Genomic DNA, 215,915 nt, shown 5'->3' on the forward strand with positions numbered 1-215,915 from the left:
GCAAACTGCAAACGGGACTTCTTATGGTTTTCTGTTAACAATGGCTTTCTTCTTGCCACTCTTCCATAAAGGCCAACTTTGTGCAGTGCACGACTAATAATTGTCCTATGGACAGATTCCCCCACCTGAGCTGTAGATCTCTGCAGCTCCCCCAGAGTCACCATGGGCCTCTTGGCTGCATTTCTGATCAGCGCTCTCCTTGTTCGGCCTGTGAGTTTAGGGGGACGGCCTTGTCTTGGTAGGTTTACAGTTGTGCCCTACTCCTTCCATTTCTGAATGATCGCTTGAACAGTGCTCCGTGGGATGTTCAAGGTTTTGGAAATCTTTTTGTAGCCTAAGCCTGCTTTAAATTTCTCTATAACTTTATCCCTGACCTGTCTGGTGTGTTCTTTGGACTTCATGGTGTTGTTGCTCCCAATATTCTCTTAGACAACCTCTGAGGCCGTCACAGAGCAGCTGTATTTGTACTGACATTAGATTACACACAGGTGCACTCTATTTAGTCATTAGCACTCATCAGGCAATGTCTATGGGCAACTGACTGCACTCAGACCAAAGGGGGCTGAATAATTACGCACACCCCACTTTGCAGTTATTTATTTGTAAAAAATGTTTGGAATCATGTATGATTTTCGTTCCACTTCTCACGTGTACACCACTTTGTATTGGTCTTTCACGTGGAATTCCAATAAAATTGATTCATGTTTGTGGCTGTAATGTGACAAAATGTGGAAAAGTTCAAGGGGCCCGAATACTTTTGCAAGCCACTGTATACAATATGAAAAGAGTGAATCTATATGGTTGTGTCATTGTAGCTACTGAAATCAACACATTTGCTGTTATGTTGGGCAAAGCTGCAAAAAATGAATGTGACCCAAGGAAAGCATGCATTTTTTGGAAGGTACACATTCTTCCGAATCTAAAATGGATTTGCATTGACTAGGGGAAGTGTGCGCCTTTCTCTTTCTGTTATTTTGCATTGACTGGGGAAGTGTGAACCCTTAAACCCTCATTGTTTGGCAAAAGTCATTCCTTCCTCTCATATTTTGCATTGACTAAGAGAAAAGGGAAGCTTCTAGCCAGCCGATATGTTTCTTCATCTAAGGGAATCTTCACTCCCTTTGCTATTTTACACTGACTATGGTTTGTGAATCCTTTTTCCTTCCCATATTTTGCATTGCCAAAGGGAGTGTAAATCCTCTGTCCCTCTCATACTTTGCATTGGTTGGGAAAATATAAACCCTCTCATACTTTGCATTGGTTGGGGTAGTATGAACTCTCTCTCCTGGTTTAAATTAGCTAAGGACCTGTTTTATATGAGCAAATGTATCAACATTTCAATTTAGGTGGTTTTAGAGTTTTTTTAAACCATGCCTAAAATCATTTCCGCACGAATGTCTAGCCATTTATTTTTGTTCACTTTGTTTTTATTGGTTTTTCTTTGCATTACAGTTAACGTTGTAAAATAAAAATAAAATTAAGGTTGAGGGGGGTTAGGAAAGGGAACAAACATAGATAACCGGGTTGGGGATGAGGGTAAGGGTCTAATCATTTATTAAAAGATCCAAATTAAAAAAGAGCAAACAAATTAAAGGGGATGTTCACCTTCAGACAAAAGTCTGAATTTGACAGGTCTGCCTATCTGAATGAAATATATAGGCAGTTATCAGACACAGATACATATAAAGAATTAACTAAAGATCCCACTAAGGATATTATGTCCAAACTATATAATTTGGTAGATCGAGCATTTACAAAAGGAGTTTTGAATAAAAAGGAAAGTGATAATATTAAGATAAAGCACCCTTGGATCCCAGTACTCTAGTGTTTACCTAAGATCCATAAGGGCTCTGGCACACGGGGAGATTAGTCGCCCGCGACAAAACTCCCTGTTCGCGGGCGACTAATCTCCCCGGATTGCCATCCCACCGGCGAAAATGTAAATCGCTGGTGGGATGGCAATCCGAGGAGATTAGTCGCCCGAGACACAGGAGATTTGTCACGGGCGACTAATCTCCCCGTGTGCCAGAGCCCTAAGGGCTGTGACACACAAGGAGATTAGTCACCATGTGAGAAATCTCCCTTGTTGCAGGCAACTAATCTCCCCGCAATGCCATCCTACCATCTAGAATGTAAATCGCCAGTGGGATGGCATATGTTGCGCCGCAATTTGGCGAAGTCTCGGAAGTTGCCTTGAGAGGAAACTTCTGCTACTTCAGAAAATCGCTGTGCCACGTATGCCATCCCATTTACATTCTAGATGGTAGGATGGCATTTCGGGGAGATTAGTCGCCCACGACAAGGGAGATTTGTTGCGAGGCGACTAATCTCCCCGTGTGTCACACCCCTAAGACTTTAATAAACCCCCCTGGGCATCCCATTGTTTCTGGAGTGGGCTCGGCTGGTAGCAATCTGGCATATACAGATATTTTGCTTCAGCCAAATGTTACCAGTCTATCATCCTATTTAAACAACACCTGTAGTACAGTGCATTTTGTGGAGATAGTTGAGTGCAATGAGTGGAAACCTCATTATTTTTTGGTAACAGTGGACGTCACATCGATGTATACAAGTATCCAACACAGTAAAGGATTGGAAGCTATACAGACCTTTTTAAGTGAGGATGGGAATATGTCACAACACCAGAAGCAATTTGTTTTGGATGGGTTAGAATTTATATTAGGTAATAATTATTGTTGGGTGAACAAGTCATTTTATCTCCAGACAAAAGGCACAGCTATGGGAAGCAAAGTTGCTCCCAGCTACACCAATCTCTTTATGGGCCTATGGTAAAGGATTTTTATTCATCATTTAATAGGACAGGAGGAAGACCTGTTATTTTGGAAATGTTATATCGATGACTGCATGTTTGTTAGGGGGAGGGGGCACAAGGTATCCTTATAAAATCTTCTTGAAATATCTAAATACTAATGATTAAAATATATCCATTTTACGAGTAACTTTAGTCACGAAGAGGTAAATTTGTACTTTTTTAAGACCTTACCATTTATGTCAAGGGTCCAAGGTTAGTCACTAAGGCAGGGGTGGCCAAGACATCGATCGCGGTCCACCAGTCGATCCCCCCTGGAATTCTGATGGACTGCAATGAGGCCAGGGGATGCGGAAGTGTGCCGTGAATGCGTACGTATGCTGCATTGCGTACGTACGCTCTGTCTTGGGGGAGGAGTTGGTCGTTCGCCGATGGGAAAAGTCTGGCCACCCCTGCAATAAGATGAATACCAAACTTAGAAATTGAAAATTGTCTTAAAGATATACCTGCATCACATAGGTCACTTTGGTAGAATGAAAGGAAACTTTTTATAAAATGGCGTGTGATAATCTGGCCCATAAATTATGTGTAAAAGGCTTTGATTAAGGTATCATTCAGGGCACTTAAAAGAAGATAGAAGTTAGTTGTTATGTGGGATAAGAAAGGAAGGGAAAATAAATAGATCAGGGGATGTGAGATTTATTACACAATACAGTACGTAGGCAACTGGAACAATTTTTTTTTAAACTTTGTTTTTGTTACATATAAAACATGTGGGGGAAAAGATAGAAAGAGTAAAGTTGGGGTCGGGTAGGAGGTTGGGGGGGGAGGGAAGGGGGGGGGTTGGACTCTCGCCTAGCCATTATTATAGGTATAATCCTTTTCTTTTGTTCTGGGTCTGACATCTGAGTTTATTTCTTGAAGTTGTCCATTTTTAGGTCTGGTTAAGTTGTTGGATATTTTGGCTTTCAGTCCATGTGATCCAGGGGGACCATATCTTTTCATATGTATCTGTTTTGTGAGGAATAAATGCAGTCAGTTTTTCCATCGTAGATATCCACCAGATTTTAGGCAACTGGAACAAGTTTTAAAGAACCACTGACATGTTTTAAAAATGGAAGCCTACCTAAATACCGTGAGACAAAAATGTTTGGGTGGTTAAAGGGTTCAGTTGGTTTCTCATACTGTAATAATTGTGTTGCCTGTAAGACCACCAAACATGGGGGGAAAAAAACTTATTTTCTGTCCCAAATGATAGGTAAACAATAATGACAACATTTAAACTGCAATATGAACAATGTAGTGTATCTGCTATGTTGCCCCTGTGCTAAGCAGTATGTGGGGAGGACCACTAGGAAACGTAAAATCGGCATAGCTAAGCATATAAAGAACTTTAAAAATGGATTTGCTAAGCATAGTGTCTCCGAGCATTTTGCTGCAGTACACAACAAGGACTATCTTACTTATATTTATGGGTATCAGTCACAAAGTAAAGCACTGGCGAGGAGGTGATAACACCCGCATTATCTTATAGGAGGAGATGTGGTGGATTTCTGAACTAAAAACCCCTTCAATCAAGAGGACTTCATTTATGGTTATACAATCTGTATTTTTATGTTTATAAAATCTGTATTGTTTTTGTTCTTGGTAGTGGTTTTAACTTTTAAATTCTATTTGTGCACTGTGGAATTTTCATTGTTTTATACAACCTATTGATGGACCATATTATTTATCTAATTCATTTTATCTAAACCTCGAGATGGCAGTAGGGAGTAAAATAGGCCTATAATCAGTGTCGGACTGGGACCTCAGGGGCCCACCAGAAAACATAGACCATGGGCCCACTGTCCAAACCATTTTTCATCCACTTCTTACTCAGTCTCTATATTTTTCTAGTTTTTTTATCTTTATATACTATAATCTATTCTTCTGTATATTTAGTTGTTTTGTTCCCATAGAGAAATAGGGAATGACTATACCTGTAAATTAGACCAAATGGTTAGATGCATGAGGCCCCACTGACACCTGGGTCCACCGGGAGTTTTCCTGGTATCCCTGTGTGCCAGTCCGACACTGCCTATAATAATGTGTAGACTTTCCTCTATATATTGTTCACTAGAAGGTAGTAGAGAGCGAATGTTTGAGCCTCTGAGAAAGTGTGTCCATACATGGGCATTTCCAGAAACAAATCAGTATTTGGTATTACTGTATGTTTTTAGTTTCATTTATATGAGACTAGGGGGCTGATTTACTAAGACACGAATTCCGACCGAATTGGAAGAATTCCGATTGGAAAACGAACATTTTGCGACTTTTTCATATTTTTTGCGATTTTTTCGGCGCCTTTACGACTTTTCGGAAATTATCGCGACTTTTTCGTTACCAATACGATTTGCGCGAAAAAACGCGAGTTTTTCGTAGCCATTCCGAAAGTTGCGATTTTTTCGTAGCGTTAAAACTTGCGCGAAAAGTTGCGCTTTTTTCGTAGCGTTAAAACTTAAAATGCGCGACGTTTCGCGCAAGTTTTAACACTACGAAAAAATCGCAACTTTTTGCGCAAGTTTTAACGCTACGAAAAAATTGCATCTTTCGGAATGGCTACGAAAAACTCGCGTTTTTTCGCAAAAATCGTATTGGTAACGAAAAAGTCGCGATAATTTTCCGAAAAAATCGCAAAATACCGATCATTACGAAAAAAACGCAATCGGACGCATTCGGCCCGTTCGTGGGTTAGTAAATGTGCCCCTATGAGTGGATATACTTACATAACACAAAGCGCCACTTTTTATTTATTTATTTTTTTACTTTTTTTTATCAAAAAAAAGTTCACACTGAACTGATTCTGGGATTGCCTAACTAACAATAGTTAAGGTCCCCATACACGCTGATATCCGCTCGCTTGGCGAGATTGCCAAGCAAGCGGATCTTCACCCGATATCCCCACCTACAGGTGGTCCTGGGGCCAAACGATCGAATTATATTGGCGGCAATGGGGCAGTCAGTTCGGGGACCGCATCAACGAGCCGATGCGGCCCTCGATTCGACTGAATTTTCTAACCAGGCCCCTCATTTCTGCCCCTACACGGGCAGATAAGCTGCCGATATCGGCAGCTACAATCTGCCCGTGCATGGGGACCTTTAGTAAATGCCCCCCTTAGTCTTGGGTCTCCAAATGTTGTTGGACTACAACTTACTCTTGATGACACGTAGAAGAATGCTGGGAATTACTTAGTGGTGATATGAGGGGGTTAGGTGGTCTCCTTCTGATCATTTGCACTGGTTTGTAATCTTACATTCAACCTTGAGTGGGGTGAACTCCCTTTCTTTGATTTTGAGTTTTCATTGAACAAGGGATTGTGAATTTCTCCTCCTCTTCCCCCCCCCACCCCAAGATTGTGTGCATTGAAAAACTATGGGTAAATTGATACTTAGCCTGTTAATAAGTGCTACCTTGTGCACTCAGACAGAGGAAGTCATAGTTCCAAAACTTCATATACCCCTGTAAACCCTTGTATAACCCTGTAAAAAGGTAAAATCCAGGTTCCAATACAATAAAAGCACTTGTTTTGGATTTATTATATATATTGTTAAGTGTACAACTTTTGGCAGTTACTACTTTGATAAATGCAACCTTCTGTTGTTAAAACAGCATATCAGAATTTATTATGTACTTGGAAAGCACCATGAATTTTCTGTAGGGTTGTAGGGAGAAGGGGAATACTAACATTGACACAAACCAGTGACTTAAGCAGGAAGGTATCGGGACACTGGGCTGATTTTAGAAGAAAGATACCACAGAATACCACTGACTCACCCCTAGTTCAGCCAGTCAGTACTTACAAATAGTGATGTGTGAAACTGCCTCATTTTGCTTTGTGAAAAAAAACAATCCATAAAAAATCCAAAGATATTCAGAGACTACCTAGTAGGCCAATAATAACTGAAATTATGTCTGTTTTTACACTACTAGCAAATTAAAATGATATCAGGTTAAGACCATTTGTAACTTCCTGACCATATTATATACAAGATACAAGCGATTTTCTGAAAATGATCTGACTGTTTTGACTGGTGTTGCCAGAGGGGGAGTTGTGGCTGGTAACACTGGATGCTGAAAGCCTCTGCACCTCCTCTAAACAATGGGACAATATCATCTTTTCAGGATGCACTGTTTATGTCTTATAAAAAGGCACAAACTATTGGTTTATTGTTAGTAAAAGCTGACATGGCCCTGAAAACATATTATAGACAAACAACATTACGTCAGATTAAGAATGGAGCTTTTCCATGGTGTGCATCCAATTGTTGTTCTAATGTACAAAAAGGTGAAGTTATACAACTATGTTTGTAGTATATGCCCTTGTGGTTTGATTTATGTTAGACAGACTTCACCAATGGCCAGGGATAGGAATAGGGAACATAAATCAGCAATTTAATGTAAGAGAATGGATCAACCCGTAGCTAAGCATTTTGTTGAGAAGGATCATGCAATACAGCAATTGAAATTTCAGATTATTGATATGATGCCTAAAATGAGATGAGGCAGGGGCAGATTAAAAAGTTATTATATAGGGAAGCATGGTAGATCCAGAAATTTGTCTTGCTCCCAGCAGTTTAAAACATGCAATATGATGTATCTCTGTTTTTTGATAAATTATAGCATTTTCATCTGTGGTTTTATTCTTTTTTTATAGTACATTTTGGATATATTGCACAACACACAAATTTATTTGAAAATGTAACACATAAATGAAATTGTTGGATTTTTGGACACTATTGTGTGTTTCAATATTGTGCACTTGATTATGGAATTATAGGAATAGGATAAAGAAATAGGATAAAAGTTGACTTAGTACAGTCAACTTGATAGATAGGCCAATTGTAGGTTTGAAGTGTTGCTGCTGCCCCTGATGTGACAAAAAAGACATTTTAAACTTATAATGGAGTGCTGCCTATAATTGTGTAAGTAATATCAACTATTACCAAAGAGTGACCATTTTACAATCTTATGTATGTTAAATGTGTGGTGCCCCTGATGTACCATTGGAAATATTATACAGTAAGTTAAAATTCATAGACGTTTTAACAAACCTACAATTGTCTTACCTGTAGCTTTCTGCACTAAAGAATATCCCTTGACAACAAAAGTCACATCTGTTACATAATGGGTGTATTATAAGGATTAATGTACTCCAATCTAAATATATATGGATATAAGAGGGATGTTCAGCTTGCACTCATCCAGCTATTGATTGTGTTAAGCATGAAAAACTGTGCACTGAACTCAGGAATACTGGTGTACCAACGCATCGTATTGTTTGCACAGACATCCTCTACATTAGGCAATAAGCCCAAGTTATATAACATGGAGGAAAAGACTAGTTCCAACAGCCAAAAAAAAAACCACAAAGCAGACTGACACAAAATGGGGATAAAGGACCTAGAAACGATCGTCATGTGTACTTGTGTGTTTATAAAAACAAAGATCAGAATTGGCTAGTCTGTGGCATTTTCTGTGCTTTCTCTGTATGTTCCTAATTATCAAACTTTGGATGCCACATCTTTTGTAATACAAAAATCTTGGAAACTTTTTTTTTTATGCAAGAAAATCAAACTGATTTGGAAATCTCCATATCTCCCAAACTTGCCAATATAAAATATGTATAGTTTTATGGAGATCACTCCAAAAATAGGAATACGTTAGATTGCAAGGCCAAAAATTCTATTAAACGTCGGCTTACCCCAGGAAAGCATATATTTTTAGAAAGCAAACATTCAGATGAGTCATAAAATGGATAAATATGTCTTTCTACCGATGTACCAAACGGCAATGCTTCGCTAAAATAGAAAAAAAATTGAACATTTTGAAATATCACTTTAAGGATTGCAATTTACAGAATCTTATCACCCATAAATATAAATCATCCCATATTTTGAATGCCAGAGGTACACTTAACAGCTTGATGTTCAATGTTTTCTAAACTATGTGGCACAGAGAACCTCATAACATAACATAAAAACAGTGCATAAACAGTAATGGCTCTTATTGCAGATGCTACAAAATAAACACATTTAGTGCAATTCGTGTGGAGTAAAGCTACAAAAAATTAATTTTGACCCAGAAAAGCTCACATTTTGGAAGGTACGCAGTCTGCCACATCCAAAATAGGAATTAAGTATTTTACTCCACACCAATAGGGTTGCCAATTGGCCAGTATTTTACTGGCCTTGTAGATAAAAACTCCTGCCAAGGCTGGTATTACTTACTGGCAATGTGGTTGCTGGAAAATTTCCAATACTCTTTATTGGGCCCTAAGCCCCCCCCCCCCCCCAATCTTACCTTTTTTTCTATCCTGATCTGCTCCATAAACTGCCCTCTGTCCATCCATGCGCCTTTGCCCTGCTCATTTATGTCACTACCCTACCCCCCCAGCCTGCATTTTTCAGCATCTTATGCTCCCCATATTCTTGTGTACAAAGATAAATATCATCAGTATGAATATCAGGATCTTCTGCACAGTTTGATGCCCAGTATGCCTCAATAGGCCATATAGCTAGGTCATTCATGATGCCCACATCATGGATGACCTAGCTATATGGCCTATTGAGGCCGCAAAATGATTGTGTATTCAAGAAAAATGCAAAATACAAAAATATCACTAAAACTATATATTAAAATAATACATCTTTTTTTTCACCTAGTAAGATGGGTTAATCAGAATCACAGTATTAGTTAGTCATAGAATGCTATGAAAGTTTTACAGGCACAAACAAGCAAACAACTGAAAATGCAATAAAATCACTAAAATGCAATAAAAACACTGAAATAAATGTGGATTACACAGGGTGTTCGGTGCTCATATGCATACACTAACCTAGCAAATAAAACAATTTTTTTTTAACAACAAAAATCAAAGTATGTGTGTGTGTGGTAGTGCAAATTCCTTTGGCACACAGGCTCAGGAATGAAGGTGTGCTACTTGGAGGCAAGCAGGAGGAGCTAAGATGACACATGGGACTGTATTAAAGTGGGAAATAAAAGCCATGTCAATTCATTATCAGAGCATGCCAGCAGGAATGAAAATTTAGACCTCAGAGCAAATTGCCTAGGGTTCTAGGCTACAAAGCAGCTTTGTTTATATAAACTATAGTAGCGTTTCTGAAGTAAACACTTAACTTTTACAGGTGCAGGGCAACTCTACATTATTTTTTTTTTTAAAACATTTTCATTTTTTGGTGTTACTGTTCATTTAAATGTTTACACATTCAAGATTATAATTTGCAGCATTATGGCTAGACAACATGGGAGCTTTTATAGGATGGTGCTGGATCGACAAATCATATCCTATCAAATCAAATATCTTGTGTATTTAGCCCTTATAACTAGGAATCAGCATGGTTTTATGAGAAATAGGTCGTGTCAAACAAATATTCTTGCAAGTAGCAAGAAGGACATTGGAAAGTAAGGGGTCAGTGCAACACTTATCAGAGGCTATTGGTCTTGGTAATGCTATTTATACATGGATATGAATCTGGCTAAAGCATCAAGTACAGAGGGTGATTTCCAATGGTTCATTTTTTAACTTGATGTAGGTTGTCACTAGGTTGTGTAAAGGTTGGCCAACCAATATTGCTCATTAATGACTTTGTAAGGCATTGTAAGCAACATATGTGTGTTTGCCAATGACACAAATGACACAAATCAGCGCACAACAATTAAATCCATCCAGGTTTCATCAACCTTGCAGGGAGATCTGGACAAACTGATAATCTGGGTAATCCTAGGGGCACACCACACATAACTAGGCTTTGGCATTTAAAAAAAACAAATTGTGTGTTTTTTCTTTCCCCAGGAACTTATGTAAAATAAGGGTATAAAATCTGGCATTCTGACTGCAAAAATCGCCATTTACTTTACACAGCTTTTTACACCATTTTTTCAGCAAGTTTTGCTTTACACAGCATAATAATTAGGCCTTGGTAGAAAAAGACCTAGGTGTAATAACTGTAGCAAATAAGCCAATCATCGGTAGAACAAAATATTTCTATTATTTAACATTAAAGATCCAGTATAAAAAGAAGGATAGACCTTATCATAAAAGACCACAAATTAGATTTAAATTAATATTTTTTATTAAAAAAAGATGAATTTTTATTTTCAAGATGTAGTTGCATTTGTTTGAATTGTATGTACAGAATGCACCACACAAGCCACTTTCTCAATGCACTGCTAAATGGAGAAGCATTTAGCAAAATTAGCTCTACTCTTTGTCATATCACAGCAAATCTCACGAAATCCTATTTAGAATATTCGCCACATCCTCTTCAAAGCTGTGACTGCTGAAGATTTTGGAAACACTTTTCTTGCATGGAAGTTCCTCAACCCCAAAGCAAACTAAATTAAAAAAAAAAAAATTGTGTTAAATGTATACAAATTCTCCATAACATTAATATCAGACCCAGTACAAATATCAGATTTATTATCTGGAAACCAGTTATCCAGCAGTGCTATTTTCTATTGCATCAAATACAAAATTCTTAATTTTTAACCAATTTGCTTTTTACATCATGTACAGGTACATGAAAGCATAAACTATGACCTGCCTGTCCACATTGGGGAGAAAACATTTAATGTTGGGTGGAAAGATTAAATGTGCCAGGACAGATTTGCTGGAGGGGAGGGCCATTGGTCCCATCTGGAATATGCTGTTATGTTGGTCTCCAGTGCTCAAACAAGATATTACTGAATTAGAAATGGTCCAAAGAAGGGCAACTAAGCTGGAAAAAGGCATGTAAAGTCTCAGTTATGAAGAAAGACTGGCCAAGTTGGGTTTGTTTACGATGGAAGAGAGGAGCTTAAGGGGAGATATGATAACTGTGTATAAATATTCATCTCTCTAAGGCTTTATTTACCAGTAGGCCCTTGCAGAAAAATGTCCCTGAATCAGTTGTACTAATCAGGGCCACCATCAAAAATCACGGGGCCCCCACACAACAAAATTTTCTGGGCCCTCCTCCACCCACGCCCTGCTCCCCAATGGCCCCTCCCATCAGTAAAAAGGACACAGACATTGGTAGCCAGGGCCCCCTAAAACAGTGGTAGCCCGGGGCCCCATAAAACATTAGTAGCTAGCATCTCCCCAGCATCCTCCAGTTAACCCCCCTTCCTTGTCCTCCAGCTCCTCCCCCTCAGCATCCTCCAGCTTCCCCCCAGCGTTCTTCCCACTATCCTCCAGCTCCCACCCCCCAAGCATCCTCCGGCTCCCCCCCTGCTCCCCCCTCTTGATATATGCCCCAGCTCCCCCCAAGATCTGCACAGCTCCCCCAGCATCCTCCAGCTCCAGCCCCCCACCAGTGACTTCCTCCAGCTCCCCCCCACCAGTGACTTCCTCCAGCTCCCCCCCACCAGCGATTCCTCCAGCTCGCTCCCCACCAGCGACTTCCTCCGGCTCCCCCCCAACAGCGACTCCCTCCGGCTCCCCTGTGCCTTCCTCCAGCTCCCCTGTGCCTTCCTCCAGCTCCCCTGTGCCTTCCTCCAGCTCCCCTGTGCCTTCCTCCAGCTCCCCTGTGCCTTCCTCCAGCTCCCCTGTGCCTTCCTCCAGCTCCCCTGTGCCTTCCTCCAGCTCCCCTGTGCCTTCCTCCAGCTCCACCCCCACCCAGCGACTCCCTCCGGCATCCTCCAGCTCCCCCACCAGCGACTTCCTCTGGCCGCATCCTCTAGATCTGTGCCCGGCTCCCCGCTGCATCTGCACCTTTTATATGGTTGCAACCAATCAAATTTCCCGCTGGCCACCAATGACAGGGCCCATGGTTCTTTAAAGGGGGCCCGAGCTAAAAAAAAAACAAAAAACTGTATCACAGCCGGGCCCCCTTTAAAGCGAAGATATTGTCTGGGCCCGGCACAACAGGCCCCCTGTGCCCCCCTGATGGCGGCCCTGGTACTAATATATACATACATAGATAACATACATACAAACATACACAGACAAGATAATACATACATAGACAGAGTTAAACCAGGAACTGGTCCGATTGCCATCTTAAAATTGTTATCCCCCTCTTAGGCAAATTAGAGAGGCTTCGGATTTTTGTGCTTTCCTCTGGATCAACTAGCAGCTAGGCAGTTTTTTACATAGACATAAAAGGCTGAACTTGTTGGATGTGTCTTTTTTTACCATACTATGTTTTCTTTGCTGGTGGAAGGATGCTAGCGGAGAAACCATCAATACCCCTCAATTCTGTATGTATGTAGTAAATGACAAGAGTGGCATCTCTGTGCACAAAGTGCAAATTTTGTACAGAAATTGCAATCTTGAGATTTTCTCTGGTCAAAATCTGCCTCATGTGTGACATTTCACATCTCATGTATGGGGCCCTTCGGACCCATATTATAGGCTTGCACATTAAAGGCTACCACTTACCCCTACTGCCAGACTTTCCTACAAAAAAAACTTCCAAAGCCTGTTCATTTGCATAAAGCCAATGCATGACTCAAACTTCTACACAATACTTTAATGCAGTTTACAAAAGTTTTTTTTTTAACCAATACAGGCAACAATGGTATGGAAAAGTTGTTTGCGTTTAAGAGAGTTCCCTTTCTCTTTTGCATGGTGACATACCAGGGAATCCCTTAATTCATAACTTCTTGTTTATGTAAAAAATGTATCTAGAGAGATTTTCTTAGTCTGCAAAATAACCTCATGCCCTTTAAAATGTGCTCCCTTTGCACTTTACAAGGCTTTTCTGTCAAAAACACAATACTGGCTTTGCTTTTCTTAGCTTAATGAAGGAACTATTATACTTGTCTGACTAGTTTCCTTCTTGTAAGCCTCCTTCATTCTCAGTTGGTCACCACATTTTTCAGCACCTCTCAAACAAATTGCAGAAGTAACACTTTATGTGCTATTTTGACTGCCATAGTGCTCTCATGGAAACCCACAGGCTGTTAAAATGCCCTCCCTGCCTGTAGTCATTTCCAGTTCAAGCATCACTCAGATGCAGCAAAGTGGTCTACATCATACTAGATGATTCAAGGCAAACTAACCCTTCAATGTGAACATATTGTTATAATCCCTCTAATGCAAGCATAAGTCACCAAAAATGTGACAGAGTGCAAAGGATATGTAAAAGCAAACATTGTTTGGAGACCAAGGCAATGAGCATTTCAAGAAGTCTGCCCTTCCAGTTGAAGTTCCACTTGAAAGCTAAAGTTAAAGTTAAGAATGTTACAGATCATAAGAGGAGCAAGAGAACAGAAACACAAACTAAAAATGATAATTAGGAAACAAATTGAATAAATCTTCTGGATGCAAAGAAACTTCTGAAAAGAAATAGTATGTAAAGTATGCATTTTTGTGCTTAAATCGGTTCTGTGTGTGCCATTACAGGCTGATCTCTTGACTGCCAGTGCACATACAAGGTACTGAAGGCAGTGGAATGGCTTTTGGACAGCCTCAATGCCATTAGCCTAATAGGTACTGCTAAACAAACAAAGCCCTAAAAAATAATTGTTCAAGCAGTGGTACAGCTTGTAAGAGGGAATATTGCATGCTGTTTTCTACAAGTGGCCAACTATTCTCTGAATTGTTTGTATTCTTACCTGAGTACGGTTGGTTCTGGCATTCCTGGATCCGCTCCTCTTTTAAATCCTGAAATACAAGTTTGATAAATCTGAGTCATAATTAAAAGGCAGGACAGGAGGCCCATTTGGTCAGAAGCCTTTTAGTTTAAAAATGGCTCTCATAAGCCTTTCCCTTAAGTGGTCATAGGTTCAACTGCAGAGAGAAGAACTCACATGCCAATATTGCAGGTGTAGAAACAAAATTAAATTTTTAAAAATGCTCTCTAAGCAGAGGTCCAAATTACCCAGTTACTTAAACAGAAAACAAACAGTAATAAAAACTTACTGAGATAAAACCTTATGTAAGAGCATTGTTCTATAAAGGTGAAGTACATAACTGAATTGATAACATAGATTCTTTTTCCACAGCTCTAATTGCTCTATATAAAAAACTGCATTGAGCAAAGTCTCAATGAAAATATTACATATTTAGAAAAACACTAAATTATTAAATTAATTGTTAGCATTCCAGTCTGTGATCTGGCAAATATTAAATATCCGGCTTTAGCTATTTGACAACTCCCAGAGGGCCCACTAAAATATACTGAATAGGTACTGTCTTTTCAGCATAAACTGTATGTGTGGATTCTGCCTACTACTCATCAGCTGTTAAAGGACAAGCAAATGTACCCCTCACCCCGGTGATTCCAAACACTTACTTCAGACCTACATCACTGGGACGAAAGGTGGTTTTCTTCTCAGCACCTAAGCACATTCACCATTTATTTTTTCAAGAGCAACTTTTGAGAAAAAGGATTTGAGACTCCTTTTTGTAGCTCATAATGGCCTATGGATTAGTTACCTAAATAAAAGGACTCTCCAGGCAGAAGACATATGATGCCCTCCCTCCCAGTGCTGTCAAGTCTCTAAAACTCACTAGGTCTCAATAACTACAATGTAAAAATGTAGTGCTGGGCGGTATATTTATGTGAAGGGGATGGGGGGGTGTTTGGGGTGGAGTGGGGTGGGGTGGGGGGGGTGTGTGCGGATGGGGGGGTGTTTGGGGTGGGGTGGGGGGGGGTGTGTGCGGATGGGGGGGTGTTTGGGGTGGGGTGGGTGTGTGCGGATGGGGGGGTGTTTGGGGTGGGGTGGGGGTGTGTGTGCGGATGGGGGGGTGTTTGGGGTGGGGTGCGTGCGGATGGGGGGGTGCGTGCGGATGGGGGGTGTTTGGGGTGGGGTGGGGTGGGGGGGGGTGTGTGCGGATGGGGGGGTTTTGGGGTGGGGTGGGGTGGGGGGGTGTGTGCGGATGGGGGGGTGTTTGGGGTGGGGTGGGGTGGGGGTGTGTGTGCGGATGGGGGGGTGTTTGGGGTGGGGTGGGGTGGGGTGGGGGGGGTGTGTGCGGATGGGGGGTTGTTTGGGGTGGGGTGCGTGCGGATGGGGGGATGGGGGGGGGTGCATGCGGATGGGGGGGTGGGGGGGTGGGTGCGGATGGGGGGGTGCGTGCGGATGGGGGGGTGGGGGGGTGCGTGCGGATGGGGGGGTGCGTGCGGATGGGGGGGTGGGGGGTGCGTGCGTATGGGGGGGGGTGCGTGCGGATGGGGGGGTGTTTGGGGTGGGGGGAGTGCGGGGGGGCTGCGTGCGGATGGGGGGGTGGCGGGGTGCGGGTGTTTGGGGTAGTCACCTAATCATGCATGGGGAAAAAAAATACCGTCAAATACCGTGATACCGATGCGGGGGGGGGTGTGTGCGGATGGGGGGGTGTTTGGGGTGGGTGGGGTGGGGGGGGTGTGTGCGGATGGGGGGGTGTTTGGGGTGGGGTGGGTGTGTGCGGATGGGGGGGTGTTTGGGGTGGGGTGGGGTGGGGGGGGTGTGTGCGGATGGGGGGGTGTTTGGGGTGGGGTGCGTGCGGATGGGGGGTGTTTGGGGTGGGGTGCGTGCGGATGGGGGGGTGGGGTGGGGTGGGGGGGGTGTGTGCGGATGGGGGGTGTTTGGGGTGGGGTGGGGGGGGGTGTGCGGATGGGGGGTGTTTGGGGTGGGGTGGGTGTGTGCGGATGGGGGGGTGTTTGGGGTGGGGTGGGGTGGGGGGGGGTGTGCGGATGGGGGGGTGTTTGGGGTGGGGTGGGGTGGGGTGGGGGGGTGTGTGCGGATGGGGGGGTGTTTGGGGTGGGGTGGGGTGGGGGGGGTGTGTGCGGATGGGGGGGTGTTTGGGGTGGGGTGGGGTGGGGGGGTGTGTGCGGATGGGGGGTGTTTGGGGTGGGGTGCGTGCGGATGGGGGGGGTGCATGCGGATGGGGGGGTGGGGGGGGGTGCGTGCAGATGGGGGGGTGGGTGCGTGCGGATGGGGGGGTGCGTGCGGATGGGGGGGTGCGTGCGGATGGGGGGGGTGCGTGCGGATGGGGGGGGTGCGTGCGGATGGGGGGGTGTTTGGGGTGGGGTGGGGGGGGGTGCGTGCGGATGGGGGGGTGTTTGGGGTGGCGGGTGTTTGGGGTAGTCACCTAATCATGCATGGGGAAAAAAAAATACCGTCAAATACCGTGATACCGATATAATTTTGAAAAATACCGTGATATAAATTTTTGGTCATACCGCCCAGCACTATAAAAATGTATTGAAAGTATAATAACCCACAGCAGCCAATCGGAAATGTAAGTTTATTATATTACTACTTTTACAATAATCACTGTTAGTTGATAATTGGCTGCTGTGAGTTATTTTACTGGAGAAACATTCACTCCACTACTGCTGATCTGACAATGACTGTGGCAGTATCATGCTGGCTGCTTCATTTTGTAGAAATTCCCCCCCACCTCATTTCTTTGGGGTCTGTGCAGGACACTGGCGAGTCAGATGTCAGTCACATTGGGATGGTGATAGTGAAATACTCATGTAGGCTGGAATACTGCTTACCTTTGTACTCCAGTCTAATGACATACTACACTACAGAGCATTTTATTATATTTATTCCCTGGTATTTATATTATATAAATATTTTATTTGTATAAATAAGCTGTTATGTAGCCATGGGGGAAGCCATTCAAAGGAGAAAATGCACAGGCACATAGCAGATAACACTATACACTATTGTATTCTCCAGAACTTATCTCTTATCTGCTATGTAACCTGTGCCTTTTCTCCATTTTTCCAGCTTGAATGGCTGCCCCCGGGGCTACACAGCAGCTTATTATATAAATTATAGTAGGGTTACTGTAGCAAACACACCAATTTTACCAGTGCAGTGGAACAGTGCATTATATTTTTATTACTTTAAAGCTCTTTTATTTCTTGGTGTTACTGTTCCTTTAAGGGTATGGCTAATTCCTGCTCTTACCCGTTACCTTATGGGGCTGATCAAAGTACGACAGGTAGGAAATACCAAAAACTCGTATTTGTTCGCTGCAGAGTGCCATTGAGTCCTATGGGAGGCTTCCAAAATCATGCACTGAAGGATCAAAGTCAGAAAGGTTTTCCCGCCGTTTACAATCGTTCGGATATGAAAATTTTGTGACTTTCAGATCGCCAACACGATATTATCGTGAATAATACGATTTTTCGGTAAGCATTTTCGTGATATTTGCGATCATCAGAAATTATCATATCTAATCCGAATTTTACCCATATTGGGATTCAAACTCATACTTTGATGAATATGCCCCCAAGTCTCATACCCTTTTCCTTTTAGATTGTAAGCCTCATGCTACCTCCTGTACTGCTCAGTATTTGTATTTAATCTATGTACACTCTAATGCACAGTACCGCAGTATTCATACATTCATAGGTATTTGCTAATAATAATACCCTAGGACGTATCTATCTAGCTACAAAGACTAAGGAACAAAGTGCCTTTTCAAGACAAATCACTAATGTCCCTGGCAAGCTGTTTGGCAAATGACTGCATACGAATAAATGTGATTGTCAATTACATTCTCCAGCAATCTAATAATCAATACAAGGGGTTAACTGCAAAGGAAAGCAAAATCCTACTCAGTGCCACAATCTGCAAGGAGAATGGTTTCCATTACACAACCCATCAGGGAGTTCCTCAGACCTTCTCTTTACTGCATTTCTTTAGTTCCGAAAGGCTAGCTTGGTTTCCTTACTGACAGGGAGATGGTGGTGCTGGGCAGTTCCTACTCATATCATTAAACATATCGGTAACTAAGGCAGCATTGATATAATAACGTTAAGTCAAATGAATGTTTTGCAGAAAATACCTAGAATTCATCAATTTCCCGACATTATAATGTTTTAAACGTCTATGATCAGCACTGTGTCCTTGAGCAGGACACTGAGCTCAGCGCCACTATCGACCATTACTAAAATGCTTGCTTGGCTACACACTGACACGATACTAACCTAAATACAGGACCAATGGGATAAAGCCCCAGCGGATGGTGAACTGCCCGCATTTAAAGACTTTCTGCAGGCGCTGCTTGGATTCTTTGCTGAGCTCAGGCATGGCTGCAAGACCGATTTCCAGCGGAGGCGCACATTGGACGTCACTTCCGGCGGGGATCTGGAACGTCACCAGTAATCGTCATTTGGATGTCGGATACTTCACGGAATGACATTAGTAGTTGCGCTAGGGTCCTGACTTATGCTACTGAGTTAGTGTGATGAACACTTACCTGCCCATTAGAAAGGTTTAGGTAGCTATTCTGATAAACCAAGTATGTGGAGAAAAAAAGGGATCGAAATGTGGTTATACCTCCACCTAATGGCGGGAGGTGAAACTGCAATTGTAGATCTGCCATGTCAATAAAGCCTTTCTGAAATGAATCCTGAGATGAGTGTTGTTTAAATCCGATGGGTTATATTTGAGCAAAACTCCTATTGGCTACAGAAATATTTATCTTTGATGCCCCTGTGCCTTCTGTCAACATGGGGAAATGTACAAATCCACTAATGCAATATGTTGGGTCCCCTAGTGATTTATTTTGAACGTTTTTTTATTGGTGAATAAAGTAAAGTTTACAGCAACAATGTTACAGTTGTTTTAAATTATACAATGTGTATAAAGAAAGTAAAATAAATAAAATAAGCAGGTAAATAAAGTAAAACATTGCATCATCTCTTGTGCGGGTAGTTTAATGTTAATTGTAAATTCACCAATTTTATAACTATCCACTAGTATGTAACAAAAGACAGATAAAGTAGGAAAAAAGGAGAGAAAGGGGACAGTGGAACAACAGGAGGATGTAAAGAAAACACTGTCTGGAAACCAAAATTTTTTTTTTATATATATAGGTAAAAAAGATTCCTAAAAGGGCCATCCATATCTTAATTATAGTCATGAGATCTGCAGGCGAGTTTTAATTTTGTCTATTATTTAGTTACCTCCTAAACAATATATTGAAAAGTAATCATATGAAATTTCTGGTAGGGTTTTCTTCAGGATATTTACTATTGTTCCAGGAGTCCCATTTTGTGTGATACTTGTGCAAAAGGTGGTTATTTCTGGCATTAAATTATTCCATGGTACTGTTACTGTTGAGTAAGAATATTACGTCATTTAGTGAAGTCCCCTAGTGATTTAAATGGCTAACCTTGTGGCCCAGGAAGGGGTGTGCCTTCCATTATAATTGTACCAGCCTGGGTTAGGTTCTTAAAGACCACCATGCTGCCCTGTTTGATCCCGGTCCCACTGGGCAGGCAGTATATTACATGTTTTGGTTGGACTAAAATAGGCGCCAGTGTGTTGTAGTTATACCACTGCCAGTCTGTGTAATGAACTACAGCAATGACATCCCCGCCAGTGTTCACTATGGGGTTATTCACTATCCAACATCCTGCAGCTCCCTAGCTGATATTATACTACTCCCAGCATCCCTGAAAGCCTTCAGCTGGATATGTTCCTCTCCCAATGGGTTTGCATAGGGTGGAGAAATGAGTACATATGGATATATGGATGAAGAAGTGACATTGGTTACTTGGTGGGTGCCCAGCGCTTGGAGCTGCCCGTACACAGAGAGATCTACAGACATTCCGGTCTTTCAGTGTATGGCTGTATTAAAGCGCTGGGCACCCACCAAAATAACCCGTTTTTCACACACCGTAATTGGGCCTGCAGCACAACATAACATAAAAATAAATATCAAATCTAGCTTTATAATATATCTGCTTTAAAGTTGCCACGGTGATGAGCTCAGGTTTAAGGGAGACAAAACTGCAATGAAAATAATTCACAAAACACAAAAATGATCACCAAATATTTGTGAAGAGAAAAATTTCATTTGCGGCATTTCTGCATTGCTTTAAATAAAGGCCCTGTATAGGGGCTGACGCAAAGTAGAAACTTCCTGCAGTTGGTCTGTGTGAGAGAAATCAAAGAAGAACATTATTATAGGTGGTTCCTTTAATGTAACCATAATATCCAGAGAGGATCATAGAAGCTAATTTTCAGTTCTGGAAAATCACTGGGACACTGGGTAGCGCCTGGGGTATCAGCCTTGGTTCTCATTTCTCTCTGTAAGTTACACTGTATTTACAGCACAAAATATGACCCCATCACTGTTAAGTTGGTTTATACTTTATTTCAGTGTAAAACATGGCATTTCGTACATAATCATTATGTTATATATGTCAAATAATATTCTGTGATGCTCCCAGCCTCCAACTGTCACTGCCATAAGTCTGACGCTGCCATAAGTCTGATGCTGCCATAAGTCTGACGCCGCCATAAGTCTGATGGCTGACGGTTGGTACTTGCCTGGGAGAGACCACGGGCTGAAGTAAGGGAGACAGTAATGATTGTCTTTAATTGCTCTGCTCCCCAGTTTAGTTTTAATTGTCACTTGGTTGCTAGGGTCCCACTTACATGTGTAGCAAACTTGCAGCCAATCACAGTTGGAATAGGAAAGCACATTGGCCGCACGGCTTACTGTCAGTTAAAATAACGGTTTTCTCACTTTCATTTCTGGCATCAGAGGTAAGTGGAGCGTGCCACACGCTGGGGGGGGGGACATTTCAGGAAAATAATGGCATAAATGCATAAAATGGCTATGTAATTGCGTCACTAGGTAGCGCCTGGGATATTGGCGTTGGTTTTGCACATATTCTGTCAGTTTAATAAATATAAAATGTGATTATGGGAGGGTTGGGGTTGGGGAGCAGGGAGACTACAAACCTCTCAGGATTGATACATAAAGTATAAAATAATATTTGGGATTTAGATTCCTCTTCTAACATTCACATTTTTCTGTATTTTACAAAGTGAAAGTTTGAAAATGTTTAAGGAAAAAGTCTGAAATCTCCCATTGTCCCATCCACTAACGGTCGCTCTGACAGTGTTTGAGTGACAGTTGGACATTTGGTCTTCAGGTTTCTCTCTAATGCTATTAATATATGTCTCTCTGTATCTCACTTTGTATATAAAATTGCCTTATTTAAAAGCTTTTTAGGCAAAAATCCCAAAGTTGTCACTTCCCAGCCACTAATGCTCCCCCTGACACTGCCTGGGGCTGGTGACAGTTAATGACAGTTAATGACAGGCAGCCATTGCTTTCCTCTGATCTGAAACTTACAGTGCTCCCAGCCTGCAGCCTGTAGTCCTATAGCTGTTAATATAAATCTTATCCGCGCTTAGGTCCAACTATAGGACTGTAGAGAAGAAAAAAAAAAACAAAAAACGTGTGTAATTAACTTAATTAAATATGTGATATTGAGCAAAAGCAGCCCTCCTCTTTACTAATCCTTTAGTGCCCACAAATAAAATTATTAACTCAAATAGAGTTGGCGCTTGCTTAATATAGTGAAAAAATAATCAGTAAATTACTTACTAGAATAAAAATCAAGTGCTGAAACAAATTTATATTTATGAGATAAGTAGATATATTACACCATAGTACAATCAATTAAATAAAATAATCAATTCAGTAAATAAAAAGGATTAAAAAGTAACCAAATGAATTTATATACTGGAGACATTAGGTAGAAATTCATTAATTACAATAAGGACAGAAGATACCTACAAATAATATACCCTAGATTGCCTATCTACTAGAATTCAGTTCCCCAACCTGTGGCCCCCAGCTGTTTACTGAACTACGGCTCCCTGCTTCCCTGTCAGATCTCCAATCTATGCGCTCAGTTGTTTGTGACCAATAAAGTATGGTGGGGATATCGAGCTGCTGGTGGGTTGCTCCTCATCGGCAGGGACTGGGCCTCATGTTATAATAGAAAGAAGGGATGGTGCAAATACAGGGCAATGCTGCAAACCTGTTTCACTCTCATTTCAAGGGGAACTTCACCTTATATGCTGTTATTGCACAGATTTTATGTTTTAGGATGCCATTTTAGGGTCTGTTTGTTAAAATGCGGAGAACTGGTCAAGGGTGTGAGTACTTATATAAGCAGTGTATCCTGATTGTGGTAGCAGAGAGGCCCAGTGCATATGAGCTCACAATCTCTTTTTTTCCCTCTCCCCCATAAAGTGAAAATTACGAGCGATTCTGAGCGATTCCGAGCAAATCCGAGTGATTTCAAGGCATTTTGGTGAGATTTTTTGTGATTTTTTTTTTAGAGATATTCAGCGAGGTTTTAATAACTCATTTTTGACGCTTCTTAGGAAATAACATCTTCCATAGACGTCTGCTGATATCTCTATTTTATACCCAACTGCTCTTTTAAGAGCAAGAAGACCGTGGCGCAAATGCCATCCTGCGCCCCCTGGAGGAAGGTAAGGGAGCTGCTACGGTTTCATTTGAATGAAGGGTCTGGATGTACAGAGTATAGAATGTAACAGAATCTTTCTCTTTCCCTCAGCGAGAGGCAGGATCAAGACCCCCTCCGAGATTTATAAGGTGAGTAGGAAAGAGGTAAAAAACTGTGCCCCACTCACTGCTACTGCTGTAGGGGCTGCAGGTTTTGTACCACCGGGGAATATTATGTTATCAATAAAATCCCCCTTTTATTCTATTTTCCAGCCTCCTGATGTTCGGCTGACCACGGGGGTGTGCTCCTCGGACGGGGCGGCGCTGCAGCCGTTTATTAAGGTAAGGACCCCAGCAAATTCCTAGAGGGGTGAAAGTGCTGTCTGCTGCCCCTGCCCTGGGCCTAAAGAACACACAAGCTGACATATCAGATTGCTGTTTTGGGGGCCACATGGGGCCATTTCTTGAATGTAAGTGAAACCTTTTTGTCTGTGTTACAGGGTCTCCACCATCGCAGAGGAGTGGTGGCCGTGAAGATGGCGAACATCACCTGGGTAGGGAACTTTCTAGTTTCCATTCTCCATAATAATTCCTATTGGTGGGGTTGCCTATGGGAGCTAAAGGGTTTTTTTATTATTCCACCCCCAGGATATGAGACGTCAGTTCGCAGGGAGCTGAAGTTCCTCCAGCAGTTCGGCGGCCACAAGAACGTCGCCTCTTACCACGGAAGCCTATTACCAGGCTCCACTGCAGGAGAACTCATTGGAGCTCCTGGAAGTAAGGAATTATTTGCTGTATCTTGTTCCTCCCGCTTGTGCCAAAGAGATCTCCATTGGAGGAATATAATCCCTGGCCTGACACCATTTCTTTCTATTGCAGGTTGTTCTTGAGTTCTGTGAGGGGGGCTCCCTCCAGGAACTCATCAACACCAACAGCAAAGCCTGAAGGAGCCCTGGATTGGTTACATCTGCAGGGAAGTATTAAAGGTTAAGGCCAGAATAACCCCTTAAGGACTCATCTATGATTCTGCATTAAAAAAAATATATATTGATTTTTTGTACATCATCATTATGCTAAAATGTATTACACTCTTTGTCGGGAATATTGAAATTTCATATCTGTTATATTCTTATAACCTACATCTCTATCCCCCCAGGGGCTCCACCACATCCACCAGCACCGGGCCGTACATAGGGACATCAAGGGCCCGAACATCATGCTGACGAAGGAGGGGAGAGTGAAGCTGAGTGAGTAGAACTTACAGTTATAAGATGAATGGATGGCGGGAAGCTTCTGTGAATATGGAGTCAGAGGGTTTCATAATTCAGGTTTTTATTGTATTGCATTTAAAAAGTCTGTTTCCATTCATAAATATAATCTGTTATTTCAGTCGACTTTGGACTCTGCAGGGACCTGGACCCAAAGACTGGACTGTGCCACGAGCCTGAAGGGACTCCACACTGGATGGCACCCGAGGCCATAAGGTGGAACGGCAAGGACCCGTCGTACGACACCAAAGTGAGTTGCACTTATAATACTTGGCACAACAGGGTGCATTTACCTATCAATGTTAATGGGAGATAGAAGCAGTGGGAGGAGTCGATGGCACTTTCCTTCAGCCTCTCCCCTCCTCTCTGCACAAATGGGTGCTACATTCAGTTAGCGGCAGTTCAGGTTACAGGAGAGCTAAACACGAAGCCATTGGGGCCATTTCTTCCATCAGTGCTAAGTGGGCGAGTTTTAATTGGTTCTGTATTTTCCATTCATTGTATGCAGGCACTGATGGAAGAACCACCCCAGTAACAACTGAATCACCCACTAACCCAGTTCTCTCCTTCTAACGCTCTTTGGTGTCTCTTTTCCAGTGTGACATCTGGTCGCTGGGGATAACCGCCATCGAAATGGCCGAGGGAGAACCACGTAAGTAAATTACAACTCTACATACAGGAGTATTGTTGGTGGGAACCTTATTAATTTATAGAAAAAGTTTTTTTTTTCCTGCTAAAAATACTGAATAAGCCCCAATACTTCCCATTCTGATACGGAACATCTGCTGCTCAAAATATTAAATAAATAGCATATAGACATGTTTCATTGTTCTGATATATGTGTTTCTAACTTTCAGCATACTACGACCAACGCCGGGTGGAGCACTTAATAATCAACAACCAACCACCGAAGCTTCGGGCAGAGACCTGGTGAGTCCTTCCCAGCTCATGTCACTAGATGTTCCCACAACTCAGAGCTGAACTGAATGAAATGGGCTCTGTATTCACCAGATAAAGCTAAAAGCTCTTTTTCCTTTCTTTACAGGTCACAACAATTCGTGTCCTTCTTGGACTCCTGCCTGAAGAAGGATCCTGCGGAGCGATGGAGCGCTGAGGAGCTCCTGCAGCACCCCTTCATCGCTGGACTGCCGCCTAAGAAGATCGTCAGGGCTGAGATTCGAGAACATCTTCAGGCTCTGAAGAAGTGGCCGGCCAAGAAAGGTGAGGGGATCCATTGTATCTGGTACAACTGCACCATCAGGAACATTAAACTGAGAAGCTGTTGGGCTTGTTATAGTGGCGCTAGGGATAATGAACATATTTTAAGGGCTACATCACCTTAATATTACATTTCAGTACAATGGTGACAATGGGATTCTAAAGCAATTTACAGTTGGTCTTCAGTTTTCATTTTTGAAGCTTTATTCCATAGCTTTAAATCTCAAGTACTAGTTGGTTGCAGTTACCCTCTCAAGGGACCCAAGTGAGTAATATGGCCGATCATACTGCTGCCATCACACCACAAGTTTGGGTTTAAACAGAAAACCTTTTTTGCCAATGAGCTTAACTGCAGGGGTGTGGGGCTATGGGCCGGCCTGGGGCTAGCTGCAGAGTTGGATGTCTCTTCGGCAAATGAATAGACTCAGTTTAGAGGGCGGGAAATCACTGCAGCTTATATAGTGGGTTTGGATAGAACCCGGGCCCATTTGCTTTATTCCCTCCAGGAACTGCTCTTTGGGAAGGAATTTGTCTGTGGGACATGACATGTTTATATTAAAGTATACTCCTATATTATTTCCAAGCATTTCAACAAAAGCAGGAATGTAATTGTGGCTGTTTCCTTACTGTGGCTTTATTTTCTATACAGGAGTGAAGGAAGCAGCTCTCTGGGCCAGGAAACAGCTGCGTCGCACTTGTTACTTCTGCGCACACAAGACCTTGGCAGAAGAAAAAGCGGCTCAGCAAATGGCACTGGAGGGCTTTCCTTGTTGTTGATCCTGTGGCCAATAACATCTAAAGCCCAGGATGAGTCTCCGCAACAACATCCTAGGAGAAAGAAACACAGACAGAGAAAGGTACCGTCTCCATTTAATCAAACAAAATATAAAGACTTAGAAATAGACATTATTCTATAAATAGAGTCTTTTGCACCCATTGTACTGTCAGCCAGTCCTGTGCAAAGGAGAATTCATAATGATACATTACTGACTGATTTTTATTTTATATTACAGCTCCACCAGCAGCGTCCGCACCTCCATCTGAATTCCACCCATGGCTTCTACTTTTCATGCAACTTTGGCTCCACCACCAGTCTCTTCTCCTTCTACTGCTCCTCTCCCACAGACTTTGTCATGCCACAACACCACCTGCATCTACAGCTCCATCTGCATTGCCTATTGCATTTACCACAGCTACATTGTCACTCTTCCACCAGTGGTATATTTTACTTTACAGTACTGCACCTCAACCTGCAGGCTCTTTCTCCAACCTCTGTGCGTCAAACTACCACAGATTGAAAAGCGGCATTCACAGTTCCACCAGCGGTATTCTTGTTTGTAAAGACCGCAGCTTCATCAGTGGAACATTTGCTTGTAAATAACATCCGTCTTTTCATTTATCTTTGGCTCTACCACCAGCCTCTCTTTACTATTCTGCTGACCCTCTTCCAGCAGACCAACCCACTAATACATGACAGCATATGCAGTTCCAGCTACCTTAGCTCAAACAGCGCCTCCATTTACAGCTATTTACAGTCTTACCCACCAACATTTGCATTTCAAACAACCACAGCTCCAGCAGTTACAGTATATCCGCCATACATTTCCACAGCACTGCTAGCGCCATTCATATTTCACCACAGCTCCACCAGTTGGACCCTCTTTCCTTTATTTTACTAAACCAGTACACCAGCAGGCTCAGCCATCATGCTAATGCACCTCCACCAGCATCTTCTTCTTTCCAAGGCCACCAGTTGGGCATTTTTTTCAACTAACACAGGGGCCTCCTTTTGAATATGTGTAAGAGCAACCAGTTCCAACACTTTTACTAATAGCTGTTGCCTTCACATTCCATCACATTTTAAGCCCTCCTAAATTCCTCCACGCAAAATCATCTCCTAATCCTTTGCTCCATCTGCACCTCCAGTGGTGTTGCTTCTTCAAATCATCTCCTCCAACAATACATTCACCACCTCACAGCACCCTAGCAGATCCCTCCACAATCCACTAAGAATGCTGCTCCTACATTAGATTTCTTTAACAAAGGAACATCTATAGGAACATTGACATAATGGCAGAAGTTGATCCAGGGACTTGTCCGATTGCCCTTTGGGAGTCAGGAAGGAATTTTTCCCCCTGAGGCAAATTGGCTCCGGCTTCAAATGGGGGTTTTTGCCTTCCTCTGGACCAACTACTAAATAGGAACATTCCATCTACACTAAAACTTAATAGTGAGTCCTTTCCAACCTAAATTCAAATAAATTTATCTATAATACATAAATATGATATCTATTTTATAAATAAATATTTTACTACACACTTAAATGGTGTTCTTGTATTTTTATAGTACCATAGTATTGCCAGGGAATATTAGGGAGGATTTGAGCCTGTGGTGCAAGGGAAAAGGGTAAATAAAAAAAAAAGTGAAATCAGGGGGCGGGGGGTTGGTGAAGAGAAGATAAAAATAAATAAAAGTAGGGGATCATTTGGGACCAGCTGATAAACATTTAGTATTATTTGGGCAGCGGAAGGGCAGATCTGTGGGTATAATGCTTCTTTGCATTGTGCATCAGCCCATCCACTAATTGCCCCACTAATAAAAGTATGGCGGAATATTAGGGACCACAGGAAATGTAAAGTAAAGGTGGCGTGGGAGGAAAAGGGCAGAGCAAGGGTTAAGGTTATGTAATTGCAGGGTACAGCCACGTCAGCTTCTCAGGCCCTGGCCTTTAAAGGACAAGGAAAGTCTAATTCACTTGGAGGTGCCAAAATGTTAGGCACCCCCAAGTGACTTAGACTTTCCAACATTCTGGTTGTAGTGATATGCACCATTTTCTGGCGTTACTTGCTCTTTAAGAAGGGCCCCATTAACCCACAGAAGGTGTCAGCGACGCAGTGAGAGTTCAGCTTCTAGCGCCATTGGCCTCCTGCCCCCCCCCCAGCATGGGCAGAGAAATCGGCACAATCTCCCATAATGCAATATGCCAAGCTACGAGATACCTACAGAGGTGAGTTAGGTCCACAATAACTGCCGACGATGCCTTCAAATATAACAGTATTAAAAGGAAATCAAAGCAAAATATAAAAATAAAATAGTGCCCGGTGAAAGAGTGTAATTCTTAGCAACTTTCCAATATAAATTCAGGACAAAGCAGTACCTGTCAGTCCCTTAATAATGCCTGCACTGCTGGCTCTGACTATTAAACCAATGTAGCAGCTGCCTAATTAGCCTGTAAGGAAGCAATGCAAGAGATTGTGGTAAATGGAGTCTTGGCAGGAGGGGAGCTGGCTTCTGCTACATTGTTTCCATAGTGAGAACCAGCAGCGAGGACAGAGAGAGAGAAAGATGGTATTGAACGCATATTGGAAAGTTACTTAGAATTATATTCTCTTTCATTTTGCAAAATATCCTGTTTGAATTTTCTTTACAGAGCACTTTACCTTGAAATTATCTTTCTCCATTTCCAGCAAATCAGGTTTGTGACACATAGGAGGCATGGACTGTGCTACCTGCACTGCTGGTTCTCACTACTGAAACAATTTAGCAGTTCCCAGCTGGTTAATTAACCTGTAAAAAAAAAAGTGTACAAGACATTGCAATAAATAGAGCCATGTTTGGTGTTTTCGCTACATTGTTTCCATAGTCAGGACCAGCAGTGAGTGCGGAGACAAAAGCAACGGAAACCTTATCTAAACTTTAGATAACAAAAAAGTATCATCTGTGAACAAGGATGTTCATATTCAGGTATCTAGAGATTTAAAATCACATGACATGCGTTCAACTGAACTACAGCCAGATCCTAAAGGATTCTGACTCCCACTGCACAATGGAGACAACCACTAACACCCAGATCCACCCTCATTATGCCAAAAACCTCCCATGATCCACCCAAAATCCAACTCTCCTCTAATCTGTCTCTTGGGCCCTGCCCCACCATGGGGCGCTTGATTCAGTCACCCTCCTGAAAGCTACCCAGCTCTTGTACAGTATGTTGGGCAGACTATGAAAGAATAAAGCAGAAAGCATATTACAGATATCAGTGGATCTGAGCAGGAAAAAGAGGCAAATACCAACAGCAAACACAGTGTATGAATCTATATATTCAGTAGGACATGTGGCAGGGGGTTTGGGGCTGATTAGGAAACGGCCCACAGACAGACAGACATAGGAACATCATACAAAATAGTTTATTTTTACAAAACAGAAAACTAATGACATTATTATGAATTCTACACTGAATTATAAACATGGTGCCTGGTTTCCATCGGTTCCTCAGAGCCATCACTGCGCAACTTTACGCCCGTACCGGCTTCTGCACTAATTTTTTGTAGTCGTCGGTGGCTTTCTTCAGCTTCTGGAAATATTCATCCATTTTCCTCTGGAGTTTGCCCAGAATCTGCAGGGAAAAAAGGAGAGAGAATATTTTGGTTGCTGCTGTCAAATTCATGGGTGGAGTAAATTTTAAAAGATTTATATGAAACAGGGAGGGAAGCAGGGAACTTACGGCCTGATTGTGTTGGTTATTTTCATTCTCGCCCAGAGCCAGTCGGAGATGGTCAATAGCTGAATAAGGGAACCAGACCAACTGAGACGTTGCAGAGAGAGGAGCCTGAGAAAAATAGATATGTCACCACGTCATGATATTTACTAATATTATTCTTTGTACAGTGCTAGCCTGCTCAAGTGGGACTCCCAGTCCAATCTGGATGAAACCCATGGAAACAAATAACACACAAACTCCATACAGAGAGTGCCCAGGGTAGAAATAAACTCAGCTCCCCAGGGATACATGGCAGCCATGCTAACCCAGCAATGTCCCCTAGCCTAGCTGAATGAGGAATGTCTCTGGGGCTCAAAATAAATCCATATTCTGTGGCACAGAACACAAACGCACCATGCAAATATTCAGTGATGGCTTCTGTATGAGCGTCTTTATGTAACAGGGAGGCACTTACCTGTATTCCAAAATACTGGTGGCCTTTGCCTAGAAGTGCGTCTACATATTCTAACACCAGCTCTGCAGCCTCTTCCAGCAGGTCATACTTGAGGTAAAGCCGGAGCAGTTCTGCTGCATCCATAGCCTGAAATTGGACACGCATTTGCAGAACGTTACTGCCGGAGAAACAACCGCTAGAGCTTTAGTATGGAGGAAGTGACTGACAGGGACTGGGAGGCCTGGGCCGGTGTGGGAGGCTGCTACCCAGCAGTATAAAGCAATAGGATACATACCTTGTAACGGTTTATTAACCAGTTGGGCAGAGGGACTCCGTGAGACAGCAGTTTATTTAAGATACAGTGATGATACATTGTGTTCTTTGACTCGTATTTATCCAGATAGGAGATCATTAACCGCCATGCTTGATCTGTAGCACTAACAGGAGATGGGACATAGGTCATCAGTGTGTAACCTGTCTGCATGTAAGCGGCCTACACAATTCATATAGCCAAGTAATGCAATCTCTTATCATTCTGGGGACTCCAGGCCACACTGAAGGGCTAAGTCTGTGTGGCTGCTGCAATACTGCCTGCAGAAAGGGATCTACACTGGGCAGTGGCAGCTCTGTTTCTCATAGGTCTATACCAATGAGCTATAATACGCTGCCTATAGATCTTTTCCTTACATAGCAAGGCATATTAAATAAATGTAAATAAAGCACAAACTAGCTATACACCATGTCTCCATTCCAACGGATGTTACTTGGGGTTGAAAAGCCTTAAACATTACTACTTCACCTCCCGCTCTACTGAAATACTCACTCGGTTTCGGTTCCTTTGAACTCACTGACATGACAAGCCCTTTGGCACGTTGCACAGAGCTGACCAGCACTTAAAGCATTATTCTATCTAGGTGTCAGATGAAAAAAATGAAATACCTGGACTCCTTGATAGTAATAACAGTCGCCAGTTGATTGGCTGCCAGCCATTCCCATGCCTCAGCTGCCTCCCCGCCCTGCTGCAACCTGATGCATCTGAACTTGCACTAATTTAGAGCTTAAGGGCAAAGACACACGGGGAAACTAGTCACCATGATTTTTAAAAACCACAGTCGCAACTAATTTCACACAGAAATGTACAAGTCGCTGCATGTTAAATATACCACTAAGCAAAATTCACCATTATTATAGCCCTGGCAATTAGTCACAAGCTCATTTTCAAAAAATCCAAAAAATTAAGCACAACTAGATTTACCTATATCATTTGCAACTTTCAGCCAATTCCTTTGCTGGTGTCTTACAGGAACTTGTATAAAGGATTAAGATGTGCTTTTCAATACACTGCCCAGGAAATAAAGCACAGCCAGTCCCTAATGCCGCACTCTTGATGATCAATATTTAATATTCACTGTCCCAACAATTCCCTATAAAGTATACGCACCTTCTTTACTTCTTTCTTAGTAATGATGGGTAAACTGATGCTTCTTATGGTTTCTTCTTTTGCCTCCTTAGAGGGCCCGCAGGAAACCTCAGAGGCCCCAACTGTAGCACTAAAAGCAAATACACAATCATTATACCTCAGAAAAATTTTACCAAAATAAATGGGTTAAACCTGAATGATGTCGGCACCTGTTTGTGTATCCTTGAACCCCTTGAACTTGTGTGGCGAGACACTGGGGCAGTTCCCAGGTCACTTCATTGGTCTGAGTGTTCCAATAATAATGACAGCCTGTATTTTCATCCCATACTTCCTGCCAATCGCCCATCTCAATTGCAACTGGGAAGAAATGAAAGGGTATATAAGAAACAGTACCATCATCCAACAAATGGAAAACTAAAGACAAACTGCTACTGCGGTTACAAAGAAAAAAATGAAGACACCTTTATCAGTTTTGCATTCAAACACAGAAGTCAATGACAGCCATCACAGGAAATCTCACCTCCAGCCAGAGAGCACTGAGTATCAAACTGCCACGCATGTCCTGCCAAACTCTGGTCTCCTCCATTATGTGTGGCGGTGGTTAAAGAATGAGCATCTTTGGGATCAGGCCTTGGTGGTGTTGGACACACGGCAGATGTGACAGAGGCATCGCCATCGGGGGGGGGGGAGTGGAGCAGTGATAGCATCAATTTCCTGAACAGTAAAAGCAAAGACATCAAAATATCAGTAAATCATGTTTTCTATTGCCTTCATACTACACACTCACCATAACATTAGTCATTACCCTGTGTAACTAAAGGTGGCCATACACTGTAAGATCCGCTCGCTTAGCAAGGTCGCCAAGCGAGTGGATCTTCTTCCGATTTGCCCACCTACAGTAAAAATGAAACCTGCCCCATCAGGATTTCAGGGTCGTCGGTGCCAAATTGGTCTAAAGGACCGATATCGACAGCTAAAATTGCCCCGTGTATAGTCACTTTAACATTCCACGCCCCCCCCCAGAAACTCTAGGCTCCCTCAGTTCTTTTCCTTAATCTCATGCTTATCCAAATTGTTCCCATTCCCCTAACATCTTAAACCACCTACAGTTAATTGCCTTTATAAAAGGACCCAGATTCTGGATTTTGGCTACAAGAAAACACAATAACACACAAAAGCAAAATATGCTCTGCAGGCAGAACAACTGGGAGGTCAGAGTTTAATGCACTGCTGTTCTGACCCCTGAACCACTTGCAGAGCAGTGGTTGGATGAGGTGAAGGGACACAGTGCTCTGACACGGCTCACACTGCAGGGTAAAACATAATCCAACAGGCAGGTAGAACAGCTGTAGTAGTCACACTGAGAACTCCACTGAAAATTTACACCAATGGCCTATCATTTGCAGCCCTGACCCTACTGCTGGATCTGCTTCAAAAGATAATGGTCAGACTGTGACTGCATTTTAATAAAGACCCGCAGAAGTGATTACAATACTCAGATCATTAGTACAGTACAGTGGTTAAAGTACAGCCAGGTTCCGTACCGCAAGGAAATTAGCCAAGGTGCTGTCAATATCTGCAGATGTGTTGGCCTTTGTAGAAGATCCTACTGAGGCTTTTACAGGAGAGTCAGTTTCTTCTTCATCGCTATCTGTGTATGCGCCCAGCAAACAGAGTCCACCTGCAATAAAAAGGCACACATTAAATGCCAGTATATATCTATATATATCTATATACATATATCTATATCTGTGTGTGTGTAAATACCTATGGAAAACAGAAAACATGATGCCCCATAAAGATTCTTACCGGTGGGTTTAACCACTGCGGGCTGCAGTTCAGTGATTCCGCCTGTAGGAGGTGCCATTTTCTGGGCATCACCATCGTCTAAAAACAATAGGGAAATGTGCATGAATATATTAGAACATGGAATGTCATTCTTACCAAACACAATATCAAGGAAATACCCCCCACACTTTTATTTCTGTGGATGTGCCACGTCAACTGGCCTGAGAGATAGCTGCGCTGTGTCCCAGCTTAGCGGCTGCACAAAAGCATTTCTCTATGGGATAATATTGCATTATAGTCAGTTTCCCCACCAAGCCCCCACTTGAACATTTGAGGACATGCACAAATAGTAAATGTGGGTTCCCCACAGAACAATGGTAATTGCTTTTCAGCCCCCTATACACCCACCATACTGTCCCCCCCATGCGCCCATACTGAACCCCATACAGGCCCCCCTATGCACCCATACTGAACCCCATACAGGCCCCCCTATGCACCCATACTGCCCCCCATACAGGCCCCCCTATGCGCCCATACTGAACCCCATACAGGCCCCCCTATGCACCCATACTGAACCCCATACAGGCCCCCCTATGCACCCATACTGCCCCCCATACAGGCCCCCCTATGCACCCATACTGAACCCCATACAGGCCCCCCCTATGCACCCATACAGGCCCTCTATGCCAGCATACTGGCCCCCCTATGCACCCATACTGAACCCCATACAGGCCCCCCCTATGCACCCATACAGGCCCTCTATGCCAGCATACTGGCCCCCCCTATGCACCCATACTGCCCCCCATACAGGCCCCCCTATGCACCCATACAGGCCCCCCCTATGCACCCATACTGCCCCCCATACAGGCCCCCCCTATGCACCCATACTGGCCCCATACACCCATACTGAACCCCATACAGGCCCCCCTATTGCACCCATACTGAACCCCATACAGGCCCCCCTATGCACCCATACTGCCCCCCTATGCACCCATACTGCCCCCATACAGGCCCCCCCTATGCACCCATACTGCCCCCCATACAGGCCCCCCTATGCACCCATACTGCCCCCCATACAGGCCCCCCTATGCACCCATACTGCCCCCCCATACAGGCCCCCCTATGCACCCATACTGCCCCCCATACAGGCCCCCCCTATGCCACACTACCTGCCCCCCAACCCATACTGAACCTCCAAAATCCCCATACTGACTCCCTATACAATCAATCTGACCCCCTATACACCCACACCGACCCCCCCATACCCATACTGCCCCCATGCACCCCCATACCGGCCCCCCCATACACCCATACTGCCCCTATACACCCACACGACCCCCTATAAACCCACATACTGCCCCCCATACACTCACATACTGCCCCCTATACACCCACACCGACCCCCTATATACCCACACCGACCCCCTATACACCCACACCGACCCCCTATAAACCCACACCGACCCCCCCATACACTCACACTGCCCCCTATACACCCACACCGACCCCCCCATACACTCACACCGACCGACCCCCCCATACACCCACACCGACCGACCCCCCCATACACCCACACCGACCCCCCCATACACTCACACAGACCCCCCATACACCCACACCGACCCCCCCCATACACTCACACCGACCCCCCCATACACTCACACCGACCCCCCCATACACTCATACTGGCCCCCCCATACACTCACACAGACCCCCCCATACACTCATACTGGCCCCCCCATACACTCACACAGACCCCCCCATACACTCATACCGGCCCCCCCCATACACTCATATTGGCCCCCACCCCATACACTCATACTGGCCCCCCCCATACACTTATACTGCCCCCCCATACACTCATACTGCCCCCCCCAAACCGACCCCCCCCCCCATACACTCACACCGCCCCCTGTGAGGCCCAGAATGCTTGGCACCATGGGGGGAACGTAGGGAGCCATAATATGATACACGGCAAGCTATAAGCCCACCATTACTATTACACTGTAAGCTGCCTTGTTCTGTAGATGATTCTGTAGGGGCAATTACCAACAACAGGAGGCACAACCAGGGGCACTTTCACCTCCGCTATTCATCCGGGCTGTGGGAGCAGGGAGCCCCGGGGCTGGGGGGAGCAGGGAGCCCCGGGGCTGGGGGGAGCAGGGAGCAGCAGGGAGCCCCCGGGGCTGTGGGAGCAGGGAGCCCCGGGGCTGGGGGGAGCAGGGAGCCCCGGGGCTGGGGGGAGCAGGGAGCAGCAGGGAGCCCCCGGGGCTGTGGGAGCAGGGAGCCCCGGGGCTGGGGGGAGCAGGGAGCCCCCGGGGCTGGTGGGAGCAGGGAGCCCCCGGGGCTGGGGGGAGCAGGAAGCCCCGGGCTGGAATGTGATGTTATACCCCCACCTATTGGCGGGAGGAGAAACTGCAATTGTAGATCTGCCATGTCAATAAAGCCTTTCTGAAAGGAATCCTGAGATGAGTGTTGTTTAAATCCGATGGGTTATATTTGAGCAAAACTCCTATTGGCTACAGCAATATTTATCTTTGATGCCCCTGTGCCTTCTGTCAACATGGGGAACTGTACAAATCCACTAATGCAATATGTTGGGTCCCCTAGTGATTTAAATGGCTAACCTTGTGGCCCAGGAAGGTGTGCGCCTTCCATAATAATTGTACCAGCCTGGGTTAGGTTCTTAAAGACCACCGTGCTGCCCTGTTTGATCCCGGTCCCACTGGGCAGGCAGTATAGTACATGTTTTATTCCTAAAGTTTTGGTTGGACTAAAATGGGCGCCAATGTGTTGTAGTTATACCACTGCCAGTCTGTGTAATGAACTAAAGCAAAGACATCCCCGCCAGTGTTCACTATGGGGTTATTCACTATCCAACATCCTGCAGCTCCGTAGCTGATATTATACTACTCCCAGCATCCCTGAAAGCCTTCAGCTGGATATGTTCCTCTCCCAATGGGTTTGCATAGGGTGGAGAAATGAGTACATATGGATATATGGATGAAGAAGTGACATTGGTTACTTGGTGGGTGCCCAGCGCTTGGAGCTGCCCGTACACAGAAAGATCTACAGACATTCCGGTCTTTTAGTGTATGGCTGTATTAAAGCGCTGGGCACCCACCAAAATAACCCGTTTTTCACACACAGTAATTGGGCCTGCAGCACAACATAACATAAAAATAAATATCAAATCTAGCTTTATAATATATCCGCTTTCAAGTTGCCACGGTGATGAGCCCAGGTTTAAGGGAGACAAAACTGCAATGAAAATAATTTACAAACCACAAAAATGACCACCAAACAATTGTGAAGAGAAACATTTTATTTGCGGCATTTCTGCATTGTGTTAAATAAAGGCCCTGTATAGGGGCTGACGCAAAGTAGAAACTTCCTGCAGTTGGTCTGTGTGAGAGAAATCAAAGAAGAACATTATAACATTTAATATATTTAATATTTCCTTTAATGTAACCCTAATTTCTCAGTGACTCAGATGGGGTTATACAATGCAATGGGGTGAGGGCAGGGGAATGAGGCGGATGGGAACCTTTGGCCAAGGTGGGAGATCACTGGAGACCCGCAGTTAATAAGTGGGATCTATTAGCAGCCAGTGCCAACATCCCAGGGCAGGTAATTACCCTCTGGGTAACGTTCATATCCAGAGAGGATCATAGAAGCTCATTTTCAGTTCTGGAAAATCACTGGGACACTGGGTAGCGCCTGGGGTATCAGCCTTGGTTCTCATTTCTCTCTGTAAGTTACACTGTATTTACAGCACAAAATATGACCCCATCACTGTTAAGTTGGTTTATACTTTATTTCAGTGTAAAACATGGCATTTCGTACATAATCATTATGTTATATATGTCAAATAATATTCTGTGATGCTCCCAGCCTCCAACTGTCACTGCCATAAGTCTGACGCTGCCATAAGTCTGACGCTGCCATAAGTCTGATGCTGCCATAAGTCTGACGCCGCCATAAGTCTGATGGCTGACGGTTGGTACTTGCCTGGGAGAGACCACGGGCTGAAGTAAGGGAGACAGTAATGATTGTCTTTAATTGCTCTGCTCCCCAGTTTAGTTTTAACTGTCACTTGGTTGCTAGGGTCCCACTTACATGTGTAGCAAACTTGCAGCCAATCACAGTTGGAATAGGAAAGCACATTGGCCGCACGGCTTACTGTCAGTTAAAATAACGGTTTTCTCACTTTCATTTCTGGCATCAGAGGTAAGTGGAGCGCGCCACACGCTGGGGGGGGACATTTCAGGAAAATAATGGCATAAATGCATAAAATGGCTATGTAATTGCGTCACTAGGTAGCGCCTGGGATATTGGCATTGGTTTTGCACATATTCTGTCAGTTTAATAAATATAAAATGTGATTATGGGAGGGTTGGGGAGCAGGGAGACTACAAACCTCTCAGGATTGATACATAAAGTATAAAATAATATTTGGGATTTAGATTCCTCTTCTAACATTCACATTTTTCTGTATTTTACAAAGTGAAAGTTTGAAAATGTTTAAGGAAAAAGTCTGAAATCTCCCATTGTCCCATCCACTAACGGTCGCTCTGACAGTGTTTGAGTGACAGTTGGACATTTGGTCTTCAGGTTTCTCTCTAATGCTATTAATATATTTCTCTCTGTATCTCACTTTGTATATAAAATTGCCTTATTTAAAAGCTTTTTAGGCAAAAATCCCAAAGTTGTCACTTCCCAGCCACTAATGCTCCCCCTGACACTGCCTGGGGCTGGTGACAGTTAATGACAGTTAATGACAGGCAGCCATTGCTTTCCTCTGATCTGAAACTTACAGTGCTCCCAGCCTGCAGCCTGTAGTCCTATAGCTGTTAATATAAATCTTATCCGCGCTTAGGTCCAACTATAGGACTGTAGAGAAGAAGAAAAAAAAAAAACGTGTGTAATTAACTTAATTAAATATGTGATATTGAGCAAAAGCAGCCCTCCTCTTTACTAATCCTTTAGTGCCCACAAATAAAATTATTAACTCAAATAGAGTCGGCGCTTGCTTAATATAGTGAAAAAATAATCAGTAAATTACTTACTAGAATAAAAAATCAAGTGCTGAAACAAATTTATATTTATTGAGATAAGTAGATATATTACACCATAGTACAATCAATTAAATAAAATAATCAATTCAGTGAATAAAAAGGATTAAAAAGTAACCAAATGAATTTTATATACTGGAGACATTAGGTAGAAATTCATTAATTACAATAAAGGACAGAAGATACCTACAAATAATATACCCTAGATTGCCTATCTACTAGAATTCATTCAATCAGTATAGATCAGAATAATTAAATCAAAAGGAGAATTCAGTTAGCAGACTCATATTAAAAACAGAGAAAATCAGTATATACAGTTAAAAAATGCAGTACTGTATATACTGATTTTCTCTGTTTTTAATATGAGTCTGCTAACTGAATTCTCCTTTTGATTTAATTATTCTGATCTATACTGATTGAATTAATTCTAGTAGATAGGCAATCTAGGGTATATTATCTGTAGGTATCTTCTGTCCTTTATTGTAATTAATGAATTTCTACCTAATGTCTCCTGTATATAAAATTCATTTGGTTACTTTTTAATCTTTTTTATTCACTGGATTGATTATTTTATTTAATTGATTGTACTATGGTGTAATATATCTACTTATCTCAATAAATATAAATTTGTTTCAGCACTTGATTTTTTTTGATTTTTCACTATATTAAGCAAGCGCCAACTCTATTTGAGTTAATAGTCCTATAGCTGTCACTGACCTACATGTCCCAGCATCCCCTATCAGACCTGCAGCCAGTAGTCCTATAGCTGTCACTGACCTACATGTCCCATCATCCCCTATCAGACCTGCAGCCAGTAGTCCTATAGCTGTCACTGACCTACATGTCCCATCATCCCCTATCAGACCTGCAGCCTGTAGTCCTATAACTGTCACTGACCTACATGTCCCAGCATCCCCTATCAGACCTGCAGCCTGTAGTCCTATAACTGTCACTGACCTACATGTCCCAGCATCCCCTATCAGACCTGCAGCCTGTAGTCCTATAACTGTCACTGACCTACATGTCCCAGCATCCCCTATCAGACCTGCAGTCCTATAACTGTCACTGAACTACATGTCCCAGCATCCCCTATCAGACCTGCAGCCTGTAGTCCTATAACTGTCACTGGCCTTCATGTCCCAGCATCCCCTATCAGACCTGCAGCCTGTAGTCCTATAACTGTCACTGACCTACATGTCCCAGCATCCCCTATCAGACCTGCAGCCTGTAGTCCTATAACTGTCACTGACCTACATGTCCCAGCATCCCCTATCAGACCTGCAGTCCTATAACTGTCACTGAACTACATGTCCCAGCATCCCCTATCAGACCTGCAGCCTGTAGTCCTATAACTGTTACTGACCTACATGTCCCAGCATCCCCTATCAGACCTGCAGCCTGTAGTCCTATAACTGTCACTGGCCTTCATGTCCCAGCATCCCCTATCAGACCTGCAGCCTGTAGTCCTATAACTGTCACTGGCCTACATGTCCCAGCATCCCCTATCAGACCTGCAGCCTGTAGTCCTATAACTGTCACTGGCCTACATGTCCCAGCATCCCCTATCAGACCTGCAGCCTGTAGTCCTATAACTGTCACTGACCTACATGTCCCAGCATCCCCTATCAGACCTGCAGTCCTATAACTGTCACTGGCCTACATGTCCCAGCATCCCCTATCAGACCTGCAGCCTGTAGTCCTATAGCTGTCACTGACCTACATGTCCCAGCATCCCCTATCAGACCTGCAGTCCTATAACTGTCACTGAACTACATGTCCCAGCATCCCCTATCAGACCTGCAGTCCTATAACTGTCACTGAACTACATGTCCCAGCATCCCCTATCAGACCTGCAGTCTGTAGTCCTATAACTGTCACTGACCTACATGTCCCAGCATTCCCTATCAGACCTGCAGCCTGTAGTCCTATAACTGTCACTGACCTACATGTCCCAGCATTCCCTATCAGACCTGCAGCCTGTGTTCCTTGTCACCTGTTTGCTAGGGTCCCAGCCAACGTAGCACCATTTCTATGTGTGGTGATCAAACAGCCAATTACAGTTAGGCTATGAATGTAGACTGTGATTGGCTGTTACCCATACAGGTATATTAATCTTTCCTATAGAGGTGAGTGGAACATACAGACACTCACACAGGCGATACAGTAAAGCAGCCCCATCATTCCCAGTCCAACTGCTGTTCTCTCATATGAAATCCAAAATAAGTACCTGTACTCCCCTCCTTGTTTTTCTATGGGATCCCCTCTATTTGAGAGCTGCCATTATTGATACCCCCCGGCCCATGTATTGGTACATTCTGTTTAACACTCAGACTTTCAGTATCTCTTGCTAGTAATGATGGCATCACATGGGCTGGAGCAAGGGATTGTGGGAGTTCTAGTAACAGCTGAGCGCTTCATGTTATGTAGCCATGATCTCTAACATCAGGAGGCCCCCAGCCAATCACTATTGTCACATACCCAAAGGCCAGCTGTGCATGCTGGGAGTTTGTCAGGCCAAACTGCATTCTGGGAAAGGAATCTCTTTCCTGCTTCAACTGTGCCCATTTTTATGGGAATCCCTAAAAGCTACAGAAATGCAGAGCCAGGGGGGATTTCAAAGGTCAAATGATCTGATTCCTTTTACAGATGGGTGAGATTTAGATGGGATCCGATCCGCAGGTCCCCTCACTATCCGGCATCAGTTTATAGGCACGGCCATTTGTTTCCTAAGAATTCTGCTCTGCCCAGAGGTAGTTAGCACCTCCATAGATACAGTATATATATATATATATATATATGTTACACAAACCTACAGCTCCCAGCATGCCCAGATAGCCTTTGCAGCTCCCCTTCTGAACTAAGAAACACAAGTAGGGGGTCAGTACAAGATGGCACAGATATTTCAGCAGTTACTGGGCTGCATCTGCCCCATCAGCCGCTCCTTACAGCTGGGTGCCATGTATAATGCCAGGCATGACAGGAGCGCATTGGAGTATAACAGTGTCAGTTCCCCAACCTGTGGCCCCCCAGCTGTTACTGAACTACGGCTCCCTGCTTCCCTGTCAGATCTCCAACCTATGGCGCTCAGTTGTTTGTGACCAATAAAGTATGGTGGGGATATCGTGCTGCTGTGAGGCTGCTCCTCATCGGCAGGGACTGGGCCTCATGTTATAATAGAAGGAAGGGATGGTGCCAAATACAGGGCAATGCTGCAACCTGTTTCACTCTCATTTCAAGGGGAACTTCACCTTATATGCTGTTATTGCACAGATTTATGTTTAGGATGCCATTTAGGGTCTGTTTGTAAAATGGGAGAACTGGTCGAGGGTGTGAGTACTTATATAAGGCAGTGTATCCTGATGTGTGTAGCAGAGAGGCCCAGTGCATATGAGCTCACAATCTCTTTTTTCCCTCTCCCCATAAAGTGAAAATTACGAGCGATTCTGAGCGATACCGAGCAAATCCGAGTGATTTCAAGGCATTTTTGGCGAGATTTTTTGTGATTTTTTTTTTAGAGATATTCAGCGAGTTTATAACTCATTTTTGACGCTTCTTAGGAAATAACATCTTCCATAGACGTCTGCTGATATCTCTATTTTATACCCAACTGCTCTTTTAAGAGCAAGAAGACCGGGGCGCAATGCCATCCTGCGCCCCCTGGAGGAAGGTAAGGGAGCTGCTACGGTTTCATTTGAATGAAGGGTCTGGATGTACAGAGTATAGAATGTAACAGAATCTTTCTCTTTTCCCTCAGCGAGAGGCAGGATCAAGACCCCTCTCCGAGATTTATAAGGTGAGTAGAAAAGAGGGTAAAACTGTGCCCCACTCACTGCTACTGCTGTAGGGGCTGCAGGTTTTGTACCACCGGGGAATATTATGTTATCAATAAAATCCCCCTTTTATTCTATTTTCCAGCCTCCTGATGGTCGGCTGACCACGGGTGTGCTCCTCGGACGGGGCGGCGCTGCAGCCGTTTATAAGGTAAGGACCCCAGCAAATTCCTAGAGGGGTGAAAGTGCTGTCTCTGCCCCTGCCCTGGGCCTAAAGAACACACAAGCTGACATATCAGATTGCTGTTTTGGGGCCACATGGGGCCATTTCTTGAATGTAAGTGAAACCTTTTTGTCTGTGTTACAGGGTCTCCACCATCGCAGAGGAGTGGTGGCCGTGAAGATGGCGAACATCACCTGGGTAGGGAGTCTTTCTAGTTCCATTCTCCATAATAATTCCTATTGGTGGGGTTGCCTATGGGAGCTAAAGGGTTTTTTTATTATTCCACCCCAGGATGAGACGTCAGTTCGCAGGGAGCTGAAGTTCCTCCAGCAGTTCGGCGGCCACAAGAACGTCGCCTCTTACCACGGAGCCTATTACCAGGCTCCACTGGAGGAGAACTCATTGGAGCTCCTGGAAGTAAGGAATTATTTGCTGTATCTTGTTCCTCCCTCTTGTGCCAAAGAGATCTCCATTGGAGGAGATATAATCCCCGGCCTGACACCATTTCTTTCTAATGCAGGTTGTTCTTGAGTTCTGTGAGGGGGGCTCCCTCCAGGAACTCATCAACACCAACAGCAAATCCCTGAAGGAGCCCTGGATTGGTTACATCTGCAGGGAAGTATTAAAGGTAAGGCCAGAATAACCCCTTAAGGACTCATCTATGATTCTGCATTAAAAAAATATATATTGACTTTTTTGTACATCATCATTATGCTAAAATGTGTTACACTCTTTGTCGGGAATATTGAAATTCATATCTGTTATATTCTTATAACCTACATCTCTATCCCCCCAGGGGCTCCACCACATCCACCAGCACCGGGCCGTACATAGGGACATCAAGGGCCCGAACATCATGCTGACGAAGGAGGGGAGAGTGAAGCTGAGTGAGTAGAACTTACAGTTATAAGATGAATGGATGGCGGGAAGCTTCTGTGAATATGGAGTCAGAGGGTTTCATAATTCAGGTTTTTATTGTATTGCATTTAAAAAGTCTGTTTCCATTCATAAATATAATCTGTTATTTCAGTCGACTTTGGACTCTGCAGGGACCTGGACCCAAAGACTGGACTGTGCCACGAGCCTGAAGGGACTCCACACTGGATGGCACCCGAGGCCATAAGGTGGAACGGCAAGGACCCGTCGTACGACACCAAAGTGAGTTGCACTTATAATACTTGGCACAACAGGGTGCATTTACCTATCAATGTTAATGGGAGATAGAAGCAGTGGGAGGAGTCGATGGCACTTTCCTTCAGCCTCTCCCCTCCTCTCTGCACAAATGGGTGCTACATTCAGTTAGCGGCAGTTCAGGTTACAGGAGAGCTAAACACGAAGCCATTGGGGCCATTTCTTCCATCAGTGCTAAGTGGGCGAGTTTTAATTGGTTCTGTATTTTCCATTCATTGTATGCAGGCACTGATGGAAGAACCACCCCAGTAACAACTGAATCACCCACTAACCCAGTTCTCTCCTTCTAACGCTCTTTGGTGTCTCTTTTCCAGTGTGACATCTGGTCGCTGGGGATAACCGCCATCGAAATGGCCGAGGGAGAACCACGTAAGTAAATTACAACTCTACATACAGGAGTATTGTTGGTGGGAACCTTATTAATTTATAGAAAAAGTTTTTTTTTTCCTGCTAAAAATAGTGAATAAGCCCCAATACTTCCCATTCTGATACGGAACATCTGCTGCTCAAAATATTAAATAAATAGCATATAGACATGTTTCATTGTTCTGATATATGTGTTTCTAACTTTCAGCATACTACGACCAACGCCGGGTGGAGAACTTAATAATCAACAACCAACCACCGAAGCTTCGGGCAGAGACCTGGTGAGTCCTTCCCAGCTCATGTCACTAGATGTTCCCACAACTCAGAGCTGAACTGAATGAAATGGGCTCTGTATTCACCAGATAAAGCTAAAAGCTCTTTTTCCTTTCTTTACAGGTCACAACAATTCGTGTCCTTCTTGGACTCCTGCCTGAAGAAGGATCCTGCGGAGCGATGGAGCGCTGAGGAGCTCCTGCAGCACCCCTTCATCGCTGGACTGCCGCCTAAGAAGATCGTCAGGGCTGAGATTCGAGAACATCTTCAGGCTCTGAAGAAGTGGCCGGCCAAGAAAGGTGAGGGGATCCATTGTATCTGGTACAACTGCACCATCAGGAACATTAAACTGAGAAGCTGTTGGGCTTGTTATAGTGGCGCTAGGGATAATGAACATATTTTAAGGGCTACATCACCTTAATATTACATTTCAGTACAATGGTGACAATGGGATTCTAAAGCAATTTACAGTTGGTCTTCAGTTTTCATTTTTGAAGCTTTATTCCATAGCTTTAAATCTCAAGTACTAGTTGGTTGCAGTTACCCTCTCAAGGGACCCAAGTGAGTAATATGGCCGATCATACTGCTGCCATCACACCACAAGTTTGGGTTGAAACAGAAAACCTTTTTTGCCAATGAGCTTAACTGCAGGGGTGTGGGGCTATGGGCCGGCCTGGGGCTAGCTGCAGAGTTGGATGTCTCTTCGGCAAATGAATAGACTCAGTTTAGAGGGCGGGAAATCACTGCAGCTTATATAGTGGGTTTGGATAGAACCTGGGCCCATTTGCTTTATTCCCTCCAGGAACTGCTCTTTGGGAAGGAATTTGTCTGTGGGACATGACATGTTTATATTAAAGTATACTCCTATATTATTTCCAAGCATTTCAACAAAAGCAGGAATGTAATTGTGGCTGTTTCCTTACTGTGGCTTTATTTTCTATACAGGAGTGAAGGAAGCAGCTCTCTGGGCCAGGAAACAGCTGCGTCGCACTTGTTACTTCTGCGCACACAAGACCTTGGCAGAAGAAAAAGCGGCTCAGCAAATGGCACTGGAGGGCTTTCCTTGTTGTTGATCCTGTGGCCAATAACATCTAAAGCCCGGGATGAGTCTCCGCAACAACATCCTAGGAGAAAGAAACACCGACAGAGAAAGGTACCGTCTCCATTAAATCAAACAAAATATAAAGACTTAGAAATAGACATTATTCTATAAATAGAGTCTTTTGCACCCATTGTACTGTCAGCCAGTCCTGTGCAAAGGAGAATTCATAATGATACATTACTGACTGATTTTTATTTTATATTACAGCTCCACCAGCAGCGTCCGCACCTCCATCTGAATTCCACCCATGGCTTCTACTTTTCATGCAACTTTGGCTCCACCACCAGTCTCTTCTCCTTCTACTGCTCCTCTCCCACAGACTTTGTCATGCCACAACACCACCTGCATCTACAGCTCCATCTGCATTGCCTATTGCATTTACCACAGCTACATTGTCACTCTTCCACCAGTGGTATATTTTACTTTACAGTACTGCACCTCAACCTGCAGGCTCTTTCTCCAACCTCTGTGCGTCAAACTACCACAGATTGAAAAGCGGCATTCACAGTTCCACCAGCGGTATTCTTGTTTGTAAAGACCGCAGCTTCATCAGTGGAACATTTGCTTGTAAATAACATCCGTCTTTTCATTTATCTTTGGCTCTACCACCAGCCTCTCTTTACTATTCTGCTGACCCTCTTCCAGCAGACCAACCCACTAATACATGACAGCATATGCAGTTCCAGCTACCTTAGCTCAAACAGCGCCTCCATTTACCCACCAACATTTGCATTTCAAACAACCACAGCTCCAGCAGTTACAGTATATCCGCCATACATTTCCACAGCACTGCTAGCGCCATTCATATTTCACCACAGCTCCACCAGTTGGACCCTCTTTCCTTTATTTTACTAAACCAGTACACCAGCAGGCTCAGCCATCATGCTAATGCACCTCCACCAGCATCTTCTTCTTTCCAAGGCCACCAGTTGGGCATTTTTTTCAACTAACACAGGGGCCTCCTTTTGAATATGTGTAAGAGCAACCAGTTCCAACACTTTTACTAATAGCTGTTGCCTTCACATTCCATCACATTTTAAGCCCTCCTAAATTCCTCCACGCAAAATCATCTCCTAATCCTTTGCTCCATCTGCACCTCCAGTGGTGTTGCTTCTTCAAATCATCTCCTCCAACAATACATTCACCACCTCACAGCACCCTAGCAGATCCCTCCACAATCCACTAAGAATGCTGCTCCTACATTAGATTTCTTTAACAAAGGAACATCTATAGGAACATTGACATAATGGCAGAAGTTGATCCAGGGACTTGTCCGATTGCCCTTTGGGAGTCAGGAAGGAATTTTTCCCCCTGAGGCAAATTGGCTCCGGCTTCAAATGGGGGTTTTTGCCTTCCTCTGGACCAACTACTAAATAGGAACATTCCATCTACACTAAAACTTAATAGTGAGTCCTTTCCAACCTAAATTCAAATAAATTTATCTATAATACATAAATATGATATCTATTTTATAAATAAATATTTTACTACACACTTAAATGGTGTTCTTGTATTTTTATAGTACCATAGTATTGCCAGGGAATATTAGGGAGGATTTGAGCCTGTGGTGCAAGGGAAAAGGGTAAATAAAAAAAAAAGTGAAATCAGGGGGCGGGGGGTTGGTGAAGAGAAGATAAAAATAAATAAAAGTAGGGGATCATTTGGGACCAGCTGATAAACATTTAGTATTATTTGGGCAGCGGAAGGGCAGATCTGTGGGTATAATGCTTCTTTGCATTGTGCATCAGCCCATCCACTAATTGCCCCACTAATAAAAGTATGGCGGAATATTAGGGACCACAGGAAATGTAAAGTAAAGGTGGCGTGGGAGGAAAAGGGCAGAGCAAGGGTTAAGGTTATGTAATTGCAGGGTACAGCCACGTCAGCTTCTCAGGCCCTGGCCTTTAAAGGACAAGGAAAGTCTAATTCACTTGGAGGTGCCAAAATGTTAGGCACCCCCAAGTGACTTAAATCGCTTACCTTGTACCCCGGGGCTGGTGCTCCTGTTAGGAGAAAACAGCACCAGCCCGGGGTACCTGTTACGAGCGCTTCCTTGTTCCCTATTCGCGCTGCTGCTTATTGTCCGGGACAGGCGCATGCGCAGTACAGTGAAACGCCGATCGCTGCTACCCCGGGCTGGTGCTGTTCTCTCCGTACAGGGGCACCAGCCCGGGGTAAAAGGTAAGCGATTTAAGTCACTTGGGGGTGCCTAACATTTTGGAACCCCCAAGTGACTTAGACTTTCCAACATTCTGGTTGTAGTGATATGCACCATTTTCTGGCGTTACTTGCTCTTTAAGAAGGGCCCCATTAACCCACAGAAGGTGTCAGCGACGCAGTGAGAGTTCAGCTTCTAGCGCCATTGGCCTCCTGCCCCCCCCCAGCATGGGCAGAGAAATCGGCACAATCTCCCATAATGCAATATGCCAAGCTACGAGATACCTACAGAGGTGAGTTAGGTCCACAATAACGCAGATGATGCCTTCAAATATAACAGTATTAAAAGGAAATCAAAGCAAAATGTTAAAATAAAATAGTTCCCACTGAAAGAGTGTAATTCTTAGCAACTTTCCAATATAAATTCAGGACAAAGCAGTACCTGTCAGTCCCTTAATAATGCCTGCACTGCTGGCTCTGACTATTAAACCAATGTAGCAGCTGCCTAATTAGCCTGTAAGGAAGCAATGCAAGAGATTGTGGTAAATGGAGTCTTGGCAGGAGGGGAGCTGGTTTCTGCTACATTGTTTCCATAGTGAGAACCAGCAGCGAGGACAGAGAGAGAGAAAGATGGTACTGAACGCATATTGGAAAGTTACTTAGAATTATATTCTCTTTCATTTTGCAAAATATCCTGTTTGAATTTTCTTTACAGAGCACTTTACCTTGAAATTATCTTTCTCCATTTCCAGCAAATCAGGTTTGTGACACATAGGAGGCATGGACTGTGCTACCTGCACTGCTGGTTCTCACTACTGAAACAATTTAGCAGTTCCCAGCTGGTTAATTAACCTGTAAAAAAAAAGTGTACAAGACATTGCAATAAATAGAGCCATGTTTGGAGTGTTTTCGCTACATTGTTTCCATAGTCAGGACCAGCAGTGAGTGCGGAGACAAAAGCAACGGAAACCTTATCTAAACTTTAGATAACAAAAAAGTATCATCTGTGAACAAGGATGATCATATTCAGGTATCTAGAGATTTAAAATCACATGACATGCGTTCAACTGAACTACAGCCAGATCCTAAAGGATTCTGACTCCCACTGCATAATGGAGACAACCACTAACACCCAGATCCACCCTCATTATGCCAAAAACCTCCCATGATCCACCCAAAATCCAACTCTCCTCTAATCTGTCTCTTGGGCCCTGCCCCACCATGGGGCCCTTGATTCAGTCACCCTCCTGAAAGCTACCCAGCTCTTGTACAGTATGTTGGGCAGACTATGAAAGAATAAAGCAGAAAGCATATTACAGATATCAGTGGATCTGAGCAGGAAAAAGAGGCAAATACCAACAGCAAACACAGTGTATGAATCTATATATTCAGTAGGACATGTGGCAGGGGGTTTGGGGCTGATTAGGAAATGGCCCACAGACAGACAGACATAGGAACATCATACAAAATAGTTTATTTTTACAAAACAGAAAACTAATGACATTATTATGAATTCTACACTGAATTATAAACATGGTGCCTGGTTTCCATCGGTTCCTCAGAGCCATCACTGCGCAACTTTACGCCCGTACCGGCTTCTGCACTAATTTTTTGTAGTCGTCGGTGGCTTTCTTCAGCTTCTGGAAATATTCATCCATTTTCCTCTGGAGTTTGCCCAGAATCTGCAGGGAAAAAAGGAGAGAGAATATTTTGGTTGCTGCTGTCAAATTCATGGGTGAAGTAAATTTTGAAAAGATTTATATGAAACAGGGAGGGAAGCAGGGAACTTACGGCCTGATTGTGTTGGTTATTTTCATTCTCGCCCAGAGCCAGTCGGAGATGGTCAATAGCTGAATAAGGGAACCAGACCAACTGAGACGTTGCAGAGAGAGGAGCCTGAGAAAAATAGAAATGTCACAACGTCATGATATTTACTAATATTATTCTTTGTACAGTGCTAGCCTGCTCAAGTGGGACTCCCAGTCCAATCTGGATGAAACCCATGGAAACAAAGAACACAAACTCCATACAGAGAGTGCCCAGGGTAGAAATGAACTCAGCTCCCCAGGGTTACATGGCAGCCATGCTAACCCAGCAATGTCCCCTAGCCTAGCTGAATGAGGAATGTCTCTGGGGCTCAAGTATAAATCCATATTCTGTGGCACAGAACACAAACGCATCATGCAAATATTCAGTGATGGCTTCTGTATGAGCGTCTTTATGTAACAGGGAGGCACTTACCTGTATTCCAAAATACTGGTGGCCTTTGCCTAGAAGTGCGTCTACATATTCTAACACCAGCTCTGCAGCCTCTTCCAGCAGGTCATACTTGAGGTAAAGCCGGAGCAGTTCTGCTGCATCCATAGCCTGAAATTGGACACGCATTTGCAGAACGTTACAGCCGGAGAAACAACCGCTAGAGCTTTAGTATGGAGGAAGTGACTGACAGGGACTGGGAGGGACTGGGCCGGTGTGGGAGGCTGCTACCCCGCAGTATAAAGCAATAGGATACATACCTTGTAACGGTTTATTAACCAGTTGGGCAGAGGGACTCCGTGAGACAGCAGTTTATTTATGATACAGTGATGATACATTGTGTTCTTTGACTCGTATTTATCCAGATAGGAGATCATTAACCGCCATGCTTGATCTGTAGCACTAACAGGAGATGGGACATAGGTCATCAGTGTGTAACCTGTCTGCATGTAAGCGGCCTACACAATTCATATAGCCAAGTAATGCAATCTCTTATCATTCTGGGGACTCCAGGCCACACTGAAGGGCTAAGTCTGTGTGGCTGCTGCAATACTGCCTGCAGAAAGGGATCTACACTGGGCAGTGGCAGCTCTATTTCTCATAGGTCTATACCAATGAGCTATAATACGCTGCCTATAGATCTTTCTTACATAGCAAGGCATATTAAATAAATGTAAATAAAGCACAAACTAGCTATACACCATGTCTCCATTCCAACGGATGTTACATGTGGGTTGAAAAGCCTTAAACATTACTACTTCCCCCCCGCTTTACTGAAATACTCACTCAGTTTCGGTTCCTTTGAACTCACTGACATGACAAGCCCTTTGGCACGTTGCACAGAGCTGACCAGCACTTAAAGCATTATTCTATCTAGGTGTCAGATGAAAAAAATGAAATACCTGGACTCCTTGATAGTAATAACAGTCGCCAGTTGATTGGCTGCCAGCCATTCCCATGCCTCAGCTGCTGCCTCCCCGCCCTGCTGCAACCTGATGCATCTGAACTTGCACTAATTCAGAGCTTAAGGGCAAAGACACACGGGGAAACTAGTCACCATGATTTTTAAAAACCACAGTCGCAACTAATTTCACACAGAAATGTACAAGTCGCTGCATGTTAAATATACCACTAAGCAAAATCACCATTATTATAGCCCTGGCAATTAGTCACAAGCTCATTTTCAAAAAATCCAAAAAATTATGCACAACTGTACTCCCCTCCTATTTTTCTATGGGATCCCCTCTATTTGAGAGCTGCCATTATTGATACCCCCCGGCCCATGTATTGGTACATTCTGTTTAACACTCAGACTTTCAGTATCTCTTGCTAGTAATGATGGCATCACATGGGCTGGAGCAAGGGATTGTGGGAGTTCTAGTAACAGCTGAGCGCTTCATGTTATGTAGCCATGATCTCTAACATCAGGAGGCCCCCAGCCAATCACTATTGTCACATACCCAAAGGCCAGCTGTGCATGCTGGGAGTTTGTCAGGCCAAACTGCATTCTGGGAAAGGAATCTCTTTCCTGCTTCAACTGTGCCCATTTTTATGGGAATCCCTAAAAGCTACAGAATGCAGAGCCAGGGGGATTTCAAAGGTCAAATGATCTGATTCCTTTTACAGATGGGTGAGATTTAGATGGGATCCGATCCGCAGGTCCCCTCACTATCCGGCATCAGTTTATAGGCACGGCCATTTGTTCCTAAGAATTCTGCTCTGCCCAGAGGTAGTTAGCACCTCCATAGATACAGTATATATATATATATATGTTACACAAACCTACAGCTCCCAGCATGCCCAGATAGCCTTTGCAGCTCCCCTTCTGAACTAAGAAACACAAGTAGGGGGGTCAGTACAAGATGGCACAGATATTTCAGCAGTTACTGGGCTGCATCTGCCCCATCAGCCGCTCCTTACAGCTGGGTGCCATGTATAATGCCAGGCATGACAGGAGCGCATTGGAGTATAACAGTGTCAGTTCCCCAACCTGTGGCCCCCCAGCTGTTACTGAACTACGGCTCCCTGCTTCCCTGTCAGATCTCCAATCTATGGCGCTCAGTTGTTTGTGACCAATAAAGTATGGTGGGGATATCGAGCTGCTGTGAGGCTGCTCCTCATCGGCAGGGACTGGGCCTCATGTTATAATAGAAAGAAGGGATGGTGCCAAATACAGGGCAATGCTGCAACCTGTTTCACTCTCATTTCAAGGGGAACTTCACCTTATATGCTGTTATTGCACAGATTTATGTTTAGGATGCCATTTAGGGTCTGTTTGTAAAATGGGAGAACTGGTCAAGGGTGTGAGTACTTATATAAGGCAGTGTATCCTGATGTGTGTAGCAGAGAGGCCCAGTGCATATGAGCTCACAATCTCTTTTTTCCCTCTCCCCATAAAGTGAAAATTACGAGCGATTCTGAGCGATTCCGAGCAAATCCGAGTGATTTCAAGGCATTTTTGGCGAGATTTTTTGTGATTTTTTTTTTAGAGATATTCAGCGAGTTTATAACTCATTTTTGACGCTTCTTAGGAAATAACATCTTCCATAGACGTCTGCTGATATCTCTATTTTATACCCAACTGCTCTTTTAAGAGCAAGAAGACCGTGGCGCAATGCCATCCTGCGCCCCCTGGAGGAAGGTAAGGGAGCTGCTACGGTTTCATTTGAATGAAGGGTCTGGATGTACAGAGTATAGAATGTAACAGAATCTTTCTCTTTCCCTCAGCGAGAGGCAGGATCAAGACCCCTCTCCGAGATTTATAAGGTGAGTAGAAAAGAGGGTAAAACTGTGCCCCACTCACTGCTACTGCTGTAGGGGCTGCAGGTTTTGTACCACCGGGGAATATTATGTTATCAATAAAATCCCCCTTTTATTCTATTTTCCAGCCTCCTGATGGTCGGCTGACCACGGGTGTGCTCCTCGGACGGGGCGGCGCTGCAGCCGTTTATAAGGTAAGGACCCCAGCAAATTCCTAGAGGGGTGAAAGTGCTGTCTCTGCCCCTGCCCTGGGCCTAAAGAACACACAAGCTGACATATCAGATTGCTGTTTTGGGGCCACATGGGGCCATTTCTTGAATGTAAGTGAAACCTTTTTGTCTGTGTTACAGGGTCTCCACCATCGCAGAGGAGTGGTGGCCGTGAAGATGGCGAACATCACCTGGGTAGGGAATCTTTCTAGTTCCATTCTCCATAATAATTCCTATTGGTGGGGTTGCCTATGGGAGCTAAAGGGTTTTTTTATTATTCCACCCCAGGATGAGACGTCAGTTCGCAGGGAGCTGAAGTTCCTCCAGCAGTTCGGCGGCCACAAGAACGTCGCCTCTTACCACGGAGCCTATTACCAGGCTCCACTGCAGGAGAACTCATTGGAGCTCCTGGAAGTAAGGAATTATTTGCTGTATCTTGTTCCTCCCTCTTGTGCCAAAGAGATCTCCATTGGAGGAGATATAATCCCTGGCCTGACACCATTTCTTTCTATTGCAGGTTGTTCTTGAGTTCTGTGAGGGGGGCTCCCTCCAGGAACTCATCAACACCAACAGCAAAGCCCTGAAGGAGCCCTGGATTGGTTACATCTGCAGGGAAGTATTAAAGGTAAGGCCAGAATAACCCCTTAAGGACTCATCTATGATTCTGCATTAAAAAAATATATATTGACTTTTTTGTACATCATCATTATGCTAAAATGTATTACACTCTTTGTCGGGAATATTGAAATTCATATCTGTTATATTCTTATAACCTACATCTCTATCCCCCCAGGGGCTCCACCACATCCACCAGCACCGGGCCGTACATAGGGACATCAAGGGCCCGAACATCATGCTGACGAAGGAGGGGAGAGTGAAGCTGAGTGAGTAGAACTTACAGTTATAAGATGAATGGATGGCGGGAAGCTTCTGTGAATATGGAGTCAGAGGGTTTCATAATTCAGGTTTTTATTGTATTGCATTTAAAAAGTCTGTTTCCATTCATAAATATAATCTGTTATTTCAGTCGACTTTGGACTCTGCAGGGACCTGGACCCAAAGACTGGACTGTGCCACGAGCCTGAAGGGACTCCACACTGGATGGCACCCGAGGCCATAAGGTGGAACGGCAAGGACCCGTCGTACGACACCAAAGTGAGTTGCACTTATAATACTTGGCACAACAGGGTGCATTTACCTATCAATGTTAATGGGAGATAGAAGCAGTGGGAGGAGTCGATGGCACTTTCCTTCAGCCTCTCCCCTCCTCTCTGCACAAATGGGTGCTACATTCAGTTAGCGGCAGTTCAGGTTACAGGAGAGCTAAACACGAAGCCATTGGGGCCATTTCTTCCATCAGTGCTAAGTGGGCGAGTTTTAATTGGTTCTGTATTTTCCATTCATTGTATGCAGGCACTGATGGAAGAACCACCCCAGTAACAACTGAATCACCCACTAACCCAGTTCTCTCCTTCTAACGCTCTTTGGTGTCTCTTTTCCAGTGTGACATCTGGTCGCTGGGGATAACCGCCATCGAAATGGCCGAGGGAGAACCACGTAAGTAAATTACAACTCTACATACAGGAGTATTGTTGGTGGGAACCTTATTAATTTATAGAAAAAGTTTTTTTTTCCTGCTAAAAATACTGAATAAGCCCCAATACTTCCCATTCTGATACGGAACATCTGCTGCTCAAAATATTAAATAAATAGCATATAGACATGTTTCATTGTTCTGATATATGTGTTTCTAACTTTCAGCATACTACGACCAACGCCGGGTGGAGCACTTAATAATCAACAACCAACCACCGAAGCTTCGGGCAGAGACCTGGTGAGTCCTTCCCAGCTCATGTCACTAGATGTTCCCACAACTCAGAGCTGAACTGAATGAAATGGGCTCTGTATTCACCAGATAAAGCTAAAAGCTCTTTTTCCTTTCTTTACAGGTCACAACAATTCGTGTCCTTCTTGGACTCCTGCCTGAAGAAGGATCCTGCGGAGCGATGGAGCGCTGAGGAGCTCCTGCAGCACCCCTTCATCGCTGGACTGCCGCCTAAGAAGATCGTCAGGGCTGAGATTCGAGAACATCTTCAGGCTCTGAAGAAGTGGCCGGCCAAGAAAGGTGAGGGGATCCATTGTATCTGGTACAACTGCACCATCAGGAACATTAAACTGAGAAGCTGTTGGGCTTGTTATAGTGGCGCTAGGGATAATGAACATATTTTAAGGGCTACATCACCTTAATATTACATTTCAGTACAATGGTGACAATGGGATTCTAAAGCAATTTACAGTTGGTCTTCAGTTTTCATTTTTGAAGCTTTATTCCATAGCTTTAAATCTCAAGTACTAGTTGGTTGCAGTTACCCTCTCAAGGGACCCAAGTGAGTAATATGGCCGATCATACTGCTGCCATCACACCACAAGTTTGGGTTGAAACAGAAAACCTTTTTTGCCAATGAGCTTAACTGCAGGGGTGTGGGGCTATGGGCCGGCCTGGGGCTAGCTGCAGAGTTGGATGTCTCTTCGGCAAATGAATAGACTCAGTTTAGAGGGCGGGAAATCACTGCAGCTTATATAGTGGGTTTGGATAGAACCCGGGCCCATTTGCTTTATTCCCTCCAGGAACTGCTCTTTGGGAAGGAATTTGTCTGTGGGACATGACATGTTTATATTAAAGTATACTCCTATATTATTTCCAAGCATTTCAACAAAAGCAGGAATGTAATTGTGGCTGTTTCCTTACTGTGGCTTTATTTTCTATACAGGAGTGAAGGAAGCAGCTCTCTGGGCCAGGAAACAGCTGCGTCGCACTTGTTACTTCTGCGCACACAAGACCTTGGCAGAAGAAAAAGCGGCTCAGCAAATGGCACTGGAGGGCTTTCCTTGTTGTTGATCCTGTGGCCAATAACATCTAAAGCCCGGGATGAGTCTCCGCAACAACATCCTAGGAGAAAGAAACACCGACAGAGAAAGGTACCGTCTCCATTAATCAAACAAAATATAAAGACTTAGAAATAGACATTATTCTATAAATAGAGTCTTTTGCACCCATTGTACTGTCAGCCAGTCCTGTGCAAAGGAGAATTCATAATGATACATTACTGACTGATTTTTATTTTATATTACAGCTCCACCAGCAGCGTCCGCACCTCCATCTGAATTCCACCCATGGCTTCTACTTTTCATGCAACTTTGGCTCCACCACCAGTCTCTTCTCCTTCTACTGCTCCTCTCCCACAGACTTTGTCATGCCACAACACCACCTGCATCTACAGCTCCATCTGCATTGCCTATTGCATTTACCACAGCTACATTGTCACTCTTCCACCAGTGGTATATTTTACTTTACAGTACTGCACCTCAACCTGCAGGCTCTTTCTCCAACCTCTGTGCGTCAAACTACCACAGATTGAAAAGCGGCATTCACAGTTCCACCAGCGGTATTCTTGTTTGTAAAGACCGCAGCTTCATCAGTGGAACATTTGCTTGTAAATAACATCCGTCTTTTCATTTATCTTTGGCTCTACCACCAGCCTCTCTTTACTATTCTGCTGACCCTCTTCCAGCAGACCAACCCACTAATACATGACAGCATATGCAGTTCCAGCTACCTTAGCTCAAACAGCGCCTCCATTTTACCCACCAACATTTGCATTTCAAACAACCACAGCTCCAGCAGTTACAGTATATCCGCCATACATTTCCACAGCACTGCTAGCGCCATTCATATTTCACCACAGCTCCACCAGTTGGACCCTCTTTCCTTTATTTTACTAAACCAGTACACCAGCAGGCTCAGCCATCATGCTAATGCACCTCCACCAGCATCTTCTTCTTTCCAAGGCCACCAGTTGGGCATTTTTTTCAACTAACACAGGGGCCTCCTTTTGAATATGTGTAAGAGCAACCAGTTCCAACACTTTTACTAATAGCTGTTGCCTTCACATTCCATCACATTTTAAGCCCTCCTAAATTCCTCCACGCAAAATCATCTCCTAATCCTTTGCTCCATCTGCACCTCCAGTGGTGTTGCTTCTTCAAATCATCTCCTCCAACAATACATTCACCACCTCACAGCACCCTAGCAGATCCCTCCACAATCCACTAAGAATGCTGCTCATACATTAGATTTCTTTAACAAAGGAACATCTATAGGAACATTGACATAATGGCAGAAGTTGATCCAGGGACTTGTCCGATTGCCCTTTGGGAGTCAGGAAGGAATTTTTCCCCCTGAGGCAAATTGGCTCCGGCTTCAAATGGGGGTTTTTGCCTTCCTCTGGACCAACTACTAAATAGGAACATTCCATCTACACTAAAACTTAATAGTGAGTCCTTTCCAACCTAAATTCAAATAAATTTATCTATAATACATAAATATGATATCTATTTTATAATAAATATTTACTACACACTTAAATGGTGTTCTTGTATTTTTATAGTACCACAGTATTGCCAGGGAATATTAGGGAGGATTTGAGCCTGTGGTGCAAGGGAAAAGGGTAAATAAAAAAAAAAGTGAAATCAGGGGGCGGGGGGTTGGTGAAGAGAAGATAAAAATAAATAAAAGTAGGGGATCATTTGGGACCAGCTGATAAACATTTAGTATTATTTGGGCAGCGGAAGGGCAGATCTGTGGGTATAATGCTTCTTTGCATTGTGCATCAGCCCATCCACTAATTGCCCCACTAATAAAAGTATGGCGGAATATTAGGGACCACAGGAAATGTAAAGTAAAGGTGGCGTGGGAGGAAAAGGGCAGAGCAAGGGTTAAGGTTATGTAATTGCAGGGTACAGCCACGTCAGCTTCTCAGGCCCTGGCCTTTAAAGGACAAGGAAAGTCTAATTCACTTGGAGGTGCCAAAATGTTAGGCACCCCCAAGTGACTTAAATCGCTTACCTTGTACCCCGGGGCTGGTGCTCCTGTTAGGAGAAAACAGCACCAGCCCGGGGTACTGTTGACGAGCGCTTCCTTGTTCCCTATTCGCGCTGCTGCTTATTGTCCGGGACAGGCGCATGCCGCAGTACAGTGAAACGCCGATCGCTGCTACCCCGGGCTGGTGCTGTTCTCTCCGTACAGGGGCACCAGCCCGGGGTAAAAGGTTTAAGCGATTTAAGTCACTTGGGGGTGCCTAACATTTTGGAACCCCCAGTGACTTAGACTTTCCAACATTCTGGTTGTAGTGATATGCACCATTTTCTGGCGTTACTTGCTCTTTAAGAAGGTCCCCATTAACCCACAGAATGTGTCAGCGACGCAGTGAGAGTTCAGCTTTTAACGCCATAGGCCTCCTGCCCCTCCCAGCATGGGCAGAGAAATTGGCACAATCTCCCATAATGCAATATGCCAAGCTACGAGATACCTACAGAGGTGAGTTAGGTCCACAATAACGCAGATGATGCCTTCAAATATAACAGTATTAAAAGGAAATCAAAGCAAAATGTTAAAATAAAATAGTTCCCACTGAAAGAGTGTAATTCTTAGCAACTTTCCAATATAAATTCAGGACAAAGCAGTACCTGTCAGTCCCTTAATAATGCCTGCACTGCTGGCTCTGACTATTAAACCAATGTAGCAGCTGCCTAATTAGCCTGTAAGGAAGCAATGCAAGAGATTGTGGTAAATGGAGTCTTGGCAGGAGGGGAGCTGGTTTCTGCTACATTGTTTCCATAGTGAGAACCAGCAGCGAGGACAGAGAGAGAGAAAGATGGTACTGAACGCATATTGGAAAGTTACGTAGAATTATATTCTCTTTCATTTTGCAAAATATCCTGTTTGAATTTTCTTTACAGAGCACTTTACCTTGAAATTATCTTTCTCCATTTCCAGCAAATCAGGTTTGTGACACATAGGAGGCATGGACTGTGCTACCTGCACTACTGGTTCTCACTACTGAAACAATTTAGCAGTTCCCAGCTGGTTAATTAACCTGTAAAAAAAAAGTGTACAAGACATTGTAATAAATAGAGCCATGTTTGGAGAAGAGCTGTTTTCGCTACATTGTTTCCATAGTCAGGACCAGCAGTGAGTGCGGAGACAAAAGCAATGGAAACCTTATCTAAACTTTAGATAACAAAAAAGTATCATCTGTGAACAAGGATGATCATATTCAGGTATCTAGAGATTTAAAATCACATGACATGCGTTCAACTGAACTACAGCCAGATCCTAAAGGATTCTGACTCCCACTGCATAATGGAGACAACCACTAACACCCAGATCCACCCTCATTATGCCAAAAACCTCCCATGATCCACCCAAAATCCAACTCTCCTCTAATCTGTCTCTTGGGCCCTGCCCCACCATGGGGCCCTTGATTCAGTCACCCTCCTGAAAGCTACCCAGCTCTTGTACAGTATGTTGGGCAGACTATGAAAGAATAAAGCAGAAAGCATATTACAGATATCAGTGGATCTGAGCAGGAAAAAGAGGCAAATACCAACAGCAAACACAGTGTATGAATCTATATATTCAGTAGGGCATGTGGCAGGGGGTTTGGGGCTGATTAGGAAATGGCCCACAGACAGACAGACATAGGAACATCATACAAAATAGTTTATTTTTACAAAACAGAAAACTAATGACATTATTATGAATTCTACACTGAATTATAAACATGGTGCCTGGTTTCCATCGGTTCCTCAGAGCCATCACTGCGCAACTTTATGCCCGTACCGGCTTCTGCACTAATTTTTTGTAGTCGTCGGTGGCTTTCTTCAGCTTCTGGAAATATTCATCCATTTTCCTCTGGAGTTTGCCCAGAATCTGCAGGGAAAAAAGGAGAGAGAATATTTTGGTTGCTGCTGTCAAATTCATGGGTGAAGTAAATTTTGAAAGATTTATATGAAACAGGGAGGGAAGCAGGGAACTTACGGCCTGATTGTGTTGGTTATTTTCATTCTCGCCCAGAGCCAGTCGGAGATGGTCAATAGCTGAATAAGGGAACCAGACCAACTGAGACGTTGCAGAGAGAGGAGCCTGAGAAAAATAGAAATGTCACAACGTCATGATATTTACTAATATTATTCTTTGTACAGTGCTAGCCTGCTCAAGTGGGACTCCCAGTCCAATCTGGATGAAACCCATGGAAACAAAGAACACAAACTCCATACAGAGAGTGCCCAGGGTAGAAATGAACTCAGCTCCCAAGGCTTACATGGCAGCCATGCTAACCCAGCAATGTCCCCTAGCCTAGCTGAATGAGGAATGTCTCTGGGGCTCAAGTATAAATCCATATTCTGTGGCACAGAACACAAACGCATCATGCAAATATTCAGTGATGGCTTCTGTATGAGCGTCTTTATGTAACAGGGAGGCACTTACCTGTATTCCAAAATACTGGTGGCCTTTGCCTAGAAGTGCGTCTACATATTCTAACACCAGCTCTGCAGCCTCTTCCAGCAGGTCATACTTGAGGTAAAGCCGGAGCAGTTCTGCTGCATCCATAGCCTGAAATTGGACACGCATTTGCAGAACGTTACAGCCGGAGAAACAAACGCTAGAGCTTTAGTATGGAGGAAGTGACTGACAGGGACTGGAGGGACTGGGCCGGTGTGGGAGGCTGCTACCCCGCAGTATAAAGCAATAGGATACATACCTTGTAACGGTTTATTAACCAGTTGGGCAGAGGGACTCCGTGAGACAGCAGTTTATTTATGATACAGTGATGATACATTGTGTTCTTTGACTCGTATTTATCCAGATAGGAGATCATTAACCGCCATGCTTCATCTGTAGCACTAACAGGAGATGGGACATAGGTCATCAGTGTGTAACCTGTCTGCATGTAAGCGGCCTACACAACTCATATAGCCAAGTAATGCACTCTCTTATCATTCTGGGGACTCCAGGCCACACTGAAGGGCTAAGTCTGTATGGCTGCTGCAATACTGCTTGCAGAAAGGGATCTACACTGGGCAGTGGCAGCTCTATTTCTCATAGGTCTATACCAATGAGCTATAATACCCTGCCTATAGATCTTTTACATAGCAAGGCATATTAAATAAATGTAAATAAAGCACAAACTAGCTATACACCATGTCTCCATTCCAACGGATGTTACATGTAGGAGAAAAGCCTTAAACATTACTACTTCCCCCCCCGCTTTACTGAAATACTCACTCAGTTTCGGTTCCTTTGAACTCACTGACATGACAAGCCCTTTGGCACGTTGCACAGAGCTGACCAGCACTTAAAGCATTATTCTATCTAGGTGTCAGATGAAAAAAATGAAATACCTGGACTCCTTGATAGTAATAACAGTCGCCAGTTGATTGGCTGCCAGCCATTCCCATGCCTCAGCCTGAGCTGCCTCCCCGCCCTGCTGCAACCTGATGCATCTGAACTTGCACTAATTCAGAGCTTAAGGGCAAAGACACACGGGGAAACTAGTCACCATGATTTTTAAAAACCACAGTCGCAACTAATTTCACACAGAAATGTACAAGTCGCTGCATGTTAAATATACCACTAAGCAAAAATCACCATTATTATAGCCCTGGCAATTAGTCACAAGCTCATTTTCAAAAAATCCAAAAAATTATGCACAACTAGATTTACCTATATCATTTGCAACTTTCAGCCAATTCCTTTGCTGGTGTCTTACAGGAACTTGTATAAAGGATTAAGATGTGCTTTTCAATACACTGCCCAGGAAATAAAGCACAGCCAGTCCCTAATGCCGCACTCTTGATGATCAATATTTAATATTCACTGTCCCAACAATTCCCTATAAAGTATACGCACCTTCTTTACTTCTTTCTTAGTAATGATGGGTAAACTGATGCTTCTTATGGTTTCTTCTTTTGCCTCCTTAGAGGGCCCGCAGGAAACCTCAGAGGCCCCAACTGTAGCACTAAAAGCAAATACACAATCATTATACCTCAGAAAAATTTTACCAAAATAAATGGGTTAAACCTGAATGATGTCGGCACCTGTTTGTGTATCCTTGAACCCCTTGAACTTGTGTGGCGAGACACTGGGGCAGTTCCCAGGTCACTTCATTGGTCTGAGTGTTCCAATAATAATGACAGCCTGTATTTTCATCCCATACTTCCTGCCAATCGCCCATCTCAATTGCAACTGGGAAGAAATGAAAGGGTATATAAGAAACAGTACCATCATCCAACAAATGGAAAACTAAAGACAAACTGCTACTGCGGTTACAAAGAAAAAAATGAAGACACCTTTATCAGTTTTGCATTCAAACACAGAAGTCAATGACAGCCATCACAGGAAATCTCACCTCCAGCCAGAGAGCACTGAGTCTCAAACTGCCACGCATGTCCTGCCAAACTCTGGTCTCCTCCATTATGTGTGGCGGTGGTTAAAGAATGAGCATCTTTGGGATCAGGCCTTGGTGGTGTTGGACACACGGCAGATGTGACAGAGAGTGATAGCATCAATTTCCTAAACAGTAAAAGCAAAGACATCAAAATATCAGTAAATCATGTTTTCTATTGCCTTCATACTACACACTCACCATAACTCAACATTAGTCATTACCCTGTTTAACTAAAGGTGGCCATACACTGTAAGATCCGCTCGCTAAGCAAGGTCGCCAAGCGAGTGGATCTTCTTCCGATATGCCCACCTACAGTAAAACTCAAACCTGCCCCATCAGGATTTCAGGGTCGTTGGTGCCAAATTGGTCTAAAGGACCGATATCGACAGCTAAAATTGCCCCGTGTATGGTCACCTTAACATTCCACCCCCCAAAAAACTCTAGGTTCCCTCAGTTCTTTTCCTTAAACTCATGCTTATCCAAATTGTTCCCATTCCCCTAACATCTTAAACCACCTACAGTTAATTGCCCTTATAAAACGACCCAGATTCCGGAAAAAAACACAATAACACACAAAAGCAAAACATGCTGTGCTGGCAGAACAACTGGGAGGTCAGAGTTTAATGCACTGCTGTTCTGACCTCTGAACCACTTGCAGAGCAGTGGTTGGATGAGGTGAAGGGACACAGTGCTCTGACACGGCTCACACTGCAGGGTAAAACATAATCCAACAGGCAGGTAGAACAGCTATAGTAGTCACACTGAGAACCCCACTGAAGATTTACACCAATGGCCTATCATTTGCAGCCCTGACCCTACTGCTGGATCTGCTTCAAAAAATAATGGTCAGACTGTGACTGCATTTTAATAAAGACCCGCAGAAGTGATTACAATACTCAGATCATTAGTACAGTACAGTGGTTAAAGTACAGCCAGGTTCTGTACCGCAAGGAAATTAGCCAAGGTGCTGTCAATATCTGCAGATGTGTTGGCCTTTGTAGAAGATCCTACTGAGGCTTTTACAGGAGAGTCAGTTTCTTCTTCATCACTATCTGTGTATGCGCCCAGCAAACAGAGTCCACCTGCAATAAAAAGGCACAAATTAAATGCTAGTATATAAATTATATCTATATATATATATATATATATCTATATATAGCTATGAGAAATGTCAGCACTCACAGGATTTCATAAGCGATTTCAACAAAACAAAGGAACAAAAATGAAGATATGAGGTGAGATTTATTAGTCCTACGTTTCAGTTCCCTACTGGAACCTTCGTCAGGGACACAAACGTGTGTACAGAGCAGCGTTTAAATGCATAGTTTGGCGCCAAACCGTGTGTTGCTAGGCGACCAAAACAAAAGTAGTGCCCAAACACAAAACAAACACAAAAGACATACAAAATAAAAATTACAGTGGAAAGAGTTTCACAAACATATGTGTGATGTCGTTATTGAGCCAAATATCCTTACCCAAGAAGCGATCGGAAAAGTCAAATGTGCCCAGTGCGCTGGAGTGGAGAGGCAGAGAGCTGACCTGTCACTAATATAGAGACGCCGCCCCCCGTAACATACTTGGAGTGCTCCATAGCAACAGCAATCGAAGAGAAGGCATCAAAGGGTATAAGTGCAATCAGAAGGGCTCTTTCCAACAACCCACCCAGCAAAACTCCCATTGAATTCCTTCTACAACTTTTAGAACTGACACTGACCAGAAACTATTTCCGCTTTGAAAACTCATATTACCTCCAAATCTCCGGTACCGCAATGGGTAGTGCGCTGGCACTGTCATATGCCAACCTGTATATGCTTGACTTTGAATCAGCACACATTTTACCCCTACTGGGCAGGCACATTCTTACGTATTTTCGTTACATTGACGATCTGTTTATGATCTGGATGGATGGGGCAGATAGCATGTTAGACTTCCACCAGAGCCTGAATGAACTGGATAATCCAATTAAACTTACTCTGAATTACCATCATGACATTGTAGATTTCCTAGACCTAAATATTTTCAAAACAGGCTCAGGTCTTGGCACAAGATTATTTAGAAAACCAACTGACCGCAACTCAATTCTCCATGCCTCTAGCCACCATCCCCCGGCCACCATTAGGGGTATCCACTTTTCTCAGTTTCTACGGGTAATTAGGAATAATAGTTCACCGGATACTGCAAAAATTCAACTTGATTAAATGTATAACAGATTTTTAGAACGGGGTTATACGGCTACACAGCTTGACCTACAACTTCAGAGAGCACAGCTTCATACACAAGATGAACTACTACAAAGAAGTGACAGTAATAAGACCCAACCCACTCCTCTGATATTCACCACTACATACAATTCCATGTCGCCACAATTGTCTAAACATATCCAGAACAATTGGCCAATGATTAGCCAAGATGAGACCCTTTCACTATACCAAGCAAAAAAACCTTTGATGGGCTATAAAAGGAACAGCAGCCTCAGAGACCTACTAGTCAAAACGGATTATAAGGGCCATTCTGCTCCACTGACCAATTGGCTCTCTACACACAAGAAGAATGGATGCTATAAGTGTCCAGACTGCGTTACATGCAGATGTCTTTTAACGGGACCTGATTTCCCACATCCCCATACGGGCAAAAGATTCAAGATCAATCATAGACTGTCATGCACTTGTACATATGTGATTTACATTATTACTTGTCCATGTGGGTTATACTATGTTGGCAAGACGATCACAACCCTGCGAGAACGTATAGGGAATCACCGCTCGGCAGTGAGGCAAGGCGGACCAACCGGTGTCTAGACATTTCCTCAGAATGAAACATTCCCTTCCTACCTTTAGGTGTATGGCTATTGAATTCCAACCCACCCTATCACGGGGGGGCAATAGGGACCAAGCTCTCCTACAAAGAGAATCTAGATGGATCCATAAATTGGATTGCGTGTCTCCCAGAGGACTTAACGAGACTTTACCTCTGGGCTGCTTTATCTAAAACCAGGCTCCCCTCACTGTTTCGTTTTGTATCCAGTTCACTACAATCCTGAGTTTGTGCAACTTTGTATCTGTTTCGTTACAATGTTGATTTGTACAACTGAATGACTACTTCATTCTTGATATACTGCCTTTTGTCTCTCCGTTGGTGTGCACTACATTCCAAACCTCTATGTATTAGATGTTCGTTGCTTTAACATCCCCCCTTGGTGCGGACCCTCATGGGCAGAATATAGAGAGGTAGCAGGAGTACCTCTATTGCCCTAAATTATGAAAAGGTAGCAGGAGTACCTCCCACTTGCCCCGATTCATGTGCTGTGATATGAGTAACTTGGAAGGTAGCAGGAGTACCTCCCTCAGCCCCTCGTCACCATACGCGCGCAGGTGACAGGGGCGCAGAGTAGCAGTGACCTGTTCAATTAGCCCCGCGGGGGGCAGACGGAACCCACCCCCCCCTCACCCGCTCCACAAGTTTGCCCTCGGTAACGATAGGTACCCGCTGACTACGCTCCCTCCTATCCCGCTATTGCCCGATGGGGGCCGAACTCTATGGGTGGTTGGCGGATCTGGCCGAAACCAGCGATGCCTTACCACCCACAGTCCTTTATTTGTATGCGAGGGACGAGCGGCATTATGATGCGCTATGGCGCTCGGGTACAGTAAGACGCGCTTGTGTCTAAATGAGGGTCTTTGATGCCTTCTCTTCGATTGCTGTTGCTATGGAGCACTCCAAGTATGTTACGGGGGGCGGCGTCTCTATATTAGTGACAGGTCAGCTCTCTGCCTCTCCACTCCAGCGCACTGGGCACATTTGACTTTTCAGATCGCTTCTTGGGTAAGGATATTTGGCTCAATAACGACATCACACATATGTTTGTGAAACTCTTTCCACTGTAATTTTTATTTTGTATGTCTTTTGTGTTCGTTTTGTGTTTGGGCACTACTTTCGTTTTGGTCGCCTAGCAACACACGGTTTGGCGCCAAACTATGCATTTAAACTCTGCTCTGTACACACGTTTGTGTCCCTGACTAAGGTTCCAGTAGGGAACTGAAACGTAGGACTAATAAATCTCACCTCATATCTTCATTTTTGTTCCTTTGTTTTGTTGAAATCGCTTATGAAATCCTGTGAGTGCTGACATTTCTCATAGCCATATGATCTCCTCAGCTCTGGCACCCAGGTATTTACAAGTTATTTGGTGTGCTCTCCACCCTATGTTCTATATATATATATATATATATATATATATATATATATATATATATATATATATATGTGTGTGTGTGTAAATACCTATGGAAAACAGAAAACATGATGCCCCATAAAGATCCTTACCGGTGGGTTTAACCACTGCGGGCTGCAGTTCAGTGATTCCGCCTGTAGGAGGTGCCATTTTCTGGGCATCACCATCGTCTAAAAACAATAGGGAAATGTGCATGAATATTTTAGAACATGGAATGTCATTCTTACCAAACACAATATCAAGGAAATACCCCCACACTTTTATTTCTGTGGATGTGCCACTGTAACTGGCCTGAGAGATAGCTGCGTAGCCCCCCCACAAAGTAACACATTATGACTGCGCTGTGTCCCAGCTTAGCGGCTGCACAAAAGCATTTCTCTATGGCAGGGATCCCCAACCTTTCTTACTCGTGAGCCACAGTCAAATGTGAAAACACTTGGGGAGCAACACAAGCATCATAAAAGTTCATGGAGGTGCCAAATAAGGGCTGTGATTGGCTCTTAGGGGCCTCTATGCACACTATCACCTTACAGGGGGCTTTATTTGGCAGTAAATCTTGTTTTTATTCAACCAAAACTTGCCCCCAAGTCAGGAATTCAAAAATAACTCCCTGGTTTGGGGGCACTGAGAGCAACATCCAAGGGGTTGGTGAGCAATATGTTGCCCCCGAATCACTGGTTGGGGATCACTGCTCTATGGGATAATATTGCATTATAGTCAGTTTCCCCACCAAGCCCCCACTTGAACATTTGAGGACATGCACAAATAGTAAATGTGGGTTCCCCACAGAACAATGGTAATTGCTTTTCAGCCCCCTATACACCCACCATACTGTCCCCCCCCATGCGCCCATACTGAACCCCATACAGGCCCCCCTATGCACCCATACAGCCCCCCCATACACTCATACTGGCCCCCCCATACACTCATACTGCCCCCCCATACACTCATACTGCCCCCCCATACACCCATACTGCCCCCCCATACACTCATACTGCCCCCCCCCATACACTCATACTGCCCCCATACACTCATACTGCCCCCCATATACCCATACTGCCCCCATACACTCATACTGCCCCCCCCACACTCATACTGCCCCCCCCCACACTCATACTGCCCCCCCCCACACTCATACTGCCCCCCCATACACTCATACTGGCCTCCCCATACACTCATACTGCCCCCCCATACACTCATACTGTGCCTCTGCTTTTCTGTGGGCCTTAGAGGGGGGGATCATTCTGCCTCTGGTTTTCTGTGGGCCTTGGGGGGGGGGATCACTGTGCCTCTGGTTTTCTGTGGGCCTTGGGGGGGGGGATCACTGTGCCTCTGCTTTTCTGTGGGCCTTCGGGGGGGGGATCATTCTGCCTCTGGTTTTCTGTGGGCCTTGGGGGGGGGATCACTGTGCCTCTGGTTTTCTGTGGGCCTTGGGGGGGGATCACTGTGCCTCTGCTTTTCTGTGGGCCTTCGGGGGGGGGGGGAATCACTGTGCCTCTGGTTTTCTGTGGGCCTTGGGGGGGGGGGGATCACTGTGCCTCTGCTTTTCTGTGGGCCTTCGGGGGGGGGGGAATCACTGTGCCTCTGGTTTTCTGTGGGCCTTGGGGGGGGGGATCACTGTGCCTCTGGTTTTCTGTGGGCCTTGGGGGGGGGGATCACTGTGCCTCTGGTTTTCTGTGGGCCTTGGGGGGGGGGGGGATCACTGTGCCTCTGGTTCTCTGTGGGCCTTAGGGGGGGGATCATTCTGCCTCTGGTTTTCTGTGGGCCTTGGGGGGGAATCACTGTGCCTCTGGTTTTCTGTGGGCCTTGGGGGGGGGGATCATTCTGCCTCTGGTTTTCTGTGGGCCTTGGGGGGGGATCACTGTGTCTCTGGTTTTCTGTGGGCCTTGGGGGGGGGGGGGATCACTGTGCCTCTGGTTTTCTGTGGGCCTTGGGGGGGGATCACTTTGCCTCTGGTTCTCTGTGGGCCTTGGGGGGGGGATCATTCTGCCTCTGGTTTTCTGTGGGCCTTGGGGGGGGATCACTGTGCTTCTGGTTTTCTGTGGGCCTTGGTGGGGGAATCACTGTGTCTCTGGTTTTCTGTGGGCCTTGGTGGGGGAATCACTGTGTCTCTGGTTTTCTGTGGGCCTTGGGGGGGATCACTGTGCCACTGGTTTTCTGTGGGCCTTGGGGGGGGGGGATCACTGTGCCTCTGGTTTTCTGTGGGCCTTGGGGGGGGGGGGGTCATTCTGCCTCTGGTTTTCTGTGGGCCTTGGGGGGGGGGATCACTGTGCCTCTGGTTTTCTGTGGGCCTTGGGGGGGGGGGGATCATTCTGCCTCTGGTTTTCTGTGGGCCTTGGGGGGGGGGATCACTGTGCCTCTGGTTCTCTGTGGGCCTTGGGGGGGGGATCATTCTGCCTCTGGTTTTCTGTGGGCCTTGGGGGGGAATCACTGTGTCTCTGGTTTTCTGTGGGCCTTGGGGGGGGTGGAATCACTGTGCCTCTGGTTTTCTGTGGGCCTTGGGGGGGGGGAGGGATCATTCTACCTCTGGTTTTCTGTGGGCCTTGGGGGGGGGATCACTGTGTCTCTGGTTTTCTGTGGGCCTTGGGGGGGGGGGGGATCACTGTGCCTCTGGTTTTCTGTGGGCCTTGGGGGGGGGGTCATTCTGCCTCTTGTTTTCTGTGGGCCTTGGGGGGGGGGGGATCACTGTGCCTCTGGTTTTCTGCGGGCCTTGGGGGGGGGGATCACTGTGCCTCTGGTTTTCTGTGGGCCTTGGGGGGGGGATCATTCTGCCTCTGGTTTTCTGTGGGCCTTGGGGGGGGGATCACTGTGTCTCTGGTTTTCTGTGGGCCTTGGGGGGGGGGGGGATCATTCTGCCTCTGGTTTTCTGTGGGCCTTGGGGGGGGGGGATCACTGTGCCTCTGGTTTTCTGTGGGCCTTGGGGGGGAATCACTGTGCCTCTGGTTTTCTGTGGGCCTTGGGGGGGGATCACTGTGCCTCTGGTTTTCTGATGACCTTGGGGGGGGTATCATTGTGTCTCTGGTTTTCTGTGGACCTTGGGGGGGGGGGGGGGGGTATCATTGTGCCTCTGGTTTTTTGTGGGCCTTGGGGGGGATCACTGTGCCTCTGGTTTTCTGTGGGCCTTGGGGGGGGGATCACTGTGCCTCTGGTTTTCTGATGACCTTGGGGGGGGTATCATTGTGTCTCTGGTTTTCTGTGGACCTTGGGGGGGGGTATCATTGTGCCTCGGATTTTCTTTGGTCTATTGTTGGGGGATCACTGTGCCTCTGAATGTTGGTGGGTCATTCTGCCTCTTAGTTAGGGGAGGGGGAGTCAATGTATCTTTGAAAGTCGATGGGGTGGTGGGTCACTGTGCCAGTCTTGAGAAATCCCTCGTCCTCCTGTAGTGGGCTATGGCTTCTCATCCCTTTTTATTATAACTTAAAGGAGAATTCAACCCCCTTGATTTTAAGTCCCCATCTGCCCCCCCCGCCTCAGTTTGTCCCCCTCCCTGCCTCCCCCCTGTACAGTCTTGAGCCGGAATCCTTCTCCCTCCAGAAATAGTGACCGGAAAAGCAGAGTAAGTGCGGCGGAGCTCCCAGACGCCATGTTTTTGTCTTCTTTCTCCTCTTCGACTCATCCTGTATCCTTTGGCGAATGCGTATTTTTCAAACCCAGAAATTTGCTACAACTGCGCATGCGCCAGAACGCCGCTCCATTCATGAAGATTAAGAAGATGGCGGCTGGGAGCTCCGCTGCACTCACTCTGCTTTTCCGGTCACTATTTCTGGAGGGAGAAGGATTCAGGCGCAAGACTGTACAGGGGGGAGGCAGGGAGGGGGACAAACTGAGGCGGGGGGGGCAGATGGGGACTTAAAATCAAGGGGGAGGCAGGGGGGGGGGGCAGATGGGGACTTAACATAAAGTGTGCTTGAAATCTCCTTTAATTCACAGAACTATTTAATTTTAGTAATTGTTCAGTGGTATCAGATTTTTCAATTTATTTAGATAAGAATGTGTTAAATTGATTCTTTTTTCTCCTGTTTTACAGCTGCTGTTGGAATCCTCACATCCCGACTCCTTTTGTCTCTATCGTTTGGTGCATTTTCCTATTGTTTTGCCAGGAATGGAAGTGGTAGTCGTTAAAGAAAAGCTTCGGTTTTATTTATTGTGTCCTAGATTTGTTGTCTGATCCTGCTTCGTGTTTTCATTTATGTTTTAATAAAATTATAAATAAAATTACTTTTTTGTTTTGAAGTACATTTTTTTTTGTCTACTTTTTAGGATTGAATACATAACTTTATTTACTTGGCTAGAAATAAACTATGCACATGTTTATTTGATTGTATTGTAAGTCCTGGCTAAAGAGAGCTGTAGTTCTGTAATATGCGTGCAATTCATTTTGCACAAACAGAGAAAAAGTATTTTCACCACACTTTTTTTAATGTGTTAAAATAAAGTAGAACTCTTGTTTAAGCTTTAGTTTGTGAGAACATAAATAAATGTATCATTCATGTATCTAATCTATACGTCTGTATTGGCTGCTTTCATTTATTCTTTTAGAAATATCATTAAATCCTCCAGTGCCACTGGTTATTTCTTTGATTTGCAACTATCTACCCCTGTTCCGACAGGCGCTAGTCACTATTTTTTGGCCATAGGAGGATGCCATTAGGCTCAATGTCCGATTTCATTATTTCTAAACTAGTACAGTTCTGCCATGTTTGACATTCTAGGTCAGTGATCCCAACCAGTGGCTCATGTACAAAATGTTGCACTGCAACCCCTTAATGTTGCTCCCACTGGCCTCAAATCAGGTGTTTTTTTTTTTTTTTTTAAATTCTATTGTTGGAGGCAAGTTTTGGTTCCAGATAAAAAAGATGTACTTGTAGGGGGGGGGGGGTACAGCCTGGTGCTAAAGGTTTTTCCACACATGTGCACAGGACTTCACAATCTGGAACACTTTTATTTATACAGGCATGCAGTCATCACACGATTCTTAACAGATACACGTTGTTACCTATCACACCACCGCTGCCTCCCATCAAAAGACTCTTAAACTAAGGCGTGGCTCCTATTTATACTCTGCTGCTCACTAACTCCCTCTAGTGATGGGGGAACTGCACTACACTAAGTTTTCCCTATCTCATCTTTTCCCATCTAGTGGCCATTCCTGGTAGTACACTCTGACAATGTTCATACATACATGTTAACCTCTTACATGCTTTTCCAAAAGCACATACATTTTCACATACACATTTCAACCTTTACATACACATACATACCATCCCCTGCATATTCATATAAAAAAAACACTACACATTATTGGTCACACCCTTACATACTGCCAAAAAGAGCCTCAAAGTAGGTTGACAACCCACATAGGGGCTACCGAATGGCCAATCACTTATTTGACACCCCTTGTCTGAATGTTGCTCACAGGTTCAAAAGGTTGGGGATCCCTGCTCTAGGCACTGCTTCTCCACAGCTGTCTGAACCACTGTTCTGCTCAGAGGGTGTGGATTTTATTATAGCAATGCCAAACCAAGCCATTCAGGGCTTTATTTGCACATCTAAAAAACACAGCTTGAGGTCTACATCTGTGTTTTTTAGATGTGCAAATAAAGGTTAATCGATTTTAATATCACCTGTTGCGGCTTTTTTATGCTGACCTGGAGTGCACTGCCAATGTGTGAAGTCCTTGCCATCCTAGGCCCGGGCCTTTGTGGCCTCGCCACAAATCTGGGCCTGAGGATCAGGAATCAGGGAACCAACAAAGCAGTATTCAGAGCACCTAGGAGCAAGGACTATAAAAGGCAATGAGTCAGTGCAGAGCAGGAGGTCATATAGCCAGACTAATACTTTACACTGATGACCTATGGCCAGATTAACATTGGGAGAAAAAGGTATGCCTACTTTCAAATAAAGGGATAGCAATAGCAGTGAACATTGCCCTTAGCTGCCTGCTCATATAGAGTAGAGGTACTACAGACAACATGAAAATACCAGATTATTAATTCAACTCCAGGCAGGATGTGAGAAGTTTCATGGATTGTTTATACAGATACCATTCATTATGCCATATTTACCATTTATTTATGTTTTTTATGCAATAGTTATGTAAAAAAAGACATTGTTTGCCCAGGTACAGTTACCATACCAACTTATCAGCAGTAAGCTTTTATTGCATCACAGAAAACATTTAACTGGTGTGAAAAAAATTACATTAATAAGGTTAAGGTCACTTAACTGGAAGGCAGTATCTGATTTATGCTTTAACGGACTTGTTTCTATCCCTATACTGGACGTGTCAGGTATTTGCCTATTACAGATTGTCCCTGTACTAAGTTAGAGAAGGTCCTTGGACTGGATGGGAATTAGCTGGTTCTTAAATGAACTGAGTAGTTTCTATGTCTATACTGGACCTGTCAGGTATTTGCCTAATACAGTTGGTCCCTTTACTGTTAGAAAAGGTCCTTAGACAGGATAGGAATTAGCTTGTTTATATATGAACCAACTAGTTCCTATCCCTTTACTGGACCTGCCAGGTATTTGCCAAATACCGATGGTCCCAAAATTGTTAGAAAGGTCCTTAGACAGGATAGGAATTAGCTTGTTCATAAATGAAGGGACTAGTTCCTATCCCTTTACTGGACCTGTCAGTTATTTGCCTAATACAGAAGGGCCCTGGCAGGATAGGTCCTTAAGGTGCCCATACACCATAAGATCCGCTCGCTTGGCGATGTCGCCAAGCGAACGGATCTTCACCCGATATCCCCACCTACGGGTGGGCGATATCGGGTAGCAAGCTGCTTTAAAAAAAAAAAAATCCAATCGCTTGGCCCTGGGGCCAAACGATCGGATTACATTTGAGTTTATGGGGCAGTCGGTTCGGGGACCGCATCAACGAGCCGATGCGGTCCCCGATCCGACCGGATTTTCTAACCTGGCCAATCGAGATCTGGCCAATTTCAGGCCAGATATCGGTCGGCCAGGCAGCTCTGTTCTGCCCCATACACGGTCCAAGGGACCGATATCGGCAGCTATAGTCGGCCCGTGTATGGGTACCTTTAGGCAGGATAGGTCTCTTTCCTGTTTGAAAGGTCCTTAGAAAGGATAGGAATTAGCTTGTTCATATATGAACCGACTAGTTCCTATCCCTTTGCTGGACCTGTTAGAAATTTGCCTAAAACAGATGGTCCCTGAACTGTTAGAAATGTCCTTACACCGGATAGGAATTAACTTGTTTATATATGAACCAACTAGTTCCTATCCCTTTACTGGACCTGTCAGTTATTTACCAAATACAGAAGGTCCCTGTACTATTAAAAACGTCCTTAGGCAGGATATGTCCTTTACCTGTTTGAAAGGTCCTTAGAAAGGATAGGAATTAGCTTGTTCATATATGAACCGACTAGTTCCTATCCCTTTACTGGACCTGTCAGGTATTTTGCTAAAATAGATGATTTCTTTCCTGTTGGAAAAGGTCCTTAGACAGGATAGGAATTAGCTTGTTCATAAATGAAGGGACTAGTTCCTATCTGTTTACTGGACCTGTCAGTTATTTGCCTAATACAGAAGGTCCCTGTACTGCTAAAAACATCCTTAGGCAGGATAGCTCTCTTTCCTGTTTGAAAGGTCCTTAGAAAGGATAGGAATTAGCTTGTTCACATATGAACCGACTAGTTCCTATCCCTTTACTGGACCTGTCAGGTATTTGCCTAATACAGAGGGTCCCTTTATTGTTAGAGAAGGTCCTTAGACAGGATAGGAATTAGCTTGTTCATATATAAAGGGACTAGTTCCTATTCCTTTACTGGACCTGTCAGGTATTTGCCTATTACTGATGGTCCTTGTATTATTAGAAACGTCCTTAGACAGTATAGGAATTAGCTTGTTCATAAATGAACTGACTAGTTCCTATCCCTTTACTGGACCTGTTAGCTATTTCCCTAATACTGATGGTTGCTTTACTGTTAGAGAAGTTCCTTAGACAGGATAAGAATTAGCTTATTCATATATGAACCGACTAGTTTCTATCCCTTTACTGGACCTGTCAGGTATTTGTCTAATACAGATGGTCCTTTTACTGTTAGGAAAGGTCCTTAGACAGGATAAGGATTAGCTTGTTCATAAATAAAGGGACTAGTTCCTATCCCTTTACTGGACCTGTCAGGTAGTTGACTAAAGGTGGCCACACACGTGGCGATCTGACGATGCACGAAACATCGTCAGATCCGCCACACAACATTCAGGGCTGAAACAGCAGATAAGGAGGTAGAGACAATAGGATTTCCTTCTGCCGATTCAGCCCTGACGGCAGATTTTGGCCAGGCGCCTTCTATGGTGCTCGATCAAAATTTTCTAACCTGGCCGATCGGCGAGTCGACCGATATCAGCAGCATCCTGCGATATCGGTCAACTCGCCGACATGCCATACACGCACCGAATATCGTACGAAACGAGGTTTCATACGATATTATCGGTGCATGTATGGCCAGCTTAATACAGTTAGTCCCTGTCCTGTTAGAAACGTCCTTAGACAGGATGGGAATTAGCTTGTTCATATATGAACCGACTAGTTCCTATCCCCTTACTGGACCTGTTAGTAAATTGCCTAATACAGATGGTCCCTTTATTGTTAGAGAAGGGCCTTAGACAGTATGGGAATTAGCTTGTTTATAAATGAACCAACTAGTTCCTATCCCTTTACTGGACCTCATATGAAGTAGCAATAAAACAGCTGAACACAGGATGATGGATTTCACACATCTTATATAAGAATAACTAATGTCTCAAAAAATAGTTAATTTAATGAGCAGCAAATTAGTTTCTATCTATTTAACATACCAAAAGATTCATATATTGTGTGGGCCTTTACAAGGATGGGAAATAGCCAGCTCTAATAGAATAGACTAGATTCTATCCTTATTTGGGACCTTACTTTGAAGGTCCTTGTACTGGATGGCATTTAGCTTTGTCAGTATAGAATGGACTAATTCCTATCCTGTTCTGGTACCTCACCACTAGAGGCATTTAGGTCATTTCTAGGGATAGGAACTAGCTCACTGTTTTATGAATTGTCTATTTCCTATCCACTAGAGGGACGGTCCTTTCTGAGGATGGGAACTAGTCGTTTCTGTACAGAATGGACTAATTCCTATCCAGTTCTGGTACCTCACCACTAGAGGCATTAGGTCCTTTCTAGGGATAGGAACTAGCTCACTGCCACATGAACCGTCTATTTCCTATCCACTAGAGGGACGGTCCTTTCCGAGGATGGGAACTAGTCAACCCAAGGAGAACAGCTACAAGCGGAAGGAAGCAAATGTATCAGCAAGTCTGTATCTACTATTTCCGGGTATCTCTCGCCTATCCCGCTGGGGTTAGAGCGCCACCTGCTGATAATTGTGTGCTCAAGCAGCTAAACTACACACAATAATCAGCAGATGGCGCTGCAACCCCAGTACGATAGGATTACGCGGGCCATGTGCTGGGAGCGCCCCCCTCCCCCCCCCTCGTCACGTGGTGTGCAGAAAAGTTTGGGCTCGGCAGGCGAAACGTGTCACCGAGAAAACTTTCTCCAGAACTTCGATTTTTAAATGAATTGCGATATTTATCCAACGTGTAGCAAGATTTGGTTAGTATGAATGGGGAAAGCAGTAGCGCCTACATCTATATATGTATATTAGCGCTTACACCTTTAGCCTGGCTGTGTGGCCTATCTCCGGCGGCCTGACCCGTGGGGCGGTGGGGAGATAGTGTGTGAGGGACTTGGGGGGGGGCGCTGGGGAGATAGTGTGTGTGTGAGGGACTTGGGGGGGGCGCTGGGGAGATAGTGTGTGTGTGAGGGACTTGGGGGGGGCGCTGGGGAGATAGTGTGTGTGTGAGGGACTTGGGGGGGCGCTGGGGAGATAGTGTGTGTGTGTGTGAGGGACTTGGGGGGGCGCTGGGGAGATAGTGTGTGAGGGACTTGGGGGGGCGCTGGGGAGATAGTGTGTGAGGGACTTGGGGGGGCGCTGGGGAGATAGTGTGTGAGGGACTTGGGGGGGCGCTGGGGAGATAGTGTGTGAGGGACTTGGGGGGGCGGTGGGGAGATAGTGTGTGAGGGACTTGGGGGGGCGCTGGGGAGATAGTGTGTGAGGGACTTGGGGGGGCGCTGGGGAGAGTGTGAGTGTGTGTGTGTGTGAGGGACTTGGGGAGCGGTGGGTATATTGCAAGCTAAAGTGCAGTCACTATTCCGGGTATAAAGAGAGGAGTCGGTGGTGCGATACCCACGTGTGGCCTCCATGTAACTTTCCCACTGGGCATGGGGCTGCTTAGTCGCTACTTTGCCAGGGATCTGCCGGCCTCCGGCCCTGATAGCCTACACTAATGGGCAACCCGCCCGCGGTCACTAGGACCCTGTACATGTGTATGATTATAAGCTCTTGATGCCTCCCTGTGCCAGCTGCAGGGATATGGTATCTGTGTACATGCCTGTTACTCGGTTTGAGCATAGGAGATATCCAGTACAGATGAACCAGAGTTATATTGAGGAATGTAGTATGGATAATATCTGTTACTAAAGTGGGAACATATTCTGTACCAGCCTATGTAGCAGCTGAACTAATTTCTGGATATGTAGTCACAATACTGTAAAACAAAGAACTGGGGCATAATCTCTACTGTTGGATCTGGCCGAACCCTGACTCCTTTGCAAAAGTTTCAGCCAAATCCCGAATCCTGATTTGCATATGGAAATTAGACAAAGGAAGAGAAATGCGCGCTTTGCACACGGTGAGAATTTTTCCAGTTCTGTGTTTATGTGACACAATTTTAAGGATTTTGTTGTGCGTGGATTTGGCTGAATCCTGCAGAAAAAGGCCAAGCCAAATCCTGGATTCGGTGTTTCCCTAATTTCAGTTGATGGGGAATAGTCAAAGTGCTGCTGTTGACACCCATTTACAGGCAGGTCATGTCGTACCGGCGTATGCACAAGCTGCCTTCCCTCTCTGGGCTGCTTATATACACTCACCCTAAAATGACTCCTTTTTACCTACTATGACCAGATCTTTGCACCACCTTCCTCGCTACCATGGGAACACGTACCAAAGAGCAATGTAATCTGCTCACACTTATGTTCTTCCATCACCAAAAGTTATTTAATTCTGCATGAATGTCCTGTAAATACACCTGAAAGTTAGACAGCAGCATTAACTTTTATTTTTGCCTTTTATTCTCTCAAGGTATGCATATGCATTGGAGTTCTATACATCAGAAGAAAGGTAGGCTGGTTACCTTTAAATCCTTTTTACAAAACAGAAGGATTTCTGCAGTCTCTAGGGATAATGTCAGGCAAATGTGTGGCTAATGCAGCCGCACTGTTAATAACCATATTCCTGGCTTACTAAGCTCTCTGCCAGGGGTGTTATGTTATTATAGATTCAGTGCCATCCTTATTAAAATAGCACTTAACAAATTTCTCGCTCACCATTTAATACATTTGGGTGCCTTGTTCTGGACCCTTCACTTGTGGAGATGCATTTTTAAATAAACTTTAAAACTTGTACAAATATGGCCACTCACCACGCCACTCTAATGGCCCAGGTGCAGCACCCCAAACCCATAGTTAGGGTAGATTAGAGAACTACAACAGCAGACAGACACGCATATTGGGGCCCAGTAGAAGAGGTTAAACTAGAAGCCAAGAGGAGTCAGGAGGATTAATGTAAAAATAAAGCTACTATTTTAAACACTTATACTGGGCCCAAAATGTGTGTGTCTGTCTGCTGTTGTAGGTTTGCTGGTTCAGAAGATCAAACACATCCCAATGCAACCTCTGCACTCCCTTGTCTTGCTATAAATGCAGCAGGGAACCTGGGACTCCTTGTGCACCCAAGCATGCCAGGTCCTCTGTACTTCACTGTGCCCATAAAGAATTTCCCGTTTCCTTTGTTAAAAAGCAATATTCCTAAAAAACTGATTCTTCTAATTTGATGAAAATTTATCAAGATAAATAGCATAATATAGATTTTTAACAAACCACCTTGGCAATCTCCTCAGCATTCTCTTCTCATTTCTTTTTCTGTATAGAAATGTTTCAATGGACAAGAGCTGTGGCAGTGGAGGTGATAAACAGGTAAGTGAGCCATATTTTCACGTTCTTTGCAGTTGTAACAACTGTTCTAAAAAAGTCAGAGCCAGCTGCATGCAGTGACTGAGCTGCGGCATACAACTTGAAATAACCATCCGGGAATTATACCATGCATTTGGATCTGAATTTTTATTCAAGCATTTGTTTAAACTATACTTTTCTAGGACCTGCAGGTTAATAGGAGGCCAAAATGAAGAAAAGATGATTAAAGTAGCCAGTGATGAGGAATGTACTCCTGAATGTAGATAATTGTGTCTCTGATGCACTAAAGGATTTACCTGAGGCTACTTGTGGCTTATAGCCAATACTAATGTTTCTAATGGTATTCATCTATCCAAGGGAAAACAAAGATTGTCTGAGTGAGAAATCATATTTCTGTTTCTAACCAAATAGTGTGACTGAGAAATAATGGTCTTTATTCTCTAATTTAGCTCATTTCCAGCTCATCCCTGCACTACAAGACATGACAAATAGGTAAGCGGTTGCCTGAGTTCTTTGATTTGGTTTTACAAGAAAATATGCATAGCCATTGATGAGGAATGTACTCCTGAATCACTTCTGTATTTGATGTGCAAAAGGATTTACCTGAGGCTAATTAGTCCAGTAAATGTTGCTAAATGAAAGATTTGCAGTGAAATAGATTACTGAGTGTTTTACAGCTGCTAGTCTGGTATTTTGACCACAGCAGCCAAAGGCCTTACACCCACCGTCACTGTTTCCTGATAAAAAGAATGGGAAGTGCTCTTCCTATGGCCAATGCTGGTGGTGAGAGACAGGCCCCTTTTAGTAACACTCACTTCAGATGAGCAGTATTTACTGCAGAAGCATAACATTCCTAGAAAATTGTATCAAGACATGAGTTAAATATTTTTGTATATTTTGAGACTTCTCAATTTTTAATATTTTTTTTCAACTATACAGGCATATATGTATGGCATTATGGAAAATCTAAAATGCGTAAGTACTCCTTCCATAGCATACTTCCTCTTGTAAACAGAACTGTATGTAGCCTATGATGAGGACTGTACACCTGAATGTAGCTATAACATCTGCATTTGATGTATTAAAGGATTTACCTGAGGCTACTTTGTCCGTGGCTAGTAGTGTCTGTGTAGCAAAGGGCCAGTTCACATAATCTTCATCCTGTTGTGAGCGTTATTTTGGCTGCTTCTCTCGTCTGCACAGCTTTGTGTATTAGTGATGTTATTGTCTTAATCCCATTTATTGTACATTTGGTTTTATATGTGGTTTTGGCATTTGACTAATTTGATATCTTGTCCATCACACCACTGAATATACAATCTAATTCATTAATAATTTCTCTATGAAATTATTTTCCATCCAGGCAATACACAGCCTAAAAACACTTAGGGGCCTCCCTTATTGTCCTGCTGAAAGGCAACACAGCCTTATTTAAGATGTCTGTTTGTTTAGCCAATGCCAATGACTGATGTACATTTTATTTCATAAATTGGTTTCAATGGACTTGAGTCCTTGAATGTTTATTAATGGTGAAAACTACCCATACATTCTGCGGTCATGTTACCAGATACAATCCCCTTATAATATAGTGCTGTATGTCTATGTTTACATTGAAATATATGTATTATAAGAATCCTAGCTCTATCCAAATCTGTCGCTTTAATGGAAGTACTCAAACAGAATATTTATTACTTATGGAAACAGCCTCTTGGCCATTAATGTTTAATACATGAAAACCAATGCAATTACTGTGGGTGATTTCCGACACCGCACTGATTTATCTTGTAGATGTGCTACAGACATTAGCACAAACTGCAAATATATATGGGTGCTATATAAATAAGGGGCAGTAATAATTGTTTGTGGCATGGTTATTCTGCTCTCATTTGTTTTACTAGCTTATGTTACGCAGGGCATTTTGACAACTGCTAGCTGTGACAGTGGGCACTAGATGCTTTAGGTTGGTTTCAGTGGCTTATTCCAGACCTGTTATTATACATGCATAATTTGCCCATACAGGTCGACTCATAGCACTTTCACTGATGTCAGAAGGAAGCAACCCACAGTGAGCAGCTGGTGTTTGGGCCAACAGAAACAGTGAAGAAAATGTCCTGTGCCACATCATTAAAAAACAAATGTAATCCTACTGAACAAGGCATGTAAGAAAACCTTCCCATTTTACATTAATTTTTCTTATTTTAAAAACAGTGTAATATAGAGTTTAAAAAATCACCTTGCAAATCCAGTAGGTATGTGTATTATTCATTTTATTTTTAATACATTTTCTGTCTAGCCACAGAGAAGTCTTATAATGAAGAAGAGCTGTGGAGCTGGACATGAAACGCAGGTAAGAAGGCGATCTGCCTTTGTGTATATTTTAGCCTTGCAAAATAAGTGTGATGCATCGTAGCCAATGATGAGGAATGTACTCCTGAATAGAGATGTTACTTCTTTATTTGATGTCTCAAAGGATTTACCTGAGGCTACTTTGGCCAGCAAATATTACTAGAAGAATCCTGAGGAGGAAGCTTGCAGATTTGTGTTAGAGATTTTTAGATTGTATCAAAATCTTGGTTACTTACAACCTAGACTAACGGTGTTTGTTTCGCTTTCTGCTAGTGTATTTGGATGGCGCCCTCTACAGTTCAGCTGCAAGGAACACGGTCAGAAAGGGTTTTGTTCTGTAAATCTGATGTGATCAAGTTCCATCGCTTGAGCTTTTCTTTGAAAAATCTGAGATGTATAGTGTTCTGTAAATGAATAGAAGCAGAATTTTTCACAAATTAACCCACTGTGTTCCATCTCTTCACTATAACATGGAAAAGTAGAAACTTCGGCACTGGCTACTTTAGTGTCCACATCACAGATTGCCTGGGATGGGAAGGGTTAAACTGGCATAATTACACAAATGGATAGCCAAAGGTGGGCATGTGATATATTTTATAAAAATGATTCTAATAAAGTTTTACATAAATATCCTCACCTGTTCTGTTTGTATGTTTTATGTAATGCAAAACTACACAGCACATTGAGAATTTAATTCTAGACATGCAAAACATGAAAGGGAATCAAGTAACATGAGATGTCTTATACAGGCACCTCTAATTGTATCTGACTTGCTACAATGGCACTTTGCCGAAATATAATTTACTGGCATGTTTTGCAGATTTTTATCCATATACTTTTCTCCCTATTATAATTGCATGGTGCTATGGCAGTACAAGCACACTTGAATAGAGTGTATCACATGAAATGTTCCAACTGTTGCTTTAACAAATTGGCAGAGCGATATACTATTCTATAATAATGGATACAATTGTTTAATTATCTCCATTTGTCTTAACTGCTTTTCACCTTGTTGAATAAACCAATTGGAGGTTTGTAATAAATATATAGATCAAATATTATTATGTACATCTGCCCAGGGCAATAAATAAGCCATTTTTCTTCTGTAATACCTAAATCTGACTTTATGTGGAATAGATTCCATGGAACTAGCTTGCAGGCTTTTGTGTGCATAAAGGCCAGGAAGCTCTTCCAGCCAGGGCCATGTTCCTTTATTGGACTGCAAAGGAACAGACCATGTGCCAAAAGCTCAGAGCATTGTAACCTTATAACGGTAATATTCTAAAAGGTACAGTGTTTACTGCAAGTCTATCATCTATAGCAGTGATCCCCAACCAGTGGCTCGGGGGCAACATGTTGCTCCCCAACCCCTTAGATGTTGCTGTCAGTGCCCCCAAACCAGGTAGTTATTTTTGAATTCCTGACTTGGGGGCAAGTTTTGGTTGAATAAAAACAAGATTTCCTACCAAATAAAGCCCCTGTAAGCTGATTGTGTGCATAGAGGCCCCTAATAGCCAATCACAGCCCTTATTTGGCTTCTCCATGAACTTTTATGGTGCTTGTGTTGCTCTCCAAGTCTTTTTAAATTTGACTGTGGCTCACGAGTAAGAAAGGTTGGGGACCTCTGATCTATAGCAACCGTAGCAGGAAGCTTTAATTGGTCAACAGATACAGGTACAAGAAAACTTGGTCCTAACAGTAAGCCTGCTCTAGATCCATGGTTAAACTCTCAGCATAGATGTGACACTGAATAGCCTTAAGGCTGCTCTAAAGAATCTATTGAACACCTTTATATTGTCCACAAACCGGTGAGGTTGCCACCTTATAGCAGGGATAATTGTGATGCCATGGTTCAAATCATGGGATTTGGTGAGCAGGGAAGATGTGGGATAGAGGTAGATTGGTGCAAAGCTGGGGTTGAGGCTGATTGGATGCTTGGTTGGGGGTTTAATGACTAATTACAAATTTACCAGCAACTGGCCCTGGCCTTAACTTTAACTGGCTAAGCTGGTGAAATACTGGCCAGGTGGCAACCTTATAAGAAGTGAATATAAAAATGTTTCAATTATTGTACACCAAAATGTGTAAGGGTTGTTGTGTCATATTTGTATTGTGCTGTTGTCTCTATGTCAAAAATAATGTGGATTACAATCATGCAATGTCTAGAGGGTCAGCACTGACTGGAGATTCTAGGGGGCCTGGGAAACCTGTAGAGGTGCTGCATTAGGGGTGTTGTAGGTACATATAGCAAGGTGGGAATTTCGGAGTTAAATCTGCAGTCCCCCAGCACTCTAGGGATCAAAAACCCATTATTGGTGTAAACTGAAAAAATATCTACCTGCCTTGTATGGTTATCTCCACGCAGTTATTGTATTTAGGCCTGTAGCAAATGTTAAAGCAATAGAATAAAAAAATAAAACTGCTATATAACCACTTTTTGGCGATGCATGGTTTATTTTTTTCTGACCTTCATATGATCTGTATATGGTACGAGGTGGATCATGTATAAAATGATGATAATAAAGAACGTGGAACATATCGGGAGAATACAGGCTAGCATAGTGATCTTACACTACATGCTAAACATCATACTATACAACTGATACAAACAGCATTAGTGAAATGATCCAAAGACATCCAGGGACAACCATCAGTCTATTCCTTCTCCATTGCTTTGTATTTTCTGGTGTAAGAAAAATACATGGTGTGTCCGGCAATTACAAAGAGCGTAGAGATTATAACGAGAAGTCCAAACTGCTGAGGTTGTGGAGCTAAAATGACCATAATGAAATGAACAAGATCCATCAGATAATTCATTGAGCTCTGAACCCCATTTACAACACCACGTTCTGATTCAGGTATATTCTCCTGAAGAAGCTGGGTCACTGTCAGATCAAAAGACCAAAGGCCTGCAAGGGAAAAGAACAAAGAAGCCAATGGTGGATATTTCCCATGTGTTGTTTTTCTAATTTGTGCTGCACTAAAGGACAAGTAAACACTTCAGTGAGGTGTAATACATTAAAGGGGTTGTTCACCTTTACATTAACTTTTAGTATGATGTAGAGAGTGATATTCTGAAACAATTTTCAGTTGGTTTTTATTTGTTTGTTTTATTAGTTACTTAGCTTTATATTCAGCAGCTCTCCAGTTCAGAAATTCAGCAGCTATCTGGTTGTTAGAAAACAAATTACCCTTGTAACTAGGCACAGATTTAAATGAGAGTCTGGAATATGAATTGGAGAGTGTTTTAATATAGAGATAATAAAAAGTACCAATAACAATATAGATTTACAGAACATTTGTTTTTACTGAAAAGCTGAAAAAGAAAGCAAATCATTGAAAAACACTATAAAGAAAAAAATGAAAATGAATTACAAAGTTTTCTAATTAGCTATCCTATAGCATACTAAATTAAAGGTGAACCCCTTTAATGAACCTAAACATAATCTGGATTGGTAGAGATTACTCTTTCAATCTCTGATGAACATAACTCTCATCTATCACCCCATTTCACTACAGACCTTTAGTGTATGTACCTACATAGTAAAAAATATTTAGAAACCACCTAAAACCGTCCTCTGTGGGAACACTAATTGCCAAGTACCAAACTGTCTCTGATCACATCTTCATCTCAAGGATTATTTAATTGAGCATGAGTGCATCAGCAGGTACAGTGCCAAGTCTAGGCTGGATTGGTTTAAAGCAGTGATCTCCAACCAGTGGTTCATGAGCAACATGTTGCTCACTAAGCCCTTGGATGTTGCTCCCAGTGGCCTCAAATTAGGCTTGGAGGCAAATGTTGATTGCATAAAACCCACTGTAAAGCCAAACAGAGCCTTCTGTAGGCTGCCAGTCCACATATGGGCTACCAAATAGCCAATTATAGCTCTTATTTGCAGGACTGTGGAGTCGGTAGATAAATTCTCCGACTCCTCAGTTTCTGATACTTCCGACTCCTCTGTTTTTAATATGCTAATGCAGTGCTGTCCAATTGGCGGCCCACTTTAAATGGTATCAGTACTGAGATTAACTGCCCCCCTGCATGGTTCTCACCTCAGATTCAGGCTGTAATCCCTCTGTACTGTTCAAACATCTAATCCCCTGTACTGCTCACACCTTTTAATCTATGCATTGTTCACCCCCTGCATTGTTCACACCTCCTGCTCAGGCTGTAATCACCCACATTGTTCGTCTGTTCACACCTCAGACATTGTAAGTACTGCCTGGCCTATGCTGCCTGTGTATAGGCAGCATAGGGAAGGCAGAGTATGGCACATAGGCAGCATAGGGCAGGTAGGGTATGGCACAAACAGGCAGCATAGGGCAGGGAGGGTATTGAACACACAGGCAGCATAGGGCAGGGAGAGTATATGGCACACACAGGCAGCATATGGCAGGCAGAGTATGGCACACACAGGCAGCATATGGCAGGCAGAGTATGGCACACACAGGCAGCATATGGCAGGGAGAGTATGGCACACACAGGCAGGGTAGGGCAGAGTATGGCACACACAGGCAGCATATGGCAGGGAGAGTATGGCACACACAGGCAGGGTAGGGAAGAGTATGGCACACACAGGCAGCATATGGCAGGGAGAGTATGGCACACACAGGCAGGGTAGGGCAGAGTATGGCACACACAGGCAGCATATGGCAGGGAGAGTATGGCACACACAGGCAGGGTAGGGCAGAGTATGGCACACACAGGCAGCATATGACAGGCAGAGTATGGCACACACAGGCAGCATATGATAGGCAGAGTATGGCACACACAGGCAGCATATGGCAGTCAGAGTATGGCACACACAGGAAGGGCAGGCAGAGTATGGCACTCACAGGCAGAACATGGCAGGGAGAGTATGGCATAGGCACACACAGACAGGGTAGGTAGGGCAGAGTATGGTACACACAAGCAGCATATGACAGGCAGAGTATGGCACACACAGGCAGCATATGACAGGCAGAGTATGGCACACACAGGCAGCATATGGCAGGCAGAGTATGGCACACACAGGCAGGGCAGGCAGAGTATGGCACACACAGGCAGAACATGGCAGGGAGAGTATGGCATAGGCACACACAGGCAGGGTAGGGCAGAGTATGGCACATACAGTCAGCATATGGCAGGTAGAGTATGGCACACACAGGCAGGGTAGGGCAGAGTATGGCACACAGGCAGCATATGGCTGGGAGAGTATGGCACACACAGGCAGGGTAGAGCAGAGTATGGCACACACAGGCAGCATATGACAGGCAGAGTATGGCACACACAGGCAGCATATGGCAGGCAGAGTATGGCACACACAGGCAGGGCAGGCAGAGTATGGCACACACAAGCAGAACATGGCAGGGAGAGTATGGCATAGGCACACACAGGCAGGGTAGGGCAGAGTATGGCACATACAGTCAGCATATGGCAGGGAGAGTATGGCACACACAGGCAGGGTAGGGCAGAGTATGGCACACAGGCAGCATATGGCTGGGAGAGTATGGCACACACAGGCAGGGTAGAGCAGAGTATGGCACACACAGGCAGGGTAGAGCAGAGTATGGCACACACAGGCAGCATAGGGCAGGCAGAGTATGGCACACACAGGCAGCATAGGGCAGGCAGAGTATGGCACACACAGGTAGCGTAGGGCAGGCAGAGTGCTGCCTGTGTGTGCCATATACTCTTTCTACCCTATGGTGCCTGTGGGAGGTGAACCTGGCAGGGGTTTGTTCTGGGAGTTTGTTAGCAGTTGGAAATAGCCATTAAATAGTCCCTAAGGTGTGTAATTATATGCTGGGGGTTGCTGTGCTATCCACAGGGGAGGAGGAGTCATATGGATTTTAGGGTGTGTCTTAATATGACATAATATAATTTTTTCACATATGAATGATGGTTGATATCCCTGCAGTGAGGACCAAGCCTTTCGGTTTTTACTGCACTACCACCATTGTGATAAAATGAGTGTGGTTTGAAGTGGGTGTGGTTTAAAAGGGGGGGTGGTCAAAACTGGCTTCCATTAGTGGCCCTCCACCATGTATGCGCGAGAAATTCCGGCCCTCGGCACTGCAGAAGTTGGACAGCACTGTGCTAGTGTATTTTATACATCCAGGAAGGGGCAGGTGGGAAGGGGCACTTAAAACACGACTGAACTGATAATAAACTGATAGACAATTTTATCTATACTCCTACTTCTAATGATTTCCCTAGAATCCCATAGTCATGTTTAAAGTTTAAGCTAACATTACAGCTGAATTACAGCAGTTTTTCAAATGTTTTAAAGCTTCAGTCTTAAACTATGGACTATCCATTCCCTTCACGTATACAGGTATTTCTAGTTATCAGTGAGAGTTAGGCTGGGTTCCCAGTGGGCATTGTGTTCCCTGTAACAGAGGAACCCGATGCAGTGGAGCTGCCGCACCGTAACTGTGTGTTACGTCCCATTGAGTGAAGCATACAGCCAATGAAAAGCTTCATGGTCACTCAACGTGTTCGTTTATGCACTGCGTGCATTGGGCTTTATTCTTATAGCAGATAAGTAATTAATTATGACTGTTTGTGAATTGGGACATTTAAACTTGCTTTATTTTTTTTTTTTATTCCCATTTAAATTTAGTAGGAGTCGGAGTCGGTTAATTTTTTGCCGACTCCGACTCCAGGCACCCAAAATTGCCTCCGACTCCTCGACTCCGACTCCACAGCCCTGCTTATTTGCACCCCCAGGAACTTTTTCCATGTTTGTGTTGCTCCCCAACACTTTTTCCATTTGAATGTGGCTCACAGGTATAAAAGGTTTGGGATCCCTGGTTTAAAGGCTACAATCCATAGAGTAGTGGAAAGGAACTTTCTGGGGTGACGGGCATGTCAGGAAGATTCTGCCGTAAGTATAATGCATAATGCTGAAGTAGGAATGGTATGGGCCCTCTAGATGTAGTGAAAGCAAATCTTAATTCTGCAGAATATAGTGAAAATTCTGTTGTTTCTACTTTGTGACAACAGTTTGAGGCCCATTCCTGTTTTATCGCAAAGTCTTGTTGCTTGTGCAACAAGCAAGCTCTGTACAGAACTTATGGGAGCTGAAGGACTGAACTGCCCTGCACAGAACCCAGGCCTCAACCCAACCTAAGCGCCTAAGAGAGAACCTAGAATAATGGAGACTGCGAGCCAAGCCCAATCCCCAACTAGCGCTGAACCTGAGCCACAATGCCACCCCCCCTCTCCTGCTCCGCTCTTTCAACCCATTGCAGTGCAGTGCAGTGCTTTTGTGCTTCGAAAACATCAATTTGTCCCTTAAAGTTACCAAAGATGGCTTTTGGTTGCCCGGTAACTGGCTGCTCACTGCCGCCTGAGGAAAGGTTCTTACCTTACCTCATGGCAGGAGCAGCCCTATCCCCAACATCAGTGCCCAACCTCTCTAAACAATGTGCCAGGCTGTTAGCAGCATAAGGAGAAACAACATCATATTAATAACATTGGCTATGATGTTAGACAGCGTTCTAGCGTTACCAACAGTTCAGTTCATCAGCATGGCAGTAGATGGGAAGAACATTATAATTGGTAAGGCACTTATATTAAAGTAGAGTTTACCTTCCATTTATGTTCCCTTAAATAGACAGCAAGTAAAGGGCATAGTTTACTGTGAGTACAGAGCATTATTTGTGCATTTGAAATAAGGCTTAAGCTCACTTAAAATAAAACACTGACCTGTTATCATTAGTCTTGCTAGCCCCCACCCCTGGGTACCCAGAGACAGAATGGATTTTGTCTGTACTTGTTTGTATGTATGTACATCTATATGTATATGGTGCTAATTGTATATGCAGAACTGTACATTTGCTGCCCTTTTACTTTTCCATATTTTTAGGTTTAGGGTGGAGCTTGAAGCATAGGAACAGAGTTGATGGTTTTTCTACTGCATTGATATTTTACTGGGCCTCAAACAAAAAAATGGTAGAGCTGTTTTTTTAGCCAAACTTTCTTCATCTTGTTTTACACATAGAAATATCTAAGATTTGATCCCAGCTCTTTCATTAGGTCCAGACCCTCCACCATCTCTCACAATGCAATGACAACAAAGCAGCAGAGAGTACAGAAACAAAGCTGTTCCTAGGTAAGTACTGGGGGCTGATTAGGTTTATTTTTTTAGTTTCCAAGTGGGGCTAATGAAACTGAGCCACTGTTTTATTACAGTTAGAATTAATGCTTAACACATAGGAGGTTGGGACTTTCTCATTGCTTACCTTGACTGAATCATTCTCTATTGACAATAGCAGCAAAAGCAACATCTTCAAGACCAGTAGGAATGCTGGAGTAAATGCAGTCTATGTAAAATGCCTCTGCAGAGACTAGGAATGTGGCCAACCTTATGATGAAATGCAAATATGAAGAGGATGAAAGTTCTGTACACTGAGTAATGTTTGCCCTACAATTTTGCTGTCCGCTTATAAAGAAATGAATGGAAGATAACTGTACATATTGGGGCAAATGTATATAGAAGGTATAATTATGTGCCTGCGATTTAGAAATATTTCAAAATGCCACCATGCAAAGACAGTCTGTTAGTACACTGTTGGCTGTTTTGGGGGAGAAATGAGTTTTAATCATATGGTCACATTATGCATAAAAAAACCTGCATGCACATTGCCTGGATAAGGCTCCAAACCTCAACCCCCCTTCCACCAATGAGCTAAGGAACATTATGTAAAATGTGTTGCACAGTGGGTGGTGACTTGGGTGCTGAATAAAAGAGGGAATTCATTTCCTCTTCCCATTCATTGCTTCATCCATTTGGTCAGAATTCTCTTTTTAAACCTTAACATCTGCATGAAATTTCCAGGGTTATTTCAATTAAGTTTAAATATGGAAGAAGTATGGAAAGGAAAGTAATTCAAAATTGAGGGATGCACAGAACCCATCATATCCGGGTTTAGACAAATACTGAATCCTTTACAAAAGATTTTGCTGAATATCAGACTGAATCCAAACGCCTGTTGGCACATTCAAAACTGAGACATTTTGTGTTCCATAGTGACATTAAGGGTTTGGAGTTGGTTCAGTTGAAGGAATCTGAATCCTGCAAACAATAAAATTACCAGCAATTGTATTTTTATTAAACAAAATGAAGAGATGAAGGATAACTGTCAAGGTACTTACCAATTCTTGCTAGTATTACTCCTAAGAACAGCAAAATGATGGAGATATAGGAATCGGGATGGTCTCCAGTATGTATATTCTCCAGCAGAACAGTGTTGTTGGTCCAGTGTATAGAAGAGCGATCTGGGAGGATGGGTTGGTTCATATTCCTATGTGGGGGATACAAATGCACCTGGCTCTGTTCTAGCTCACCCATGTTTATAGAGGAGTTTACACCCATAAGAACAGAAAAAATGCCCAAGTCAAAGGGACTTCCAGGAGCAAAGACTGAAAATACACAAAGCATTAAGCAACAGACATGGAGGCAGCTAGAAATAATTCCTGTGACCATTAAGCCATAATGTCTCCTTAGCCTTGTAAACAGAAATGTGCCCATTAATCCTGAGATAGCTGATACTGCCATGAGAAGGCTGAGTAAGGAGCCACTGATCCCCTGAGTATAGGCATAACCTGTAGTGATACAGTCAAAGCCTAGGACTGTTGTGTACAGAAATGCCAGTCCCAAACCCGCCAAGAAAACCGACTGTCTGTAGTAGGATTTCCAGCCATCTGTGCAGATACGCAACATTCTGCGCACTTTCTGGAGGCACGCATGTATTGCTGAGGCATGATCCCTTACTGCGTCTGTATACGTTAGAGGATCGCCATGTGATTCTATTGGTAATGAATCGTATGCAATAATGAAGTCACCTATAGCTGAACAGATAGGCAGATCTCCTGCAAAGAAGCAAAGTGAATTCACTAATATCAGGGTTACAATTCAGATTTGTTAGGTTGTATATTTCAATTGTGTATTTTGTTAAATAGTGAGCAAAACATTCAAACAAAATTAGATAAATGAGATCTCCTTATTGCTATTTACTAGACCTTATGCAGAAATGTCTGGCGAATTGTCTGCTGCAAAACCCACCTTGCCCCCATTTCCACATTTGTATAACATGACAATGAATTCAAATCAATAAAATATTTTTTACCTTAATAAAAGATCAAAAATGGAAAGATGTAATTGTCCCAAAGAAAATTGGTTGTATAATTTGAATCATTCGAGAAAGTCCCCATCTTGTGGTCTTAACACAAGACCAGGTTATTTCTTTCATGGTTTCTGAGTCTGCTGCTTCCAGACTGGGTCACTCCCTCTTTGGCCTATGTTCCTTAATGCAAACATATACTATCACATTCTAAGCTGGTGTTCCCGTATATAATGCCCCCTCTTCTCCTTTACTGATAGGGTCAGACCTACATGTTGCCCTGCAATTGTCTCAATAATTTCTTTCAGATTTGTGTGCAGTTAATCAAATGTTCAGCAGAAGTGCCTGTGATTCTGTGTAAAGTAGGAAGCTAGTGTCCTTAAGTAAATCTGCCCCTTATAGAACCATATTTAAGTAATGGTATTGATATTGACTATATGTACCCATATGTGCCCTTACTTCAGTGTTTAACTGGAAATTACCTTGCACATTTAAAAGTTCCAGTTGCCTTTCTATATAATGTTCTCCAATAGGTTGCTGGGGTTTTATAGCGAGCTGAGGTACCATTTGATAAACCTTGGAGAGGAAAATAAATTCTACAAGAAGAGACACTAGGTTCCAGCCAAGAATGAAGCCACAGCCGACTACATTGGAAGCCCAGGTCATAACCTGGCCCACTGACAAAGGGGCAAAAATGTTAATAATTTGATCCATTCTTCGTACAGTTGCATTCATGCCTAGATTGTGAAGACAAGAAGGGAGCATAAAGTTATAAATATTGCTCTATTGCATTAAAAAAACCATTGTACAACGTACAAGTGTGATCTCAGGTCTATATGCAAAGAAATTATATTTTGTAGTTGTGCTAAGGTCAGATTTGGTAAGATGCTTCCAACTGTCTCCTCTAGAGGATTTTGTATTTAATGCAACTCTTCTATATATGTAACATAAGTACATTATGAGCTGACAGAAGGGGGTTGATGCCTTAAAATGTCAGTTGAATATATTAATGGCACCAGTACCGACACTCCCTATACGCAGAGTATGCACTCTGCGTAGGGCACCAACTCCCAGGGGGGCACCCAGACAGTACCATACACAGAGTGCGCACTCTGCGCAACAACATACTAAGTCTTCGCCAGCGCCTCCTTCTCTCTTATGCCGCGGCAACAGGCCCTTTTATAAGGTTGCGCCCGTGCGTATGACGTCACACGTCAGCGACGAGGCGCAACCTTATAGTAGTGCCTGTTGCTGCGGCATAAGAGAGAAGGAGGCGCAGACGATCACTGGTCTGTTGGGGGTACATTCTGTGGGGGCAATTGGGGGCACTATGTGGGCTGGCTACTGTCTATGGGGGGTACTGTGTATGAGGCAATTGGGGGTACTGTTTTTGGGGGCACTGTCTATGGGGGCAATTGGGGGTACTTTGTATGGGGGCACTGTGTGTGGGGGCTACTGTCTATGGGGGGTACTGTGTATGAGGCAATTGGGGGCACTTTGTGTGGGGGCTACTGTCTATGGGGGTACTGTTTATGGGGGCAATTGGGGGTATTGTTTATGGGGGCAATTGGGGGTACTTTCTATGGGGGCAATTGGGGGTATTTTCTATGGGGGCAATTGGGGCACTGTGTATGGGGCTACTGTCTATGCGGGGTACTGTGTATGAGGCAATTGGGGGCACTGTATGTGGGGGCTACTGTCTATGGAGGGTACTGTTTATGGGGGCAATTGGGGGTACTTTCTATGGGGGCACTCTGTGTGGGGTCTACTGTCTATGGGGGGTACTGTGTATGAGGCAATTGGGGGCACTTTGTGTGGGGGCTACTGTCTATGGGGGGTACTGTTTATGGGGGCAATTGGTTCTATTTTGGCCCCTATAGTAGGTGTTTTTTTTTAATTATTTTATTTTTACGTCCGTAATATTTGGGGGAGGGGGCACCAAAGTAAATTTCTGCTTAGGGCACCCATTTGGCCAGCAGCGGCCCTGAATGGCACAAGTCTTTCCAAGAATCTTCCAGATTATGTTAATATCTTTGGGTTTTGGACTGATATTATGGGCAATCGGGTACCCAAATACTGCTGGCCATGTAATGTATTCCTCCAGTCCTTTCAGTGGGGGGGGCGGGCACAAACGGGGGGGGGGGGAGGTCTGCTTACTTTAGAGTAGAGAAATCCCTCCTCCCTGGCTGCTCTCCTACCAAGTTCATATTTATTTTTATTGATTCCAGTGTTTCCCCCCCTGCTGGTACTATTTCTCTACAATATAGTAAAAGCTTGTCTGTCAGCTGTGTACATAAGAGTTTAAGATATACACATATATAAACTTCCCCTGTTTGTTATTTTAGATATTGCCACATACCATGCACTGTAATTAAGATTATGATGATGATGTGTATGTATTGTAAATAATGTATGTGTTATCGCCCCATTGTACAGCACTGCAGACTGTAGCTGCTTTATAAACAAACTATAATAGGAAATCAAGGAATACATAATAATCCACACAAACAAAAAAAGAAAAATCCACAGCAAAGAAAAAAAAACAATTTACCAGCAAGGTGACTTCTGTTCTCTCCCGTAATGACCACAATCCAGTCTTTTTGTATGGTTATTGTCAGCGCTGTGCTTGCCAAGTTTGCAATATCAGCTAGGATAATAACCACTGCATAACAGAGCACCTGTTCAATTACAAACACACCTTTGTTTAAATGGGCCAACATTTTTGGACAAGAAATGTTCTTTTCACTGTGGGGGAATTGGTTATGCAACCCCAGAAAATATAATCACCAACCCGGAATACTTATCCTCTGAGCACTGCATTGCCATCTTCAAGGATTTCCCAGGGATGCCTGGCAGCCATCCAGGAGCATTAGCATGTGCATTATAGGAACATAATAGACGTAGGCACATGCTCAGTATAGGAACATAGTAAATGTTAGATTACTGCATGTGGGAAGGGTCCTCGACAGCTGGAAGGGATCCCTGGAAAACTGCTGTGATGGCAGCACAACACATAGAGAGAAAAAATAGCTGGCCTGGGGTCCAAGGTTAGAAATTATTTTCATTGGGGGAGGGCTAACAAATTGGGACCCTCAATAAAAGCATTTTCTTTGTACTTTAAATGGACTAGACACCCCCCCGGGTTCAGCATTAGTTTAAAGAATAGGGAAGCTCTTGGGGTAAAGCTCTTGGCTGTAAACTTTACTTAGGAACCTCACCAACTCTGAACTTTTGCTGCAGCTTTCATCCCACTTCCACAAGTACCATACTGTATATGCTTTAAAGGCTGAATCACTAGCTGAAATGAAATTATTTTTGGCACCTGGCATCTATAATATCCCTGTCACCCTTGCTCCAGCCCCAAATTAACTCTTTCCCCCTGAAAAAGCTCATTGTGCTTTTATATATTTTTTGTTGTTGTTTCTTGCACTTTTTTTTCTTATTTTTGTCATTGTTTTGTTCATTGTGTTCCAGTGTTATAGTACGAGTGTATGCCTGCATATCTGCCATCAGTACCTACTGCAACTCACTGCATATAATGTGCTGTTTTTGTAAATACAGACTGCATCTCACTGTATATAATGTGCCTGGGATGTTAGTACCCACTGCCTTTCTTGCTATAGAACTAACTAAAACACATTTAATCTAACTGATCCTAAACACAAATGGATGGAGAACCCCTCACAGAAGTGCATGCATGAATACTCTTACATCCTAATCATTTTAGGGTGAAAAAGCCCTCCCACCCGCACAGTATTTGTGGGAGTCAGTGTGAACCGCAAAAGGTAATTGGGGAGGTTCATTTTTTACGCCAGCAGCAAATCCACAAAGTCTCACATTAGCTTTCGGTCAGTCTGTGTATGGCCCACAAACAAAAAGTCACCCTCTGCCTATGGGGGACTAGCAGGAGCTATGGAGGCAGTGCCACAGGACTTGGTGGGGGAGGCGGGAGAGCTTTGTCTAACAACATGAGCAGCGGAGGCGGCAGAATATCCAGCAGGGGAGGAGGTTGGATTGTGTCCGGCGACGTTGGGTGGTGTAAGTAGTTTACTTAGGTGCCCAATTCTCTCAGCCCACCTCTAATATTTAGTGTTTATTCAAATTTAATTTTGTGTGCATTTTAAAAAATTGTGGTAAGATTGTCCAAGCGGCGTAACTAGCAGGGACCCATCTAGTGGCATTACTAGCTAACATCTAGCACTGGTATGGGGGTGGTACAATTGGCAAGGGAACACTGGGGTGAAAAGTAACCTTATTGTTTTTACAAATAAGTACTAAATTATATGTTTTCACTTGAAATTCTGTGTGCAGCATAATGTGCTCTGTGCTTTAGCCTCACACTTGCACAGCTTAGAGGAAACAGTGAATAGTTCTTTTTTTTTTTTTCATAACTAATGACTACTTAATATTGTCTTTTTTGCCACTGAATTTTCAATAAAGTCCTTCCCCACAGAGTTTAAATTAGCATTTTATCTGGGTGTAGGAGGCACAGTCAATTCATTGAGTTGGCACCGGGAATGAACCCTGACTGGAGTCAGAATCTCATAATTACACTGTTCAGCCATTATGTTTTCACTATAAGGGAACATTTGATTTACTGGACATTGTGCAGTAGGATTTCATTCTGTAATTACAACTTACTGTGAGCCACCCATGCCATATATGTTCTATGTCTGTTTTATAAGAGAACACCAGCATCAGGACTATACAGCAGGCAGTAACGGAGGAGTTCTGGATAAACAGCGAAGCATGAGCAACTGCAGAGGGAAAGGATGATAAAAACAATGACATTTTATTCTTTGAAAGGAATTAGAATATTATATTCATTCAAACTATTTATCCTGGAATTAAAAAGTAAAAATACGTAATTTCTTATCATTATTGTACAAATGCAGCTTTATCTTAGCTTTGCCTCGGTCCCCAGCATTTGCCTAATTCTCTCCTCTTTTGCTATTCATCCACTGACTGTCAGCTCTGTAGCATCTTTCAAGAGGGCTTTTTTAGGGCTTTTTCAAGAGGGCTTTTATTAAAGGAACAGTAACACCAAAAAATGAAAGTGTATAAAAGTAACTAAAATATAATGCGCTGCTGCCCTGCATTGGTAAAAGTTGTGTGTTTACTTCAGAGAGTCTACTATAGTTTATATAAATAAGCTGCTATGTAGCCATGGAGGCAGCCATTCAAAGGAGAAAAGGCACAGGCACATAGCAGATAACAGATAAAACACCATTGTATTCTACAGAGCTTATCTGTTATCTGCTATGTAACCTGTGCCTTTTTTCCAGATTGAATGGCTGCCCCCGGGGCTACACAGCAGCTTATTATATAAATTATAGTAGTGTTACTGTAGCAAACACACCAGTTTTACCAGTGCAGGGCAACAGTGCATTATATTTTTATTACTTTAAAGCTCTTTCATTTTTTGGTGTTACTGTTCCTTTAAATGCACTGGTGGCTCCACAGTATCACTCTGGAAGACCTTTAGATGCTACAGAGCTAAGACTGAGAGGAAAAATAGCAAAATCTAAACATTTGATGCCTTCTAGTTATATATATTGTGGTAGAATGGCCCAACAAATGAGAGAAAAGGTGAGTTTTCCCTTCAAGTTCTCCATAGTGGGAGATATAATCTTTAAGGGAGAGGATGAGAAACCGAGAAGGTTTGCTCTGTTTAAAAGGTTGTGCTGTCTGGCCCTGAAAGCTATAGGGTTCTGGAAGGAACAAACTGATCAGGCGATCCATTCCAGTAGTCCAGCTCACCTATTGGAGCTTACTTTCCACAGGAAGGCTGTCCTGTGGAAAAGGTATTTAATTGTATAGGCAGGTGTGAGACAGTCTCTCAGAGCAGGGCACAGAGCAGGAAGGATACCTTTCTGTGTTGGAACTCCCAGAGGGGCTGGGGGTGCTGCCTGCCACTGCCAGAAGCAGAGGGAGCCCAGACTTGAGAAAGCTGCCAAGAGACTGAGGATCTAAGGAGCTGAAATGAAAGCTAGGAGGCTGAGCTAATCCCCCCCCCCCCCAGTGTTGTGAGTACAGGGGTGACCCCAACATTTGTGTTTTCTTACTGGTAGTCCACAAGGGCCCAGGTTAGTGAGGGAACTCATTTAATGTGTGAAGGTAGCGCCCGGAGGGCAGGATTTATTTTTATGATTTGTTTTGTATGCTGAAATGGGCACCCCTGTGATCCAAATAAACATTTTTTTGTTTTTTGCATCTAAGACCTGAGTGTGCGGCATATTCTTTCTAGTTTTATATATAAAACCCCTATGTAATAAAAGACACATAATTTGCCCAGAGCAGTAACCCATAGCAACCAATGAGATGTTTGCTGGAATGCGCTAATGTTCTGGAAGTGAAAATCATAGACTACTGCGCAGAATGCCATTTCTACACAATGAATATGAATACAACATTGTGCAGTAAAATGCGCCATATCTCTATAATGTAAGCAGGGCACAACCTTAACATTGCTGTTTTAAGGCAAAACTGAAAGTTGTTATTGATGTTCGTTTTGATGAGATGCGCGCAGAAATATCACAGCCTTGACAACATGACATTTACACAGTTCAATTATTCAAAATATTGATTAACATTCTGACAGGTACTTGATGAGGCTGGGAAAGGAATTGTTGCTGTAGGAATGGCTTGTGGGGAAGCATTCATTTCTGTGACAGTCCTGCTAAACTGATAGAGCAGAGAAAAGCTTCTGAGCACAAAAGGTATTCACTTGCCTCATGATACATACATAGCACTGCCTTACAACCTAAACACGAGAGCCTTTAAGCCTCACTTAAGCAATTATAGAAGAAGACTACTACAAATTACTATGTGCCTATGATCAAATATGCACCCAAAACTGCTGGTTTAGTAGCTCAGATACAGTCAAGGAAAAAGTGGAGTCAAGGATTACCGGTGATGTTGCCCATGGCAACCAATCAGCAATAAGATTTTAACAGAAAACCAAAGCAAAGCATCTGATTGGCTGCTTTAAGCAACACCACCGGTGATGTTTTACTCCACTTTTGCACAGCATGATGGTTCCAGGGTTCCATACGCACCAATTGCCACAGCACAGTTGCACCAAAGAATAGGGTGCGCATGTCACTTGCACACTGAACACCAGAAATTATGCCAGGAAGACTTATATGCAGAAATATGCAGTGCAATTAAATGATTTGGGATAAAGGGTATGTGCAGTTGCATCCACTTTGGTGAATTGGCCACAATTATGGAAGACACAGCACATTTGCATCAAGAGAATCACCATTTGCATCTACAGTAATGCTGGAATTCTGGGAAAAACACTGTATTGTGAGAAAAAAAACATAATTATATAATAAATCTTTGAGGCAATTACATAAAAGTTGAGGGTAACCCTAATGGCTCAATAATGGGGGGGAGGGGGGGGGAAGGGTGCAAACGTTGGGATGCCACTGTCCCAGTCCTCTCCCTATTCTCTGCAGAGCTTTATAGTTTAGTTATTTTATAAATCTGCTGTAGAGTAGTAATTTCTCGCCCCACAGGTGCGCGTTTCTCTTCTGGGCAGAATTATTAAGACTCTATTTGTAACTGAACAGCCACAGCATTGGCAAATACCAGTGCTAGCAGATCTAACAAACTCTTTTTTTTTTAGCACGGTTGGAATGGAAGCTAAGGAGAAATTGTTATATTAAAATGGGAAAAATTGTTTGAATTAGCCCCCCAGTCAGTACTCACCAACCCAATTCCATTCAACTAGAAACAAATGGCTGAACCTGACTGTCGCACCTTGCAGCGCGATGTACTTCCCTGCCAAAGCTCACTGCAAAAAGAAAGACATTAGGGCGATGTTTTAGCTAATATTGATATCCTGTTTTACCTTTATTTCTTGGCTTCCTATCAATCCAGTCACCAATAAACGCTCCAAATACCAATACAGAGCCAGCTACCACTAGGCCAAAAACAGCTGTCAGAAGCAAGTTATGTCCATAGAGTTCAATTAGGAAGACAGAGATAGCAAAATGCCACATGCGATCCCCCTACAAACAAACAAACAAAAACGAAAAACAAACATGAGATATTTGTTTATTATTAGGTACTAATAAATGAAAACTAAATAAATACTAAGTCTGATGACAGTTTTAAATGCTCCTCCAGTATATAGTTCTGTATAATGGGGGGATTAAAGGGTAATAATGCAGGCACAGGCCATATACTCTAGCAAAATGCTGTCCAACTGGCAGCCCGCGGCTTGTGGCCCACCTGTCTGGCCCCCCCTGTATTGTTTAAACATGTAATCCCCTGTACTGTTCACACCTGTAAGTCCCTGCATTGTTCATACCTCAGGATCAGACTTTAAGCCCCCACATTGTTCACCTATTCACACCTCAGACAGACAGGAGCAGTGCCAGCACACAGGCTGCATAGGCCAGGCAGAGTATGGCCATACTTTGCCTGCCCTATGCTGCCTGTATATGCCATTCTCTGCCTTCCCTACCCTACTTATGTAGAATTAAAACAGCGGGTATATAGGCCGTCAAACTGAAGGCTGCATCAACGAGCTGATGTGGTTCCCGATCTGACAGGAAAATCAAACCTGTCAAATCAACACCTGCCGACTTTAGGGCAGATAACAGTTAGGTAGGCCCATCGGAGGCACCCATACACTGCCTATGTAAGGCCACCTTAACACTATGAGTACAATGATCTTGAAATTCCCATACACTAAGAAATAACTCACCCAGATGGATAGAGCACAGCTAACATAGATTAGAAATCTTGGATTCACAAGGACATTGACTGCTGGGCCTGAGAAGACAAACAAAAGCCTGTTATACAGTGTGTATTCTGGCACTATTGTGTATGTACAGAAGGACGGCTTGAAACAACAGGGATGATCATTGTTACTGACACTGTTAGTTGACAAAAGCTTTATTTCCTGTTTATGACATTACATTTCTCATAACTCTCAAATATACTTATTGTCTTTTTTTTGTTCCCCATTTACTTAAACATAAATAAGTGACTTACAGGAAAATAAAACAAGCACAATAAGTAAATATAATCTCTTTTATTAATAAAACTGAGAATTTACAAACAAGGTATTAGTTGCCAAATTAAATTTTAATAATGTCATTACCAGTTCTTTGCTGTTTGCTGTTGACACCAGGGGGCGACACCTGCGCCCTTTCCTTTACAGGACCCTTGGGCTCTTCTAATTCTTCCAGCATTGCCGCTTTCTGTTTAAACAACAGCTTCATTACTATCAACAGAGTGTCAGTGGTGGCACAAAATGTAAAGATACAAACGAGTTCACGGTCATACAGTTTCAATTTGACCTTTGTTATTACAGGTATGGGACCTGTTATCCAGAATACTTGGGACCTGGGGTTTTCTGGTTAAGGGGTCTTTCCGTAATTTGGATCCCTATACCATAAAACTGCTAAAAAAAAACTTTTATAGATTATATAAACCCAATAGGATTGTTTTGCCACCAATATGGATTCATTTATTACTACAGAGAAAAAGGAAATCAATTTTTAAAATTAGAATTATTTGCTTAAAATGAACTGCTTTCAGTATAATGGCTTTCCTAACAATGGATCCCATCCCTGTATAATAAAAACTGTTCAGCTAACGGCAAGCAAACAAGTTGTCATGTTTGACCACACGCTGCTTGCGGTAAAGGAATTGTTCACCTTTGAATAAACTTTTAGTATTACATTTACATTGATATTCTGAGACACTTTTCAACTGGTTCTTATTTTTTTAAAAATTTTTGTGTGTGTTTTTTTTTAGTTATTTAGCTTTCTGTTCAGTAGCTCTCCTGTTTGGTATTTCAGCAGCTATATGGTTGCTAAGATCTTATTTACTGTAGTAACCAGACAGCCGTTTAATGAGAGACTAGAATATGAATACGAGAGGGTCAGTGATCCCACTTTTGGAAGATGGAAAGAGGCAGAAGAAGACGAATAATTTAAAAAATATAAAAATAAATTATGAAGACCAATTGCAAAGTATAGGTAATTCTTTAACAGACTACATTAACTTAAAGGTGAACCACCCCTTTAGGCTAATGTCCCACTGAGCGGGTTAGTCGCCCAGGATAGATACACATTGCTTCAGCTTTCCGAATATGTGCAGAGGTGCCTGCAGAGGAAACATTGTGCGACTTCAGAAAACCAAAGGGATGCGTAGGCCTTTGCACCGACGATTCCTATTGTTGCCAGTGGGAAGGCATTTCGGAGGGATTAGTCGCCCGTGTTAGCAGAGATCTATGGCGGCGACTAACTTGCTCCGTGAGACATTAGCCTTAAAGGAACAGTAACACCAAAAAATGAAAGTGTATAAAAGTAACTAAAATGTAATGTGTTGCTGCCCTGCACTGGTAAAAGTTGTGTGTTTACTTCAGAAAGTCTACTATAATTTATATAAATAAGCTGCTATGTAGCCATGGAGGCAGCCATTCAAAGGAGAAAAGGCACAGGCACATAGCAGATAACAGATAAAACACTATTGTATTCTACAGAACGTATCTGTTATCTGCTATGTAACCTGTGCCTTTTCTCCTTTTTTCCAGCTTGAATGGCTGCCCCCGTGGCTACACAGCAGCTTATTATATAAACTATAGTAGTGTTACTGTAGCAAACACACCAGTTTTACCAGTGCAGGGCAACAGTGCATTATATTTTTATTACTTTAAACGCTTTCATTTTTTGGAGTTACTGTTCCTTTAAGAAGATGCAGCTGTATCATGCAAGTCCCATTAGAAAAGATCACAGAACAGCTTTCATTCATGAAACACAACTATAAAGCAATATCTTTGCAATATCACAGGCCAGTAATAGGAACTAGGCTGCATCTCTCAGCTTGCAAATTGCATACACTGTAACCAGCAGAATAATAAACATCCCCTGTGCTCCGCTCTGAATGCTGCCCAGTGATACTCACCATCCGCAGGCACAATCACAACTCTCATTGGTTCATGTGTAGGTGTCACACACTTGGCAAAACTGATTAATCAAGCAAGAGAGACCTTCTTATGTGCAACGGAATACAATTCATTGGGTAAAATAGAGAGATGTGTTCACTTTATAAAACTTAGATATTCACTTGCCAACATATAGCCCATTGTGAGAAAATGCTGGAAGTGCAAATGCTTCGTGTTTGCTGTGAAAGGACAGCCAGCACTTTCTGCTGCACGTGACAGCCTGGCACAATGTGCTCTGTCTGGGGTCATAGTGAGCGATGGGAGTCAGTGGGGCGAAACAGGCGGCTAGGGAGCCCTGAAATCTGGCATCACTCCACAACTCTGTTTTAAAGCCATCCTGATGGAGAAAGGGGATCTGGCTCTACACAGATAACTGGGAACCAGATTAAAAAAAGCTTTAAAATATTTGCGTGAGTATTCCAGTCCAACCCTGCCTGTAGCTACATACTGAACTTATAGTATTAAAAGAGACAGTCATTCTCTGCTTTTGATTGTGTATCTCCCACTATTGAGCAGTAATATAAAATTATCTGATAATATAGAATTATAGTTTATTTCTGTAGAGGGAAAATATACCCCCCTTCCTTTTGCTCTGTTTATGTAGAAAAGGTGTAAAAACACTATCTGAACTGCCAAAATTAAATATTTTTTACACAGACACACTTGATTCTATACATTGAAAAGAAAGCATAATAGTTTGCCTGTGCTCACAGGGACCATGCCCCCACTACCCCCTTTCTATGTCTCCCACACACTTCCATTGTGAAGTGATGGGTGGATTCTGAGACTTAAAGTAACAGTAATGCCAAAAATATAGTGTATTAAAGTATTTAAACTATAATGTACTGTTACCCTGCACAGGTAAAGTTGTGTATTTGCTAAAGTAACGGTACTATAGCTCATATAAATATGCTGCTGTGTAGCCATGGGAAAAAAGGAGAAAAGGCACAGGTTACATAGCAGATAACAGATAAGCTCTGTAGAATATAAAGGGGCTTTATCTGTTATCTGCTGTGTGCCTGTGCCTTTTGTCCATTGAATGGCTGCCCCCATGGCTACTCAGCAGCTTTGTTTATATAAACTATAGTAGTGTTTCTGAGGCAAACACACCAGGTGTACCAGCACAGGGCAACAGTACATAATTTCGTAATTATTTTTTATACACTTTCATTTTTTGGTGTTACTGTTCCTTTAAAGTTCCTCAGCTTTCCAGTGGGTGGTGCACAGATTCTCTGCAAAGCAGAGAGACTTCATGTCCCAGAATCCATCACTTTACAATGGAGGAGAGAGAAGAGTTGCATTAGAACTTTCTCCTCCCCCAAGACACAGAGAACGTACGCATTCACGCATCCGCACCACACTTCCGCATCCCCCGGCTTCGTCGTGGCCCACTAGAAATCCACGGGGGATTGACTGGTGGACTGCCATCGACGTCTTGGCCACCCCTGCATTACACTGTGAGCCTAAGGCAGGGTGAGAAATGGTTTGTACAAGTATCATGGTTTTCATTCAATTTGGAGATGTGTCTACCTGTGTATACAGAAGCCCAACTGAATGAGCCCATGGGCCATTTTAATAAGTTGGCAAAAGGGGCATTTGCCCAAAGCCCTCTAGCACAGATTTAATCTGGGATAACCTTTAGCAGAAGCATCCTGCAGAGATGGCAGACCCCACATTTTAACCAAAAAAAAGCTCTACATTATAGGGCTGTTGGTCTAGGACGGCACACTTGGGATCTTACCTACTTCAGTAAGCCCAGACCATTTTTTTCAGTGTCTGACTTGCTATATTGAACTTCACATGCTTAAAGGTTATTCTATTACAAATTTCTTGTGGCAGTGGGGACCCACCAATGGAATTTTGTCCAGGACCTGCTGGTATCTTAAAGTGGCCCTGAGCTCATGTCAGAATAGAGGGAGGGGGGGTATATTTTCCCATTTTGCATGTTTTTTTTTATTGAAAAAAATGTGTACATCTATATCCACAGAAGGCACAGGCTCTTTCTTTTCATTAGGATTCAGCCTTTAAAGGGTGTATAGCTTAGAAATAAAATGGGTTTTTAACAACTTTGTTGTGCAGGTCTCCACGTTGGTATTTTTTATCTGAGTATCCATTTTGGTCCTGATTGTCTTGCAAGTGCTATGGATGTCAGACACCTGGCAGTGCAGAAAGGCCTAGAGGTTTTAAGAGGTTTTTACAGACCACATGCAACAGGTGACTCTTTGTGGTTAGGACTGCAGCCAACATATGCAAAGACCAAAACCAGGCAACAAATGATTCCAGCCATCATGTAAATGCCTACTAATTGATTATATTTTCACTTAAAAGCTAGGGGGCATATGTAAGGCTAACAGGGGGCTGATTCTTGGCCTGAAGAAAAATCCATGAAATGAGCCCCCACACTTGCCTCCTACCATGCCTGCGCCCGGAAGCATTGTCTCCACCCAGGTACAGGCACACGCGGCAGATATCGGCCGTCTGCCGGGTTCCAGCATAGGGGCCGATTCTTGGCCTGCGTTTTTCTGCAGGCCAAGAATCAGCCCCATGTGGCACTAGCCTTAGACAATGTGATTCTCTACCTATTGTGATGCCCACAGTAGGAATCCTGAAATAAATGGTTAATGAAGGGCCAGGTGGAGCGTGGAATGTAGCTGTGCAGACTGCCCAAATGTGCCCTCAATTGCAAAAAATACTGGTTTTATGGAACTGAGATGGCTGCTGTTTAGTTTTGACATTTCTATTGATTGCCATATAGAACCTTAAAAATCTTATAGAGGCTGTGCTGAAAAGTAATGTGCTTTAAACCACAGACTTAACAATTTTCTAGGCTGCCAGTAGCTCCAGGGTCCCCCTGCGTCAACAGGCGTACTTACATGTGATCCAGATCAGAGCAAATTGAATGCATTGTGGCAAATACAGGTGAGAGAAGCAGGTTTGTACACAAGTACCTTTAATAAATTGTATCAATACACTCAATGACAGTGTCCATTTAAGTGCAGCTTCAGTTGTTAAATAAAGCAAAAGTGGGGGGAATAGTTTTTATAAACCGAGTAAAATTGTAGCCTCACAGAGCAGTAGTTTCTAGCTGCTGGGGTCCGTGATCCCCATATGAAAGGCTGGAAAGAGTCAGAAGATTGTGGAAAATAATTAAAAAATTATTGAAAATAAATAACGAAGACTAAATAAAATGCAGCTGAGAATTGGCCGTTCTACAACATATTAAAAGCTAACTTAGAGGTGAACCACCCCTTTAAAGTAAAACACATCAGACCACAACTCCTGGGGCCACAGTCGGTTCAGTCATTATTACTGCACGTGAGCACCATAATCACACCGCACAGGGATGATCTGGAAACACCAGCTGCCGCAGATAATAGGCTGCTCCAAACTGGAAATTCAGCCGAATGTTTGATTTCTTAATCTGAATGCTAGCAGTGACAGCAAAGCTTAAAACTCAAACCATCTGTTCAGTCCTCATACTCCCTGGCTGTGCTCTGAGTGCATAACTAAGCATTAGGCGCTGTGTATGTGGGAATGCTGCCTCTTACACTGCACATATGCATTCCCGGTAATGTCTTATTAAATTAGTAGGCAATGCGTTTGTATGCTATGCTACTTACATTACTCATCAGGGCTATTAAGCCAAACATGCTAAGCAGGACAGTTCATTATCTGCACTTGCACCGGGGTGGGGAGGGGGAAACTGTGACACTTTAGCTATAAACATCCTACTCACCAAACAAAGTGCTGAGGCAGTGAGAGGATTGCCAAATTTACCAATCTAATACATTTTTTTTTTTTTTTTTTGTAAAGGACACTAGGACAACTTTCATGCTTATGTGACAAGGTACAAGCTACATATTTATCTATAAGCAGTATGTCAATTAAGCTGGCGAAAAAAGTGTGCTGCCTGTGATGATTTATAAATATGGGCACAAGACTATTAGTGACTCAGTACAATTGCAAGCAGCCAATCACAATAAGCCTGTGATCTGCGTTGTGAACATTCCTCAGCCTCAGATATCGCCACTAATTTTTTTTTTCTATGTCTAGATAAATGATTATTTTGATTTAATTGAAACAGACCAACATTATAATGCCCTATTTCCTCAGGGGTCAATTATGTCTGCAAGTGCAGCGAGCAAAGTGCATCTCTTTTTCCTACTATGCAGTGTTTCTCCCCAGAATTCGAGTGTCATTGAGTTCAGAAGGGGGCATTGCTCCAGAGCAATTTCTCTGCATCTTGCATCAATTTTGCAGAATTGGCCTAAATGCACAATTGTGTGGAAGTCTCTCTGGTGTCATTTTTGGAGTTTGCCACATGAGTGACATCTGCCTCTGATTCTTTAGGCGCAATTGAACTGTGTTTATTAATACAGGGCGCAAAGGGAACTCTCGAGCTAGCGCCTGGTTGGAAGGAGTTGGTAGCTCAAGGATTCCCCTGCCTCAATGGGTGCAACAGCACTTGCTTCAGAAAAAGGGCACGAGTGGCACAGAGCGCAAATATGTACCAAAAGTACCTTTAAAGGAGAAGGAAAGGCTAATAAAGAGTTAATCTCAAGCTGCAGGCATACCTTCAGTTGTCTCAATAGTGCCCTTAAGTCCCATATTTCACCTGTTCAGATGATCAGAAGCCAAACAGGAAGAAAAAACGCAGACCGGTGTAAAGAAAGTTCCCATAATGCCTCGCTCCTGCACAGACACCCAGACCAAGGGGCGTATTTATTATGCTGTGTAAAACTAATTCGCTGAAAAAACGGAGTAAAAAGCTGTGTAAAATAAATAGAAAAGATTGCCATCTGAACGCCAGATATTACGCTGTTATTTTCCATAAGTTCCGGTGGAAGAAAAAACGCGTAAAACAATTACGCTGATTTTACGCCGTTTTTACGCCATTTTTACACGGCGAAGCCTGGCGATGTGTGGCGTATTTTCTCGAATGTTTTTTACACAGCATAATAAATATGCCCCCAAGTGTACATGCTCAGTTAGTAAGACTATGAGTCAGCTTCCTCCAGGGGGGGAGGGTGAGAGTTCTTAGCATTCTTGAGGGGGCAGCAGGAGAGAAATGTGTGTCTCTGGCACATGAATTACAGACACAAGAAATCTTTTGACAGAAGTCAGTGCAGCGTTTCTGTGAGTGCTTATGGCTGTATTTACATAGACCTTTCTGATAAAGCCTACTTAGTTTTTACCTTTCTTTCTCCTTTAACCAAATGGGGTTTAATGTGCAACTGACTGCAAGTAAACTGCAGGGGCACAAATGTGCTTAAACTCTATCACTGCACTTAGAATTCATTTATTTGGTGTGGACTTGCCAGGGGTCACATGGCTACTTCTGAGTGCTGTAAAAAGTGTAAAAGTAAGGAGATAGGATGATGAGTGCATATCATTATTGTTGAATGTATGCAGATGTGTCATCCAATTGGCGGAGTACTACGTTATGATTAAAGTGAGATACAGTGGTGTGCTTATGCTCAATACCCTAAGGGGCAGGCATATGATGATCACAAAAATGACAAAATAAATCCAGCAGGTTTTATAAAAAAACAATCATCAAGAAATGGTACAGGTATGGGACCTGTTATCCAGAATGCTCAGGGCCTGGGTCTTTGTGTAATTTGGATCACCATACTTTACGTTTACAAAAAATTAAAAATTAAATAAACCCAATAGGATTGTTTTGCCTTCAATAACAATGAATTATATCTTAGTTAGACTTAAGTACATTCTACCATTTTATTATTACAGAGGAAAAGAAAATAATTTTTTTTAAAAAGTGAATTTTTAAAAATGTAGCTGTGGGAGATGTCCTTCCTGTAAATTGGAGCTTTCTGGATAACAGGTTTCCAAACAACAGATTTGTGGCAAGGCCACAAAGGCCCGAGCCTGGGGCGGCACGTCAGCCAGAAGTTTTGTTACAATCGGAGCACTGGGCTCTAGGCGCGCGTCCCCTGTGCTCCAGGTGTAAGATGAAAGGGTGCGCTTATGTGCAATCCTGGGGCTGGCGGGGGGAGGGACAGAAGGAGGAGGACAGCCTCTGGGTGCACAGAAAAAAAATCGGCCCCTGCATGTGATGCTAAAAATTGAGGAATAAAAACACAAGCAATCCAAAATTATAAAAATATGCCATTTATATTCTTTAAAAACAATCAAAAACATACAACATGCTGTAAAATACAAACTATTTACATCACAAACAATTTACCTTACAACATTTTATGCTGGTTGTCAATGTTATAATGTGTGTGATATGAACGGTACTGGTTTTGTGTGCCCATACCATCAAACTGATCAGCTGACTGGACCAGCAGATGGCACTGTTAATGTTAGACAGTAAAAAAGACGGTTATTTAGCAGTCCTTAGCAAAAAAGAAACAAGAAAAAAAAAGCACATGCATTGTTCTATTTACAGTTATATGAGAGAAACGGATATGGTGTCTGCACCCTAAAGCTAACTATGTTAAACACATCTGCTTCCTTTAAAGTTGTCATTGGCTATCAGGCAACATAGGTAGATGTATTCTAAACAGAAATGGAGGCATTGCCCATGAGCAGACTGCACGCAATCCACCCCTGTGGAGCAGGACATGTTCTCTTGAGGTCTGAAGAGATCACAAAGACACTGCATTGCAGGGTTCTTTGGCAAAATGCAGATGGCCACATGTAAGTGCTGTCGATGCACCTATGGGCAACAAGGTATAACAATTATATGGCTGATCTTAAAAGAACTATAAAAATAAGTTAAGGTTTAATTCTGTTAACAAAGTGGATAAAGTTCAGAGTAAAAGCCTGTGAATGCCCCTGGTAGTATAGTCTCAGAGCACTGGTAATGCCAGATATGAATGATGCAGAACAGGGATTCCTATGATCTTCAATCCTGACAGCTGTTTTTGCATTAGTCTGAAGATAGTGTTATGCAGATACTAGGGGATCTTGGCTGGTTTTGCTGGTGTCTACTGGGCACTGAGAGCTCGGTCCTCTCTGAAATATATATTAGCTTTTCCTCCTGTAGACTGCACGCACTAAACCTATTTGTCTCTGTGCTGACTCCGGCACCAGTGCTGTTTCCATGTACAGGATTATTAGCTGCTGCCGATGCGCCACTCATCTGCTCAAACGATTTACTAAAAACAGCAGTTGCAGTTCTTGCAAGACTATGGCTACCAGGCTTGGGCAGAGACTGACTGGTTGTCAGAGTCAATCTCTTCATAGAAACTAATTCCAGGTTCTCACTCAGGGCCCTCTGGTTCTGCTTTCTGCTGAGATGTTCCCGGCAAGAATCTCCAGCAGATTCCTTTTCTTTCCCCCCTATTCGGCTTCCAAGAGACCTTCTCTGGGGCTTCCCAAAGGGTGGCTTGCTGAAGCTGTTGCTGTTGCTATGAGATAAGGCTGTCTGACTTGTGTTAGATGCAGCCCTGGGGCTAAATCCTTCAGAAACCTCAGATATTTCTGCCAGCTCATCCTGGCCTGTTAAATCTGCTGAGTCTGCAAAACAAGGAGAAGCAAATCAGTTTTCCTCCTGGCAGCAGGCAAGGGAAGGTTTTTTAGTGGAATACTTACCTGCTTGTAATTAAAGGACATTAGTGTGGATAAGGTAGAGAAGAAACCAACTACATCTACAGAAGCATGCCCATTCTGTGCTGATTGTGAGGGAAAAAAGCCTTTCACCATGCAATTAGAAGAAATCACCTATAATCACCCAAAGCTGATCTTTTTGAGCACTAATCATAACAAATACAGAACAATTTCTGTAGAGATTATGGAAATGATTGATATTGTGAATCATCGAGAAGAGACCTGAGGGACTAACAAATGGAAAGGTCACACTTCTAAGGTGCCAGCAAGGCTTTAGATCAGGGATGGTCTAGAGCTTCCAGCATGCTCATGTGCAACTAAAGCACAGCCATTACTTGCAGCTGGATGCAAATGGACTGTTTTCTACCTAGAGGTAATGCAGTTTGCCCCATAGAGAACAATAAAATAATTCATATCTAAGTACATGTGACAAAGATTACCCATCTGTTTATTTACTAACCAGTGCTTCAATCAGAAGAATCCATGATAGGGGATTCAAAATAATCCCACAGTAACAGCTGTTTAGGAATGCTGCAGCCAATAGAAGAAGGCGGTACAGGACTATTACTGACTATTAAGGGGTAATTATATAACTGGCTAAGATCTTAAGGCAGTAAACTAGACCTGAGCATGCCTTGCATTTCACAGCCGTTTGCTCTCACATGCTTCAGGGGTGGGAAGTCATGTCATGCTCTAAGTTGTGCCCGTGCACAATGCCAGTAGAAATAGAAACATGCAAGCCAAAATCAGAGGTGAATCTCCTTGCCTTCTAACCCATGCAGTGTGACCATTTCACTTGCAGGTACCTTGGAGCCCATCTATCAGTGATCAGTTAACACTGCACTCTGCCAGGTGAGGCCACGCCATCCTCCAGCAATTTCCTTACAGATTTTTGCCTTCTGATCTCTGTCACTGCTTTGCCCTCAGCTCTAGGCTCTGCGGAGGTTTCCTGCACTGCCTGCATATGCTGAACATCATTCTCAGTAAGAGCTCTGCCTCTCTCCCCATTCCCGGCTCTTTCTCCAGACACACTGGTGACACTAATTTCAGGTATGACAATGTTGGCCAAATCTGAGGAATCATTATTAGTGTCAGGTTCTTCTAAAATGGGAAAACAAGACAAAGATGATGATGGCTGAAATGGAAAACAAAGTAAACAAAAACCAAGGGTGTGAATGAAATCTAAAAACTTGGGTAACATGAATTATGAAGAATATGCACCAGAATTAGAGGACATTAGTTATGAACATCAATAAGAACTTTTAAAATGGTATTTTTCACCCTCAAGGTAACACCATAAGGCATATTGATCATAGAAATTGTTATTGTTTACCCCTGAAATCCCCCCCGCCTCCCAGTTCCACCAACAACTGTTTAGTCATAGTAGTTATGAATACTGCACAGGGTAGGATTGGATAAGATGGAGGAAAAAAAAATAATTCCATTGGTCATCCACAGCACCTTAACCACTGAATAAGAATGATCAGGAGCGGGTTGGTACTAATAGAGTACCTGGGACTTTAAGCCCCCCTTCACTTTACCATAGAACAAAGTGAGTGAGGAGTTGCATGGTCCTCGCAAATCAAAGACAATTATGACTATTTTGGTTTCCTCTGAGAAGTCATGTGTGCCTGTTTAGAAAATATATTATATATCACATATATATTTATATTATTATTTTTTTTTAACAGTACAGATAGCCCAACTGAATTAATGTTTGTCGTAAAGGGGATATTTTTCCCTTCAAATATAGTAGCATTTTTCTTTATAGGGGTGGTTTGTCTTAAGGTTAACTTTTAGTATGTAGAATGGCCAATTCTAAGCAACTTTTCAATTGGTCTTCATTATTTATTTGTTATAGTATTTGTATTATTTGCCTTCTTCTTCTACATCTATTCAGCTTTCAAAGGAGGGTCACTGACCCAAACAGTCGAAAATCTATTGCTTTGTGGGGCTACAGTTTTATTGTTACTTATTAGAACTTATTTTTCTTTTCAGGTCCTCTCCTATTCATATACCAGTCTCTTATTTAAACCACTTCCTGGTTGCTAAGGTAAATTGTAGCCTAGCAACTAGATCACTGCAGCAACTCCAAACTGGAGAACTGCTGAACAAAAAGTGAAATAATTGAAAAAAAACTACAAATAATGAAAAATAATGACCAATTACAAATTATTGTAGAATAGCACTCTCTACATCATACTAAAAGTAAACTCAAAGGTGCCCCTTTAAGTAAAATTCTTCTGCAGGGATTTGGGCAAATAGAGGAAAGTGTAGTTGCCCATAGCATCTACTTGATGGGCACTTGATAAGTATTCAGTTTTGTTCAGTCTACTATTGGTTAGAAAATGAAAGCAAATATATGTTACTATAGACAACGGCATTGGTGCAATTTATTCATCTATTTATAAATATACAATAGGAATAACACTGTATGGTAAAGCCACACTTTTTCTTACAATATAACAGTCTGGTGAATGTGGATATATTTCTACTCACTTAACGATAACGGAGAGCTCTACTAAATAACAGAACCCGGTTTCCAATCCAATTCCCACAATGGCCCAGACTGTATAACAGAGAAACAGTCAATGATTCCTAGTGAACAGCCAAGATAAAGTCTCCCCAGGTAAGGGGACCAGCAGCCAAAACCCAAGGTCCATGTTGAACAGAGCACAAATTTGACACTAGCACAATCAAATATGTACATGTACACAATACAGCATTAATGTCGCCACCATGGACAGCCACTTCAACACCTAAAACACATGGGGACAAAATACTGTATGACTTTACAAGAGACCAAAAACCTTATGGCACACTTTACCATGCAAAAAAAAAAAAAAAAAAAAAAAAAAAAAGGCATCGGTTTTAGGAATTCCTGGGGAGGGGCATTTTGTAAAGATTCATGAATTCTGGTCTGGATTACATCAATGCCTGGAAAAATCTCTTGTTGTTCTCCAGAATTTAAAGCAATAAGCACTGCTGTCTCAAGTTTATGATTTGTCCATTCATAAACTGTATAAATATGTCGCCTTTCTTTGCCTAGATGATATTATGGGTTTGTATTCGACCAAGCAATTAAGATTTGTCCAAATCTTAGACAGGATACATCTGGCATCTACTTTTGTTTTTCTTTTCTTTTTTAACAATACTTTATTTCATAACAGATGCCAGTAAAAAGGAAAACATCAGAAAATAGATGGAAAGTGTATATTTGCCACTCACCGTGCCTCTTCCAGCGATGGCCTCTAATAGACATGCTAGTAACTGCATTACGTGATATTCTGGATGAAGTTGGAGTGATCTCCACCTGGATACACCGGCTGCCTTCTTTATTTCCCTTCAGTGCTCCTTGAGGCAGTGATGCTTTTATTGCATTAGCAAGCTGAAGAGCAAAGGTTCAATCTTTTTAGACAATACTTATTATATGTAGTTATAAAGGTTTTATGATGATAAAGAGTGACAAACTTTTTTGGACCCTGACACAGGTTTTAAGCATCACTCTAAAATCTCTCAAATGTCACTCATACTTTATAAAACTAAATTCCTGCCCCCCTCCAGCTCAGATACTTTGTATTGTTGGTCTGTGAGATGCTTTCTTCCACTGTTGCCAAAGCTGTGATGCTGGTTGTGGGGAAAAGACAAATATATTGGAGCACCATTATAAACACTGTATTGAGCAAAATCATACAGACACATGTAAGGTTTAACAAGAATGTGTGATTATCACTAGGATTAAAGGAGACATATCGTATTAAATAAACTCCTCTAATCTTATAGGCAATTATGAATAATATATGGTGCTGTTTTCACTTTGCTCTAAAAATGTATACTATCTGTAAAAATGCCCCCTTTATTGGAGCTCCTTATAGATCCTCTCAGTTCCCTGTTTCAAATGAGGGGGGGTGTGTGTCCTAACAGCCCTGCCAGAAGCACAGTAGAAGGGGAGTAGTAAATCACATCCCTGCAGTCACACAAGCAAAGACTGTCTTCTGTGAAACCTGTTCACAGAATTCAAGATACATAAAATAAAACACAGCCAGCACCAAGGGTCTTGTGTTTCAAACAAATTCAAGTGTATTGCATGTAATACCAAAGTTTCAGTCCCTCTTGGGACCTTTTTCAAGGTACAAATACATACAATGGTTCAGTTTAAAATTAAAAGTAAGTTTTAAACTGAACCTATATATGTATTTGTTGATGTTTTTCCCAGTAAATATATACCTAATGGGGCTATTACCATGAAATTTACATCAGATGTCGTAACAACCCAAGTAATGCACACATATAAAAGCAAAAGAAAAAAAAAAGAAAAAGTCCAGGTGCGAGGAGCACCTGGTCGTGGCCGGTTTAGGGTGAAATTATGTTTTTTCTACTTTCGGATTATGGCCCCAACGGTGCTCACTGGAACATTCAAAAGTTTAGAAATAGTTCTCTAACTTCTTGGATGATACTTTGGTAATAAGAAACCTTTTTATATGTCATCAATTAGGACTAAACCGGCTGATATAAATTTGCACTGACAGGGGGCAGCATTGCTTTCTAAATGCTGACAGATTTCAGCAGGGTTCTTGGGTTTCCATGCTTTTTGCACCTCCTCTTGTGTTCAATACTTTTTCTTTGTGTCTTAGTGGATTACTTGGGTTGTTACAGACATTACAAATATATTTAAGAAAAACAAATGTATAAGTATGCTGATATTTACCAAAAGAGGCTCTGGAAGAAGTTCCAGCTGTGCACGATACAGAACATCATCCAAGGCTCTGCGGGCTGCATCCCACTCGCCATTGTAACTGCAAAAGGCACAGTGATTATTACATTAGCATTTAATAAAATGGTGATATAAAAAAAAAAAGAGGATAAATGCACTTTTGGATGAATACAAAATTAACATTCTTTAGGACAGTGACACTACCAGTGGCTCAGGAACAACATGTTGCTCACAAACCCCTCTGATGTTGCTCCCAGATCCGAAATGCAGGTGTATATTTTTGAATTTGTGAGTTGAAAACTTTTGGAGGCATAAAGATCATTTATCTTCAAATATATATGGAAGTGCAGTAACTACTTGTGCCTGTTTGGTAGCCAGGGCAGATGACCCCTTCAGTAACTTATTAGGATATGACACAAGAACATGCACAATTATGTCTTTGCTCCCCATGGTCATTAATATAACACCGTAAAAAAAAAATGGGAAAAACCTGCAACTGTGAAAGTGAAACCTACAGCTAAACCATGTGACTACTGCAGTTTTAGTCCCAGTTCTGCTTTTCTAGAAACCATTCAGCTGCTGATGATGTAGCCTTAGTTTCCTACTAACAAAGCCCAGCAAAAAAAACTGGTACAAAACAGATAAAGATATTCAACAGCAAATGCGTTTCTACCTCAACACCTTGTTTAACAGAAAGTGCACTCTGATACCAACCCACCCTTATAGATTGAAATCAAAAAGCAATTCAATAAATACTAAAGCATCACTTCTATTATATTTTTGATGGACCAAAACTGTCCTATGAAAAGAAGCCATGACACAATTGCACTCAGTACAAGATAGCAAAGGAATTTTGGCAGCACACGCAGATAAAAAAGAATTGAACCTATGTATGAATGAGAGCATGGGGAAAAATAAATAAAATTACTTCAGCAGCAAAGTCTTTGCCTACCCAAATAGAAGTCATGGTGAGGCAAAAGATTAGCTGCATTAATATTACAGTTTCTTATTTTTATTGTGGGCCTGAACCAGGCAAATGTCCTCACTATACCATTTCATCTAGTAGACTATTAGAGGCATCAACCTCCTGTCTGTATTGAAATACATTCTAATGACCATGACATCCTTCTCAAGTAGTAGGTTCTTTTTTGAACTACTGACTGCCTTAATATTATATATTCACAAACACAATCAGCAAAGGCAAACATAATTTCTGCCATTACAGCAAAAGATATTAGAATGTGCTTAGATAGTGACATGATCAAAAACATACAGATTCAGTCTTGACACATGGTCCATGTGTGGGGCAAATGAATAAGCTTTTTGAACAATCACATTGTTAAGAGGTTGCCTGAAAGGAAATCTAATGGGCACCATTATCATGCACATTTAAGTCATCAGTCACAGCCTAGAATAGGACAGGGCCATAATTCCTGGTTTATGGACTGAATGAGTTGGAATAGTTACGGAAAAGGCATAATTAAAAAATAAAAATCTGGACCGTGTTTATCTTACAATGAGTAATAAATTCCAGTCAGAAGTTGAACCATGAACTCTGAGGATATTGGTATTCTGTTCTTAATCCCTTGGTATTTTCTTGCATTCTGGCGAGGGTATCCACACACACAAAGCCTGAAACACAATAACACTGCACATCAAACACATGACTATTATAACATATGCAGGTAGCATGTTAACATTACAAGTTTATTTTAACACTTAAACACCTCTCTAATGTCTGCTTCCTAATGTCACCTGAGTGAAGTCATTGTTGCTATTGGGGGAAGATGCAGGTCATAGAAAATGGTAGTGTTTATTATTTCCCTTCCAGCATACTGAGAAAGATAAAGACTGGATGCTAGTGACTATGCACATGCGGAAAAAAACTGTCCATACTAAAATGCCTTATGATCTAGAGATGTATTACGTTTTTTTTTGTTTTTTTTTTAACTTCAATGCAGCTGCAGGATCAGGGATTCTGGGCACCACAACCAATTTTAAGCCAGTAAAATCTATGGCCAGTTGGTCGTCTGTAAGCAAAACTGCTGTTATGCATATATTACATAGGCTTAACAACACAGTTGCTGGTGACAACATGTAACAAAACACACACTTTATTCATTTCAAGTAGTCACAACCCACATGGGGTGCATGGGGAAGTGCTAGGCTTTCTTATTACATCATTTAAAAGGCTTATGTAACTGTAGGTCTCCTATCATAGGGCTGTATCTGAGCTGAATAACCACTTATTGGGTATCACTGGACTAAAAATGGCTTTACAAAAGCAATATGAATTGTGGGTATAATAGTACCCTAATACATTTTTTCCTATCATATAGTCTATTTTCTAAACACACATCCAGACCTGTAAATAGGCAGACTAGATACAATATGGTTACCAGACCTGTTCAAATATTACAGTATTTAAAATGTAAATACCAAGTATTCCAATGATAAGATTGGTGAAGTTAACAGTGCTCCAGCCTATCAGGCCAAACATTACCACCTTGTGTGCTATATACATATGAAAAATGATACACATATATAATAAAGTATAAGATTTGAAATTGCCTTTCTTCTTTCTGTAGAATTCAACAGGTTTAAGGCACAAACTAAAAAGGGGCAAATATCGCACCTGTACAATGGCTTATCTACAAAGCTTACAAGGTTAGCGAGAGGCTGCTATGGTGTATTGATCATTTTCTTACCCGTTTCTAAACTTGGATGCAAGATACTTAGGACGCTGGCTTTATTGTGCCTGCGACAGTGTAGGGTATTAATTTACCTTTTTAATTAACACGACTTCAATAGAAACCTCACTGCTACAGATCCTCATGCAAAAGTGTTTTAGAGATGAAAGATGATGCAGACAAGGAATAATAGACACTCACAACAGGGCCATCTGAAAGAAGTATGTTGTATAACTGTACCTATTGATTGTCTGGGACTTAATTACTTACACTATCAATACTGCCTAGCCAGTAATTGTACATGAGCAGAACAGCCTGCCATTTAAATTCTATTTAGAAAGTGCCAGCAAGGAAGTATGTTCTCACCACTGATAAAACCTCCCAAGAATGTGTCTATTCAAACTGCCCACATAGCTTCTCTTTGTAAGTAGATTGTTTTGTAGCAAGGGATATTTACTTGACCTTCCGATGCTCTTTGGGGTTATGTATAAACGTGTTCTCTCTAAGGCTGTCATCCTTCATAGGGGAAGAGAAACAACCTTAACATGGATGTGGTGCACGAGTGCTGTGAATAAGTGGGTTGAGAACCCCTTGCAGTGTGACTCTTTGCTACTTCTGTCTCTGAATTATAGTCATTGAATTTGGTGTAGAAATGATGCCAGAGCACTGATTTAATCTTCCTAATCCTCAGTTACTAGACATCTCTCAAGAAATGTGACAGTAGCAAATATATTCCCCAGTGGATCTAATAAACTATCATTGCATCATTTGCTTATTAAATGATACCAATCTGTTCAGCGGCTGTAGCACTCCATTCTTTCATTGTCACACACGGCCAAGTAAAAATAAAATCACCTTTATTTCTTTTGTCATATGCTAATTCTTTTATCCTAGAAAATTATTCATAATGGGCCAAGAAATCTTATGCTGCCAGTTGAGGATGGAGGCGCAGTGGAAATAAAGCAGGCCCCATGATTCAGTACACCATCTGTCAGTGTACATAAATGCTGTGCCAATGACAAGGCAGAAGTATTTGTTGGCACCGCCAGAAAAACTACCCTGGCCGAGAGGCTTGCTGGGAACATGTCCTGAAGAGAAGGCGCAGCTTTATGTAAGAACTCTACAATGTATAAGCACAGTATCTGCAGCAACACTTAATTTCAGGTATGGGATCCATTATCTAGAAACCTGTTATGAAAGTTACAAACAACTGGAAGGCCATCTCCCACAGCCCATTTTACTTAAATACAGGTATAAGACCCGTTATCCAGAATACTCGGGACCAAGGGTATTCCGGATAAGGGGGTCTTTCAGTAATTTGGATCTCCATAACTTAAATATACTAAAAAAACAATAAAACATTAATTAAACCCAATAGGATTGTTTTGCATCCAATAAGGATTATTTATATCTAGTTGGGATCAATTACAAGGTACTGTTTTATTACTACAGAGAAAAAGGAAATCAGTTTTAAAATTCTGAATTATTTAATTAAAATGGAGTCTATGGGAGACAGGCTTTCCATAATTCGGAGATTTCTGGATATCGGGTTTCCGGATAAGGGATCCCATACCCGGAATTGAATTTCCTATAATTAATCCTTATTGGAGGCAAAACAATCCTATTGTGATTATTTAATATTTAAGTCATTTTTTGGTAGATTTATGTAATGGAGATCCAAATTATGGAAAAATCTTTTATCTGGGAAACCCCAGGTTCCAAGCATTCTGGATAACAGGTCCCATACCGGTTTTGTTTCTAGAAAAAAGGAAAATGTGGGAATGCGTGTGGTTCATTTCAGTCCTTCTGAAGATACAGAAAATTTTATATTAAGTATAGTTTTGCCATGTATTTTCTATACTTACAAACTATACCTAGCCTAACAAACATCATGGCATAAATAATAATAAACAAATAATACACATAACATTAATCACTCAGAAATATGCAGTAAAATATATTTCCATAAGTTAACTTGGTTGTGATTGTGTATTTTCATACACTGTTTGACCCATTTATTGTCCAGTAGGTTTATAATGGATCCGTGTGGAAAATCAAAGAAGATGCTTTATCCATACACTGGCTAACCTGTTTATTGTCCAGTAGGTTCACAGCTGATTTATGTGGATGATCGAAAAGGATGAGATTGATAGATCTCCACAGAGGTGTAGCTATGTTATGTAACTGACTGGAAGCCAGGTTGTTGCCTCACTGCCCACGCCCCGGAGTTACATCCATTCTATCCTTTTACAGTATTTATTGAGCACATCTTGAAACAGATGAGCAATCACAGCACTGTGAAATCAGGAACAAATAAAAAATATGGCAAAGCAGCACCTTACTCCTTATGAAAGGAACCTATGACAATACAGGTTCTTGAGTTAATTCACCGATTATTGTCCGATAATAGAAGCCAGTTTTGACCATTCCCCTGTTTTGAACTGCACCCACTTTAGACCATGTTATCACAAGATCTTTTAAGACCATATGGTGGTAGCATAGCAAAAAAACAAATGGCTGGTGCTCACTGCAGCATTATCAATCATCATTCATATGTGAAAAAAGTTCAAGTCATATTAAGCCACACCCTTAAATCCATATGCCTCAGCAAGCCATAGCACATAATTACATGATTTAGGGACCCCCTAAAACTATTTCCAAATACTGACAAACTCCCTGCACAAACCCCTGCCAGGGTTACCTCTCACAGGCAGCACAGGGCAGGCAGCATATGGCATACACAGGTAGGCGGAGTATGTCTCACACAGGGAGTGCAGGGCAAGCAGATTATGGTACACAGGCAGCATAGGGCAAGCAGAATATGGTACACACAGGCAACATAGGGTAGGCAAGGTATGGCACACACAGGCAGCATAGGGCAATGTATGGCATCCACAGGCAGCATAGAGCAGGAAGAACACACAGGCAACATAGGGTAGGCAGAGTATGGCGCACACACAGGCAGGGTAGGGCAGGCAGAATATGAATCTGAGGTGTACACGATGGTGCATGAATGTCAGTTAATCTCAGTACTGATACCATTTAAAGCTTACTCAAAGGTAAGCAGTCACAGCAGCCAAACAGTTGGGGGGCCACGGGCTGCTAGTTGAACAACACTGCTCAAATTCCACAATGGTTTCAACAATTTTCATTTGACTTCAGAATGTAAACTTAGCCACTCCCTACAAATAATTTCCTAGATATCAACGTATATTAAGAAATGTAATCTTCACAGCTTCCTTTACTATGAACCTACTCAACACCACAAATAACCTATTCAAAACATTTTTAATCAGGCCATAATGCACCATATAATATACTCAGACAGGCTAAAGAGACAAACAGCTGAAGGAACTCAAAGCTACCTTTATTAATCTGAAAGGGATACAGTTCCAGAATACAAAACTATATATAACCAACAACCACGAAAAGAGATTTGAATAGTAAAAATAAAACCAATTACAAAGGCCAATTACAAAAGGCAAAACCTAATAATTAACACCCTTAACAGAAATAAAAAAGGAGGCCCACATGTACATCTTTGAGTTATTTAATCCAGAAGGTTTTAGACCTCCTTAATCTCTAGAATTGCCTAATTGGAAGCTATATAAACATTCTGTCAATCTGGCTTTGGAGCTGACCCAATACAGGTAGTAAATAGGTTTATTCAAAAATGACTATAGCCATATACAAATTTTGATCATTTGATTATTCCACAATACACAATTTGATGCTTAGCTCCAAGTGCTCTAAAGTCCAAGAAATAAATATATATAACATATAAGACTATAAAATCCCAACAAGTTAATACTACACTCTTCATAGGAAGAGAATATAGAGGCATGCATCATACAATGGATCACTGCTTATAGGACAGAAATGCTGTACCTTCTGTTTTGTATTTCTCCACCAGCCCAAGGCACCCACAGCCCTTTAGCAGGAAAGATCTGTGCCCCCAAAGATGCCCCAGTAGCTCCCCATCTTCTTTTCTGCTGATTCCCTTCACATGCTCTGTGCTGCTGTCACTTACTCAGCTTAGGGTCCCATTCACAATATACTGTGTTTTTAGAATATATGTGTCACAATATAAGGTAAGTAATACTGATAATTACTACATGACAGCTCAGCAACCAGTGCAGTTATCATCAGAATTGAATTATCAGCCCTGTAACATCACCTTTACAGACACCTTTCACAGACAAACCTTATTTTCTGCTTAACAATTTCCGACGACCCCTAAGCTCAGTTTCTCAGCAGCTGCTCAGAGCACACTGAGCATGTGCAGCGTTACAGACACTTTCCAAGATGGGGTGCCTTTGTGACAAGTTTGAAGTCCTGGATCATTGTTCCTATTGAAATGCTGAAACTTTTGGCTGGTGCAGTGAGTATGTAAAATATATATATAGAAACAACAACAAGAGATCCTCTGCACTCACCCATTATCAATATATAGAACATTAAGACATTCGGTGCATTTAAGCTACTAAGAAATGCCCTTCCCTTTAAGCAAAACAGGGATTGTTTGTCCATATATTGCAATATACTTCAAGCTGGCCAACTGCGTCAAAGTCATCCCTTAAAGGGAAGGGCATTTCTTAGTAGCTTAAATGCACTGAATGTCTTAATGTTCTATATATTGATAATGGGTGAGTGCAGAGGATCTCTTGTTGTTGTTTCTATGTATTTCGTGGTCACAACCTCATTGCACCCCCGCCTAATGGTTTAAAATTTAGTGGTTGAGCACAACTTTCCCTTTTTTTGCTATATATAATATATATATATATATACACACACACACCTTGGGTGCCCAGTAAATCGTTCAAAAACTACCACCATCCGAGATTTCTTGTGAAAAAACTAAACGTGTATTTAAAACAGCATGAACAGCCAAATTTACGTTTTTGCAAAAATTCACCACAAAAAACATTGTTGTGCGTGTCCAAAAAAAAAGACGACTCGTGGCAAAAATATTGTTGTGCGCCATTTTCACGTTAACCAAATTTTCTGCCGTTTCGTGAATTTGTTCAGAGTTTGAGAACTTTCCAAAATTGGACAGTTTTGCTCATCACTAAACATGGCAGAAGCATTGGTGTGTATAGAGGGCATGGGATTAACGAGTGGGTACTATGGGCATGGGTATTTGATATCTGAGCAAAAGCAAAATTATAAAATACTAGTCTGGATTTTACAAAGATTCAACAATTTATACCATAGCTCACAGCCACCATATGTAAAGAGGTATATGATGCACCCCAGCAACCAGGTAACTATTGCAATGCCAAACTGGAGAGGTGTTGAACAAAAATCCAACAAAAGTCTTGATATACTACAGATGTTAACTTTATATACACATTTTTAAATACAGTTACTTGCAATTTGGGTTTAAGGCCTTTTCAAAGGATTTCCTTATGCTTAAGCAAATCTTTAGCTATGGTGGTAGGCTTAAAAACATACAAATTCTACTATGCAGCTTCTTGTTTGGCCTCTAACCTTAGTGTGAAGGGTAAGATAAAAGAATATTTGGCAGCTTGCTGCAAGTAAGCACATAGAGCTCACTCTGAGGAGAGAGGATTTTAGATACTGAAACTAAAAATAGACGAAGCAATCTTGCTATTTAATGAATTCAAGAGATTAGCTAAATGTTGACTTGAATTCCGTATGAATAGCTTTAAGCCTTGCAAGCCTAAATGATGTAACAGAACCATGCATAGTATTTGCATCTAACAGTAAGTGCACATGTTGAATTAACCATTTATACAACAGGCCTATCTAAGAATTGTACTTTAACAGATAACTGTCCATGGCAATGCAGTCATCTGTAAGTAGAAAAATGAAGCAATTTTGCTGCCAGTGCTTTCTGCCCTAATTCAGTGCTGTCCACCTTTTTCCCAAATTGTGGTTATGCTTCCAATTTTCATAAAAATATTTACAGAACAGATTGTGCAAAATTGATCATGTCAAATAGAATAGTCTATGGAGTCTACAGACATGTTGGGGGGGGGGGGGGGGTTTATAACATTTTTAATCTAGCTCTAGCTGGATAGCTGCCCTAATTCAAAAACACTTTAGATTTTGAACTCCAAAGTAAAGAGGTTATATTTTAGTTATTCAGAGGATTTATATGTTTAACACACGAGATGTAAATATCCTAATGAACCAGGCCATATACAAATTCACATGCAGCTGTTTTTAGGCAGATGGTCCAATATTCTGCTGGCATGCAGGGTGCCCCCAATAATCAAAAGTGCTTCAACTCCAATCCTTTGTAATTTGTTTGTTCTGCAAGAGGGTTTAAACAGATAAAATTCAATCTGGACATCAAATCCTAAAGGACTGAACCAACCAAAACCTAAAACCAAAAGAATTGGGCGGCAAACTGAAAATATTTTGCGTTAAATATTCTCTAAATAGTTTGCATCCATTACTAACCTATCAAAAACCCCATTTGATCTATATTTGTAGGCCAACAAGAAAGTTATATACTGAGAAATTTATAATTAATGTTTACTATACTTTTCCTTGCTTTTATACTTTTCCTTTTCCATTTTTCAATGATTTTTACTCAGAGTACAATATTTTTAGAATTTCACTAAATTACACATTTAATAAACGATTTAGAAGTTATCATAATTACAGAAAAGTTTAAAACATATTACAAACTAATGAAATCATCATAGTCTTTAACATGGGATGCACCAAGTGAACAGGTGGTTAGATATACTTGCTTCTGTCATGCTTCTGTTTAAGTGATGCTGCACTGAAGGTTGTGAGGCTGAGGCATCTAAGGTAAGAACATTTATCTAATGCAGAACATTTATCAACATTAAAGTATGGAGAAGCATATCCTTATACTTATACAACAAGAATTTCTTTGAAAATAACAATAACAAATGTGTCTAATTCAAATATAACGGAGAGAAGAACATTGTGGGAAAACTCAGTGATGGACACATGTATAAGGGTTAAAAATCTCTGATAATTTTAGATTAATTTATTCTCTGTAAGCCCTTGTGCGTCACAGGCCTTAGAAGTAAGTTAAGAACAGCTAATATATATACTAAATATCGGGCGCCAGTGAGCTTGATAAACAAGTTAATAATAAGGGCACTAGATAAGCTCTAATCTCTGCATTTTGCTGCTAGTAAGAAGTGAAACTGGCACTTACCGTGAACACATCTGACACAGGGACAGAAGGGAGAGAGCAGGCATGTCATTTAAAACAGAGTTATAACAAAGCAGAAGAAATGACAGCACCTCGAACCTATAAAAATTAAAAATAAAGTTACTTCATCAATGACTGCTACACAGTTATTTACAGAGAGGATGAAAGTATAATGTACCAAATGTGATAGTATCTTTAAAACGGTCTATAAAGAGAATAAAAGCAGACTCTGGCCATCTATCACAAAGTCAGATTATCGCAGGAGAGTAAGAATACATGTTTTTATTCTTTTCACATATAAAATGTTTTCTTTCATAACCAAGGGCTGTGTTTTCTGTCAGAGTGGCCTGGCTCATAAAAAAGAAGTTTTCAAATTCACTCTTGGCAAGATAATTTTTTATAGTGAGGGGATAAGTCCTATAGATCTTCTCAAATTCACAGTTCTTGGACAAACTTGTTTGATACATACTGAAAAGCTTGAAATTCCCATTCAAAATACAAGTATGAGAGCTGCTATCTGGAAACCACCTATCCAGATAGCTCTGAATTACGGGAAGGTAATTTCCCATAGACTCAATATTATTCAAATAATTTACATGTAAAAAATGTATTTTCTTTTTCCCTGTAATAATAAAACAGTATCTTGATCCCACTAAGATATAATTAGTTCTAATTGGAGTCAAAACAATCCTATCAGGTTTATTTAATGTTGAAATGTTTTCTTAGTAGACTTAAGGTATGGAAATCAAAATTACAGAAAGAACCCTTATCCGAAAAACCCTAGGTCCCGAACATTCTGGTTAACAATACCTGTAGTACATGAGAAAGTATTCTTGAGTTTACCTGTTCTGTGCAGTCAGCATCTCCCTCTGGGGATGAGGGCCACTGTATACAACTCGTGTAAGCCCATGCTGCGACAGTGCTCCTTCAGTTAATGCCATAGAACCGATGCTGGAAGGCTACACAGAACAACAAAGCAGAATGTATTCAAAAAGCAGCACAAGCATAAGAAACACAACAACAAACAGAATTGTTAGGTCTTACAAAAACAAATATTAATGTATGAAATATGACAGACAAAAGAACTGGAAACTGCAGATGGACCTTTATAAAATAGTGCTTGCTTGGTCATTTTAGGGCCACGACATACAGGATGATCTGTCATCAATGAGAATTTGCTCTACCCGTGGGTGACAAATCTCCGGAAAATATCTTTCCATTCCCTAACATGGGAATCACTGTATTTATAAAACCTTACATAGCAAACCAGCATTAGTTCAGAAAAATGTGAAAGAATACCACAATAATGGCGGAGTTATTTAATGTAAAGGTATTTTCAGGAGAGCTGTTGCCAGCAGGTAGTGCAAATTCTCCGCAGGAAGGAAATCTACTCATGTGCAATTGACCAGAGAGGCAAATTTGTATTGCAGATCATACTAAATGTTACTACATGCAACATTTTAAACATCTATAAACTCAAAGATCACCTCTTGGAGCACTCACACACCACCTGATCCAGTTCTGGCACATATAGTGCAGTGTCAACCGCTCTAACCTGCAGCACTTTGTGTAAGTTCTAAGTGCTTAGATTGCAAGCTTTATAAGGCAGGTATCTCCTTATTTTTGTCTGATTGACACTTAGCTATTAACCTCAGTGTAACTCTACTTTGCAATAATTAAAACAAATAAAAAAACTGACCCCTGTTTGTTCTAGTTACAGTGCTGCATAAATATCATACATTTACTGCCTTTACCATAGTTACATAGGGTTGAAAAAAGACCTGAGTCCATCAAGTTCAACCCATCCAAGTAAACCCAGCACACACAACCCACACCTACCAATCTATACACTCGCATACATAAACTATATATACAACCACTAATACTAACTGTAGATATTAGTATCACAATAGCCTTGGATATTCTGATTGTTCAAGAACTCATCCAGGCCCCTCTTATAGGCATTAACAGAATCTGCCATTACCACATCTCTAGGAAGGGCATTCCACAACCTCACTGCCCTCACCGTGAAAAACCACCTACGCTGCTTCAAATGGAAGCTCCGTTCCTCTAATCTAAAGGGGTGACCTCTGGTGCGTTGATTGTTTTTATGGGAAAAAAGAACATCCCCCATCTGCCTATAATCCCCTCTAATGTGCTTGTACAGAGTAATCATGTCCCCTCGCAAGCGCCTCTTTTCCAGAGAAAACAACCCCAACCTCGACAGTCTAACCTCATAGCTTAAATCTTCCATCCCCTTTACCAGTTTAGTTGCAGTCTCTGCACTTTCTCCAGCTCATTAATATCCTTCTTAAGGACTGGAGCCCAAAACTGCACTGCGTACTCAAGGTGAGGCCTTACCAGGGACCTATAAAGAGGCAAAATTATGTTCTCATCCCTTGAGTCAATGCCCTTTTTTATACAAGACAGCACTTTATTTGCTTTAGTAGCCACAGAATGACACTGCCTGGAATTAGACAACTTGTTATGAACAAAAACCCCTAGATCCTTCTCCATTAAGGATTCCCCCAACAAACTACCATTCAGTAGATAGTTTGTGTTTATATTATTTCTACCAAAGTGCATAACTTTGCACTTATCAACATTGAACCTCATTTTCCAGTTTGCTGCCCAGTTCTCCAATTTTGTCAAATCGCTCTGCAAAGCGGCAGCATCCTGCATGGAACTTATAGTTTTGCACAATTTAGTGTCATCAGCAAAAATATAAACAGTACTGTCTATGCCCACCTCCAGGTCATTAATAAACAAGTTAAAAAGCAAAGGACCAAGGACAGACCCCTGCGGTACCCACTAACCACACTGGTCCAATTACCATGACTGAACATATTCATAAAAGGTGTACCTATGTATTAATCTCCTCAACTGAATTTGATTACATTAAGTAAAATAAACAGTTTCAGGTTTCTAGAGTCCAGAAGGAGCTGGAACTTTATCACTTATAAAAATCATCCACTCACCTTATATGACCTAGTAATCTGCTTACAATTTTGAGAAAAAGATTGATCAGATGGGGCTAGACAGCACATAATGTATTTGCTATAGGATCTGGTTAGTATAAGGAAGAAACAAACAAGAACACTCCAGAAATTCTACGCATGAGACTTACATGATATATTTACTAATATGATGGCAATTACATTCAATTCCGCTTTAAAATTCAAGTTAATGCCTATGACAAGTGCAAGGCTATTTGGCGATTCTTACCTCATGATACACAGATGGCTTAGACAAGGATGGGATAGTAAATGACAAGATCTTGCTGTGCCCCTGTTCATCCATTATTTCCTGGAATGAACAAAGGGATTAGACAGTCATCAAAAAAACCATACAAAACCCCCCTAAAGTTTATTCTCAGCCTGTAACACAGGCAGCACTAAAGCACAGCATGGCCCTGTACGGTGTACAATAAAGAATTTTTATCAGCGAACACATAATCACCCAGCATAATGACATCCTGATAACAAAAACAGTCCCAAAATGGGTGAAGGGAGGGAGTTGTGTATTGGTAATTAATTATCTACCTTGCAAGGGACAAATGTGGAGTAGTTTCAGTTTTCCTTTTTGCCTTTTTAGCCCAAGAAATAACAAAAGAATATTAACTGAACCACGCCACTCCAGTCCCAGTGGCACTGTGACTGTGCCTGACCATACAGCACCCATTGCCTGACTGTGCCGCTCCAGTCTCCAAGCAGCCGCTTGCACAGCACAGTCACAGCACAGTCAGGCAATTGGTGTTGCATGGTCAGGCACAGTCACAGTGCCACTGGGACTGGAGCAGCGCAGTCAGGTGATTGGTGCTGCATGGTCAGGCACAGTCACCAGGGACCACATAAAACAGGCAAAAGTGGTCACTTCCACAGCACAGCGAGGATGGTTTGTGATAGAGTTTCAGGGTGATGAAGGATCTATCCTACTAAGTATCTTAATAAAAATATTCGGCCTGCCCCTTATGCGATTGACACCCCTGTTTTAGGGAAAGCCCTTCCTTCTCCTTATACAGCGGAGTATCAATGGATACATCACACAGACATTTACCAGCATTTTGCTTCAGTGACTTTTTCAGCAATAGAAAAATTCTCATCAACAAACCACAGATGTTTAGTAACAGGTTCAACCTATTACCCAAAGTTAATCCATCTCTGTGAGACATACTAGATCAATTATTACTGAAAAATGCAAAAATGCATAGCATAATTTCCATGTAATTTTCCCTTGAATGCCATGTGGATTGCCGACGCTCAAACTACCCTCATAATCAGCTCCCATTGACAGAGATAACCCAACCAAGTATAAGAGCTCTGCCCTCTGCAGCAGGATTAAGCCTGGAAGATAACTTCCGTTAGCACCCCACATTCTCTTTAGCAAGTTAAACTAGAGTTAAAAACTTTATGTTAGGACAGCAAGGCTTTAAGCACTACTGCATGTTACCCAGGTATCATCCTATCTAAAAAAAAAATGTAATCCAATTGGCTAAATGAATGACCGATGCTGCATGCACAGTGGCACTGGAAAGCATACTGCACTGACAGCTGACAAACTTGGCAGAACATCAGCATAATTTAGAGCAGTGATCCCCAACCAGTGGCTCGGGTGCAACATGTTGCTCACCATTTCTTTTTGCTCCCAGTGGCCTCAAAGCAGGTGCTTATTTTTTAAGTTAAGAGGCAAGTTTTAATCACATAAAAAAGCCAAACAGAGCCTCCTGTAGGCTTCCAGTCAACATAGGGGCTATCAAATAGCCAATTATAGTTCTCATTGGCACCTCCAGGAACTTTTTTCATGCTTGTGTTGCTCTCCACAACATTTTCCATTTGAATGTGGCTCACTAGTATAAAAGGTTGGGGATCCCTGATGTAGAGGCATGGCCCGACCATGATAATCAGATAAGTGCTCTTTCAGATTGCGAATATTATGGGGAAAATTATGTGGTATTTTTGCAGTTCCTACCACACTGGTATGATTTTGCTGAAGGTAAACATCTCCTTTACACTAGACATCAATCTGGCAACTGGCAGTGTTCGACTCCCTATTCAATATCTGATCTAAGTGTGAAAATATACTAATCAGGCAGAACCAAAACATTTATAAGACCAGATCGGCCATAACTTATCAGTTAATGGGTCTGCATGATCCAAGGTATTTAAACTTTGGCCTACGGAGTAAATAATTAGATTTACCCAATTTAGTTCAGCAGATGGTAGGTCAAACCAACTTGTTTGCTGACCACTAATTTTGAATTAGTATTATTGTTCCATTATTTTGCCCTACAGATACACCAAATCCATAACTTTCATATTTCCATTTCCAAATTCTAAAACTGAACCATCAACTATATTAAGAAAAAAGTCACATCCTTAAAGTCACATAATTTTAAAGGTTCAAATTTGGCTCAGTTGAACCCTATGTCCTCTACAAACAGTAAACTGCATATTTATATATAACATCCAAGCTCAACATATTTCAATTAACATACTACTAAAACTATTAAGTATTGTATGTGATTTTAATATTTACACCTCCATACAACTGCAATACACCTGTCAACATGCACAGCCAAAAGAATCACCATGCTTTCTCATACTTACAGTGCCATTCTCCCCAAACCCCATTGCTTGCACATTATCCTGCTCCCAAAACCCTATATTCCTTGAATCCCAATTTCCATTGCCACAACTGTGACTATAGCCCATTTCTCCATGCTAAACATGCCACTCCACTGAATCCATTCTACGGTCTATAGACTGAAACAATACAGCACCATCATATGAAATAACCGTTCCACTGAATGATTCAATCTATTTATTCCCAATTAGCACAAGCTAAGTTGTGTCCACTGCAGCTTGCACATAAAGCAACAATATGGACACAAAATATCTGTTTTTCTGAACTACACAATTATATATTCAAATGTCGTCATTTCTGGCGCTCCTGTAATAATGGCATTGGTGTTCATGTTACTTGAAGCAACAACCTGCAATGGGAACCTTAGTCCAGCTTATAGTAAATTTAGAGAAAGCTTAAGATGCACATTGGCATTTAGTGCTTTGCAATTACGTTTGCTTTTGTAAATGAGCAAATGCCTTTAAGCATTAAAGGAGAAGGAAAGGTAAAAACTAAGTAAGCTTTAGGAGAAAGGTCTATGTTAATACAGCCATAAGCACTCACAGAAAGCTGCATTGAGTCCTCTATCAAAAGAAACACAGGATTTCCTTGTCTCCTATTTTGTAAACATGTTCTTAGGGTATCAGACTTCCTTTCCTTTAAGGCTCCTTCAGGTTTGGGTACGAGTCTGCTCAGTTCTCTCCCCCCTCCCTTCTCCTGCAGCCCACTCCCATAAGAATTGATAAGAATGCAGCCCACCCTCACTTAGGAATGTGTAATCTGAGCTTCCAAAGGCTAGAGCTGCAGCAGGAAGCTACCAAGACCAAGCTAAAATGGCAGCTGCAATCTTAAACAAAGGGAGGGAGCTTCTAGGGCTCTTTACTCAGGTATGGTAAAGCTTTCTGCAGAATAAATATAGCGTTCTAGGTGGCACTAATGTGGCTAATCTATTTGCAGTAAAATGCCAAAATGACTTTCCTTCTCCTTTAACCAGAGTTACAGCCAGAAGAATTTGATACCCTAGGACAATGGTTCCCCAAAGTGGGACCCAGGGCAGTGGCAAAGTAGACTAGTCTAAAAACCAGGTACAAACTTGCTTTCTTTTACATAAACCTCAATCCTAGATTGAAGGTTAGTTAGGGTGAGAAACAGATTTCCTGTCCTTAATATTATTGGAACTATGGCTGCATGACAGATAATTCAATGATTTAATCTATATCCATGCTCTTTTTGTGAACTAAGGGAGGACCTAGCCAAAGGTAGAACCTGCAAGAATGAAAACATTCCTTTGGAGTACACAGAAATGAAGCCTTCTAAGCTTACATTCCCAATTATTATACTGCCATAAAAGATAGAAATCAATGACAGGTCAAAAAGCAGGTCATGAACTGAAAACAACTGAGAAAATGCTGCCAGGAAATCACTGTACGTGCACAGGGAATTAACTGAATCCTTAGCAAAACCACTGTGGGCCAAGAGATGCCTCATGGAAACCCTGCATATCAACCGGCATATGCATGCACAGCACAGAGCGCAGGGAAATGTTCTGCACCCTAGTTATTAAATCTAAACAAATACTTACAACACAAAGCTTAAAAACCTCCCCCACAAGAAAATCCTCTGTATAGGATGTTCCAGCTGCCACCACATTACATATGGGCTTAATAATCCCCAGTAATACTTACATTTTTCTGAATGTGACATTAAATATACAGAGCTGCAAAGGCTGCACATTCACTTAATCATGCACATTACTACAGCCAATTCCTTTTTAGATTTTTATCTTGAATTTTGTTGTTAAACACTAGAAAGCACTGATAGCACTGAGAACAAACCTGCAACACTACAGCTGTTTCTGAACTATAACTCCCATAACACCACATATACAAAATTATAAACATCAGTACAAAAGTACAGATATCAAGCCAGAGCTGTATTGGCAACAGTATGGAGAAAGCTTAATGTGTTTCTTGGCTATACCATCCATTTCATCTGATGTGAACTGAGAATAAATAGATGGTAAATAATGCACCCTTTGTTGTAAAATATATGTATATTATTATACTAAACTTTTGATTTCAACATACCACAAGGGCACCTAGATGATGCTGTCCTGAAAATCTGCTAGCATGCTTTCCACATAATTATAAAATACATATGATCTTCCTCATATGCTCTTGTCTTCTATTGCATACAGATGAACCCCTTGTTTTTATGCAAGACGGCAACTAGAACAAAATCTAATTTCATGTTACGTTCATGGACTGTTTGCTCACGGACTGATGTCCAGAAACCATGTTTTGATGGGGCATCAAAATGCATGAATCATTCTTCTACATTATGTGCTGCTCACTGTCCATCACTGCAGGTTATCATCCACAATGAAATGTCGTCAAACCCCCCCCACTATCACCGCAGGTGGTTTTTGAAGAAACTGGCATCCCCCAATTTCTGCTTTTAACTGTCAGTTGCACTTATCACAGCACACTGCATCTCTGCTCTATAAATTCTATAGTCCAGAATATATACATGATATGGGACCTGTAATTCAGAAAGCTGGGTAACAGGTCCTGGGATTTTCCAGTTAGGCAGTCTTTCTGTAATTTGGATCTTCATATGTTTAGTCTACTTAAAAAAATCATTTTAACATTAAAATGATTAAATTCCCATCATTTGACATTTTCTGGATAAATGGTTTTCTGATAATGGATCCCATATATTGTACCTGTACCCGGTACTTGTACCTGTACTTTACACAGAATTTCGAGAAGACATTCTATTTTCATCAATTAAAAAAAAAAAAAAAAAGAGGCCTGTTATAGTAACATAACAAGGAATGCGATAACAGTAACATCACAAAGCAACCCTTATAAGGATATATTTTACACATGGATTAGTAAATCTTAAGACTTAATATATTATTTACAATGGATATGCAAAAGATCAAAGAGAATTATCATTGTGTAAGCATTTTTCCATAGAATAAATAGAAATGATTTATAGTTGATGGAAGCCTCCAAGCATTTACTAATAAAGTAACATGGCTGTCAGCATGGGTATGCTCAGTCAAGTGAGCAGCTTGAAGCTACATTAAGCGCCATTCCTTGGCTTGATAAGACAAGATGCAATATCTAAATTTTACTAAAGTATTGCGCAGACATTTAAAGGTGGCCATACACGAGCAGATCCGCTCGCTTGGCGATGTCGAACAAGCGAGCGGATCTTCACCCGATATCCCCACCTACGGGTGGGCGATATCGGGGAGAATTTAGGTAAAAAAAAAAATAATCCGATCGTTTGTCCCTGGGGCCAAACGATCGGATTATGTGGGAAGCAATGGGGCAGTCGGTTCGGGGACCGCATCAACGAGCCGATGCGGTCCCCGATCCGACCGGATTTTCTAACCTGGCCGATCGAGATCTGGCCAATTTCAGGCCAGATATCGGTCGGCCAGGCCGCTCTGCTCTCCCCATACACGGGCCGATTAGCTGCCGAATCGGTCCAAGGGACCGATATCGGCAGCTATAGTCGGCCCGTGTATGGGGACCTTAACAATTACCGATTGCCTTCTCTAAACACTTAACAATTAAAGAATTTTTGAAGTGAAGACAATCAGAAATTGTTAAATGTCAGCAAAATACTTTATTCCTTGCAATGCCCTAAACATTTTTATCAGCATAATTTATGAACAAAAAACTATATTGCATAAGACAAACTGTTGTTATTTACAACTAAGAGAACATTGCACAGCACTTCAGTGTACATATCCATCAGTTGGCCTAAGCCAACATTGTGGAATAAATGAAGATGGAGGGCAACATCCCTGAAGCAGTTACAGAGCTACATCCATAATGTTTTCTATCTATAATAAGGTTTCTCATGCGAAACTAGGGAATGTCGCCATGAGGCAACACAAAGCAAATAAATGTCCTTCAAAAGAGCACAAGAACAATGTCAATTCTGCTTAAGATAAACACAACTCAAGTAGATCCACTTATATTTGACCTTAATTTTTAATCCTATTTTGTGCAAGTAACATTTTTAGATTTGTAGCATAGAAATGGACCGGTCATCAACAAATAATAAAAGGAAACCACTTCTGCTTCTGTATTCACACAGAAATAGGTCCCCTTGAATATGTGTTGTACTAACCAGATTGTAGATACTGAGAAGAAGAGCCTCGATACATCCGCAGCTCTGTAGTTCTCTGCTAGAAGACATGGAAAGGTAGCACCATATGAGCTCTGGCAAAAACTGAAGGGTGAATGTCCCGAGACATTTCTCTTTGCTCCGATAGAACTCAAAGAGCTGGTGGCAGACAGGCTCCAGCAACTGCGAGAATAAGAGCAGCCATCTATTATACAGTAATACACATATAGATCTCGTTTTACAGCAAGGTCACAAAGTATTTTTTTCTGGGCCAAACAAATTTATACTGCAAATTCAATTAATAGGTAATATAAGATTCCCAAGGTATAAAAGGAAAATGAATAAATATTGCCAACAACATAGTACTACAAGAGGCCTACAGAAAGACCTGACCCTTGAGTCTGTAGCGATTGTATAAACAGTTGAATGCAGGAACAGTTGCGGTGTTACTGTTTCTAAAGGAGGCAATATGCAAGCTGATAAAGGCTGTCAACAGACCAAGTCCATGTCGGACGTGTATGGGGCCCTCAGATGGGAACACCTATGCCTATGAATGTGGTTCAGTCAGCCAAAGGTGTTAGCCAGCTTAGCCTCTAATATTGCCAACATGCATGTGATATTCTGCATGTATTCAATTTAAGCTGATACAACAGGAAAGGGTAATTTGGCAATTTTGATATAATCACCCATCTAGCTGCAGCCATTAGGAGTCAACAAAGCTTACCGATGTGGTTTTAACGGCAATAAAAGAAAATTCATAATAAAGCTTGTTTGTAATTTTGAGGTGTGCTTTGAGAGTCAATCCTTTCTAATATTTGGAATAGACAGCACCAAAAGGAGCTAACAGTCATGGAAGAAACATGGGGGTTTAGGTGTCAACGTTTCCTGGTTAAGGTCTTGCACTATCATGACTAAAATGCTATAGACAGTCTACTATTTACTGGGCCTGTTGGGGGACTGATTAGGGCCTTTGAAAGGACTTATTCTGAATCTCAGATCAGACCTGCTGAAAGCACTTCATTTTATATTTAGGGTCCCCTGAAATAACTATACACTGATGTCTGAAAGGTGTTCCTGCACCTTAAAAAAAAAAAATCCCTAAAATATAGGTCTCCTGGATTTTTGAGACACAGTCAAATGTGTCCTATTTGTAAATTATTTAGAATTTGAGATTTTATGCGCCTTTTGCAATAAAGAGAAAGGTTTTACAGTATTAAGATTGAAAAAAAATTATACTGAAAAACAAAATGATTTCAAGACCACCACTGGGAAAGTAAGAGGCTCATGGCAAGCCATTATAATTAGTATTAACACTGGGTTGCACATAACCGAATAGTTTCCCTTTAATGTAAAGCAACAGCCAATCAAACTTTTTAATTGGGTTTTCTATTTTTCATTCATGTAGACTTAATAGTATTGAATGATACTTGTGATGCTGCTCCTTTTTACAAATGGCTCTATACAGCAAAAATATTTTTCCCACAAATAGGTAAGTTAGGGAGCCATACTTATACAGATGGAAGGTATAGTGTATATGTTATGTGTTTTCATACACTTCTTAGTATTTAACAAATAGATCTGAGTCTTGTGCCTGTCTGTATAAGCCACCACAGTCTCCATAGAAGGGAAGTTAGTAAGCCACAAGTGACAGGTTTACAGATACACAGATGTTAGAAATACCAAAGAGTATGTTACAGAATGCAACAGCTACTCACCATGTAACATTACTAAGTATTATATAAATTAATATATCTGTACAGTGGAGTGATATTATTTTACCCAAATGCGGGAGATAAACTAATGAGATCAGAGGGTAGTTCTCTATATTTACTATACAAAATAAAGACTGCTCTGAGTTGAAATTTAAGATTTTAACATGATAACTTTAAGGCTGCAATGAAACGCTATATTTCATTAGACTGTTCTCAAAAAACAAGCTTTTATTTAAACATTTCACTGGTGATTCAAATAATTTATCAATAAATGCTGGAGGGGTGGGTTGCTAAGCTGCAGCATGGATTGCAAGTATCATTCCCACCTACTCTTCTTTTAAGAAAATAAGCATTTTATTAATCACACCACTTGTGTCCTTTTTTTCCCTTATCCATCCTAATAACACAATTATCACTGATTGTTTAGAACGTTTTAGAATGTTTGCGGTCACATAAAAGGAGACTAATATATCTATGCAATCCCGTATCTTATTTAACTAAGAAGATAGTTTTAATCTAGCTATGAAACACCCTTTTAGTGATACTACTGTATATATATTCTGGTTATTAGAAGGGATCTCTTTCTAAAAAACTGTTATTTAACATTTTTAGTGGTTATAAATGAATATTATAAGGGCAAGGGCACACAGGGCAGACTGTCACCCTGTGGATAAGGGCAGGCTGACAATCCACCCCTATGTTTAAAAAAATCTAGATGTGCCTGCACCTAGAAGCATTAAATCCACCAGGGTGCAGGCACATGCAGCCAATATCCGTCAGTGAACACCAAGGGGCCCATTCATTAAAGCACGATGACCACAATAATATTGTTAACATTACGCAACTTAACGTTTTGCATAAATTTACACGAAAAAGTCGTATTTTTCGCAATGACTACGACCATTTCAGAATTCATTTAAGCTTTGGTATCGTGACTATCTTTTGGCCAGGTTGGAGCTGCAGAGTGCTATTGAGTCCTATGGAAGGCTTCCAAAATCATGCATTGAAGTTTCAATGAAAGGTTTTACAATCGTGCTTTTCACAATCCGAAATTTGTGGTTTCATGAATGGACCGCCAAGTCTTGCATTTATTGGCAGTCAGTAGACATTCAGCACCTTTAGGCTGTATATTTGCACTGTGCTACTAGCCACCCAAAATAAAATTACAAAGATGACTATTACAACAATGTGAACAGACCAAATCATGGGGTACAGTGGGGTGTTTGTACTTAAAAAACGTTAGGAAGCCAAACCTTAAGCAAAAAGGGCAATTTTAGATTTCTTGTCATTTTATTCAATTCTGCTCTCTTCTTTTCCGCTTTCTGCAGACTTCCAGTATTATACCTTAAATTACAGTTTCATCCAAACCAGTCAAGCTCAGATTCATTACTACTTACCTACAAGCAGAATTCTGAGAAACTTGATATGTCACCATAGATCTTTTGCACCTACCTCACTCTGAGGCTTCTGAATGACTTCATACAGTGCCGATACTAGAGAAATCTTGTTTTTCAAGCCAGAAGCATAACTGGATATAGATGCCTCGGGCAACGTCTGAGGAAAATATTAAAGAAAAAAAATGTAACATACATTTCCATACTAAAAGGTAAAATTAAAATAAATCAATTCCATGCTAATAGCCTGCTTTATTTTTTTTTTTTTTTAAATGTAAATGTAGAGTTGACAATTGAAGAACCGTATTGCTAATAGTTACATAGGGTTGAAAAAAGACCTGTGTCCATCAAGTTCAACCCATCCAAGTAAACCCAGCACACCTAACCCACACCTACCAATCTATACACTCACATACATAAACTATAAATACAACCACTAGTACTAACTGTAGATATTAGTATCACAATAGCCTTGGATATTCTGATTGATCAAGAACTCATCCAGGCCCCTCTTAAAGGCATTAACAGAATCTGCCATTACCACATCACTAGGAAGGGCATTCCATAACCTCACTGCCCCCACCGTGAAAAACCACCTACGCTGCTTCAAATGGAAACAACTTTCCTCTAATCTAAAGGGGTGACCTCTGGTGCGTTGATTGTTTTTATGGGAAAAAAGAACATCCCCCAACTGCCTATAATCCCCTCTAATGTACTTGTACAGAGTAATCATGTCCCCTCGCAAGCGCCTCTTTTCCAGAGAAAACAACCCCAACCTCGACAGTCTAACCTCATAGTTTAAATCTTCCATCCCCTTAACCAGTTTAGTTGCACGTCTCTGCACTCTCTCCAGCTCATTAATATCCTTCTTAAGGACTGGAGCCCAAAACTGCACTGCATACTCAAGGTGAGGCCTTACCAGGGACCTATAAAGGGGCAAAATTATGTTCTCATCCCTTGAGTCAATGCCCTTTTTTATACAAGACAGCACTTTATTTGCTTTAGTAGCCACAGAATGACACTGCCTGGAATTAGACAACTTGTTATCAACAAAAACCCCTAGATCCTTCTCCATTAAGGATACCCCCAACACACTACCATTCAGTAGATAGTTTGCGTTTATATTATTTCTACCAAAGTGCATAACTTTGCACTTATCAACATTGAACCTCATTTTCCAGTTTGCTGCCCAGTTATCTAATTTTGTCAAATCACTCTGCAAAGCGGCAGCATCCTGCATGGAACTTATAGTTTTGCACAATTTAGTGTCATCAGCAAAAATAGAAACAATACTGTCTATGCCCACCTCCAGGTCATTAATAAACAAGTTAAACAGCAAAGGCCCAAGGACTGACCCCTGCGGTACTCCACTAACCACACTGGTCCAATTAGAAAATGTTCCATTTACAACCACTCTTTGTACTCTATCCTTCAGCCAGTTCTCTATCCAATTACAAATATTATGTTCTAGGCCAATATTCCTTAATTTGATCATTAACCTTCTGTGAGGTACTGTATCAAACGCTTTAGCAAAGTCCAAGTAGATGACATCAACTGCCATTCCAGCATCAAGGTTCCTACTCACCTCCTCATAAAAGGCAACTAAATTAGTCTGGCAAGATCTGTTACGCATAAAACCATGCTGGCACAAACTAATAGTATTGTGAACTGCAATGTATTCAAGTACCCTATCCCTTATTACCCCTTCCAAAAGTTTTCCTACTACTGATGTCAGACTAACAGGCCTATAGTTTTCAGGCTGAGAACGGGATCCCTTTTTAAATAACGGCACCACATTAGCAATCCGCCAGTCTCTTGGCACCATGCCAGACCTCAATGAATCCTGAAAAATTAAGTGAAGAGGTTTGGCAATCACAGCGCTCAGCTCATTTAATACCCTGGGATGAATCCCATCCGGCCCTGGACCTTTGTTTACCTTTACATGTTCAAGTCTCTTTTGAATTTCCTCCCGAGTGACCCATGCGTCAGTAGCTAAATTACTAGAACTGGGCATATTACAAGGGAAGCCTTCATTATCTGGCTCCTCAGATGTATAGACAGATGAAAAATAAGAGTTCAAAATTTCAGCTTTTTCCCCGTTCTCATCAACCAACGTACCCCCCCGTGATAATAAAGTTCCCACCCCTTCTTGCTTCATTTTTTTACTATTCACATAATTAAAAAATAATTTTGGATTCTTTTTACTCCTAGCTGCAATATCCCTTTCCATCTCTATTTTAGCTTGCCTGATAGCTTTTTTGCATGCTTTATTTCCTTCCTTGTACCTGATGAAAGTTTCCGCTGTCCCAGCTAACTTGAATGCCCTAAAAGCACGTTTTTTCTTACCAACCTCGACAATAACACTTTTATTCAGCCATAAAGGTTTTGCTTTGCGATGCCTCTCCTTGCTTACTAGGGGGATATACTGTTGTGTATACCTACAAAGCAATGTTTTAAAGATGTTCCATTTTCCTTCTGTGTCTAACCCCATGAAAAGCCTTTCCCAGTTGACACATTGCAGAGATGCCCTTATACTGGCAAAGTCTGCACGTCTAAAATTTAGTGTTTTAGTTACTCCCTTATAGCGCTGTCTCTGCAGCATTATCTCAAAGGAGACCATGTTGTGATCACTGTTCCCCAAATGCTCACCCACACAAATGTTAGAGATAAGTTCATTATTATTAGAAATCACCAGGTCCAAAATAGCGTCATTCCTAGTGGGTTCTTGAACTGCCTGAAATAAAAAGTTGTCATTTAGCATATTTACAAACCTACTAGCTTTTTCTGACTTAGCCACCCCATTACTCCAGTCAATGTCCGGATAATTAAAGTCCCCCATAACAACAACTTGACCCAGTTTTGAAGCCTCCTCCATTTGCAACAATAGCTGGGCCTCATCCCCCTCATCTATACGGGGTGGTTTATAACATACACCAATGATCATTTTCTTTGTGACCTTCAGCCCTACTGAAATTTCTACCCAAAGAGATTCAACGTTTTCATTGGTAATGTCTTTATTACATGGCTTTAAGTCTGACTTTACGTAAAGACAAACCCCTCCACCCTTTTTAATCTCTCTGTCCCTCCTAAAAAGTGTATAACCATTTAAATTCACAGCCCAGTCACATTTATCATCCCACCAGGTCTCAGTGATACCTATTAAATCATAATTTTCAATACATGCAATAGCTTGCAGCTCCCCTAATTTACCCGACAAGCTACGCGCATTAGCCAGCATGCAGCGGAGATTATTACTTCTCCCTCTGATGTTTACATTAGCTAAGGGAGAATTAGAGCTAAGGCAATTATGAGACTGCTTTCCTTGTAACGGAAGCTCCTTATCTGATAAACTATATGCCCCCCTCACTCCTCCCCCACAACCCTTTGCTAGTCCCCCTACCCCGTCTACACTAATTTTCCCATGGAATTCTAGCTCACCCACCCCCCCCTTGTCTAGTTTAAACACTCCTCCAACCTCTTAACCATTCTCTCCCCTAGCACAGCAGACCCCCTTCCATTGAGGTGCAATCCGTCAGGGCTGTATAGATTGTACCCCAAGGAAAAGTCAGCCCAGTGCTCTAGGAACCCAAACCCTTCCTTCCTACACCAAGACTTTAGCCACGCATTTAGCTCCCTAAGCTCCCCTAATGGCATCATAAAAGTCAATAATGTTATCCTTTGTACATGCAGGGCACTGTATTCTACAGCACTTTACAGAGAATGTTTATCATACACATTAAAAGACATGTAAACCTTACATTTTCTTACCATGATGGGCACATCTCCCTCACCCAAACTACACAATTTGTACTGCATATTCGCCAGCACCATTATATTTTCCTAAAACAAGTAGCAGTTATTTTCCCTCCAACACATCTTCAGTGACATTTTCTTCTGCAAAAAACACTCAAAGACCCTTATTTAACATAAAAATCATCAAGAATGCAAGCTTACACAGGCAGAACTTACTTTGATAAAAAGTCCTGCTTGGATTGAGCACTGTAATGGTTAAACTGAGCTTAGGAGAAGAAAAAAAAAACCAAAAAACTTTTCTCCAGCAGAGTGCACAGTAGTGATGTCTGCGCCAGCCTGATACCCGCGGGTCGGATGGGTTCGGCTGCATTCGGCCGACCTCAGCACATCACATGTGGCTTGCTCGCCCTCCCCGCCTGCAACCTTACACTGCCAGCAGCTCTCTCTCCAGCTTCTCTATTTACAGGTGTGTGTGCCCGGAAATGGTGGGGTGGGCACAGGTCTATAAATGGAGGGAGCTAGGTCGGGCAGGGTTTGGGTTGGGTGTGGGTCGAGATTTTCTCGACCTGCACATCACTAGTGCACAGCTATAGCACAGTTTCTACGGGAACCAGTGGTGTCATCCCTTCATTGGCTGCTAGACTGGAATGTGTGTTTGGTAATCTGAGTTGAAAAGAACTGAGCATGCTCGGTAAGCCAAGAGCCAAAGTCAAGTACGGGGGCAAGTGGTGGGTTACAATAACCTTTGAACAACAATAGTGGAAGGTATTTGAAGGTTTCAAAGAGGCTGTTTATTGAATTTTTTTTTTTTGTGTCCTTTAAGGCAACCCAAACCTGTACGCAACTGTAGCAAAGTCTGTTTCAGATACTGTACTGGAATCTACTATCCAAAGTTTATCCCACTTGTGGTGTTGTCACAGCAACTTTTTGGAAATGCTGCATGACAACACAGCAGTAATATACAAAGGCGCAGCACCCGTTTTTCAGAATGTTTGGGATCTAGGGTGTTCCGGATAAGGGGTCTTTCAATAATTTGGATCTCCATACCTTAAATCAACTAAATAAAACTGCAAGCTCTGAGGCAATATTCAGGAATTTCATAAAAACTGCCAACTTTGGGAAAGCTTTGCAGTTTGTTAATTAGGAACAGACATATAACTAATTAAGATTCTACAGAATGCGTACTTTGCAGCAATATATGTTTTTCCACTGTGAAATGTTTGGCCTTTAAATATAAAGTATGCTATTTTTGCAGTAGTGCTTTGAATATTCAACAGTACTGTAGTTTGTTTTTTTTATCTATAAAAGTCAAGAATCTCTATAAAACTATACATATTTGGTACAGGATAGCATTAATCTATATGTTTCTCTGTCCAACTAATTACCTGTAATTATTTGTTATACAATGTGTTAAGGACCAATTCAAATTAAAATGATGTTGTCATACAATAAAGTCCATGGAGCCCTTGAGCAGATTGGAGGCCATTGGACCCTTTGGAAGGCCATATCCAGCCCAAGAACCTCCAGTTAAACAGCCCTGCTCTAATATGCACAAACAGTTTAATTCTCTTGTTATATAAGTAGAATTGAAAAACTATTTAAACTTAAAATGCTTAGGTTGCCCTGAAAAAATATCATTTCCCATGGCCCAGAGCATTCCTGTAAACAATTTATGTTATGTTTGAGTTTATTACCTTAAATTCTGATAACCATTCCTCTACAACTCCTTTCTCTGAAGTTAGCATCTTCCAGCATCTGTAAATCGATTTCCTTTAACCTGTAAGACATAGCAGAAGTGATTTAGAGACTAAAACAGTATACGCCATTAAATCCACAGCAATAACTGAACATGTTGACTAAATGCTGTTGAGTGCTATTACAAGTGCAACCAGAATAAAAAATATGCATAAAGGGTTTATTAAAACATGTGCTTTTAGCTGAATCAGAATTTATTGAAAGGCAATATCTGCATGTTAAGACACATTCTCTGTGAAATAATCAATGTTGCATTTTGTGTATATGGCTAACAGTTTGGCGCATTAGGTGTGTTCCAATTGCCAAGAAAAAATGCTCTTCTTACATTTTTCTATTATCCTTTATATTTTCAAATTCCCCTTTATACTTCAGTTTCTCTCAATTGGAGGTGTATTTATCAAAGGTCAAGAGCTGATTGCACTAGAAGTACTGGTAATTTATTTTATCTTTGCTATGCGGCTAAGTTAATTTAGATCAAAAGTCCAGGTTTTATATTATATTTTTACTGAACAAATAATGATATGCTAAAAATCAATGCACAGATTTACCAGGTATGTTAGGTATATCGCTCATTAAATATATGTTGTATCCAAGTAGGCGTTATTTATTTCATAATGTATAAAAGATTGTATTGCACCAAGCTGAATTTTGTGCACTACTGCAAGCATTTGGATTATTATTGGTTGTTCTGTATAATAGTTTACTAAAAGATTCACCCTAAATCAATATCAGAGCTGGGTCCATAAGTGTATTTGTGGGAGAAAAACACAGGGCCATTACTAGCATATTTGTCAGGGATAAGCAGTGTTGCCCTCCAGAAGCTATTTTATTACAGAGGCAGGCCAACATAAAGAAGTAGTCATTCCCCTAGTTTCTGTATTGCAACTTTTAGCACCCCCATTCCCATTGCAAAGTCGCTTTTATGAGGCTGCTAAAAATCAGAATGACTTTTACAGTAATATCAATTATTTGTTCCTAGATATTCTTGCAACGAGTAATGATGATACAATGTTTTCCAATGTCTGAAACTTTGTTATAACCAAAGTGTAGTCCTCTATGTGGGGGGGAGCATAACCCTGTCTGACAACCACTGCCCTACAGGCATTTAGAGCAGTGGGTGGGTCCCAGACTCAAGTCTGCAAAGGACAAGATTTGAGTTAAATGCTAATTTCTTGTTCTAAATATATATATTTTAATATATTCTTGGACTTACATGTGGGGGGAGTTAAAAACTGCAAAAATACTAGTCCTTAAATCTTAAGGGTAATTTTTAATAATGATTCCCTTTTTCTCTGTAATAATAAAACTGTAGCTTGTACTTGATCCCAACTTAGGTATAATTAATCCCTATTGGAGGCAAAGCAATCCGTAACATTATTGTGGCAGAATAAAAACAAATTCTACCACCAACGTCCCAAAATCTAGTGAAAAGCTTTCTTACAGACCATGTTATTATAAGTATAGCATCAATTATCTGGAATGCTTAGGGCCTGGGTTTTCTAGATAAGGGATCTAATACAATTTGAATCACTATACCCACAAGCCATTTACACATAATATGTGTACACATATTACATACATATAAACCAAAAGGATTGTTTTGGCACCATGTAAACATTTTGCTTCAAATAGACACTTTGGGACATGACCATCTCGTAATTTGGAGCTTTCTGTACAACAGGTTTTTGGATAAGGATCCTGTACCTGTACCAGCATAGAAAGGTCTGGACTGTGGTTTGAGATAGGTTATAGCATTTATACTACAGTGAGGTCTAAACAGCGCCATCATCTCACTGTAAAGTGGCTGTAGCTTACAGCAGCCTCTCTAGCATTTGCCACAATATCCTAATTGCCAGGCCAAACCAACTTCATATTAATACAACTGGTTTCACAACAGACAAGCAACTATCTGGATACTTTGGAGCACATAGAGTAAGTAAACATTTACCAATTTATAATACACAGGTGAAGGAACTGAAAAAGCTGATCTGGGAGGAATAAAAGGCTTGGTACTGGTAACACCAAGGAATTACACAATGTAAATGATGAATAATGTAACAAGTAAACAGCACAGCAACCAACAACAGGCACACACATGAATGAAGATTACAAGGGAAAGAAAAAATTATATTTGTCAGCTCAATATTCATCACAGACTATATATGGAGTTCCAAGTCATTCAGATGTCATTAACAATGGCTAAATAAGCAAAAAAGTCATATTTTTGTTAGGGATGCACCGAATCCTCTTTTTTTTGTTGATTCGGCCTAATTCCAAATCCTTCGTAAAAGAAAAAAATCTGAATCCTAATTAGCATATGTTATATGCCGAAATCGCCAGCGCAGCGCATGCTATCCCACGGCGACTTACATTTTCGCCGGTGAGATGGTAGTTTGGGGAGATTAGACGCCCGTGACAAGGGAGATTTGTTGCGGGCGACTAATCTCCCCATGTGCCAGAGCCCTAAAGGTCGTCGTCGCATGTGCAGCAAAAAAATTTCATGACTAACAGTCAGGTAATTTTTAGGATTCGGTTCAGCCAAGGGAGTGGATTCAGCCAAATCCGAATCCTGCTGAAAAAGGCCAAAAACCCCAACCGAATCCTGGATTTGCTGCTGCTTAAATCTAAAGATCATATAGGTCTCTGTGCTCCGAAACAGAGTCGGTAATTAATTTTGGCAGGAAACCAGGCTGCAAAATGCTAAATATTTTCCCTTCCAATTTAAGGCAAAGAGTTCTTTGGAGAAAGAATTATGAATAGAGTCTTTAAACACCAGTACAAAGGCTTGTAAATACAAAAACAGCTTATACCAAAAGAAGGCATTAACAAGCATGGTTGAGCGAGCATAAAACTATGCATGAAACTGTATGGTTGACATTAAATACTAATTTCTTTTCCTCTAAAGGTAAAGCAACAAATGCTCTTTTTCCTTTTTTTTTTTCTTTCCAGGGATCAAAGTAGATGATACTAAATATGAATCTCAATGACTGTCATTCTTAAAGATTTAGTGAAGAATTCAAAGATCAATCACATTTAGATTTAGCAGAAGCAGCCAGCCTGTCACAATAATATTGCATATTAACAAGAAATTCAAGTTCTTACTGAAAATATTTCTATGCAGATGTAAAAGGATCTATGGCAGTAAGCAAATACATAAATTCATCCAGAAATATGCAAAGAACAGGTGCACGCACAGAAAAGCTCAATTATTTATGGCATTAACCCAAATTATTACTAGCACACACCAGTTATAATCTAGTATCTGCAAAGCCATTTTTTGAGGGACTAAAGCTGGCAGCATTATGCATTTTTTTTTTAAGGATCTAAAATTCTGATTGTGCAATATGGTCACACATGTGTATAACCAAACTGGGCTGAACAGGCAGGTAAATACTTGGACTAGTCCATCAAATGATTATGCCACATGTTATATGAGCCTTTGCCAAAAAAAATGGTTGTACTTTCCCAGTTCACATTAGAGATTTGTAGCCTAATTGAAAATAAATGGAACAATATACACTTTTGTGCAAGTCTTTTTCCTGCAACAAAATGCAAACACAAATATTTGGGTCAAGTTTTCTCTTAAAGGACAAGGAAAGGCTAAGTCACTTGGGGGTGCCAAAATGTTAGGCACCCCCAGTGACTTTAACCGCTTACCTTGTACCCCGGGCTGGTGCCCCTGTTAGGAGAAAACAGCACCAGCCCGGGGTAGCTGTAGCGGAGCGCTTCCTCCTTCCTGCTTCGTTTTGGAAGGACAGGCGCATGGGCAGTAGAGTGAAAACCCGACTTCTCTGTTAAAGTTCCGCTTTTCACTCTACTGCTCATGCGCGCGCACAGAACCAGGAAGGAGGAAGCACTGCAGATACCCCGGGCTGGTGCTGTTCTCTCCCAACAGGGGCACCAGCTCGGGGTACAAGGTAAGCGATTAAAGTAACTTGGGGGAGCCTAACATTTTGGCACCCCCATGTGACTTTGTTATGCGACTGTTATCAAGGTCCATTTTTTCCAGTCTATTATTCAAACCAAAACTGTGTCCCATCAAGCAGAGAGCTGCTGAACAAAAAATGCAAAATAATTCAAAAAACAGAAATAATAACGATTAACCACAAATGGTCTCAGAATGTCCACTGTCTGCATCATGCTAAATGTTCATTTAAAGGTTAACTACTCCTTTAAATAACCACAGCGTTTAAGTGGCAACTACTTTATCAAAAGCACACAAAGTCATTATGATCAAAACAGGCATGTGCAAACTATAAATCCTTCCATCTATATTACAGATGGTTCCAGATGGTTCCAGATTGTGCATTAGTCCCAAGGGAAATGTCTCTTAAAAGCACCTGGATTTTGCCACTAAGGATAGGCCAGATGTCAAGAGATTTCTGCTTTAGCCCAGCTCTTAAGATTTAAACAATAATATTTCAGATTTGCTTTATTTACAACCAGTTTTTATAGAAAAAAAAGTATGACACACTGAATGTGAATGTTGATAGTGTTAATTGATCAAATTGCATATGCACAAACAAAAGGTTTGACCTGCATTAATACTGATGCTGCACGTTCATAGCTAAGGGCTACAGCTCAGGGTGGTAGGAGTGTCTAAATCAACCCTGATCATGCATCCCAGCAGCAGTTCAGTAAATTGGTTGCTCACTCACTAACGCTATTGTCACATTTGTCACACATACCGTTTTCTGGTGTGTGATATCAAAACTGAACTGAAAAAAAAGTGTTTGGTGAAAAACCCCTTTAATTAAAGAATGAATGTAGTTTTACAGGTAACTGCTTCTGCTACTGAAAACTGTTTGGCTTTGTTTATTCTCTGTAAATCAATAGTCATCTTTTCTTCAGTCAAGTTGCTAATTGCCACAGTACCTTGCATGCTCCTTCTCAGAAATGTTAAAGTGGACCTGTCACCCAGGCATTAAAAGCCGTATAATAAAAACCCTTTTCAAATTATACATGAAACCCAAATTAAATTTTTAATTAACACATCAATACCCATTATAAAAGCATTTAAAAATCACAGCTGTCAATCATATACTGCCTGCCCCGCCTTTATGCCTTAGGTATAGAGGTGGAGCAGTCAGCTGCTTTCACTTTCAATTCAGAACTTCTTAGATGTTGCTGCTTTCCTCACAATTCCCCTCCCTCCTAATCATCTAATTTTGGAACCAGAGTATGGACATGGGTATCACATCCCCCCATACTAGTACAGAAAAAAGATTTTGGCAGGGTGCAAAGCTTTCCTTAATAACAGTGTCCGCAAAATGGCGCCTGCCTGCATGCTGAAATTGTGAATTTCAAGGCTGAAGAAAATAAGATTCAAATAATTTCTATAGTGTTAGTGAAATTTATTTCACTTGAATAACACAATAGAAAACAATTTGGAATTATTTCTTAGGGTGACAGGTCCCCTTTAAAGGATAAGGAATGCCTTTTATTTTAAAATTCCCTAAAAATTAATTTAATTTAAACTGCCCCCAAAAACATTTTCCTCATGCATGCTTTTACTGACTTCCATGTCTAGTGTGAAGCTCCACCCCTTTTGCTTTCTGAGCACTCCTTTCTGAGCTCTGTGTTGCTCTCTGAGAAGAAGCCAGGGTAGTTTTGCACAAACAGGTGCACCAGCCCGTGGTATCAGGTAAGTAAATGCAAAAACCGTTTCCAAACAGCTTGACTTGTCTTTTCTTGTTTCAACAACCAGAGAATATACTACCTTCACTTGCAATTTACTACTAACACTGAAAAGACACATATAGTAATATGCAAGCCACTGTGGGCAACCCAGACTTCATTCCCAGACTAGCTCCATCTCAATTTTCTTGGTGGACGGCAAACGGCTATCATACACTCGATAGACTCTTAACTCATCACGGCCTCAAATCTTTTAAGAACCTATGAGAGGAGGCAGAGATTTCAGAAACTGAAAGATTTCATTATAACCAAATTTCTATTTTTTTCTATTCACAAGCTCTATTCACAAGTAGCTACTTAAAACTCACCAATGGAAAGGGCATGCAATATCCTCTACATACATCTGGCTCCATTTCATGGATCTATAATCAACTGACAGAACAACCACCTAATTCTGAATGCTCATAGATGACTCAATGGTCTACAGATCTACAACACAAGAAATGTGGCCTAAGGTCTGGACGGCTGTATGCAAACTGCCTCCTAATGACAGCTTACATGGTATTATACAGTTGGCATATTACACTTCAATGCAAGCATGCTATTACTAGGGATGGGCGAAATAATTTTGCCGCATGTCACTTTCTTTGACGCGGGCGTCACTTTCTCTGACACATGCGTCAAAAGAATGACGCATGGGTAAAAAAAATAAAATAAATACTCACGCATGAAAAAAACCAACATAGAGAAAGTGATGCCCAGTGAATTTTATGGTTACGTGGCAACATTTTTAGCCGCGCTAATTACTTCACACATCCATAGCTATTACCTCAACTGCTTCTCCTTTCCTTGAGAGGCAACTTCAGGAAACCAAAGCCATTTAAAGAAGATTAGTCACAATTAGTAGCAGTAGTGAAGATTTATCGTGGCCGACTAATCTCCACGTGTGCCACTGTCCTAACTCTAATGTGGAACTTAACCCAGAATCAGCTCTCTTTTGCCTACCTCATAAAATAAGATACCATAAGATTATAAATCCCTACTATCACAGATCTTAGGGTGAAGACACACTGAGCTACTAGTAGCAGCTACTTTTTTATGGCTACTAAACCCCAGAAAATACCCTGCCATAGACAATACTGAGAATTGCCTCTGTCAAAACACACATAGAGACCGTTATCAGTAAATCAGCATCAGTTTTAAATAACTTTTTTTTTCCTTGAGAAACAAGCTGGTTCAAGAATGATTACAGATCTTTAGCAGAAAGAACTTCCAATCTCCAGAAAGCCAAAATATTAAAAAAAAAAAAAATTTGGATATAGTGACTTAAGTTTTGCCACTACTTTGTTTCCTGTAGTGGCTGACCATTAACCCCCAATGATGTCAAACACTTAAAGGTAAAATTCCTGAAAATTCTTGAAAATGGCTATTATAACACAACTGGACCATACTGGGGGTAAAAAGCAAATGGCACTTACCCTTATGCACTAACCCAAAACAACCCCCCTTAAATCACTTGCTACATTACTTGACAATCTACAGTGGATATAAAAAGTCTACACACCCCTGGTAAAATGTCAGGTTCCTTTGCTGTACAAATATGAGACAAAGATAAATCATTTCAGAACTTTTGCCACCTTTAATGTGACCTATAAACTGTACCACTCAATTGAAAAACGAACTGAAATCTTTTAGGTGGAGGGAACAAAAAAAAACTAAAATAATGTGGTTGCATAAGTGTGCACACCCTCTTTTAACTGGGGATGTAGCTGTGTTCAGAATTAAGCATTCAAAATCATGTTAAATAGGAGTCAGCATACACCTGCCATCATTTAAAGTGCCTCTGATTAGCATCCCACAGCAAAAGCCATGGTCCACAGAGAGCTTCCAAAGCATCAGAGGGATCTCATTGTTACAAAGATATCAGTCAGGAGAAGGGTACAAAATAATTTCCAAGGCATTAGATATACCATGGAACACAGTGAAGACAGTCATCATCAAGTGGAGAAAATATGGCACAACATACCGAGAACTGGACGTCCCTCCAAAATTGATGAAAAGACGAGAAGAAAACTGGTCAGGGAGGCTACCAAGAGGCCTACAGCAACACTAAAGGAGCTGCAGGAATATCTGGCAAGTACTGGCTGTGTGGTACATGTGACAACAATCTCCCGTATTCTTCATATGTCTGGGCTATGGGGCTAGAGTGGCAAGACGAAAGCCTTTTCTTAGGAAGAAAAACATCCAAGCCAGGCTACATTTTGCAAAAACACATCTGAAGTCTCCCAAAAGCATGTGGGAAAAGGTGTTATGGTCTGATGAAACCAAGGTTGAACTTTTTGGCCATAATTCCAAAAAATATGTTTGGCTCAAAAACAATACTGCACATCACCAAAAGAACACCATACCCACAGTGAAGCATGGCGGTGGCAGCATCATGCTTTGGGGCTGTTTTTCTTCAGCTGGAACTGGGGCCTTAGTTAAGAATTCTGAACAGTTCCAAATAGCAGTCAATATTGGCACAAAACCTTCAGGCTTCTGCTAGAAAGCTGAACATGAGGAGGAACTTCATCTTTCAGCATGACAACAACCCAAAGCATACATCCAAATCAACAAAGGAATGGCTTCACCGGAAGAAGATTAAAGTTTTGGAATGGCCCAGCCAGAGCCCAGACCTGAATCCGATTGAAAATCTGTGGGATGATCTGAAGAGGGCTGTGCCCAGGAGATGCCCTCGCAATCTGACAGATTTGGAGCGTTTCTGCAAAGAAGAGTGGACAAATCTTGCAAAGTCAAAATGTGCCATGCTGATAGACTCATACCCAAAAAGACTGAGTGCTGTAATAAAATCAAAAGGTGCTTCAACAAAGTATTAGTTTAAGGGTGTGCACACTTATGCAACCACATTATTTTAGTTTTTTTGGTTCTCTTTCCTCCACCTAAAAGATTTCAGTTTGTTTTTCAATTGAGTGGTACAGTTTATAGGTCACATCAAAGGTGTAAAAAGTTCTGAAATGTTTTATCTTTGTCTCATTTTTGCACAGCACAGGAACCTGACATTTTACCAGGGGTGTGTAGACTTTTTATATCCACTGTAACTTTTTACCTTCTAAGACACCATCCAATGTTCTATTTAGTACTGCAAGGAAGATCAAGATTACTATTCTCCAAACCTCCTGATCGCAGCAATAACTCTGATAATAACCTGTTTCTCTCCCTTTCTAACCAATTCCATCAGAAAATCAATTTGGAAGGAAATATTTTATGTTTAAATGACATGCATGTTATAGCAGACAATTATAGAATAGATCAAGCAACAGAGACTTTCTTTGTCCGAACTATTAGGTTAGGATGTTCTTCAGATGTTCACTCAGCATTTGAACTGCTCCTCTCGCTATATGTCTGTGGGGCTGGGCAACACCAATATTATGCTATCAGTATCTAACTATCCACATTAGGAGGGGGGAAAAAGTCCAACTTTAAATAGTTAAACATTTTTCTATTCAGTGGTTACCCTCATACTGAATAATAAGGAAAACATGACATTTTTTGTACATGATGAACTCTTTGAATATCTAAGCTATACAATACACTGCAAGGAAACAGAAATGTGAGTACTTTCATTAGCAAAGCACACCGTATGCAGTGTATCTTTATTTAGTTCACAACAACAAAGGTGATAATCCGCATTACTTTTTAATGATAGTCTCACAGTATGATACCTAGGAACATAAAGGACATTTCTTGGATAAAGGGGAAATTCTGCTCATGTCATTACAGAAAGAAAATATAGTTCTTATAATTAAACATGTATAAATAAAACCATCAACTCCAATTTGAGAACATATGGACGCTTTGGTTACAAAGCAAAAATAAAATGCAAACAGCAACTATAGAACAAAGCATAAAATGTATTCCTAGGACTAGTGACTGCAGATAACTTGGCATGAAACATATATATTTGTGTTACATTTAAATTTGTTGCTTGTACAGTTATTTAATTTGACATATGTATCTTGCTAGCATTGGTGTATATAGGCATACAAAAACCCATGTATGGCATGTATCACAAATTTACACTTTTACTTTAATAACGTGAAATCTCTGGCTACGCTGCAACAGACACTGACTGAATCAGACTACAAAACATAGAGGTAGGATAATTTAACTCCTGACAATACTGCCCCAAGTATTGTGTGAATGTGATAAACTTACACTGTAAGGTCCACTGGGGCAGGAACTGATGTAAATGATAAATAATATCTGCATACTTTACCCCAAGTGAAAGAAGCTAGGCTTACAGCGGGGCCTTTTTACATTGGTAATGCATAGTCACTGTCACCAGGCCAACCCTGCATATTTGTCATATCATCCGATGGGTCAGAACAAGTAATAAATTATAATATGGATAACTTTGTGGACCAGTTGGGCATGCATCTGCAAGTAGCAGGTTAAGATCCAATGTAGGCTTGAAACTATCAGCTGTAAAGTGCTGTGTAACATGTAGGCACTATTTTAATGATAAATAAGGATATAATATGGCCCTAACTTTCAAACAGTGTGCACTTAAGCCTGAAGAGTATTTAGGCACAAAACCTACAGTACAAGTTTATCTAAATGTTCCACTGTTGCATTGACCTCATGATAAACCTGAACTGTTATATTCTGAGTCCATTATACAAGCTGCTAACTATCACTTCATCTGTGACTTTATAGCCACCATATTAGAATTGCTTATGTTTGGTCCCTTATTGGCAGTAGATGCTTGATCTGCTAAATCTGCATATGTTTTACCAAATAGTGACTTGATAAAACCTGTGCACAAGTTTAAAGCTACTGGTTTAAAATACACCTGCTTGGCTCGCAGACCAGAGGAAGCAGATCAGTCAGGAGCAGGCTGTGACTTCACCCAAGTCTCTATTCCAGACGTATTAACCATTCAATTTATTCAAGTAAACAATGGCCAACCAGATGTGGTAGGCAAAGATGCATTAGTTCTCCTTTAGGGTAGTGACAGACAGGAGGATTTGCCGCCCACAATTTTTAAAGAGTGAGTTTTGGAGATTTCAGGCTATTGCAGGCAGGAAACAGAAATGGCACAGAAATGACGACAGACATGTTTTTTTAGTATGTATGCTTGGCAATATAATAGTGACATGGCTGTATTGTTTTTCCTCATATGTCACTATTATTTGTAACAAAGAAAAAGGTGAGAGAGATCTGCTGCTAGAAAATACTGGGTACATCCCATCACGAATCAGCTTCATGTATTGTATTGTGATTTATGATGCTATCCGGAAAAATTCCAAAAATTGTTCAGAATGTCAACAAGCTTTGACTAACTGCTGACCATTTTAAAGCCAGGCCTGACTTTTTGCCCACTCCTTGATGAAGGATCCTAATTAACCAGAGAAACAACTGTGCATAGTTTGGTATGTATCTTGGCATGCAAATGTATGTGTTTGGTACATATGTGGGCATTTTGGAATAACAGAGCCGTTTGGTACAAATGTAGGCATATGTATGTGGACATATAAAATGTACAGTTAGGCCCATAAATATTTGGACAGAAAACTTTTTTCTAATTTTGGTTCTGTACATTACCACAATGAATTTTAAATGAAACAACTCGGATGCAGTTGAAGTGCAGTGGGGTGACCAAACTATTGCATAAAATGTGAGGCCACTAAAGCTTTTTTTTTTTTTTTTTAACACTATCCCTTCATTTCAGGGGCTCAAAAGTAATTGGACTAATTAAATAACTGGAAATAAAATGGTAATTTCTAATACTTGGTTGAAAACCCTTTGCTGGCAACAACAGCCTGAAGTCTTGAACTCATGGAAACGCTGCCCAATCAATTTGACTGCATTTAGCTGGATTTGAGCAGACAGTATGTCTCTGAACACCTCAGAATTCATTCGGCTGCTTCTGTCCTGTGTCACATCATCAATAAACACTAGTGTCCCAGTGCCACTGGCAGCCATGCATGCCCAAGGCATCACAATGGCTCCACCATGTTTTACAGATGATGTGGTATGCTTTTGATAATGAGCTGTTCCACGCCTTCTCCATACTTTTTTACAATATTCATAAGGGACCCAGGTGTGCCCCTAGGAATAAGCTATACTCTCTCAATGAGAAAAGATCAGTGCCAGTGCCTGTTGGGGTGCATATGTACCTCCCCATGTATCTCCTCCTCTCAGAGTCTGCACTGTGTTTAGGTTCAAATCTCTTCTACTTTTAGAAAAAGTATAAGTAGGAAAGTTAGCCTGTTGGTATAAGTGTAATTTTTTCTTTCAGATGATGACACACCACTGCGGGAATCAGTTCTCTGGGCAGCTATTTCCCTGTCTCTGATATGTTTCCACTGCACTGGAATTTCTTTGGTTGTAAAAGGAAGCGGGGGGGGGGGGGGAATGAATATTGTTACACTGTGTACTCTATTCACACACACGTACATGATACTTCTGAACCCACCACATACACAGTACATGATTACTTAAACAAAAAAAAAGTTATAATTTGGAAAGAAGTTACATCTTATATTCTTTTTCTCCTCTTAAAGAGATTCCCCAACCTTCAATAAGGTTTACCGCCACCTCATCCCACAGATGTTTTCTGTTCCATTTATTGTGGTATGCTGGTAAGTCAATCAGATACAAGGCTGGATGTTCCTCCACAAGATCAATGAGTCAATCAATGTAAAAAAAAATGCTTCAGAAATAGCATTTTGGCTGTAAAGTTTTGTTTTCTTTGGGGTGTTGGTGTCTTTGTGGTTTTCTTAGCCCGTTTTCACTATAAATGGCGAATGGACGCCAAGATACTAAGACAAAACAATTCGCCGCCCAGGAAATGAATTATGTCATTGTGTGAAATTTGCATACTATCGCGGATACTAATCTACCAGTGTGTTTTGTTTTGAGAGATTTCAATACTTGTCAGCGCTAATGTTATTTCAGTGAAGTCCCTTAAAAAAAGGGGCTCTGAGTGTTTTTGGGCGACGTGCGATTTCAAGGAGCACCGTAAGTTTTTGAAGCCGGCAGGGACTTTCATTCAAGGAAGGCTGAGGTTGCAAACAATGTTTGCCATATGTGGATGGCTGTAGTACATAGGGTTTTATTGATTTGCCTGTGGGATAAATAAAAGGGTAAGTTAGAGAGGTAAAATTTCATAACTTGCCCCTGCTAAAGTTTTCTGACATATTTTCCCTCAAAAGTGTTTCTTAGAATCACATGGGATGCAGCTGCACTCTTAACACATGCCTGTGGATACACAATGCATTAGGCAGAACAGAATTTCCTTTCTGACAATAGCAGATTGATAAAAACACTAAACACTGAAAGGTTATAAATATTATACATTTGACTGTAATCAAGGCTAGTTATTGAAATCTGTAGAATGCCTTGCAAAAGTATGTAACCAAATAACAAATCCTGTTATCTGTGTCTTTTTAGAAATGACAAAATAAAAATGCATTTTTAAGTAACAGAGGTTTAGGCTAAGCGTAGGTATCCTCAGAAATCATCATCACTTGTGGAGACAAAGTCATATTACATTTGTCAAAGAAGATGATGCTGCCAAGTTGATTACTATTCAAACTACACTGTTCTCTACACTACTTTGTAATGTAAATTCAAATAATTTACTAATTAGACTACATACATAGTTTGATTTTTTTTTTTTTTTTTTTTAAAGAGCACTATCACCCTAAAATTGCATTCCCCACCAATGGTGTGGGCTAATAGAGCGGCTGGGGGAAGTCTTTTTTTTTACTTTTTAAAATAGCTCCCTACAGTGTTAGGCAGCCCCTAATTAATACTCATGGGTCACTTGTGCCCCCAGAGCAGTGGGCCCTCCCAACAAGTAAAATAGGTACCCAAGAAATATCCCTGGGGATGCATGGCCGCACCCTTGATTTGCCCCATTTATGCCAGTTATGCTAAAACAGGGGGCTCAAACTCAATTTACCTGGGGGCCGCAGGAGGCAAAGTCAGGATGAGGCTGGGCCGCATAAGGGATTTCACAAAAAATTGGCTTTCAAGGGATAATGCAAGGCACGGCGGGCGGGAGCTGCTGATTGCGGAAATGACATTATGCCATCATAACGGTTATTATGGGAAGACGTTCTGTGTGCACAGTTAGCTCCTTAGCAGCTAATTGTGCACACAGAACGTCTTCCCATAATAACTGTTATGATGGCATAATGTCATTTCCGTAATCAGCAGCTCCCGCCCACAGTGCCTTGCATTATCCCTTGAATCGCAATAAAAATCGCGATCCATTCATTGCTTTTGAGAAGGCGTTGGTGCGGGCCACAAAATATTGTACCGAGGGCCGCAAATGGCCCGCGGGCCGCGAGTTTGAGACCCCTGTGCTAAAACATGTGTGACCCAAACCCCAACCACTTCCCCATAAGCCCTCCCACTTTAAGACCCAAAATTGACATAACTTAAATGTTTAAAATTTCACAAACAGTAAGTTTGTCCAAAGAAGTCATACATTTTTGGAACATTCTGAAAAATACTAAATTGATATTGTCTTCCTGCTCCAAATTACCAAACTGAAACACTGCAGTTTTTAAAACTACATCTGAAAAATCTTCTTAAACCTTGCATTTCACTGCATCTTCTCTACATGCTATTTGGTACTAAGATAAAATATTATTTTGAACAGCGATCTCATTTTATACAGGATTAAATAAAATATATACCATAAAATATACCACGAGCATACGGTTTTAATGCCTTATGTTTCAACCAAAACCACTGAAAAATTTAGCAAACCCCAAGAAACCAGATATTTTTGGAAAGTACACATTTTGCTAAATGCAAAATATGCAAATGACTTTTTAACTTAGAACTACAAATTTTTGTTAAAGTATGTTATTGTGTGCGTTTTTTGGGGGTTTTCTTTAGGAAATATCTTAAAATTGCCTCAAAGCTTGCATTTTACATTAGTTTATCTCTTAGATCATTAGGTATCAAGACGAAACATTGTAAATATTAGGGGACTTATGAAAAGCTTAATTCCCAACATGCACAGTATTACAAAAGGGTGCACAAAATTTTCACAGGCATCAAAGCAATAGACTTTTTTTTCACCTAGCAAGATCAGTGGTCAAAATAAGTGGCTCAATAGTTTTCTGGAAAATTTGCGTACACTTGGAGATTTGTGTGTGGTTTGATTTTTGTTAGTGCTTGAAGCTCCCCAATTCCCTAACAAGGCATATGGGTGTATGACAGGGAGAAGAAGCTGGAGGAATGCAAGATCCAGAGGAGGGAGGCTCCGGGGGGTTGTAGGAAGAAGAGATGTGTGGGTCTAAAAATATTATACCTGCACCTAACCCTGCTGTTGTCTTGAGCCCCAGGGCCAATCATAGCCTCAAGTAAGCAGATTTCTGTAGCAAAGCTTTGAAAATAATGTAGTTCTCTGCTGTGGATATTTCATGTATGCAAGTCGGGAATTATCAGAAAACTAGACATACTGTATTGGCATTGCTCCACTAGGGAGATTTGGTATTTGACTATTCCAAAGAGCAAGATAATATTTACTGTAAGCAGTGTGTATGGAGTCCCTATAGCAATGACATTATCCATTGCCGGATTATCTGATAGCCCATCCAGTAACCCTACTGGCCATATTGGCAAAATCACAATCTGTGTATGCCTGTGGCACTGTTTTGCATTACCAAGAAAAAAAATAAGGAAGGATCGGTGAATGTTATCTGGCTTTTTACAAAATGCTAATTCTGAAAAAAATATATATTATTTGATTATTTGTCATTTGCAGTAATTGTACATTAATTTATAGATCCTCTGCACTTGTTAACTATTGGAACCTATGTTATATATGCTGAAGAGCTACATCAAATATCATTTTCTAGAAACAATTTGTATGCCCAACAGGAATATCATACTTTTTAGTGTCTAAAAAAAACACTAAAAGTGATGTAAAGAATAACACTAATCTCTATGTACATATCTTTGAAAACTAATGCAGAACTACTAGAATCCTATTTTTACTATTGATTCATAACAAAGGTTTAACTCCACTATTTGTATCCATATGGGCGTAACCGGTATGCTAAGTATACACTCATCTATTTTTTTTTTTTGCCAAACCAGTTCCCTAATGTTCTCATGAGTAGTCTATATAGTAGTGATTAGCTGCTCATTTTAGCTCATCGGTCTCACATCAGCAGATTTAAATTATGGAAGTGATAGAGACATTTAACAAATGTATTTTATTGATTTGGAAAAAATTGCATAATGTCAGTTTGAAGCTATTATCTCTGTGATTATATGACCTGTGCAGCAGCTACAGATTTACTTGGGATCAGAGGGCTCAGCTGCCATCAATGTTTGGTTAATGGGCATTTTTTTCAAAGCAGATTGTCTAATAGATAGGTGTGGAGTATTTAATCATGGAAGTCATCCTGGATATTGTTCACTTACTGGATTTATAAACTGTGAAGAAGGGATAAAGACAATAACTATCTGCCCAAACATTTGTACACTGATCAAAAGCAAACGATAGTAACTTTTCATTTATTCACTTTCCAACATACTCAGCAGCATGCCATAAAATAATCATTTCAGTTTATCAAGTCAAAAGCCTTCCACTGATGATTCAAAGCTTTCTTCCCTTGGCTCACCTCAAATCTGTTTGTTACACATTTAACTTTATTATCAGTCTGTTGGCAAGATAAACCACCAACACAGGGATGCCAAACCAGAAGTGCTCACATTTCCCTTCAAAACCAATATTTAAAAGTTTATTTCACACCAAGAGATCTGTCAGCATAATGAATCCACAGTAACAACAATTATAGATGGATCTGAAGTCACTTTTAACTGTGGATATCTGGAATCTGCAAAAATACCACCCAAAAGAATTGTAATTTGTGCTTCAGGTGACAATCACGCTTCTTTGCAATATGTACAGTGATTCGGAATGCCCATAGAGGGAAGCAGAGACTGCCATTGTGGCACTGGGTCTCACTGTAACTGAGCTACAGCTGGAGGGCCACAGGTGAGACACCAACGTTGCCACACATTACTAGCTAGTGGTTTGTCAGGGGGGCAGTTTTCTCAGCATCACCAACCCCTGAGCAACACACAAAGACAGCACCAGAAAGAAACTCACATCACCACCCCCCAGTTAGGGAGGAGGAGGAGGAAGAAGAGACAAATTGCACAGCCCTGATCCAAACCACGATGGACATAAAGTCTCCTCTCTGATTACTATAGAAAAAGAAAAGGTCAACTGGCCATATGGACAAGAACAGGCACCCTGCAACCCATCGGCTGTAGTTGAACTACAACAAACACCACCCTTACACAGAAGAAGGATGTAGGGCTAAAGGAGGGCAGCAGATGTTGAGGCATGCGGGAAGTTAAACCAAAAGCTGGAAGGCTGAGGCGCCGTAGCCACATTGTGTTTATGAATCGATATAGTGCCATACATGTACATAGCACACACACACAAAGGCAAGCACAGGCTAGAGCCCTACTACTCGGTAAGAAAGCGCACGAGTTGCTGCAAGTGAGGCGCACATCTCCCTGCCAGCCCGGACACACGATCCAACAGGATGTGAGAGACACAAAGCAGTTTGGGGCTGCCAGCGCCCCGGGTCACTTCGCCTCTAGGGCAGATGCACAAAACATGCCAGCCCTTTCTGACCCGACGGAACTGTACTTACTCGGCTGGAGCTCAGTAGAATGCAGGGAAGCACCCTTGCCTTACGGGTTTTTCTTGGTTCTGAACCACAAACTTTCCGAACCAGAGTGAGAAACAACTCCCTCCCGCAAGTCCACTTCACAGAAGGTCCCCGCTCAGTACAAAGGATCCCAAAACAAGGCAAAAAGCTGATAAAAAGCGCCGCAAGAACTGTCACCTCAGCTTTCCGCGGAGAAACCACCAAGGGAGATAGAAGAGACCGCTGGCGCAGACACTGCCTCACGCACCCGCCTCGCTTCTAGTCTTGTCTTCGCCTCCAGCGCACAGCTGTCAATCAGCGCGCACCACGTGACCGGAGCCCTCTTCATAACGCGCGTTCCTGGCAACTGCTCAGTCGGCGACGTCACGAAGGCACGCCCCCGATGAGAACTGCGCTCTTTTTCTGTAAAACTGATTGGTTCGCAATGATGTCGGGTACGGGTATACTAAGCATAAAGGTTATTGCATCCCTTTGTAAGGCGGCCCTACCATCATATTTTAATTGGCAGGAGCAGCTCTTTGCTATTTTTATCACTTTAACTGGTGGAACAAATGAGCCTTATGGATATTTATGATTAAAAGTTGCTATGGTTAGGGAGGTGTTGTGCATTAGTGGTGTGTGGGAGCAGGGCAATGTAATATATATAGACAGTAGAAGCCAAAGTGTAGGGTAGCAGATTCAGGAGACCTACATAAAAAATGGGCCTCATCTTTTTTTTTTTTTTAGACTCGGCCTACCAGATACTTGCTGTGAAATCCAGCAGTAGGGTTGAGAAAAAGTTACACTTCAGTAATACAATCAGATAGGAGAGGGGCATCCAGAATATAAATAGGGCACTATGCATAGGTTGAGCTGAAACTCACTCAAGACCAGGTCAGTTTGAACTGACAAACTACTCCCCCAAGGCTTTTAGATCAAGTTTGTAGCAGGACTTTTTTCTGCTGCTGATTTTTCTAGCCAGGACCTATCTCCCACCTGTGACATAACTCACTTCAATACCCCATGTATCTATGACACCATAATTGCTACCAATCCATCTCCTGCCTAGTATGTTGGTTGGGAAACTGTGCGAATTCTCCCCAACCACATAAACCACATAGCATGTTGTGACATCATAGCCCCACCTCAATATCACCAGCAGGCTGGCAAACCTCACCAGTCCACCCTCTTTGTGCAGATTTTGTCTTCCAACAAAGGTGGCAACCCTATCAAAGAAGGGAAGTCAGCAGAAACAGAAATTTAGAAATAATTGTCTAAATGGAGTAACTCCCAGGAAAACTAGGGTGGTGGTTGACATCTTTGTGTCAGATGCAGGCTTTAAAAATGTGCAGAAACATTAGGCTGAGTAGGGATAGGACAGGTTAGGGATGTATTACTGTTGGAGCTTATTTGCCACAGTCTTCTGTTCTTTCTTTCCTTCAGGCTCAGGCAGGCGCAGGCACATGCACAGTAGAGTGAAATAAACAGTTTTTTGTATCTATGTTTAACTTTTTACTCTACTGTCCATGCATCTGCCCAGAACAAAGAGAAGATAAGGTTAAGAACATGGCGGTCTTTAACAGAAATACACAGGGCCAATGCAGTTTTTAGCAAACAGGAGTACTGGCCCAGGGTATCAAGTAAGTGATTATAATCATAGGGGTGACTAACATTTTGGCACCCCCCAATTATTATACCTCTGTTGCTCCTTTTATATATATCCCCTATCTAGGAGTCAGGCAGGTTGGACTTGATAGACACATCATACAACCTTATATACTATGTTACTATTACTATAAACAACCCTGTCCAGCGTTAGCATTAGAAATGTGTCTGCAGTAAGTAAGGTGATGGTACGGGTATGGGATCCGTTACCTGAAAACCCGATATCAAGAAAGCTACAAATTAAAGAAAGCCTGTCTCCCAGACTACATTTTAATTAAATAATTCAGATTTTTAAAATTGATTTCCCTTTTCTCTGTAAAAATAAAACAGTGCTTTGTATTTGATCCTAACTAAGATATAATTAATCCTTACTGGATGTAAAATAATCCTATTGGGTTTAATTAATGTTTTATTGATTTCTTAGTAGACTTAAGGTATGAAGATCCAAATTACGGAAAGACCCCTTATCTGGAAAACCCTTGGTCCCGAGCATTCTGGATACTGGTATCTGTACTGCAATTACAGAATGGGGGCACATAAGGAAAGGAGTCTCTATAAAAAAAAAAAAAAAAGTTATTTCCCTTTCAAACACGAAAAAGCTTTCATTGTTTATAAAAAATAACAAATATCAAATGACTGGAGAAAATATTTGTTTATAAAAAAAATAAATAAAAAGGTCTGACAGTTTGGTTTGAAAAAGCAGCATTTTGTGCTTTAAAAAGAAAACGAAAAAATGCACAAACATCATAAAGGCAGTTTGTTTCTCTCTTCTGTGTTCTTCTGGACCTGACACACTGCTTCTCTTTGCCAGAAGCTGACACACTGCAACACATGCCAGAACCAACATATTACAGCTCTCTTTGCTGGTTCCCACACATTGCAGCAACTCTTTGCTGTGGGAGACCAACACACTGCAGCTTTATTTGCCAGAACTGGCACTTTGCAGTTTTTTGTTTATGCCACAGACAATGCATGGGCAAGTTCCACTCTCATAAATGGAACATAAGGGAAGAATAATTGTTAGAACATTTGTAGGTTTTGCAGCTCTATATTTTGGGGTATTAACACTAAAACTGGTCTCAAGTTCCCAGCATCCTTTACCTTCACAAATGACCAGAAGATATATTTCAAATTTTAGGACTGATAGAATGAAAAACAATTTTAGGTGACATTCAGGATGACATAAAAGCCCATTAAAAAAAGATTCCTTGAATATTTTGTAAAGGAGAGATATTATTTAAAAAACAATTTTGTTCCAATAAATTGTACTTACATAAGGAATGTGCTTAAGGGCTCTGGCACACAGGGAAATTAGTCGCCCGCGACAAAACTCCATGTTCGCGGGCGACTAATCTCCCCGAGTTGCCATGACCCGCCATCCCACCGGCGAACATGTAAGTCGCCAGCGGGATGGCACACGCGGCGGCGCGATTTCCCGAAATCGCCAAAAGAGACTCACGAGGTGTTCGCCGGTGGGATGGCGGGTCATGGCAACTCGGGGAGATTAGTCGCCCGTGACAAGGGAGATTTGTCGCGGGCGACTAATCTCCCCGTGTGCCAGAGCCCTTAAAAAGTACTGTTTCAGACTGATTTATTGAAGATTTCCCCAAAAACCTTACTAGTCCCGCCTATCTGTTCCATTTTCTTCTGCCTTCTTTCCCAGGCTGTGCAGGGGAGCCAGTGGCACTCAGCACATGGCACTGTAGGATAGGAACAAATCAGCAGCTAGGCTGACCTTATAGGGGACAAAAGCATGTCTTTGCTTGTGTGACTTTGGGACTGTGATTGGCTCTCCTACTGTGCTTCTGGCAGAGACCATTAGGACACGCCAACCTATTATTTGAAACACAGACAAGGGTCGAGATAATCTATAGGGAGCTCCAATAAAGAGGCCATGTTTACAGAAAGTATTAATTTTTTAGAGCAAAGTGAAACCAGCACAATATATTTATCTGTTTATCCTAAATGTCTCCTATAAACATTAATGACAAATATGTAAGTATTATACCTCTATCCTCTTCTGCTACTTTACTCTGACAAAACTCTACCTAGAGTAAAGCTGGCCATGCAATATAAGTTCTGCGTATCGGTAGTACATTTAAAGGAGAAGGAAAGGCTAAGTCACTTGGGGGTGCCAAAATGTTAGGCACCCCCAAGTGACTTTAATCGCTTACCTTGTACCCCGGGCTGGTGCCCCTTTTAGGAGAGAACAGCACCAGCCCGGGGTACCTGTAGCGCAGCGCTTCCTCCTGCCTGCTTTGTTTCGCTGCGACTACATGAAAGGCGCATGCGCAGTAGAGTGAAAAGCCGACTTCTCTGTTAAAGTTCCACTATTCGCTCTACTGCGCATGCGCGTGCTCGTGAAGACGGAAGGAGAAAGCGCTGCAGGTACCCCGGGCTGGTGCTGTTCTCTCTGAACAGGGGCACCAGCCCAGGGGAAAAGGTATGCGATTCAAGTCACTTGGGGGTGCCTAACATTTTGGCACCCCCAAGTGACTTTGCCTTTCCTTCTCCTTTAAATGCAACAATCTAAAACCAATATTCAGACTTAAAGGAGACATATTGGATAAATGTAAAAAACCCTAATTTTGTAGGCAATTATGAATAATATATGGTGCTGATTTTACATTGGTCTAAAATTGAATACAGTTTGTAAAAAGGCCCCTTTATTGAAGCTCCCTATAGACCCTGTCAGGTCTCTGTCTGTGTTTCAAATGAAGGGTGGGTGTCCTAACAGTCTCTGCCAGAAGCACAGCAGGAGAGGGATAGCCAATCACAGCCTTGCACTCATACAAGCAAAGACAAGATTCAGTTCCCTATTAGGTCAGCCTAGCTACTGATTGGTTCCTATCCTACAGTACTGAGTGCTGCCAGCTCCCCTGCACATCCAGAGAATTCAGCCAGCAGGAAGTGGAACAGATGGGTGGAACAAGTGGGGTTTTGGTGGAATTCTCAATAAATCAGTCTAATACACAACTATTTTCAAGCAAAATCCTTCTATATTTAGGAGGAGTATAATTCACTGGTACATTCTTAATTTTTATTTGATATGTCTCCTTTAAATTGTAGGATATTCTGATATTAAATAGTTGTCATAAACCAATTGTATGAAAGTGACTTCCATTGCAGGTTCCCAAGTAAACTAGGTCTTGTATGATTTTATCGGTACATGTATGGTCAGCTAGTCAGCCCTAGTGCCAAACAATTTGATTACTAGCAGAATACGAGCCGTTGGAGCACACACCTCATCATTAAGCCAATACGGTCTTTGATCCAATGGGAAAATCAAACCTGCACAATCGACATCTGGCTGATTTTTGGCAAGATATTGGTCAGGGAGGCCTGTCAGGAGGCCTCATACACAGGCAGATAAGCTGCCAAACTGGTCTAAAGGGTCCGAATCGTCAGCTTAAAGCTAGATGGACTTGTCCTGCAAACACCTATTTCTATACTGCATTCACTGAAACACAGTGTAGTCTGAATAAAGAATACATTACTCTTTATTTCTTACTACAAAATATTTCATTATTGTGAGAATTTAAGGCAACAGCACAGGGACAAGGCAGGAGTGTTCTGAGATTTTGCAGCTGTGCTATTCTAGTGTGCTGACCCCAGGATAACTAACTAGTGCCATGGTTATTTTAGTAGTGTACAAAACATTTAACAGCTCCAGGCTAAGCTAAGGGTGCATTTCATAAATAGGACAACAAGATTCCCTGAACCTAGTAAGTACTGCAACTCAATTTCTTTCTTAGCAGTGCATGCAAGCACAAGTCATGACATCAGCAAGTACAGTAAAACAAAGCTAATTTCTAACCACACTCATTCAGGTCTGGACTGAGATTTAAAACAGGCATATCAAGTACACATTGGCCCAAAGAGTCCCAACACAGGCTTGGAATAAAGCACCAGGCCATTGTTGCTTTCAGCAGTCCATCTGGCATTTGCCAAAGTTTCCAGATTACAGTCTAGGCCTAAAGCAGTGTTACATTCAAAGTGTTAAATAATGGTGCAAATCAGCATATTTTCTAGTGTAATAAATTTAGTATGACACAATTTCTACCAGATTTCTAGATATGAATGAAAAATGAGCATCCATTTCAGTATAGATGAGTGCAAATACATCACTGAATGCTTTTTTTGACTGCAATTCTGGGCCAATAACTGTGCTTAGTGCTGTGCCATGTAATTGTAAAGCAGCCCTCAGGGCCACTATCGGGGGTGGACAGTCGTCCTGGGCCTGGTCGGTATAGGTCTGTGCTACACCTTCTTGGATTAGCCGGGCCCCATTTGGAATGCAGGCTCTATTAGCCCACACCTCTGAAAATGTAAATCGGCGGTGGGATGGCATACGCGGCGGCTCGTTCTCGCGAGGCAACTTAGACGATTTCTGCAAATCGCGGCGGCGCGTATGCCACCCCACCGCCGATTTACAGTTTCGCCAGTGGGATGTCATATCGGGGAGATTAGTCGCCTGCAACAAGGGAGATTTGTCGCGGGCGACTAATCTCCCTCGTGTGCCAGAGCCCTAAAGGGGTATTTCAGCTTTATGTTAAATTTTAATATGTTGCAGAATGGCCAGTTCTAAGCAACTTTTCAGTTGGTCTTCATTATTTATAGTTTACACTTTCCACATTCAAATGGGTGTCACTGACCCCAGCAGCCAAAAAACTATTGCTCTGTGAGGATACACATTTATTTTTACTTTTTATAATGTATTATTCAAATCAGCTCAACTACTATTAATATACCAGTCTCTCATTCAAATCACTCCCTGGTTGCTAAGGTAATGTGGACCCTAGCAACCAGATAGCTGCTAAAACTCCAAATTGGAAAGCAGCTTAACAAGTAAAATAATTTAAAAAACACAAATAATGCAGACCAATTGCAAATTGTCTCAGAGTATTACTCTCTACATCAAAAAGGTGAACAACCCCTTTAACTGCAATTGCTCGGATTACTGATGACCCAGAACTTGGAGCAGCAATGATGGTTTTGAAGTGGTGCAGCCAGTGTGTGGTCAATAGTCAGAGCAAGTGGAGTGAAGGGATTCCATTTTTTTAAAATGGTACAGATTCTTTAATTAAATTAGAGGTTTCTTTTTTTAATGGAGAACATTAGGACCAATGTGTGTGTTTGGTTTTGTTCTACGGGGGACCCTGTGATATCCGACGGCATCCCTCTAAGAAATTCTGACTATGAACTGCACTAAATCAGTGTAAACATTTATACACACAGCGTGCAGTGCAGTCTACTACATAGACTACTATGCTACTAGGCTACTGGCCACTGTGTCAACACTTTAAGGAAGAGACTGTACAACCCCTTGACATTAAGCCTTACCAGATATGCAAGTGTGGAATTATACATGTGCACATTTGGCTGGCAGTTTGGGCAATTTAAACCATACTGTCTGACTATCTGAGCATGTAGCTTTAACCACTAGTGTAGTTTTACCTTGTCTGTTATTTTGTGTAATTTTACATTCCTGTTTACCATAGTTTTGCTATGCTTACTTGCATGTTAGCCACGGACCAGTATTATGTAAACATTGCATGAATATTACATTTCCCATACATGCAGCCTGATCATGTACAACAGAATAAAAATGCTCCTACAAACCACATATAATTAAACACAGTGCCATATTCCCTGATGTCCCTGTTTCACAGACTTCAATCTTGCTTTTTCATAAATGCCAATATGCATCAAGGATACTGAAAGGCTTAATTTCTCAGTTCATTCTGCAATATAGGAAAAGAATTAGTAGAGGTGTTCTGCTAAACACCAACCTTGTCATCCCAGACAGACACAGGAGTGCTGCAATAATACAGCAGAAAATGCTAAATGTCACTAAGCAGTGTCCTGCGTTGTGCACGATGTAGCAAAAAATGCATGTACACTAATATAGTGTAACATGTTTTAACTTGGGATTTCAACATTTATAAGCAATTAAGCCAATTTATATCAGTCATTTAATACTATTTAATGTTATGTATTTATTTAAGCTGCTGCGTAACTGCATTCTTCTACCTAACTAAAAATGGTTCCCCCACCGGAAGTACAGGCTTATAGAGCCCTCAGTCCGGTTGGGGAAAGCAAGTTTCCTTTTAAAAAAACAGTCCCTGCTGACGCTAGGCCACCCACACTGGGAGGGAGCTCCCAGTGCGGACCATTAACAAAAATATTGTATAAAAGTGCAACTACTGGCATTTCTGAAGGTCACATTCAACATGCAGAAACCATTATTAAAGCAATGCTAGATTGTGGAAAACATTACAGAAACCAGTGCTATTATAAGGAAATTGGTTTTGTGTTATCTCCAGGACTAGAGAAAGAACAGATCAGGGCATTGGAAAGAATAGTGCTAATGTAACAGGTGCAATCTTAAAAATAACACATTAAAATTGGTGGAGACACAATATTGATGCTGATAGATCATTTCTTGGGCCAGTATTGGTTGATCTGTCACACCTCATACACGTAGACCAGTCGCAAGGCTACCCAACTTTAACTCATCTTAAATACGCATATTCAATTCCCTTCTCTATTGGTTTGGTTTTTAAAATCAATTAAAACACAGGTATCCATGTCATTTTAAAATGTAGCCAGTTGGGAAAGGGGAACTAATAGCTAAAATACAAACTGGCTACATCCCAAGTCATACCAGAAAGTGGAAATGTAGGAAGAGTATCTCTGTAGTAATACGGTAAGTCAAATCAACTAGACTTGCTGTGTTTTTCTAGAGGTTTCGCTAGTCATAAGAATTACATGTACAAGGATCTTTCTGGAATAAATTCCTTGAAATGTTGCTCCAATCAGCATAATCTATTAAAACTGGCATGGTGTCAGGAAGCTCATGAAGGTACGGTGTTGATTGGAAGAGTATGACTATGATAGTGGGGGTTATTGGAGGAGTATCACTAGGATAGTGGGGGTTCTCTACACCATGATTATTGCTTCAAGCTTCTGGTTTATGCTTTGCCACGGTTACACAAGTAAAGCATAGTTATGTCACTTGCACAAGTGCACAGGGAAACCGAAGCAGTGTACCTTATGCCTGCCTAAGCTCCTTGTAAATAGAAGGGTAGGACAAAAAGGTGGTTCAGGTCAGCAATGTCACTTGGCATGCATGTGAGCTAGGCAATTCATTTATTTAAACTGCGGTTTTATGAATGCAACCAGCCAGCAGTGGTATAAAAATCAATTAAATATATCTTGCTGCATCTGAGAAAGTTGTATTTTATTTCTGTTTAAAGAAATGGCTGGCAGTTCTGTAAACTGTTTTTTGTTTTTTTTTCCCTTTTTTTAAAAATAGAGGAATGTACAATATCAAGTCTTTTTATATGCATTGCTAGATATACATCCTGAAAAAGAAAACTTTAGTGAAACTGAGTGGCACATCTCTCACGGATACATTTTCTCTAATGTGTGTGCCTGTCTCAGTCAAGAAGACATGTACAAGCTAATACAGCACTGTGTGTAACATTATATAAAATAGTTTGGCTCATACATATCCAAATATGGGTATTCTTATGTCCAGCACAAAACAAAGTTAGAGCCAAGTTAAGGAATATAGCACCTTTTTTGAACTAAGAAGACCAGTATCATACACATGCTGGCTCAACTTTTGCCTTTTTTGGCTCGAGATTAGGTTCTTCCTTGCATCCTTCTCTTTTTTGGTTTGGGTTAGCACCCAGCACTGAATCATTGTAGAAATGATTTTCCTCCTTATAGTTTCCATTAGTTGGCTCTGTTTTAGTAGGCATACCAGTCCAAACTGGTATCTTGTGACCCAAAAGCTCCATGAGCTGTGTCATCACTTCATCCACATAACCGTGTATTCTCAAATCCGCGTGCTTGTCATGCTTGGTCGGCTGAAGGTTTACAATAACTAGTTTCCCACCCTTGCGCTTGGTGAGGAGTGGTAGGTTCCCACTGGGTCTAATCTGCAGTGATGTCCCCAATGTAATGGACAGGTCTGCTTTCCTGCAGGCTTCATCGGCTAGGTTTAGGTCTCTGTCAGGAAGTGAGTCTTCCCAATCCAAAATGGTGTCTTTGAGCTTCCCCCTGCAAGCTCTCAGGCCTCGCACCTTGGGCACATCACAGAGTCTCCCAGTAGGTTTGAGCCCCATGGTTCCTACAACTTGATCTCGCACGTACTGTTTGCTACATTTGCTGCATTCCTCCACGAACATGTTTCCATGTAGTTCTGCCAGCTGCTCTCTGGGGAAGCCAGATCTTACATGCAAGCCATCTACGTTTTGGCTAACCAAAAATTTCAGGATGCCAACCCTCTGCAGCTGAAGCAGCGCCATGTGGGTAGGGGAAGGACATGCAGATTCAAACGTGATGTCAAACTTTGGGTTCACACCTTTCTCCTCCAGAGTCCACACTCCATTAGGCCCCCTGAAATCTGGGATTCCGCAGGAAGTACTGATCCCGGCTCCCGTGTGAAATACTACGTAGGAGGATTTCCGAATCATATCAGCTAGTTCCACTACCTTGCGACACAGTTCGTCCGGTGGATCAAATGCCTCCGGGAGCCCACATCGTCCCTTATCGGAATAGGGAGACAAGCCAGCCGCATAATTCACCGACATGTCGCCAACAGAGCCCGAAACAGGAGTGACTCCTTTGTGATCATTAAATGGCCGGCGCAGGCAAATGACGTCAATAAAACCAGCCAGACGGTCGAATTCTTATTGTAGAGTACTGGAAAGGGAGTTTAGGCGCCGTCCCTGGTGCGTTGATTTCGAGAGTATATAATTCAGTTCAAGGCACATAATATCTAACAAGCCAGCAGCCCTCTATGGTAGAAACTATATTCTGGGTGACGAAGAAAAGCAATGGTATTTACCTCGTTGTTATGTAAAGCTTTGCGTTGGAGACTTTGCAGGTAGACCAACAGTGTGTAAGTTGTTACGAGTATTTTAAAGTGTGCACATTTATATATATTATACAGTGTTCTTCAGTCTATGACTCATTTAAACCGTGAATCATTATATATATATATATATATATATATATATATATATATATATATATATATATAGTGAGTGGAAACAACCCCCGATTTCTAGTCAGCCCTATAGCATTAGCTACTGTGACAGGCAACCTTATTTTCTGCTTGATAATTTATGACAACCCCAAAGCTCAGCTTCTCAACAGCTACCCAGAGCATGTGAGTGTCACTAACAGAAACCAAGATGGGGAGCTCCTTTGTTTTTAATTAATTGTGATCACGATTATTTATATGAGCGATGTTACTAAATAACTTTCTTTTGAGATAACTAATTTTTCCCCAATATCTTTTGGTATCTGGCAGCTCACTAAGGGGCACATTTACTAATCCACGAACGTCCGAAAAGCGTCAGAATGCGTTTTTTCGTAACGATCGGTGTTTTGCGACTTTTTCGAGTGCTCAATACGAAAGTCGCGACAATTCACGAAATTTGTATTGGCAGTGAAAAAGTCGCGACAATTCACAAAAGTCATAATGGCTATGAAAAAGTCGCGACAATTCACGAAATTTGTATTGGCAATGAAAAAGTCGCGACAATTCATGAAAGTCATAATGGCTATGAAAAAGTCGCGACAATTCACGAAATTTGTATTGGCAATGAAAAAGTCGTAACGAAAAAAAAATACGAAAAAGTCGCAAAATGTTCGTTTTCCAATCCGAATTTTTCCCATTCGGATTTGGGGATTAGTAAATCAGCCCCTAAGTGTTTTTGAATTGATTTCTTATTCACAAGCGCAGAGTGGTGATTTCTAATCTTATGGGGAGCTCTCCTGTGACAAGGCATGGATCATTACTATTATAGAGCTGTTAAACCTTTTGGCTGGTGGAGTAAGTTCCGTATACAAAATATGGCAAACCTAGCCATATTTATTTATAGGGTTTAATCCTCTTTTTGCATAGCTTGGATATGTGCCCCTGGACCCCACATCTACTTTTGTGAGCTTATGACTTTCATACAGCACACGATTCTTCTTTTTCTCCCTTTCTTTATTTTTATTTTATTTGAGGCTAACAATTATGCTTGTCAGTACTGTGCCTGAGTTCTTATTTTTCAGCTACCTCTTATTAGCCATATTTGTGCACATGTTCAGAAAGAGCCCTTGCAATCATTTATTAATTACAGAAAGTGGAAAAATGCATTACCAATCCCATAGGGCTAATGTAAATAAAGTATTTATTAATGTATTGCTAAAGCATATTGGCAAGGAGACATTAATGGTTCTGTACTTTTACCTGGCCGTTGCTCAGTCATATAGCCTAACTGTAGTGCATTGTCATTCCTATTGTGATTCCTGACACAATGCTCATTGGTGAATATTTTACTCCTTCATATGATTTCCAGCTTCAAGAATCAGCCCCATAAAAGTGATTATAGACTTGCTGTCTCAGATAAGCATTGTTGATAAAGCAATAGTGGGCTTATTTATTTAAGTGTGAAATTTGATCTTTTCACAGAAAAATTCACCCACTCGCTGTGTGTTTCTTGGTGTGAGGTTTAGGTTGCATAAAATATTGAAATAGGGTTACTTATCATGAGACAATCATTCTTTGTCTCATTTGAACAAAATAAAGTACTTGAGACCTGGGCACAACAGAAAGACAAGCCAGGAAGTGACAAATTATTTGGGGGCAGTAAATGTCTGGGGCTCCTGAGGCACGCCCACTGCTTACTGGAAACTGCAAATTATTGTGGTTGGGGGTCTGGGCAAGCAGGGTCAACTAAAATTGGGGCCTAAGGGGGGTGCCTTGCTTGCCTTGCCCTTGAGCTGGTCCTGATGCATACATCATATGGGGTAGCGAAAGAACTAAGAAGACAAATGCAAACATAATTTAGTCAATAAATCCATGCAGTGGACTTGTGTTGCAAGAACTCTGACTAAAATACACATGCTGTGTGCTGAAAGGGAAAAGGACAGAAGGTTCCATCTCAGTGAGTGAGCTAGTAGGTGTTGGTGTGGTGCCTGGGCCTATGCAAGGACTGACTGCCTGTAGATTAAAGAGAGTGGTGTTCTCTTTTTGGAACAAGTTTCTAGTGACGCCCCTCTGTCCTGATGAACCCTGGATAAATGCTTTTTATTTTCTGCACGTGCAGGGCCACAATCCGGATGAGAGGGGGTACAGTTGTGTCGGGCCCAATGAAAATCTTCTTTGGAATAAGTTACATATAAACTTAATTGACATAACTTACGGAACTGGAGGATCAAATCAAAATAGCAATGTAGGCGCACACAGGAACTTTCTAAGTAAGACCTAAGGCTTGAGTTAGGCTTGAGTTGCAGTTCTATGCTCTAGCCTAGACTTTGTTTAGAAGCAGTCTGTTATTATAACTTTAAAAAGAAAAATATCTGCATGGGAATTTCTCTGGGTGAGATTATTTTCTGACACAAGTCTCAGGCACAAAGCATCAGAAATTGTCCAGGGAAGGCCTGTGGCAAATGTGTCAGCTGCAATTTTCCAACTACTATCAAGAGTAATCCGTCATTCAGCCACATTTTCCTATAGATTCCTAGAGAGGATTCCAGACTTTTGTCAAGGAGAGCTTCAGCTATTACACGTGTGCACATATGGTTTTATTATTTTTGTTTAAATTACTTGCAGTGGGTTCCGCCCCCACAACATAAAGACATAAGTTGTCAGTTACAGTTCCCGAGAGTTGCCCACCGTTGGCTGCTCCTGAGTTTTTTATGAAGTGCACTCAAAGAGTAGTTATGTGACATATTAAAGCCAAGCGCCTTAAGTCATTAGATCCATTGCAATTTACCTATTGCTCCAATTCATCTAAGGCCATTATTGCTTCTCTCCAACTTTCTTTGTCTCATTTGAACAAAACAAAATACTTATGTAAGGATGTTGTTTATTGATTTAGTTCTGCTTTTAACACTGTTATTTAACAGAAGCTAATTTGTAAGCACTGTAAAACTCCTTTATTTCATTTTATGCAGTTTACATATGTTATACAATGCTCAGATTCAGATCGTAATCTGACCGAATGTTTCTAACCTGTCCGATCGGCAGGTTAACAACCAATTGCCATGGTACAAAATTTTAAATACCTACTATGGGGTGAAAACATGACCATTTAACCCTTTAAGTGCCAGCCGAATTCGTCATTTCGGTTCCCCCCAGTGCCAGACGTTTTTTAAGCATTTTGTACTCATTCACTTTAACAATGTTTTTTGGTAGGAAAACCTCCACGAAACTAGGGAAATTATATATCGTTTTTTTCGTCACTAATTGGGCTTCGACATACATACCAAATTTTATAACTTTTCTGGAGATATGATGTGTATTTTGGGTGAAATATGTAAAAAAAAAATAAAATTATGAAAAATTTCTGTATATTTTGAGGTTTTTTTCCATAGAAAAGTTAATTTTACTCACTTTTTTTTATTGTTTGTAAAAGCCCTGATACTCCCAATTCCAACGATACCAAATATGTGGTGGTACCCCACAGTTCCTGTCCAGAAGTAACCCCCAAACTAAAGCAATACTTAGTACAATATCACACCAGAACAAAGCAGAAAAGCGCTTGTAACAGTTAATGCAGCATAACTTATATGTAAATCTAAAATATCCCCTCATGTTTGGTATCTTTAGAAACTACAGACCTTCAGGTTTCTAGGTGCAATGTAGTTTTCACTCAAAAGCCAAATACCTTTTGTCAGTGCATTGTGAAATTTGGAACTTTTTATGACATTTTTTTTTTTTTCTAAAACGTAAACTTGGACGCATGATCAAATGTGGATTTGACAAAAAAAAATCTCATAAAAATTTTCTAACAAAGGCATATTTGAAAGACAAACTTCTCCTGAATAAAATGATGCCCCATATGTATGGGTGCACATAAAGACATGGGCACCAAACACTCCAAAGCAGGGGCAATGCACAAGGGCAATTACAGCTAAAAATGTGGGGGCTGCGCTCTATGTGCACTTCCTGCAGTTTTTCAGTGTTAACCCCCCCTACCTGTGAAATAACCCCCACAAACTATATATTTCTGAAAAGTGCACACCTTCAGCTATTCAGAGACACCACTCTTCTCTTTCTACATGGAAAATTGTGGCCGCAGTCCCTTGCAGAAGTTAGCGCTTTGGTCAGAAATCAAGGAAAAACTAGATACAAACCTAGATTTCTCCCCAAAATCTCCATGGCAACTACCAAAAACTTACTAACCATCAATCTGCAAGTTCCCCTGAATAAAACGATACCCCATATGTATGGGTGCACATAAAGACGTGGCCACCAAATGCCCCAAAACAGGGGCAATGCATAAGGGCAATTTCAGTTGAAATTTTGGAGGCTGCGCTCTATGTGCACTACCTGCAGTTTTTCAGTGATAACCCCCCCTACCTGTGAGATAACCCCCACAATCTATATATTTACGAAAAGTGCACACCTTCAGCTATTCAGAGACACCATTCTTCTCTTTCTACATGGAAAATTGTGGCCGCAGTCCCTTGCAGAAGTCAGCGCTTTGGTCAGAAATCAAGGAAAAACCAGATACAACCCTAGATTTTGGTCAGAAATCAAGGAAAAACCAGATAAAAACCTAGGATTTCTCCCCAAAATCTCCATGGCAACTACCAAAAACTTACTAAACCTCAATCTGCAAGTTCCCCTGAATAAAACGATACCCCATATGTATGGGTGCACATAAAGACGTGGCCACCAAATGCCCCAAAACAGGGGCAATGCATAAGGGCAATTTCAGTTGAAATTTTGGGGGCTGCGCTCTATGTGCACTACCTGCAGTTTTTCAGTGTTAACCCCCCCTACCTGTGAGATAACCCCCACAATCTATATATTTCCGAAAAGTGCACACCTTCAGCTATTCAGAGACACCACTCTTCTCTTTCTACATGGACAATTGTGGCCGCAGTCCCTTGCAGAAGTTAGCGCTTTGGTCAGAAATCAAGGAAAAACCAGATAAAAACCTAGATTTCTCCCCAAAATCTCCATGGCAACTACCAAAAACTTACTAAACATCAATCTGCAAGTTCCCCTGAATAAAACGATACCCCATATGTATGGGTGCACATAAAGACGTGGCCACCAAATGCCCCCAAACAGGGGCAATGCATAAGGGGGGGCTGTGCTCTACCTGCAGTTATTTAGTCTAAACACCCCCATACCTGTGAAATAACCCCCACAAACTATATATTTCTGAAAAGTGCACACCTTCAGCTATTCAGAGACGCCACTCTCCTCTTTCTACATGGAAAATTGTGGCCGCAGTGCCTTGCAGAAGGCAGCGCTTTGGTCAGAAATCAAGGAAAAACCAGATACAACCCTAGATTTTGGTCAGAAATCAAGGAAAAACCAGATAAAAACCTAGATTTCTCCCCAAAATCTCCATGGCAACTACCAAAAACTTACTAAACCTCAATCTGCAAGTTCCCCTGAATAAAACGATACCCCATATGTATGGGTACACATAAAGACGTGGCCACCAAATGCCCCCAAACAGGGGCAATGCATAAGGGGGGGCTGTGCTCTATGTGCTCTACCTGCAGTTATTTAGTCTAAACACCCCCATACCTGTGAAATAACCCCCGCAAACTATATATTTCTGAAAAGTGCACACCTTCAGCTATTCAGAGACGCCACTCTCCTCTTTCTACATGGAAAATTGTGGCCGCAGTGCCTTGCAGAAGTCAGCGCTTTAGTCAGAAATCAAGGAAAAACCAGATACAAACCTAGATTTCTCCCCAAAATCTCCATGGCAACTACCAAAAACTTACTAAACCTCAATCTGCAAGTTCCCCTGAATAAAACGATACCCCATATGCATGGGTACACATAAAGACGTGGCCACCAAATGCCCCCAAACCGGGGCAATGCATAAGGGGGGGCTGTGCTCTATGTGCTCTACCTGCAGTTATTTAGTCTAAACACCCCCATACCTGTGAAATAACCCCCGCAAACTATATATTTCTGAAAAGTGCACACCTTCAGCTATTCAGAGACGCCACTCTCCTCTTTCTACATGAAAAATTGTGGCCGCAGTCCCTTGCAGAAGTCAGCGCTTTGGTCAGAAATCAAGGAAAAACCAGATAAAAAAACCTAGATTTCTCCCCAAAATCTCCATGGCAACTACCAAAAACTTACTAAACCTCAATTTGCAAGTTCCCCTGAATAAAACGATACCCCATATGTATGGGTGCACGTAAAGACGTGGCCACCAAATGCCCCAAAACAGGGGCAATGCATAAGGGCAATTTCAGTTGAAATTTTGGGGGCTGCGCTCTATGTGCACTACCTGCAGTTTTTCAGTGTTAACCACCCCTACCTGTGAGATAACCCCCACAATCTATATATTTACGAAAAGTGCACACCTTCAGCTATTCAGAGACACCACTCTTCTCTTTCTACATGGAAAATTGTGGCCGCAGTCCCTTGCAGAAGTCAGCGCTTTGGTCAGAAATCAAGGAAAAACCAGATACAACCCTAGATTTTGGTCAGAAATCAAGGAAAAACCAGATAAAAACCTAGATTTCTCCCCAAAATCTCCATGGCAACTACCAAAAACTTACTAAACCTCAATCTGCAAGTTCCCCTGAATAAAACGATACCCCATATGTATGGGTACACATAAAGACGTGGCCACCAAATGCCCCCAAACAGGGGCAATGCATAAGGGGGGGCTGTGCTCTATGTGCTCTACCTGCAGTTATTTAGTCTAAACACCCCCATACCTGTGAAATAACCCCCGCAAACTATATATTTCTGAAAAGTGCACACCTTCAGCTATTCAGAGACGCCACTCTCCTCTTTCTACATGGAAAATTGTGGCCGCAGTCCCTTGCAGAAGTCAGCGCTTTGGTCAGAAATCAAGGAAAAACCAGATAAAAAACCTAGATTTCTCCCCAAAATCTCCATGGCAACTACCAAAAACTTACTAAACCTCAATTTGCAAGTTCCCCTGAATAAAACGATACCCCATATGTATGGGTGCACATAAAGACGTGGCCACCAAATGCCCCAAAACAGGGGCAATGCATAAGGGCAATTTCAGTTGAAATTTTGGGGGCTGCGCTCTATGTGCACTACCTGCAGTTTTTCAGTGTTAACCCCCCCTACCTGTGAGATAACCCCCACAATCTATATATTTACGAAAAGTGCACACCTTCAGCTATTCAGAGACACCATTCTTCTCTTTCTACATGGAAAATTGTGGCCGCAGTCCCTTGCAGAAGTCAGCGCTTTGGTCAGAAATCAAGGAAAAACCAGATAAAAAACCTAGATTTCTCCCCAAAATCTCCATGGCAACTACCAAAAACTTACTAACCATCAATCTGCAAGTTCCCCTGAATAAAACGATACCTATGTCTGGTTGCGCATAAGTACATGGCCACCAAACCTGAAAATGCATAATATTGGGGCTGCACTCTATGCACCCCTTTTTTTTGCCTGCACCCGAATGAATGGAATACGCTCGGGTGCAGGCACATGTAGCCGATATACGCATGAAAACGCGTGAGAATGCAAAGTCTCGCGTTTTCATGCGTATATCGGCTACATGTGCCTGCACCCGAGCGTATCCCATTCATTCGGGTGCAGGCACAAGTAGCAAGCGTAGGGCTGAATTTTCGGCAATCGTTTTTCCACTTGCTGAAAAAATCAGCCCTACGCCATGTGTGGCATCAGCCTAACCCTTGGCAATAGAAACTACCAGAACAATCTTAGCACCTCTGGACCTTTCTAGAACAACTGAAATCAAATGAAGTTAAAATGGAATAAAACCACTAAAAGCAATCAAAGAACAATAGTTGCAATGAAATCGGTGGTCAGAGCCCTGGATCCACCAATGTCACTGCAAAAGCAACCTTTTAGGGGCACTAAACACACAAAGAACAATGCAAAGATAAAACACCATAAAATCAGTAAAATCCAATAAAACCACCTAAACCAACAGAAGAACAATAATTGCAATGAAATCGGTGGTCAGAGCCCTGGATCCACCAACGTCACTGCAAATTCAGCACCCAATAGCAATAAAAAAGTTACAGTGCAATAGAATAATTCAAAAACAGAAATCAATTATGAAAATGCCAAAAAAACACTAAAATGCAACCAAATAAATCAGATAATTATAGAGCAAGATCAGAAATAAAGTTTTAGTAAAAAAAAAAGACTGCCAAAGAAAGCAAAGAAAGAAAGAAAAGAAAAGAAAGAAAGAAAAAAAAAAAAAAAAAAAAAAAAGTGTAAGTGTAAGTGTGTGTGTAAGTGTCTGTGTGTGCTTGGGAAAGTTGTAAATAAGTGTGTATGTGTACAAAAGTGTAATAATGACAAAGATAGAAGAAAAAATTGAAAAAAAAAAAAAAAAAAAAATTTTTAGACAGTTGAGATAGAAATAAGCAAAATAAACAGTGGTAGAGAGTTGTAGTTCAGCTTACCCAAGGCAGGCAGGCGATCAGAGGCGATCAGGGTCGATAAATCCAGCAGGCAGGCAGCAGGGGAGCTCCATCCGGTCCAACGTGCGCAGCAGGAGTGAGGGAGCCGACAGTAGGCGGCGCTATTTAAAGGGACAGCAGTGGACACGTCATCAATGCGTGTCCACTGCTGTCATTGGCTGGAGCGACGATCGGTGCGGCTGGGCGACCGGATCGGTGAGTATGTCCTTATTCGCTCGTTGCCTAGGGGGTTGTGAAGGCTTTACAAGCGCTGCGCTGCTTTAAAAGCGAGCGCAGCGCTTGTAAACCCGACAGTGCCATTGGACGTAGATTCTACGTCCCATGGCACTTTGGTCCCTTGGTACCTGGGACGTAGAATCTACGTCCCTTGGCACTTAAAGGGTTAAACTGTACCTCTCTATTCAGCAGATGTATCAGAGAAATATGTTTACATACTATGGGGTATGGATGTCAAAGCATTGTACTGTGCCTGTGTCTAACACATATGAATGCTGCTTGATATGTCTAAATGCACTGAGCACAAGCACAGTATTTTTACTGTACTTACAATTAAGTATAATCCAAATTCAGGATTTAGCCTAATCTGAGCCTTTTTCAACAGGAATTGGATTCTGTCATATCCAAATGCCTGGCTAAACCGAATCTGAAGCGTAAATATCACGTGATATTTTAAAAAATTGTTGCAGATACTAATTTGTATATTTGGTGCATTCATCAGCACACATAAATATAACATCCCTGATTAAACACATGGCATGTGTATTTCAAGGCCAGTTAATTGCTGGGCATCTGTAACCTTGGGTATTGCAGCATATCAGATAAAAGATACCTTTTTTTCCAAAGCCTGACACAGGTGGATTTACTAATGGCCGGATATTTTTTTTTCTCAAATTGGATTTTTTGGCACTAATAGTTGCTGAAAAAAATGTTTAGACTTTTCTGAGATTTACTATGCAACAAAACTGTGACAACTCCAAATCAAAAAATACTCTACATCAGTGCTGTCCAACTGGCGGCCCGCGGGCCGCATGCGGCCCGCGACCCCCCTCTGTGTGGCCCCCCACCTGTCTGGCTGCTTTGATGGCTTACTCTTGTGTAAGCTTTAAATGGTATCAGTACTGTGATTAACTGGCCCCCTGCATGGTTCTCACCTCAGGCTGTAATCAGGCTGTATTGTTTAAATATGTAATCCCCTGTGTTGTTCACACCTTTTAATCTCTGTATTGTTCACCCCCTGCAGTGTTCACACCTCAGGCTCAGGCTGTAATCACCCCCATTGTTCCCCTGTTCACACCTCAGGAGCAGTAGAAACCCACAAATAATCCCTGCACACTACAAAAGGAACATATACTGAGGTGGTACTGCAATTAAAAAGTTTTTTAATATATAGTTATTGTGCAGACTGTAGGAGCAGTGCCAGCATTGTGTCACTGTAGACTGCCTGTGTGTGCCATACACACAGGCATCATAGGGCAAGCAGAGTATGGCACACACAGGCAGGGTAGGGAAGGCAGAGTATGGCACACACAGGCCAAGTATGGCACAAACCAGCCAAGAATGGCAAACACAGTGAAAGTATGGCACATGCAGGCAGGGTAGGGCAGGCAGAGTATGGCACACACAGGCCAAGTATGGCACAAACCAGCCAAGTATGGCACACAGGCAGGGTAGGGAAGGCAGAGTATGGCACACACAGGCAGGGTAGAGCAGGCAGAGTATGGCACACACAGGCAGGGTAGGGCAGGCAGAGTATGGCAGGTTTTTGCTGTACTACAACCATTAATACGGGTATGGTCATGTAATAACATGGGTGTGGTTTCAAGTGGGTGCGGTTTCAAAAAGGGGAGTAGTCAAAACTGGCTTCCATTATCGGCCCTCCACTACGTAGGTCGGAAAAATTCCGGCCCTCGGTACCACAGAAGTTGGACAGCACTGCTCTACATCTAAAACTTGTTCATGTAGAGGTCAACAGCAGATGTCCCTTCCCTTTCCTGGAAGATCTTCCTTTGCTTTGAATTGTTAGAGGTTTTCTGATTTTTGATGCTGGCTTTTGTGTGACAATTTGAAAAAGTTGCAGCTTTTCCTGCACGTGCTTTTTCAGTTCAGATTATTTTTTAAAAAATGTCAGACATTCATAATGAGTTTATTTAAATTTAATTAAAAAAAAAAATATGAAAAGTTTTAGTATCTGCCTCACAGATCCATACAGCCAAATAAGATCTATTTTCAGGATTCTGCATTTAAGTGCTGGGCTTCTTTACTTTGTGCAACTAATCAGAGCTAGTTACTGTGTTTTTTACCCTCAAACCAACTGTCCTTTTGCAGAATTCCAGTGTAACTGTGCCCATCACACTAAGTAAGCACAGCTGGTACAGTGGCAAAGTGCACTCCTATAGCAGATCACATGCAGACAGATGGGGGCTCATTTATAAACACTGCAAATTTGCACCTGGGCAACCAATCATATATTTGCCTATGTTGTTGCGTTTGATTATCGGCTTATTAATGGTGGTCCCCAGAAATCCAGTGTCATATATGGTATAGAGATCTTATGTGGAGAAGCATACGTTCCATAAAGGCGGCCAGATCTTAAGATCTTTTTATGAAACCTATGGAGAAAGAGGGCATACAATCTTATATCTTTCCCTAAGAGCTACTCACTGTTTTTTTTCCGAACATTTATGTGGCATTTAAATGTTTAATATAATGTTGCACAATGTATAATTGGGACAGAAATCCCTACAAAATTAATGAAATGCATTTTTAAATATATCAGAGTGCAATATGAGCAGTGTAGTGCCCATTCCTCCTACACCACACACATGCCAATAAAGGTCTCCATGTAAACACATAGGTGCCCCTCACACACAGGCACCTATATACTAACAGACAGACACCCAAGCAGACTCACAGATAATTCATATCCCAACCTCCTCCCACAAAAATACACAGTAAGTTATACATCCTCCACACAGTCATGTAGACTGCACAAATTTCACCCCCCCTTCTTTACAACCCTGCTAATTTTACTTCCCTTGCTCAGCTTCCTAACAGCAGTAGATCATCATAGAATCATGCCTTATTGGAGTAGACCGTATATTTGTCATGTCAGTAGAGCAGCAATGGGCTGTGTTGTCTAAGGTCAGATTCCTAATTTTGGGATACTAGTGGCTCTGTTGTATTAGGTAGGGTGTCTGGGTTCTTACTGGCTGTGTGAGAGGGCTAAAGAGGTGCTACCTTTAACTATGTAAGTTTAAATAAGTAGGATTCCCAGCATGCACTTCAGCAGGTAAACTGTTTGGATTTGCTTTACTTTTGGCTAAATGCATTTTACATTTTTAGGAAAATGTAAATCTATTACAGGTATGGGATCCCTTAACCGGAAACCTGTTATTCAGAAAGCTCCGAATTACGGAAAGCCCATCTCCCATAGACTCCATTTTAATCAAATAATTCAGAATTTTAAAACTGATTTCCTTTTTCTCTGTAATAATAAAACAGTACCTTGTAATTCATCCCAACTAAGATATAAATAATCCTTATTGGATGTAAAACAATCCCATTGGGTTTAATTAATGTTTTATTGTTTTTTTAGTAGACTTAAGGTATGGAGATCCAAATTACGGAAAGACCCCTTATCCGGAATACCCTTGGTTCCGAGCATTCTGGATAATGGGTCCCATACCTGTATTAAAAAGTTTAAATTCCAAAAGTAGCGACATAATGTAAAAGTGGAAAATGCAAGTTCACCTTTACAGAAACATTATATTGTCAAGTACTAAGCCTTTCAGTGGCCTTTACCTTTAGATGAACACAGTGCTGACAATAAGTAGCATTCTGCTGAAGGACAAAAGTGTTGTGAGCTGTGGGGGAAGCAGTGATGCATGTTGGGATGTAGCAATGGCTTCAAGGACAAAACGTGAAAGCATGAATGAAAGGCAATGGAGATATATTCTCCACCTTTGTACCAACTGTAAATCATGTTCAAATGCGTTTTTTAGAAATCATCATCTTTTAGAGCAAATACAATTTTTCTTAACCCTTCAGCAACAATAAAATGTTACACTTATGTTTTGCTTTTTTCTCAATAGACAGCGAGACAGATACACAAGAATATAACATACTATGTGCAAATTGTCTTGGGGCATATCTATCACACTGAAAGACTTTCAGCTGGATACAAAAGCTGTTTACAAGCCAAAGACGGGTGTTACTAAATACTGACTAGGGTGCCCAAATTGTACATGCAACAATTACTAATTTTTTTGTTACAGTTATGGGACCCGCTATCCAGAATGCTTGAGACCTGGGGTCTTTCTGTAATTCGGATCTCCTACCTTAAGGGGCACATTTACTAATCCACGAATCCGAATCACGAATGGGAAAAAATCGTATTGGAAACGAAAATTTCGGAAGATCGCAAATATCACGAAAAAATCGTATTAGCCATGATAATATCGTATTGGCGATCCGAAAGTCACGAAATTTTCATACCGAACAATTGTAATCAGCGGTAAAACATTTCCGATTTTTTTCGTGCAAACGTCCGAAAAAGTTGTGCGCTGTACGAAAAAGTTGTGCGGACGCCCGAAAAAAACGGCAAAAATACGCTCGGAGAGTTCGCATGAACGCTCGAGCGTTCGTGCTTTTGTAAATGTGCCCCTAAGTGTGCTGATAAAATTATTTAAACAGTAATTAAACCCAATAGGATTGCTCCAATAAGGATTATTTATATCTTGGTTGGGATCAAGTACAAGGTACTGTTTTATTAGAGAGAAAAGGGAAACTATTTTTAAAAATCTATGTTTTAAAGTTGGGGAAATTTGCCAGTTCTGTGGCATCGGTTATATATTATACAAATGTAAAGGTAGCCTACGGAAGGTTCAGTTTGTCAGTGTTTTTTATGCAACTAAAATGTGCCTCCAAGCCAACAATCTAAAAATACGCATCTGCTTTTAGGCCGCTGGGAGCAACATGTTGGGGATGTACAACTTACAACTCTGCTCATGTTCACTCCCTGTTTACACATACTCCCCCCCAAACACCTCTTTTTAACTGTTTCTGATATAAGCACATGTTCAAGGCCAGATTGGAAGATAGCTGTTATCTGCACTAAAATGTAAAAGTTATAAAGGGTTTTAGGCAAAATGTTTCCATTCCAGTAATTTGCTTATAGTAAATACTGAGAGCTTCCGCTTTCTTTCAGTCCATCAACACCATAAAATGTTACTTAGTGACGGTGCCTTAGGCTTTGGCTTCAGATGGGAAGTTTGGCCAGAAAATATATATATATATATATATATATATATAGTTACTATATTGTAAAATATCTTCTAATATAATGGCCAAATGTCATATTTACATTTCTCCCTATAAATTTTGTATTTTCATAATTGTTTAAGCTGCACCCAGTAGCTGAAAAGGGGCAATATGTCCTTTACTGCAGCCCTGTTTTTTTTTTTTTAAAAAGTTGGCATACTGTGTAAAACTCAAATAAAACAGAATGCAATTATTTGCATAAAAAAATCCCGGTGGGCCCCGGCGGCCCAGAACCGACCCTTGCCGGCGCTCCCCCTGCCCGACCGCCCCTCCACCGACGCGTTAAATGTACGTGCTCGGGGGAGGATGCCGCGAGGGGGGTTGGGGGCCCTGCGGGTGGTGCCCTGCAGGGCCTCTGGGGCGGGGAGCCCCTGTGGGCCCTTCTCCTCCCAGTCCGAACCTGGACAGCACTGCTCTATGGTATCACAAAATGGGTGGATACAGACTGTAGCACCTTAACGAGAACACATAAATGGGTAGGGACATGGGTGATCCCATAGACATAGCCCTATATCATTGCAGAATATATATTCTTAAAATTATTTTTAAAAACATACATTTTTACTAGTTTGTATACTGCTCCTTTAAAAGAGAAAGCATTAGTACAATTTCAATACGTCTTTTTATTCCTTAGCTTTTTAATGTTTAGGATCCCCCAACATTGTAGGCTTCTATTTTCCTTTGGGCTGATGCTGAAATGGAATTAAAACAATAAAGTGAAAACATGTTCAACACTTATAATGCTATAACTGCAGATAATTACACAAAGATACCAGGGGAATATTAAAAAGAATGTAAAAGGATGAAACTGCTGGTGAGATTGCTGCAAACACGTAATTCTATAGTTTGGCAAATATACTGTAACTAATTTACAGTGCAATTAAATTTTTTCAGTATGTTGCTAAGCCAGATAAAGCTGGAAACAGTTTGCTCTTAGTCACCACATTACTTCTTATAAATACTGTGAGGCAAATTTATGAGCATAGGGTACTAAACTGTACAAGTGCAGTTACCAATAGCAACCAATCAGGTCTTTGCTTTTTTTGTAAATTGTTCAAAACTAATGGACTAGTGACAGTCTTACAATCTCTCTGCCTATTTCTTAAAACATTTATTTTAAAGAAGCTAACCCTCGACTTCCTTATCACTCCCTTAGTATACACTGTATGCCACTAGATGCAGTGCCCTATGCCACACACTTGGTGAAAGCAAGACTATCCCACACTTGAAATGTTTGCCACAATTTTCTTGTGCATCACAAAATACAAAGATGTTGCACCCAATTGAAGTGGACAATTTTGGCTGCTTTTATGTTGAAATTTTGCAAAAAAAGGCTGAATTAAAGTTTAAAAAGGGCAATTTGCATCCAAAAAACTGCACCATGATCATAAATGAGTGCTTAAGAATCATCACAATTATCAAATCTCACATTGTAATAATCACATTTCTGTAAACCACCAAAACTGTACTTTGGCTGTCTAAATTTTAACAGGAGAACCCTGTAACTGAATGTGTTCTAAAAGCTGTGTTTAATGTAATGCAACCTGAAAAATGCTTTACTCTACAGCTTGCCAGGCTTTCTCTAGACATCTGTACACTTTCTATATTTATTTGCATAATTTGAAAGTCATATACATTCAGCCACACGAATCATATCAGGAAGCCGTTACAAGAAACTGAGGTCCAGTCTCGTGTATGTGAGCCTCAGGTCATGCCAGTGGGTCAGCGCCTTGATTTCCCACACATTTGGATCTCTTTGTGCAATTACATCAGTGATGCTCCAGCTAATTCCTAAAACTCCTGCTATTCATAGAAATCCTGAGAGTGCCTCGCAGTTGTCATCTGAACGGGATAGCCATTGTCTTGCAAGGCGTACAACTGAATGATCTGGAAAAATCTTTTCACCCTCGCCAGAATATTTTTTGAATGCAACCTCAGTCATTGGTCTCACCACCAAGCTAGGCCTTTTTGTCATTATGATTTGAGCTTATCCCAGGTGCCCAAAGAGAATTCTAAATGGCCTATCCCCACTGAAGATCAAAGGGATCATAACAGCTGTGTAAACATAAGATACAGGAGTCTATTTTAATGTTTTCAAACAGTATGAAATATTCCCCTTTGCAGTATTAGCAATTAATAGTATCCAAGACAATGGGGGGAGTTCTCAAAAGTGGTGAAATTGAGACAAAATAAAATCAATAAAATAATATCTCTACATTTGTGAATTTGCCTTTTAATGGCAGTTTTCAGATTTTCTCTTTTAGATGACATTTTTACCAACATTTTTTATGAACTTGTCTTTAGCTCTGGTTAAATATGTCAGTGTGCCATCAAACCAAGTCCCACATCTACATGAGCCTTTTAATCATGATTTTACTAACAGGATTTTGCATTTTACTTTCAAGTTATTTCACGTTTAGGGCATTTCCTGAAGGGCAATTAGAAATTTGCATGTTTCATGAATGTGCCAATATTACATATAATGAGTATAGTTTTTAAAGAAGAAGGAAAGGCAAAGTTACTTGGGGGTGCCAAAATGTTAGGCACCCCCAAGTGACTTTAATCGCTTACCTTTTACCCCGGGCTGGTGCCCCTGTTCGGAGAGAACAGCACTAGCCCGGGGTAGCTGCAGCGCTTCCTCCTTCTTGCTTTGCTTTGCTCGCACGCGCATGAGCAGTAGAGTGAATAGCGGAACTTTAACATAGAAGTCAGCTTTTCACTCTACTGTGCATGCGCCTGTCATTTATTCGTTGCAAAACAAAGCAGGAAGGAGGAAGCGCTCCGCTACAGGTATCCCGGGCTGGTGCTGTTTTCTCCTCCCGGGGTACAAGGTAAGTGATTAAAGTCACTTGGGGGTGCCTAACATTTTGGCACCCCCAAGTGACTTAGCCTTTCCTTGTCCTTTAAGAATATTTCTGACTTGTATGTATCAAAAACTCAATGTCCTGCCAGAATTTCAAGCACCACCCCAGAAATCAGAATACTGTACTAAAGATTCCAAAGCTAAAACACAATAAACATACAATGAATCAAAAATGGGTAAATATGGTTTTCTTCACAAAGCTTTCCTTTATTTAGAATGTCTAAATGCCAAATGGATATAAATGCCAGTATGGATTTCAACTAGGAACACTGGTGTATTTGGGGCTCATGGGAAGAAGTGAATCAAGGGCCAACTCCCTGCTGCTGGAAACAGAATTGACACAGCTAAAGGTGGTGGTTAGTGATGAGCGAATTTTTACTGTGCATCTGAATGATAGAGAACAGCCTAGATTCACAGCAACCACCCATATGTACAGACTCTGAGCAGCTGTGTAATGAGTGTAAAGTAATCCAACTAAAGTCAGAATGCTCTTCACAATAACTAATTTTCAGCTGAAGATGTTTCAGCTTCACGTATTTACTTTGCAAATGAACTTAGTTTCTTTGTTTGCCAGTATTTTTTTCCTTTTACAGCATTAATCATATCAAATGAATCACAGAGGCATGGACTGTTTGTGTCTTTTAACTTGTGCCACTTAATCATTGCCACTGTGTATTTATCTATATTTATTGCAGTGCTTGTCCCTCTGTTTTTATTATCATATGGTAAAAACGCACATCTCTGTGCTGATTGGGTGGACCCTGCAAAAGTCCCAGTGAGAATATGTTCTTCCTTTTTTATGAGCAGTAACTGGCTTATAGCACATCGAATGTGGTAGAGCTCCACTGGCAAAATTCTTATGCCATTGTACATGTATAACAAAGGCAAATCCCTCTGGATTTTAGCAGTTGCTTGAATAAGAAAGGAATAGATGGAGGATTTGAATGGTAACCAAAGTACTGCTGCCTTCCAAACTTATTTGCATCTGGGTAGATGCATCAGTACAATGCAATTTGGCTTTTCCAAATTTGTAAAAATTACAATATCCAATAAATAGGTCACTTAGTTTTTCTTATATCCTGTTACTTATATAGCACCAACACATTTGCACAGCACTTTTCAAAGATTATATATCATTCCATGCCCCAGAGGCTTACAATTTAAGGTCCCCATCACATTTACTGTGGTCAGGATAGTCATTAGCCAGTTGACCTGTCTGTATGGGTTTTTTAAATAAATCAGAAAACCTGGAGGAAACCCACACAGACACAGAGAGAAAATACAAACTCCTTTGCAGGTAGAGCTCTGGGTAAAACCGCTGCATATCTGGGGCTGCTGCCACTCTTTCCCTGTCTGCGCTCACCTCTTGCACGTCGGAGCGGGTCCTGGGGGGGCTGTGTGGCAAGTGCAATAGAGAGTGATAGATCTGAAGTTTTTGCCGCCCCTGGTAACTATCCACTCACTGCCGCCTGAGGCAAGATTCACACCTTGCCTCATGGCAGGAGCGGCACTGGGGTAGACTCGAACCCAGAACCTGGGCAGAAGTGCTACCTACGAAGTGACAGGAATAACGAAAACCATAGATATTTCTTAATTAAAACAACAGGCAAAAAATATCTTCAGCACAAGGCCTATTCATGTTGAAAAGGGGGTGTATACTGTTTTTTTATGTAAAGTCCATATGCCTAGGACTAAATGAAAAAAACACATCTAAATTTTCAATTAATGGTTCAAGGGACACAATGGGGCGCATTCATCAAAGTATGACTGGTCCGAATACAAAATTTATTTTATTTTTTTTAAAGGTTACAACTTGCGCAGCTCATAGTTTGCGACAAAAAGCGCGTCAAAATCGTATTGTCGCGCCAAGTACAAAAGTTTTGGATTCATTCAAGCATTGCTATCGTGACTTTCCTTGGACCAAGTTGGAGCTGCAGAGTGCCATTGAGCCCTATAGGAGACTTTCCTTGGGCCAGGTTGGAGCTGCAGAGTGCCATTGAGCCCTATGGGGAGACTTTCCTTGGGCCAGGTTGGAGCTGCAGAGTGCCATTGAGCCCTATGGGAGACTTTCCTTGGGCCAGGTTGGAGCTGCAGAGTGCCATTGAGCCCTATGGGAGACTTTCCTTGGGCCGGGTTGGAGCTGCAGAGTGCCATTGAGCCCTATGGGAGACTTTCCTTGGGCCAGGTTGGAGCTGCAGAGTGCCATTGAGCCCTATGGGAGACTTTCCTTGGGCCAGGTTGGAGCTGCAGAGTGCCATTGAGCCCTATGGGAGACTTTCCTTGGGCCAGGTTGGAGCTGCAGAGTGCCATTGATTCCTATGGGAGACTTTCCTTGGGCCAGGTTGGAGCTGCAGAGTGCCATTGAGCCCTATGGGAGACTTTCCTTGGGCCAGGTTGGAGCTGCAGAGTGCCATTGAGTCCTATGGGAGGCTTCCAAAATCATGCACAGAAGGATCAAAGTCAGCAAGGTCTTCCTGCATTTTACGAATGGTCAGATACGAAAAAAAATCGTACTTTTCTGCCATTATACGATCAGATACGATTTTTTTTGTACTTTATAAAGCACAATACAAGAAAATCGTATTTGATACAATTTTTTTGTATCTGTTTTTTAAACGCACAAAAATCGTACTTTGATAAATCTGCCCCTATATGTTAATATTTCCTAGCTCTGTTGCAGTGGTTTTTATAATTGGTTTTATAAGATCCTCTTAGGTTCTGTGGGACCAGAAGTGAAAGAAAGTACTAAAGTGTAATTGGTTTAACATTTTTTGTTTAGTATCAGGAATAACAAGAAAACATAAATAATACACAGACAGTAGGCAAAATATATGTTCAGCATATGCCCAATCCATTGAGGTTATGTTGAATGGGGGTGTATACACTGTCTTTTTAGGCAAAGGTAGTATCTAATTACTGGTATCGGACCCCTTTTCTGGAAACCCATTATCCATAAAGTTTTGAATTACGGAAAGACCATCTCCCATAGACTCCATTTTAATCAAATGATTCAGATTTTTAAAAATGGTTTTCTTTCCAATTGCATTTAATAACTGTTTAAATAATTTCTTTAGCAGACTTAAGGTAGGAGGTCCAAATTACAGAAAGACCCCTTATCCAGGTCACAAGCATTCTAGATAACGGGTCCCATACCTGTATACAACTAATGGTTAAAGGGACACTATACATTAATATGTTCTAGCTCTGTTGTACTCCAACATTTGGTAAAGGGAGTTTTTTTGTTTTTTGTTTTTAAGTGATTTCCCTTCCTTTTCTGCCTCCTTTCAGCATTCCACCCAGGGACTGTGACCCTAGCAGCCAAAAACTTTTGCTCTATGAGGCTACAATTGTATTATTATTGTTACTTTGTATTATTTATCCTCTTTGTCAGTCCTTCACCTATTTCTATTCAATTCTGTGCCTGGTTCTATGGTAAATAAGACACTGGAAACCAAATAGCTTTTGGAATACTAAAGTGAAGAGCTGCTAATTAACAGAAAAAAAGGCAAATTAATAGAAAAAGAAGACTAATTGCAATTTGTCTCAGAATTATCTAAATCAAACTAAAAGTTAATTGAAAGGTGAAATGCCCCTTTAATGATTGGATATTTCTCATTCTCTTTTACTTTACAAGTACTGTTGCATTAACTAACAACTGGGAATCTGTTTTTTATGTTTAATAAACACTCATATCTCATCCAGTTTTAAATCCATGCAGATATACAGACATTGGAAGCCATGAAACATAATAACAGGTTCACTGAGGAAAATGCAGAAAATGAAGTGGCTACCTTGGCAAGACGGTAACAGAAAATGCATATTCCTTTAGTGCACTCAGCTCAGCATGTCATTATGAATGGGTTACACAATCACTGCTATAATAAATAGAAGGTCCTTTTTTTCTTTATAGAAAGTAGCTGTTCTCAATTTGAAATACTATAGTGGGATCCATAATTACAGGCTACATAGAAATCTAACAGCATTCTCTTTAACTAAAGGAAATAGTAGAAGCAGATGTTGAAATATAAAGGGAAGAAAGTACCGTCTAGGGGTTATTTTCCCAGCCTGTCACACCTCAAGCTCACTCATCTGTTAAATTGTGCCATTTCCACCCATTTATAATGTAGAGGCAGTAGAGATGTGTTTATTCCTAATGATAAATCTGTCAAAACACATATTTTAGCCTTTCATTTTCTTCTTTCTTTTTATGTTTTCTTACTCAGCACCCTTGGCACTGTTTTGTCCACTATGGTTAGAAATGTAAAAACAAAACATCGTCTTATGTCCATATTTGGCCTTTTGGGCAGGCAATGGTTTCCCTCCCATAGGCCCTCTACATTGGCAAGGTGGCATTAGTTTTGACATAGATGGCCAGTGTTTTAATCCTGGCCCTGGTATTTGCCATTAGTTGCATTAGTCAAGTACAGAAGGTTGCATAAATCAAGCATAAAACTAGGAGTCCCCTTTGTATACTGTGCATAAAGCTTTGTGCCCCATATAATGTTATAAATGGCATATATCCGAAATAGCAAGATGCATGCATCTGCACATTACCAGTAAATAAATCTCACCATCATTATATTGCTAGGTAGTTTTGGAACCAATAATTACTGGTGACATTTTCAGGGATGAAGTGAATGATTTGTATAAATCTTCCAAACAATTTTATTTCTAATTCTGTTTCATGCTAACATTTTATTTAGAATAATTGCACCAAGTTAAAACATCTTAATATGCCATTAGCAAAAAATAATTTATCTGCTGCTCCGGTTGGTTGCAAAACCTCATTAAAGTTATGTCTAAAAATGGAGATTTGCCTTTATCCACTCTTTGCAGTTTTAGTATGTATATTTATTTTCATTTATTTCACATATTGACACATATTTAATTGATGCCTTTTTGTTGGTTTATAGGTGGAAAATGTTCAGCAAGTGGTGGCATGAACACTCTCATTGTATTTTTAATTTACTATGTAATGACCTTTGCAAGTCTTCTAGAAAAGCCAAGGCAGCAAAAGGTTTTCATAATATAAAAATGAAGCAATCAATAATACACCAAGAAGATGTATTTTATAGGACAAATACACCATGTTTACTGATATGGCTTACCTTCACTTGATTTTTCCCCTGTGAGAATATGGTTTAATTCATGTAAAGAAAGTTTTTGCATAGTTGCACTAGGTATTAGTGGGAGCTGACATTTAGCTTTCTAAAAATGAGCACTATAAACTGAATTTTGTTGATATTGCATTCTGCCTATAGTTTTAATTAAGTGAAATCAAGATTATTCTATTTTTTTTGCCAATATAAAACACTAATTTTAAAGTTTTCACTGATCTTAAACCCCCTTTATAATCAAGGCAATATGTTCAGAACTCCATATCTACCTTTGAACATACAACCCTCTCCATTATCTAAAGGTGGCCATACACGGGCTGATTTCAGCTGCCGATATTGGTACTTTAGCCTGATTAGGCCAATATTGCCCACCCATAGGTGATCTACTAGCTTAACAACCTCGCCAAACGGGCAGATCTGACAGTGTATGGCCACCTTTAGAAACAGCTCATTATCGGGGGCTTATCAGTGGACTGGTAATTCATTTTATCATATCCTCTCAGGTTTCTTAATTAAAACAATACAATTAAACAAAACAATAGGCAAAATATATGTGGTATTGGTGGTATGTGGTATTAATGGTTAAAGGGACACTATACATTAATATTTTTGGACTCTGTTGTACTTAGTGTTAATATTGGACTTTTTTCAATTCAAGCCCCCACTGAGGTCCAACATTTGGCCAGGGAATTTTGAGATACAGTAAAACAGTGCTATAGGAGCTAATCAGTCACAGTTTCAAGAATATCTCACTTTAATTAATCATTAAGTGGGCTCCCTGTTAAAAAAACAAAACATTCTTCTCTCGGGTTGCCGCCTGTCTGTTTTTCACCCAGAGGGGCTGCCTGGGTCAAAACTGCCTGCAGTTTTCTAAATAAAGAAGTCCAGACAGGACTTTTCATAACTGATGTGATGATTCGCCAGATGCCCATTGCTACATCATAGCCCGGCCTTGATGTAATCAGACCCGTCCCTTAGTGAATTCACCGCATGCCCCCTGCCTGGATTGCCTGTAAACTAAAGGTGGCAACATAGTGAAACCTAAAGTTTCACCTGAGTTTATGGAAAGTGCATCGTCCAAATCAGAATTTCAGTTCCCATACACACTGCAGGATTTGTAATAATACATACATACCTGAGAAGGAATGTGCTGTGCAAACAATAATTTAGACTCTTAAAAGTGAAAATTAGAAAAATATAATGTTTATAACTAAAGTTAGTATATATCCATTTAAAAATGAATTGCACCTTAGTCATCTTCATTCTGCATTTCTTAAAGGAACAGTAACACCAAAAAATGAAAGAGCTTTAAAGTAATAAAAATATAATGCACTGTTGCCCTGCACTGGTAAAACTGGTGTGTGCTACAGTAACACTACTATAATTTATATAATAAGCTGCTGTGTAGCCACGGAGGCAGCCATTCAAGCTGGAAAAAAGGAGAAAAGGCACAGGTTACACAGCAGATAACAGATAAGTTCTGTAGAATACAATAGTGTTTTATCTGTTATCTGCTATGTGCCTGTGCCTTTTCTCCTTTGAATGGCTGCCCCCATGGCTACACAGCAGCATATTTATATAAATTATAGTAGACTTTCTGAAGTAAACACACAACTTTTACCAGTGCAGGGCAGCAGCACATTATATTTTAGTTACTTTTATAAACTTTCATTTTGTGGTGTTACTGTTCCTTTAATCCTGCCACACAGATAAGGGCCGGAGTTGTTTTCTACAGATCTTTCTTGAATTCTTTGATTGTGGTTTGTTGTACTCCCATCTTTTAAGTCAGGGGTCCCCAACCTTTTATACCTGTGAGCCACATTCAAATAGAAGATGTGTTAGGGGGCAACACAAGCATGAAATAAGTTTCAGAGGTGCCAAATAAGAGCTATGATTGGCTATTTGGTAGCCATTATGGCAGCCTTCAGGATGCTCTTATATTTATATTTGCCATTACACTGGGTTTTTATGCAACTAAAACGTGCCTCCAAGCCAAAAATAAGCTCCTATTTTGAGGCCCCTGGGAGCAACACAAGAAGTTGGTGAGCAACGTGTTGCACCCCAGGCACTGGTTGGGAATCACTGTTAAAAATGTTAGGTTGGGCAAAGTTGCAAAAAAGTTCAGGCCTATGGCAAATACGGCACATTTTCTCTGGGCCACAGTGGCACACCTTCAAAGCATACTAAGAAAATACATTTTTTTCTTACAAAGCCAGCATTGCTTGCTATGCACTTCACCCAAGCCACATAATGCTGTTGGATTTATTCATGCCTTTGCTATATGTTTGTGTCACTCAAGTAAAATATACAAAAAAAAAACAAGCTGGGAAAAACAATCCTAGTTTTGTTTTAAAATCAATGATTAGAGCAACATTTTCTTACACAGACTTTAGTCCCAGCTCTGGCATGTTCCAGAGCCTGGGGTAACTCCTGTAAGGGAAGAGTGAGAGGAGCTGGGGCTAAATGTACAGCAAGGAGAAGTTCAGAAAGAAAAGGGGAAAGAAGGGCAGGAGGTGGTTGAAATATTTTGAGGGATGGAAAGAATAGGAAGATTCTGAGTTAAAAATACTTTTGAGAGAAGGAAGTGAGCACTAGATTAGAGGTTTAAACTATATACTATATTCACCCCTCCTTCCCCTAACCACCTACTCAACATTCATTCAGAGTATATTTAAACCCCCCCCCCCACCTCCTCTCTGTGTATTCACAGCCCCCACTTTCCCCAGCCGATAACAGCTTCCATTTGATGGGTTTAACATCGTTTTCTACACATCTAAGCTAAAGCCCCAAGCTGCATTGAGCTGAAGACTTGCAGAATAAGAACAAACATATAACTTGCACTCAGCAGGAATCAGGGGCGAGAGCAATGCGCTTATACTGGGGGAGCTAATTAGAAGGGAGCATAGTATTTAGTTCATGCTGCGCAATTATAATTAAAAGGTTATGCTTCCTCTCGGCTTGCCTTCATGTTCTATGCTCTCTCTGCATATAGAATGAGCAATTACCATGGAAAGGTAGGGTGAATCAGACCCATTAGTAGTAACACTGTGCACGGCTCTGTTAAGCCCACACAAGAGAAAGCCCACTCTGTGCATTGCTCTTAGAGCCTTTCTGAGCAGAATATTTAGGGTTCAGTATGGAAGGAAACACAAATGTGAGGCTGAACTGCAAAAACATTTCTCACTTTACGTAGTTTGAGTATTTGAGGATATGAGCATTTTTCTAAGTCAATACACAACTAACAAATCAGTAGATTTGGCAATCTGCTACGGAAACACTGAGCCTTACTGTTATTGCACAATATCATTTCTATGCCTTATATACATCTGCTATGGGGAAGAAGCAGACTGTGTAGTAATATAACTAGCACTGAAGGGGCCCAGGTGCAGGTCATGTAGCTAGCCCCCCCCCCTCCTTTGGTGCGAGCATCCTGCACCCCTGTTAGTTGCACCACTAAGACTGTGCCAATATTGATGTAGCAACAAATTTTAGCAATAGCAGAACGATGAGAATACTAGAACTAATAGGGCACTGGCGCCTGGGTTGCTTTTATTGCAGTGAATTTATTATAAAAAATGAGGGGGGGGGATTGTACAAAAATGATCCCATTGTGTCAAAAGCTATAAACTCCCATTGACAATTATATGATTCATTTATAATTACGGGAAGCAGTGGGTTGTTATTTAATTTGCTTTGACTGGCATGTAGCTGAATCTTAAAAAGTTATATTTTTTTTATGCAAAGCCCTTTTTACAAGCCTGATTCCATAGTAGAATATTTGGAATGCAAGAGTTTATAATCTGAAGTATAACACAGTGTGAAACATGCACAGCAGATTAATTATGGCAACAATTATTTGGTAAGAAAAAAAATATTCTGATTTCTGCAAGTGTCGCTAAATGAAGAATGCACAGCAGTTCAGTTTTGCAAATCACAGTCATAAAATCTACAGTTGTCTCTTGTTCTCTTCTTCGGTCTGTTCATATCCTTCTTCCCTATCATCACTCACTTTCATACTCACAACAGACTGCTATACTCTCTCATGTTCTTTTTGTGCCACACAAACCAACTTGCATGCCTCTCTCCTCCTCCCTGATCCTAAACTTCTTTGTTTTTTCCAACCCATAGACCTCTGTCTGCCCCACTGTGACATGCCAGCATGATGCCAACGGGCATTAGGCTGTGTTCCCCAGGCACTACAGAGCTAGCTGCCACACGTATAATATCTATCTATATATATATCTTGATAATGGTCTTAGGAGGAGACCGAAACGTTGGCCTGTTTTAACAGCATGTTTAAATAAAAGTAACGTTTTAATTTTTAAAAAATATCCTGGTGTGCACCCAATTCTTGGACTTCTATATATATATATATATACATACCTTAAACAGAACTGTCACCGCACTCATCCATAGCGTAGACCCTGGTGCTCCGCAACTTAAGGGCGCCGTCTCGCCCCTCCACAATAGAAAGTTCGAAAAAGATGCAGCACACAGGTTATTTGCAAAAAAGTGTATTAAAAAGAATCACATCACATATGCGACGTTTTGGACACAGTACATGCCCTTTATCAAGCCTGTAATAATGTGATCCCCTCAGTGAATCACATTTAAAGGGATACAGAGGAAATGACATCATAGAAAAAGTGTTACCTTAGTAATCAATTTAAAGTCACAAGTCATACTTCACATGCACATAATATTTCCCTCAATTTAGCAAAAACATGTGTATATAGAGAATATAGTAATTGCAGACCAATATTTACAAACATTATAAGAAAATTACAAAAGGATTATAAAAAAAGAAACAGATCATAATTCCTGTTCAATCCAGTAGGAAAAAGCGATTGCAATTTATTGATCCACCACACCTCCCTTTGTTTCAGCCTAAGTTCCCTATCCCCCCCTCTCTTTAAAGGTGGTATTGATCCAATACCATGAATCTAAGCTGTTCTGAGGTGTGGCCCTTTTCACAAAAATGCTTAGATACCGGTAGTGTAGTGTTTCCCAAATTAATAGTTGATCGATGCTGTGATATACGGGATTTCACCATCTGCGTGGTCTCACCCACATAGATGAGACCACATGGGCAAATCAATACATAAACAGCATATTTGGTTACACAAGTATAGTGTCCCCGTAACTGTATTATTTGACCTGTATGAGGATGTACAAAATTACTGCCCCTCATAACATATGCACATTGTGTACAATTTAGGCATGGATACATGCCCTTAGTTCTTGCTCCCAGAAAAGTGTAATTTTGTTTACTTTTAGTTTTGAGAACAGTAGAGGTAATTGAGGCACCGATAGTTCTCCCTCTACGGTATGATTTCAGGGGAGGTGCCTCAAATTCCTGTATCAATGGGTAAGCCCTTTTGAGAATATACCAATGTTTACGTAATGTCTGAGCAATAATCTCACCATTTTACGAATACTGTGTGACAAAAGGTATACGTCCACCTCCCTGTTTTCTCTTGCCAGATGGATGTTGTACTCTATACTGTGCCTTATTGATCACCTTCTCAGGGTATCCCCTATCTCGAAATTTCTGGCACATTCTATTCTCCTGTATCTCTCGTTCTCCCGTTTCACTTACCAACCTCCTCACCCTAGAAAGTTGACTCACAGGAATTGAACTTTTTGTATGTGGGGGATGTTGACTTTTAAAGTGTAAGTGTACATATATATATATATATATATATATATATATATATGTCCCAACATCGGCACTCACCAACGCAATGAATTATGACCGGGTGCTAACCATTAATTCGCATATCGTCCCTTAGAAAGCACTCACAGTATGTATAATAAAAAAAGCAGTTTATTTAAACAAAAAAATGTCTAAGCGTTTCAATCCATATAGGTCCTGATGACGATCCTATATGGATCGAAACGTGTAGACATTTTTTTTGTTTAAATAAACTGCTTTTTTATTATACGTACCGTGAGTGCTTTCTAAGGGACTAATATATATACAGTGGTGTGAAAAAATATTTGCCCCCTTCCTGATTTCTTATTCTTTTGCATGTTTGTCACACTTAAATGTTTCTGCTCATCAAAAACCGTTAACTATTAGTCAAAGATAACATAATTGAACACAAAATGCAGTTTTTAAATGAAGGTTTACGTTATTAAGGGAGAAAAAAAACCTCCAAATCTACATGGCCCTGTGTGAAAAAGTGATTGCCCCCCTTGTTAAAAAATAACTTAACTGTGGTTTATCACACCTGAGTTCAATTTCTGTAGTCACCCCCAGGCCTGATTACTGCCACACCTGTTTCAATCAAAAAATCACTTAAATAGGAGCTACCTGACACAGAGAAGTAGACCAAAAGCACCTCAAAAGCTAGACATCATGCCAAGATCCAAAGAAATTGAGGAACAAATGAGAACAAAAGTAATTGAGATCTATCAGTCTGGTAAAGGTTATAAAGCCATTTCTAAAGCTTTGGGACTCCAGCGAACCACAGTGAGAACCATTATCCACAAATGGCAAAAACATGGAACAGTGGTGAACCTTCCCAGGAGTGGCCGGCCGACCAAAATTACCCCAAGAGCGCAGAGACAACTCATCCGAGAGGCCACAAAAGACCCCAGGACAACATCTAAAGAACTGCAGGCCTCACTTGCCTCAATTAAGGTCAGTGTTCACGACTCCACCATAAGAAAGAGACTGGGCAAAAACGGCCCGCATGGCAGATTTGCAAGGCGCAAACCACTTTTAAGCAAAAAGAACATTAAGGCTCGTCTCAATTTTGCTAAAAAAACATCTCAATGATTGCCAAGACTTTTGGGAAAATACCTTGTGGACCGACGAGACAAAAGTTGAACTTTTTGGAAGGTGCTTGTCCCGTTACATCTGGCGTAAAAGTAACACAGCATTTCAGAAAAAGAACATCATACCAACAGTAAAATATGGTGGTGGTAGTGTGATGGTCTGGGGTTGTTTTGCTGCTTCAGGACCTGGAAGGCTTGCTGTGATAGATGGAACCATGAATTCTACTGTCTACCAAAAAATCCTGAAGGAGAATGTCCGGCCATCTGTTCGTCAACTCAAGCTGAAGCGATCTTGGGTGCTGCAGCAGGACAATGACCCAAAACACACCAGCAAATCCACCTCTGAATGGCTGAAGAATAACAAAATGAAGACTTTGGAGTGGCCTAGTCAAAGTCCTGACCTGAATCCTATTGAGATGTTGTGGCATGACCTTAAAAAGGCGGTTCATGCTAGAAAACCCTCAAATAAAGCTAAATTACAATAATTCTGCAAAGATGAGTGGGCCAAAATTCTTCCAGAGCGCTGTAAAAGACTCGTTGCAAGTTATCGCAAACGCTTGATTGCAGTTATTGCTGCTAAGGGTGGCCCAACCAGTTATTAGGTGCAGGGGGAAATTACTTTTTCACACAGGGCCATGTAGGTTTGGATTTTTTTTCTCCCTAAATAATAAAAACCCTCATTTAAAAACTGCATTTTGTGTTTACTTGTGTTATCTTTGACTAATAGTTAAATGTGTTTGATGATCAGAAACATTTTGTGTGACAAACATGCAAAAGAATAAGAAATCAGGAAGGGGGCAAATAGTTTTTCACACCACTGTATATATATATATATATATATATATATATACAGTGGCTTGCAAAAGTATTCGGCCCCCTTGAACTTTTCCACATTTTGTCACATTACAGCCACAAACATGAATCAGTTTTATTGGAATTCCACATGAAAGACCAATACAAAGTGGTGTACACGTGAGAAGTGGAACTTAAATCATACATGATTCCAAACATTTTTTACAAATAAATAACTGCAAAGTGGGGTGTGCGTAATTATTCAGCCCCCTGAGTCAATACTTTGTAGAACCACCTTTTGCTGCAATTACAGCTGCCAGTCTTTTAGGGTATGTCTCTACCAGCTTTGCACATCTAGACTGAAATCTAAGACTGAAATCCTTGCCCATTCTTCTTTGCAAAACAGCTCCAGCTCAGTCAGATTAGATGGACAGCGTTTGTGAACAGCAGTTTTCAGATGTTGCCACAGATTCTCGATTGGATTTAGATCTGGACTTTGACTGGGCCATTCTAACACATGGATATGTTTTGTTTTAAACCATTCCATTGTTGCCCTGGCTTAATGTTTAGGGTCGTTGTCCGGCTGGAAGGTGAACCTCCGCCCCAGTCTCAAGTCTTTTGCAGACTCCAAGAGGTTTTCTTCCAAGATTGCCCTGTATTTGGCTCCATCCATCTTCCCATCAACTCTGACCAGCTTCCCTGTCCCTGCTGAAGAGAAGCACCCCCAGAGCATGATGCTGCCACCACCATATTTGACAGTGGGGATGGTGTGTTCAGAGTGATGTGCAGTGTTAGTTTTCCGCCACACATAGCGTTTTGCATTTTGGCCAAAAAGTTCCATTTTGGTCTCATCTGACCAGAGCACCTTCTTCCACATGTTTGCTGTGTCCCCCACATGGCTTGTGGCAAACTGCAAACGGGACTTCTTATGGTTTTCTGTTAACAATGGCTTTCTTCTTGCCACTCTTCCATAAAGGCCAACTTTGTGCAGTGCACGACTAATAGTTGTCCTATGGACAGATTCCCCCACCTGAGCTGTAGATCTCTGCAGTTCGTCCAGAGCCACCATGGGCCTCTTGGCTGCATTTCTGATCAGCGCTCTCCTTGTTCGGCCTGTGAGTTTAGGGGGACGGCCTTGTCTTGGTAGGTTTACAGTTGTGCCATACTCCTTCCATTTCTGAATGATCGCTTGAACAGTGCTCCGTGGGATGTTCAAGGCTTTGGAAATCTTTTTGTAGCCTAAGCCTGCTTTAAATTTCTCAATAACTTTATCCCTGACCTGTTTGGTGTGTTCTTTGGACTTCATGGTGTTGTTGCTCCCAATATTCTCTTAGACAACCTCTGAGGCCGTCACAGAGCAGCTGTATTTGTACTGACATTAGATTACACACAGGTGCACTCTATTTAGTCATTAGCACTCATCAGGCAATGTCTATGGGCAACTGACTGCACTCAGGCCAAAGGGGGCTGAATAATTACGCACACCCCACTTTGCAGTTATTTATTTGTAAAAAGTGTTTGGAATCATGTATAATTTTTGTTCCACTTCTCATGTGTACACCACTTTGTATTGGTCTTTCACGTGGAATTCCAATAAAATTGATTTATGTTTGTGGCTGTAATGTGACAAAATGTGGAAAAGTTCAAGGGGGCCGAATACTTTTGCAAGCCACTGTGTATATGTATATATATATATATATATATATATATATATATATATATATATATATATATATATATATATAAATATACTATCCATCGAAAGCACTCATGGCTCCAAGTAGTTCAAAAAATAGCGTACTTTATTGCTCCACACTCATATCGATGCGTTTCGGTCACTAGGGACAGTTGTTGATTTGGTGCGCATCCGGCGTATGCACATATTTAAATGTGCATATACAGCCAACGTGACGTTTCGGTCCCCCTGGGACCTTTGTCAAGGCAACCACACCCTACACCTTAACAAGTATATATAGCCAGTGATGACCATAAATTAGGAACATGACATCACCATATGCAAATGAGCAAAGTGACTAGTGCAAATTGACTTGTTTAAAAATACAATAAGAGCCAACAATCTGGCAAAGTGATAAAAATACCATGTTAGCATATACAATCATTTCAGTTTCACATATATTAATACTATTACAAAAGTGCACAGTGCAAGGGTTAAAACATGATAAAAAATGTTTTTAAACCACAAAATGGATAATTACATGTTTTATACCAATCTCCTCTAGCTCAAGTGATGTGCAGGAGAGGACTAAGGCTGTGAACAAAATGGTGTCACAGTTCTTAGAAAGGGGTTACACGAGGAAATTGGTAAATGAAACTAAGCATTGGGCATTGTCTTTAAATCGGGCTGATTTACTAAAAGGTAATGCATGTGAAAAAGGTAGTGGTGGAGATAAGGAAAATGTATTATACGCAGGGAAAATCCACACCAGTCAGCATGCATCGGCATTTTACATATCCAGGACATTTGTAACAGTCTGGTTTTAACCCGAAAACTACATTGAGATATCACTATCCTTTGAGAAATCTGTCCGAACTAGTACAGTATGTCTCTTAAGGTCCCCATACACGGTAAGATCTCACCAAGCGAGCGGATCTTCCCCCTACGGGTGGGCGATATCGGGGAGCTTGAAGTTAAAAAAAATAAATAAATAGTTTTAGGCACCCCCAAGTGACTTAAATCGCCTACCTTTTACCCCGGGCTGGTGCCCCTGTTAGGAGAGAACAGCACCAGCCCGGGATACCTGCAGCGCTTCCTCCTTCCTGTTCGCTCGCGCGCGCGCGCGCGCATGCGCAGTAGAGTGAATAGTGAAACTTTAACAGAGAAGTCGGGTTTTCACTCTACTGCGCATGCGCCTGTCGTGGGGTCCCAGCAAAACGAAGCAGTCGCTTGCAGGTACCCCAGGCTGGGTACATGGTAAGCGATTAAAGTCACTTGGGGGTGCCTAACATTTTGGCACCCCCAAGTGACTTAGCCTTCCCTTGTCCTTAAAAAGACTTGAAAGCCACCCAGCCAGTACCTAGGCATTTTCTCGGACTAGGACACACCCTACCCTCCTTTCGGTGCATGGCCATTTATTTTTAAACCCCCCCCCCCCCCCCTGACAGAGGTGGGGATAGAAACCTGGCTCTACTACACAGGGAATCACGTTGGATACACCGTCTGAACTCAGTCTCGCCTTGTGGACTAAATTAGACTTGCCCTTAGGTTGCAGTTGCGACCTATCCTTTGTCTGTTAAAATTATTTTCCAAGCTACATGTATAGGACATATTGATGGGACACAATTTATGTTGAATACCATTACCATTAATCTCAGCCTGATCTTTCTCTGTTTGTTTTTTTCTCTTGCGATTATGTTTCCATGGGCTTTTGCTACTGTGTATTGTTTCTTTTTCTCTCTTCTGCTTTTGCTAATGTGTTTCGCTTCCTCTTTCACCCTCTAAATACGTACCTCAATGATTCCACCTAATGAATAGGGATGCTATAAATGAGCAAAGCCTCATATATATATGGGAGCATGTGGGTATTAGTTGAAGTGGCCCCCTTTATTAGCCGGGATTGGATGTGGAACTATAACTCACATAAAATAGGTTGCTTAGAGGGGATAAATACCCTCTATGCAACCTGGGGTCCCAGTGACACTGTATTAAATATGATGTTATTCCTATCATTCTCTGGGGCACACCTAGTAGCTAAATATGTATGCGCGATCATATGGGGGCCACAGAGACTTGGTGTGCTCATATGCACACACCCACCACTGTCCTATCTGAAACAGCTACCAGCCCTGACCATGACTGTGGCAGTGGATACAAGGTATGCCCAAAAACTGTAGGCACACTTGTCCTGCTCGGAAGCTCCCTCTATAATGAATGCGCACCACCTCCGCTCCCTTCTCGCTCCCTGCTTTCTTCTTTTCTGGCTCCTTCTGCCTTGCCCTGTGTCTTTCTTTTCTAGTTTTTTTTTTGTTTTTCCTTAAGATTATCTCTTGATTTAATAGTTTCATTGACTTATGTTTTGTTATTTTTTTTGCCCACACGCTGGGTGCCAAAACCTTTCTTCAATAGCATATTTAAAAAGGTCTTGGTGGTGTTTGTATTGTGCTGTACTTTTGTGATATATATGTTGACTGTCTGTACACGTAATTTTTTGGGGGAATTAGCAATGGTAGGCAGGCATGCAAAGGATCTGGAGCATAAGAGACAGGGACACAACTCACACTTGTGAACACTCAGGCTTCACCTTAAGCCTTGCTGACTCCTCTCAGCTCTCATATGCCTGGCATATGGAAGGAGGCACCCCCAGCTCCTCTGGGAGTTCCTAACACAGGCAGGCAGCCTTCCTGCTCTGTGCCCCACTCTGAGAGTGACCTACTCTAAGTTAAGAACCAACTTCAACTCAAACCCCCACTACTGTATGATCCCACAGCTCTTTTTATTTGCTGCTCACCTGCAGCCTAATCAGGCAGCTCCCTACAGCTGGCCAACTGAAACTGTTAACTGGAGTTCAGATTGGAAGGTCTTTCCGGCTCTCCCTCCATTCACTCCAGAGACCTATTAACACACCAAACAACAATCTTTTCCATTGCATCTCTCACAATATATATATATATATATATATATATATATATTACAGTGGCCCCCTTGAACTTTTCCACATTTTGTCACATTACAGCCACAAACATAAATCAATTTTATTGGAATTCCACGTGAAAGACCAATACAAAGTGGTGTACATGTGAGAAGTGGAACGAAAATCATACATGATTCCAAACATTTTTTACAAATAATTAACTGCAAAGTGGGGTGTGCGTAATTATTCAGCCCCCTTTGGTCTGAGTGCAGTCAGTTGCCCATAGACATTGCCTGATGAGTGCTAATGACTAAATAGAGTGCACCTGTGTGTAATCTAATGTCAGTACAAATACAGCTGCTCTGTGACAGCCTCAGAGGTTGTCTAAGAGAATATTGGGAGCAACAACACCATGAAGTCCAAAGAACACACCAGACAGGTCAGGGATAAAGTTATTGAGACATTTAAAGCAGGCTTAGGCTACAAAAAGATTTCCAAAGCCTTGAACATCCCACGGAGCACTGTTCAAGCGATCATTCAGAAATGTAAGGAGTATGGCACAACTGTAAACCTACCAAGACAAGGCCGTCCACCTAAACTCACAGGCCGAACAAGGAGAGCGCTGATCAGAAATGCAGCCAAGAGGCCCATGGTGACTCTGGGGGAGCTGCAGAGATCTACAGCTCAGGTGGGGGAATCTGTCCATAGGACAACTATTAGTCATGCACTGCACAAAGTTGGCCTTTATGGAAGAGTGGCAAGAAGAAACCCATTGTTAACAGAAAACCATAAGAAGTCCCGTTTGCAGTTTGCCACAAGCTATGTGGGGGACACAGCAAACATGTGGAAGAAGGGGCTCTGGTCAGATGAGACCAAAATGGAACTTTTTGGCCAAAATGCAAAACGCTATGTGTGGCGGAAAACTAACACTGTACATCACTCTGAACACACCATCCCCACTGTCAAATATGGTGGTGGCAGCATCATGCTCTGGGGGTGCTTCTCTTCAGCAGGGACAGGGAAGCTGGTCAGAGTTGATGGGAAGATGGATGGAGCCAAATACAGGGCAATCTTGGAAGAAAACCTCTTGGAGTCTGCAAAAGACTTGAGACTGGGGCGGAGGTTCACCTTCCAGCAGGACAACGACCCTAAACATAAAGCCAGGGCAACAATGGAATGGTTTAAAACAAAACATATCCATGTGTTAGAATGGCCCAGTCAAAGTCCAGATCTAAATCCAATCGAGAATCTGTTGCAAGATCTGAAAACTGCTGCCACAAACGCTGTCCATCTAATCTGACTGAGCTGGAGCTGTTTTGCAAAGAAGAATGGGCAAGGATTTCAGTCTAGATGTGCAAAGCTGGTAGAGACATACCCTAAAAGACTGGCAGCTGTAATTGCAGCAAAAGGTGGTTCTACAAAGTATTGACTCAGGGGGCTGAATAATTACGCACACCCCACTTCGCAGTTATTTATTTGTAAAAGATTTTTGGAATTATGTATGATTTTGGTTCCACTTCTCACGTGTACACCACTTTGTATTGGTCTTTCACGTGGAATTCCAATAAAATTGATTCATGTTTGTGGCTGTAATGTGACAAAATGTGGAAAAGTTCAAGGGGGCCGAATACTTTTGCAAGCCACTGTATATAGAAGTCCAAGCAACAGGCACTCACGTCTGATGGAGTCACAGATCGCCTGGGTGTAGTATTAGAGCCGTAGTTTAGAAAACAAAAATGGAAGAATGCCGCACTCACAGGGCTTAGTGTAGAAAAATAGAGTAGTTTATTCAAACAAAAAAACTAACGTTTCGGCTGGAACCTCAGCCTTTCTCAAAGTGAACATACATGCAAGAAACCCCCTGATAAGCAAAATGTGGCGCCAAAATTGGACCAATGACATCACTCTGTTGCAGGCCAGAGCCCACCCCCCAAAAACCAGTGTATACTAAACAATGTAAAAAACAAATGTGAATATAAGGATAAGTATAGGACAAGCAATAGAGTCAGCAATAGTTAGAACCAAATTCAGAAAAGGCAAATAGAGAGGAAAAATAAAAGTACATAAAGAACGGAGGAAATACAAGATTCATGACAAAAAGGGAAAGGGTAACACATACGCTGAACTATAGCTCCCACACAGTAATGCGCAGCGCCGAAGAAGGACAATATATATATATATACATACACAAAGAATGTGTAACAATTATTACATAACCTAATATGTATTTTGTGCTCCTATCAACATTCCACCCCCAGGGCCCCTCTGATACTTCTAAAATCATAATGAGAGACATAAACATTTCAGACAGGCAGTCACTTCTGCTCAGTTCTGTTATTCACTCCTGTAGGCAGGAAACCCTTCAAACTATGGGCATTTCCTTATCAAGCACACACTGTGCCTCAAGTATCACTGTGCCTCTGATTTTCTGTGGGTCTTTGGCTGGGGGGGATCACTGTGCCTTAGATTTTATTTTGGCCTATGGGGTGGGGGGATGACTGTGCCACGGATTTTCAGGGGGGGTTATCACTGTGCCTCTGATTTTCTGTGGGCCTTTGTTGGGGGGATCACTGTGCCTCTGATTTTTAGGGGGGGGATCACTGTGCCTCTGATTTTTAGGGGGGGGGATCACTGTGCCTCTGATTTTCTGTGGGCCTTGGGGTGAGGGGATCACTGTGCCTCGGATTTTCTGGGGGGGAATCCCTGTGCCTCGGATTTTCTGGGGGCAGGTATCACTGTGCCTCTTATTTTGAACTAGGTATCACTGTGTTCACTTGTTAGAACTAGTGATGAAATTGAGCTCACAATTTGTTCTCTCTATTGGGTAGCAGTATATGCCCACATCAGCAATGTTTTTTTACGATAACTAATTCTTGGTTTGATATACCTATACCACATATTTACAGTGTCTGTTTTGTGCTAAGGGTATTCTTTTCCTGTCTTTAAACAGTCTTTAAACCAACAACTGGAAATCCAGTGCTCAGAACTCACAGCCGCCATGCAAACATTTACAACAGAGAATATCCAGCTTCAAGACCAACATGAGCAAGAAATCAAGGTTATTACACCACCCTAGAAAGGAGTATTAATTTACATTGTAATTAACAGTGTAACCTTGCTTCTTGTACTTCTACAAAATATCTATCTATTCTCTTTTTAACCTAGTCTCTTTTATGGTCTCTGTACAGACACAAAAGGAGACTATGACCCTAAAAATGCAGGAAAGTGTTGCTGACTGCTGCCAAAAAAGCCGTAAAAGCAGAGGTTGTATGTCTCTTGTCTTATATGCACCACCATTTGTTTATGTCAATACATCTATATGTAAACCTTTTAGGGTGGTTGTATTTTGTAGTGCTCCCCCAACTAATTAATATTCAGATTTATATGGGGTGTAAACCCATAAAATAAAATTTGGCTAATGAAAAATATTATAACTTTAAGCAACTTATATATAATGTAATGGCAATGTGGCTGCCCCTTGCTATTCTTTGCATTTTTGGTTCTGACTATTGAAAAAAAAAAAAAAAATAAGTAGAAGCCAGCTGATTATCAGACATGTGAAAAACATAGAAGGCATTTTGGGAAATTGAGTCTTAGCTGGAGTAGAGCTTACTTCTACATTGTTTTAAAAAAATGAGAACCAGCAGAGCAGAAATGGATAGATGGATAGTGTTCTCAATTACATTTACAAACAGCTTTAAAAACTCTATAACTTTTGATTTATCCATTTTGAAAAGTTGTTTGCAAGGCTTTAAATAAAAAAGTTAAAACAACACCAATCAGACTTCAGAAATCTTTTATAATACTATGAAAAGCAGTAGACTGTTGGTCACAGCTGGTTATGTCTTTTTAATCCAACCCCAATGTGCACTAAGGGGAATTTATGACAGCATGGCACTATTTGCCACTGATACTGGTGCCAATCTTATGTTAAGATGTTGATCTTTAGCTCCAAAAGCAGTAGCACCTTGGCATTTTACATTCCTTCATTATCCTTATAATTATTAACTGCAGTAACGCAATTCTCATATAGGGAAGTGCTTCGAGCTGACCACTCAGCATGTCAGAAGAAGGCAATACATGCAGAACAGAAAACGGCCACACAGAGGGAGTTGCAGGAGTCAACTATTGCCCGTCGGAGCAGTGACCTGGACTCAGCCCTGAAAGAAAAAATCCGTTTAGAGAATGAGAGGGATTCATTACAAGCTAAGGTATGGAGATGCTTACTGTGTCAAACTACAAATTGTTTTAACAATAGTGTTCAATCCAGATATTGGTTATCCCAGAAACTGCATGTACAAACACTACACTCAGTAGTCAGTGAGTCTGTTTCTCAAGGCATCGTGTTTTTCTCTAGCTACAAATAAACCTGAATTTGTACAGTCATTTTCCTAGTTGCATTACTACTATATTTATACTGAAAAAGCATCTAGATAATATACAATTTAAAAAGAAAGCACACACATTACACTTAAGCCCCAAGTACCAATTTTTCTCAACCTATGGGTCCTGGTCCCTTGTGGGGGTAAGAAGTGCAGATCTTGGGAATAATAATTAATCTTAGATATGGAAATTTAGGTAAACATACAAGTTAATAGGTGCCTGATAAAATGGTACGATAGGGAACTTAAATTGTAAGCTCCACTGGGGAATAAAGTGAATTATGAAGAGACGCTAAAATGTCTTCCAGATCTAAGACACTATAGGGTTGATTCACTAAAGTGCGATAACACATATTGCATGCTTTTTTGCATTAAAATTGATATGAAAAAAAACGAGCGATTCACTAAAGTATTATCGCGTGCGTTAAATAGCGCGCAATCGCAAGCATTAATTTTACCGCATTGCGTTAATTCTTGCGCAGAAGTAATACTAACGCATGGTTCACAAACACTTAGACACGCTAAATATCGCATTCGTCTGTGCAAAATTAACACCTAATTGAGTTAGGCGGTAACTATAGAAAAGTACAGTTCATGAGCTTTTGGCAACACAATATGGACTTTGCAGTGGGATTTATTCAAGTATGCATTGGCCCTAGAGTAATGTAGCCTCCAGTTTGCAGGAATATGGTCATTTTAAAAAAAAGTCGTTTTACGAACGTAATGGTGTGTATGGCTAATATGGCGTGTGCACGATAAGTAGCGCATTAATGTGCGTTAATTAGCGCGCGTTGTGTCGAATACCGCACAAAAATAGTCTTCGCGACTTAAATAACGCAAACCGTACCAGGTCTAACTTAACGTAAATATACTTTTAGTGAATCGTGCGTTAAGACGCGAAAAATTAGACGCAATTAAATTTTATAGCGCTTGTTTTATCGCTCTTTAGTGAATCAACCCTTATGTGTGAGGTTGCATACCCTACAGCAGTTTCTGTACGTGGTTCTGTATCATAAGTAATGTAGACTAAAGCACATATAAACTTAAGAAATTATCAGACAGTATATAAATTAAAAGTATCCATTGTCTGTATGTGTCTAGTGGTTCTAGTCTTTTTTATACCAGCTAACAGCTGTGCATATGTCAAGAATTTGGGATATATTGTTATTTTGACAACTTTAATAACAGCCATTAAACTTGGTAGCAGAGTATTCCCACTGAAAATAAAATCATAGTGTTGCCATAATCACTATATTAGGCCTTTAATATTGCACCACATCAGGCCTAAGTAAATACTGTACTGTTCTTATGGCTTATTTATACCTGTAAATATGCTGCAGTAATACCTGCTGTTTGTGCAGCCTTTCTTGGCCCCTTCTAGCAGTGAGCAGGGAGACCACTAGTGGTGTATGATGATGTATGATGTTTTTTTTTATTTTAGTTTAGATTGTGTGCATTAGTACTGATCCTTTTCTAGCAATTAGTAGTTATGGATGAATATAGTGGATGGATAAGAGAACAGATTCATTGCCTGTGTCAAGCCCTTTGCCAGTTGATGGTGCCATTTACTGAAAGTAGAACTGTTGAAAGAAGGGCCTTGATACAGGAGGCTGGAGGCCTTGTGTAGGCTTATAGGTGTAGTAGAATTAGTGAGTGATTATATACACATTTTTTGCATGCTTTGAGTGTGGATTTCTTAAAGATAAAATACTACACATAACTTTATAATATACAACACATGAATATCCTGTAACTTCTTTTAAATGGTGCTTTCATCAGGTATAATCGGGGCTCAGTGATGTCATTTCTGTCACATAACTCACTGAAACGTTTTCATTATAATAAATAATGTACTCTTTGTTGTTAAATATGAGGATATTCAGGGAATACTATAATGGGAAAACATGTTTTTTCAAAACACATCACTTAATAGAGCTCTGCTAGCAGAATCCTGCATTGAAATCCAGATTCATTTTATATTTAATTTTGAAATTTCACATGGGGCTAGACATGTTTTTAGTGTCAGAGTGCCATCAGCTATGTGACTTATGTTTCCCTGCTCCCCAGTGTAGATTCTGTTCTATGATTATTTCCATATATCCTATATCAAATTTCCAGGAATGACCCTAAAATGGACTTGATGATTTTGGCGGCCTTGGAATCCCCCATTGTCACTGCGCTGTAGCTCAGCTCACCTATGAACTGGCTTCTTATTGCCAGTGATAAGAAAGGGATTTTTCCTGTGTCAGTTGCGTTCAGCTGCCATAGATAGCACAATTCCACTCACTGTGACAGGGACAATTTGATAGCTGGCATCATAAATCATGAGCCGCCCTTGAAAATGCAAAAAAGAGGATTTGTGGGGAAATGTAAATGTAGCCAGCGATGAAAAGGTAAATAACAGCAATGATGCGCAGCCCATTTCTAGACGCCATCATATACCGGGACACTAGGAGGTCAAGTGAGGATGTCCAGAGTCACAAAGTAGGGCAAGGTTGACATCCAGGGTGCGAATCGAACCCGAGACCTAACGATTCAAGGTGAGCACCCTAACCACTAGGCTGTCCTGCCTCCTCCCACTTGTAGGATGTTTTTTTTTTCCTCTTGTCTGCTGTATATTGGCGGTTGGCATATCCTAACCGAGTGAATAAAACATTCAGGGTTAAAGCCTTCAGCTTGCCCCAAGACCTATATAACTAGGGGAAAGCCTTGGGGAAGCAATATTGGTCTAGTGCTATGGACCTAGCTACATATGTTACGTATAACAGTTATGTCAAAACTTACACCTGCAAAAACTGCTTAGAAGTTTAGGTAACTGCCATATGAAGCAATGGCAATGCAGAGAATCTCTACTGACCACGAATGAACTGACATATTGGCACATGGATTAACTATTTAATTACATGCTTATTACATAGTAACATCAGCTATTTATATTGAAAGCTGTTTACTGAATAAGTGTCTCCTACAGGAACTTTCTAGCAACGGAATGACCAGTTATTTGGCCCAACAGCAACATCACTGGGCAATTTACATATCTAAGGCAAAAACTTATGATACTTTCAAAAAAACTTACATAACTTCCATATAAACTGCACTGACGACCAATTAAGAGACCCTGCAGATTAATTATTTTGACTATGTTTATGAACTAGTAGTGACTAGTTATTGGGTCCCACAGCAAGATCACTGGGCCCCTAAACTTAAGCAGTTTACTTAACTTATGCTAAAATGTACATACTAAGCAATGACAGCACAGAGCGGGGGGGAAGGAGTGCAGGGGTTAAACTAAGGACGACAGCAGCTGTTTATATAGCACACACATAGAGCATGGTCAAAACCTTGCAGCTGCGCACTTGTGTTTATAGGCGGCCCCAATAGGGGTCCAACGTTTCTGATGGCAGCCGTAGCCAGACCAACTCGCCTGGAACAAACAGCAGCACTGTGCTCTGTCTAAATGGAAAATGTCGACAGCAATCCATTGCAAATTACATCTATTTTGCACGCCCACAATGTGCAATGCAGCCTATAAACACACATAAGCGCGCCCAATTTAATAACTAGTCATTACAGATTATTCTCTACATTTTCACATTCCACAGTCTACGAGCTGCATTGCCAAGACAAGAAGATCTCCGCAGGGGCAACTCTCAATCCACAACCACTGCAAGCGCAACTATACTTACAGGGTAAGTTCCTAGGTAACAGCTAATTCCTATCCTCTCAAGGTACCTTCGTGACGTCACGGTCATTTGCGAATACCATATGACCCCTCCATTGCGCATGCCTCATTATTGCGCATAAATTCAAAAGCAGATGTGCTAATGGCTTCTACTGCCAGCGATCATTTCACAGGACCTGCAGGTTTTAATGGCTGACAACTTGTAAGTTTAGTACAGACTGTAACCTTTACTCTAGATTTTGGGGCAGTTACAGAGTCACTGTGGGGGGTGATCACTGATTTTCTGTGGGCCTTGGGGGGGAATCACTGTGCCTCGGTTTTTCTGGGGGGGGGATCACTGTGCCTCGGTTTTTCTGGGGGGGGGATCACTGTGCCTCGGATTTTCTGGGGGGGATCACTGTGCCTCGGATTTTCTTTGGCCTATGGGGTGGGGGGATTACTCTGCCTATGATTTTCTGGGGGGGGGGGTATCACTGTGCCTCAGATTTTCTTTTGGTGTAAGGGGTGGGAGGATCACTGTGCCTCAGGTTTTCTGGGGGGTATCACTGTGCCTCTGATTTTCTGTGGGCCTTGGGATGGGGGGATCACTGTGCCTTTGATTTTCTTTGGGGTGGGGGGATTACTGTGCCCCTGATTTTCTGGGGGGGTTATCACTGTGCCTCTGATTTTCTGTGGGCCTTGGATGGCTGTATCTCTTGACCTCTGATTTTCTGGGGGGTATCACTGTGCCTCGGATTTTCTTTTGGCCTATGGGGTGGGGGAATCACTGTTCCTCGGATTTTCTGGGGGGGTATCACTGTGCCTCTGATTTTTTGTGGGTCTTGGGGTGGGGGTATCACTGTGCCTCGGATTTTATTTTGGCCTATGGGGTGGGGGGATCACTGTGCCTCGGATTTTCTGGGGGGTATCGCTGTGTCTCTGATTTTCTAGGGGGGGTATCACTGTGGCTTTGATTTTCTGTGGGTCTTGGGGTGGGGGGATCACTGTGCCTCGGATTTTCTGGGGGGGGATCACTGTGCCTCGGATTTTCGGGGGGGGGGGGTATCACTGTGCCTCGGATTTTCTGGGGGGGTGGAATTCACCGTGCCTCGGATTTTCTGGGGGGGGGGGTATCATTGTGCCTCTGATTTTCTGTGGGCCTTGGGGTGGAGGTATCACTGTGCCTCTGCTTTTCTTTGGCCTATAGGGTGGGAGAATTACTGTGCCTCTGATATTCTGGGGGGGTATCACTGTGCCTCTGATTTTCTGTGGGCCTTGGGGTGGGGGTATCACTGTGCCTCACTGAAACAAGTATGTGTATCTCTGTAAATCTTTCATTAGGCAAGCCAGAAATATTGCATTTTTACACAGCAATAGTAGTACTATTTAATAGTGTGCTTAATAGATTTTGACTTTCCTTGTCCTTTAATAATAAAGATGTCTCCCATTATAAAACAAGGAAGAATGGAGTTGAACCAGAGTTGGCAAATACTTTGCAAACATTTTTTTCATCAGCACAAGAGTAATTTTTATATTGGATATTGTCCATCAATGCCTTATCATCTTTTATAAAATGAATAATAGATTGTTTAACCCCCCCACCCCCAATTCTACTACCAACAGCAGTCAGAAAACCAAAGTCTACAAGCATTTTAATGTTAGTTATAGTAGGGCTTAATTGCCTATAAATCTGACCTATTTGAAGCAGCCATTGTATGTCAAATATATTGTGCTGCAATAGTGAACTTGGAGGAATATGGTACATGTACTGTTTGTTTATCATTCCCAACAGTGTCTATAAAGGAAATTCTAATCGTTATTTAATAAGCAGTGTCACCATGCAAACTGTTGACATCATCATCATGCAGTGTTCATGGGATCATGGGACAATGTTTTTGGTGGCTTGGTGATGCCAGGGGAGGGGTTGTGGTGCAGACACAATTCTGTGGATTTCTGCATGTAGTGTCTAGAGTGCTTCATTTTATTCCAGTGCAAGTGCCTGTTGTCAAGGAGTCTTTCATTTGGACTGTTACACTGTTGTATGTATGTATATGTATGTATATCTTTATTTATAAAGCGCTACTTATGTACGCAGCGCTGTACAGTAGAATACGTTAATACAAACAGGGTGTTAAGATAATAGATAAATACAAAGTATAATAATAAATACAGATAAATACAGCAGCAATAAGTTAAGAGTCGAGGACACAAGAGGATGGAGGTCCCTGCCCCGTAGAGCTTACATTCTATATGGGAGGGTAACTAACAGACACAAATAGGCAAATATAAGTGCTGTAGGTCACAGTGGGTGACACTACAATATAAGTGCCAGTTCCCAGATCAGGTGCTGGGCGAGTGCTCCAAAAGGTAGTCTTTAACCTTAGTTTTAAAAAGACTGAGGGAGGATTCTCTCCGGAGGAAATCAGGGAGGGAATTCCAAATGTAGGGGGCAGCCAGGCAGAAAGGTTTAAGACGGGAAACCGCAGTAGTAGTGGGGGGCGCAACCAAACGATTGCTCTGCGAGGAACGAAGGAGTCGGCCGGGAACATATGGAGACACAAGGGACGAGATGTAGTGAGGAGCAGAGGAATGGAGGGCTTTAAAGGTTAGGAGAAGAAGTTTGTAAGCAATTCTTTGTTTGATAGGAAGCCACGATAAGGACTTTAGCAGGGGAAGGGCCTGAACTCTCCTGGATGAGAGGAGGAGAATTCTGGCAGCAGTGTTTAATATAGACTGTAGGGGGGAAAGATGGGAGTTAGGGAGGCCGGTTAATAGCAGGTTGCAGTAATCCAGTCGTGACAGGATGAGAGCATGCATGAGCAGCTTAGCTGTTACAGTAGAAAGAAAGGGACGGATTTTGGCAATATTGCGTAAGAAAAAGTGACAGGTTTTGACAGTGGAGTTAATGTGGTTAGAAAAGGAGAGACTGGAGTCAAAGATCACCCCCAAACAACGCGCCGAATCGACGGGGTTGATGAGGGTGCCATCAATAGAGATAGAAAAGGGGGGGGGTAGGACCAGGCTTAGGCGGAAAAATCATTAGTTTCGTTTTTGTTAGGTTGAGTTTGAGGTGGCGTTGGTTCATCCAGTTAGAGATGGCCAGGAGGCAGTTAGAGATTTGAGTCTCAGTTTCAGCTGTTAATGAAGGGGTCGACAGATAAATTTGGATATCATCAGCATACAGATGGTATTTGAAGCCAAATGAACGGATGAGATCTCCCAAAGACAGCGTGTAGAGGGAGAACAACAACGGCCCAAGTACAGAGCCTTGAGGTACCCCCACATTAAGAGGAACTGGAGATGAGGTTTTATTAGCATAGGAGACAGTGAATGAATGGTTAGAGAGATAAGAAGAGATCCAGGATGCAGCCTGACTGCGGAGACCAATCGAATGCAGAATTTGCATCAGG

The 215,915-nt window shown here is 41.6% G+C and overlaps 10 protein-coding genes and 3 long non-coding RNA genes across 25 annotated transcripts; 6 read left to right on the top strand and 7 right to left on the bottom strand.

Moving 5' to 3' along the window:
- Window positions 1–10,885: 10,885 nt before the first annotated feature.
- Window positions 10,886–18,792, bottom strand: tomm7 (translocase of outer mitochondrial membrane 7 homolog). The gene is given in 3 exon segments (NM_001017214.2): window positions 10,886–11,165; window positions 14,370–14,418; window positions 18,683–18,792. Coding segments are annotated over 3 exon segments (168 nt in total). The 5' UTR covers window positions 18,786–18,792; the 3' UTR covers window positions 10,886–11,149.
- A 6,182-nt stretch (window positions 18,793–24,974) lies between these two features.
- LOC116411731 (serine/threonine-protein kinase SULU-like) lies at window positions 24,975–26,347 on the top strand. Its single transcript, XM_031904558.1, has 2 exons — window positions 24,975–25,466; window positions 26,113–26,347. The coding sequence occupies exons 1-2, from the start codon at window positions 25,232–25,234 to the stop codon at window positions 26,238–26,240; spliced, it is 363 nt and encodes a 120-aa protein (XP_031760418.1). The 5' UTR covers window positions 24,975–25,231; the 3' UTR covers window positions 26,241–26,347.
- A 3,285-nt stretch (window positions 26,348–29,632) lies between these two features.
- Window positions 29,633–35,942, bottom strand: LOC116411671 (nuclear pore complex protein Nup160-like). 4 transcript variants are annotated; one of them, XR_004223262.1, is made up of 11 exons: window positions 35,609–35,633; window positions 33,627–33,704; window positions 33,362–33,498; window positions 32,338–32,531; window positions 32,027–32,174; window positions 31,839–31,947; window positions 31,337–31,454; window positions 30,693–30,834; window positions 30,419–30,544; window positions 29,968–30,072; window positions 29,633–29,859 (listed from the first exon to the last, which is right to left on the bottom strand). XR_004223262.1 is itself a non-coding variant. In XM_031904437.1 (11 exons), exons 8-11 carry the CDS (start codon window positions 30,807–30,809, stop codon window positions 29,758–29,760), a joined length of 450 nt encoding a protein of 149 aa, XP_031760297.1. In that variant the 5' UTR covers window positions 30,810–30,834; window positions 31,337–31,454; window positions 31,839–31,947; window positions 32,027–32,163; window positions 32,338–32,531; window positions 33,362–33,498; window positions 33,627–33,704; window positions 35,655–35,942; the 3' UTR covers window positions 29,633–29,757. The 4 variants fall into 4 exon arrangements, 3 of the variants coding, with proteins under 3 accessions (XP_031760297.1, XP_031760295.1, XP_031760296.1); XM_031904437.1 differs by lacking the exon at window positions 35,609–35,633 and adding an exon at window positions 35,655–35,942 and having other exon boundaries at window positions 32,027–32,163; XM_031904435.1 differs by lacking the exon at window positions 35,609–35,633 and adding an exon at window positions 35,655–35,768.
- A 6,943-nt stretch (window positions 35,943–42,885) lies between these two features.
- On the top strand, window positions 42,886–47,128 carry LOC101735220 (serine/threonine-protein kinase 3-like). 2 transcript variants are annotated; one of them, XR_208729.4, is made up of 5 exons: window positions 42,887–44,233; window positions 44,439–44,511; window positions 44,627–44,802; window positions 45,449–45,656; window positions 45,813–47,126. XR_208729.4 is itself a non-coding variant. In XM_004915408.4 (4 exons), the coding sequence occupies exons 1-4, from the start codon at window positions 44,215–44,217 to the stop codon at window positions 45,574–45,576; spliced, it is 396 nt and encodes a 131-aa protein (XP_004915465.2). In that variant the 5' UTR covers window positions 42,886–44,214; the 3' UTR covers window positions 45,577–47,128. The 2 variants fall into 2 exon arrangements, 1 of the variants encoding a protein (XP_004915465.2); XM_004915408.4 differs by having other exon boundaries at window positions 42,886–44,233; window positions 45,449–47,128.
- A 2,089-nt stretch (window positions 47,129–49,217) lies between these two features.
- Window positions 49,218–50,982, bottom strand: LOC100498194 (nuclear pore complex protein Nup160). The gene is made up of 5 exons (XM_031904073.1): window positions 50,921–50,982; window positions 50,279–50,420; window positions 50,004–50,129; window positions 49,554–49,658; window positions 49,218–49,444 (listed from the first exon to the last, which is right to left on the bottom strand). Exons 2-5 carry the CDS (start codon window positions 50,393–50,395, stop codon window positions 49,343–49,345), a joined length of 450 nt encoding a protein of 149 aa, XP_031759933.1. The 5' UTR covers window positions 50,396–50,420; window positions 50,921–50,982; the 3' UTR covers window positions 49,218–49,342.
- Window positions 50,983–53,727: 2,745 nt separating this feature from the next.
- LOC101732127 lies at window positions 53,728–56,623 on the top strand. 2 transcript variants are annotated; one of them, XR_004223214.1, is made up of 3 exons: window positions 53,728–55,112; window positions 55,759–55,966; window positions 56,122–56,623. It is a non-coding gene; the product is annotated as an uncharacterized LOC101732127 (long non-coding RNA). The 2 variants fall into 2 exon arrangements; XR_004223213.1 differs by having other exon boundaries at window positions 53,728–54,821; window positions 54,937–55,966.
- Window positions 56,624–59,532: 2,909 nt separating this feature from the next.
- On the bottom strand, window positions 59,533–66,710 carry LOC101735026 (nuclear pore complex protein Nup160-like). Of its 2 annotated transcripts, XM_031904070.1 has the most exons (10): window positions 66,601–66,710; window positions 63,223–63,359; window positions 62,239–62,402; window positions 61,928–62,075; window positions 61,740–61,848; window positions 61,232–61,355; window positions 60,592–60,733; window positions 60,318–60,443; window positions 59,868–59,972; window positions 59,533–59,759 (listed from the first exon to the last, which is right to left on the bottom strand). In XM_031904070.1, exons 7-10 carry the CDS (start codon window positions 60,706–60,708, stop codon window positions 59,658–59,660), a joined length of 450 nt encoding a protein of 149 aa, XP_031759930.1. In that variant the 5' UTR covers window positions 60,709–60,733; window positions 61,232–61,355; window positions 61,740–61,848; window positions 61,928–62,075; window positions 62,239–62,402; window positions 63,223–63,359; window positions 66,601–66,710; the 3' UTR covers window positions 59,533–59,657. The 2 variants fall into 2 exon arrangements, with proteins under 2 accessions (XP_031759930.1, XP_031759932.1); XM_031904072.1 differs by lacking the exon at window positions 61,232–61,355.
- On the top strand, window positions 65,611–71,010 carry LOC116411575. The gene is made up of 2 exons (XR_004223212.1): window positions 65,611–66,099; window positions 70,539–71,010. It is a non-coding gene; the product is annotated as an uncharacterized LOC116411575 (long non-coding RNA).
- Window positions 71,011–75,971: 4,961 nt separating this feature from the next.
- LOC105947687 lies at window positions 75,972–81,587 on the top strand. 2 transcript variants are annotated; one of them, XR_001171131.3, is made up of 8 exons: window positions 75,972–76,127; window positions 77,716–77,754; window positions 78,563–78,608; window positions 79,055–79,097; window positions 79,545–79,580; window positions 80,625–80,764; window positions 80,899–80,952; window positions 81,225–81,587. It is a non-coding gene; the product is annotated as an uncharacterized LOC105947687 (long non-coding RNA). The 2 variants fall into 2 exon arrangements; XR_001171129.2 differs by lacking the exon at window positions 75,972–76,127 and adding an exon at window positions 76,643–77,266.
- A 1,809-nt stretch (window positions 81,588–83,396) lies between these two features.
- On the bottom strand, window positions 83,397–92,148 carry LOC100486462 (solute carrier family 40 member 1). Its single transcript, XM_018094829.2, has 2 exons — window positions 90,094–92,148; window positions 83,397–83,860 (listed from the first exon to the last, which is right to left on the bottom strand). Exons 1-2 carry the CDS (start codon window positions 90,659–90,661, stop codon window positions 83,607–83,609), a joined length of 822 nt encoding a protein of 273 aa, XP_017950318.1. The 5' UTR covers window positions 90,662–92,148; the 3' UTR covers window positions 83,397–83,606.
- Window positions 92,149–108,146: 15,998 nt separating this feature from the next.
- On the bottom strand, window positions 108,147–160,288 carry fam126a (family with sequence similarity 126 member A). Of its 6 annotated transcripts, none has more exon segments than NM_001079289.1 (12): window positions 108,147–109,518; window positions 110,415–110,709; window positions 112,837–112,996; window positions 114,317–114,404; window positions 115,838–115,954; window positions 124,178–124,273; window positions 125,018–125,133; window positions 127,400–127,480; window positions 133,949–134,128; window positions 137,110–137,211; window positions 142,499–142,581; window positions 160,094–160,163. In NM_001079289.1, coding segments are annotated over 10 exon segments (1,260 nt in total). In that variant the 5' UTR covers window positions 142,550–142,581; window positions 160,094–160,163; the 3' UTR covers window positions 108,147–109,518; window positions 110,415–110,440.
- An 8,496-nt stretch (window positions 160,289–168,784) lies between these two features.
- Window positions 168,785–170,169, bottom strand: sirt6 (sirtuin 6). The gene is given in 1 exon segment (NM_204022.1): window positions 168,785–170,169. A coding segment is annotated over 1 exon segment (996 nt). The 5' UTR covers window positions 170,164–170,169; the 3' UTR covers window positions 168,785–169,167.
- A 140-nt stretch (window positions 170,170–170,309) lies between these two features.
- On the top strand, window positions 170,310–214,469 carry LOC108647857 (coiled-coil domain-containing protein 150-like). The gene is made up of 5 exons (XM_018094828.2): window positions 170,310–170,474; window positions 207,413–207,520; window positions 208,496–208,673; window positions 212,447–212,533; window positions 214,298–214,469. The coding sequence occupies exons 2-5, from the start codon at window positions 207,504–207,506 to the stop codon at window positions 214,304–214,306; spliced, it is 291 nt and encodes a 96-aa protein (XP_017950317.1). The 5' UTR covers window positions 170,310–170,474; window positions 207,413–207,503; the 3' UTR covers window positions 214,307–214,469.
- Window positions 214,470–215,915: the final 1,446 nt, after the last annotated feature.

Source organism: Xenopus tropicalis, chromosome 6, assembly GCF_000004195.4.
Source record: "Xenopus tropicalis strain Nigerian chromosome 6, UCB_Xtro_10.0, whole genome shotgun sequence".
In the NCBI taxonomy this organism is placed as follows: domain Eukaryota; kingdom Metazoa; phylum Chordata; class Amphibia; order Anura; family Pipidae; genus Xenopus; species Xenopus tropicalis.

Coding starts and splice junctions, on each gene's coding strand:
- LOC100498194 (XM_031904073.1), bottom strand. CDS start 50,395: ATGATCTCCTATCTGGATAAATACGAGTCAAAGAACACAATGTATCAT. Junction 49,659..50,003: donor ACCAGTATTTTGGAATACAG/GTAAGTGCCTCC, acceptor TATTTTTCTCAG/GCTCCTCTCTCTGCAACGTC. Junction 49,445..49,553: donor ATAACCAACACAATCAGGCC/GTAAGTTCCCTG, acceptor TTTTCCCTGCAG/ATTCTGGGCAAACTCCAGAG.
- fam126a (XM_012964934.3), bottom strand. CDS start 142,549: ATGCTAACTTCAGAGAAAGGAGTTGTAGAGGAATGGTTATCAGAATTT. Junction 114,405..115,837: donor ACTGGAATTTATTACTCATT/GTAAGATAAACA, acceptor TGCCTTTTGCAG/TTACAATGGCGAGTGGGATG. Junction 109,519..112,836: donor CCATCGCTGGAAGAGGCACG/GTGAGTGGCAAA, acceptor CTTGTTTTGCAG/ACTCAGCAGATTTAACAGGC.
- LOC108647857 (XM_018094828.2), top strand. Junction 208,674..212,446: donor GGGATTCATTACAAGCTAAG/GTATGGAGATGC, acceptor CACATTCCACAG/TCTACGAGCTGCATTGCCAA.
- LOC116411731 (XM_031904558.1), top strand. CDS start 25,232: ATGAAATGGGCTCTGTATTCACCAGATAAAGCTAAAAGCTCTTTTTCC. Junction 25,467..26,112: donor GAAGTGGCCGGCCAAGAAAG/GTGAGGGGATCC, acceptor TTTTCTATACAG/GAGTGAAGGAAGCAGCTCTC.
- LOC116411671 (XM_031904437.1), bottom strand. CDS start 30,809: ATGATCTCCTATCTGGATAAATACGAGTCAAAGAACACAATGTATCAT. Junction 30,545..30,692: donor GGTTAATAAACCGTTACAAG/GTATGTATCCTA, acceptor GTCCAATTTCAG/GCTATGGATGCAGCAGAACT. Junction 29,860..29,967: donor ATAACCAACACAATCAGGCC/GTAAGTTCCCTG, acceptor TTTTCCCTGCAG/ATTCTGGGCAAACTCCAGAG.
- LOC101735026 (XM_031904072.1), bottom strand. CDS start 60,708: ATGATCTCCTATCTGGATAAATACGAGTCAAAGAACACAATGTATCAT. Junction 59,973..60,317: donor ACCAGTATTTTGGAATACAG/GTAAGTGCCTCC, acceptor TATTTTTCTCAG/GCTCCTCTCTCTGCAACGTC. Junction 59,760..59,867: donor ATAACCAACACAATCAGGCC/GTAAGTTCCCTG, acceptor TTTTCCCTGCAG/ATTCTGGGCAAACTCCAGAG.
- LOC100486462 (XM_018094829.2), bottom strand. CDS start 90,661: ATGTTGCGTATCTGCACAGATGGCTGGAAATCCTACTACAGACAGTCG. Junction 83,861..90,093: donor AGTAATACTAGCAAGAATTG/GTAAGTACCTTG, acceptor TTTCCCTTGCAG/GCCTTTGGTCTTTTGATCTG.
- LOC101735220 (XM_004915408.4), top strand. Junction 44,512..44,626: donor AAGCTTCGGGCAGAGACCTG/GTGAGTCCTTCC, acceptor CTTTCTTTACAG/GTCACAACAATTCGTGTCCT. Junction 44,803..45,448: donor GAAGTGGCCGGCCAAGAAAG/GTGAGGGGATCC, acceptor TTTTCTATACAG/GAGTGAAGGAAGCAGCTCTC.